The sequence below is a fragment of the Tenrec ecaudatus genome, chromosome 5, assembly GCF_050624435.1.
Source record: "Tenrec ecaudatus isolate mTenEca1 chromosome 5, mTenEca1.hap1, whole genome shotgun sequence".
Lineage (NCBI taxonomy): Eukaryota > Metazoa > Chordata > Mammalia > Afrosoricida > Tenrecidae > Tenrec > Tenrec ecaudatus.
Window position 1 is genome coordinate 158,105,595 of NC_134534.1, and position 288,358 is coordinate 158,393,952.

General features: G+C 43.1%; 1 protein-coding gene and 1 pseudogene across 1 annotated transcript; one reads left to right on the plus strand and one right to left on the minus strand.

The window, feature by feature from the left end:
* Window positions 1–6,764: 6,764 nt before the first annotated feature.
* VIPR2 (vasoactive intestinal peptide receptor 2) lies at window positions 6,765–170,258 on the plus strand. The gene is made up of 13 exons (XM_075550159.1): window positions 6,765–7,130; window positions 9,648–9,747; window positions 49,634–49,741; window positions 60,883–60,980; window positions 133,111–133,208; window positions 140,342–140,483; window positions 155,439–155,589; window positions 156,514–156,574; window positions 158,806–158,875; window positions 159,544–159,635; window positions 163,545–163,674; window positions 163,753–163,794; window positions 165,812–170,258. Exons 1-13 carry the CDS (start codon window positions 7,068–7,070, stop codon window positions 165,983–165,985), a joined length of 1,329 nt encoding a protein of 442 aa, XP_075406274.1. The 5' UTR covers window positions 6,765–7,067; the 3' UTR covers window positions 165,986–170,258.
* A 117,170-nt stretch (window positions 170,259–287,428) lies between these two features.
* On the minus strand, window positions 287,429–287,796 carry LOC142448991 (eukaryotic translation initiation factor 1 pseudogene; annotated as a pseudogene).
* Between the last annotated feature and the right edge of the window lie 562 nt (window positions 287,797–288,358).

Sequence of the window (288,358 nt, forward strand, 5' to 3'; positions counted from 1 at the left end):
ACACAGTGTCTGCACTTGTCCTGAAAATTCGAGACTAAAAGGAATGAATGGGGCCAAATCCAGATGCTCAGGGCATCGCTCATTTGAGGTCAACGCAGTCGTGGCCCGGGCCCGGGCCCTCCTCTCAATCGCTGTGTGTAAACCCAAGGTCGCAGTGCCTGGGTCAGTTTATCCCATGGAGGGTCTTCCTGGTTTCCACTGCTCCTTCACTTCACCAAGCCTGAGGTCCTTTTCCAGGGGCTGCTCCCTCTTGATAACATTTTCAAAGCCCATGAGATGAAGTCTTGCCATCCTCACCTCTAAGGAGAATTCTGACTTCACTTCAAGAAACATTTATTTATTCATCTGGCAGTCCACAGAACTGTCAACATCCTTCTCCAAAACCACAATTCAAACGCATTCATGCTTCCCCTAATTCCTTATCCATTGTCCAACTTTCACATGCCTTTGAGGTCACTATGCTCTTTAATAGGAGCCCTGGTGGTGCTGTGGGTTTGGCATTGGGCTGCTAATCACAAGGTTAGTGGTTCAAAGCTACTAGCTGCTCATCAGGGAAAGAATGAGGCTGCTGCTCCAGTACATCTTCTGTGAGTTTGACTGGACTCAATGTGTCGGAGTCGCCTGATAGCAATGGGCATGGTGCTCGGCACACTGTTAATGGTCAGCTTTCTAGTTTGGATGGATGGGCCTGCCATATAACATCAACAAATAGCAACATGATGGCTACTCAACACTTTCGTGGTTTTAAAACTCAAATCACAAACCCACTGGCATCTCTGCGGACCTCTAGCAGCCGTACAGGACAGGCTAGAACTGCCCTAGAGGATTTCCAAAGCGATAATCTCCGAAGACGCAGGCTGTCACATCTCTCTCCACCAATGGGCTAGTGGGTTCGATCTGCCAACCTTCAAGATTGGCAACCAAGTACTTCTCCAACATTGCGATCAAAACTCTCAGGGGTTCTGCAATGGCACAGGACATCTCCCCGTGGTCATATCAGCTCACCTGCTGGCCAATCAATCAGATGGTCAAATCTCTCTACATTTAATGAAATGTTAAGTAAAAGTTGGACTTGTCCTTCTACTCTGGAAAATACTGCAAAAAGCAATCCAGTGCAATTAACAAAATACCTGACTACATTCCACCCCTGCCCCCTGGCTTCTTCTTTCAAAAACAACCTTTCGGATGCTTCTGACGCATGGTCACTGTGGCTCCTCTCATCTGGAGAAGGCCTCAGGCAAAGGTCTTCCTCCCAGATGTTTCTAAAGGCCTTCTGGCCCAGCCAGCCGAGAGTTATGTAACAGAAGAAGGAAGGCCACTGGCAAGTGGTGTCAGAGTTTCAACAGCTGACCAGAAGGACAACACATTGATGGTCGAGGAGTCCTACATTTCAAAGAAAGACACCAGCCCATGGACAGATGGTTTTCTAAGAGAGTGACCCTCATAGGGTAGGAGTTAGCCCATAACCAACCTCCAGGTTATTTGAGAGAAGGAGAAGAGTTCTCTAGGATGAAAGAAAACCAGCAAGGACAAAGAGGAGCTACTGTGGAATGTGTTTTCCTTTCTCCCTAAGAGGATACCAGTCACCGGTAGTGGACTCTGACTTGTGGCCACCTCGTGTGTGTCAAAGAACTGGGCCTGATTGGGTCTCTCTTGGTGGCTGACTTTTCAGAAAGAGATGGACAGGCCTTTTTTCTGAGGTGAGATCCCTGTGTGGACTCAAACCTTCAATCTTACTGTTAGCAGCCTCGTGGGCTGTGTTCACCACCCAGTGACTCCATAGGAAGCACAAGGGGATGCTTCTCTCTCACTCAACCAAGAGACCGGCATCGAGATCCATCTGTGGAGCTTGCCGGGCATCCGCTCAGGGCTGCAGGAATAGCATCTGACTCACAGCTGAAAAGTCTGAAGGTGAGAGGGTGGGGTTGGCGGGCTGCCCCGCACTGCAGAGCCTGGAGATGCAGGCAGTTGTGTTGGCAACGGCCTGCTTCTCCTATTTGTCAAAGCAAAGGGCGGGTTTGCATCTTCGCTAGTCAGATGGGATGCCTACCGAATAGAGCCCTATGGCATCATCTTGAAAGTATTTCTCCCAAGAGGACCACCTGGAAAGACGTGGTTGTCCGTCCAGGAGGGAGGGCTTCTGGAATTCCAAGGGTCCATGAGTGGCAATATACAGAACCAAAGGAGCCAGAGTGGTGGAATCTGCAGCAATTCAGAGTGGTGCCTCTGATGGACTCATGAAAACACTATTTGCAAAGTAAGGGACTTCTGATCCACATCAATCCTTAGAGGGGCCAAGGCAGTGGTGGTGAGCTGACAGTGGAGATGGGGAAAGAGGACAGAAGAGACTGCCACCCACCTCTGTCCTCACCACAGAAGAGCTAGAGAGAAGAAATGTTTTAAATGAAAGACATTCCGAGTTTTGCCATCCTCCTAGAAAGTTAAGAGACAAAGCTCCTGGTGGTGTGAATGGGTAACCCCCTGCTGCTTACTCAGTGGTCACAGGGAAGCACCTCAGCAAAAGGTCCTGGGCTTCCCCTTCTGAAAAAAACAGCCACTGAAAACCCTGGGGAGGAGAACAGGTTGACTCTGACACACAGGGGGTCAACGTGACATAGAATCAACTCTACAACAACTATTTCGTTTTTGTTTAAAAGAGACAATTGTAGAGACGTGCTGTGGATGGCTCAGAGGCCTTTAGCCTTGGGAAGAGCCAGTTGTAAAGAATAGGTCTGCTGCCTGTGTTAGCCTAGGCAAACTAGGGAAACAAATCCACAGAAACTCATGTCTGAGAGAGTTTATATAAAGGATGAGTGTACATTAAGAAAGCACCCCCACCCAGTGCTGGCAGGGGTCTCCACACGGGTGCTCCAGCACCCAGGGCTGCATCGGGCTAGGTCCATGTGGCTTCTCCTCAGGGATGTCTTACAGGAAGTGAGCCTTGCCAGTTGAAGCAGGGGAGTGGCTAAGGCAGCTACACCATGGCCCGACCATCAGAAAGGAAGAGACCAGAGAACTAGAAAGGCAAGGCCCAGGGAGCCATTTATCTCTCCCACCCTTCAATTAATCAAACATGTTTATAGCTGAGGTTGGTGCAATAAACCTTAACTATCTCACTGCCCATTTGCTTTCTCTCTCTCAATATCTTGGTTGTGGTTGCAAACGGGAGGGTGGGCAACCGCACGGGGGAACCAGCCGCATAGATGCTCTCTCCTGAGGACCAGGGCTCCATAGCAGGGTGTCTGCGTCCATCTGGGCAACAGAGAGCCAAGTGCTGTGGCAGGCAGTTAGGTTGCCACACACTTGGATACTGTAAAGAAATGTTTCTGAAAAATTTCTATGGCTGGTATTTGATTTTATCTTCATCATGATCTTGAGAAGTAGGCCAAGTACATATTAGGAATTGGATTCTACAGCCTAGGGAATGCATGCCATTCTATTTGACAAGCGTACATTGGGTACCAGCTCTGTATCAGGAGCGGCTCCTGGTATTAGGGATGCCAAGATGAGCAGGTTGCTGCTACTGCCTTGAGGAGTCGGTGAACATGATCTTAAAAGAGCATGCCTTAGATTTGTTTCCAGGAACCCAACAAAGAAAAAACAAACAAACAAGGTCAAGGCTCAGAAATGGCTCAAAGGTAGCTTCTTTAACCAGCTACATCTTTCCTCTCAACTGCACAGCTATGAATGAGAAAACCAAACCCATCACCATCAAACAGATTCCAATCCATATTAACCTTACAAGACAGCAGAACTGCCCCATCGGGTTTCCAAGGATGAACATGAACTTATTGATGGAGGCAGACGACCACGCCTTTCTTCCTGTGGCTGGTGGATTCAAACTGCCAGCATTTTGGTTATCAGTCAAGCATTTCACTACTGATCACTTAGGCGGAGTCCAGGTGGCATAATGGTTAGGCTGTTAACCTCAAGGTCAGCAGTTCAGTCCTACCCACCAGCTACTGGAGAGGACACTCTGACAGTCTGCTTCAGTAAAGCTTTATAGCTTTGGAAACCCTATGGGACAGTTCTCTTCTGATCTATAGAGTCGCTATGAGTTGGAATAGACTCAGTGGCATACGTTTCATGAGTAGCAAATGTACTTAAAATTAATTAAATTCTCCCAACACTCTTGGGAACTTTTTTTTTCCTTTAAGGGACAAGGAGGAAGTAAGATGTTTAATGAATTATGGAACCTATTCTTTTAAATGTAAAACATCTACACTAGTGATATCTGTACTTTTAAAAGACACACACAGAGGGAAGCTGTGCCACCTTGTGAGTTCCTTCACAGACACAAATTAAAGATGCCCTCAAGAGGCTTGGTGTAAGGTGCTCTTTCCTTCCCTCCGCAGTGATCACTGGGATGCCAGTGAACTCATCTGGGTGGGGCACAGAGCTAGAGGGATCTCAGAAAGTCAGGGTTCTGTGAAGTTGGGTTTCTCGTCCGAAGAAGCATAGAATACCAGTATAGGATTTATTTTTCAAGCAATGAAAGTGATGTATGTTCCACTTTCTTCTAATTCTGAAAGCCCAAGGATTCTCCTCTCCAAATTGAGGGTTTCCTCCTTTCTGGGAAGCAAACAAGTAGTTATTCCGTTTCCGCTGGTCGATATTTGGTCTTCTTTTCTACGAGCACCGATGGCGTAATGATTACCCTGTTATTCAAATATTACACACTTAGATGTGTGCTCTACAGCTTACTCCCCAATCTGGGTAATACTGTGCCTTGGGGGCCCCCAAAGCAGCACATACCTATACTTTATCCTCAATTATGGGCTATAGTTTCTAATTGCTAAGCTTTTTCATGGCAAAGGGGGCAATGAGTAATTTTTTTTTCTGATAAAGGATCAATAGGCCAAATAAGTTTGGGAAATGGTGCCCTAGAGAAACTGCACACAGGAGTGCACCAGAACACGTGATAAATAAGAGCAGCAATAACATCAACCACAAAATCCTCACATAGGGCTTATGCCAAACTTACAGATGCAGAAACAGTTTCCAATTATTTTGCAAGTCATTTAATCTTCAAAGCAAGTTTATGGCATAGAGAATGCTATATTTCTGATTATTAATAAATACATAAACATGTGGCAAAATAAAGAAAAAGGGATTATAGCTAGAAAGGTCATATTAAGTAATTGACTACATCTCAGGGAGTTACGGCAGAAAGGGTGTCTATGTAGGAGGAACAGCAGAACACTTCCCCCCAGACAGCCTCAGAATGTGGGAGGTTGTAGTGAAGAGGGAGGGGGTGGTCAGAAGAGGTCCTCCTGGGAGTGGAATGGCTGATGTGTGACCCCTGTGACTAGAGTCCAAAGCAGGGACTTCATGAGAGCATGTCTGCACAGCACACAACACATCCGGAGGTTGATCACACATTAGTGAGGTCCAGAAACAACACCAGCCCAGCCCCACCACAATGATTCCAGTAGAGGTTGGCAAGGGTCTTGAAGTTGCACAAACTTCCATCTGTACCCAGATGCTGTCTTTGATATGGGGAAGAGGCATGAAAAAATAAAGCCTGAGAGACTGCACATTTATCCATAAGGGACTGAGTTACTTTTAACTGGCAAATGTAAGTACCATTATTCCCAGCAATAGTGAACATGGAGGTAAGAATGAGCTAAGAACGGTCATAGAATATAAAGACCCCATTCTGTTTTGTAGTGCATCACATTTTGATTCCTGTACAATAAATACTGTTGTTCCCCATTCACTAGCTAAACACACACACACACACACACACACACACACTAACTAAACACACACACACACACACACACACAGAATATGAAAGTATTAAACCAAGGAGATACAATGTTAGAGCTGACTCGGGGTAAAAGGGTGTTCACTATACTATTCTTAGCCATCTAACTTTTGTACAAACCTGAAATTATTTCCAAGTAAAAAAAGTTAAAACAACAAAAACATCACCTGCTTTATTTCTCATTGCACAGTGATTTGCCATTGGTTACTTGACAACTAGCAATTACGCTAAATTAATCCTTCCAGGTGTTACAGGGTGACAAACCGCACTTCCTAAGCTTCAGGAAACACCCCCTTTCTCAGAACTTCCCACAGCAGCACAGTTTGACTTAAGGGTCCCCCAGCCCAGGCTCAGCCCCCTGAAATCACATTCCTGAGTCCAGGCACCTCCCAGCGGCGGTGGAGTTTGCGAGCAAGAGCTCCACTTCCCATTTCACAAAACACGGCGCCAGCCATCCGCCGCACAGCTGGGGCTAGGATGCGAGTGCACCCCATATCCAGTTTTCTCTAAGGCTTCCCCCAGCAATAGGATTTTTACTTCTTTAATCCCCCTCACCGCCACCTTTCTGAGTCCTCCGCCCCTTCCCCAGCTCGGGACACAATAGTCTTAATGCCTTTTGGATGCTTTTCGGCCCTCCAGATCTGGGCTTCGCAAGCGGCCCACTCACCCAACTTCGGGTCTTTGCCCCTTTCCGATGGAGAGGATGCAACAGAGAGGGCACAGGTAGATGTGACGCGCTAGCCAGGGGTGCTGCGACGCGTCCGTCCCTGGAGACACCCCCTCTCCTCCCCCAACAGGTCTAGCTCCCCAGGGGAGCTTCTCACCACTTGCAGTTGGCCTGGAGGCGGGGCGCCTCAAGCCCACCTGTGCGCACCCCTTCCGGCTCCGCCCCCCCCGCCCCAAAGAGGGGCGGGCCCAGGGGGTGCGCCGGGGGAGGCGCCGAGCGGGCGCGGGGCAGAGCGCGGAGCGCGGCCCGCACGGGGAGGCGCGCGGCGATCGGGCGCTCCCAGGCGGGCCCGCGGCGGCAACAGGGCGGCGAGCGCCGGCGGCCCGGGCCGGGCCCACGTGGCGGCAGCGGCGGCGCCCCAGGCCATCGGAAGGAAGCGCCGGACCCGCGGGCCTGCGGGCTTGGAAGCCCGTCCGAGGGCGCCCGGCGGGCGAGAGGGGCGCCCCGGCACCTGCGCGGCGCGCCCCATGTGCCTGCCCGCGGAGGCGCGCGCGCTCCCGAAGAAGGCGGCGGGTTCGGGGTGGCCGGCCATCCGCTGAGCCCCCCGCGCCCCTGGCGCCCGCCCCCGGGATGAGGGCGTGGGCGCTGCGAGCCCCCGCGCTGCTGACTTGCTGCGGCTTGCTGCTGGCTTCCGTGAGTGCGCCCCGCGGGGCCGCCCCCCGCGCGTCCCCCGGTCTCCCTTCGCGCCCCGCCAGGTGCTCCTCCGTCCCCTGGGAGCTGCACCCCCTGGGTCCCGAAAAAAGTAGAGGCGGACAGTAGCGCCGGACTTGGGGGGCCTGGGACCTGGCTGGCTGGGCAGAAGCTGTGCGAAGCTTCCCGCTGCCCGCCAGGGGTGCCCCGGGGGCGGAATGGGTGCCCTATGGAGGTCAAGACCTTCCCACCAGGTCGTGGAGCAGGGAGCTCCTGGCCGCTTGCCTCATGTCCAGACCCTTCTGCCCCTTCGTGTCACCGTGGCTTGGTTAGAAACAACCTCGTTTGCTTTTCGACACGCTTTCAACCACCGCCACCCAATGGCACGCCGGTCCCTGTGTGTTGGCTCGCAGAGATGTGCGGTGGGTCGGGCCCAGTGGTCCCGGGGCTGTAAAATCCATTGCTGGGAACTTTCCTGCGGGAGGAGATGGTTGAGGTCACCCGGGCTGGCTTCTCCTGTCAGAGGGGTTTGCTTTGTCATTAAATAAGAAGCCCTGGAGGCTCCTTGGTGATGCGCTTGGGGTGCCTGACCCAGAGGTTCTTGCGCTGCAGGATAAAGATTTGCAGCCTTGGGGGCCCCAAGGGGCATTCTGCTCCATCCTGCAGTCAGGAAGGGTCGGAATTAACTCAGGGGCGTTGGGTTTTTGTCATTAAATATTTCTTCCCGCTTCCTGGTACTTACTACTGTTTTATTTTTCGTTTGGTAGTGCATGTCAGACTCCGATGTGAAGGGCTAAAGAAAGCCCTAGTTGATAATTTCCCTTTGGAAATATTCTGCCTTAGTTCCCCCACCTCCCTTTCCGTTTAAGAGGCCAGGAAGAGAAAAATTAAATTGAACAGAAGTTTGTGAAATGACCCCATTGATACATTTTTCACTGCTCAATAATTCATCTTTTTATTGGGAGACCTTTTTAAAAAAGTTGTTCGAACCTTATTGCTTGCTTTCCTCTCTCCTAGGCTGCCAATGGTGTGCATGTGTATGTGTGCAGGTGTTATGTGTGTATCCCCCTCCAGAACCCACAGGAGGTCCTTGGTCCTTATCTTCTCCAACAATTGTGCCATCAAGGATGGAGTTGGCTAGAGACATCATTTTCCAGTTGTTAGGAATACATGAGCCCACCCTTCACTATTGGTTGCCCAAATCCAGTTCTTTTTCCTTCATAGGGCATGCAGAAACGGCTTCCGAAGCTTACAGTGTGTCTAGTTGTTGAAGCTGGGCTTATATGAAAAAAAGAGAGCAAAAGGGAGTTAGTGGTCTATTGGCAGGGTAGAGGGAAGGTGGGGTAGAAAGGGGGAACCGACCACAAGGATCTACATATAATCCCCTCTCTGGAGGAGGGACACCAGAAAAAGTGGGTGAAGGGAGCCGTCGGACAGTGTAAGACATGACAAAATAATAATTTATAAATTATCAAGGGTTCATGAGGGGACAGGGAGGGAGGGGAAAAATGAGCTGATACCAAGGGCTGAAGTAGAAAGAAAGTATTTTGAGAATGATGATGGCAACAAATGTACAAATGTGCTTGACAGGATGGATGGATATATGGATTGTGATAAGAGTTGTACCAGCCCCAGTAAAATGATTTTAAAAAATAGTACCCTTCCAGACTAAAATGCATGATACACCCCGTGTTACAGAATAGAACTGACCCAGAGGGTTTTCTCAGCTGTCATTTAAGAGAAAATTTAAATCATTCTATTGTTGGCTGTCATTCTTAAGGAAGCAGTTGACGGCTCTTTCTTCTGCAGAGGTGCCAGCAACAAAAGTAGAACATTACGGAGTTTTGTCTCTTGTACAGTTAGTAGGCTTTAGGAATCATTATCTACGTAGCATCTTTAATTCCTGGGAGAGATCCTGAAATGAAACCACCCACCTCCTCTTTAAAACATGATGTGATGGACCACTTCTACCCCTCCCTACTTACCCATAATTGGGGGCGGGGGGGCAGGGATCTCCTTCACACCGGATGCTGAAGTCAAACTAACTGCAATGTTGTCTGCACTCAGATGTGTACTGTAGTCCTTAAAATGACCCAGTTACAGCTCTTTCCGTGGAATACAGAATTGTCCTTAGATAAGGCAAGCTGGAGTCCATGTATAGTGTCTCGTCATTAAGAATGATCTTCTGAGTAAACAGTGTATTTACTCTAATCAAATCAAGGGCCATGAAATGGAGGATTCCTGACTATTAAGAGATGATTGCATTAAAGAGCCCTATTGCCCCCAAATTAGTACTAATAATGTACAGTGTCTTCTGTTAGTACGTTTATTTACCAGCTCCAGTGGGGGTAGGGAGAAGGAAATACTGGGGTTTGTATTTGTTTATTATGCTTCTAAATAGGCGTTTGTTTGGAAGTAGTTTAGAACCAGGCGGTATTTGGCTGTTTTTGTAGAATTTCTGCTGGACTTTTCCTTATTGTGAAACATGTGGTTATTTCTATTTCTTTTCATTTTGAACAGGTGAACGGCATTCACCCTGAATGTCGGTTTTATTTGGAAATACAAGAGGAAGAAACAAAATGTGCAAAGTTTTTAAGTTCCCACACAGAAAAATACAAAGGTAGGTTTGAGGGCTGGATGACGAAGCTTGTGCTTATCGTCCATACAGGTATCACATACTTCTTTTTGATAAACTGGTTTTTTTAAAGTTGTCTGAATCTTCAAAAAAAAGTAGTCTAATTTTCACTTTTTAAATGAACTTTAGAAAACACCTATTTATCGTTAAGAGGGGCTTGAGATAATAGCAACAGATACTATTATAATCTCACTAAAATTATTGCAAAAGTAGCTCTGATTTTATGTGAAATGGGTTTGGGTGTGATTTCTCGTACTTTAAATTCTGAGTCACATCAAAGATAATCTTGATCCAGTCTGAAATGATGGACGTGCCTAAGAAGGCAAACATGAAAATGGATGGGATGTTTGTTTTCCTGAAGACATCTATTGTGAATACAGTGAGCGTGGTGATTTCACTTTACCCACAGAGCACAGAATGTTGGGAGAGCATGCGCTCAAAGTAAGCGTACTCACAAGATGTTTTCAAATGCTTCAAGATTCTATAATAAGCCCCAGGGTATAAAATGTAGCTAATATCCTATGTCCTGAACTGCCCTTTTCCCCTGCTGTATGTCATGATTGTATCCTCTTCAAGCAAGAAGCTGCCATGGTGTGATACAAACCATTGCCTGTAGAGGGCTTCAGACCAGCAGTCACTAGATGTGGGTTGAGTTCAGTAGAAATGCATTGAGTCACCTGTATGATTTAAAATGATCTAGTGTGCACACACACACGCACAGTCAAAAGGAACATGAGGTTAATTTTAATATTATAATTTATTGCATCTAATATATTCAAATTGCTATCATTTCAACCTGTAATCAGACTGAAATTACAAATGAGATATTTTACATGTGTGTTTTTTTAATACTTAATTTTAAAAATATGGCATGTCTTTGGATTGGCCACATTTCAAATGCTCAGCACCTGCAAGTAGCTAGAGGCTGCCTGCCAAATTGAACAGTGTATGGACTGCCCCCTCTTGAGCCTTCTTGCTCCCTCTTGAGCCTCCATGTTCTCTTCTGAAAAAAAGGAAATCTCTAGAATTGAAGGCTCCTTCCAGCTGTAGAAATCTGTAAACTTCTATAGTACCACATCTTCAAAATTATCTGGTTTAATTTTACCCAGAGAGAGGCACAGAAAGCCAGTCATTGAACCCCACAACATACATCTACTGAGTGTTTGCTTTGTGAAAAGCCATCTGTTGAACTTACCTTGCAAGGATGACTAGACCAGGATCCTGCACTCTGAGCTCTGACAAACTAAAGGAGAAAAGACAGACCAGAGGTAAGGCAGGTCCTGAGTCCACATCCTTGATGAGACATCAGTGAGAGCTTCCTGCCTGCAAATCGGGGTGGGTGAGCGTGCTGTTGACTGTATCCTCAGGCGATGGGCACTCAGCTGCTACTTAGGACCTGAGATGGGGCCTATATTCCTCCATCACACCATCATGACTGGACAGTTAAAGTGGTTTAAGGGTTCTGATGTCAACCCCTATCTGCCCACTTAAAGTTTTTATATCCTGCTGTTAATTTTGCCTTTCGGAATGTAGTGGGCACATACTGTAACTTCTTCTACCCGAGATTGTCTCAGACATGAAAGGGCTTTCTATACTCACATATACTTTTCTCCAGACTGAATGCTTTCAATTCCTTCGACCTTTATTCATGACTCATTTCCTAGGCCCTTTGCCACAAGTTTGGAACTCACAAAAGCACTCCTGAAATGTGGAAATATTGAGTCTAAAGCAAAGTAACACGTTCTCTTTACTAGGACAGTGGTGGTTTGACCTGGTTTGATTTTCAGCCAACGAGCTTCATGTGCATCCGTTAAAGGAGGCTTGAGTATCACCGTGATGCTGAACAGGTTTCAATGGAGCTACTGGATGAGACAGACTAGAACAAAAGGTCTGGAGATCTACTCCTGAAAGTCAGCGAATGAAAGCCCTGTGGGTCGGTTTGATCTACTACAGTCATGGGTATGAAAAAAGGCTGGGTAGAGAGTTGTTGGGTTGTGCACGTGGTCACCTAGGTCAGGCCAAGTTGATGACAGCTCACAGCAGGTCACAGCAGGCTGAGTCATATTTACTATCACCAGGACACCCTAGAATCATTGTAGTTTTAGATTAAGTCAGTTGTTCTTAACAGTCATCCTGGATTTAGGTTTTGATTTTTGGCCCATTGCATTTTTGTCCACTTAAATCTACCAAATGAAAAACTCCTGCCAACCACCCCCACCACCACCACCCTGGTTTTTATACAGCTGAGTTTTTTTGGCTTGATTGCTGAATTCAATTTAATCCCTGATAAGTTTGCTTCCAGCTCACTGTTCTAGGTTATAGAGACATATGTGAATTCTGATTCTGCCACCAACCATTGAAGCTTCCAACTGTTGTTACCTTTGCACTGTTTGGGTGTGTGCTTTCCTCTATGTTCTGAGGCAGAATCCTGGGAAATTCCACTGGAAAATACCCTTGAGGTGGCACACTACCATAATGCCCCTCCCCTGGGACCCTGGGGGCATAGAGATCACCAGTTAGAGCCCACGAGCAGCTCTTCGGCAGAATGATGAGACCTTCTTTTCCTGTAAAGATTTAACCACCTGGGAACCCCACGGGGCTGCTCCACTCTGTCCTATAGGATCTTTGTGAGTCATTGTCATTGTCTTGATGGCATTTAGGGTTTGAGTTTTCAAGTCTGAAGGCAGTTTAGAGTTCTTGTAAATGGTCAACATGCTAAACAGAAGGTTTTAGATCCGAGCGCACTTGGAGGCGTCTTGGAAGAAAGGCCTGGTGGTCCACTTCTGAAATAGCAGCTCTTGAATACCTCATGAGCTCAGTTCTGCCTGACACATCGGGAGTGGCCATGAGATGCATTGAACTCCGCAGCTGCTGGTAGTCACAGAATCTACTTTCCTGCTATTACCAAGCATCCATGTTATTATTTCAACCATCCACTACTTAGATTGTGGGATATATAACCTTACAGTGTAGTAAAAGCTGAAAATACATGAATATATTCTAAAGCTGTCTAGATCAAGTCATGCAAGGGTGGTTCTTTTCAATTTGTGATGTAAGCAGGAAAACATCAAGAATTATCCTCGAATCCCCTGATGTCGAATTTTCCAGAGTGTGTTCCTGGGTGCTTAGCTCCATTCAATGGTTTGAAAAGAGAAAGTGGTTTTGGTGACTTCTACTTGGAACATCACATCGGAGCATTTTAACCCTTCAAAGCTTTGGAGAAGAGCCGAGTGAAGAAACTTGGCTCACTTCATCCTTGAGTTTTCCCTATTTAAACCATGCCAACATTTTTCTTTTCTTTCCCTAACTTCTCACAGTGGCATGGGGGACACTGGCAGGGCATCTGCCCTGGGAGAGAGCAATAGTTCCTCACTGACTGTACTGGCACGGGCTCTTCATAAGACCAGAGCCCAGGTTCTCAGCAGACAACGCACCTCTTCATTGCGTGCACCTGGGGCAGGCTCTTCCCATTGCCTCACCCCTGACACTCACCTAAAGAGTGTTTTAGGGAAATGCTGCTAAAATACTGATGGTTTTTGCTCCGTGACACTCTTGATCGCCTAGATCTATCAAAAGCATTTCGTTCAAAGTAGAAACCTGGGCTTATGCCAGTGGTAACTGGGGGGCTACTTATAGAAAATGTAGTGCTGTCGGTTGCTGTGTGGTCAGTTTCAATTCCCGGGGACCTCATGCATCACATACAGTGTGGAACTGCTTCATGGAATTTTCTGGGCTGTGATTTTTATGGAAGCAGAACACCAGGCCTTTCTTTTGCAGTACTACCGGTGGGTTCAAACTACCAACCTTTATATTAAGCAGTTGATTACAGACCACTTAGGTCATGACTTTCTTTCAAGGGGACATCTGCTCCCCATTGTTCCCAAGTTGGCTGGATAGTAGGATAGGGCAGGAATGCTTGTCTCTGATTTCTCTTGAGTGGATCCTCTGTCAGGAGAAATAAAACAAAACCCCGGTGGCTAAGCCTCTGCCCTCATTGAAATATGGCCCTGTGATTCACAGTCCTGTAAGCTTGTTTTTTTGTTTTACAAGAGATGCCTCCTTACTGATCAGCTCATTCAGCTGGGATGTGGCTGGCATTCATTAGCCCAACAGGATGCCTTTCCTTCTTTATTTCAGCTCAGCTTTAACCTCTAATCCCTGGCCAGCCTCTCACAATCATGAGCTGTTGAGTCTCCAAGGGGCTTGATGACAATGTGTGGATCAGGGATGGAAAACTCCTGTGCCCCCTGCGGGCTAGGCTGGTGGTTGGAGGGGGCAGGCAGGCAAAGGATTGTGGAAGCCAGGAGGAAATGCAGGCTCAGAGTTGCCCTGCTTCCCATTTTTCAAAAGACACCAGGAATGCAAACTTTATGCAAGAGATGAGAATTTCAATTCCTTATAAGTTTACAAGTAAATCATTAAAAAAAAATAAAGAAGGACAAACAAGAACTCTGAGTTGGAAGCTGCCAGAGAGTTGCTGGGAAGGGTGATTTCCACTTTTGGAGAAATGCCCCATGGCCCCAACCACTCTCTGATAGAGAACCCAACACGCTTTGAAAACAGCACATTTTGAAATATTCCTCCGGGCTAGCCTTGCTCTTCCCTGGGTGGTAGATGCACTAAGTCAGCAATTCTCTAAGGAGTGCCCTGCAGCAAACGGTAATCGCAGCATCTGAGGGTGGGCTCCGGGAATCTTCAGCTTAAAGCCTCTCAGGTAACCTTTTGAATAATGAAGTAGGAGAACCACAGAGTTCACCTGGGTATCAACGTGAGCTGAAAGAATACAGTAGATTTAAATAAAGGCCATGCTATGGGCCCACACAGTGTCCCGTATTTAGATCAGTGGGAGAGTAGCCATTTTTTTCTTGCATTGACCAGGATCAGTTCTGGATGCTTTCTTATATGCAAAGCACCCCATCCCCTTTTTTTCAATAGCAACTCCATGGCAAAAACACCTGATTCCCCTTAGCTTGTTATCTTGTGAGAAATGTTGGGTAATAAGCCAGCTGCCTTTCAGGAGAAAAATCAGTAACATTACTACAGGTGAGCTCTGGCTCCCCGTCAGCCTTTTGAAGAGAGAGACAACTTCGGCCATATATCCATCAATTCCTCTTTGCTCCTTGAAATATGCATGGCTCCAGTCTCAGAGATATCGACAGGGACAAGTTACCAGAATACAGATACTGTAGATGATGTAGACCAGATCTCACAACTTGCCAAGCCCACCGAAGGTGTCCTCGGAGAATAGGAGAAAATGACTCCTCGCTGGAATTAATGCACATTTGCTTCAGGAAGTTGAAAGTGAGTTGCAGTATTAGCTGCCGGGGGATGGGGGGGTGGGGTGGCTGTAGTTTCTGGTGACTTCTTGTCTTTCAAATTTTGGGGTTTAAATCAATTGGTATGAATGAATATCTGAAGCAAACACTGTTTAATCTAGTGAGGTGATTTACATACTGTTGACCTGAACGTGTTACAAATTTATAAATGTGATCCCCCTCGCCCCCAAAAAATCTTAACTTAAAATCCTTTCCAAGGGTTCGTTTGGTGGGAGAGGGACATTAGCGGGGTATTTAGAGCCTTATGACTTAAGACTGATTTGTCTGCATAAAGGCATTGAGTCTTGCTAATATGTTTATGAGGCTAAACCCAAACCCTCCAAACTCACTGCCATTGAGTTGATTCCAACTCATAGCAAGCCTATGGGATAGGATATAATTGCCCCTGTGAGGTTTTGAGACTTTGTGGGAGTAAACAATTCACTTTTTCCAGTGGAGCAGCTGGTGGTTTCGAACCGGTGACCTTGTGATTAGCAGCCCAACTACAACACCAGGGGTCCTCTTTATGAGGGTAAGGCCACCACAAAATACCAAAGACTTTAAATTGATTCTGACTAAGAGCCAATGTATGACAGAATATAACTGCTTCATAGGATTTTCGAGGCTAAAATTTTTCTTTTTGGAAGCCTGGCCTCTGTGGTGCTGGTGGGTGGATTCAAACCACCAACCTTTATGCTAACAACTAAAAAATCAAGCACCATTCACTGCCATGTAGTCCATTCTGCTCGTGTCGTTCAGTGTCATTGCAGCCGTTTTAACCCATAGTGACCCTGCGCACAGCAGGAGAAACACCGCGCAGGCCTGCACTGTTCTGACTAGTGTTCTTTTCTTGAGTCACTGTTGCAGCCGCTGTGTCCGTCCTCCCTATTGAGGGCCTTCCTCCCGGTCACTGCCCTTCTACTCTACCAAACAGCCTGTCCGGTTCCAGGAACTGGTCTCTCCGGAAAACATGTTCAAAGTATGGGCGGTAAAGTTTTGCCATCCTTTCTTCTTAGGCGCATTCTGGTTATCTTCTTTCCAAGACAGATTTGTTGGTTCTTTTTGGCATTCTGTGGTTCTTTCCTTATTCTTTGATGGCAAAACAATTCAAGTGCCAGGATTATTCTTCAGTCTTCCTTATTCAAGGTCCAACTTTCACATGCAAATAAGACGGTTGAAAATACCATGGCTGAGGTCAGGCACACCTTAGTCCTCAAAGTCCCCTTTGTATTTCAACAGTTTTAAGAGGTTCCGTGCAGCATATTTACCCAAAGCGATGTGTTACATGATCTCTTGACTGCTTCTTCCATGAGCATCGATTGCATTGATTGTGAATCCAAGCACGAGGAAAGCCTTGACAATTCAGTCTTTTCCCCATTTCTCGTGACGGTAGCTATTGGCCCAGCTGTGAGGATTTAGAGAGAAGAGACGTTGCTTTAAATGCCCGTAAAGAGTTAGTCTCAGAAACCCATAAGGGCAGTTCTACCCTTTTCTAAAGTGCCTCGTGAGGGGATCCCGTGGATGGTAGTGAGTTACATTGAATCGTCATCAATACTGAAGGCTGCAATCCTTGATCGTCATCGATCGGTAAGTGCTTCAAGTCCTCCTCACTTTCAGCCTGCAAAGTTCAGTCATCTGCATGTCACAGGTGGCACATAAGCCTGGCTCCATGCCTGATGTTGTCTCCTTCCTCCAATCCAGCTTCTCTGGTTGTTTGCCCAGCATACAAATTGAGTGTGTAAGAGGATACAACCCTAAATCCTCACAACTGGACCTCAATTTTTGCATCACATGAATGAGAATTTACTCAATGGCAGTGAGGGCTTTGTTTGTTTTTGTTTCGGGTGGCTTTGGTGGTTGGTCCATGAATTTGAATAATGGTTATATTGATTGTGGGTAGATATAATCCTGTAACAGACAGCAGTGTGCTTCAGATTAGGTCTGGAAATGTCCTTTTTGATGATGGATGCAGCCCCGTTCCTCTTTATTGTGTCATTGCAGCCTAGTAAACCATGGGATTTTTTTATTCAAAATGGCCTATGCCAGTCTGCTTCAGGTCACTGAAATAGACTAATGCCTAGTACATCTGTCTCTCTGCGTTCCTTTTCCTTTGTGATTACTTCCAATTTTAGATTCATACTTCCTAATTTCCAAGTTCTGATGATTGGTAGATTTCTTGCAGCTTTCCCTTCTCCTTTCGAGACGTGCCCCGTCAGCAAAAGAAATTCTCGAAGGTTTTCCTCCCAAGGGCTTTCCTCCATTCACATCGTTCGAAGGCAGCTCTTCCTCAGTCATATTTTGAATGCCTTTCCACCTGAGGGGCTTAGCTTCACGTGCTGTCTCTGACAGTACTCTGCCACTGGTCATTTGGTTTTCAGTTTGTGACAGAGTTTCGTTGTTGGACTTGAGGTTTTCAGGGGCTAATCTCTCTGAAGTGGACAACCTGGCCCTTTGTCACAGTCTGCCCGCTCTCCTGAAACCTGTGCGCTTTGGGCGATCCTGCGCAGGGGCATTCGAAAGATCAGTGCCGCCATAGCTTCCGGCGTCACAGCAACGTACACACCACTACAGTATGACAGACTGACGGACAAGTGGTGGATTCCGGCTCCGTGTGATCCTCTGTATGATTTCCAAGGCTGTACATTTTTATGGGAGTAGACAACCTCCGCTTTCTCCCGGGGAGCACTGGTGAGTGTAAAGCACTGACCCTTTGGGTAGCAGCCCAGTGCTTCCTCAGCAGTGCTACCAGACCGGCTTAGTTGACCCTGTTTGTGTCGCCCGGATGACTAAAAAATAGAGCTGAAATCCACTCTCGGGCCCTAGCTTGTGACCACGCTGACCTTGGAGTTGGAAAGGAAGAGACACCTGCACTAGGCCTCTTTCCGGTCCTCTGCTCATGCTCACATTGAGCAAGTGTTTCTGCTGCATGGTTTTATCGTTTTCTGCCTAGCCTTGGGAGTGGGGATGGGGGCAGTATTTGTGAGTCGTGGAGGCAGCACCTGTGTTTTCTCGGTGGTTCCATACTCGGGGCCACAGGAGGAAGGTGTATGCTGGAAATGGGTCCGATGGGGAATGTTACTTTATGCAGCGGTGTGCAGTGTCCACCCCAAAGCCATTTAAGGCTCACAGACTCATCAGTACCAGCTAACGTCACACACCTCACCAAAGAGCGGCCGCTTCAGCCGTCGCCGTAGGAGTGAGTTAATGACGTGTTTGACCAATATGGCCCACGCATAGTGTTGTTATAAATATTCAAATGGACCTTGGTAGAAAAAAGTCTCCCTGTCCCTGCCTTAGGACCAGTTCAATGGGAGATGCTAGACTGAAAAATAAACATACCGTAATTTTTAACAGAACATTTAAGCTAATTTTGAACTTGGCTCAAGAACTGTACATTGTACACTTTATCAGACACTAAATGAAGCCTCCTAGGGTTTCATAGGTGCTGGCAGGAGACAGACTATTCCTGGGTCAGACACAAAAGACTTGTTATTTATGGCTTGAGGTATAGCAAGCTGCTTGAGCTTCTCATTTATTGTTTCCCAGCCCTGGTAGTATAGTGGTTATACATTGGGCTGCAGTCTACATGGTCTGCGGTTCAAAATCACCAGCAGTTCTCCGGGAGAAAGGCTGGGCTTTCTACTCCTGTAAGTCTTGGCTGGCTGTTCTGTTTCCAGCACCCGCCTCAGGCCGCACAGGGAGCTGGCAGTGGTATCACTGGTCACATGGGCTTCTCTGCTTTGGGCCTGTGTCTCTCCGTCGCCTCATTGGCAGTTCTTTGGGAGCTAGTGTCTACCTTTCTCTTGAAAAGCAAGCTACTACTTCAAAAGCAAGTAGTAACTCTCTACCCTTCCCTGGGCTGTAGCAGACTCGGTATGAATGAACTGAACAAACAATGGACCCCTGACTGCCGCACATTCACGTAAGAGTGCAGTGAGCAGTTGTGGAAGCCCCGAGAGAGGGTTGGAATAGCTTGCTGCCCTTCTGTGTCCCTGTGCTGATAAACCCAAACCAAACTCACTGCCATCCAGTCGATGCCGAGTCATAGCAACCCTACAGGACGGGGGAACTGCCCCTGTGATTTTCAGACACTGGGACTCTTTAAAGGAGGAGAAAGCCCCATCGTTCTCGCTCGGTGAGGCTAGTAGTTTCAAACTGCTGACTTCATGGTTAGCAGCTGAACTTGAAACCACTAACCCACGAGGGCGCCTCTCATGTACTAATGCAGAACCCTTAACACTGCTGGTTGTCTCTCCTTTTCATTTTCTCTGATGGAAGCAGATCTTTTTCTTTTCAAAATAGCAATCTGGGCTGATAAGATAATAACCCGGCCCAGTTCTTCACTTACTCGTATATTTGTTGGTTTCCCACCTTCCAGTGCTCTGTGACCTACTAAGATGGACTCCTGATGTTAGAAATTTAAATGATCAATAATGACTATTGCTCTGACGATTCTGAAATGAATGTCTTGAGATTTGCCTTTTCCCCTCTCTTTTTAAAAATCATTTTGTTGGGGGCTCGTACAACTCTTATCACAATCCATAAATACATTCATTGTGTCAAGCACATTTGTACATTTGTACATCATCATTCTCAAAACATTTGCTTTCTACTTGAGCCCTTGGTATTAGCTCTTCATTTCCCCCCTCCCTCCCTGCTCCCCTCAATGAACCCTTTATAATTTATTATTTTGTCACATTTTACACTGTCCAACGTCTCCCTTCTCCCACTTTCTTGTTGTCCTTCCCCCGCGGAGGAGGTTATATGTAGATCCTTGTAATTGGTTCCCGCTTTCCACCTTACCCTCCCTCCTCCCTCCCGGTATCACCACACTCACCACGGGTCCTGAGGGGTTCATCTGTCCTGAATTCCCTGTGTTTCCAGTTCCTTCTGTACCGGTGTACATCCTCTGGTCTAGTCAGATTTGGAAGGTAGAATTGGGATCATGATACAAACCAGAGGAAAGTTGTATGTTTCATTGTTCCTATAGTGCACCCTGACTGGCTCCTCTCCTCCCCGCAACCCTTCTGTAAGGGGATGTCCAGTTGCCTACAGATGGGTCTTGGGTCCCCAGTCTGCACTCCCCCTCATTCACAATGATATGATTTTTTGTTCTTTGATGCTTGATACCTGATCCCTTTGACACCTCATGATCATATAGGTTGGTGTGCTTCTTCCATGTCGGCTTTGTTGCTTCTGAGCTAGATGGCCGCTTGTTTACCTTCAAGTTTTTAAGACCCCAGATGCTATATCTTTTGATAGCCGGACTCCATCAGTTTTCTTCACCACATTTGCTTATGCACCTGCTTTTTCTTCAGCAACTGTGTAGGGAAGGTTAATAGAACAAAGTATTCTTGCATGAGGGAGTACTTGAGTAGAGGCCCAATGTCCATCTAATACCTTAATACTAAACCTATAAATATATGCACATAGATCTATTTCCCCATCATCATATATAAATATATTTACATATGCATATGCCTGTATTTAGACCTCTATAAATGCCCTTTGGGAGGAAAGTAAAAGGAAATAGAGGAAAGAACTAGGAGGCAAAGAGATTTGCTTTTTATAAGAAACAAGGCTCACTGAGAATAAAAATTCTTCACTGAATCACATTTTTATATTTAGAATCATAAAAGGAATTATGAACAAGACATTAATTTCTAACATGTCCAAATAGGAAGACACTTGGAAGCTGCAGTGACTGCTAATCTTGTTTGGCACAATGACGCTATTAATAAAGAAGGCTATTAAATATTATTAGATAATCTGACAGGAGACTCACTTGCTCTTTTAATTATGGTGCTGCTGATTAGCATCAGGGTTAAAGTTTTCTTTCGCCTGCCCTTTCTAAGGTAGGAGCTGAGGCAATGGGGCTGGGGACCCCAGGGTTTCGCGTTGGCTAAAGCAATAATGGTTGATGTGACTCCGATCCATCCCCGCTCTTCTCTCTTTACTCTTCCTTTCTTGGTCTGCCGTTCCCTCCTTCCATCTGATCCTCACACATGCCTCAATCTTCTTACATAGGCTTCCAGCCCCATAGAATGTTCACATTGCTTCGTCCTGTTGGTGGGAATTAGGTTGGAATCTCTGGGCTGCAAAACTTTGAACAACCCACGTGGCTGCTCAGTGAGAGTCTAGGGTCTGAGCCAACTCAGAGGTGCCTTGGAAGAAAGACCTGGTGAGCGGTGCCCCCCAAATCAATCGTTCAAAATCCTACGCAGCGCAGTTCTGCTCTGATGTGCATGGAGTCACCATGTGCTTATTTCAACTGAACAGCACCATGTTTCTTCCTTTTAGGAGTTAGGTTAAAGAGACGGCTGTAGATTTTCTAGAAGACTGGCTAACTGCTGTCAGAATTGTACTTGGCTTGAGTCTTGGTCATTTCATGCGTGTATAACTATTGCAGTACCTTTGTTTAGGAGCCATAATTCTTCCAGCTTTGTTTGTTGTTGGCGGGGGGGGGGGGGATTCCCCTTCTGACTCGGGAACAACTTGTTCTTCCTCTAGGACCGCGTTCATGGGGCAGGGAGTTGGTAAAGATAGTAGAATGTGCTTGGTTCATGGGTTCCTCCCCTTAGTGGTTGGTCTGGGTTTTGTGTGTGTCTGATTACATAGGCAGATTGCAGTCCTTGAAGAAGGCTGGGGGACTTGAACATCTTGCTTTGAGGGACTTTACAGTGTTTCCCAGGCCACATTGGTTCCAGTGATTGCCCCAAAGTCACCTTGCACACGTGAGACACAGCGTCGCCCTTTGAAAAATAACATTGTTTTTTTTTTCACTGAAGGGTTATACAGCAGTTGGGTTCCCACTTAACCATTTATTCACAAATTGTTTGGTGACATTGGTTACATTCTCCATTGTGGGCGTGTGCTCTCATTTTCGTTCTGATAGGTCTCTTTTTAGCCACCTATTTTCCCGGCCCCTTAAATCCTTATCTTTGTGTTTAAGCAGTTGTTGACCAAGGGCCTCCCTGTGTGAGCAGTTTCTTTGTATCATGTAGGGGCCTTGATGGCACAGCGGTGAAAGCACTTGACTGCTCACCAAAGCATGGATGGTTCAAACCCACCTCAGGAGCAAAGCCTGGTGATCTGCACCTGTAAAGGCCGATAGTCTTAGAACCCCAATGGGCAGTGCTAAGCTGTCCGGTGATGCCACCGAGTCAGAATAGACTGGACAGCTACAGGTGTGTATCCTGCAGTGTGGGGAAACGAGGCTATCCTGTCGTCGGCTGTGGCATTCACTGATGAGGTCACTCTTTCCTCTTCCCGCATGTTTGTGTCATTTTGAACACTCCTGAGGGGCTGGGGTGATAAAAATGGAACATATTTGGATCATGATGCTCAAAGGAATCTCACATATAGTGTTTTTATCGCCATACTCCCAGTGACCACATGCAGTCAGTGCATTTTGGTGAGCAGGGGGTTTAGTGGAAGTGGGCCCTTCGTTTGTCATAAAACAGGGTCTTGTGTCCAAAGACGGGATATGATAGGACTCTGAAAGGGAACCATTGTCTACAGCCATCAAGTTGACTTCATCTCCTGGTGACCCTATAGGACAGGGCAGCACCACCCTGGGGGTTTCCGAGACTGTACCTCTCTATGGAAGTAGAGACTCATCTTTCTCCCTTGGAGCGCTAGCCGGGTGGTTTCGAGCCTCCGATCTTGTGGATTGTAGCCCAACTCGCGACCACTACACCACCAGGGCTCCACAGGGAAACCAGAGGATACGAATAACATCACTCTACTTGGAACAAGAAGTGACAGTGACAGAAGCGTGAACGAGGACTTTCTCTTTACCAAGAAAGAAGAAGAAAGTGGGTGTGAAAACCACCAGAAAGCTCATTTCCCAATAAGTCCATCACTCGCTTACTGCAGACCTTTGTATGCTTACTGCTGATGCCATGATGACCTTGGCCGTAGGCTCAGGAACATGACCCCTTTCCTAAGGGTTTACTTCCTGGAGTCCGGTTTCTGCCTTGGCCTTGGTGTAGAACAAGCTTTCTGACTGAGTAAAACCATGATCTGTTCTGTCAGCCTCACCAACCCACCCACGGCCCTTGTGTGCCCACCCATGTAGACTGTGGTTCACCCTCACCCCCACCCAGAGCTGGAGTCTCCAGCTTTTCCTCTGAGCCTCTCCCAACCATGCTCCTTTAGCACCTCATTGTGTTGCTGGTACTAAGTTGGTGTATTGCAAGTAGATACTCCTGTATTGCGATACTCCTGTTTTGCAAGTAGATACTCCTGTATTGCGATACTCCTGTATTGCAAGTAGATACTTTTTTTGTGAAGTCCGGCTTTTGTCTTGCTATTCCTTAATGTCTGGTCTCCATAGGTAGTGCAATGGTTAACACACGAGAAAGGTTAAAGGTTCTCTTCTTCCCAGAGGAACTGCACAAGAGAGGTCTGATGATGTGCTTCTGATCAAAAACAGCCCTTGGCAACCCTAGGGAGCCTTGGTCTACTCTCGCACATCAAGGCTTCACCTTGAGGGGTCCTGCCTGTCTGCCCTCTGATGGTCAGAGGAGTTTCAATTGATGCACAGGCTACCTGGTGATCAGAGTACGCAGAAGGCAAAAGGAATGCCCACATCACTGCATGGCTGTGTTCATAAGTCAGCTAATGCGGGTGCCAAGAAAGAATCCCTTGTGTCATAGTGGGTGCGCATTGCGCTAACTGTAAAGTTAGCAGTTTGAAACCCCTGAAGGGATGAGTCTTTCTACTCCCATAGAGACTCTCCATCTTAGAAACCCTCAAGTGCAGTTCTGCTTTGTCCTGTGGGTCGCCGTGAGTCGGAATTTACTAACGGCAGTTTGGTTTCTTGGGGTTTTTTGTTTGTTTTTTTTCAGGGGGCAAAGTGTAATGAGACCTGTGACATAGTCCACCCATAATGGGCAGTTATCTCAAGGGATAAAATGCTAATATTTGAATCCCTTTTGCTCAATCTGGGGTTGAGATAACCCCCACTATGGGTGCAAGGGATGGGATAAGGGTGACCATCATTCACCCCCATTTAGGTGAGGAAATTGAAGGACAGAAACCAGAGAGGACTGTCAAGATTTTCACCCATAGTTTACGGCAGATCCTAGATCCCAAGACACCTAATCAACGCTATTTAAACCCTGGTTTTAGACTAGAATGTGCTTTTTCTTTAATGTCTGTCTGCTTCCAAGGTAAGGCACATCCCTCTGAGCAACCCAACATCAGATCAACAGATCTTATCTAAACCTGTTTTGCATGTTCAGCATAATTGTTTCCATGTTCTGTTTAGTCTGCCTTTGGGGATAAGTATTTTTCCCATTTTTACTAGACAATGAGATTAGTATCCCTGGTGGTATAGCAGGTTAGATGGCGGGCTGCTATTCACTAAAGCAGAGGTTCAAATCCACCAGCTGCCCTCTGGTAGAAAGAGGAGACTCTTGTAATGAGCTTCAGTGTTGGAAACCCTACAGAGCAGCTCTACTCTGACCTACCGGGCCAGTGTGAGTGGGATTCAACTCAACAGCAGTGAGTGGTTTGTTCCAGTGTAAAGTTAACATTTTCTTATTCTTAACCTAAATTAAATTCTTTCACATTTCTTGGCAGTATCTCCTTTTCCTTCATTCTAGAATTTTCTGGCTCTCTCCATGTCCCCCTACTCTGGGTCCTTACTCATTATCACTGGCTGAGCCCACCCCATTTTCTGCTCTTCTGTGCATAGTCAGGGATTCACTCAGGAGGCTGCCGCGGTGCATCTGAGAAGGAGAGCCTAAAGGATAGGGCACTGAAACATCATGACACGGAGAATTCTCGGATGTCTGAAGCCACTTTAAATATTGAGCTCACTGTAAACTGGCTGGTAGTACTTTTCTAGTCCAGAAATTAACTGTTAATTTCAAAGGCAGCCTTTCCTTCCTCGTAGGGAATTATTAATACATCTTTTCAAACAATTTGTAATTTACTCATAGTGCCTTCCTTTCATGAAGAGAGAGGAGGGCAGAGGACAGACTGACTGGAGGGTTTCATTGGCTTTGAACCTGGGTTGCCTGGCATGGCACTGCCCCGTTGGTCCCCAGTGATCTGGGTGGAGACAAGGAGAGTGAATTCTTGCTACATTCCCCCCATATGGATTTATCACACTCCTGCTCCATCAAGACCTGTGGTAAGTGCTCTGGGATGCTAAAAATAATGGTCTCCTAGTACACACATACGCATATATGTTCTAGGAGGGAAATTTAGAGGAGAGAGGGCAAGTCATTCCATGTTGGGGACTCGTTGCTGCTTTAGATCCAGAGCGTGAAGGTGGTCGAATTTGCATGTGCAGAGACATGAGAGGCAGGGCAGCCTAAGCAAAGTCATGGGGAAGGAGGAACATTGAGGGAAGGGCTGGGGCATCTGGAAATGGTTAGACGGTGAAAGCAGAGCTGACATAGACAGCCTGGAGAGCTGAGAGTGTGGGTAAGGGAAAGGGCCCCACTGAGGGTGGTCTTCGGGTAGGAGCTGTGTTTTGGGAAGATGCACGTATCCTTGGGATGGTATAGAGTGTGCCTGGAAATCAAGCTCCCTGCAAAGCGAGTAACATTCCAGGTGGAGATGTGAAGTCAGCTCGATGTCCACCGTGATGGCAGAGAGCCTCGTCAGGTAGGAGGGACCAGAATCTGTGTCGCACGGAGAGGAGGCGTGGAGGTCCCAGGGTTGTGGAGTATTCTTCTGAAAGCTGACAGGGAAAGAAAGCAGGGGCCAGAAAAGCGCCGTAGGATGGGGACCTCTGAGCATGTTTCTGAGCAGAGGGAAAGACCCGTGGAAGGGAGCCATCAAAATGTTCTGGGAAAATGGGATGTGCTTTGGTAGAAGGCCCGGGTGCATGAGGGGAGTGAGTGAGGGAAGACAGAGGATGGCATTTTCCTCACACTGAGAGGAGCGGTAGAGGATGCATGAACTTGAGGGAGACATTTAAATAGGTCATGAAGGAGATTCTTGGAGTCCGTGGGGGGTGCAAACAGTTAATGAACTTGGATGCCATGGAAGGTGACAACTTGAGACCACACAAAGGTGCCTCAGAAGAAAGATGTGGAAATTCAACTCTGAAAAATCAGCCATCAAAACCCTTCTGACCTATCTGGGGTCATCATGGGTCCAGGTTGACTGGATAGGTACTGTTGCCTGTTTGTAAGTTGTCTGACCTCAGGCTGCAAAGGAGTAGGAGGCAACAGCTTGGGTGCTGAAGGTTGTTTGGGGGCATGTGCGGACTGCAGGTTTGGTACAATTCCTGGGAGTGGATTAAGTCGCTCTTGGAGATGAACGTGCTGGAACTGTGCCTGAGATTGGCACAGTCATCCTAGGGGGCGAGGGTTGATGTGCCAGACCACAACTAACCTGTCTTAAGTCCTTGGGCGTCACTTACACTCCTCAGTCTAGCACTTTTTCCTTCCCCTGCAATGAGGCCTCCCTCAATGAGGATTCATGAAAATTGTCCAAGGGTGGGGGCGGGGGGGGGGGAGGGAGACCAAGGGTTAATTTAACCAGGAAGGCAAAAGATTGGAACACTGAAAACCACAGCACATTACTGAAAGAAAATTAAAGAAAACCTAAATTCATGGACGTACTCCCTGTGCTCATGGCTTAGAAGGCTGAATTATTAAGATGTCAGTAACCACCCAGATCTATTTATAGATTCAATGCAATCCAACAGCCTTATTTGCCAAAATGGAAAAGTCAGTCCTCTATATACAAAGAAGACAAGTGGACCGGACTAGCTAAAGATATCTGGGAAATAAAGAATAAAACACTTCCTGATTTCAAAACCTGTTAGCAAAAATTGCCGGGGACCTGGAAGAGCAATGATCTGCAATTAGGTTAATTAGGTTGGTGTGTATATAGGACGAGGCCAGGTGGAGAACCACTCGGAGAAAGTTCTCTGCCGTGCTGTTTGTGAGGGGGGTTTTGTCACTCTCATCGTAGCAGGAGTCGATCTATGCTTTGGAACGATCCTGGGAAGCCATCCAAGTCCTTATCATAAATCTATGGAAGATTATCCTTGGAATGACTTGGCATAACTCCTGAGACTTTGAGTACTAACTTACTCCCAGCTTTCTAAATGTTCATCATCTCCAAATTGAATTAACTTCCTAGGTAGGCCTTTTCATGCCAAATAGCCTACAAGCCTGCTCTAGTCTTGAAGTTCATGTGCCACCAAGAATGTCCCAAGTTGTGGTAAATGTTAGAGCAAAAAAAAAAAAAATTGGGGAGGGGGCTGGGGAAACTGTTAATGTGTAAGTAACAGTGACTATCTATATAAAATCGCCGTAGCAAAAATCTGAACTGATGAAATGTATAAATATTTTGCAGACAATTTAGCATACTCACTATTTTCCATAAATGGCTGCCATTTTATGAAACTTTCGTCATCGTAAAATACTCCTGAGTGACTACTGTGTGTGACAATGTTAGAAACGATTCCAAGGACTCTGAAAATAGAGGGAAAGGTGTGGAGATTCTGTTTCTGTCTTTGAGGTATTTGCCATCAATCTTTATTTTTTAGGATCAATGACTGGGAAGGCATATAAACCACATCTATTGGATTGACTCAGGTTCCATTTAGAGGATATTTTGACTTTATTGGCTTTCACAGATACAGCAATTTCAGCGAACTAATGGAACATGTGAACCTGAGCCTCAATGGTCCTGAGATCAGAAGTAGATGCCTGCCTGGTACCACTGCTGACTACTCTGAAAGGGATTACCATAGACGGCCACCTATGGGTATAGTGCAAAAAAAAAAAATGTGTACGGAAATGAAACGTCATAAAGATGACTGGGTCTGCTGATCTGATAGAGACTGGTGGAATCCCTGAGAGTGTGGTCCTTTGTCATCCTTCAAGTTTAGAACTATATTCCCCTGGCTCAGCTCTCAGCCAAACCCTGTGGGGCAGTTCTAATCTTTCAGTTGGTGTTTGAGCTGGAAGTTGATTCAACAGTGCATAAGAGGTGGGATGACTGTGGTACTCCAATTCCACAGAATTTTGTTATATTATAAGGTGGCCTGAGCAGGAGAAAGATGTGGCTCTTTGCTCCCGTAGAGATTTACATCCTTGGAAACCCAAAGTTCTACTCTGTCCTCCAAGGATCACTATGAGTCAAAGTTGACTTGACATCAGTGAGCTTGGTTTTTGGTTGAAAGTGGTCTGATAAATGTAGACGCATGTAAACTTGTCTTTGTGGTATTTTAAACACATGCAGAGTCTTCGTGTTGTAGGGCTGTGGTTTCTTCCTGTGCAATCTCCCAGGATGTCTCATGAAGTCATCGGACAGAGCATTAGAGACCAGGAGTCCTTGGTTCCTGTCTTGCTTGGCTTCTTCTCTAGGGGATTGAAGGTTTCACTTGCTGTGGGGTTTGATGTTTATAGACCAAAGACATGTTGAAGAGTAAATCACAAAGTTGATGCACAGTGAATCTTGTGTTTTCTCTTTTGGCAGAAAAGCCTTTTTGCCATGGCTACTCTTGGTATACGACAGTTAACTCTATCCTCAGTATGGGGGTTGGAGTTTAGTAGATGCTCAATAAGCATTTGTTGCAGAGGGGAGATGCTTGTTATTGTAAATTATGGAATTGTAAACTTTTAAAGTAGTAGTGCTACTAGGGTTTTAGTTCGTGCATGGCAAGGTTTATTACAAAGATACATTTAAACATGCCCCTGCAATTAGTGGGTGACTACAGGGAAGCTCTCTCAGTAATTGACTTGTCTTAGTTTATAGGGGTGCCTTCAAGACTAAAGATGCTTTATGTCCCATGGAGGGGAAAAATTATTTTGAGGTCAGGACTAATGTAAAAAGTTAACAAAACTCAAATAGAGATCTTCCACAGTGATTGAACTTTTGTGACAAATTTATAAGAATGCCATCCCAAACAAAACAGTAGTTTTTAGATGAATTAAATGTTTTATGAAAAGTCATGAAGACCTCCAGAAGAAGCCTCCAAGACTGTCCAGCTCAGTGTGGCCGAAGTCCAGAGACTGGTGGGAAAAGGCTGTGGAATGGCCATGGATGCAACAACTACTGTAGTTGGGATGACCTTTCACTTTTAGTGAACATCTTGGTGTAAGAACATCTTGGTGTAAGAAAGCTTTTGGCTGCATGGGTACCACAAGTGCCACGTGAAGACCAGCTAGTTCAAAGAGCTGATGTTTCCTTTTTTGTCTTGTAAGCAAGATAGAAGTGAATGAAGACACGTTCATGAGATGAGTCCTATTGGGATTATCAGTATAATCTGCAGAGCAATGGCCAGGGAAAACAGGCTTCGCAGGAATCTGCTGCTCAGTGAACTGCAAGGCAGAGAGGTCAGCTCAGAAGTTTAGGGGAACTTCTTTTTGGGAGTAATCTTGATGGATTTTCTTGAATTCAGGATGATCACAGGGAAGAACTAGTAAGAGCACTGAAAACTGCATTGACCAGGAAATCTGCACAGAAGAATATATATTTTTTGGCATCCATACATCGTATGTGCTCATTCTTTGTAGATAATAATGGTTGTCCTTTGAGGATTTTGTTAGGAATCTTCGCCCCATTCACACTTTTTTTTGTTCCCCAAACTCAAATTTAAAAGGAATACAATTTGAGTGCCTCAAGGATGCCCAAGCTGTTTTCTAACCTGGTGTAAATGGAAGCATGCAGAACTCTTTGGGGGAGCGGAAACCCCACTTTAAGTTTATAGACCCAGGTGGAGAGTATCTTGAGACACAGTAGCATTGCATTTTTATATTTTTGTTTAATAAATATTTCTCTGACTTTTTAGCAACTTTTTAAACTTGCCCTCTTATAAGAAAGGATGTCTCCAGCTTATCTATAAATTACATTAAATCATTAAGAAAGTGTAGTTTACGGATTGGGCAGTGTATTGTTTAATTTCTGTCTCCACGGGCAATTAGATTGTTAACACATCCCGAATTTGTTCTGTGAAATATCTTATGCTCCTGCTTGTCATTGCAGCTAATGAACACCCTTTCCGGTGTTTGGCTATCTCTCACCTAAATTGTCTCCTGATGAGAATGCATGCTCATTTTTGTGCTCTGTGCATCCGAAATTGTATCCCTCTTATTAATTTTGACAAGTTACTGCCTTCAGTATTTCTCTCAAAAGACTTCTTTCCACTCTGCTTCTGCCAATAGCAATCGGTGTCATCATTCCTAATTACAGCATTTCTAAAACGGCGTTTGGCACTCGACCCGGCTGCGTCGATGGAGCTTTCCTTGGCTCCCTGGCAAATGCTTTCAACAAACGATGGCAGTAGGCCTCCTTTGAAAGAAGAAACCCTTATTTAGTAGAATGCGTATCATCATTGATTTGTGTCAGTGTTCGGAAACATGGGGAGTCTGTAGGACTTGTGTAGGAGTAACAGAGTAATTGGCCACCTGAACAGGCTGCAGTGAACAGTGTCCAAAGAAGAAATCCAGATCTGAAGGAGGAAACTGGGGAGGAAATTTTAGGAGCTTGGGAGGATGGGCCAATATTCCGGCAAGCTCCAGATCTAGTTAAAGGTTTACCAGAGCAATCCTGCCCAACTTTCCCAGTGTTATGAAACCTGAACCCACGTGGTACCCTAACCTGCTCTGTGAGTGCTTCTGCCAGCTTCTCTGTTTACAGTACACACAGACAGGAAAGCCACAGAATGAACGCAGTAAGCAGGATAGCGACATCCTCTACAACAGGGCTCTCTGATGGAGTGGCCCCAGAGGAGTGTCAGCTGCTCAGAGTAACTGCCTCACCTTACCTGTGTGCCACCTGAACTGGGAAAAACCATTGAAACCCCCTAGGTCTAGAGTCCTTTGGAAAAGGGTAGCAATTGAATGTGCAGGTGTACATCACGTGTTCACAAAAACTGTTATTTTCCTGGAGGCAGGTGGGGAGAGGGGACCTTTCTGAGTATAGAGTTAGTCCAAACAAGGTAGTGATGGACTTATGGCTTAAAGGCTGGTAAACATAACTGTAACTGCCACTTGAAGACTCCAGTAAAGAGAACTAGCGTTACAAAGAACGAGGACAATCAGTCATATTTTCACCGTGGCATGTGCGTCCCGTGAAGTCATGACCCATCTGTCAGTGAAGGCTCGTATGTTGCGACTTGTGACAATGCCAAACAGGTTGTAGCAGTGCTTCCAGAGTAAGACAGACGAAGAAGAAAGGCCTGGTGGTCTACTTCCAGAAACCAGCCAACAAAAGCCCAGTGGGTGCTCCACTGATGGTGGTGATGGTAGTCTGCTGAGTGTGCAGGAGATCACTCGGAGTCTAGGTGACTTGGCAGCAGCTAACAACACTCTAAGGAAGCACTTTTCCTTGAATGGAGATAACAGCGATGGAATGTGCTTAGTACTTTAAGAGGAACTCGCTTCCCAGGCACTGGAGGTAACGGAGCAGGTGAGGATCAATTGTACTACCTCTGTGGTCCTCTGAAATCTTTAAGTCTATTCGTTTGATGTAGTTGCGACCACATAAAGGGAAAAACTACTGATCATACACGTCTTCCTAAGCACGGTGATCTTTGCCCGATGAATTATGTATTTGCTCAGGGGAGATGGGAGCAACGAAGACAAGGGGTCATCCACAGGAGAGCCGGCTTTAAATATAAACTATTGGCTAAGCCTCCGGTTTTTCCTCCAAGGTGGCCTTGTGACGCCAACAAGTAAGAGCCTAAGAGCCTTTTTGTTTCTGGATAGACTGGTCCGAATAAATGGTCGTAGTTCATAGAGAAAAGCAGAGCATTAAAAAAAAATCCCCCACCCCCAAGTCAGTTGGTGACTCATTCCCTTCACCTTTTAGTCCTTTAAATTGAAAGCTGATCTGATAGCTACAGAAGGAAGCTTGAGCACCGATCAATAGCTTTCATGGCCCAAGCACACAGAGTTCATTTTTTAAAAGCTGTTTAAATCAGAATTTTAGAGTGCCGCATTGGAAGATCTCCTTGGTCTGCCCAGGGGAAGGATTGGACGCTTCTGAGAGGTGTCTTTGTGAATGTAACTGAGTTACTGGAAGGGACTGAGAAACAAGGTTAACAGAATCCTGGGCAATCCAGCGGCCAAGTGGGTTTTGCTGTTGTCGGTTGTAATCTGGGACCGGTCATCGAACAATCAGAGAGACAACTGGAGCAGAGCAGAAAGCAGTGAGCAAAGCGCACGCACAGACGGCAAATGACGTGGGAGCTGTGCGCAAGAGCTCTCAAAATAGGTCCCAATCAGCGTCCGTTTTCTCCTCCTCGCACCCAGCTTTATGTGCAGCTACCTCTGCCGGGTGACATCCGGCACCCAGCCTGGAGGCGCTCAGACACTGGCTGTGCCAGCTCCCAAGCCCTGAGCCAGACATGGGCTTTCCTTCCGCCCCTTCAGGGGTCCCTGCAGGACTGGACCTGGAGCGGAGCGAGCCAGGACCTCACTTCTGAACGGCGATGCAGGCAGGATTCCACACTGTCCCACGGCCACGCTCATGCCGAACACGGCTGCGTCGGCACAGGCGTGTGTGGCTTCTTCTGGTCTTAATGAGTAGACTTCCGGCGTATTTTCATCATCGCTTCTCACTGTGTGAAAAGCCACATAAGCACAGCAGGGAAAGGGGGGTATGTACAGTGGGACTCTCCCCCCCCCCCCCCCCCCGACGCAGCAATTGTTCTCCTTTGGCCCTATCTGTTTTACCTACTTAGGAGGGAGCTGGAAAGAAAATCTCTTTGAATTCCATTTTTCCAAAAACTATAGGAAACCCCCTTATTTGCTTATAAGCATCTCTGAGCTAGTGATGGAAAGATTGGTGGTTCAAACCTGCTCAGCTGTGCCTCGGCGTTCAGGCCTGGCGTTCAATGAGACTCCTGAGGAGCTGTGGGCACACACATGGGGTCATCAGATATCAGGGTCGACTCTGTGGCAAGTGGCCAGGTTTTGTGGAACCACTTCCACGTAGTTGCAGGTACCATGACCCTCACCCATAAGCACTTCACTTTGTTAGATAGTCACAATGCATGATCACCCCCAGGAAATTAAACATCATCCCCTATTTTTCCTAGGCAACTAAAACTTCAGACATACTCTGATTTCTCTGGTTTAGTCCAAAATGCCTTAGTAGTAGTTATTTTTTGAAAAAAGGATCTGCCTAGGGTGCCCGTCTTGTATTGGAGCCCTGGTAGTGTAGTGATTTTGCATTGGGCTGTGATCCAAAAGGTCAGCAGTTTGAAACCAACCACCAGCGGCTCTGAGGAAGGCGAGGTTTTTGGGTTTGTTTTTTTTCTGTTGAGAGTTACAGTCTCAGAAACGCACCACGGCAGCTCCAGGCTGTTCTGTACAGTCGCTATCAACTCAATGGCAGTGAATTGGCTTTTTAGTATTGTGTTTAATGTTCTGTCTCTCAAACTTGCCAATTTAATACATTTTATTCACTCTTATCCTTCAATGACTACTCGGGGGGGAAAAAAAGGTGTTTTTTAAAAAGGATATTGTCTTGTAAAGTGTGCCTTGTTCTGGATTGATCTGAGAGTTACCTTCTGATGAGGTGAAACTGTTCCTCTTTCTCTTATAGTTCCTGTAAACTAGAATGTGGCTTAAGAGCTTGTTTAGATTCAGCTTTTGGAGGGTAGGGGCGTTTCATGGAGAGATGACAGTTTATTGACCCTTCCTTCCAGCATTTGGAGAGAAAAATGAGGGAGAAATGATTAGAGCTCCAGTGCTCATTGAAATCATGTGTCCCTGGTGGTGCTGGGTAATTACTGTTGCATCCTGTCCGACATGATGCTGCTGGTTCCATGTGATGCTGTGCCATCACGTGACAGCCAGAGTTATCTGAACACACACGCACACACACACACACCCTCTTTTTCAATTGGCAAAGCACTCTGGGATTGACTGGCCCTACATACATTCGAGTTCCTCAAAAACCTTTGACCCAATGGTTTTAGTATCTGTTGATGATTGTTGCCTGAACAAATGATATTCTTGGGGATAAACCATTGAATTTTCTAATTCTCATTATTCTTTAAAACCAAACGACCCTAAACCAGTTGCTATTAAGTCAGCTGCAATTTATAGCAACCCCACTTTTGCCCAACTGGGCTCCTTGGGGTTTTCATCAGCTGATTTTCAGTAGATTTCCAGACCTTTCTTCCTGAGCACGTTTGGGTTATGTGGAGCCTCCAGCCTTTAGGTTAGCAGCCCTGCTTGTTAATAACCACTTGCGCTGCCCAGCTTGTCCTCATCACCTGTGTAAGAGCTACAATGCCTCCTGAAGGTGAGCGTGAACTTCTTTTCTGACACCTACGCAATACTTAATAGTGATCGATGATTTCATGGCTGTTCCCACCTAGCACAAATCTAGTGACTGTTGCTGGGTTAGAAATGCCTTTAAGGAATGTGCATTGTGTGTGTGTGTGTGTGTGTGTGTGTAGGGGTTAATTGTATTATAGCCATAATGAGAAATATGCAGCCACTAAAAATGCAAACCTGAAATATATATATATATGGAGTTTCAAAGATATTTGATGAGGTGCCTCTTTATCATCTTAGACGAGTTCTCAACTGGCACTGTGAATGACCTGGGTTGAGTCATTTAACCTCATTAGGCACAGACCTCCTCTTTGAAACAGAAAAAGAGTGTTCAACTGGGCATGTCAGGAGTTCCTTTCCAACTCCCAAATTCTGCCCTGTTTTCAAAATGACGCTGTCTTCTGTTTGAAACCAGGGTTAGGGAACCTTTTTATCTGCCAACAGACATCAGTGAACTCGTCTCGATGTCATGCTGGAACTGCTTCTCTTTGGTGAGCCATGTGCTGTTAGCTGGTATTGATACTGCCACAGCCCTTCTGCCATCCCAGGGCCACACAGCCCCTAACTCGGTTCCAAACCCGAGCTTTCCAAACTTGGCTGATCATTGGAATCACCTGAGGACCTAGTGAAACTACAGATCCTTTGACTACTTGAAATCCAATTAATCAGACTCTTGAACAGTGGTTCTCAGCCTTCCTCAAGCTGCGACCCTTTCATACAGTCCCTCGTGGTGTAGGGACCCCCCCAACCATAAAATTATTGTCATTGCTACTTCATCACTGTCATTTTGCTACTGTTATGAATCAGGCAACCCCTGTGAAAGGGCCGTTCGACCCCTAAAGGGGTTGTGACCCACAGGTTCAGAACCGCTGCTCTGGAGGGAAGAACCCAGAGATTCTGACTCATGGTGTCCCAATAAGGCAGAGTTGAACTGTGGGTTTCTGAGACCGAAATGCTTTCTAGAAGTAGAAAGCCATCTTTCACCCTCAGAGCACCTGGTGGTTTCATATTGCTGACCTCAAGTTTAGTAGCCTATCATGTAAACCACATTCACCAGTCTAGTGGTGGTGTTTTTTATGAGTTGAACTGCTAGCCTCAAGGTCAGCAGTTCGAAACCACAACCTGCTACTAGGGAGAAAGATGAGACTTTCTACTCCCGTAAAGAGTTACAGTCTCAGAAACTCACAGGGGCAGTTCTACCCCGTCCTAGAGGTGTTCTGTGAGTTGATGGTGGTGAGTGAGTATGATGGTGCTTTTTCCTGCCTCGGCCCTTTGGCTCATCCACGCCGCTCCCATGCCCAGTGGTGTCAACGCCTAGTACTTTTAGCAGCTAACCGAAAAGGGTTCAAGACCAATCCGAACAAAAAGCTGGCAATGTACTTCTGAAAAGCAGCCATTGGAAACCCTGTGAAGTGCGGATCTCCTCGGACATGCATGAGGGCACCATGAGTCCAGGTGGACGTGGTGATACCTGGTAACTAGTGTGGCCCCGTGATGACGTGTAGAGGCCTGGCCACTTACTAGCGAGCTTGTGCAGTTTGATAAAACGCCCTTTGTCTCCGTTTCCTCATATATGAAGTGGGGGCATTAATACTACCTTTTGTATTTCCATCACTATTAAATGAGTTCATCTATAAAGTACTTAGAACTGTCTGCTTATTGTAGCTATTATATGTACTAGCTACAGCTGTTACTGTTATTAATGTGGTTACTGGGCACCCCGAACAGAATGAATGCAATCTATCTTCCTCTAAAGATACCTTGAAATCTGCCTGATGCTTTTTCACATCTGCACCCTGAGGGTCATAGCAGTCTTCCTCTTCTCTGAGTTGTCATGGTCTCTTCAGAATCGTAGTCATGGTACGATGAGGGCTTACTGTGAACCGGCCCGATGTCGAGGGTTTTTTGTAAGGTTCCACAATGTGCTGCCAAGGGGATTAACTCCATTTCACAGATGAGGAAACCGAGGCCTCCGACAGCCTGAGTGGTGTGCTCAGGGCAGAGCTAAGAAGCAGCAGAGTGGGGCTTCAAACCAAGCCAGTGCGTGTAACCTCCCTGCTCTTCTGGGGCTTCTTACCCGATGGCCACGAGTGATGGGAGGGAGGATTGCCATCAGTGATGATAAGCCAGAGTGTCCATCAGATTGCTGGGCCCCACCCCAGAGCTTCTAGTCGGTCTCTGGTCTTTTGAAAATCAACCCTGGAAAATCATTGGACGGACTGAAAATCTTATATGATACCGTATACACTAAAGTGTAAATTGTCCCGAATATCAGCCAAGGCACCTAATTTTATCACATAACTGCATTAAAAATGTGCGGAAGTGTGCTTCTTCCATGTGGGCTTTGTTACTTCGGAGCTAGTTGGCTGCTTGTTTACCTTCAAGCCTTTAAGACCCCAAGCGCTATGTCTTTTGATAGCCGGGCACCATCATCTTTCTTCACCATATTTGCTTATGCACAGATTTTTCTTAAGCAATCATGTCGGGAAGGTGAGCATCCTGGAATGCTAGTTTAATAGAACAAAGTGTTCTTGCATTGAGGAAGTACTTGGTGGAGACCCAATGTCCATCTGCTGCATTAATACTAAACTATAAAAATCTGCACACAGATCTATTTCCCCATCATCATTTATAAATATATTTTCATATGTACATGCCTGTATTTAGACCTCTATAAATGCCCCTTTTCTCATATTTCTTTGCTCTGTTTCCTTTTACTTTCCTCTTGTCCCACTGTCATACTCAATCACTTGGGTTTCAGTCATCCCTTTCGGTTACATTGCCCTTGATCAATCCCTACCAGGCCTCTCACACCCTCCTTGCCATTGATTTTGGATCACTTGTTGTTCCCTTGTCCCTGAGTTGGTTGACACCACCTCCTTTCCCCCACACTCCCCTCTCCCCTGTCCCCCCGGAACCGTCGGTCCTGTTGTTTTCTCCTCCAGAGTGTTCATCTGACCTATCTTATCTAGACAGACCTGCAGAGATAATAGGTACCAGACATCAAAGAACAAAAAATCATATTGTAAATGAGGGGGAGTGCAGATTGGGGACCCAAAGCCCATCTGTAGGCAACTGGACATCCCCTTCCAGATGGGTCGCAGGGAGGAGATGAGCCCGTCGGTGCAGTAGAGCAACGATGAAGCATGCAGCCTTCTTCTAGTTCTTCAATGCTTCCTCCACCCACTATCCCTTCCCCCCATTTCTACCTTACAGATCTGGCTAGACGAGAGGATGTGCACTGGGACAGATGGGAACTGGAAACACAGGGAATCCAGGACATATGATCCCTTCAGGACTAGTGGTTGAGAGTGGTGATACCAGAGGGTGGAGGTGGGGTAGACATATAACCTCCTCCTTCGGGGATGGACAACAGGGAAATGGGTGAAGCTAGACATAGGACAAATGTAAGATATGACAAAATAATAATTTATAAATTATGAAGGGTTCATGAGGGAGGAGTTAGTGGGGAGGGAGGAGGAAAATGACCTGATACCAAGGGCTTAAGTAGAAAGCAGATATTTTGAGATGATGAGGGCAACAAATGTACAAATGTGCTTGACATACAATGGATGTATGTATGGATTGTGATAAGAGTTGTATGAGCTCCCAATAAAATGATTTTTTTTAATGTGCTGAAAAACTCGGCTTTTACTCGAGTATATACGGTAACAACTGCTGTGCCTAGGACAATTAATTCAGAATCTCAGGAGTGTGAAGTCTAGCCTTGGCTACTTTCAAAACTTTTCATTTTTTTCTCTGTTTCCTATGACGGATTTGGCTGACTTCTCAGTTTCATATATGTCACTCCTTGAAACATGTGTATTGATAATGAGTATTCCATTACAGCCAAGCAGTTTAAATCCCCCACCTTGTTATTATTAAGGGATTTTACTCATATGGCTTCTTTGAGAAGGATGTTGGCTGTTATCATCTTGGGTGGCGATCTTGAGGATGACAGAGAACTCTGCCTTAGGCTGATACGAAGGTAGTTCTTGTAAGATATTTAAATATCCTCCTGGGGTCTTCGTTCATCACACTCCAGGAAAAGAGTAAGGTTCATCCATTTAGTGCATGTTTTTGGCTCTGCAAGGAGTCCTAATAACTAGTGGGTTAAACATTGGGCTCCTAATGTCAAGGTTGGTGGTTCAAACCCACCAACATCTCTGTGGGAGAAAGATGAGGCTTTCTCATAAAGACTTGCAGTCTTGGAAACCCTATATTGGGTTGATGTGAGTCAGAATCTACTTAGCAGCAGTGGGTTATTTGCTTGGCCAAGTCAGGCTCTGCTCTCAAGGAGCTCAGTGTAATCTTGAGGTCTTCTTGTAGGGTCTCACTTCTTTATAGCTCGTGACTTTTAAATTTGAAATAAACTTTCTTGCACAAAGTATTCTATTGGTAATTTTTTCTTTTAATGTAGAAGGAAGCATGCTGCAGGCCATTTCTGGAACTGACATGTTGGTGTCAAAACCAGTTTTCTTTCTTAGTTTTTTTCTTTTTCCATTCATGTGTTTTAATAACTCATTCCTTGTACAACTTCTACAGAGAGGTGAGTTAGTAAGTGACAATGCTTCCTAGTGGTAATCATTAGCATGACATTTGCTGTTGAGCCCATTTTGAATCATGGTGACCTGGTGTGCGTCAGAGTAGAACTGTGCTTCATACGGATGATTTTCCGAAGTTGATTGCCAGGCGTTTCTTTCCTGTTGCCTCTGGGTCGACTTTGGATAAGTACTCACCCAGCCTGACACACCCAGAGGGGTCTCCAGATCAACTGGTTTGAGGCTTTTCCTTTTTCAGGAGTGAACTCTAATCATTAACCTATTGGTTTAGCAGCCATCCACATTACCTGTTGGCACACTCTATCAGCCTTTCAGTGAACAATATCGTTGAGGTCACAAACAAGTAAAATTTTGCTGAAGATGATTCAACCACAGCTATAGCAGTGCATCCACAGGAAGCTGCCAGAAACTCTCAAGCTAGATTCAGAAGAGGACATGGAACAACAGATCAGGCATTTTTTTGTTTGTTTGCTTACTGGTCATTTATCTTTAATGGAATACGTTGTCAGGGGAAGCCAGCCCCTAACCCATCATTATGGGTCTGGTAGGCACAATTGTACAGTGATAATAAGTAAAGATCATAGTAAAGTTATAGAGAGCATGAGAGATAGAAGTATTGAAATAAATGGAGTCAGACACAATTCATGGTAGCATGCTCACCTCAGTCCCACTTGGTGGTCCACGTGGAGGGAGAGAGAGAGAGTTTAATGCTAGCCCAGGCTTTTATCTTCTCTGGGGACATGCAATCCCCCTAATTACAGGTGAGGATCCATGTCACAGGAAGGGGCTGTGCTATAGGTTATACAAAAATGAGAGGGGGTGGTCTAGGGAAATACACGCAACAGGAAGAGGAGGGGTTGGGGGTATATATGTGACAAGATGGGCGGATCCTAGATTTAGGATGGCAAGCCTAACCTTGGTCATCCTAGGGCGGGTTTGACCTCTCTGGGGTCTCCTACAAGGAAACAGTCAACTACTATCCTTATCAGAAGGGAGTGGGTCCTATTTGTTGTGGGATAAACAGTGGTGTCTGCTTGCTCAAGATGGCTGATAGCTCTTAGGGAGAATGACCCCTGATCTACTCCTGATGACCTCCAAGTGTCTAGTCATTCGCAAGCAGCTAAGTTTGGCATATATTGGGGGAGACAGCTTGGGAGAAATCCTTCTGTTTTCCACAATACGTGATTTTCAGTATGTTGGAGAAACATCTTTACTGTCTTTGTACAAACGGCAACGGTGACATTTTGTCTTAGTGAGCCAGGCTTGACGAGTTTTCGTAAACTATGTTACTTCTGCGTCTCATCTCTCTTCATGGAGCTGGGCTTACGGTCAGAGAATAGACTTTTCAAGATATGAACAGGAATATGAGAAGAAATACAGAAAAAGAAAGGCATATGATCTCTGCTGCACAGAACATCCCCTCCAAAGAAAACACGTGTATTACAAAGTTCAGTACAACACAAACATTTTTGAAGTAGCATGTCACCAACCGTGTGCCTCAAAGTATACTTAGAAGCAAGGTGTGTGTGAAAGGGACAGAGAACATACATGTGACCAGTCTTCTCTTTAAAACAGTAACCTTTGCATTTGCCTGGCACTTCCCTGTGTATGGGGCTTCCTAGTAGTGTAGTGGATTCTAAATCGGGCTTCTAATTGAAAGGTCAGCACTTCAAAGCCAAGGGCATTCCGTGGGAGAAAGATGAGGTTTTCTGCTCCTCTAAAGCTTTCTAGTCTCGGAATCCCACAGGGGCAGTTCGACTCTGTCTTACACCCTCACTAGTAGTAAGAATGGACTTGATGGTGGTTTGAGCTTTGTTTTGTTTTTCTGTTTTCCTCACTCTATTATATGAAGTACCAGTATCATGACCCTGATTGTTCAAATTTTTGAATAGGAAGGGATTTATTTGCATTTTAAAATTTATCCCATTTATTTCTGCCTGAGGTTTCAAGAGGGGACTGACCTTCAATGTTTGGGACCCAAGCTCAATCCTGGTTATTATAATACCATCTTAAATATGGACACATAAAATCATATAAGACAGTATACTCAAAGGTTCGAGTGTATGGTGCTAATAATAGGTCCTGTGGAATCAGAGAAGGTAGCTATTACAACGACCGCAGAGAAAAAAAAGATCTTGACTCTTGTCCTTTCTTTGCGCCTCATCCTGCGACTGCCAACACATTTCTGAACCTCCGCGAACCTTGTTTCTCCACAGCAGCCTGTAGGGATCAAGGTCTCCGCCTCCTCCAAGGGGCCACCTGAGAATTAAACAAGATGTTCTCAAAAGTTCCGTTTTAGAAGAAAGAGTGCTATTCAAGGGAAGCATGTAAACAGTGATGCCATGTGGTGATTTTAAAACTCAATTTTTATAATACTGAAATGATTAGAAAATAAATACAAACCCAGAAAATCAAAATAATACCATTACCTCTGAGAGTTATGAATTGCCTAGAGAGATGGTGGAGGGGCGGCTGACTGGGCTCCAGGGGATTGCAGTTTTCTTTGAATTAGGGTAGACTCCTCTCTCAATAAGACCCCCCCAACCCCCTTTGGGTAGGTGGCTTCCTGTAAGTCATTTACGGTGGTTTTCCTTCAGAATTTCCACTTATGCGAAGTCCTTCTTCGGAGCACTGCATTGTTCTAGGGTACCAGGAAAGATTGTGTTCTTCTAGCCTCTTTTCCTAATTACTGTGCACCCGTTGCTGTGGATCGTCAACCGAAGACGCCGTGACATTAAGAAAAGTCACTAGAGCTCGCGTGGCACGTAAGCTCAATTTCGTCTCAAACTTTATTTTCAGTAGACTAAACTGCTTCACAACAGATAAGTTAGAAAACCACGGGCATCAGTTTATAAAGTACTGTGTACTTAACTTTTATTTTTAAATTTTGCTAGTTATTTAGAAGCGCTCTTGACTAGCTTCCTCTTAAGAGGCTTTCCGGAATTCTTTTCATCCGCCATTTCCTCTGTAAATCATTCTGGCTGCCCCTCTCACTCTGTGCGCTGAGAGGCTTTGCTCTCCAGTGCTGGCATCTGTCTCCCTGACGCCGAGCTACATGTTTCTTAAGAATGAGTGAGGTTTATTTTTGTTTTGATTATTCGTACTTGCATAACAAGGCAACTCCAGGCAGTGGTTTTGAAGAACAACAGTTTCTGTCTCAGACTTGTTTGGTCCAGTTGGGCCAGGTGTTGCATCCCGTCCTATCTTAGCTGTATTCCTGGGCTACCTATGGAAGACTGGGAAGTACAAGACGCCTTCACTCAAGATAGCTTGGTACTTCTCCGTGGGGTCTCTCCACCTGGCTAGCCTGAGCTACCTAATGTGTTAGGGTAGTTGGACCTCTTCCCTGATAGCTGCCTTCTAGAGGGCAAGTAGATGCTCCGGGACCTAACAGACTAGGACTCCGACAAGTTGAAGTTGCTCCCATTCATTGTTTGTCTAAGCATCTTGCAGGTCCCTAAACTCAAAGGTTGAGGACATAGAGTCCATCCCTTGATGGGTGACTCTACATGTGTATAAAGGGGTTGATGACACAGCCATCTTTGGGAACTCTCCACCAAGTTTACAAATATTTGTGCCTGTGAAGTCTATTATTGTAACTACTTAATTAAATAGTAGGTCAACTGGTGTACTATGAAAAGAAACACTTGCCTCGGAGAAAAGCTAATTTGCATGCTTTGGAAAGACTGACACAAATGACTTGCTAAGCAGCTGTAGAATTCAATGTGTGAAAGACAACTGTAAAAGATTGGGAGTAATTTATAAAAAGCTAGCTTTGCAGGAGTTTATTCATTCAACTTTAATTAAATTGAAATTGAAAATCATAAATAGTGTATTAGGGTATGATTATACAAGAAAGGCAATGAGGGACCTATGTAACAAGGTTTGCATGTATTCTGAAATTAGCTACTAAATTTATACTGTAGTATCTAATTTAAAGTGAGTCATTTAAGGTGTACATATACATGTACATATCTTGTATATATAGATGTATCAAATATATTTGCATATATATTTACTTAGGAGCCTTGGTGGCTCTGTCAGTAAGCACCCAGTTACTAACCTCAAAGTCAGTGGTTCAAACCCAGCAAATGCCCCAGTAAAGATTTGCAGCCTGGGAAACACTATATAGGGATGCTATGAGTCACAATTGAGTTGTTGGCTGTGGGTTTGGTTTTATATATATTTTATATAATATATGTATAAATATATGTTTTATACTTATATATGTATAAAGCAAGGGTAAGCCCAAAGTATTGCTATAAAATCATAGACAAGTTTATTAAACAAAATATAAAAACATAAGTCTGAAGGGGCTACTAGATCATGTTTGAGGATGGATGAGGTAGTTTCCCACTGAAATTCCCATTGGACAGGGCTTGGTACTCTTCAGGAATGACAGGTGCGTGGGGCGATGGGAACAATTCCTCAGCACACATTTCCTGATCTTGTCTTCACCAGGGTAGCGTCCATGTTTCTCTAAAGGTCTTCCTAGGAAGCTTGTGTGCTTCGTGAAAATCTATCGAGACGAGCCCTTGGAATCCTCGGAAGACAGTCACTGTAGCCTTCTGAGCTGGCCTTTCGGCCTTGAACGGAACTGCCCTGGAAGCCACTGTCGAGAGAGGGCCTGTTTGTGGAAGGGACCCTGATGGGAAGGAGTCCGGGCGTGGGAGTGGCCTGAGCTAGGAAGCACAAGGCCATCGGTTTGAACCCCCCCCACTGCTCCGCAGGAGAAAGAGGTTTTCTCTCCCATAAAGACTTAGTCTCAGAAACCCATAGGGGGAGTTCTCCTCCGTCCTGTGGCATCATGAGCTGCAATCGATCGGATGCTAGTGTTTAAACTAAGGTAAGGGTATTAATGAGAGAACCTGTCTGCAGCCACGGAGTGATCCCAGCGCTGTGTTTATAGACATCCTGTTGAGAATAAACCTGTGCACTGTGGACTGCAAGCCTGGTCGCAATAATTCTGAACGTGCCCTCGCGTGTATGTGTGTTTCTGTCTTACGGGTTCGTATTCACATGTGACTGGGTCCTCGAGGCACTCACTGATTAAGTATGAACACTTCTCACGTCATGACGTTAGAAGCTGCTTTTTCCTCTAACTGTGGGTAGATTTTTAAAAGATAGAAAAGATCAGGATACATAAAGTAATCGCTTTAAAATAGTCTCTCGTTTGTATTTATTCACAAAGTCTTTTACAGAACGCATATGTGATGTATTTGAACTGAAAAGCTATGATGTGGAGAAATCACCCAACTGTTGGCACTGTTTTACCTACTGCGTGTTAAGATATGTACACAAATGATGGGTTTTCTGTATTACTTTCGCCCTTTGCTTTCTTGCTTTTTAGCTTCTTTTGATTTGGAAGGGGGGCTTGTTAATAGGCTTCTTTTCTTCTCCGGTTCCAGATCGGTGCTGCCCATTCACACTTTCTGTGATGATGGAAAGGTTCTGTGCCCACACTGTGCAAATGAGAGTCATTATCCACGTGTGGATGGCGAACCGTGGAAATGCTGCCAGTGCAAATGAGGGACAGACTTGTATTTGACTTCAATGTTATTTTATGAAGTTGTCTTAGGGTCCCAGAAAAGCTGAGCAGAAAGTATAGATTTTCCATACACTCTCCCTTGCCCTAACTCATAGTTTCCCCTTTGTTTGGTATATTGCATTACAGTGGCGTATTTGTTGCAACTTATCGACCACTATTGATAGCTTACAATGTAGTTTTTATCGGGGCCCATTCTTTGTCTTGTACAGTGCTCGGGATTGTGAAAAAGGTATAAAGTCATGGATCTGTGTGCTACATAAGGAGCCCTGGCTTCCTGAATGCTTTAGTAGACTGAGGAAAATATTTTAAAATGAGTATTCAACAATAATCATAATACACGTAAGATTTTCAGCAAAGCAATTAGTCCATTTATGAACCTCTAAAGATAAGTAAAACCTATAATTGCAGGCACAGTGGTATCTGTACATGGCAACAATGGGCAGTTTACAGGGGCTTTTCATGTAGCCAGTAATGAAGATAAAATTTTGGGATCTACTCGTCCTTATCTTCAGTTCCCACAACCTTATCTCAGCTACTTTTCCTTTTTAAGATAGCTCCTCTGGTATTAATTTTTCATATTTCTAAAAAGTATTTCTTTTTCCAATTTGAGTCATTGCTCATTAAATTTCTACTAGGATTAGAGATGTCTGTCTCTATACCATCCTTACCTGCCAGTCATTCTCCTGTCTTCCTAAGGTACTCGTGTCACAAGTGTTGATTTACATATTATTATAAGCACAGTTGTGTGGTCCAACAGTGAGCATTTCCTTTCTTAGTTAACTTTTACTTTTCCTGCAATAATCGCCTAATTTTTTGCTTTCTTAGTATCTAAAGGCATACCAATCATTATTGCCAGACCAAAAAATGCTCCCAATTAGATACACTGCAGTGGAGTATGGTTCAGGGCAGAGCAGCACAGCCCAAAGGAAATCTGACTTCTGTTTTTATCTCCTTTCATCCTCCTGTTCCATCTGGGGTTGGCTGGACCCTGGGTTTGCTGGAAGCCTAGCATTGGGATCTCCCTTCACACCCTTTCTGGAAGCTTCCTTCCCACCGCATGGTCATTGAATCCATTGTTCCTAGGAACTCATGAGCTCCTCCTTCCGTGTGTATTTGCTCTTTTTGGTGGAGCGCTTTCTCCAGCAGGTTTTTAAGATGGGTTCTTATATGTCTACAAATGACTTCCTTCTGTTCTCATGCTTGATCAATCACTTTCCTTGGCATAAAATTCTAGGAAGAAGGTAATTTTTCCTCATAAATGCGATATGCATTCCCATTTGAGTTCCAGTCCTTTGTGCACCATTGTTACTGTTATTGAGCCCTTACGCTCCTCCCTCTACTCTGGGGCGCAGCATCACTGGGTTCTATGCCTTAGTATATCTCACTTCTGTGAGCTGTACAAAATAATTCCTTGATTATATCCCATGCTTTCGCTTCCTAACCCTTGCTCCCCATTCTCTCTGACTTTTCAGCCAGCTGGATGTGAGGCGTTTTAGATTCATCTTCTAATGATCTTTTCTACTGTTTTCTCGATCTTGATCTTTTTGTTTCCCATGGTTTCTTGACCACTTTCTGAACGTTTGCTTCTGCTTTTTCATGAAAGATTTCCTCTCTGCTGTTATATTTTGAACTTCCATGAACTTTTTCTGCTCAGAACCTTTTTTAGTGTAAAACATGAGCCTTATGGTACATCATCTCCCTGGAGGCAGGAAGGGTGGTTAGGTAGCTTAAGCCTAACTTCCAGCGTTTTGAACCCCTGATGGACTGGAAAGCTAGACATTTTGCTGTTCAGAATTTGAATGTAGACTTCCATTCCAGAGAACCAAGCTCTGCCCTCTGCCTGGTCTCTCCGAGTCCACAGCCTCTTTGGTTTAACTCTTTAAAGGGCGTGAATCTGCTCCTGTGCCACCTCACCATCGAGCTGACAGGCCAGTGGTGAGGCTAAGTTCATGGGGTTTCTCACCTCCTTGTGCAGCCACTAACCACAGCTTCCTCTGTTCTGCACAGCCTTTTAACCCTCGCCTGTGTGCTTCCCAGAGTCAAAATGTTGTCGACACCTTTTACGGTGGCCTTTCTGCACTTATTGTCTGCTGGGTTAGCAGAAGAGAGAAACTCATATTCCCTCAGACATGTTTAGCTGGATGGGCCTTGTCCTCAGACTCCCAGCTTTCTCCCCTCATAATGACTTTACTTCTGGGTTCCCAAGGCCACCAGTATACCTATGTTGTACGTATCCATGTCCCCTTATTCTTACATCCAATTTCATGCCAAATTCCTTGAGTTTATATACTTATGTCCGCCAAAGCTTTTAATGTGTTTCCTTGCTTGTGGAGTTCAATAAGAGGAACAGATAAAGGGGAAGACTTGTCGGGAAACCATAGAGCAGGATAAATCCATCAAACCATGTTTATTTGAATGAAGCTGTACAGTAATGTGAAGATTTCTAGAAGTAAACATCTCTCCTGGTTTCATTTTTAAAGCAGAGATCTCTGTGTTTGTGTGTTTAAGAGTTAACTCTTCAAATTAGTCAGCAACGCAGCTGCTTCCAATCTGATCCCCAAACTCACAGCCATTGAGTCGATCCTAACTCACAGGGACCCTGTAGGACAGGGTAGACCTGCCCCTGTGGGGTTCTGAGACTTTAACTCTTCACAGGAGTAGAAAGCTCTCTCTCCCACGAATCTGCTGGCTGTTTCGAACTGCCGACCTTGGGGTTAGCTGCCCAAGAGTCTCCCCTGTGGCGTGTACTTCTACCCTGAGAGCCTGAGGTCACAGAAGCAGGAATGGACTCCACTGCCCTTGGCTTGGTGTGTTTATGGCTGATGGTCTAACTTCTTAAAGATTTTTTCCCACTAGAAACCTCGACACACTGGCTTTCCTCACCCCCCCTGTTTGCTCTCCTTCGGAAAAGCCTAGTAAGCTCATCTCATCTGGTTTTAGCAGCTTTCTCTCGTATACCAGAGTTAAGTTTATGAGCTTGGCATTCTGATTAGCACAGTTACTTCAGGTCTAATGCCAGCTTTGCTTGGGTCATGCTTGATGCCCTTTGTCACGTCAGTCTGAAAGGACTACCTGAAGTTTCCAGTCGTGCATTGACTCCTTGTGCCCTCTTTTTGAATATTTTCAAAGAAAACCTACATTTTCTTTCCATATGTGATTAAAAACACTTCTGTAGTATGAGTTTATATACTCCTTTATTCATTGCTATATAATTCTTTTCCATTTTTAGAAAGCATTTTTTATCTCCAAAATTGGGCTTATACCCAACTTTTCAGAGGCCTATCTATGTCCTTGAAAGTAAAACACTCCTGTTTTCAAATAATAATGTGAATGCTCCATTGGTGTGTACATGCCATTCATTATGTGAGAGGCTAGAGAGTATGTTCGAGAACAATAACTTTTCTTTTTAACGTCTCTTTACCTAGGTTAATCAATTTCTCCTCCTATATTGAATTGTGAAGAAAATTTGAGTTTTAGAACTCACAAATAAAGCGGAGAAAGGCTTGGATTTATTTTTTTCTAATTTCCTGGGCTCATCTTTGGATTCTCTCACTTATAATTTGTGTGCTGTTGACCAAGTTACGAAACGACTTGAGCATCGTAGTGCCTTCCCTCCTTACGGTGATGACTGCCACGTGTGTATGACTGCACTGTATGGCCATGGAGACCAAATAGGTGCTGTCAGTGGCTCCGTCTACAATAGATGGAAATGCTGCCCAGTCCTGCGCCTTCTGCACCGTTGTTAGTAGGCCTGGGCCCATTGTTGTTGCCATGGAATAGTCGGACTGTCTTCCAACCTAGGGCATCAACCCCAGAATGACATCAGACAATACTTTGTTGTGATCCATAGGTCTTTATTGCTAGTTTTCAGACCAGTCTTCCTGTCAGTCTTAGTTGAAAAGCTGTACTGAAACCTGTGACCTTGCTGGTATTTAACATGCCCGTGACGTAACTTCCAGAGTCACAGCCATGTACAAGCCACCACAGTAAACAAACTGATAGACGGGTGGTAGATGATCAAACCGAGCCATGAAGTCCATTCTGACTCAGATGAACCCCATGTAAGACAGTATAGAACTGCTCTTTAAGATTTCTGAGTCTGAAATCTTTATGGAAATAGACATCGTTTTCCTGAAGAGTGGCTGCCAGATTTGAACCGCCAACCTTGTGGTTAATAGCCACAAGTAACCCCACCGCACCTCTAGATCCCCTTAAAGATATGAAAAATCGAGGAGCTGATGCCAGGGGCTTAACTGGAGAGCAAATGTTTTGAGAATGATGAGGGCAATGAATGTACAAATGTGCTTTACACAATTGATGTATATATGGATTGTGATAAGAGTTGTATGAGCCCCCAATAAAATGATTTTTAAAAAAGAGGTGAAAAATCTTTTAGCAATAACGTTATACAAATTAAGTTATTCGGGAAGTTAATGAAAATAACCCATGGCTGTGGTAATAACTTAATGAATAAAATCAACCAAATCTTGTCAAATATTTAAATAGACAAATTAGCACTTAAGTCAGATTTCCCAAAGGCACAAGCACACTAAACTAGAAAGACCTGTATCTCCAAGGCATATGCTACGGGCGCCCAGTTTAACACACTGGGCCCGGGGTCCTCACACGTTGTACACAGGGGGCCAGTTCACTATCCCTCAGACCCATTGGAGGGCCAGACTATAGTTAAAAAAAAAACTATGAACAAATTCCTATGCACACTGCATCTATCTTATTTTGAAGTAAAAAAAATGGGGCAGAAACACCCGTGGGCAGGATAAATGTCCTCGGTGGGCCGCATATGGCCCGCGGGCCATAGTTTGAGGACGCCTGCGCTGGGCGAAAGCAGAGGCGCAAGTGCAAAATAAAAAGAATCCTTTTCAAATGAACAATTTTACACAGCATACATTGGACTGGTTAGCTCCTTCTCGCCGCAGACCAGGTTTATTTCAGCAAATTGAATGAACATGAACAAAGCTAGCTAACTGGATTCTCAACATCCGTGCTGGTGTGTTTGTCACAGAAAATTAATTTGCAAGATAATTATCTAATTAATGGGCTCTTTGTCTGTAACTTTCAGACAAACGTGATCATATCCCGTTCTCGTTCCCTCCGAGGAATGATGTATGTGGGTGCGTGATCCTTTCCTCATTTTCTGTGTCTCTCTTCTAGCCTGCAGTGGGGTCTGGGACAACATTACGTGCTGGCGCCCTGCCGACATAGGAGAGACCGTCACAGTTCCTTGCCCAGAAGTTTTCAGCAATTTTTACAACAATCCAGGTACTGTCGGTATGTATTGGATTCCTATGTGCCCCGAGAGTGTTCATTTCGGAAACTGTACAAATTCTCGGGGAAGAGATCAAGAAGCAAGAGCATCCGTTTCCTTGCGCAAATTCTAGCCATTTCCTTCCACTGAGTGGACTTGTGGGATAATCGTAAGCCTCGTGTGAAAGTTTGCTCTTTATAGAGCAGGAGAAGGGAAAGCTTCCTGCTGGGGCCATTCACCCCAAGCCCAATGCAGAGCCCAGCTTTTGTTAAGGGGGAGAAATGAGAATGAAATAGTTGTGCGGGGATTCTCCTTAGGCGGGAGACAAATAAGTAGACAAATTAAAACCAAACTCCACAAATGTGTAAGATATGTACTGATAGGGGCCAGCCCCTGACTTTGCCTCCAAACATGGAGTGGGCCAAGAGACGGAAGAGCAAGGCTAGCAGTGACAGCAGCACAGCGTAGGAAGGTGCTGACCAGACAAACCTTCAGCCATCGCAGGGCCCACTGGACTCTGCCCACATCCACGGTGGGGGGGCGGGGGCTTTGGTGGCCTTGGTGAACAGAGGTGGCTCCATGTCAGGACTTCATACCGCCCCACTAGGGGGTCACATTAGCAGTGAATTATCAAGGAGCTAAAGAAATCCAGAGTGTACGCCATATGTGGCCTTGTAAAACCTGTTTGTCTTCCAGGCTGGCTTTTATAATCTGGCATGCCTCCTCCTTCCTCGATGTCCCCAAGCAGCCTGGGGGGTGGGGGTAGTGCACAATAACTCGAGAGGTGTGGACAGTACACAGACCTCAGCTGAAAACTCCGCAAAACAGCCGTACAGTCAGGAAGAGACCCAGGTCACGCACAATCCTTCAGTAGCTCGAGGGGCAAGAGGAAAACCAGACTGTCACAGTACATTAGCCATCAGATGTGTTCAACGCGTGTATCTGGTTTTGTCCACGGGCCTAATAAATGGAGCCCTGGTGGAAAGCTGCTTAGGCATTGGGCAGCTAAGCACAAATCAGCATTTTGGAACCACTCCCAGCCACTCCGAGGGAGAAAGAGGATTTTTTGTGGTTTCTACTTCCATAAAGAGTTATCATCTCGGAAACCCACTGGGGCAGTTCTACCCTGTCCTAGAAGGTTGCTCACCAGCACTCAGTTTGGTTTTTAACAAATCAGTCATGTTCTAGTTTATAGTAGTCTAGTTTGTAGATACAACATTCAGTTTCATTCTGATACATGCCCCAACTGAAGTGACTGTTGGCATGGCCACAGCTGTCTGGTTCTGGAGGATGACCTTCCATAGCTGAGTGGTTTCAGCAATTAAAAGCGACGAGTCTCTCCAGCTATTATTCGAGGCCTGTTTAATAAAATTGACCAGAGCTCCAAATTGCCCCCTAACCTCCAAGGACCCAAGGGGGGGAACACAAGCAGTTACAAGGTAATCGTGCCAGTGGAAAATGCCATGCTTGGTCCACCTGACTGATAACTCATGGGTCGTTCAAAGGTTTGGGTATAAATTCCCTAATGGTCCCTCTGGCATAGTGTCCTATCAAATCTTACGGTAACCAGGGCTGTAAGTTGTCGCACATACCTGTTGGGCGCCATTAGGACTGAGATCTCCTCCTCCATTCATCTGGAGTATTACAACTGCAAATAGTCAGCCACGGGAGGCATTCGCCCAGTGAGACACAGAAGTCCAGCCTAATCTTTGGGGAGGATTTAAAGAAACACAGGGACACCCCTGGGATCCCTGTGAGCTCAAAACATACTAAGATGTTTCCCCAGCACATTGTGCCTGGATACTAACCAAACTTAACCATGCGAGAGAACTGCGAACACCCTGTGTTGGCCCTGGACAGAGGCGCTAGTATCCTCCCAGAATGTGGTTCTCATGACAGTCTGGACCCCAGAAAAGGCGGTGTGGTGTTGCCTTCTCCTGTCATTCCTCTACTTAGTCACAGAGGGTTAAGCACAAGAAGGTGCTTCAATAAGTTCCTGGAAAAATAGAATGAAGATGTATTGGGATTTTCCCACAAGCGTTCTTGAAGATCTTGTGTTTGTCCACTGTCGAATTGGTTCTTGTCAGAGGTCCCACCCTTGAAGGCAGGTCCTCAGCACTTGAGAAAGGGAATGATCCACAGACCCGGCAGTGGCTTTGATAACGGGTGGTAGAAGCTGTGAGGCCACACTGGGAGACAGTGGCCGCCTCCCAGGGAAGGAAGCAGAGTAGGGCAGACTGCACGGCTGGACAGACATGTTCAGTGGGTACCAAGAGTGATGGATTCCTGCTTCTATTAGGATCCCGCATGGATCTTGCCCTTGGATGGCGAGGACAACAGCCACCTGAGACACTTGCCCCCAAGGCTGAACGTACTGTATGCACTGCTCTAGGCTGCTCGGCTCTAGTTGTGCCTGCAGTCACCCATTTTGCCATCTGCCAGAAAGGGGACTCCACTTCTGTCCCTTGTCCTATAGCCATCGTCCCCGTCCACGTGGAGTGTGACTTACTCTCCAGGCAGTAGGACAATGAGCTCCATATTAACCCGTTCAGTTCCTCTGCCTCTGGAGAGACAAAAGTAACCCACCCCCACGGGGTCACCCGTGACAAGAGCCCCCAACCGGCTCTGCTTCCCAACACCACATCCTGAAATACTCAGAGCACGTGTGGCTTTGTTCTGGCAGCAACCTGCGCAGGCATGTTTCCAAAACATATGACAGCTCTGGGACGTGGGGTAGACAGTCACCCTATCCAGTCGTGCACCATTCTTGAAAGTAGTCTTGTGTTGAAGGCCATTGTTGCAGCCACTGTGACAGTCCATCACGGGAGATTGTCATCAACCCTCTACTTTGCCAAACACGAGGCCCTGATGTCCTTCTCCAAAGGTATCCAAAGTTTATGAGCACAAGTCTTATTATCCTTGCTTCCAAGGACCCTTCTGGCTGGAGTTCTAAAATAACACTGTTTGTTCTCCTGGTCGACCGTGGTATATTTAATATTATTTGCCAGCGCCATTAGTCAAAGGCATCCTTTCTCCAGAAGGCAGCAGGGGGCATAATTAAGAAGATAAGATAGATTACATTTGTTCTTACAGGACGTAGGTTTCCCCACCTGCTCAGAGCACTGTCCTCAGGAGGCTTTGAAAGACGTGGGGAAAGTTGACTCGTAGGAATCCTGATACTCAATTAGTGACTAGGAAAGGATATTCTCATTTTCAGATAGCAAATGGTTTATTAAACTGACTCTCTTTACTTCTCAACTCCCCACTTGCCAGCCCAGCTTGATTAGCTGAAGTCTTTTTCTGAGTTCCACAGAAACTCACGCCGTGTGGAGGGGCCTCGCTAGGTTGTCATCTGTTTCCAGGGCTGACTCTGTGTGGGTGCGGGCACATGCCTGACATATCTTGGCTCCTTCATGAGAAGGTGGCTGTTTGTTTTATGATATTGTCCCTGGGTTATGAACAAGATCTGTTCCTATTTCTTTTAAGAGCTTGTAGGTCAGATAGAACAGGTCCGTGGCATTCTTTAATCTTACTTTACTACAAGTAAAGGCTTGAAATCATTTCAAAGATTTAAAATCTGCACACCACCAAATAAAAGTGGTCGTGATGACGGTGTTGCGAATGGGGATGGTTCAACCCTTTCCAAGCGAGGGCTATTTACATAATAATCAAAGTAGGCTTCCAAGGTGATGATGCCTGGTTCAAAAAGTGGGGTTGGCTGCACCGCTCTGAATGTGTGGGGGTCTCCAGGGCGCTTCCACGAATCCCACCACATCGAGTTCCCGGAAGGGTTTACTTACCACACCTCTATCGAGTCACATTTCAGGACTTTGTCCCATAAGTTCCCCCTTTTGGGAGCTCTGATCCATCCAAATGATTAAAGTTTGGTCTGTTCTTGCTTCACTCTCTCTGCCATGACAACATGACAACAGGTTTAAAGCCCTGCATTAAAGGGCAAGCAGAAGTTATCTGTGAATCAGATACTCATAACCCGGGGCTGCTTGTGTAAGTGACTCGGGTTTTCATAACATCAAGAAATCTGTCCAGAAAAAAAAACTTTAAGTTGTAACTAGAAATCAGAAATACCTAATATTTTGGGTGCTATAAAGAACAAGGTGAAAGGAAATAGGAGGCAAACGCCATTTATAGAGTTATAGCTATAGGCATGTATATATGTAAATATATTAATTCATAAGGAAAGGGATAGAGGCCAATGTACATATATTTATATGTTAAATAGTAAGATAGCAGATGGACTTTGGGCCTCTACTCAAGGTCTCTCTTAACTCAAGAACACTTTGCTCTGATAACTTGTCCCTCTTTGGTGCTCACCTTCCCGACATGATGACTGAAGACAAAATAGGTGCATAAGCAAATATAGTGAAGGGAGCGGATGGGGCTCAGCTATCAAAAGATGAATAGTGTCTAGGGTCTTAAAGGCTTGCAAGGAAGCAAATAAGCCCACCTGGAAGAAGCACACCAGTGTGTGTGATCATGAGGTGTCAACAGGATCGAACATCAGGTATCAAAAGATCCAGAACAAACATCTATATCGATGTGAATGGGGGGGGGGGTTGGAGTGGAGATCCAAAACCCATCTGTAGACATTTGGATATCACCCCCACAGAAGGGTCCTCAGGAAGGGATGACTGAACCACGGTGCACTATGTTGAATCGCACATCCCTGCTCTAGGTCCTGAATGCTTCCTTCCCCCATGATCCAGTTCTACTGAGCAAATCTGGTAGGTCAGAAAACATATATTGGTATAAATAAGAGCTCTCGACACATGGAATACAGGAATAGTCGTGGGAATAGCGATATCATGAGGGGTGAGGGGTGGTTGGGGAGGAGGAAGGGACGGAAAGGGGGAGCTCATCGCCAGGTTGAATATATAGTCCCCCTCTGAAGGGGATGAATAGCAGAAATGTGGATGAAGAGAGAGAACGGACAGTATAAGATACAAAATAACAACAACATATAACTGATCAAGAATTCACGAGGGTGGAAGGGGCCGGGGGAGGGGAGCTTATACCGAGGGCTCAGTAGAAAATGTTTTAGAAATGATAATGGCAACATATGTACAAATATGCTTGATGCAGTTTATGTATGGAATGTTGTAAGAGCCCCCCAAAAAATGATTTTTTTGAAAAGAACTTTATTTTGGATAGGAGCAGAAACTCAAAAGAGACAAATGACTAAAAAAGAGAGAGAGAGAGAGAACTGCTAATGTTGAAATACTTTAGTCCAGAGTATTTGGAACACTGATGGAAATAGGGAAGAGAGATCTTCACAATAGAAATGTCCTGTTATCTTCGCTAGCCCTTCCAAAAGGAGACTCTGGCTCACTTGGAGTTCATCATCCAAGGGGTAGCAGAAGGCTTCATGGAACGTGCATTACTGTCCTGGATCTCCTCCAGGTTCGAGAACTTACATTCTTACAGGGAGTCTCAGCTTTAAAGAATCTCATCTAGTCAATAACATTTTACTCAATGATCTAGGCTATAAATATTCTCCTGGGCATGTGGAATGATTGATTTTTTCCTGCTCTGATAAAATGATTCTGAAGGCTATAAAAAGCATGCAATAGCCTGATAATGTGCATGTTGGCAAACCCTAGAACGTCAATTCTGGGCCCATCTATTGTACCCAGCTTCATCACATCCAGGAAGAAGAGTTGCTTTAAAATTTATAAACTAATAAAGTATGCTGCTTTATAATTTATTCACTGGGAACCCTAGAGCCCAGGTCAGCTTTGAATTTGGCTCTGCTTTGACTCATTCGGTCAACTCTCCATCTGGAGAACGAGAGCCTGCAATGCTTGATGGTCCGTCCTTCCAGTGCAGGAGACGTGGCACTGCGTGGCTATTGCGTTTTCTTTTGGAGAGTGTATCTAGTAAGGACATTTGCCATGGTTTCTCTGAGTCTGGATAATTGACAGCAAGATGATTTGTTGACAACTGTGTTTATGTCCGTGCATCCCTAGTAGTGGAGTAGATTAAGAATTGGGCCGCTCACCCTCAGGTCGGTCTTTCTACTTACTAGCCACTCTGCAGAAAATGGGAGGCTTTGTGCTTCCTTAAAGATGTTTAGCCTCTGAAACGCATAGGGGCAGTTCGCTTCTGTTCAATAGGGCCTCTGAGTCAGAATCGACACCGTGGCAGTGAATTCGGTTTGGGGTTCATGGGAATGTCTGTGTGGCAGGAGATGTTGCTAGAACTATTCACGGGGGCACTGTTGCAGTGGCCGAGATGAAGATGCCAGCACCGTGTGGAAGTGACGGGCTGAGTAGGGCTGAGCTGGGTGTGACTAGATTGAATGTCAGTGGGTTTACGGATCAAAGATGATATTCAGAGATAAATGGGAAGTCTAGAGAAAGTTAAGAAATTGTAGCATCTTGAATCTGTAAGTTGTTTTATAATTTACAGAATAGTCCTACACACCTCATAGTTTCTTCCTACAGTAGCCAGGAAGGAAAACTGAGTCATCAGAGTGCATGGTATGGGTGGAATTGTGTCTCCCCTACCTCCCCACCCGACCGCCAACATTTGTTTAGTAAATCCTAACTCCTATACCTGTCATCATTAAGGAGTCCTGGTAGTGTTGTGGGATTAGCACTGGGGTGTTAATCATGAAGTTGGTGGGTCAAACCCACCAGCCACTGGGTGGGTGAAAGATGAGTTAGGTTACAGTCTCAGGAACCATTCTACTGTGTCTCCTAGTGGGTTTTATACCTGTCGTTGGGGATATGCTGTGGTTAGGCACATGGTTGCTAGCCAAAGGATTGATCATTAGAACTCACTGCCTTCTCTAGGGGAGAAGGCTGTAACAGTCTGCTGCAGTAAATATTTACAGCCTCAGAAACCTTGTGAGGCAATTCTACTCCGTCGCTGTGGGTTAAAATCTGACTCAATGCCAGTAGGTATCGTGTGGTTATAATCCCATTAGGGAATGGGTTTTCTTTGTTACGATACTGAGTCAGTATCAGTGTGGGGTGTGATTTATAGCTGTGTGTGTGTGTGATTGTGATATAAGAGATTGAGGAAGGGAGTGAGCAGGTGGCAGAAGAGTGATGCGCACCCACGTGAAGATCGCCCAGGAGCAGAAGCTCAATAGAGACAAAGACCTTCCTCCTGAACTGCCACAGAGAGAAAGCCTTCCCCTTGAGCCCACACTCTGGTTTGGGACATCTAGCCTCGTCACCTCATCAAATATATTTCTGTTTGTGAAAGGCACCCACTGTGGGGTTGTCGCTAGAGCAGCACTGGGTAGCCAAGAAAGTGCACCAGCATGACTTTCCATCGGCACACATCAATACTCACCACGTGCATCTTACTCTGGGAGCACATTCCTATCTCTTTTGAACTCCAAGCCCTCATGGGAGACAGCGCACGTAGGGAACGCTCCTTTCTCCAGAAAGGTTTGGGGGAATAAAGAATTGTTAACTAAGGGCAGGGGTATCTGGTTGTCAGTTGTCACAGGTACCCATGGCACGTTAGCGGTGCCTCTCATAGATTGGCTCTGCTGTCTCCACACCAGGTGAGACCCTGAGCTCCTTGTACAGTGGCTCTGCTTTGATGTCCCTGGGCGCCTCCGCAACCTGCCCAGCTCCTCTCCTGTGTCATGTTGGGTTCTCTGGCAAATCAAAGCCAGTGATGCTGTTAGGTATATGTATCTAGAAGAGATTGATATCAAGAAAAGGCCTACACAGTTGTCAACGTTGGGAAGTCCAGTTCCGTTGGCATTGTCAGTTCAGATAGAAGCCTGACCTGCATGGCCACGGAAGCTATATGATAAGGAAGCAGGTGCGCCACAGGGTGGTGGATGCAGAGGTAAATGAATCCAAGGTCAGCCAACGGACTCTGAGGTCAGCGGTTTGCTGGTGGCTCCTGGGATTGGCAGGCAATAAACAGAACAGGAGATAAGGAACTGGACACAGGATTCAGACCCAGTGGAAGGGGAGGGAGCCAGGGTGCCCAGCTCTGCTTTGGATCTCGCGCCTCCAAAAGGCCACACTCCATGGAGATGTCATCAGGCTGCAACATAAATGATGGTTGGCCTCCACCTCTCCATCCTCCCAGGAGCGTCTAGATGACACAAACTAGCCATCATATTTGTGGGGCTGGGGTGTAGACTGCCATCCTTGCAGAGGCGTATTAAGCGAGGGAGAGGCTGTCTGGTTGTTCGTTGTCACTGGGAGCCACGACATGCCCTGGGTGTGAAAATGTAGCTGAAGGGGAAAGCTGTGAGATTTGGGAACATTTAACCTCTCCTGCTCGCCATCCCTCTCACAAAGCAGTGAGCCAACGCTCTGCTCAAAGGGGGATCGAGAAAAGGGATGACTCTGTAGGGATGCGAAGGAGGGGATTAATGATCCTTGCCGCAGCGCTCGCCTGCCCCCTCCACAGACTCACAGACACTTGGTTAGGGCTTTGCTGCATCACAGCGGAGAATCTCACCCAAGCAAAAGCCCTGCGTGCCCATTCTCTCCCGCCAGGCTTCCTCCCTCCTTCCATTCACTCTTTTATACTGATGCACTTCACATGGTTTGTTTTCATTTCATTGCCTACAAACTCGATGGTCCTCACCTACCAATGCGGACTTCGGCTGCGTTAAAGGTAGTGTTGTGCCCTAGTGCAGGGGGCTGCTAGTGCAGTGGTTGAAAAATTCATCGCTAGCCCCAACTTTCCCATCGATAAAATGATGACAGCAAAAGGCTGAAGGAGAACGATGCGTTAGATTTCTGGTGCTGGCAAAGAATGTAGAAGTACCACGGACTGTCCGAAGAACCCGCACGCCGTGGTGGAGAAAGTCCGGCCAGAGTGCTCCTTAGAACTGAGGACGGCTAGACGTCACCTCGTACTTCGGACCTGTTAGGAGCAGAGACCAGTCCCTTGATGAGGGCAGCAGGCTTGGCAAATTGAGGCCAGCAGCAAAGAGAAGACCTTCAAAGATGGGTCGACGCAGTGGCTGCAAAGACGGGCTTCCACAGAACAGCTCTTGGGTGGCTGGCACAGGCCCGGGTGGTCTTTCAGTCTGCTGTACCCAGGCTTGGAGCTGATGGTAGGACAGTGCCCACTCCACACACCAAGTCGTTGAGTCTTCAGGATTAAATGAGTTGGTATGAATAAGGAACTTTATTTAGCATGGGAAGTACTAAGTGATTGTTACCAAAACACACAAACAACCAAGAGTCACTAGTGTTGTTACTCCAGACTCTGCTGGGCAGGTCATTGTTGCTCGAGCCTCTTTTTCCTTGTCTGTCATATGGGGCAGTGAGATCAGATCCATAAGAGATCTCGCCTCTTTTAAGGTGGTATTTTGCTTCTGCTTATTTACTGCAGTCCATGTACCTGTGCTACCCCCAGAACCAGCAGGACACTTCATCTGGTTGGTGGAGCATGGAGGGGTGGGGGGGCGGCGGCGTGGCTGTGGAAATCAGGACACATTAAAGGATGGTGGGGTTAAGGAAAACATGGCAAGGAAGCCCAAGATAGCATTGCCTATCTCCCAACCCCCACCTCCTGTCCTTGTAGAACCAACCAGGCTCTGGCCCCCTGAGCACCTCCTGCCTCTCAAAGCATCTCACTAAACGTTCATGCCTAATTCCACCTAGATGACCATGGATATTGCTCTCCATTTCCTCTGAGTAACCAAAGCAGCTGAATGGGTAGACTCCTGTGCTTATACAAGCATGGATCATAGAGTCATGATTATAGAACCAGAAAACATGTCTCCAATTACACCGACAGAATCTTGAACATGCTACTGAACCTTATTTTCCTTATGTGTAAAATGGGCATACTGCTAGCTTACAAGGTTGTGTGGAAAATGCAAAGCAGCTGTGCAAGTGAAAACATTTGTTATGGTGTCCTGAGCCTTAGACAATAAAATGGAACCCTAGTGGCAAAGTGGTGAAGTGTTTGGCTACTACCCAAAAGATCAATGGTTCAAGCCCACCAACCACTCCTTGGGAGAAAAATGAGGCAGTCTGTTTCCCCCAAAGTTAACCAGCCAAACAACAACAGCAAATCCACCAAACCCACTGTCACAGAGTTGATTCTGACTCATCATGAACATGTAGGACAGAGGAGAAGTATCCTATTTTGAGATAGCAGACTGCCTTCATCCTTCTCCCAAGAGTGGCTGCTGGGTTTGACCTGCCAAACTTTTAGTTAGCAGCCTAGAGTTTAAACCCCTGGGCTGCCAGCTCTCCTTGTGTGAATCTGGTCACCTTGGAAACCCTATGGAGCCAGTGCCCCTTTTCTGCTGGGTCACTGTGAGTCAGAATCTATCTGAAGGCCTGGGTTTGGGTTTCTGCTTTCAGACAGTGTGAACAAGCCTGGGAAGCTTGAGGACCCAGTTCTGCAGATGCTGACTAACTGCAGAGAGTTCCTCAAACCTGTCTGAACCTCTGCTTGCTCTTCCGTGAGATGTGATTCCCATGCCTATCCAGCCCTCCTGTATAGATGCTTTAAAGAGGGTGACTGCCTGCCTGCCTGACTTCTTCACCGTTAGTTATCACACCCATTGAGACTTTGATCACTGTGGTACTCTCCTGTAAAGAGATACAGTCTCTAAAACCCACAGGGGCAGGTTCTCCCTGTGCTTTAGGGTCACCAGTTAGAAAAAACTTGGTGATAAAGATAGACTAAAGATACATTTTTTAATCTATGAAGCTTATTTAAGCAAATGACTTAGAATAATGTAGGAGGCAACAATGCAGATATAAGTTTAATTTTTTATTTCTTGCATATTAGATTCTATGATTTACAGTAGTTTTTCCTCTTTTTAATAACCAAAGTGGTAGCCTATCATATTGACTTTGGGCACGGTTTATAGAGCAGTAAATGGCTGAGGATACTGGCCCAGAGGAAAAGAGAATCAGCAGTAAGGAGCTGGGATGAAACTGTCTAATTGGCTCTAGAATGATCAGTACTTGGCTGTAGCTATTTCTATATCTGTTAAGAGATTACATGACGTTCCAAATAATTTCAATTGCAAGACTTTTGAATCTAAGATTCTTCTGTATCATAGCTGACTCCCAAGAGTTTGGAAGCATATTCAGACCACACAGGTGTAAGCATTGACTAAATTTTTACTCTAGAGTAATTCTCATGAGCTTGCTGATAAAATGTCTGACCTTTACATTTACAGGCAATATAAGCAAAAATTGTACAAGTGATGGCTGGTCTGAGATGTTTCCCGATTTCATAAACGCATGCGGCTATAATGACTTTGAGGATGAAAGCAAGGTAAGATTTCTCTAAGTGATGTCTCACTTTTTACAAATTGTGATTTGGGTGAAGGCTAACAGAGAAGTTGATCTCCTGTTCAGCAATTCCTACACATTGTGATTGTGACTTGGACCGCAATCCCCACGGTATAATTGCACCCTTTCCACTTTCTCCTTGAGTTACGATTTCCCTCCATTCTTATTTCCATCCATTCCCGTCTTCTGAGCTTTATTATGGGGCATATGCAACTCCTTTTGATCCAGTGTAGATGGTTGGTTGTTTTAAACAAGCTCATACTGCCCTGTGTTACTATTCACTCCGGAGCCTTGTCTAAGGTTTGAATGAAAGTTGAGCCACAGAGGTACGTTCACTACTGGACTTGAAAGATGGCTAAGGACCATAACCTTGGAAATTCCATCTGTCTCCAGCAGATCAATTAGCCTGTTGTGTCTTTTTCATGATTTTGATTTTTGTTCTACATTTTAAAATCACTCGTTGCAGGACCTCTTATTGTGATTACTTTCAAAGCCATCCGCAGTGGCGGCGGCCGGGCGCCATCTAGTTCTTTTTGTCTACGAGTCATGGAGACTGGAGTTCATGCTGTCTGTTAATGCTTTGGACTACTCGGTCCTTTGTGTCTTTGGTTTTCTTCTTCTTATTTGCTCTGATGGGAAGAAAACAATAGCTGCACCTCAAATGGCTGTTCACAAACTATTAACACCCCAGTCTTTACTCAGTAAAGGAAGATGTAGGATATTGCCTTTGTGAACTGTGTTATGGTAGTTGACCTTGGTGTCTACCCCCCACCAACACTATATTCATGTGCCCCCTGGTCCAGTGAATCATTTCCCTAATGTGTTTGGGTATAGCTAAGACATTTCTATAACTTTGCCCTGAGTACTATATTCATGAATATATTTGCAAAACATAAAAATAAATAGGCAGTGATATCCTCTATCAAATCTATGCTATATATTCATACACACACATATATCTATATGTATCTATATATATGCTTCATTCTTGGGTATAGTCATGCTCCTACCCCTGTTCAGCTTGAATGTTTATGCATACACTCAGTATTATTGGTTAGTGCAGGGTTGTGTATGTAATAGTGTTTGCCTGTAATGCCTGTGATGCCTGTGCTTCTCCGGTGTCTTCCTCTGCTTTGATCATGTTGTGTTGACTTCCACTTACTTCTTATTACCTTTCCCTTCACCCACGTTAATCCATGTCTACCCTCACTTAGTGGTTACCTCTCTTTCCCCTCCAACATTTGGTGACCTTCAAAGAATGCTTCTTTCTATGTGTGAAGCTTTTCCTGACTCTTTACAATAGTAGTGTCATGCAACATTTGCCCACTTGTGATTGGCTGATTGAACACAGACATACTGCCCTCCTCTCATGTAGTATTTGCCCATTTGTGATTGGCTGATTGAACATAGACATACTGCCCTCCTCTCATGTAGTATTTGCCCACTTGTGATTGGCTGTTGAACACAGACGTACTGCCCTCCAGGTTCATCCATGTGCTGACGTGTCTCTGAGGTCCATCCTTATTCTTCAGTATGGTTTAGTTTTCCACCGAATGCTTGTGCCATAGTTCATTCATCCACACACCTGTCAATCAGTGGGCACTTGAGTTGTTTCCATCTTTTTGCTTTTTTGAATAATCGTGAAGAACTTGGATTACATATGTTTGCTCATGCCGAGGCTCATATTTCTCTAGGATATGTAATTAATCATGAGATTGTTGGATCATATGATAGTTCTTTTTCCATCTTACAACCCACCAGCAGTGTATAACGGTTCCAGTCTCTCCACGCCCTCACCAGCATTTTTTTGTGGTTGGTGGTCTTGCTTTCTTTTGTTTGTTTGTTGGAGTTCTTTTATTTTTGTTTGATTTTGCAATTTGATATTAATGCTGGAGTGAGGTAACATCTCACTGTTGTTTTGGTATGGATCTCCCTGAAGCTAATAATTATGAGCATTTCTTCATGTCTTTGTCCCCTCAAGGTCTTTGGTAAGATGTCTGTTCCAGTCCTCTGCCCATATTTTAATTGAATTATTTGCCTATTGTTGTTGAGTTATTGACATTTTTATACCATTTAGAGATTAATCTTTTGTCTAACATATTGTTGACAGTTTCCATATTGGAGGCTTCTTTTTCTTTAAGTGAAATCCTCTGATACACATAAGTATCTGATTTTTTGGAGGTCCAACTCTACTCTGTTTCTACATTTTAAGTTATATTTTTTAGAATATTTATGTCATATATTAGGGCCTCAAAGTTTACCCCTCAGTTTTACATGGAGGACTTTGATCTATTTTGCGTTAGTTTTTGTGTATGGTGAGATACATGGATGCAGTTACATTCTGACGCAAGTGCATATCCACTTTTACCGGTACCATTTGACAAAGTGGCTTTCTCATCCCTATTTAATGTAATTGTTAAAGATTATATTACATAGGTGGATGGATTTACTTCTGGGGCCTCAATTCTGTTCCATCTGTCTACATATCTGTAGTGTTTCATTACCAGGCTGTTTTGACGGCCATGTTTGCATAGTAGGTTTAGAGATAGTGGAGTGTTCAAACTCTTGTGTTCTTCTTTTGTAATGATTTACTTACATAGAAGAAGGACGTCCTTTCTTCTTCCTAAATAAAATCGATGATCAGTTTTTTAATCTCCTTAAAAAATAATGCTGCTGGACTCTACATCAGGATTGTTATATCTGCAGATAATTTTGGGTGGTATTGACATTTTCACAATGTTAAGTCTCCCTATTCATGAACCTAGTATATTCTTCCATTTCATAGGTCCTGGTTTCTTATGGTAGTTTTTGTAATTTTCTTTATATAGGTCTTTTGTGTCTCTAAGGAGCCCTGCTCATGTTGTGGATGACATGTTAGGTTGGTAACTTCAAGGTCAGCAGTTCAAACTGGCCACCTGCCCTGTGGGAGAAAGATGAGGATTTCTGATCCCAAAGAGGCAGTTCTGCTCTGCCCTATGGGGTCACTATGCAATGCGTTGGAATGAACTTGATGGCAAGGTTTGATCTGTGACTCATTATATTTACTTTGGAGTACATCATCTTTTGAGTAGTTACTATAAATGGCATTATCTTCCTGCTTTTCAGAGTTCTCTTCATTAGTGTAGGAGAATCTGACTGATGTTTGTGCAGTGACTGGCATGACAGTGGGTATATCTGACCTCCATTTGTGACCTCCATCTGTGATCTCCATATCTGACCTCTATCTGACCTCCATGTCTGACCTCCGTATCTGACCTCTGTATCCATATCTGACTTCCATATCTGACCTCCATATGTGATCTCTGTATCTGACCTCCATGTCTGACCTCTGTATCTGACCTCCGTATCTGATCTCCATGTCTGACCTCCGTGTCTGACCTCCATGTCTGACCTCCGTATCCATATCTGACCTCCGTATCTGAACTCCACATCTGGCTGCCATTTTGCCATGAAGCTAGAGGCAGACAAGCCTCCAAAGCTCCATTTTTCCTTACAATTGTGACTTTCTTCCCACACCACTCTCCACCTGTGCTGGGCTTGTTAATTCAGTGCAATGGCCACACAGAACTCACAGGCACGACTCATCATTTGGGGACCAGTGGGGGTGGTGGTGGTGTTTTTAGGGAAGGTAGTAGATTACTTCAAGTCAGAATCAGCATACAGTGAGGACACAGTCGTTGCTCTCAGCCAGAAGCTAAGTCTCTTTCAGCCACATGGAAAACAAATCTCTCTTCAGCCCTAAGTGTCTCAGCCACATGGCCTCTTGGCCTTCATAGACCAGCAATCTAGACTGCCTGTTGCTCTGTCCCATGGTTGTGACATATCTCAAGCCAGAGGAGGAGAACATGCCCCATGGCCGCAGTGCAGAAGAGTCACCATGCCACATTCTCTGTCACATACAGTCCAAGTGGCCTCTGCTGCTTCAGACAGAGATCTTGGATGTGATCTTCCAAGGTCCTTGGGGTTTCTGTCTCTGTTGCCACTTCCAAGGTGGTTCATCGTTAAAGCCGAGAGGCGGCAATGTACACAAACTCTCCTCACTCAGTGTTATCCGTGTCCTATGTGCATCGTCCCCTCTATGAGTGTTACACATGCCCTGTTTTCAAAATCCCTCCTAATAGTTCTGTGGCAGTTACAGAGACTTAGGTGGAAGCTCCATATTAGGCTGTCTCACTCCACCTCAGGCCGTGCATTCGTCTTGTACTGTGCTGAGTTCTTCTCTTAGGACCGGAGGTTTTCTGATTTAGTCTTTGGGATCTTCTATCTGTAATTTCAAAGCACCCGCACCCAGATAATTTCAACCCCTCTTTGCAATTTGGGTGCCATGTGTTCCCTTTTTTTTACCTTATTTCCCAAACTAGGGCTTTGAATACAATGTTGAATAAGGGTGGTGATAAAGGACATCCTTGTCCAGTTTCTGTTCGCAAGGGAAATGTTATGTTCAGGACTTGCCCTTCTATTTCCTTTTCACTGAATATTTTTATCATAAGCGAGTGTTGGATTTTCTTAGATGCCTTTCCTGTGTTGTTTGAGAATTGTTTCCTAAAAACAAACAAATAAATGTATGTGGGGACCGGAGCAAACCGGACTGTGCTAGGAATACGCTGCCCCTGCTGGGGGCGCACACTGCCAGAGCCGGAGGGTCAGGCGCCGCATCTTGGATCTTCTTGCCTCGCAGAAGACTGCGAAATATGACTGTTGTTGGCTGACCTCCAAGAATTGTGTAGAGGTTCTTTCTTCTGTGTATGCCTGCTCCTTCTTCAGAACTCTATTAAGCATTTAGCATTGGGAGTGTGTTGCTAAAAGCCTAAGGGTTGGGGAGGGTTTTTTTTAACCCATAATCGGCATTCCACTGACGGTGGGCTTTACAGAAACACTTAGAGTGAGGTCTCTGACTTGAAATGGGCCTCGTTTTGATGTTTGCAATCTGAAGAGGTGTCCCCTCTCTGCCATCTGCTGCCGTGTCTCGTTTCCGATCTTACCACTAGATGAGCTGCTGAGAAGCTGTCCCCTAAGCCAGCAGCAGGAGACAGGACTTAAATGAAAGCAGTATTTTGCAAAGTACGAAACCGAGTTCCTCCTGTGGTTGGGAGCTGTCTGGGGCGCAGGCTAGCTGCTGGCACTTCATCTCAACCCCTTGCTGCTGATTCAGCTGGTGGCAGGCATCTCCTCTCATCAGGGCTGCGTTAATTTGCCAACAGCATTTCCAAGAAGGTTATGGAGGTCTCCTATCCTCAACAAACCCTTTCCCCAGTAATGTGGTCATGAAGTAATTGAAGACATTTTTCGCTAAGCACTGAATCTTTCAGATTTCCACGCGGGTCAGAATCTCCACTCAGGAATCCTGTCTGTATAAACTTTCTCCGCACACACAATTGAATACCTGTCTTTCCTACACTCTCACCTGAAATGTCGTTTTGTTTGTTATGTTGATCACCACAACATGGCCCACTCTCCCCCTTCTCAGGAGGTACAAGTGCAGGCTGTGTTGTTTTCATTTGCCTCCCAGTGCTGTGGTGGGTGGGCAAGTACCTTGGAAACCTGCTGCCAAAGCGCTATATTTAAATACATACATTTCCTGCATATATTTAATTCTGGGAAAGGTATTGAGATAGTTAAGGTTGATTGTGCCAACCTGGCCAATAAGCTTGTGAATTAATTGAAAGGCGGAGAGATAAATGGCTCGGTGAGATGTGCCTTTCTAGTTCTCCCTCTCTCTCTTGGGTCTCTTGCTTTGTGATGGTCGGACCAGGGTGCAGCTGCCTTAGCCAGTTCCCTGCTTCAGCAGGCAAGGCTCACTTCCTGCAAGACATTGCCAAGTAGAAACCGCATGACCCTACCCTGATGCAGCCCTGGGTGCTGGAGCAGCCACATGGAGACCCCTGCCAGCGCTGAGATGCTTACACATTCACTGACTCGGCTTTCCTCCTGTAGTCAGCATCATTGCGTGTGTTTTGTGAGATGGAGGAGGACTTTGTGGATTGGTGTCGGACATATGGGCTAATGTTGGACTAATGGGCTTGGGCAGAACTGAGTTGGGATGCTTTCCTCGTGTGCACTTAACCTTTATATAAAACTCTCCATTATACATATGAGTTTCTGTGGATTTCCTTTCCTAGTTTACCCAGACTAACACAGGTATCATTTGTGGGGTATGGTGGTTCCATGGTAGAATTCTTGTTTCCCATGGAGGAGTCCCAAGGGCAATTCCTGACCTCCAGGCACCTGTCAATCAGTGCAGGCTTGTGTGTTGCTGTGATCATGAATAGTTTTGAGCAGCACCTCCAGTCTAAGACAGATGAAGTAATCATGGTGATTCACTTCCCAAAGGCAGCCATTCAACATCCTATAGACCACAGTGGTCTGGTCTTTAAGCAATCATGGGGCTGTTACAGCAAGGACCAGGCAGCATTGTGTCCTGTCGTACGTGCAGTCAGCTTGAATCAGGGATCAACTCAAATGTAGCTGTCAATAAGCAACAAGCTGTGGGTTGCAGTCCCTGGAAGGTGCAAAGATGAACATGCTCAGTTGCAGACTGAAAGATTGCAGGTTCTGGTCCAGCCAGAGCTACCATGAAGAAAGGCCTGGGGATCGACATCTGAAAGCCTAGCATGGCAGACCCTGTGGAGCACTGTGCTACTCTGACACACGAGGGCCCTTCTCTCTGCACCGCGTTACCATGTAAAGTAAAGCCAATTCTGCTCCCACTGTGAGAACTCACGTTACAGCACGGAATCAAGCCCCTCTTCTTGGTTCTCTGCAACCAGACCAACACTAGGGCTCCTTAGTCTGGCCGCCCAAACAAAAAGGGACCACTCAGCGTGCCCATGCTGACTAAGCCTCAGGAGGCCCAGTGAAATCCATTGTGGGCATGTGCTGAGGCTGATCAAAGTCCCGAGCTGTGAGGTTGTGATGGGGACCCCCCCTCCCCAATTGTGATATGCATGAGAGAGGGCAGTGGTCCAGCTTTGAGACATGGAAGCCCTGTGCTGTGACCCCTCCCAGACCTAACCTTGGGTGTCTCTTTGGGATTAATATATATTGTGCTATATGTATGTGTGTGTGTGTATGTATGTATATATATATATATATATTTATATACACATACTATAAGTACGGTCTTTCTTTGAAATCCTGTGAACTTTTCAAGCAAATTAAAAAGTTCACAAGTCCATTGGGTCAGTGAGAGCCAGTAGGGTGGTGTCTGCCTCTTTGGCACACCAACAACAAAGGTGTCGGAATGTGTGAGCTCTGACCTAGGTAGGTACCTAAGGCTGGAAATCTGTGTCTCTAATTCAGTTGTTCTCAACCTGTGGGTCGCAACCCCTTTGGGGGTTAAAATCCCTTTCACAGGGGTTGCCTGATTCATAACAATGGCAAAACTACAGTGATGAAGTAAAAACAAAAATAACTTTATGGTTGGGGGGTCACCATAACATGAGGAACTGTATTAAAGGGTCGCAGCATTAGGAAGGTGGAGAACCACTGCTTCTAATTGGTGAACTAATTGGTGGCTTTATATGAATGACTGGAGGCAAGGCTGGAGATGTTGGGGTGTGGAGACTAAATCCATCCCCAGTTTTAGGGAATGGGCTCATGCTGATTCTCATCAGATACCTAGCAACAAAAGCAGCATTTTCCCACCTTGCCCCCAGCTTCATGCACTCACCAAATCAGGACACCTTAGAAAGGGAAGTCACTTAGATTTGGGCCAATACCCTCCTAATTAGAAGCGAAAACTGACCCATGACCAATAATTAGTAGTGGTGTTGGTGGTAGATGGCATTGATGAACGCTTCACATATGCCAGGTGACCATTGCCAAAGTAGAAGGGCACAAAAAGGAAGGCCCTCCAGGAGGATGGACTGACGCCCTGGCTGCCACCGGGCCCAAACATTGGAGCCATTGTGAGGCTGGCGCCGGGCCAGGCCGTGTTTGGTTCTATTGTGCATCAGGTCCCTATGGGTCAGAACTGACTCAATGATGCCTCACAGTCACTAACACCATTATCAACATTATCCCATTTTAATCCCAAAACAACTCCTTTTACAGAGGGAGCAATGGAACTTCAGTGAGATCAAGCCATTTGTTCAAAGTTCCCTAGCTCTTAAGTAGAGAACCACGACCCTTACCTTTCTGACTGCAAAGTGGCTGCTAAATGGTCAGGCCAGTTTACTCACTACTAGGCACGTTCTTTGGCCCTTATGTTGATTCCCACCCTACCCCCCTCTCTCGGGAGCTTGTGTGGAGGCAGCCCCCTGACTCCCCCCATTCCCCCATGTTTGGCTTAGATCAAAGCCTAGGCTGGTGGCCTCCCATTGGTAGCCTGCCAGTAAGCCAGCAGTCATGGTAGAATCTTTCCCACCCCTATGTGTCAAAGTAGAACTGTCCTTCATAAGGTTTTCTGCGACCATGACCTTTCATAAGTGCATCACCACTCCGTTCTTTCAAGTACCTCTAGGTAGACTCGAACTGCCAATCTTCAGTTAACCCATCTCTGAAAAGAACGAGGTTTAATTGTAATATCCCTCAGGTAGTTCTACCTTGGGGCAGTCTGGTAGAGAAGAAAAGCATCAGTGAATGTCAGGGATCCTGGGTTCCAGACACACTTCCTAGGGCACAGATGATCGGCACTAATTCTATGTATCTATTTTTTCAGTTCAGTGAAGATTGTCCATGGAAACACAATGCTCTGCCTCTAAGCCGTGGAGACATAAGGAAACAGTTAAAACATCCACTTTTAAATAAATTGTGTCCTACTGGTAAATCGGTTCTAGTGTGTGTGATAGAAAACACTGGAAAGCTGTCGGCTGCACAGACCTCCGTAGGAAAGGGAGTTTCTTTTTAAGTCACAGTGATGCGCATGAAGGAAAGGTCTTATTAAATATTGCTGGATCCAGCTTCCTCTTTGTTCTATTTCTGTTGCACGTAATCACCGGTATTAGCTTTCTGTGCCAAACATCCTTCCAGGCTCCTCAGCAGCTCAGCCACCCTGGTTCGACACGAAGGGCTTGGGGTGGCGTATTTGTTTGCCCAGGTCATCAGAAGAGTGACTTCATATTCTGTGTCGGGGGACACAGCGATTAGAAGAACTATACTTGAAATTTAGCACGTGGAATTTTGCGCTACTTGATTCCGGTCCGCCCGCCCAGCCAGCATGAAGGAGTTGCCTCGAATCAGCCGGGTTTAGACACTGGGGGAGCTTCGATCTCGGAGAAAAGAGCCCCTGATCTCCTTAAAAACTGAGCAGGATTTAGCAGTGGATCCACTGGACATGCCCCGTGAACACCCTTCTCCTTGGCGTTCAGCCCTCCACACCCTTCGAAGCTTAGCTGGAGGATTATATTGTCTCTAAAGCTCGCCTGTTCCCTTTCTTTTAGCATAAATTCTGATTACAGCTATTTTTATTCCCCTCATTCGGAAATTGATTAATAATCTGTTTTGCTGCATTAGAAGTTATTTCCAAGTAGATCCCAAATGCCAAATTGAGAGTTGGTCTCTGTGTGTGCTGGACTTTCTGCTATGTTGATGACCATTGAGTCAACCTAGACTTGTGACAACGCCAGGTGTATCAGAGTACAACTGTGCCCCGTCTGGTCACACATACTGATTTTTTAGAAATAGGTCATCAGGTCTTTTTCCTAGGTGCCTCTGAGTGGGCTTGAACTTCCAACTCTGCAGTTGGCAGGTGGGTGCATTAACCCTTCGCATCCCCATTGACTCTTTTTATGTTTTGGGTCCCTAAAAATAAAGAAGCATTAAATTTTAGTCTCTTTTGGGGCAATAAGCACACGATTGTAGACAAGTTCTAGACCTGAGTTGGAATGTGGGATACAGTAGATTGCTCTTACGTTGTTTCTCTGACCCTGGGTTTGCAAGTCTCCCTAGATGATTGGTCTTGCTACAGTCCACCAAAGGATTGGCCAGGGTACCTTCTGCATATGTGAATTACTACCCACCCAACAGGATTGGCAGTTTATGATCTGTCTGAGGGTTTGGTTGGTTTTCAGAAACTATATCTTGAAAACTGACAAGAAGTTTTCCTATAGAAGTAGCCAGACTCCCAGAGGTTTTAGCTGGTGACGTCCTGATCACTTACAGCCTAGGGATAAGTGCGTCCTTTGAGCTCAGGGTCCCTGCACTGAAAACGTCCTAGGTCCAAATAACAGAATTGCGATGGGTGTCAAGGGCTGGAAGATTGAATTGAAACACTGAAATCAAGAGAAATGGTGGCAGATACAGCTGGGCCAAGCAGCAGAGCAGTGAGACTGACAGCAGCCAGTAGTAGGTCATCAAGAGGTTATCAGTAGAGCTAGAGGGCCTGTAAACAGTGACAGCTTAAGGCTGTGCCAGCAGATGCCCATGCAGAGCAAATGGAAGCGTGGGAGTCCAACTGGCCTACCTTGGGCAGTGACAGATGGCCCAGACAGATGAGAGCTTTAACATTAAGGCTAAGAGGATACCTGCCTTTACTGGGGATGGCAGACTGCCCTCAGACTCCCGAGCATGCTCTGTATAACGGTTACCCATTAAACAGTTTGCCTCCAGAGCTATTGGAATGCCAGCCTCCCTCCAGGCATTGCCCCAGGAGTGTCATGAAGCCGCTGGTAGATTGCTGAAACAGTAAGCACATGGCCAGACACGACCAGGTAAAGCCACTGGGAGACACACACACAGGGAGGATGAACACAATGATGACACAGGTGACCTTTTGAGAGAGACGCACCCCTGCTGTCATGCATGCCCACCCAGGACACAGGAATGGACACGGGTGACTTGGGAGGGGTGATGGGTCTCCTTTAAGGCATTCGTGGCTTCTTCTCCCACAGTGCTAAGTGAGGCTGCTCCCTGAGAGTGAAGGGGACAGATTTAGCTCAAATCGGCCCCATTGTCTACTGTTGGTTTCTGTACATAATATGTGTCTTAATGTTTACTGTTTGCCATCTCTTAAGTTATATCACCAAAAATTCAAAACTCACTGCCAGCTAGTCGATTCTAACTCCTCGCAGTCCTGCGGAGCAGGGTATAACTAGCCTGTGGGTTTCTGACACTGTACTCCTTTACAAAAGCAGAAAGCCTCTTCTTTCTCTCTTGGAACGGCTGGTGGTTCCGAACTATTTACCTTGTGGTTAGCAGGCCCACACATAGCCACTATGCCGTCAGGGCTCAGAATATAAGTGATAAGAACAGTATTCAACCGCCAACATTTTGTAGATTGTTTGTTGTGTGTGACCCAGGTAGACCAGATAGTAAGCCTTATCTTAGCAGTCTCAGGAGTCTTTGGGATTTAGACTACAACCTGTGTGTAAATGTACACATATGCACAGAACCACACCAGGTAGCATACTAATTGGATCCTGTAGCTTTGGGCAACCATTTAGCTTCTTACGATTTCAATTTCCCCTTGTAGAAATGGGAATAAATGGTACTCACTTCCCATCGGTGTTAATAGCCGCCCCTAGTTACTGATCTTGTCCATGTCAAATATGAACTCAGCTCATATTTTCCCATGGTTATGATTCAGAGAGGTTTCTGGGCCCCAGACTTGTTCTTAACTGCTATTTACCTATTGATTCAACTTATCCCACCCAGGAGACCATTCTTAAATGACACTGGCTTTCTAAGACTCTAAATGATAGGACATTTTAACCATTAATTAAAGGATTCTTCTTGTAGCACAAAAAGTTTCTTGACCTAATTCTGGGATCCTGCACTCTCAGCTAGGAGCAAGGGCTCTTCCTCCTCCAGCATCATGAGCAGGGGCTGAGGAAGGCTTCTCTGGGGGGCTCATCTGCCCACTGCAAGCGCCAGGGCTAGCCTGGAGAAGCCATGATCCCTCTCAGGCACAATCTAGGGCCTATAGAGATGGGCACAACAACTGAGGAAAAGGGGCTGATGCTGAAATATGGGTACTTCTATAGGCAATGTGGTGGTTCTCATAGATACCTTCGTTCATGTATGTTGTGTGTTGCGTACATGTGTACAGGTGGGCCATTCATTCAATCTCTAGCACTTAGCCCTAAAGTGTGTACTTATAGTGTGTCACAGAAGTACCTGTTGAGAAGAGAAGCAGAATGCCTTGTTACCTCGTTACCTCGTGTTTGCAGGAACTTGTAGCAGGTGTGGACTTGCTAATTTCCCTTCCTTTTCTTCTTTCTTGAGTCCTCCCTGGGTGACTTCTTCCCTTGAGTGCCTGGGTGGTGCATATGGGGAACACACTCAGCTGCTTACTAAAAGGGTGGATGTTCAAGTCCATCCAAAAGCACCTTGGTAGAAAGACCAGGCAGCCTAGTTCTAAAATTTTTTAAAAAATGTCCATTGAAAACCCAATAGAACACAGTTCTATTCAGACACGCTTTAAGTTGCCATAAATCAGAGTAGACAGCAACTGGATTGTTTCGTTTCCCTTTATTTATTTATTTATTTATTGCTCTGTGCCCTGGGGAGATAAAGAAGACTGCCATTGAAGACGGGGTGATGTGAGCTAAGTGCCATTGACAGCAGTGTAAGCCCACTTCAGCTGTACTGCTGCTCCTCCCCTCGCCCTGCTCCCTGGGTCACAGAGCTGGAGACACTCCAGTGGCAGGTCTGGGGACTCTTCTGTGTCTGTTTGATCCTACTGAAAAGCCTATGACTACTTCCTGCTGGCCAGGAACCCAGAGCAGTCTGCGCTTCCCGCTGCTCTTTCACTGCGCTTGACTAGTGATTTGTCTCCTTAATTAAACACTGCAGAGATTCTGCAAATATCATAAGGGCATATTCGCTAATGGATTAGAAAGTCAACACATTTTAATGTGAGAAAGTAAAAAAAAAAAAAAGTTGGCAGAGAACCAAAGTGGATCATTTTTCTTCCTGAGCAAGGTTTCCTCTGTCTCTGAAAACTCGGGATACTTGCTTGTTCTAGGGAGTCGTGTCAAAGATGATGAAATGCCACATGAAGTATGTGTCCCCCACACACCTTGCACCCAGGTGGGCTGCACGAAAGGGGTGGCCCCAACTTGGGCTTAGTGCAGAGGATCAGCCTGGCCAGTGAACCCTGCCCAGTGAGCTCCTGCCTAACCCGTCACACTTCATCTCATCAGAGCCACCCGTCCTTCCAGTTTTACATTTATAATTGGATTCCCTGCCTCCATGCAGCTAAATTCTGCCCTGGGTTCTGTACGCACAATCTCTATTGGTTTCAAAATTAATTAAATTCAAGGGGGGGGGGAATACAGCCTCTACTAAAGCCAGAGGTTTGGCTGCATACGGAGAGAAAATGACAAGATAAAATGGAGTCCACGTGGGGATATCCGCCGAAAGAGAAAACGGATTTCCAGACCCCAGAGAATCTCTGAGGCGGCCATGGGAGCCCACGGGTGGGCGGCTGCTGCGCCTTCCAGGTCACCCCAAACCCACGTGGCAGGCAGGGGTTGTGATGGTGTCTCTGCCTTTGTTTCTCCTATGCTGGGTTTCTCAGACTCTCGGAAAAATTCCCAAGTAGGTTAGGCTTGGTTCAAAAGGCAAATTAAAATAATCAGTTGGTATTGAGTCAACACTGGGATCAAATTATATTGCACATTCTGATTGGGCTGAGCTGTAGCCCCAGAGTCGGTGTTTCTGGTAACTTCCTAGATGCTCCAAGGCTGCTGGTTCCGAGACTGCATTTTGGGAGCGAGGTTCCAGAGCCCTTGTATGGGAAGCCAGAAGCATTGGTCTAAGAAGCCCAGGTGTGGGTCTCAGTCCCCAACTCTGGACTTACATGCTAAGTAAACGTCTCCACTTCACGTCTCCATTCCCAGACCCCAAAGACCTAGACACACAAGATTGGCTTAAATTGATACTCAGCTTCACGACGGCTCTCTTCCAGGCCAATGTTTCTTGCAACTTTGGGTTGAAATAGTACTTTGTGCCAAAAGCCTGAGGTTCCATGCACCCTAGCTACCCCCTTCACACTGAAAATAGGGGGGACATGTACGTGTGCGCACACACACACACAAACATCTGCCTTCGCTTCGGAAAGTTCATCTTTAGGCATGGGTAAGAGGGTGTGGTATTTTGGGTTTCCCTCCTTGAGGACAGGGTGAGTTGCTGAGATAAACTACTTGAACTTCTACGACTTCTAATCCTTCGAAGCTTCTGCCTTCCCCAGCAACTGTCGTCAGAGATGGGAGTGCGGTGAGTGCGTGCGGAGAGATGCGTTAGAGTCCAGTACAAACCGCGATTGTAGGTCATTCTGCAAGTCTTTCCAAATTGGACGGCTGGCCATACAAGACTGAGTCAAAATGTATGGCTGCCGGGCTTCCAGTTCACACAGTCTGAACGGACGCCAACCAGAATGCGTTGACGCACGCAGAACGCACAACCTGCCCTGCTCGCCGAGAGTGAAATGCTCCGGAAGCCCTTTCTGATAAAGAGCAGAGATTGCAGTTTTAGTGTGGATTACAAGCTGGCTGTAAAGAAGACCCAGATCCTCACAACTCAACCAGCTGGGAACATCATGATACACGAAGCAGAGGTTGAGGTGTCAACAGTTTTGTCTTGCTTGAATCTGCAGTCGGTGCTCGAGGAAGTAGCAGTCAAGAGATCCAAAGATGTATTGCATTGGGCAGCTCTTCACAGGATCTCTTTAGAGTGTTGAAGACCAAGGGGAGGACTCTGAAGGCTAAAGTGCGCCTGACCCAGCCCTGGTATGTTCCATTGCCTCATGCATGTGACAGGCGAACACTGAATACGGAAGCCTGGAGAAACATCGATGAAGGATGATGAAAGTACCACGGGCTGCCAAACAACCACCAATCTGTCGTGGAGCTCGTGCGGCCAGAACGCTCCTGAGACGCAAGGCTGGCAAGGCTTTGTCTTACATACTTAGGACGTGTTATCAGGGGAGACCAGTCCCTGGAGAAAGACACCGTGCTTGGTAAAGTGGAGGGACAATGAAAAAGGGAAGGCTGTAACCAAGATGGGTGGACAGTGGCTGCAGCAGTGGGCAGTGTTTTGGTTGGTTGCTCATAGGGTGGCTCTGAGTCGGAACAGACTAGATGGCGCCTAACAAAAGCCGTCTTACCGAGCGCAAAGCCCTGCTCCAGGGGCGCATCTCTCCTAGTCACATGTCCAAAGAATGTGTAAAGCTACACTGGCTGCCTTCTCTTGAAACCGATTTGTTTGCCCTTCTGGCCGTCTCTGCTACTTACAATATTCTTGGTCAACACCATTATTTAAATGTACCTGATCTTCCTCAGTCTTCCTTATTCATTGTCTAACGTTCAAATATATCTGGGGTGATTGAAAATACCCTGACTTGGGACAGGAACCTCTTAGTCCTAAAAGTGGCCCCTCCATTTATGGAGGTCTAGACAAAGACATGTACATGCAAATATATATAGGAGGATGGGGAAATAGATCTATGTGTCTATATTTATAGGTCAAGTATTAAGGTGGCGGAAGGACCTTGGGCCTCTACTCAAACACTCCCTCAATGCATGAATACCTTCTTTTTTTAAATTGGAACTCTATGATGCTCACTCTCCCGACACAACTGCTGGAGCCAAAGTGAACAAGTAAATGTGGTGAAGAAAACTGATGGTGCCCGGCTATCAAAAGAGATAGTGACTGGGGTCTTAAAGGCTTGAAGATAAACAAGCGGCCATCTAGCTCAGAAGCAACAAAGTCCACATGGAAGAACACACCAGCCTATGTGATCGAGTGGTCCCGAAGGGATCAGTTGCCAGGCATCAAAGAACAAAAAATCATATCATTGACTGCACACCTCCATGATAGGATCGCTGAAGACAAATGGGTGCATAAGCAAATGTGGTGAAGAAAGCTGATGGTGGCCGGCTATCAAAAGAGATAGTGTCTGGGGTCTTAAAGGCTTGAAGGTGAACAAGCGGCCATCTAGCTCAGAAGCAAAAAAGCCCACATGGAAGAAGCACACTGGCCAGTGCGATCACGAGGTGCCAAGGGACCAGGTATAAGGCATCATGCAAAAAAAAAAAAGATATAAGTGTCTGTATGTATGTGTATATATATATATATACATACACCATATTAAATGAAGGGGGAAGTGCAGAGTGGAGACCCAAGGCCCAAGTGTCGGCCAATGGAGATCCCCTCATAGAGGGGTTTAGGAGAGGAGATGGGTTAATTAGGGTGTGAGGTAGTACCGATGAAGAACACAGTTTTCCCCCAGATCCTGGATGCGTCCTCCCCCCAACTACCATGATCCGAATTCTACCTTGCAGGGCTGGATAGGGCAGAGGCTGTACACTGGTACATATGAGGGCTGGAGGTACAGGGAATCCAGGGTGGATGATACCTTCAGGACCAAGGGTGTGAGGGGCGATGCTGGGAGAGTGGAGGGTGAGTGTGTTGGAAAGGAGGAACTGATTACAAGGATCCACATGTGACCTCTTCCCTGGGAGAGGGACAGCAGAGAAGGGGGGGAAGGGAGACTCCATATAGGGCAAGCTATGACAAAATAATGATGTATAAATTACCAAGGGCACATGAGGGAGGGGGGAAAGGAGAGGGAGGGGGAAAAAAAGAGGACCTGATGCAAGGGTAGAGAGCAAATGCTTTGAGAATGATTGGGGCAGGGAATGTATGGATGTGCTTTATACTATTGATGTATGTATATGTATGGATTGGGATAAGAGTTGTATGAGTCCCTAATAAAATGTAAAAAAAGAAAAGAGAAAAAAATGATTAGGGCAAAGACTGTACAGATGTGCTTTATACAATTGATGTATGTGTATGTATGAACTGTGATAAGAATTGTATGAGCCCCAATAAATTGTTTTAAAAAAAAGTGGCCCCTCTCCGTTGCTGGCACTGTATCAAGAGTTGTTTTCCATGAAGTCACTCCCACCCGCACCCCGTGCCGCGTGCCATTTGATTTTCTGACATTGAGTTCAGATCCAAGGAACGTGAAATCTTAGAAAAAAGTGAACTCTTTTCTTCACAATTCAAATTCTTCACGATACCCCAGATTTGAAAGCTCCACGTAGTTGAATGCCTTTGCATTGTCAATAAAACACAGGTAAAGATCTGCTTGGTATTCTCTGCTTTCAGTCACGGTCCATCTGACACCCGCTGTGGTGTCCCTCGCTTCAAATCCTCTTCTGAATCTGGCTCGAGTCCCTGGCAACTCCCTGTCAGGGCAACCTACTGCTGCAGCTCAAAGCAGGGGATATTTAGAGTTTATCCTTGAGGAAGTCAAGGAGAGGAAATTGTTCTTGGCATCAGGTTTTTAATCCTCAGAGCAGAAAAGTATCCAGCTTCGCATTCCAGCCTGGGAGGGCAAACTCACTTGGAATCGCTTCTGTCTGCTCTAACCTGCTCCAGCATCTGCACCTCCCACCCCTGGTTCCTCAGAACTGGTTCTGTTCCATCTCCCAGTGCTGCTCCAAGTCCTGACAGGATGTGCGGGGGAGTGCTGGGCCTAGACGGGTCCCTGTGACAGTGCTCTCAGCTGTTCTGCTCCGTCCTACTGGCTGTGCCAGAACCTTCCGGAGTCAAAGCCTGCCTGGAAGACCTGGCTTCTCGGCTTTAGTTTCCTACCTGGTACCCAATATCTCCTCGTCATCTGATTTCCGAGGGATCTTGGGAACAGGAAGCAGGACTACCTAAAAAGTTGGTAAACACGACAAGGGTCGGTGGGAGTTGAAGCGGTCTCTTTCCGCTCAAGGATCAGTGCACGTCCAAGGCCCGCTAGAATAACCCGAAGCCGCATCTAGCCCAGAATCCCATCCTCTTCGATAGCGTGCATTCAACCCCCATGGCTCTCAGCCTCCCATGGCTGCCTCTTCCCCTTCCTCCCCCTCCCTGCCCATCCCAGCTGATGTGCTGAGACCCACTGTGTCTCAGCACAGCAGCAGATCGATGGGTTTGGTCTCCAGGACGTGTGCCTCACTGTTAGCTTCTATATAATATATAGTGCATATTTGTTAACATATTTCTTAAATAAAGAGCACTTCAGCTAAATTTAGCCCACAGAGCTGTTTGACATTTCAGGCTCCAAAATGCATCATGTGGACACATTTCTTTTCATATTATGCCATCTTCCTAAAAATATTTAGATATTACTCTGGCTGCATTCCAACCACAGAGGGAACAGTTTCCCACTGACTGCTCATGCCATTGTCTCAGAGGCCCCCAACCCCCAGACCATAATCACTACTACTAGCATGATTGAGTGCTTGAGTGCCAGGCATATTTTAGATTTTCAGCTTATTAAAAAATCTATGTGTAAGGAAACGTTTGCCACTTCAACCGTTTTACACGTACAGTTCACTGACGGTGGTGATGGCCATGACGTTGTGTAACCATCACCACTACCTTCATATAAGTTGTTCCCTGTCCATTAACAGAACTCCGTGATCCCCAAGCAAGGACTCCCCCTTTCCTCTCACACGGACCCCCTGCCGCCCCGGTAACAGCTAATAAACGGGTTTCTAATCCTCTACCTGTTTCCTATAAAAGAAACCGTACCAGGTGTGTCCTTTTGCATCTGACCTACTTCATTTGGCAACTTCTCCTGGTTCAGCTGTTTCATATAATGTACCAGGACTTCACTTTTCTTTATGGCTGAGGAATATTTTATTCAGTGGTTTATTCCGTGTTTGGGCACTCACCAGCTAACTGAAAGGTCAGTGGTTCAAACCTACTAGCCACTCTGTGAGATGAAGACCTGGCAGTCTACCGTAGGATGACAGATGAGCCCGTCCTTGGAAGCTCCTGGGAGCAGTTCTGCTCAGCCTTACAGTGTTGTTATAAGGTGGAGTTAAGCCAATGGCAGCTGCCTGCTGGGGTTTTATGTACACTATTGCCCGTGCACTTGTTGATCTTATTTAATCCTCACACCCACCCTACAAAATATGCGCCCTTCCTGGTTTGCATGGAAGGCTCTTGGGCAGCAAAATGCGGAGTAACTTGCCTAAGAGTACCTGGTTAAGAAGAACTGGCATCAGATTTTGAGCCCAGGCAGGTGAGAGTCCAAACTCATTGCCCTTACTGGAGTGTTCTCCGACCCTGGCTCGATGTCTGAGTCACCTCACTGATGCCAGTTGGTCATCTGGATGCAAAAGTTGGAACCACAGTGGATTGGATTTTCAAAGCTGCTCGCTAGAGGAGATCTGCTGTAGAGTCCAGTAACTTGGCATCGCTTGGCCTATTGCTTTGTTTTGTCTTACCTGTGTGTGCGGTTTTGTGTACTGTGTTGGCTTAATTGTTTTCAGGGCAGCCAGGGGCTGGAGCCATCTGACCCTCCTAGGGGATTCGAGGGCCCGTGATTGTTTGAACATTGAGTTTCCCCAGGAACACAGCTCTCCTTCCGATCACAGGTGCAAGGCCACGGGGTGGTGACTTTTGCAAAGAGCATTCCTTCCTGTCTGCCAGTGTTACTTGTGCCAGTAAGAGACTAGACATCCTTCAGGCATCTGCGCTAATCCCGGAAGTGTGGTAAAGAATGCCCCGTGTGTGTTTATGGGAAGGCCCCTGGTTAGGATTGGATTCAGCTCCTGAGCAAGTTTGATCTGCACAGGGAAAGAAAGTGTACCCATTTATTCGGCAAGTATTAGTTACAAAAGGGCAGGAACTGCATCGTGGCGAGTGTGTGCATGCTGCTTGCCAGCGGCACTGCACAGGCCCATCAGTGTGAAGGATGCTTGGACCAAGAGCCATTTGGCAAGCAGAGGGCGGCAATCAATCATGGACCAGACAGGTTGAAGAAAGGCTGGGTCTGGCTAGGCTATTGGGACAGGACGGTCAGAAGTCAACCTCCGCCACTGGATTGAGGTGGCACGTTTTCTGCAGGGAAACGGAAGCCAGCCGAGGCTCCCTCAGGTGGGGGAGATGCAAAACAAAGCACACAGACCTTTAGAGTTCAGGCCTGCCAATTCTAGAGGTCGGGGTGTCTGCATTAGGTGGAATTGAGGCCCTCTGTCCTGTGCCCTAGCAGTCTGAGGCAGGCGTGAAGGCAGGTGCTCTCACCCCATCACTGGCCTCTGCCATTATGGAGCGCTCTCTCCCAGCTTCACTTTCCTCACCAGTGAAAAGATGGTGGAGCCAAGGTGTGCCCAACAGAGGGCTTGGGCAGGCAGCAGGCAAGCAGAATTTCTTGTGCAGGCAGGGAGTCTTGGACAGGTTCAGCTGGTGTGGGTCCCCAGTCTAAGCATCTTTAGAGAGGTGAGTTTGGTCTGAATGCACTCCTGTGCAACATGGGACTCTGTTCCAGCAGAGGATCCTAACCTCCCTGTGGCCTACACGTCCCCCCTTTCCCCTGTATCACTATCGTACATCAGGAGCCCTGGTGGCATTGTGGTTACACGTTGGGCTGCTAACTGCAAGGTCTGAAGTCCAAAACCATCAGCTACCCAGTGGGAGAAAGACTGGGCTTTCTACTCTTACAAAGAGTGACAGACTTGGAAACTCACAGGGGCTGTTCTTCCCTGCCTTCCAGGGTCACTAGGACTCAGCATTGACTCGATGCCAGTGAGTTTGGTTATATATTGTACTTCAGTGTGTAATTAATTGATTTTAACTTTTTTCGTGTGAGATGAGATAGGGGTTTTACTTGTTCGATCATCGTGTTTGTGTTCCAGAACAGAAGCTACTTATCAAACCCCTCTCCTGTAGCATGTCTTGTCCCCCTTTTCTCTCTTCAACCTCCCATGAAAGACTATCCTCCCCTTCACCCAAGCCAGCACTTTCCTGTTCTCTAGCCTAATACTTCCCCTTCCCTCCTTTGCCCTCACGCTGCAGCCAGCAAAGTCTCTTTCTTTTCTCTCTTTTTTTGACAGTCGTTCTCTTGTGTTTTCCCCTTTATAGCAGAGGTCTCACACGATGTTTGCCTTTTTGTGAGTGACCGATTTCATTCAGCTTAATGTTCCCCAGGTCCGTCCGGGCCATGAGGCACCCTCTGTATTGGGCTTGGGCATGAGCATCCTTGCACGGGAGAAACAAGCGCCCTGGGCTCAGGCAGGGAGCAAGCTCTCTGAGCTCTTGATGTGAGCTGATGAGGACAGCTCTGGAAGCACACGCTCTACCATACTTCCAGACTTTGAGGCAGGGACCAAAGAAGTTGATGGGGTGCAGCTCCTCCTGAAGCGCAGGGAACACAGTGGGGTCACCAGTTAACGTCTTACCACTGCTCGCTCCTTCCTACATCCTGCTGTCTTGTCACCAGGGACTCCAATCCAAACCAAGAAAGAAAATCCCATGTGGTATTTGGCTATCGATACCTAAGCAGCCTCATCAATTACAGTGTTTTGTTGTGGCTGGAGCTACATCTATTTGGCACCTTTCTACAGGTGTACAACTTGATGTCAGCACTTAGAATAACTGGCTTGCAGCGCTCCGCTTATTGTGATTTTTTTTCATCTTCATTTACTGATCTTCCCGCCTTTCCCCCTCTGGTTTCATTGATATTCACAAGACTTTGGCCATGTTTTAAAACATATCACGAGGTCCTTTGTCTTAGTCTAAAAGCACTAAAATGTATCCAACAGGAGTGAGCTTGCTGGTATCTGAAATACCAATGGCATAGCTTCCAGGATCAGACCCACATATCAGCCACCACAGTACAACAAATAACAGGTTCATGAGTGGCTCACCATTCAAAAACTTTGCAGCAGTAGGTTGACAAGGAAGTGCTAGAAATTCCAGCAGGATTCAGAAGAGGGTAAGGATCAAAGGATATAGTTGCTGTTGTGAGATGAATCTTAGCTAAAAGCAGAGAATGCCGCACAGATGTTTGCCAGGAATGGGGATTCCAGAACACTGTGCTGTGCTTACACCGAGAGACTGTGATTAGAACAAGGCGGTCTGTAGGGTCTAAAATCAGGGACAGTATACATCAGGGTTGTAGCTTTTTACCTTACTTATTTAATCTGTATGTTGAATAAGTAACCTGAGGAGTTAGACTGTATGAAGAAAAATATATCAGGATTTGAGCAAGACTTACTGCCAAATTGCTATATGCAGATACCACAACGTTGCTTGCCGAAAGCAAAGAGGGCTTGATGCACTTAGTGATGGAAATCAAAGCCTGAACGTTCAGTGTGGATTACACCTCCTCCTGAGGAAAAGAGAAGCAACATCGTGATAAATGGAGGAAAGATTCAGTTGACAAGGATTTGATTTCACTTGGATCCAAAGTCAGTGCCCATGTAAGCAGCATTTAAGAAATCAAATGACATATTGCCTTGGGCAAATTTGCTGCAAAAGCGATTTAAAATATTAAGAAGCAAAGGTGTCACTTTGAGGACAAAGGTACACCTGACCCAAGCCGTGGTATTTTTCAATAGCGTCATATGGACAGTGAATTAGGAGGACCAGGTGCCTGAAGACACACACACACACACACATCACTGCCATTGAGTCAATCTGACTCACAAAGACACTCTAGGTCAGGGAAGAGCTGCCTCTGCAGGTCTCCAAGTTTGTTACTCTTTGTGGGGCAGAAATCCTCATCTTTCTTCTGCAGAGCGGACTGACGGTTTTCAACTGCTCACCTGTGCATCACCCAATGCACAACCACTATCCCACCAGAGCTCCCTTATATACATGTATCCCGTGTGTGTGTGTGTGTGTGTGTGTGTGTGTGTGTGTGTGTGTGTGTACACATATATCTTCCTATCAGCTATGTGGCTTCCAAAGACATTATTCCCATCAGTAACTTAACCTTTCATTTTTTGTGTAAAGTCTTTTGATTAACAAAATTTTTAATTTTTATGAGGTCTCGTTTATTTTATTTTTTATGGTTTGGGTCTTTGTTATTATATGCGATAATCCATGGTTAAAAGAACCCGAAACATTGCTGCTGCATTTTCTGCTGAAAGTTGTATGCTTTCCTACCACGGTGCCATTGGTATTTCTCTGTACTCTTAGGTCCATAATCTATTTTGAGTTGGATTGTGTGTGTGGTGCTAGGGATGGGTCCTCTTTAACTTTTCTGCACATGGAAACCCAATTTCCCCAACACCACATGTTGAGGAGAATTGGCACTCTTGTCAAAAAATCTGTGATCCAGAAAATACAAAGTTTTGAAAATGTCTACCTATTGATTATCAAAGTAGGACCACTGGTCCTATCTATTTGGACACTAAGGTACCAGTTGGGTGATGTGTGTGGATACAGGCAGCAGGTGGGCAGTGAATGGGCACCAAGGGACGGAAGTGGGTGTCGGTCCAGAGTGAGCCAGGGGCAGCTGGTTAATTGAGGGAGAGATATTAGGCAACCTTATAGCTGAGCAGTTCCTTTTAATAGCTGAGTCTCTTCTAACTGCCTTTATATAATATTTATCTGCTGTCTCAAAATAAGCATATATTACTTTCATATTCCAAGAAAACAGGCATCTAAGTCCTGAAAAAGAACCCACTTAAATGTGTGCCAGGTCTGTCAAGTTTATTCTCAGTTACACTCATCTTTTAGCCTGGTGGCTCTTACTCTTGAAACTTTTCAAGACAGTAAGACAAATCACTTGTTGCATCCTCTTTCCTATTTGTTCTTAAACCTTATTTTGAAATAATTTTAAAACTGAAATGGACTCCCATACATTCTTGAAGTCGGTTCACCAGGTGTGCCTATTTTGCAGGCTTTCTATTCTCTCTCTTACTTACCGTGTGTGTGTGTGTGTGTGTGTGTGTGTGTGTGTGTGTGTGTGTGTGTGTGTGTGTGTGTGTTTATATGTATTCCCAGAATTATTAGTGTTTTATATCAACCACGCCTTTCGCCTCTTAAAATATAAGAGTATATTTCCCCAAAAAAAGACCTTCAAGGTTAGTTTCTTTTATAACTTCAACACATTTCTCAAATATAGAAAATGCAACGGTTTTATAGTACTATAATCCAAGAGTCCTGGTGCTGCTGTCGTGTAAGCGTTGGACTGCTAGCCATGAAGTCATCAGTCCAAACCCACCAGCCCCTTAGAGGAGAAAAGTGAGGCTATCTCTTCCCATAACTATTTACTGCCTCTATTTTGGTCTTGCTCGTAATTCTAGATTGTCTCTAATAACAATCAGTTCTTGTGGCATAACGCTGCTTGGTGCTCACCCTCATGAAGAGATCACTGAAGATGTGGGTGCTCTAGTAAAGTGTGGTGAAGAAACTAGATGGTTCCCGACTACCAGAACGAATAACATCTGAGGTCTTAAAGCTGGTCTTCAAACTAGCAGTCATCTAAGTGAGTTTTCAACTAAATCCATATAGAAGAAGCACACCAGCCTGTGTGATCCAAGGACTGTAAATAATACAATTCAAATCCAAAAGAGGGAATGGTATCAGAGCTTAAATTGAGAATACCTGGTTTGCAGGAGGCTCTGGATAAAAGTGGACGCCCAAATCCTCGTGTAAGGTACACACATGGATTAAGCCTCCAGTGAATATACTCTGACCATATCCCAGGGATGTGAGCAGCCTTGTTATCAGACAGAGCATTGTAAAACAAATAAGCAAACAAAGTCTCACCGCTTTGGAAACCCTATAGACTAGAAAGTTGCAATTGATTTGATGGCTGGGAGTTCGAATTTTGGCTTTATTATGTAATCAAAGGAGCCCTGGTAGAATAAACGTTCGGCTGCTAATCTCAAGGTTGTCAGTTCAAACCCAGCAGCTACTCCATGAGAGAAAGAAGAGACTGTCCACTCTCAAAGATCTACAGTCTTAGAAACCCTATAAAGAGTCGCTATGAGTTGAAATCCACTTGATGGCAGTGGGTTCGTTTTTTATTTTCTGTTCAAGGAGCCCTTGTGGCAGAAGGGCTAAGCAGATTTACTAACCAAGAGGTCAATGGTTGGAGCCCATCAGCAGCTACCTAAGAGAAGGCTGTGTCAATCAGTCTGCTTCTGTAACGATTACAGCTTGGAGACCCCACGGAGCAGTTTCACTCTGTCCTATAGGAGCTCCAGGAGCCCAAATGGATTTGTTACCCAAACTGGTATCTAGATTCAGTGTTGTCAGTTGTCCCAGGAATGTCCTTTTTGCACCTCTTTCCAGTGGAAGATCACAGATTGCATCTGATTGTCATGACGCTCAGTCTCATTTCATGTTGAGTAGTTCTTCATCCTTCTTCGTCTTTCCTGACATAGGAAGTATATGGAATCCTTCTTATAGAGATTAACTCTCAACTGGGGCTTGCCAAACATCTCCTCATTAGACTCTGGTTATCTGCCAATCGTGCCTTTTAAAGCAATGGTGAGTGTATGTGGTAGCAACAAAGACTCCCAACTCCTCGGTTAGTGACCCATTCTTCATCATAAAACTTATAAAGGTGTTTGAAATTGTTTTTACTGGAGGAGATATGGTGTTTCACAATATCTATAGCTGATTCATCCTCTCTGAAATTTCATATTTGAATTTTTAAAAAATCAATTCTTCTTCCAGCCCTTCCACACCAAAAAAGGAAGACTCAGTGCAGTTGCTTAAAATAAGATGAGCCGCTGCAAGCAAGTCACGAAGTCATAGTAATTATGTGCTTACATGGTATAATGACACCTTGCTACACACACATAGACTCTTCCAAGAGGCACATCTTCTTTAAAGTGTCATCACCGGAGAATGCACTAGAGAGAATCTGCAGATCACATTGCAATTATCACTGCGGGCTTCGCCCAAAGTATCCTTCCTTCAGGTAATAGCAATGTAAACTTTTCCATGGGCGATCAGCCTTCACTGGGCACGGGAACAGCTGAGCCCCGTGTCACAGGCACCAGCCACGTTTAACTTGATGATCCGGATACGTCACCTTTTGCTTAAATAGCTCCCTTGAAGCCCCAAGGGACTCATGAAGCCACTTTTCCTGAGCATCTCTGTTTATCCCTCGGGGCAAAAGCCCACGACCTCACATACCATCAGGAGGTGACTGATACCCAGGCCTTAATTTGGGACGTTCGATGTCAGGTGTCAGCGGCGTCACATCTAGCCTGGAGCACCACTCCTGACCCATGAGAACTTGAGGGAGGTGGCTTGCATGGTGCTTTGAGGCAGGAAGCGATGACACCAGTCGTTCAGATACCAGCAGTGTCACCTACTTTCCAATGGACGGTTTCAGTGAAGCATCTAGACTAAATCAGACTGGAAAGAAAGGGCGGATGACGATCTGCTTCTGAAGTGTAGCCAGCGAAAACCCTATGAATCCCAAAGACCGTTGTTGGCGTTAGTGGTGGAAGATGTGCCACATAGGTTGGAAGGCACTCAAAATCCCCTCTGGCGGCAGCCCTAGACTTGAGCTTACTGATGAGCGTGACCTGGCACAGGACCAGGAAGTGTCTCTTCTCATGTACCTGGCAGCACCATGAGGCACAACTGTCTTGAAAACCCCTGACAGACTCCCCGAAGTAATTGAGCTGTTTGGGGAATGAAGCATCATAAAGAGGCTCCTTGATAAAGAGCCATCTTGTAAATAAAGCTCGAGATAAACTATTCCTTGGCCCACATCTCTTTCTTGAATGATGTAAAAGTCATTTCCTTGTCTCTTTAGTCCATTCCTAAAGCTACAATTAGGAAATCCAATATCCCCCTCTTGTAACCATTCAGCACTTCCAAAGCCACCAAACACCTCAGGCACGTCCCACCCATCCGGACTAATAACCATATCTGAACACAAGGATGTTTAAAGGAATAAATAGCAGGATTCGGAAGTAGCTTGTTGTTGTTTTTTTTCTCTCCAAGGGAATCTAGCATGCCTTTGGAAATAGCTTATAGACTTGGTAAGATAAGCCCGCTTGAGGGGTATTTAGCCTGAGAATCCCTTCCTGGGACAGGGGTCAGGCATTTGAACAGGAAGGGGACATGACTTTGTCCTAGGGGAGGAGCAGTTCTTAATTGTGAACCATGAGGGTTTTAAACATAGTTATTTATACAATGTTTACAGTAAGATAAATAGGAAGAAATAGGAAGAAATGTGAAAATATTCCAAGTAGATCTTTTCTGCTTGGCATTCCAGTTGCTCGCACACCTGCTACTATAATTGCTTAAATGTTCTTTACAAGATGGTACACATTTTGTAGCTTCCCCATAGGAGAGTAGGGAATGACAGTGTAAAAGGAGGGTGAGGAATGGAGGCCAGGAGATTCTGGAGGACATACGGGAATCGGTCAGGCTACCATGCATTGGGTCTGGTGCCTCTCTCATCCTTAATCAGAAGAGGTTGATTTTATGGTGAGAAGGTAGACGTGTTTTGTTTTGTTTTGAATCCTAACTATGAAAATAGAGATGTTACTTCCTTTCAACAAGAGGAAATCAACTCAGGCACTGTTAGCTTGTTGTTGAATGCTATCAAGTCAACTGTTGATTCATGTCCACTACATGTGCAGTGGATTGGGTTGTGACTGGATGGTGATCCACTAGGTTTCATTGACTGATTTACAGAAGTCAGTGATCAGAACTTTCTTCCCAATCTGTCTTACTCTGGACACACCAATGAAACCTGTGCAGCATCACAGCAAACCGCGCCCACCCGCCCCCATCAGTGCACTCGTTTGGGAATCAAGCTTGGATCTCCTTCATGAAGTGAGAATTCTGTTACTGCTTTCCTTTGGGACTGTAATGATTGTTCTGTAATGTTGCATCAGTTCCAAATCAGAGCAATTCTATATATGAGGGGATACCCCCCAAAACAGATTTTTTTCAAAGCTATGTATTTAACCTTTTTTTTTTTTAAACAAAACAACCTATCACTTTCAAATTACTCTCCATTACACTTAATACATTTGTTAAATCTGTAATTCCATTCTTGGAAACATTTTTTCAAACTCCTCTGTTTGGAGGGCTGACAGCACCTCCCTCTTTTTTGTTTTTCCTTCACCTCTTGTACACCGTCAAACTCTTTGTGATCATCCCGGGCTTATGTATGGATCAAGAGGCAGTCCTGGGAACAGAAGAAGGGAGTGCTTGGTTGAAAACCAGGAAAGGTGTGTGCCAAGGTTGTAGCCATTCACCACACTTACCCAGTTTGTATGCTGAGCAAGTCATCAGAGAAGCTGGCCTATATGAAGAAGAATGTGGAATCAGGATTGGAGGAAGGCTTACTAATGACACGCAATATGCAGATGATGCACTTGCTGAAAGTAGCAAGGACTGGAAGCCCTTTCTGACAAAGATCAGGGAGTACAGCCTTCAGGATGGATTATAACTCAATGTAAAGAAGACCAAATTCCTCACAATTGGTCCAGTAGGTAACATCATGATAAATGGAGAAAAGATTGAAGTTGTCAAGAATTTTGTCCTACTGGATCTACATTCTTCTTTTTTTTTTTTAAATCACAGACTACATTTTTTATTGTTAGGAAATAATCTTATCTTTTTTGCTACAGATATATATATCATACAACTCTTTTAAAAAATCATTTTATTGGGGACTAGTGCAATTCTTATCACAATCCATACATCCATCCATCGTGTCAAGCACATATGTACATTTGTTGCCATCATCATTCTCTAAACATTTGCCTTCTACTTGAACCCTTAATATTGGCTACTCACTTTGCCCCCTCCCTCCCAGGTCCCCGTCCCTCATGAACCCTTCATAATTCATAAATTATTATTACTTTGTCATATGTTATACTGTCCAACATCTCCCCCCACCTTCTTCTCTGTTGTCCATCCCCCAGGGAGGAAGCTATACGTAGATTTTTGTAATCGGTTCCCCCTTTCCACCCTACATTCCCTCCACCCTCCAGGCATTGCCACTCTCACCACTGGTCCTGGAGGGGTCATCTGTCCTGGATTCCAGTTGCCATCTGTACCAATGCACATGCTCTGATCTACCCAGATTTGTAAGGTAGAATTGGAATCATGATAGTGGGGGAGAGGAAGCATTTAAGAACTAGAGGAAAGTTATATGTTTCATCATTGTTACCCTGCACTCTGACTGGCTCATCTCCTCCCAAAAACCCTTCAGTAAGGGGGTGTCCAGTTGCTTACCGATGGACTTTGAGTCTCCATTCTGCACTCACCCTCATTTACAATGATATGATTTTTTGTTCTTTGATGCTTGGTATCTGATCGCTTCAACAACTCATGGTCACACAGGCTGGTGTGCTTCTTCCATGTGGGCTTTGTTGCTTCTGAGCTAGATGGCCGTTTTGTTTCTCTTCAAGCCTTCAAGACCCCAGACACTTTATCTTTTGATAGCCGGGCATCATCAGCTTTCCTCGCCACATTTCCTTATGCACACGTTTGTGTTTAGTGATTATATAGGGAAGGTGGGCACCCACTGATATGATATTTTGTTCTTCGATGTCTGATAACTGGTCCCTTCTACACCTCATGGTCAGACAGGTTGGTGTGCTTCTTCCATGTGGGCTTTGATGCTTTTCAGCTAGATGGCCACTTGTTTATCTTCAAGCCTTTAAGACCCAGGTGCTATATCTTTTGATATCCAAGTACTATCAGCTTTCTTCACCACATTTGCTTATGCACCCATTTTTCTTCAGCAATCATGTCAGGAAGGTGTGCATCATGGAATGCCAATTTAATAGAACACTGTGTTCTTGCATGAAGTACTTGAGTGGAGGCCCAATGTCCATCTGCTGCCTTAATACTAAACCTATAAATATATATACGTAGCTCTATTTCCCCACCCTCCTATATAAATATAGTTGCATTTGTACATGCCAGTATTTAGACCTCTATAAATACCCTTTGTCACCTAGTTCTTTCCTCTATTTCCTTTTACTTTCCTCTTGTCCCACTATCATGCTCAGCCTTCATTTGGGTTTCAGTAATTTCTCTCGGTTACATTGCACTTGCTGAATCCCTACCAGGCCTCTCACATCCTCCTTGCCACTAATTTTGGATCACTTGTTGCTCCCCTGTCTCTAGGTTGGTCAGTACCACCACCACCTCCTTACCCCCGCCTCTCCCTCTCCCTCTCCCTCTCCCGTGTCCCACCAGAACCATTGGTCCCATTGTTTTCTCCTCCAGGCTATTCATCCATACTATCTTATCTATATAGATCTGTAGAGATAATAATATGCACCAAAAATCAAGCCATAGCAAGAAAGGTGATAAATGACAATACAGCGATGACAACAAAATAGAAAACCAATGACCCATAGAAGAATAAATTAATCAAAAGAAAAAAAGATTTTAAAGAAAGAAAACCTCGTAAATAGCTCAAGGCCTGATTTTTTTTATCTCTAGGCATGTCCTTTAGTCAGGTCTGATGGGGTTCCATGCTCTGGCCCCAGAGTCTGCCCTTTACTCCCTTGGGGGCTCCCTGCTCTTCTCCCACAGTTGCTCTGCTTTTAGTGGTTTGCCCCGGTGTCACAGGGTCAGTCCGGGCCAGTCCAGACACTGAGTCTCCAGTCTTGTCCCCTTAGGGCCCTGGGCCATCAAGGGACAGCGTGTTTCATAGTGGGATCAGCCATATGGTCCACTCTGTGCATTGGCTGTTCAGAGTGGGGATATCGTCCTCCAGGCCTGGTGGGTCAGGATGTGCTCCACTCTCTCTTCCTCCCCCTTCATTTGCTCCCATGTGCTCTGATCAGACACGCCCCTCTCCCCTAGCGGTTTCAGTGCCGTCCTCTAAAGCAAATTCTTCTGGGGAGAGGGGCAGTTGTCCACGTAGCTGGTATGGGGCCTCATACAATTCTTATCACAACCCATACAGACATCAGTTATGTAAAGCATGTTTGTACATTCATTGCCCTCATCATTCTCAAAACATTTGCTCTCCACTTAAGCCCTTGGCATCAGCTCCTCCTTTTTCCCCTCCCTCCCCGTTCCTCCCTCCCTCATGATGATCCCTTGATAATTTATAAATTATTTTTTGTCATATCTTACACTGTCCGATGTTTCCCTTCACCCACTTTTCTGATGTCCGTCCCTCAGGGAGAAGGTCACATGTAGATCCTTGTAATTGGTTCCCCCTTTCCAACCCACCCTTCCTCTACCCTCCCAGTATTTCCGTTCACACCAATAGTCCTGAATGACTCATCTGCCCTGAATTCCCTGTGTTTCCAGTTCCTATATGCACCAGTGTACATCCTCCAGTCTAGCCAGACTTGCAAGGTAAAATTGGGATCATGATAGTGGGGGAGGAGGAAGCCTTTAGGAACTAGAGGAAAATTGTATATTTCATCGTTGCTACATCACACCCAGATTGGCTTATCTCTTCCCCGAGACCCTTCTGTAAGGGGATGTCCAGTGGCCTACAAATCGGCTTTGGGTTTCCACTCCACAATCTACCCTCATTCACTATGATAGGATTTTTTGTTCTGATAATGCCTGATACCTGATCCCTTCGACACCTCATGATCACACAGGCTGGTGTGCTTTGTACTTAGATCCGCATTCAATGTTCATAGAAGTAGCAATCAAAAGATCAAAAGATACTGCATTGGATCAATCTGCTGCTCAAGACCTTTTAAAAGTAATGAAAAGCAAGGATGTTTACTTAGAAGATTAAGACCCCCCCCCCCCGATGCAGTCGTGATATTTTTACTTGCCTGTTATGCATGTGAAAGTTGGACATTGAATAAGGAAGGCTGAGGACAAATCAATGCTAGTCAAATACCATGGATTGCCGAAAGAACACACTAATCTGTCTTGGAATAAGTATGGGTAATGTGCTCCCTAGAAGCAAGGATGGTCAGACTTCATCTCACATACGCTGGACATGTTCTTAGCAAAGACCAGTTTTTGGAAAAGGACATTTTAGAAATGCCCTTAGAAACACATGGGGGTAGCAGAAAAAGGAAGACTCTCAGCAAGCTGGATTGACACGGTGACGTCTATGGTGGGCTTCCACATAAGACTAACTGTGAGGATGTGCAGGGCAGGCAGTGTTTTGTTCTGTTGACCGTAGGGTGTCTGTGAGTCGGAGCTGACTCGAAGGTATCTAACCACAGCAGCAGGAACTCTTCATGAGAGCAGAAAGCTTCATCTCTGTCCTGCAGCATGGCTAGTGGTTTCAAACCTCTGACCTTGCACTTAGCAGCCCAATGCTTAACCCACTATACCACTAGGGCCCTCTCTGCCTCTGAATGGAGCCAGAAAAGTAACCTGGAGTGTACAATAAGCTCGCAATTGGAGAATGACATGTCCAATGGAAACTTTAGAAATATTTCTAAAACCAAGTAAATAGAACTGCAGACACTGGATTGGGTAACCTTTAAAAGCCCTTTTATTATAAAACTTCTTTTCATCATAAAATCAAACCAAGTGCAGAAATCAGGTACCTTACTAAATTATTTATATGGATTATCTCATCTAATCCCGCAGTAATCCCATGAGCTTAAGTACTATTCTTGTCCTGATTTTACTGCAGGGGAAACTGACTCAGAAAGAGTAAATCACCAGCTCACGGCTGTATCTGTTAATAAGAGCAAAACTTAAACCCCCAAGCCTGAGCTGTCTTGAACATGGTGCCACAACCATTTTGTGTGTTTCAAAATACCGTATTATCCCAAGTTCTGTAACTCTGGATTTGTTGTAAGCTCTTGTGAAATATGGTTTTTTAAGAAGAACCGGTTTTTATTGGTTAGAATGAAGAAGGAAGTGGACTGGTTATAAATTTGGCCTAACCCATGGAAATGGTTTACCAGGAATACTATATTATATTGCTTCTTGCCACAGACACTCCATGACCTGTCACCAGTGGTGCCACCAGGTTGGTATCGCCTTGTGAGGGAATCAGTGGTGTCACTCCACCCACCGCAAACCCCCGCCTGTACCAAACCATACATGATCCTAGTGATATCTACGATCATTTTTAATCATAGAATGATGTCATAAATCTAATTGTAAATTACTTTAAATGTGGTATTTCTCAGATTGCATGATACTATCGACAAAATTGCTCTGTAAAATCTTCATACACTAAACCACATGATTAGTTAACATTGTTTCTGAGTGGAAGCCTTGTGATTTTTCTTTTTCTTTTGATTTTTTACTATGTCATTTTCAAGATGATCTTGACCTCGGTTCATAAATACTAATTACCACCACGTTGTAGAGAAAGCACCAGAAATTTTGGCAAAATCACCTACAGCAACAAACACAGCAGCAGTGCTTACAGCCCGTGCAGACAGAAAGATGTGTTTAAGTCGTTGCTATTAGGTAATAACAGCTCTAACCAGAGCATAAAATAAGTTAATGAGCACGGAATTTTTGTCATGTAGGGAATGTTTTTGTTAAAAGTGATATTTACTGAAACACTACACAAAAATTGTATAGACAACAGTTGGTATCACCTTCTCTGGCAGTGTCACCCGTGTGGTCTGCATCCCCTAACTGCCATATCCTTTGGCAGTCCTGCCTGTCACCAGACATTAGGGGGCCTGAGGAGCATTTTGTTTCTGAACAAAGACAAGCCCATGGTGTACTCCTCACCCATGGCTTCTGATTGTAAAGCACTTCCCATAGTGCTCAGGGAAAGGAATGTCTTCTTATGATCCCCTTATTGGGAGCTGAAATTGGGTAGCTAAATTTCACATAGACTGCATTAAAAACAAACTGCCTGAGTCCTCTCTTTTGTTGACTTAGAAATTAAATCAGGAAATGGCAAGCCTACCTAGAGGTATTTGTAAGACAGTTCTCATTTTCTGGTAATGAAACTACAGATGCCTCACTTGGTAGCTGGAAAGCCAAAAAGGTGCTTCTATAACGGGCTGTACCATAATATTCACAGTAAAGGCATCAGGACAGAAAAGAACTAAAGAGTTGGCCGGGTGGAAGTTGCACGAGTCGGAGTTCTCTAGAGAAACAAAGCCACTTATATGAGAGAGAGATTTGGTTAATTGATTTGCTTCAAGGAAGTGATTCATGTGATTCTTGGGTCTGCGAAGCCTAAAATGTGTAGGGAACATTGGCTGGAGATTTCTGCAGACTTGGGACCAATAGATCCAGTGACCCAAAAGGTGTAGAATGGAGAGAGAATAAATACCTATTTATAGACAAACATGGCCTAGGAGCTAGTGCCCAAACCACTGGGAACTAGCCTAACCAAGCTGGCACACAGATTAGCCACCACAGAAAGCAGAGATAAGGTCATTTCAGGCCACTCTTTCCTGCTCTCTTCATTTATGTAGTTGACCAAGGAAGCATTCCTCATTTTCCTGGAGTTCCAGGAAACCCTGGTTAGAGGAGAAGGAACTATATAGTTCAGCACCCCAATGAAATGAGGTGTTTGGACCTTCTCCAAGGACACACAGGGAGGACTAAAGACAAATAGGATTGTTCTGTGTGCTCTTTCCGCTGTGTGCATTGAGACGCCTCCTAAGCAGGAACAGGTGGGAGGTCACTGTGAACAATCCAGGTTTTGTTTTGTGTCAACAACTGCCGTTGTGCCTGGGACGCCTGCGTGCACTAGCCCCTTGCACAGACTCATCAGTGCCGCCGCCTCCTCGTCATCTGAAACGTGCCGGAGCTGTCTTAGACTATTTGTGCTACCAGTGAGCATGCTTCTGTCCTATTTGTTTAATGAACTCATCTAGGCGTGAACGGCCCTCTGTCCTTGGAAACAGTGAAAGCACACAAACCTAGGCATTGTTCCTTCCGTTTTGTTGACCTGGAACCGCAGTAAGGAACATATTTCAGTTCACAGCAGACGAGGCAGCAGACACAACCGTATACACGTGTGTGCAAGAATATTGGAGGATGAGTCAAAAAGGAGTGCTGGCACAGCTCTGGTTCCTGCACTGCTGGTTTCCTCCAGCCAAGCTGTATTTAAACATGTTGATGATGCGACCACGACTGCCGACGAGTTTCCTTAGCCATACACTTGTCTCCTTGGATTGCCTCCAAATAAAGGTCCGGTCACAGTAATGGCTTCCTGAGGAATTTGTCAGGCCAGTTCAATTCAAGGAACGCAGGTGTCGGGGAACCCCAGAGGGGCCATCTTGATAAATTGTTCTCAAAGAATTAATAACAATCAGCGATTTAAAGACGGGCTGAGAAAACTGAAAGCAGTATTGGTGGGAAGAAGGCCTGGAAAGTTGCAGTGAGGAATTTTGTCCATCAAGAAAATGCCTCTGCTCATTCTTTAAGGATGCCCAGGGTTGCCAGCCTCCAGCTTCGAACTGCCCCTTCCGATTTGATTCCAAAAAGTATGGCTACGAAAGCATAGAAATCTTTGTTAAAAGAAGACATCTAAATGTGAGCCTATTGCTTCTTGACCTCTCCTCTATCAAAGTCTGTCCTCCATCAAGGTCTGTACACTGAGGAAGATGGTGTTTCCAGCTCCCTAATTCTTCCCTGAGCAACTCTGCTCTCTTCAATGTTCATCACATGAAAAGGACAGCTTGGGCATCCCTGGGGGAACCAAACTCTTGTTCTTTTTATATATTCGTTTAGCTTGGGGTGCAGAAAAAGTATGAATGGGCAAGATCTGGCCTATTAGATGAATGGGGTGGTGTAAATTTCCCAGCACAGTTCTTTTCTGACAGCCCTTGTTACTCTTGAAGAACGAGCAGGTGCACTGTTGTGATGAAAAAAACATATTCTTTAACAGATATTTCCTGGCCTTTTCTTCACTAAGGCAGCTTCCAAGTTTCTTAAAACTTCTTCATAATAAGCCTCTATGATTGTCCTATGTCCTTGGAATCCCAAGACACAGTCTATAAGTCGTCAGAGCTGACCTCTGTGCCTTGAATCAAACAGGCTCAACAGATTCCATTCAAAGCTACTCTTTGGGTTGGATCTTTGTTTCACAGGCATTTCAGTGAGAGACTAAGACACGTGACTTATTGAGAGATTTTGCTTCTAGCCTCCTGCCGATTCCAAAGACACGAGCAAGCATATTTTGTTTGGAATAACCTGTGCATGTAAGATTGGAACTCAAATACTTTTGGAGTCATTTATATGTGTGTGTGTGTGTTTAATGTGTGTGTATAAAATGTGTGTGTCACACGCTGCTATCCATTCTATTTTAATTCTATTAACCTTATGTATGATTTCAGGGACTATAGATCTTTAGTGGGGCAAGCAGCCTCACTTTTCTCCCTTAGAATGGCTGGTGATTTTGAACTGCTGACTTTGTAGATAGCAGCCTAACACTTAACCCATAGCCCCACCAAGGATTCAAAGGTTCCTGGAAAAAATCCATTATACTTTCATTTTTCTACAAGTTTTTTGAAACCTTTAATGTATGTACAGGTGTACGTATGCACACACACCTATATAGACACCGTGAAATCTGTAAGAGCCAGAACTCAAGCGGACTGTCTTATTTTGGGGGTCTCACAAGTTTTCTGCCCTTAACAGTCCAAACCATTTTTCTCTACTAGTGGAAAATACTTGCATTTTCCTTTTGTGACAGGATTTCTGCATTACGCAGGCTCTGGGTTTCCCTGTGCAAATGGCTAAGTGGCCACTAACCAGAATGGTGGCAGTTCACATGTACTTAGAAGCCACCTCCGAAGAAAGTTCGGGAAACCTACTTCAGGAAAAATTAGCCCCTGACAAGTAAGGAACACGGTTCTAAGATTAGAATCAACCTGATTGCAGCTGGGTTGTGTTGAGTTGGTGTGGTGTGTGTGTGTGTGTGTGTGTGTGTGTGTGTGTGTTTATATAACTTGACAAGTTATTTTACAAATCAAAACATATCCTTTTAATTATAAAATTAGGCAGAAATCTATAATTTTCTCAAATGCTGGTTACAACGTAAATTGTTTTTATGGCTCATTAATGAGTCATGACCGGTGAATTGAGACACATTGGATTAGAGACCTTTAGAAACCCTAGAGCCGGAGCTATTGAAGTTATCAATGAACAAGCCAAACTCGTGGCTTGTTACAGGTCAGCAAGCCAAATCTAGCCACAAAGGAAAACCAGATAGAGTGAGAGTTTTTGTGGGATGAAGAAAGGCAGACTCTCAATCATGCTAGTGTTTACATAATATGTCGTTAGTGAGGCAGAGGCCAAGAGAACACTAACAACAGCACTCATAACAACTACGATGGGACCTCTGAGCTCTGAAACTGGCTGCCTCCTCAGCACTTCTGGAGCTAGGGTACCAGAGAAAGGCTCTTTTCCTGTGGCTTGTTTAACTGCTGAAGGAATTTTGAGACCCTTTTAACCCTGACCTTCAACTCAGGCCTGGCGTTAACAGTCCCTGTCTACTCAGTTGACAGGATCCAAGCGCTGCCTTTCAACTACTTCAGTTAGAGTGCATTATCCTTAAATTGCCCGAGAAGTCAGCTGGTTTCTGTGAGTGTTCCAGAGTTCTCTTTGATATAGATTTCCTTTGGCTTGTGGCTTCATTTTCATTTTCTATCCTCTGTTAGTCCTTGTTTTGCATTTCTTTCTCTCCTACTTCAAGCAGTTTCTCCCTTTCTCCCATAGTGGTCCTTCCTTATTAGTAATAATATGTTCTAGGCGTGAAATATTTTGAACTCATAAATATGCAGTCCCATGCCTTGTATTTTGTAAGTAAAAGGCAGTCAATGATTTGATTGTTTGGATTAGGATCCTGTGTACCTTCTGAGGCCGTGAGATAAACATGAATGTGTTCAGTTTTGGGAGGGGCAAGCATGATGGCAATCACTAGATATTGGCAATGCTGTTGTTAATCCACTCTCCGGACTTTCCCCGTCACCATTGAGTTTAAGCAGCACAGCAACACCGCGACACACACTGTGCCTGGCATAGAGGCCTGGCGAGGCTAAGTAACGTACCTCACGACCCCGTTGAGGGAGTTGTCCCACCAGGATTTGTCCCCAGCCCTGCTTCCCTGGAGTGATTGGGAGAGTTTGAGTGGACTCCCGCACACCTCCTTTGGTGTGCTTGTCATTCTCTGGTACCCTCCCTGCTCCGTGTGGCACGAATCCGCCCAGGCGAGAAATTAGTTCAATTTTGGAACTCCTGTTCTTTCCCTTCCTAATCCGTGACTGAGTGAATAGCACTTTCCTTGTGTAAGCGTGTCGTCTCAGGTGGTTCGGCCCACGAGCAGACTGAGGTTTCAGTTGGACGCCATCCTGAAATCCTGGAGTTGTGGCAGAGCCAGCTGCTCTTCTAAGAGCTGCTTGTGAGCATCTTCCACACACAGGTAGCCTTCTAAAATGGAGCGAGCAAGTAGCCATTCTGCCTGTATAAACTCCTCTTGTATATTTTTGGAAGAGTTTCTCAAGAATTAATAATCATTAAATCATCTCCTAGTGACTCTATCGGACAGAGCAGAGCGTCCCCTTTGGGTTTCCAGGGCTGTATATCTTTCCAGAAGCAGAAAGCTTCTCTCTCCGGAGGAGCAGCTGCTTGAATCAAACCACTGACCTGGTTCACCGCTGTCCATGCGTGTCATCCACGTGTCATCTACTGCATCGCCAGTTTTTTGTTTGGCGTTCACTAAGGAAAGACCCTGGATGAGACAGCTGTTAAAGTGTTCAACGGCTAAGCGAAAGGTTTGAGCCCAGCAGGCCGCTCTGCAGGAGCAAGCTGCGTTCGGGACCCCTGTGGGCGGTTGGGCCCTGTCTTCTCAGAGTAGCTGTGTGTGGGTTGGGGGTTTTGTTCTTGAAAGATCTTACTTACTTCCTGAGTGATTGCTCTAGGGCGTATCCCCTACACATCCTAACTTATCGAAACGTTGACTTCAGACTTAGAATTACTCAATTCCGTGAGCTACAGATGTGTGCTGCTGTGTCCAGAGGTTATAGACAACACCTACCTGGGCTTTCATGTTCGGTAAATCCGCCCTCGGGTGGACAAGATTGAACCAACCCCTCACAAAAATTTAAATAAAAATAAAAAGCAGAGCTCCCTGTCATCCACTCTATTCCGATTCACAGCGATGGTCGAGGACAGAGTAAAACTGCTCTTGTGGGTTTCTGAAACTGTGTGTGTTTATGGGGAAGCGGGTGTCGTCTTTCTCCTGCAGAGTGCTCCACAGTTTCTAACCAGGCTCCCAGGGTGCCGGGGCCGACCCCCCCCCACCCCCCCAAGCAACAGGTTTGTCATCGCCATCCGTTTCACTTACTTCGGTGCCGCTTTTAAACAATTGCTCTGGAGCTCTGTTCATGTTTCCTCCTTCAGATTGCATTCTCTCTCCTCAAGGTTCTTAATTTTCCTTCTGCCAGTTCGGATCTACCATGACGCCCGACCCATTTCAAGTATTATGTTCTTTAGCAACAGACTGTTCATTTGGTTCCTTTTCATAATTTCTATCTCTTTATTGCTCTTCTCGATTTTGTATGACATCGTCCTAATAGCCTCCTTCGTGACTTGCATCATGGACTCTTTCAGTTCTTTGAACAGATGGCTAATTTTAAAGTACTGCCTGATAAATCCCAAACCTGCTTATAGTCACAAGTAGTTTGTTGCCTGCTTTTTTCCAGTGTATGCTATACTTCCTATTTTCTTTACATGTCTCATACTTTTTTTTAGGAATCTGAACATTTTAGATCATATAAGAACTGGGGCTTGCTATTGCTATTAGTTTTGTGGCTGATGGGACTATTTTAGCAGGGTCTGATGCCCACCTTGTCCCTTCTGTAACGGTAAGCCTGTAATTTCCCTCCAGAGCCGGGGATGGTCACCTACCTGGTCTCCACCATCACTCGGCGACCACAGTAGGCCGGCTAGAGCTCTCTTCACCTAGCACATCAAGCTCAAACTCACTGCCATCGAGTCCATGCTGACAGCGACCCGATAGGACACGGTAGAACTGCCCCTGGAGGCTCCGGAGATTGTAACTGTTTCGGGAAGTCGAAAACCCATCTCTCCCACTGAGCAGCTGCTCTTGCCAACTGCGGGCCTTGAAGATCGCAGCCCAGAGCACCAGGGCCCCTCCCCGAGCTGGAAAACTCCCTTACTTGCAGGCCACTGGCTCTGTTGTTTTATGCCATGCCCTGAATCATAAGTTGCTCCACATGCAAAGCCGATGACATCTGGCTCCTTTGAGGGGGTGCTTGCTGCGGCCAGGGTGTGGGATGTCTGGGTTCCGGGAGGGCCCCTCTGCACTCTCTCCCTCCTCCGCTGTGATGGGGCCACTTTGCTCCTAAGTATCTCCTTAGGTTTGAATGTCTCCATCATCCCATACAAACGAAATCCCCTTCCTGGGAAGAGCTTAGCAGCACTCTGCTTTATGGCACTCATCCCTGAGCCCCCGATACAAAATCTCCCCACTAAGACTCTGGGGCTGAGGGTGGAGACGTCTCTGAATGAAGCTCCCACTGTAGAAACTGGGTAGCCTGGAATCTACTCAGCTTGCCTCAGGGGAACCGATGCCTTTTGATCTAAGGCACCCTTCATCTGTCCCCAGGATTCTCACTTAAAGGTGAGTTCTTTTCTTTTCTCAGCCACACTCACCCAGAACCTGGCCTTAGCAAGAGACAGCTGGGCAGGAGGGGAAATGCGGACGCTCCCTGCTCGGGATAGCCCTCCCGCTGTCTGGTGGAGTGGCGAGGCGAGGGGGGCTCAGTGCACTGGGAGTGGAGTTTCTGCCTCCTGAGATGTAAGCGTGTCTTGTTTCAAACGCCGCAGGTTCTCCCTGTTCTGACTCATATCTCTGATAGGTGTTTTTGAAGACATTCAAAAATATTAATTTTCTGTATGTCTTAAGGCCATTTCCAGATTTGTTTTAGGATATGTACCTGGCTCTCTGAGGAATGGCTCCATGTGTCTCCTCACATCTCCTGTCAGAAGTGACACTTGGCTACATGTTCCATTTTTAACTGTGAGTGTGTTCAAAAGCATTTACCATTATAACATTTTTAATATACAATTTAAGGACATTACTTATGTACGCCATGTTGAAGAACCATCTCCCTATTGGTTTCTAACTCGAGGCTAATGCGCTTGATTGCCCCAGCGCATTCTGAAGGAAAACAGAATGAATCAAAAGAATTATGATATGTGGCAGAAGGTCTCATTTCAACTCTACAACTTAATAGTAATAGCTGTGTGTGCTTGAACCTGTCACTAAACCTCTCTGATGCACACATTTCTCCTCTGTACAATGGGGATCTAGCGATGAGATTCAGTCTGCTTCCTTCACGAGGTTGCCAGGATATGTGTGTGTGAAGTTATGTATCATGTTTTATAGATTCTAAAACAGTCTGCCATTAGTATGATTATTGACACTGTCTCCCAATATGAATGGTTTATGGTACAATAATGTGACTTAATATGATTTTGCTAATAACTCACAAGAAGAAGCATCTGCTTACTAAAAAAATTGCAACCATATATGGCTTTCCTCCTGAACCTTGAAAAGATAGATCAATTGTCAGGGGTGCTTTGGTGATCGTCCGTCTTAAGAGCGTGCACGTAGGAAAGACATGGGCTCCTGGAAGGCGTTTTCTATGAAAACAGATTGTGGTTTCTGATGGTTCCTAAAACATTTGGGAAGCCAAAGAAAGTGGGCAGCCTTCTGTTTTTCAAGGCAAGACGAAGCATCCCCTTGCCTCTGAGACCATTGGGTGGCCTCCAAGGGAGCCTGCTAGTTCCAAAGGCTGCTGAACTCCTTCCTGTAACCCGTTTCTGAAGCCCGGCACCCAGCACAGGGCCAGCTGGAGCAGGCCTGTGCAACCCGGATTCCCATCCAAGGCTGTAAATATTTCCCGTAGCACGAAACCGTCCCAACAGGAACCTGCTCGAACCCTGACCCAGTCTCTGACCTCCTGCCTGAACTGCCAAAAGCTTAATGGAGCTCCCGTCCACTTAGCCTCAGCCGCCTTCCTGGCCTGCAGGAGTCCAAAGACTCGCTGAGGACATTCGAGAAGTGCTTGTATCGGCTTTGGGAAATCGAGGGAGAGGGAAAGCTGAAGAGCTGGAGGGGTGCTGTTAGGTGGTACGCGCGGTCTTTTAAAAGTTTGTGGAAGTATTCTTGTCAATTCCATTTTTCCATAAGTGTCTTAAAGCTCCCTTGTAGTCTATGGCTCTCTGGCTTGGAACCCATCTGTATTTCTCCCTGCCTGCCTTCTAGTTCCTGTATAGTTAAACAGACCATATGGACTGGATTGTGTTTTTCAAAGCGGGTGTGAGCATCCTATCCTTTATACAGATAATGCATCACTTACCATTTATTCAGGCAACATCGGCTCACATATACTAGGGGCCTTCATAAAGTTTGTGAAAAAATCAGTCTCTTATGCATCTGTGGTCTCCATATATATTCAAGGGAAAACCACTCTTTTTGTTTATTATTTTCCTCTAATGGTTTTTAAAATTTTTTAAACGTTTTATTAGGGGCTCATACAACTCCTACCACAATCCATACATACGTCAATTGTGAAAGATCCCAAACACAGGCACTAAGAAGGCTGGACCACAGGTGGGACAAAGGCAGGTGGAGCAGAGGATGCAGCTGTGGACACAGGCTCCTGGACTTTGTCTGGCAGGCAGGTTGCCCTCCGCTTCCTCACCACTGACTTTTTCTCTGCTCCATGGCAATGCTGCCACCGATTCTCTGCCTCCATGAACAGCTGCAGCAGCTGCAAGATGATCAGAGACAAGTCCTCATTCGCTGTGAATATGGTGCTCACCAGCGACCAAATCACAGAAGATCCCATTTCACAGCATGTCGTGGACATTCAACGGTGCATACCTGGAATTGTGTATATAATTCCAATTGGGAGCAGGACCTTCTTATGTTACGGAGCCCATGTTAGTATAGTGTGTATCTTAAACCTAATCACTTCTGAGTTATAAGGACCAACATAGACACAGAAAAAGGAAGCACAAATTAGGGGAAAGATTTGACACATGATGATCACCAATGAGCTGAGGGTGCTGGGGAGACACTGGGACAAGGTCTGACTTAGCAGAATCTTTCCCCAGAGTTGACAGAACTTTCCCTTATTGTCAGTGGCTTTCATTCTGACTTCTAGTCTCTTAAACTAGGGCGGGGTGGGGTGGGGGTCATACGTTTCTGATCTTTAAAGTCACCTACTTGTGCTATTTCTGTTAGAGAACTACTGTTGTTGTTAGGACCCATCAAGTAGGGGCGACACATAGCGGCCCTCTGCACAGCAGAAAGAAGCTACACAGTCTCGCACCGTCCGCACAGTTGTTCCTAGTGGTCCTGTGCCTGAGCCCGTGGATGTAGCCGCTGTGCCTATCCGGAACTGCTAGGAAACTAGTACAGTGACCGTGTTATTTTCCTTACTCGATAGCTGTCTTCGGATCTCTAAACAGGCTGGTTTCCTCACTGTGTCTCCTCTCAGCCATCTGTCACTCTTTTTCCCCCTCATCCACTTAAGTGCTCCTGTCTTCTCCTCCTTAATAGGGTTTCCTTTTGACCATTAGTCCTTGGCCATCTGACTAGTCTCTTGCCCTACCTCTGAATTGCTACAGAATTCAGAGATAGAAATACAAATTGGCACTAAGGGTTCATTGACTATTTCCCTGGGCTGTGGTGGCGTGATTTAAAGATTGTAAGCATCCGGTTATGGTTTGAAGGGAGTTCTCAAGACATGTAGCCAGTACATTGTGAGTTACTGGGTGGGCTGGTAACCTGGAGGTTGGTGGTTCAAACCCACCGGTCACCCTGTGGAAAAAAGATGAGGCTTTCTGTTCCCATAAAGATTTACAGCCTCCGAAACCTGCAAGAGCACGTTCCACCCTGTCCTTCAGGGTCACTGTGACTCAGAATCAACTTCGTGACAGTAAGTTTTTGGCAAGTTAAGGCTTTAAGTGTGTCTGGTCCCCCCCCCCCCAAAAAAAAAACAACCACAGTTCTCTTCACCATCATCTATTTCCAAGAGTTTTCATGAACCTGGACAGAAGCCCCGGGCCCATTAACTAGTATCTCCTCTCTCTTCCCAGCACCTGTGCGCGACTTTTATCTCTGTATACTAATCTATTCTAGATATTTCACATGAATCATACAAGATTTTTCCTTGGTGCTTACTTATTTCATAAAAACAAATGTGCAATTAGAATGAAAGCAGGGCATCCAGGTATTGGCAGCAGACACTCTTGACCCCTCATCTCAAATCCCCGTGGGTGATTTACCAGACATTTACGTAGAGCCATCTGATCGCAAGCCTCTTGACAGCTCTCCACCCTCACAGAAGCCAGATGAGCGAGGACCCTTAATCTTAATAACCGTCCTGGCCGATCTGTCTCTGACCTCACGACTGTCTGAACCCTGACGCCCAGAGAGCATGCAGTGGGTCATTACTGCCCATGCAGGACTCCTAGCTCCGGGTAGAGCGCCTTTCCCATACTGGTCAGGTAGCTATGGTGTTCCTGGTTACTTTGGGAGTCAGATCCATGGCTCCATGCCTTAGAATTCATATCACATCTTTTAAAAATAGAAAATATAGTGAATCATTTCATGAGAGAAAAAAATTAAAAGAGGCAGGGGTTAAATCATTTGAACCATTATACATAAAACAGTTGGTTGAATTTATTTATTTTTTTTAAGTTTTCACCCTTAATTGTGGTGAAATAACTTCGGGGACTTAATCATTGCAAGGCTGTCTACTTAGAGCAATGGCCTTTTGTACAAGCATTGAAACAGATGGCCACCCTCGAGGTTCCCAGGGGTGATAAGTGAACTTGTACATCTCGAGAGCCACTGCTGACAGGGGGTTGACCTGGCCGCCTCGATCAGTCTTAGAAAATGCTGAGAGATGGGTGTGATGCAGAATCCATGAGCTATAGAAGCCCTCAGACAGTGATCGACACTTCCGGTCAGTTCTGAAAGGCCTCCTTGTCCTCTGCGCGTGGAGAGCCAAGTCCCCGTGAAAAATCAATAAATAAAGAGGATCTTTGTTCCCATGCATTTTGAAGCCATCCGTGTTTTCAAAAGTCAGTTCGCATTTATCAGCATTGCTGTTTTTAACAAGTTTCTCTATTCGCCACCCACAGTAATCTCCCAGACATGCCTCTGTGAAATGCCAAGGAATGCCCCAAAGACCAGGACCCTTCTGTCAGTACTCTTAATCAGAGATTAAGAGGGAAGAGAAGTCATCAAGGAGGGAAAGGAGCTCAGGCGTGGGGACCACACCAGGCTTGTTCTCAAACTCACAATCACCAGTGAGGGGCAAGGCTGGCATTCATATCTAGATTTTTTCCCCAAACCCTTTCTATTAAGGTCATTTGCCTTTGAGGAGGCAGTGGTCTAGTTTGGTAGGATATAATTAGTGGTAAAAATCTCACATTCTACACAGAAACCCTAGTTTTATTACCTGTCAATGAATCTCATGAGCAGCCGGCCACCTCCTGTCTGCACATGGAGGTTGTGTGTTATGATGCTGCACAGATGTCATGGAACTTCCAAGCTAACATGGACCAGAAAGGAAGTCATTGAAAATCCAGTGGAGCACAGTGACCTATTCATGACAGATCATGGGTGGCTGCCAGGCCAGTCGGCATGTCCTTCTGTGTACATGAGGTTGCCATGTGTTAAGAGCCCACTCCAAAACTTGCTGCCATCACGTCAGTTCTGACTCATGGAGTCAGATAGAGTACAACGGCCCCTGTGGGTTTCCAAGATCATAAATCTTCATGGGAACTGAAAGCCTTATGTTCCTCCCATGGAGTGGTTGGTGGTTTCAAGTTGAAGACCTTGAGCCTAGCAGCCCAACACATAACCCACTGTGACTCTATGTACCCAGTCTTCTCCATTTTATCTTCCCTGGTGAAGGTCACATGGTATACAGTTGATTGGAGGGCTTTGAGAACAGGGAAGCGCCATGATAACTACATTCACAGAGTGGTGCACTGTTAGGTCTCGTATGGTGTTAGAGACTAGGGTGAGTTATAGAGGGAAAAACAAAACATTTTCTGCCTTCAAAGAGTTTCTAGTCTAAAGGAGAGTGAACGGGGGCAGTCTTTCAATATAAGGTAGCAAGTGTTTACACAGAAGTATAGTGTGTTCAGTAGAAAGGGCCTGGTCTAGTCCTGAGACAAAGGAACTTCCCCCTCGAGATTGAGACTGCTTACACCGAATGCCAAAGGAGATGTCCAGGGATAAGATTGGAAGAGCATTCTAGTTAGAAAACCAGCATGTTCAAAGACACCAAGGCTGAAAATAACCCTGATAAAGCAAGGGAATGCAAACAGTGTTACTAGAAGACTAACGAGTGAGATGGGAAAGACAGGTTGAAAGGCTGGACTGTTCAGTAGGGCTTGCATCCTGGATGACTGCATGTGCCTTGTGAGAAAGCATGGACTTTCCAAGTAGGGAAAGCTAGCGTAGGTTTTAAGGCAGGGAATGAAGATCTGTGCAAACCTCCCTGCTCTCCACACCGGTAGTTCTTGTACTGCAGCTACATCAGAATCACTTGGAAGCTGGACCTGTGCTGAGTGTCTGGCTGTAAGTGGCGGGGCTTATTGCTGTTCCGAGGAACTTAAGTTTGAGAATCACTGTAGAATCGAGTCGGCATCGACTCAGTGGCAGTGAGTTTGGTTGGTGTTTGGTAGAATCGCCATTCTTGAACCTGAATATACATCAGAATCATCTAGGGACTTTCACAGAACACCAATGCCTGAACTCCAGCTACAGCCAGATATTTCAGAGTCTCGGGGCTGGGGCCAGGGCACAAAGCCACTCTCGTTGCAGGCTGGCTTGAAAGGTCCACTGCAAAGCTCTAAGGGAAGCCTGGCTGGAGCCCAGACGGTTGATTCTGAGGACAGGTTATATGGTGCTTGGTGATTAGGATAAATTAAAAGCCAAATTCACTGTCCTTGTGAGGTTCCAAGACTGTAACTCTTCACAAGAGCAGAAAGCCCTGTCTCCCTCCCTCGGAGCGGGTGTTGGTTTCAAACTGCTGATCTTTTGGTTAGCAGCTCAACATGTGACCACTATGCCACCAGTGCTCCAACAGTTAGGATAAGGAAGGAAAGATGTTGGGAAAATACTCCTCCTCCTCCTTAGGGTGCCCTAGAGAAATATAATTAGTTATACATATAGCAGTGACAGAAAGAGTGATGTTAGTCTGTTCGTGGGACTGTCTCGTGCACTTGTGGGGACTGGCAAGGCTGGCGTCCCAAGATGTAGGTCAGGCAATAGGAAAATTACAGAGTGGAGAGAGAGAGAATTCTGCCCAAATAAATATTTATTGTCTGGAAGCAGAACATACTCAAAAGACCTGTTTTCAGTCGGCAGATGACACAGTATCAGATTGCATTATGAAAAGTCAGGCATCTCAGCACATGACGGCAGTGGGGGGTAGTGTTGGGCCAAACCACTGGGAGTCAAAGTGTTGACATGTGAGAACATACAGTGTGTTTCTAGTTTATGACATTTGGTGCACGAGGAGGCTGTGAAAGGAGAGTGGGGATATATGAATGAAGCTGATGTGGTTTTAGAGTGTCGGGTCACACAGAAAGGGGAATCTTGATGTGCTCGGTAGACCATGCTGATGTGGAGGTGTCTAGAAATCCGTAAGTAGAGATGTCTAGAAGGTCGAGTACATAATGCCTGGAGATAGAGGAGAAATGGCAACCGCATATTCAGATCTTAAAGTAATCAATGCTGTGTGACAGATAAAGCCCTATGTCTGGCTAAGGTACTGCAAGGAGAGTTCTAGAGGGAGAGCTGTGGATAAGACAAGACTCTAGAAACTAAACTAACATCTAGGCAGGAAGAGAGAGACAACTACAAAGGATAAGTTTATTTCAAAAACATGGACTTCTTGAGTGGTCACTCTATGCCAAGGAATTTGAAAAACACTTACCTGGACAACTAGCTGGAAAAGATTCATGCTTGTGCCCAAAGAAAGGTGATACAACAGAATTATTGGAAATTATTGACTAATGTCATTCATATCGTATGCAAGCAAATTTTTGCTGAAGATTCATCCAAATTGGGCGCAACCATACATGTATAGGGAACAGCCAGAAATTCAAGCAAGGTTCAGGGGAAGATTTATAACAAAGATGATTACTCATGATTTCAAATGATGTTGGCCCAAAGCAGAGACTAAGAGAAAGATGTGTGTCGGCGTTTTATCAGTCTTGCAATGACACTCCACTGTGCCGATTATAACAAGCAGTGGAGAACAGTGCAAAGACTGGGGCTTCTGGGACACTTAGTTGTACTCTCACTGAACCTCTACATAGACCAACAGACAGTCATTCGGGCAGAACAAGAGGATACTCTGTGGTTTAAAAGCAGGAAAGATGTGTGTCAGCATGTTATGTTATCCTTTTACTGTGCTCGCCCATGCTGTACGCAGAGCAAATATTCGGAGAAGCTGGACCGTGTGCAGAAGGACACGCCTCACGGTGGGAGAAAGGCTCCGTAACAACCGTAGTATGCAGATGACCCTTCGCTGGAAGCAAAGAGGAAGTAAAACAAAAATCTTCCCAACAAAACCAATAAGCAACAGCTTCTATAAATTTTGAAAAGATTGAGGAAAATATTTTATTTGGATCAAGTCAATGCTCATGGAAGCAGCAGTTAAAACATCAAATGACAAATTGCACTGGACAAATCTACTGCCAAAAACCTTTAAAATATCACAAAGCAAAGATATCTGATATCGCTTTGAGGACTAAGGTTTGCCTGACCTGAGCCATGATATTTTAAGTGACCTTCTATGCATGTGGAACCCCTGGTGATGTAGTGGTTATACACTGGGCTGCTTGCTGACTGCAAGGTCAGTTGTTCCAAACCACCAGTCACTCCACAGGGCAAAGATGATGAGGCTTTCTACTCCTGTAAAGAATTGCAGTCTCTGAACCCCATAGGGGCAGTTCGACCCTGCCCTGTGGGGTTGCCATGACTCCGTGGCAGTGAATTTGATTTGGTTATATGCATGTGAAAACTGGACAGCACATCAAAAATCCCCCAGAAAAAGATGATGCATATGAGTGATGGTGTTGGCTGAGAATATTGACTATCTGTCCTGGAAGATACCCAGCCAGAATTCTCCTGAGGAGGGAGGAGGGGAAGATGGTCTCATGAAATCTTGACATGTTATCGGGCAGAACAGCCCCTGGAGGAGATCATGCTTGGCAAAGTAGAGGGTCAGTCAAAAAGAAGACCCTTACCCAGATGGACTGACAGAGTAGCCACAATGGCACAAACACAGCGATTATGCAAATGAATCAGACAGTGCGTCCTTTTGTTGGGGTGCTGTGAGTTGGAACTGCCTGGACAGCACTTAACAACAACTCTGTGTGTGTGTGTGTGTGTGTGTTTTCATACAAGCCGACTTAAGAAAGTTCATGGAAAATGTCTGTTACCTTTCTATTCTGTTTCCATTAACCTTTGAAGCTGCCTGGTGTAGTATATATTTATTTTGTTGTTGTATACATACACCAAACTCAAAACTCACTGCTATCTCGTCAGTTCATCTAGTGAATTCATGTCAAGCATATAGGACAGAATACAGATGCCCTGTTGAGATCCTGAGACTTCAATTCTTCATGGGAGCAGACTGCCTCATCTTAATCCCACAGAGCAGCTGGTACATTCAAACCACTGACCTGTGGTTAGCAGTTTGGGGGTATATATACATTGTATATACACATATGTATGTATATACATACACATACAATAAAGAAAAAACCATACTAAAAAACAAATCCATAAACCTCATCAATTACAACTTGACCATATGTGCGTGTGTAGAGTGAAAGATTCACTTATTTCTAAAAGTTCACTCATGTGATTATGGGTTCTGATGAGTCCAAAATTCGTAAGTCCAGAAATAAACTTGAAATTCAAATAGCTTATCTAAGCTATAGTCTTGAGATAGGATCTTCCTTCCTTTGGCAAACCTCAACTACTGCTGTTCTTGGGGTCTAATCATATTGTAGAGGGTAATCTACATTATTTATAACCAGTTGATTATAAACATTAATTATATCATCAGATCTTTATGACAAAATCTAGACTAGTGTTGGACCAAGCAAGTAGATACCATAGCCTAGTCATCTGACACATAAAATTAATCACAAATTTGCCTAGACTGTCAAGGGAATAATTCTAAGAAGACTTGCTGAACAGAGAAGCTCTCTAATGTAGTGATTGAAGGACTGTCCTCCCAGAGGGAATGTGAGCATCACAGGTGTTGGAGCCTTTGCCTGGGTTAAAAGCAGACATCAGGTTGCACCAGACAGAAGAGTCGATGGAACGTAGAAGAGATAAAACAATGAATATTTAGTGTTCTTTAAAGAAGCATAACTGGCAAAATGACAAAAATGAAGGCAAAAATCAAAGTGAACCGGCATTCATGAGATTATTATAGATGGATATTTGAACACGATATCAGACTGATGAAAAAGGAGCCAGGGGAGAGTGAGCAAGAAGAGGGGGTGGTTCCTGGAATACACAGGAGATGGGATCAAGAACAGAGAGGCACAAGATTTCTCTTTAAGCAGGACCGCTATTGAATGCAATCAAGTTGGCTCTGACTCTTATGACCCCATGCTTAACAGAAGTAAACATTCCTAGTCCTTGGCCACTTCACAATTATTGGTGTGTTTGAGTCCGTTGTTGCAATCACTGTGTATTTTGAGTTCCTTCCAATCTTAAGGGCTCATCTCCCAGCACTGTTTCAAACAATATGCTGTTATGATCCATAAAGTTTTCATTGGCTCCTTTTGAGAAGTAGATGTCTCCAGGCCTTCCTTCGTAGTCTGCCTTAGTCTATAAACTCTGTTGAAACTTGTCCATTATGGGTGGCCTACTGGTTTTTGAACTATCCAGGCTGTACCTTCCATCATCGTGACATCAGTATGACAAACATACATGTTGTGATTAAACAGAGCAAACGCTTGATTCTGAGCATTGAAGGAAGAAGAGAGGGCTGGTCAGATGAAGACAGAGTTTTAGAGGCACCTTTGACTTGGTGGTACCAGTTTTCTAGATGAAGCAGAAGAGGTCTTTCGCTGAGAGTAAAGGTGGTAGAAGGCGAGCAGGCTCTTGAGAAGTGGTCAAGGTTGGGAATCATAAGTGAAGTGACAAAGTAAATTGATCCAGGATCCATACGGGAAGGGCGATGATGTGCAAACAAGTGCCTGTGGGCAGAGCGATGGGTCAGGTGTGATAACAGGCTCCCCTGGAAGACGTGGAAGGACGATGATCTGAGTTCGACGTGACACAAAAGCCTTTGCCTTTCTGCATCGGTCTTATAGCCTCCACAATTTACATAAATGGGAAATAAGATACAAGGCAACTTTAAAAAGTCGATGGAAAAATTGAATTAAAAGGTAATGTAAAAAGTGCACACTTTAAACCCCAATGTTGTGAGGGGAGAAAAATCAGTGTAAAATGAACTTAATTACATAGATAGATAGATAGATAGATAGATAGATAGATATAAAGCCTGACGGCTTCATTTGCATTTTTAATCATTTTATTAGGGGCTCATACAAGTCATCACAATCCATACATACATCAATTGTGTAAAGCACATTTGTACATTTATTGCTCTCATCATTCTCAAAACATTTGCTCTCCACTTAAGCCCCTGGCATCAGGTCCTCATTTTTCCCCTCCCTCCCCGCTCTCCTCATGAGCCCTTGATAATTTTTAAATTATTATTTTGTCATATCTTGCCCTGTCCAACGTCTCCCTTCACTCACTTTTCTGTTGTCCATTCCTCAGCGAGGAGGTCACATGTAGATCCCTGTAATCGGTTCCCCCTTTCCAACCTACCCTCCCATTATTGCCATTCATACCTGGTCCTGAAGGGATCACCCGCCCTGGATTCCCTGTTTCCAGTTCCTATCTGTACCAGTGTACATCTTCTGGTCTAGCCAGACTTGCAAGGTAGAATTGGGATCATGATGAGGGGAGGGGGGAAGCATTTAGGAACTAGAGGAAAGTTTATTTTTCGTTGTTGCTACATCGCACCCTGACTGGCTTGTCTCCTCCCTGAGACCCTTCTGTGAGGGGATATCCAGTGGCCTACAAATGGGCTTTGGGTCTCCACTTCACACTCTCCCCCTCATTCACTATGGTAGGATTTTTGTTCTGATGATGCCTGATACCTGATCCCTTTAACATCTCGTGATCGCATAGGCTGGTGTGCTTCTTCTATGTGGGCTTAGTTGCTTCTGAGCTAGATGGCCGGTTGTTTACCTTCAAGCCTTTAAGACCCCAGACGCCATATCTTTTGATAGCCGGACACCATCAGCTTTCTTTGCCGCATGTGCTTATGCACCTGTATTGGACAGGGTTCTCTAGAGAGACAAACCAGATTGCTAGTAATTATACATAAATATATTTATAAAGATAGATATATAATTCAAGAAATAAACCGTTAAATAATATACAGATAGATAATACAAGAAATTAACAGTTAAATTATAAAGCAGTGAGACACTAGCAGTCCTTCAAGTTTTGAGAGCTGCCAGGTGCGAGTCCCCTTCTGTAGAGAGAGCTGGGCTATATATACCCAGGCAGCAAACAGCAAGGCAGATGCCCAACTGTCATCAACTGTCGGTCCCCAGCTCCAGTGATGAACATTCCAATCGTGTGGGCTTAAAGGGACCTCAACTTACAGCGACACAGTCCACAGTATAGGCATCCCACAGGTAGTGTACCCCTTTAACTGAGGCACAGACCAACCAAGGTGAAGCTCACTGAGCCATTTATCCCTCTGCCCTTCAGTTAATCCTACTTGTGTTTATCGGCCAGGCTGGCACAATAAACTATAGCAGCACCCATTTGTCTTCAGCAGTCATATCAAGGAGGTGAGCACACAGTTATATGATTTTTTGGTTTTTGATACCTGATCCCTTTGACACCTCGTGATCGCACAGGCTGGTGTGCTTCTTTCATGTGGGCTTTGTTGCTTCTGAGCTAGATGACTGCTTGTTTACCTTCAAGCATTTAAGACCCCAGACACTATCTCTTTTGATAGCCGGGCACCATCACCTTTCTTCACATTTGCTTATTCGCCCGCTTTGTCTTCAGCAATTGGGTCAGGAAGGTGAGCATCATTGAATGCCAATTTAATAGAAGAAAGTATTCTTGCATTGAGGGAGTACTTGAGTAGAGACCCAATGTCCTTCCACCACCTTAATACTAAACCTATATTATACATAAATGCACAAAGATCTATTTTCCCATCATATATAAATATATTTGCATATGTATATGTCTTTATCTAGACCTCTATAAATGCCCTTTGCCTCCCAGCTCTTTCCTCTATTTCCCTTGATTTTCCTCCCGTCCCACTATCATGCTCAGTCCCCATCAGGAAAGACTACCTTCCATCATGCATGTAATCACCTTCAGTGATGCCCACAGTGGAATCGCCTCATTCTTCACTCCCCAATAGACAACTCATTTGGGAAAAAAAAAAGAAACAGCCGTTATATCCTTTGGGCATATACATTTTTATAAATTCTTGCCTTTTATAATGAGATGAAAGCCAGCTGCTTTTTTGGATACATGGACCCTTTAAATGAAGTATTTCTAGGGAAAAAAATCATTCTAAGGTGATCTTAATTACCTAAAAATATTATGACTCTTGCTTTTTCACACAGCAGATGAAATTTGAAACACAATTAGGGTATATACTCGTAAAAGTTGAGTTTTTCAGCACATGTTTTATGCAGTCTTTGTGGTAAAATTAGGTGCCTCAGCTGATATTCAGGTCGGCTTATGCTCGAGTATATATGGTATATAAACCTTGGGTTCAGTATAATTAAGGCTATAATTTAAATTTTTTGTGTTAAATGATGGTGAAAAACTCATTTGAACTGAGAAAAATCAAAGTGTGTATTCCATAACAGCCTCCTCCCATGATTCACCTGAGGATACTTTGCTTGAGTCCAGAGGTGTGCAGCAAACAGACTCGGGGTAACAGGAAGATGCTCAGTGTCTCACAAGAAAGCCTGCCAAGGGCAGAATTCTTCCAGTAGTGAGCTATTGTGCTAATTAAGACAGAAATTCAGATTACATTGGTGTGACTTTTTTTCCACGGGATAGTTAATAAGCTAGTAATTTGGACTACAGTAAAGGCTAGTTATTGTAATTATACATGTGGGGCTATTTAGGTAATTTTTATATACCTTACTATACTTGTGAGATGTCTTTTATTCCTGTTGTATACGTGCAGAAACTAGCGTTAACATTATTAAGTGGCTTGTCAGTAGCACAGCCTGGATTGAGCCATAAAACCATCTGGTTCCAAATGTCAAGTTAGTCGATTGTGGCAGATGCAGTTGGGTTAAATGGGCATTTCTTGGTTCCTTAGGGATCCTCCCATAGCTTCTGCCTTCTCCTTCATGCTGTGATGTCTGCTTCAACTCACATCCACCTTATGCAAAGCAGAATGGGCGTTTGCCTTGTGCGGTGCCAACTTCATGACCATGTTTAACCTAGTGTTTCACTTGGCTAGCAGCGGGGTGCTTTAGCATGGGCGCCTCCAGGGAGCCTGTTCTTTACAAAGTCCATAGTCTGCTCCGTGATCTGCACCAACACCACGGTTTGAGGGCTTCGATCCTGGCCGCCTTGGTTTCTTCTGCGTCTACTTTGACCTTGTAATTCAAAAGCGATTAGGTTTAGAATCTGCCCTGCCCTGGAATGGCCTTTCTGGGTTGAAGACCCTATGCTGTTATAACCTCGACTAATCACAGTAGTAGATTGCATTGTTGGAGACGATCCCAGTAAACTAGATGACGTTGCATCACAGGCAAAGGGGTTAGGAATCCAGCACACGTGTTCAGAAACATAGTTCCACCTGTCATGGTCAAGTATCTTATCCTGTTACCCTGGTTAGGTAAAAACTGATCATTAAATTCTGCCAGACATTCAGAGTAATTTTATGTGTGTGTAGAAACGTCATTAGAACAGAATTTGTAAATGGCCCCCTCATCCCTGCAGAGGAACAGCGTATTCTGATGGCAAGTAAGTGGGATAGCATCAGCTTTAGTTGCCACTTTCCCCACGAGATCTGCATCCCTAATTACGCCATGTTTCAGGAGAGCCCAGCACCGCTAGAAGTCTGCTAAGTGTCAGAGAGCACCCAGTGTAAACTACGGATGATATTCATGAATAACTAAGATGTGGTGTGTGTGTGTGTGTGTGTGTGTGTGTGTGTGTGTGTGTGTGTGTGTGTGTGTGAAACAAAGAAACTGGGGGGAAATTCATAAAAATATAAAAAGGAAAGAATATACTAGGACTTAACTCTGTAAACGTTCCTGTCTTTTTCACTCTTGCATGTCGATTTAAGAATATCATCATGCTTTTGTTCAGGAAAGCTTGTTTCTTTTTTAAACAATTTATTAGGGGCTCATACAGCTCTTATCACAGTCCATACATATACATACATCAATTGTATAAAGCACATCTGTACATTCTTTGCCCTAATCATTTTCTTATTTTTTTGTCCTCTTTTCTTTTTTTTATATTTTATTAGGGACTCATACAATTCTTATCACAATCCATACATATACATACATCAATTGTATAAATCATATCCATACATCCCCTGCCCCAATCATTCTCAAAGCATTTGCTTTCCACTTAAGCCCTTTGCATCAGGTCCTCTTTTTTTTCCCCCTCCCACTCCACTCCCATCTCCCTAATGTGCCCTTGGTAATTTATACATCGTTATTTTGTCATATCTTGCCCTATCCGGAGTCTCCCCCCCCCCCTTCTCTGCCGTCCCTCTCCCAGGGAGGAGGTCACATGTGGATCCTTTTAATCAGTTCCCCCTTTCCAACCCACTTGCCCTCCACTCTCCCAGCATCGCCCCTTACGAAAGCTTGTTTCATTGTGCTTTTAATTTTGGGTTTTGTTAATGAAATGTTATATATGAGGGTACATAAAAAGGTATCATTACTAGGGCTCTAATACTTATTTTGATGGTTTTATTCCAAACAAAAGACGTTTAAAGATGTCTCTGTGACCCCCTGGGTGCCTTCAAAATAAAGGTCTCATCAAAACAGTGGCTTCTGAATGGGATGTGTTGGACCAGTTCAAGGCAGAGAAGTCAGCTCAGAAATTCATAGCAACTGATTTGGGGATTTCCATAAAGAACACAGAATACGAACAGGGACATACTAAGAAGGAGTTTTAAGAAAATTGAAAACTACATTGAGGAGAAAATGTTGAGAAGTATTTTTCCCATCCAATCAGGGCACCCGCTCATTATTTGAGGGTAGCAGGGCTGAGACTAAGAGAATTTTATTGGGAAACCATGTTGGATTAACCCCTTGACCTTGCTCTTGTCCTTCCAGATGGCTTCTCCCCACCCCACCACACCACAAAAAAAAACCAAAAAACTCAAAAGATTTACACAGAACATAATACGAGCCCCTCGGGTATGCCAAAACAGTCATTTAGGCATGGTGTTAATTGAAGAGAACAAAATTCTCTTCCATCTCCAAGACATGGAAACACTTCCTTCAGAGTGTACAGACTGCGATTGAGGAAGTCTGGAGAAACAATAGCTTTACACTTTGATAATTTTGGCTAATGAATCTGTCTATGACTTGGTAGCAATACCTTTTGACTTATCCTCATAGAAGGAACATGTTCCCGAATCAGTCAGGATGGTCTTTGAAAATAGAATGTTTACTGGCAATGTGATGTTCTGCTTTATGACTACCCCGAAATTACTCAACACCACAGATCATGTCTAATATTTTGCTACTGATTAATCACAAAGCAAAATTGACCACTGTATGAGAGCCTACATTCTGAGGTACTTGGTTTGTGGAAGAATGCAGTTACGCTTGGAATTCTAACTTCCTCTATAGCCTGAACACTGGTTCAGAATCCACTTTAATTTCTTTAAGTTACTTTCCTAAGGCCGACCTTTCAGTTCCCGTAATGATGCAGGTACAGAGGTACAAGATGCCTCTTGAGGAGGTATCAGTGCACAACCCTTACCAGAAACTGCCTGCACGCGCAGATGCCTGGCATGTGTTGCCACGTGCAGTCTTCACACTTTGGACTTCACAAAGAGTCTACATGGCACTAAGAAGACCATTCTGTCCTCCCTTCTAAGGAGCATTCTGGCTTTACTTCCAAGACAAATCTCTTTGTTCAGCATACAGACTGAATAAGTATGGTGAAAGGATACAACCCTGACGTACACCTTTCTTGATTTTAAACCATGAAATACTAACTTGCTCTGTTCAAACAACTACCTCGTGATCCATGTGGAGGTTCCTCATAAGCCCCATGAAGTGTTCTGGAATTCACATTTTTCTCAATATTATCCATAATTGGTGATGATCTATACAATGGAATGCCTTTACATAATAAAACACAAATAAATATTTTAACAAAATGATTTAATCATTTAAGTAACCAGAGTAGGCTTTCTTAAGTGATTGAAAACCTGAGAGGTCTGAAGTTGAAACCAGCTTTCAGCAAACAAGTATAACTCACCATGTGGACTTTCTATTAGTAAACAAAGTAGCAAACAAACAAAAGTTTAATTTATACCTATCTCAATTGATCCACAATCAATGCTTATGGAAACAGCAAGAGTTCAAATGGCATTGGGTGAATCAACTGCACAAGACCTCTTAAAACAAGGTGGTTACTTTGAGGACTAAGGTGTGCCTGACCCAAGCCATCATATTTTCCATTGTTTTACATGCTTTTGAAAGTAATACATTGAGTAGAAAGAGTGAAGACAAATTGATGTGTTTGAATATGGTTCTGGCAAAGAATATTGAAAATACCATGGACTTCCAAAAGATCAAACCTATCTCTCTGGAAGGAGTACAACTACAACACTCCTTTCAGGCAAGGATGGAGAGACTTCATCTCACTTTGGACATGTTATCAAGAGCGACAAGTTTCTGGTGAGAAGCTGCGTGCTTGGTAAATTCGAGGACAGGCGAAAGGGAGGCCCCTGACAAGAGGAAGTGATGCGGTGGCTGCAACAATGGGCTCAAACGTAAGATGAGAGAAGGGCACAGGACGGAGAAGTGTTTCATTCTTTTGTACATAGGGTTGCTATGAGTCAGAGCCCAGTCGTACCTAACAACGACAACAATTCTATTTCCAGTTCAAACGTCGTTTTCAGGAACAGCCTCCCAAACAAATGCTCATGTGGGGAACATGTGACTGAGTTGCTCGTGGGTGAAACTATCTCTTAGTCATCTTTGTGTTTCCCAAGGCACTCCGGTGCCTAGAGCAAACTAAGTGTCAAATGAGCCCATTAAAGTAATCACTGATGCCAAGAAATAAAAAATCTTACATACAGAGGAAAGTAGGATTAAAAAGCCCCTGTTATAAATCTGCCAAAAGTGATTAATAAAATGCAGCGGTGGTCTTTCAAAATACATAGCCGAAATTCCCAGGAAGGCAAGTTATTTCAGAGGAAGAACGGAGAGCCAGAGTGATGGACAGGGCTGGCCTCCTGGTCCCTGGGACATTGGCTGGTTTTATTAGTGAAGAGAACCAGGTGTCACAGCCTCACATAACAGGACGAGATCCTAAGCTCATGGAAAGTAGGCTACTGAAATTTAGACCTCCTCATAAAGCCAGGGTTTGTAAGCACTTGGCCTTCACTGACCACCACCCTTGCGTTGATTGCAACCAACAAATGTTGCCCTTGTGTGCATCAGAGCAGAGTGATGCCCCATAGGCTTCTCAGAAATAGCTTTCTGGGGCTTTTTTCCGGCACACCTTTGGTTCAGCTTGAACTGCCCATCTTTGGGTTAGAGAGCCTATTAACCCCAGTGAAAGAGGTAAGAGAACCCAGAAATTTAATCATGGAGGTGGCCAGGAAGGTTTCTTTTTCAACAGTGGCTTTCTATGAGGGAAATTTTACAAGTCCTTCCTGATAATTTGTCACCTAGTCTTCAACAAATTGAATTATCTCTTCTATCCATGGCACACAAATAAGGTATGGAGGACTCTTACCTCAGGAATTGATCAGGATTACCTTTCTGCTGGTCATGAAAGCCAGCCATCTCGGAAGAAGGGACAGAGAGACTCTCATGACCGTCAAGGAAAAAGAGCCATCGATGGACCATGTGAGAAATCCCTGCTGAAATGGTAAAGGCAGCAAAGGCATCAGAGGCCACAGCACTGAGCCCATGAAACGGAGCAGTGGATTTCTCAACCCCTGGAAGGAGACTGGCTTGCTGAGTGAGGTACACTTTGGACATTCACCAGAGCTAAAGGAGCTTGTATCACTTGCTCAACAAGGGAAGAGGCCAAGAGACTACATGACAGAGAGACTCAAGGACCAAAAGGCTAAATCTGACCTCCTCCAACTTCAGGAGGAGAAGGAGAGTATAACTCCATATCTGTCCAAGGATGAGATTTGTGAAGCAGCAGCTAGACTTATCTCCACCTTCCATTTTCTTTACCCAATTCTGACGCCAGCCTTCCTTCCATGACCCTCCTCCTCTGCGGGGTTTGATGATCCATTGCAGTGGCCATTCTGAACTCAGAGACAATGCTCACGGTGATGGGGGTATTAGGGAAGTTCGGATTACCCTAAGTCACAATCAGATAGCATTATAAGGAACAAATAGCCAGGTCTTTATTCCAAGGTGCCTCTGAGTATGCTCAAATGACAACTTGTTGTTTAAAAACCTGGTTAAACAATTACTGCACAGCAAGTGACCCAGGTGATGAAGAGTAGTAAAAAAGATGTGAAATTGTGTACAACATCCTACTATTCAATGAAAATATAATAAAAATAGGACCACATGTTATTTGGCATTACTTACATATGCAGTTACAATGCAAAGGCAGACATGGACCAGACGAAAACCACATTCAGGGAAGTAGTTACCTGGGATAGAGAGGGAATGGAAAAAGAGATATGCCCCATACGTTGACAAGGGACTTCTGGTATAATTTCATTCTGTTGTGGTTTTCTCAGGGCTTTCTTGGCAGTAATACATTTTCATTATTCTGTTCTCTCTGTGTTTGGTAGACTTAAAAGATTTCACTTTCTAATGGTTTCCTGTGCATTCTTGTCACACGATGAACTAATGGAAAGCTGCTGGCTCTACCCTAGCCCTATTTATAATACCTCAGTCAGAAAAAAAGAAAACGAACAAAACCCTAAAATTAGCACTACTGTTGAGAATGTTTGTGGAGCCCGAGTCTGTCATATATTTTCTGCTTGGAAGTGGGGTGTAGGCACTGACATCTGAGAGCAGAAAAAACGACGAAAACCTCAGAAGGAGTTCACCCCTGCTGGCCGGATTTGCTATTGCCATCACACGGGCAGAATGTGTGTTGTTTTGTTTGGGAATAAGTACAGTCAGAATGCTCTTTAGAGACCAGGATAGCTGCCAGACTTCATCGCATGTACTTTGGACATGTTGTCAGGAGAAACCAGTCTCTGGAGAAGCACATCATGCGTGGTCAAGTAGAGGGGCAGTGAGAAAGAGGAAGACTTCAACAAAAGGGGTGGGCACAGTGGTTACATCAGTGGGCTCAAACACAGCAACAGTTGTGAGGATGGCCCAGGCCTGGGCAGTTTCCCTCTGTTGTACGTCGGGTCACTGAGTTGAAGCAGACTCAGCGGCACCTAACGACAACGTCTCATGGAAGCCTCCTCCAGCGCTTTCAGAACTTTGCTACACAAATCAGTTCCATCTCTGCTAATTAGAAACCTAGATCACGAATTACCCGGGTGAAGGAGTAGCCTCAGCTGTTAGTCCCACATGCACACACAATGGGGAGCACAGAGGTCTCGCCATACAGGAATATTTTCTGTCTCTATTCAAGCATCATGTTTAACCATACGTTGATCATTTCTGTTGGCATGGTAGGGGAGTGGAAGAGCATCGAGGTCAGATGCCTTTTCAATGACTGCTCAGCAATTTTCTGACAGATTTAATTTGGCTTTTGGCCTGTGTATAGAAGGAAAAAATACTAAAAGATGGTTGCTTTTTTTGTTCGGTTTGGGATAAAAGCATAGAAATTGAGTTCAACTGCTTCGGTCACTGCAAGCTATTGGAAGTTAATAGCAGTTGCTTAAGCTCTGAACATTAATTTTTACAGCTGTGGGGATGGAAGTATTTATGAATCACCAGTTCCATGTGCCATAAAGCTGTGGAGAGTTAGCTCAAAAGAAGACCCTCAGCCAAATGGATGGGCACAGTGGCTCCCACAACGAGCTCAAATATTAACAATAGTTGGGGTGCCAGCCAGGCAGTTTCCTTCTGTTGTACAGAGGGTTGTAGGATTGCTATGGATCTGACTCACAGGCACCAAACAATAATAATACCATTTGCCGTGGGGTTGATTCTGACTCACAGTAAACTCTTGGGTCAGGGTAAAACTGTATTTCCATAGGTTTTCAGTAGCTCAGTATTCTCAATAAATCCACATTTCTGACTCATGAACCAGTTGGTTTTTCCTTCTCAACACAAAGGTCAGCACTTCTGAGGTTAGCCCTGAAGATCCTGCCACCTGAGCCTATTTCAAGAGGAACTTCTGACTGGGGGTGTTGACACCTCGTGACTCTTCCCACCTTGCAATTTCCCTGCTGTTCAGTCAGCCATGGACCCAGACTCTGTAACACATTTACTTCTCTTTGGGCAAGTAGAACTGATCGTATTAAGCTTAGGAGACCATCTCTTGTCCTTAGCTTTGACAGACTCTTAGATCTATGGGGAAAACTTCAAGGTCTTGCAAATGTTTCTGTTGAAAATCGGTTCTGGAATTAACTTCTGCTGTCACTGAGACTTCCCTTGAAGTCACAGCTGTGTAGATCATGCCCCTCTCTTTACCAAATTTGTGCGCTTCCTGCTGGATTATTCTTTCTTTTTCTAGTAGGAAATTGTGGCCTTTTTTAGAATTCTGTAATGATCAAGGCTATTGTACAGTCTTGGGATCTAAAATACCCACACTGGGCAGAGCATTTTTCTTGTTGAAAGAAAAGATGACAGCATTGCAGATCATGAGATGGGTGTGACTTACTGGTATCTGGAGGACATCACTTCATCACTTACACTGAGTTCCAGGCCATCAATGAGAACGTTTGCATTGCTTGGAAAGGGTAATCCTTTGTGTGTGAGAAGGAAGACACTACCAAGCCATAACCCCGGACCAAGAACTTCCCGTTTGTGTTAGTCTGAGTAAACTAGAGAAACAAATTCAGAGAGACACTCATATGTGTATAAGAAAGAGCTTTATATATAAGAGCAATTGAATATTGAGAAAACAGCCCAGCCCAGATCACGTCCATAAGTCTGGTAATTGCCCATATGTCCAATACCAATCTATAAACTCCTCTTCAGACTCACGAAGCACATGCCATGATGCTGAAGACAGGATGATCAGAGGCCAGTGGTCAGCTAGATCCTGATAAGCATCGTGAGGATAAAGTTGATGCTGTTTTAAAACTCATCAGATCTTCATTTGGGAATATCAACCCAAGATCTATATGCTTATGAAGTGATGAGAAACGTTTAATTAGGATGTAAGGAGCAGCTCTTTCATGACCTACATAACCTTCATAACCCAGTACTCGAATGATGAGCTCCATCCAGCATCACTGCCTAACTAAAGACTGTAGTGACTGGGGTGTCCCTGGGTCATGTAAATGGTTGTTGAACACTACTGCTAAAAGCTGGATTGGTGGTTCGAGTTCACCAAGAAGTGCCTTGGAGGAAATGGCTGGTGATCCACTTCAGACATACCATTAGAGTGACAGGATAGAATTATAAGACCCAAAGAGAAATAGGCAACCACTCTCATCGAGCATCGGAGCTCAGCTCTGCTCAGACACACGAGTCTCCGTGAGTTGGGATTGACCCATGGCAGTTGGTTCCTATCCTGACTGGAAAAAGGCACAGAGCCCCTTGGCACCAACAGCAGGGAGGTGTGGGGCCTATAGGACAGAGTGGGCTTCGTGTGTGATGTGTTGATGTTCGATCCGTGATCCTCTGTGCCAGTGTAAAGGCAAGGCCAGCTTCCACCCCGCCAGGGAGGACCTTGAACCCTGTTTCTAAAAGGTTGAATCCCTGTGGTTACGCTTGCTTTGCACTGACCACTCCGAGAGAATGAGGAGGAAGCAGCCCTACTCCGGTCTCTGTGCTGTCGAACACATCTAAGAGATGACCCTAAAAGAAGGACTGGCCTGTCCAGGTCCTCCCAGCTACTAATCCACTTAAAGTCTGGCTCCACAACCAAGCACTTTGTTCTCAGGCTGTCCAGCTTGACTGTGTCTATTCTGGCTGCCTTTACAAAATACTTTAATTCTCTTAGAGTTCATTATTTTTTTAATCATTTTAGTAGGGGTTCATACAACTCTATTACAATCCATACATTCATCAATGGTATAAAGCACATTTGAACACTCATTGCCCTCATCATTCTCAAAACATTTGCTTTCCACTTAAGCCCCGGCATCAGCTCCTCCTTTTTCCCCTCCCTCCCCGTTCCTCCCTCCCTCATGAACCCTTGAAAATTTATTAATTATTATTTTGTCATATCTTTCCCTGTCTGATGTCTCCCTTCACCCACTTTTCTGTTGTCCGTCCCCCAGGGAGAAGGTCACATGTAGATCCTTGTAATCAGTTCCCCCTTTCCAACCCACCCTCCCCCTCTACACTCCCAGTATCGCCACTCACACCAGTGGTCCTGAAGGGATCATCCACCCTGGAGTCCCTGTGTTTCTGGTTCCTATCTGTACCAGTGTACATCTTCTGTTTTGGGATCATGATAGTTCAGGGGGAGGAAGTATTTAGGAACTAGAGGAAGTTGTATTTTTCATCGTAGCTACATCGCACCCTGACTGACTCGTCTTCTCCCCGAGACCCCTCTGTAAGGGGATCTCCAGCAGCCTACAAATGGGCTTTGAGTCTCCACTCTGCACCCCCCACCTCTTTCACTATGGTAAGATTTTTTTTTTGTTCTGATCATGCCTGATACCTGATCCCTTCAACACCTCGTGATCAGACAGGCTGGTGTGCTTCTTCCATGTGGGCTTTGTTGCTTCTGAGCTAGATGGCCACTTGTTTACCTTCAAGCCTTTAAGACCCCAGATGCTATATCTTTTGATAGCCGGGCACCATCAGCTTTCTTCACATTTACTTATTCGCCCACTTTGTCTTCAGCAGTTGTGTCAGGAAGGTGAGCATCATGGAATGCCAGTTTAATAGAACAAGATATTCTTGCATTGAGGGAGTACTTGAGTGGAGGCCCCATGTCCTTCTGCTACCTTACTACTAAACCTATAAATATATGCACAGAGATCTATTTCCCCATCCTCATATATAAATATATTTGCATTTGTACATGTCCTTATCTAGATCTCTATAAATGCCCTTTACCTCCCAGCTCTTTCCTCTATTTCCCTTGCCTTTCCTCCCGTCCCACTATCATGCTCAGTCCCCACCTGGGTTTCAGCTATACCTCTTTTATTACATTACCCTTGATTATGCCCTACCAGAACTCCCACACCCTACTCACCACCAATTTGGGTCACTTGTTGTTCCCATGTCCCTGGGTTTGTTAACACCACTACTAAGCGTGGGGACAAGGGGCATCCTTGCCTGGTCCCCTTTTTCAGTGGGATTTTGTTAGCCTTTTCTCCATTGACTACCATGTTGGCTGTTGGTTTTTCATATATAACTTGTCTAGAGGAATTTTCATTCCATTTCTATCTTCTCAAGTATCTTAAACAGGAATTGGTGTTGGATGTTGTCGAATGCTTTTTCTGCATCTATCAATATTATCATGTGGTTCTTATAGTTTTTCATGTCAATGTGATGAATAATACTAATGGTCTTTCATATGTTGAACCATCCCTGCATCTCTGGTATGAATTCCACTTGGTCATGGTAAATTGTTTGTTTTGTATACTTTTGTATTGTTTAGTATTTTGTTAAGGATTTTTGCATTGATGTTCATTGGGGATATTGGTCTGTGGTTCTCGATTCTTGTGGATCCTTGCCCAGTTTGGGTTTCAGAGTTATACTAGCTTCATAGAAGGAGTTCAGGAGTTTGCCATCTTTTTCTGTGTTCTGTAAGAGTTCGTGGAGGATTGGTGTTAGTTCTTCCCTAAATGCTTGGTAGAATTCTCCAGTGAAGCCATCTGGTCCAGGGGATTTTTTGTTAGTAATTCCTTGATAACCTTTTCTATTTCTTATATTGTTATGGGTCTGTTGAGATTCTTGATGTCCGTTGAGGATAGTCTAGGGAGGGATTGTTTTTCCAAGAATTTGTCCATGTCTTCCAAATTGTTGAATTCATTGGAGTACAATCCTTCAAAGTACTGTGTCATTATCCTTTTGACTTCGTTAGGGTCTATTGTAATGTCCCCTCTGTCATCCCTTATTCTTGCTATTGAGATTTGTTCCCTCCTTTCTTTGGTTAGGTTTGCCAGTGGTATGTTGATCCTGTTTATCCTTTCAAAGAACCAACTTTTAGCAGCATTAATTTTTTCCATAGTTTTCTTGTTTTCCCTCTCCTGAATCTCAGCCCTGATTTTTATAATTTCTTTTCTTTTTCTATTAGTAGAATTGTCCTGCTGACTCTGCTCTAGTTGTAAATTTTGTGCCAGCATATTAACCATGAGTCTCTCTTCCTTTCTCAGGTGTGCTTGTATTGCTATGAAACTTCCTCTGATAATTGCCTATGCTGTGTCCCATACGTTTTGGCACGTCATGTGCTCATTCTTGTTGGTTTCTAGTAATTTCCTAATTTCATCTCTGATCTGTGCCAGTACGTACTCCTTTTACAGTAGAGTTATTTATCCTCCAGTTGTTTTCTCTTGTTCATCTTCTTTTTGTTGATTTCCATCCTTATGACACAGTAGTCAGAGTTCTGTACTATACCAATGTGCTTAAATTTATGTAGATCCACCTTATGCCCCAGCATGTGGTCTATCTTCCAATATGTGCCATGTGGGCTTGAGAAGAATGTGAATTTTTTTTAATTTGGATGAAAAGCTCTGTATCAGGTCAAATTGTCTAATTGTTGTGTTTAGATCTCTAGCCTCCTTGTTGAGTTTCCCTGTGATCTACATTTTTCAGAGAGTGGTGTGTTGAAGTCACCCACTATAATTGTTGAGGCTGTGATTTCTTTTTCAATCTTTTGGAGTGTTTGGTTGACATATTCAGCGGGTCTCTAATTCGGGGAATGTGTTTACAATGCTTAGTGGGTCATTGTCTACCATTCCCTTGAGCATTATAGAGTGTCCCTCATTATCTCTTTTTATGGTTTGCACTTTGAGGTCAATTTTATCCAAGATTAGGATTGCAACCCCTGCTTTTTTTTTGAATTGTTGTTTGCTTGGTATGACTTTCTCCAGCCTTTACTTCTCAGCCTATTTTTGTCTGTATCCTTGAAATGTGTCTCCTGTAGGCAGCAGATTGATGGGTTGTGTTTTCTAAGTCAGTCTGCTAGTCTTCATCTTTTAATACCTGAGTTCAGGCCATTGATATTCAGGGTTATTATCTCTATCTGCGGACTCTGTGATGTCATCTTATACCTTTTGTGTTGGGTGTTTTCCTACTTTCCTTTCTCATTAGCCTGTTGTGCGTGTGTGTCTATCATTCTTGAATTCTTTCCATCCTTAAGCCAATGCTATCTTGGGGTCTGTTTTCTCTTTGTTGCCTTCTGGGTGAGATTGTTCTATGTGGCGGTTTCTTATTTATGCTCGATGAGTGTTGTTCTTCTGCCCATACTGGGTCAGCAAGGATCTTTTGTAGAGCTGGTTTTCTTTTAACGTATTCATTAAGTTTTTCCTTGTCTGGGAAGACACTTACTTCTCCATCTATCTTGATTGATAATTTGGCTGGGTATTCTTGGTTTGCATTGTTTTCCTTCAATTTTTGGAATATGTTACTGCACTCTCTCCTTTTCTTCATAGTTTCTGCTGATAGGCCTGAGCATATTCTTATTTGGGAACTTTTATATGTGATTGCTTTTTTTCCCCTAGCTGCTCTCATGATTTTCTCCTTTTCCTCAAAGTTGGATAAACTATGCCTTTGTGTCTTCTTCTTGGGATTCAGTATAGCTAATGTTCTTTCAGCATCCTGAATGGTTATCTGATTTTCATTTATTAATCTGGGAAAATATTCCTCCAAGAATTCTCTCACTGTTGTTGCAGATGACTTCTTTGTTGTGTCTTCCTCCAGTAAGCCAATAATTCTAATGTTGTTCCGCTTCATAGCATCAAACATAGCTCTTAGATTTTCTTCAGCTTCTCTGATATTCTTATTAGATTTTTGTTCGTGTTTGGTAAAGTCTGCTTGGCTGTCCTCCAGCTCACTGATGCAGTTCTCTGCTTCCTCCAGTCAATTCTTGAGGTCTGTGTTTCCGCTACTGGTTTTTGTTATCTCCTTCCTAAGCTCCTGTATTTCCCTTTGGTGTATGGTCTTTATCTCCTCTATCACTTCATCCTTTTTGTGTATTGTTTCCTTCATATCCTATATGACTCCAAGCAGCTTTCTAAAAATTGCTTTCTGTGGCAGCTTAATGTCTGCTTCTTCTATGCATGTTGTTATGTTCAGGACATCATCTGTCATTGCTTTTGTTTTTCCTGTTGTTTCGTTAAGGTCGTTGGAGCTGATAGCTGTTTACATTGACCTGTTTTAGAGGAGCCAGGTACCATTTTCCAGGGAGTTGAAGAGCACTGGCTCTCTCTGGGAGATTTGTAGGAATGTTTCTTCGAACTGCCAACTGCTAATTTCACTATGGAATTCACCTACCACTTTATCCTACTATGGCTTCCCTATCAGGGGAGTGCCCCAAAAGGCTGGTGGGTTGTCTGCTTTGGTGTTGCAGAGGTTGGGCAGATGTTCCTGCAACAGCTTGCTTGGAAAGTTGAGTGTTGGCTGAGCTGCCCTATGCCCCCAGGTATACAGGCAGGAATTCCCCTGTGAGAAGTTGGGCAGAGTATCCCCTGGAGGGAAAGCAGGACTTTCCCTAGCCTCAAGCTAGGTACACGGGGTGGAGTTCACCTAGCTGGGTGTGGTACAAGCATAAATTCCCTCGGTTAAATGGAGTGGTCTAGAAAAAAAAAATGGAGTGGTCTAGAGGTCAGCAGTGGAGTGTGAGAGAACAGGAAAGAGAGGAGAAAAAATTTTTTTTAAGTAAGACCTCTTTAGACTATGCAGGAATATAGAGAAGAGAGGGATAGAAAAGCAACAATGTCGCTGACCCTGATCCCAGCTGTGGAGCTGGGAGGGTTTAGTCCCTGCCCTGAAGCAGGCAGGTGCAAACTGTGGCTGTGTTGATACCAAGCCACCCTACAGGCTCCAAATAGTTCCGGCTCTGGCAGACAGTGGCGGGGCCAAGGTCAAGCCCCAGCGGGCTTCCACTGAGGTAAGCAAAAAGCCACCAGCCCCTCAAAACCCCGTGGGTCTTTGCCTCCTTATCTTTATGATGCTGCTTCTGTGTTCCAGCCGCGTTGGATTTCCCTCTAATCAATCTCCTGGGCTGAATTCTCCTTAGGGTTCATTCTTATCCTGCCAAAATCCTCACACAGAATGAATCTAAATCTGCTGCCTCAGAAGTCCCTTGTACCCATTCATTTTTGTTCCATGCTTCCTTCCATCCCTTCATTTATTCATCACCCTTCATTCCTACCCTGGAACCGACTACATAGTAGTTCCTTGTAAAGACATGCAGTAACGTAGTCTAGGGTAGACCCATGGTTCAAGGGCAGAGGGGCCCTGGGCGAGGAGGGACCCAACCAATTGGATGATAAAGTCTATATGGTTGCTAATTGCCATGGAGTCAGATCCAACCCTGATGACCCCGTCTGTGCAGAATCTGACATCTCTCTAGGACTGTCAAATCTGTAGCCTTTCAGAAAGAAGTCCCTAGGCTTGTCTCCTAAGGCACAGCAGGGTGGGATTAAAATTGCCAGCCTCTGCTAGCAATAGAGTGCTTAATGCTTTGCCTCCTCCAAGGAATTTGTAAAAATAATGCAAAGAATAACAACCACTCAGGATCCCAACAGCAGGAGGAATGGCTAGTGCAATGTTTTATGCGTTGCTTCTCCCCATGCATGTTTGCTTATTTGCCAGTTTGTTTACTGACTTGAGGTTACATAGATTATGTAATTTGGTTTTTCCAATATTCTCTGTCATGGACTTTTCAAGTAAATATCCAGTCTCGTGGTTTTACATACCATCCATTCGCTGACAGCTCCTCATTGAATAGCCCTGGTCCAGACCTTTCTCTTGAACTCCAGCCTGCTGTGGACAGCTGGTATCCTGCATGCCCCTTGGAATGTCCCGTGGGTACTTCAAACTTAACCTGTTCCTCCTGCAGCTTTCTGTTGTCAGTTGATGGTAACTTTATCCTTCCACTTATTTTGCTCCAGCCAAAACCTTGGGAATCATCCTTGGCTTCGTTTTCTCATCCTCTTCATTCTCTCATCTTGTGTCTGATCTATCAGGAAATCCTATTAGCCCTGTCTTCAAATCATGGTCTATTAGGACTTGACCACTTGCTCATCACCTTGGGTCAAAATGACCATGACATCTCATGAGGTATTCCAGTGGTCATGCCAGAGTCCCATGCAGTCATCCATTACCTTATGCACCTATCCTCAGCCCAGAACACAGAGGCGCTATCAGATGATGAACTCATTGTTCAAATCCCTCCACCAGTCACATCTCACACAGAGCCAAAGGCCACAGGGACACCACAGCCACTAGACCCTGCTGTATAATCTGTCCCTCCCCAATTCTCTCAGTGCTTCACTCACTGGTCTAGCCACATTGGTAGTTATTCCTGGAATTCTCTAGAATCATTCTTGCCTTGGGCCTTTGCAAGACCTCCCTGGTAATACTGATACTTGGTTAGGCTTAAAAATCAGAGAACCACATGAGTAATGAGGACGCGATAGGGAGTTGACAAGCACAAATCCTGAGTCCCTACTCTAGACCTCCCTCGTCACTGTTTCTCTGAGGGAGGCCTGAAAGCCACCCTTTGTCCCTTGAAGAGTTCTCAGGCAGGTGGCACACACACCACCCCCACCACCCCATTGCACAGACAGGACACAAAGACAGATGTAGGTCAGAGAATCTTTCTCAGCCAAGGTACTGAGAAGCTTGGTGTTCCAAGTATCTGCGGTGGGCACTTCAAGCATCTGGGGAATGCGAGCAGTCACTTGCATCAGCACTCTGAGTATGAAACGGGACATGTCTGGTAAGACATGTCTGAGTATGAAACGGGACATGTCTGGTACTCAGCACTCTGAGTATGAAACGGGACATCAGCACTCTGAGTATGAAACGGGACATGTCTGAGTATGAAACGGGACATGTCTGGTTTTAGTAATCTGTGTGTAGAGTACCAGGTCAGACCTTGTGGCAATATAGAAACCCAAAACACAGAGAGCACACCTCCTCTCTAAAGGACAGTGACCTGGAGACAAATGCACTGCACTCCTTCATTCATTCGGTGGTATTTACTGAGTGCCAGGTCTGTGCCTGGCACTGCACCTCATGATCAAGAGCCAATAGATATGCATTGGGCTAATTATTAACTAACAAAGCAAAATAAGATAAAGCACAAGCTGATAATGGTCCAGGATCATTGAGAAAGATGAGCAGAAGTTGGTTTGGATAAAGTCAGAGACAATACCTTAAAGCGAGGAGCTTTTGAGCTCCGCTGGAAGGTGAGAGTAGGTGAGAGGATGTGTGTATCCCTGAGGAGAAGCAGCACAGCCTGGATAGGTGGTCGTGCCAGGATTCAAGACTGAGTATGAGGGATCAGAGCTCCTCACTCCACTCCTGAGCTCCTGAGAAAGAAAAAGGAGAACCAGGGAGAGGAGAACTGGACATCGAATACCATGTGCTACACCACACTGAACACTTTTGTGAAGTCCCTACCCGAACAGTGCCCAGGTGCCTACTAGAATTCAAATCTAAATACAGCATATTTCCAAGTAATAGACAGTATGTTTATAATTAAGCACAGAAGTAATAAAAGCATAGCTCTCTTTGTCATGTATTAAATTTTTATTGTAAAATAACAATGAGGTTTAATACTATTTATGTTGATTTCTTAAGACCACTTGGCAAAAATGCAACCCACTGTGTAAAAATATGTTTATTGGGTTTTTTTTTTTTTTGCTTCTTCAGTCTATTTTATAGGAATGAGGCCTTTTCTTCAAGGAGGAAAAAAAAACATGAGCCAGGAGATAGCCTCTAGAAATCATGAATGTCCTTTTAGGTGCTGCTACCTTTATCATGATCAACAGAGATATTATTCTAGAAGAACCCGATTTTTTTTTCTGTTTGACTTCATATGTTAATCCAGGTAGACTAGATAAACAAATCCAGAGATATTCATATAGGTGTAAGAGAGAGGTTTATATCAAAGAGTAATTGTACATTAAGAAAACATCCCCAAAATAAAGAAAGAAAGAAAGAAAGAAAACATCCCAGCCCAGTCCAGATCAAGTCCATAAGTCTGATGTTAGCCCATATATCCGATATTAGTCCATAAATTCCTTTTTGACTCAGGCAGCACATGCAATGAAGCCAAATGCAGGAAGGCCACAGGCCATGTAGAAAGGCCTATGGATTCAGTGGCGGTGGCCGCATCTCCAGGGCTCTGGCTGCCATCGGAATGGCTCCGCGTGACTCTTCAACAGAAAGGTCGAACAGAAAGGGTATGACCTGCCTCCAGAGAGAAAGACAGGATGTGACTCCATCCCTTCCCTCTTTCTGGAGGAGACATGATATTGTCTACCTACCACACTTCATATTATGGTAACATTCTCAGGGTTTCTGTCACAGTGATTATTACTAACCTCCGTCTGTTCCTGCTGACAGATTCATGGGGATTAAAAGTATCACGTGAGAAAGTCTGCTATGCTAAGAAATGTTAAGAAAATAAAAATTATAAGAGACTGCAGTCTAACTCCGGGTCTCTACTGGTTAGCTTGCCTTTACCCCAGGAACTGTGCCATGTACCTACAAAGCACCATGGTTTTGCGATGCAGTACACTCAGGCTTGTGACACGCAGTGGCATTTTGCTGCTCCCTTGGAGCTCATGCTCCTTGAGAAGCCCTGCTATTGCAACCCAGAGTCCGGAGCTCTCCGGAAACCGAATGGGGCACTCACTGCCTTTCTTCGAATTTTCTTGAAGTGGCAGATCATATTGCTTCTAGTAGATTCACTTCAGAAAAAAACAATCCACGGTCATTCTTATCAAATTGTGGGGGGGGGGGGGGGTGGTGGGGAGGCAAATGCACGCTTTGATCCAGAATGAAGGTTAAAATCGTATAGACGGGTCGGTGTAAACCCAGGTGATGAAGAAGAGGAGGTTCCTCTATGAAGGGAGGGTATGTAATCAAGACTGGGTTATCGTGCCTGTTACTTGATGCTGGCCACCAAGAGCTTACTCATCTCTTTTGTTTTTTTGTAGATCACGTTTTATATTCTGGTGAAGGCCGTTTACACCTTGGGGTACAGTGTGTCTCTGATTTCCCTCACAACCGGAAGTATCATTCTTTGCCTTTTCAGGTAAGGAGAGGAAACGTGAAGTTCCACAGACTGTGGGATGGACAGGTTTTCAGTTTAACTGGGCATATCCAAGGAAGGCAGACAATCTCTGCTTCCATGTTTAGCACCCGTCTCCCAGGTGAGAGCATCGCCTCTGTGCTAAATCGGTCAACCTCTCCTGGAGAGCCCTAGTGTCAGGCATGGTGCAGTGTTTCTGTGATTATTGAAACACTCTGCATTTCACACATCGAGAGAAAGTACTGACTTGAATAAGGAGCTGGCTCCGCTTTTGTTTAGTAAATAGTCAACAGTCACACAAAAGTTTTGACAATATGGAATCAGTATGATCATGCCCTTACTGAGACGCTCCTGAGTTTGGGTGGCTGTTGGTCCACTGAAAGGCAGTCTAACGTAGTTAGGAGCATGCAAGCTGGAGTCTGTTGGGGTTCAAATCCTGGATCAGTTTCTTAGTAGTTGTGTGGAAAAATTGTGGTCTCAGAAAAATTACTCAACCTTTTGATGCATCTAATACCAAGGGAGGCTACTTTGAACATTTTTTGTGAAGATTCAAGGTGTTAGTAGACCTAAATGCTTAAGTACATCCATCGTATGCGGTACCACCAACACAACTGATGCTTGTCTTCTGGTAGTTGGTCAGAGTTGGAGGGTAGAGGCTTTGTTTCTTTCTGGAAAAAGTTAATAATCACATTTATGATTCAACCTATCTTTTATACATCATTAGCACTAAATAAAATAGATGATACCAAACAGTGTTTTGATCCACACATCTTTTTCTTTGCTAAAATGTACTTCATATGCCAGCTCATATATCACATAAAATCAATTATGCAACAAATGGAATTATTTTGGGAACCTCACAAACAGCTCATTAGGATGTCAATAATGCAATTAAAATAAATTACTAAGGACTAATAAAGAACAGTGGATATTAAGAAACCCAGGAAATATAATTAAGTTATACTTTTAATTCTGTAAGCCTTCAGCTTTATCAGGTAGTTCATAATTCTCAGAATGTCGGAACCCAAAACCAAACCCACTGCCATCAAGTTCGTTCTGATTCCTAGCAACCTAGAGGGAAGAGTGGTGCTGCCCATTTGGGTTTATGAGACTGACTGTCTGCTCCCCTAGAGATGGACAGTCTCATCTTTCTCCCCCGGGCAGCTAATGGGTTCAAATTGCTAACCAAAAAAGTATAGGGAAGAGCTATAATTGTCTATTTCTTTCCTTTTTTAAAAAAAAGATACCATATTAATGTTTGCTCTATTTATCCTTTGTATTTTACTATATATTTTTAATGTTCAAATTGCCAAAGAGAAAGAAAATGAAAATGTAGGGAGGTTACTCCCACAAGGCAGTATTTCTTGCTGTTGTACATTGGGTCACTGTGAGTCGGAACTGACTAGATGGCACCTAACAATAACAAGCTGGCACAGAGTTATTTAAACTAGACACATTACAACTTATTTTGAAAGAGCTTTTATATTGCATTATTCATATTCTTGGCATACTTTAGTTTCCTCAGCCTGTGCAGAGTGACATATTGAATGAGCTAAACTAATCGGCTGTGGAGTTCTTGCACTTATGGGCATTGGTCTCTAGGAACCTTTAAAATGGCTTTTGTAGGCATCGAGCCCAATCTTCTGTAATAGACCTCATCTGTCACCTGCCTCTGGCATCTTTTAGTTAGTTTTTTTAAAGATATCTCTTCAGGAGAAGTTGTTCTGCTGCCTGTTGAGAATGTGACACGTCCTAGAAAAAGCATCCCAAGTCACTGCCCTTCCGACAGCATCTGTTGGGTGTAGTTATGGGATACCACTTTACTAGAGTCAGGTGAGAGGGAATTGATTCTTGAAACCCAGATTCTAAAGATAAAAGGCTTCATTGTCTCAGTGATTATGTCCAGGAAACAGATTTCTTTTCAGAATTCTTTTCATGGAACATTTATCCTCTGTAACCATCTCAAAGCTCAGAAAGCATTAAGTAACAATGGGCTTTTACACACCGAATTAGTGGAATGACATATATTTTCAACCAAGTCCTAAAATGCTAAGAAACGTAACCAGCATGAGTTGCTTGGGTGGCTTGCTAACTGGAATGCGGGACAGATAGAAATCCCAACCACATTTGGTAGAAAGACATGATGAACATGATGGGGAACAAGGGGGAATGACCTAAGAAAAGTAGTTTGAATTGCTGAAAAACCAAGTTATCTTGACAGTAGACATACATTCCCAAAGAAGTGGTCCCATAAAGAGAAATAGAGGGGACGCAGGCACATGTACTAGAGAGAGAGCAAATGTTCTGTAGCCACTTCCCAGCACAATGTGGCACAATCACAGCAGCTCAGAACGCTCCCTGAAACACAAGGAAATGTTCATGTTATATTTAATAAGCCTTGTGATCCTTTAAAATGTTGGAAATAAACCTAGTGATCACGCATACGTTAAGAAAATGTTGTTAGGTGGCTGCATCTTTTAGATAGCTCCAGTGTTTACAAAATGAGCCCAGTAGAGCAGATCGAGAGCGCCTCCTCATAACCGTGCACTGTCAGTACCGTGCCTCTGCCCCTTGGCGCCAGAGGTTGATTTGCCTTTTTAAAAAATGCTCTTGTAATCCTACCAGAGGTACTCCTGTGTCGTTGGGTCCTTTGATTAGACATTTTGCCACTCATTTCATGTTCTTGATCAAGTTATAGTCTCATTCATGACTGTAGAGTATTTCAGTTGAAGAAGATACAATTTTTGTATCCATTCAACTGTTCATGGGTATATTGATGGTTTTCCATTTGATGTTCTTAGATACAGAAGGCTGCTGTGAACATTTTTAGGCATTATTTCTTGCACATATGTACACATTTCTGTAGATATATGCGTGTACATTTATATTTATTTTCTGGCTACCCGTAGATTTAGCCTTTCCGAAGACTGTCAACTATGTCCCAAAGTGAACACACCCTTTCCATCCCCATCAGCAGCATCCCTAGCTGTGACTCCTTTGTGTGGGACCTCTTATGGACACAGTTTTGTTCCAGTTGCCTCTTTGCCTGTCCCTCGACCTTTTTCAAAGTGCAGTTACTATACACTCACTGCCATCGGGTCAGTGCTGACTCATAGCGGCACCCTGTGGGTTTCGGAGACTGTTACTGGTGGTGGGAATAGAAAGCCCAGTCTTTCTCCGGCAGAGCTGCTGGTGGTGTTAAATGGCCAATCCAGTGCATAACCACACCACCAGGGTTCCTTCACAATTTCTAATAACCTTATAATAAACCTGGATTTCCACAAATGTGAGTCCTCATCTGTTTTATTTCCCATTAAGAAAAACTTATCCCTTTTCATTTATATATGAACGATGATAAGTCAGCATGCCAGATGCCATAAAAATTCTTCTGGGATTTCATTTTGGATTATATTCCATTTACAGATCAGCTTTAATAAGATGAACATATTTATTATATTAAATCACTCAACTCATAATTTTAGTATATTCTTCCATTTGTTTCAGTCTTCTTTAATATCTCAATGTTTTTGGTGTTCAAAGTAAAGGTCTCACATATCTGCTGATAGTCACATTTCTAATTGTTTCTAGAGAAATAACTGAGCTAAGCTTTGGTGCAACTTTTATGCTGGCCAATAAAGTTAGTAGGAAAATGTTTCCTCATTTCTATGCTTCGGAATACTTTGGGTTAAATACGTTAAAAGGTCATATGTTTTTAATTGTTCTGAAGAATTCTCTAGTGAAAATCTCTGAGCAGAGAACTGTCACTGTGGGCAGGTTTTATTTATGAGTTCAGGTTTATTTTAAAACCAGAAATGGGACTGGTGCCTATATTTCAGATTGTCTACGTCTTCCTGTGTCATTTATGGTAAATTATACTTTACAAGGAATCTTTTTTTTTTTTAATCTTAGCCTGGATTCTCTAGAGAAGCAAAACCAGTGATATGTATGTAGAGATAGAGGCATTTCTATCAAGAAGATGGTACACACCATTGTAAAAGCAGGCAAGCCGAAGTCCAGGCAGATTCCAAGTCTGTTAGCCAATGTTAAGGTGAAGGTTTCTTCTGACTTGCTAGCTGAGGAGGCTGATGAGATCGTAGGCTAGTGGCTACAGAAGCAGATGAATCTAAGGTCAGCAGGTCAGCCTTGTGACTGCAGAACTGAACAAACCCAAGGTCGGTAGGTCAGATGGCAGGCCTCTGATGGCTCCCATGATTGACAGGTAATGTGGCAGGCCATTGGCTCAAGTCTAAGGAACTGGAAGTCAATGAGCCAGATGTAAAATCCAGATCCAGCCAGAAAACAAAGCAGTCAGTCCTGGTTCGAGATGACTGACTGATCACACAGAAAATGAATTCCTCTCCAACAATCAGAAGGAAAACATCAGGAGAGAGAAAATGAGGTGCAATCAATCACAGAGAACCACTCAATAATCTGACACAGTGGAGCAGGCAGAAGAGAGTAGGAAAAGATAAACCGACACCCCACTGACCTCATGGCAGGCTGTTGGGTCCCCAGGCTTTATTCCATACACCCTGGCTTCCATACTGTCCACACACCTTCTCCTCCCTTAGCCAGCACGTGTGAGTCATACGTGGGCTCAACAGCCTACATAATTACCTTGTGTCCCTGCTAATGCAAATACTGTCCCTGCAGGACTCCAGCTGGCCTGAGCAGCCCCTGGCCCTTTACCACCTCATCTCCCAGCCAGCACCTCATTTAGACTACCCCAGACCATCCAGAGCAAAATCCTCTGAGATGGTTTGTACCTCCCCACTAGGCCTTCCTCAGGGATGGCCTCTCCCCGCTGGATGGTGTCCAGCTTAGGTCCCTCTTCCCTGGGTTCCTCTCAGAGACCTCTGCCTCCCAAATGCATGAGCTCTGCCCCTGCACATTCACTCAGCCCCACACTGCCCTGTGAAACCTCGTCACCTCCCAGGTGGCAAGAGCTCTGGTCCCTCCATTCCTCCACCCCACTTGGCCCCCTTGCCTCCAGGTTGGCCTAAGCCTATTCCATGTAGTCCAAGTGTCCGACCATGTGGAGCCACTTGGCCAGTAGACACGCATTGCAATTACTCTACTGGTCCTCACCCTGTATGCTTCTAGCACATGTCATCACCGTACCTGAGCCCCCACCCTTCTTACGGTAACACACCTCTCTCACCCACCGACCTTCCTCTCACTCATACCAGCTACACTACATCAACCCACCTGAGCCCCTCCCACTCTTCTTACAGTAACACACCTCTCTCTCACCCACCGACCTTCCTCTCATCCACACTAGCTACACTACATCAACCCACCTGAGCCTCACACCCTTCTTATGGTAACACACCTATCTCACCCACACACCTTCCTCTCACTCATACCAGCTACACTACATCAACCCACCTGAGCCCCTCCCACCCTTCTTACGGTAACACACCTCTCTCTCACCCACCGGCCTTCCTCTCATCCACACTAGCTACAACAATGCTTAGACCCCAAACAAACAGGAATAGATTTCCTTTTCTCTAGAAAAATATCTTGTAGTTTTTTAATTACTTTGAAACAATTCCTTTCTTTCATACTTTTTTTAAAAGAATCATTTTAAGCTTTTTAACATTTCGTAAATTACTACTGCCCGTTCCTTTTTTATTTTTCCTTTATTACTTTTCCTTCCATTATTTCTCTCTTTCCCCTCTCCCCTATTCTATCTCCTTTCTTTCACCGCTTGTTCTGAAGTTTCTATTATTCCCCTCTTACACCACCCGACAGAGTTAACTCCCCTGCCGCTCCTAACAACTACACCAAGATGTTGAAGAAACAGCAGAAAGTATCAGAACACACGCAAAGAGGGGAAAGGGTACAAATCAATGAACACCACCAAGACCTAAAAGAATTGGATGAAATGAAACAGGCTATAGAACTACCCAGATGATGGTGGGATATGTTCAACAGACAAAGATTCTCAATGAAAAGGGAACGAGTAGAAAACTAGAATCCTCACTAGAAACTTACATGAAAATCTCCAAATTAAAAAGCGAACCAAGCTTTTCCACGGCGTCCTTATACTGGAAGGAGGCCACACCCCTAAGGGAACTTGCTTTTAATGTCATCAGGGCTGTGACCTGACTCGGTGTTCCATTCCACCTGTAATCCCACTCCTTTGTGAGGCTCACAGTGTTTTAGGACAGTAGGTGCCAACTGCCAAACCACTGAGGCTCCTGGCCCAGCAAAGTTGGAACAAAACCTTACTATCACAATCTATATTTTCAATGTTCTCTTTTTAATGTGTTTTCCTGACATTGATCATTTGTGCCTTCCTTCCTTGTTGAGGTGTCTACTTTTTTATTTTATTAGTGATTTTTCAAAAACTAACTTTGGACCTAGTGGGTTTTCGCTATTGTGTGTTTGCTTATTAAGTTGTGGCTTATCCTTTTATCTCCAGTGTATCTTTCCTTCCATTTTGTCTATTTTTTAAGTTGGTTCTCTTTGTCTAGTTTCCAGAGGTAGATGCTTACAGCATGCTCTCAGCCTTTCTGTAGAACGCGTTTCCGCATCTATGCATTTCCTCTCAGTTCTGCTTCCGCTCTGTTCTTTTCCTGTTAAAGTGGGTGCTTTATGTTTTTTAGTATCATGGAGTTTGATTTTTTTCTAACCTTTTCCTGTGCTCTGTTTTCCTGTTATTAATTATATTCAAGGGTTGGTTGGTTTGTTTAGTAGAAGAATGCCTGAAGATAAAAATCACATGAGCGGGAGAGAGGGCACGATGACGAGGTGGAGCACAGAGCATTTTCAGGGTAGTGAAACTGTCCTACGTGTCCCAACAGTGCTGAAAACATCTGCCCAAACCCATGCGACTGCACACCACAGCGTGATCTCTAATGTAAATGATGGATGTTAGTTCAGAAGAATGCTTCCATACTGGTTCACAGTATAATAAATGGACCACTCCAATGCGAGATGTCTCTTGATGGACACTGTGAAGGCTATGGCAGTATATGAGAGCTACCTGTGCTTTCATACATGTGTTCCCTGTAGACATAAAACAATTGTAAAATCAGTAGAATATGTCTTAAAAACTACACGGGCAATTATTAACGTGTATGCAAACTGAGTGTTTTAACATCTGTTCTTCCCTCTCTCCATGATCATAGGAAACTACACTGCACCCGGAACTACATCCACCTGAACCTGTTCCTGTCCTTCATCCTGAGAACCATCTCGGTGTTGGTCAAGGATGACATCCTCTATTCGAGCTCGGGCACGCTGCACTGTCTTGACCAGCAGTCCTCATGGGTAAGGCATGCCTTGGCTAGGATTCCCTCCCAGGCCCTCTTCATTCTTACTCTCAGCACTGATGTAAGGGGATTCCCCCTGAAAGTCCTGGTCAGGCCTGCAAAACAGAATCAGTCTGGCCCAAAGGTGGGGCGGGCCCAAGGCAGTACCACCAAAATGGCATTGAAGCAGGAAGGTGATGCAAGGTTTAATAGAGTCCAAGGTCAAAGGCCTGGAAATTAGAAGAGTTGTGAGTTGACTAGCAGCCGACTAGTCATTGCAAGGAACATATTAGCAGTTTCAGGTTGGAAAACCTTGCCATAGATCAGGCGTCCTCAAACTGCGGCCCGCCAAGGATTTTGATCTGGCCCGCCGGGTGTTTTTGTCTTTTGGGTTTTTTTTACTTCAAAATAAGATGTGCCGTGTGCATAGGAATTTGTTCATAGTATTTTTTTTAACTATAGTCCGGCCCTCCAACGGGTCTGAGGGACAGTGAACTGGCCCCATTAAAAAAGTTTGAGGACCCCTGCGATAGATGAACACACATGCTGAATTCCATTGTATTCTGTCTAAATCACCTAGCAGAAAACGGCTCCATCCCAACTGCTGGGAGGAAATCCGTTTGTCCACTAAATAAACTCTGCAGTAGGCAGCCACGTGCATTGTTCTAATATAAACCCAGTTGAATGAGTGTTACAATGCTTGGATACAGTTCTTTGATACAGAGATAAATGATCTTAATTATTAGTTTCCACAAATACAACACAAGCTCTGTTTCACACTGCTCATGCTATTCCTCGTCCTTGGCTATATATGGGATGGTTATTTAGTGTGTAACCAACTCAGTTTAATACAGCAAATAATGACGGAGCACCTCCTGTGTGCAAATCAATGTACTCAATTTTCTCTACTGCTGTTTCATGCTACTTAGGATCTTGGCAAAGCATTTGAGATTCTGGTACATTTCGCTTGATTTGTGCCACCTTCCAAAAGACAGAGTTATCAGGTAACACAGTTGTGTTGGACTGGACAGATTTGAATGAGCTTTGTTTTAAAATTGTAACACCCCTTTAGAATTCTGCAGAGCATCAGGCTTTTCTTTGCAAACTGTCCTCTAGAAATGTCATCTCTGGATGAGTCTCATCATTTCACTCTAATGAGTCCTCTTTGTTAAAAGACCAGAGGGTTAGTCAAGAAGCAATGACTTTGCATTGTTGACTGCCTTCATAGAAGCCCCTGGCTCAAGGTGGCTACATGCACAATCCAGCACACTGACCAATCCTGTGCTTCTCCATGATCAGTTGCACATCAGGCCATGGGATTTCTGTGGCCAGACCTTTCTTCCCAGGCTGTCTTAGCGTGGAAGCTCTTAGCCTGTTCAGCATCATAGCAACATACAAGCCGCTGGAGCTAGATGAGTGGTGACTATTTTTAGGTCCATTGGCCAGGCATTGAACCTGGGTTGCCTGCATGGGAGGTAAGAATTCTTCCACTGAACTACCACTGCCTCCTCTACTGATCCTTGATAAACCCCATTAATATTAAATGTTTGCTCAAGAACAACACCTCTTAACATTCTCTTCCCTCTTAGGTCCACAAACTAGAACCCACTGTGCACGTAGACTGAGCAAAAAAGAGGACTCAGCATCTCCTAGGAGTGAGTGGGGGGGGAGGGGGTGGCCCCTTCGAAGGCTCTGCCCTGCCACCGCCGCCCAGCCCAGCCCCTAGCTGGGAACTCTAGGCCTTTCCACCTCCTTCCGGTGATAAGCTGCTCCTGTGTTCCAGGCAGCTTCCTTGGACACTATTGGTGAATTCTCAATAACATTCCAAAAAGCTATTAGTCCAATTTACAAATGAGGAAACCATAGCTACTGTAAAACAAAAAGTAAACCTCAAAGCCACAGAGCTACTTCCTGGTGTGTCGGGACTCAAAACGCACTGCTGCTGGTGCACATTCAAACTCTTGAGAAGTGGACACTGGGGCCCAGCAGCTCCTTACACTCCAGCTTCTCCCTGCCACTGGTGGACCAACTCCACGATGCTAGGAAAAGGCCGAGGGCAGGAAAAGAGATATGGGAAGCAGAACTGGGAGTTGAAGAAGGAGACAAAGAAAGGAGGGACGGAAGGAAGGAAGATAGGTGAGACTGAAGAGAACAGAGAAAACTGGCTCTCCCCCAAGAAGAATTACTGAGATCCAAGTGGAGGATGAGCATGATAGTGGGACAGGAGAAAGGTGAAAGGAAATAGAGGAAAGGAGGAGGAAGGAAAAGCTATTTATAGAAGTATAGCTGTAGGCATGTATATATGTAAATATATTCATTTATAATGAAAGGGAGAGAAGCCAATGTACATATACTTATATGTTAAGTGTTAAGATAGCAGACAGACTTTGGGCCTCTACTCAAGGCCTCCCTTAACACGGGAACACTTTGTTCTAATAACCTGGCACTCTTTGATACTCACCTTCCCGACACAATTGCTGAAGACAAATGGCTACATAAGCAAATGTGAAGAAAGTGAATGGTGCCTGGTTATCAAAAGATACAGCATCTGGGGTCTCAAGGACTTGAAGTTAAACAAGCAGACATCTAGCAGGGAAGCAAATAAAGCCACATGGAAGAAGCAAACCAGTCCGTGTGATCAAGAATTATTGACAGGATCAGGTATCACATATCAAAAGATCCAAAACAAAGTATTTTATTCATGTGAAAGGGGAGGGTTAGAGTGGAGACCCAAAGCCCACCTGTAGATGATTGGTATCCCCCCCACAGAGGGGTTACAAGCAAGGGACAATTCAACCAGATACACTATAGAACCAACGAAACACAAATCATTCCTCTAGTTCCTAAATGTTTCCTCCCCCTACTACCATGACCCAGTTCTACCTTACAGATCTGGCTAGACTGGAGTACACACATTGTTACCAATAAGCACTCTTGACAGGTGGAATTCGGGACAGAAAACCCTCAGGAACTGTAGTGGGAGTAGAGGGATGGGAGGGGGAGGGGAATGGAAAGGGGGAACCCATCACAAGGTTGGATATATAGCCCACCCCCCAGGGGAACAAATAATAACAATGTGGGTGAAGGGAGACAACAGATGGTGTAAGACATGAAATAACATCAATATATAATTGATCAAGGATGCACAGGAAGGTGGCGGAGGAAGAGGGGAAAGGAGGAGCTGATACCAAGGGCTCAAGTAGAAAGAAAATGTTTTGGAAACGTTGATGGCAACACATGTACGAGTGTGCTTAATACAATTGAATGATGGATTGTCATAGATTTGTAAGAGCCACCTAATAAAATTAGTAAAAAAATGTTTTTAAACTGGCATCAAATCTATTTCAACTCATCGTGACATGACAGGCCAGTGTAAGACCTTCCCCCTGAGCGTTTCCTAGTTTTTAGGGACGCAGACTGCCACATCTTTTCCTAAGGCGTGGCTGCTTGTCCCCTTGGGCCCCTCCTTCTCTAAAGGCTGTAAGAGCTGTGAGCAGTCCGCCAGACTTGTAGTTCAGCCTCGACAAGAGGAAGAAGAAGAAAACACCCTGTCATTCAGTGGCATACTTTGGAAATGTTTGTTCCCAGCTAGACTTAACCAAACCAACATTCTTTTCCAAAGTCGAGCATATGGGCAGCTCTCCCAAAATAGGTAGCCTGGCTCTCTTTCTCACAATATTAGCAGGAGCCAAGAACATAAAAAGGTCTATTCCCTTGCAAGATTGAAGGCTGCTGTACAGCTGCCCAGAGTGCCCGGCTGACAGGCAGAGGGAAGAACTCGTGTGCTTCCAGCCTCCTCCCCAGGGGCTGGGCCCTGAGGCTTCTGGATTGAGTGTGTGAGCTACAGCCATGGGGCTCTGCACTGGGCCACTGGGCTGCCAGAGGGTCTCTAGAGGACACTGGAGCATTGTCAGTAGTTCCCGAGAGGGGTAACTGAGTCTAGAATCAGGCCTGGCCTCTGAAAGGGCATCATGTACACAGCTGTGTCTCACTCACTCACTGCCATCGAGTTAATGCTGACTCATAGTGACCCTGAAGGACAGGGTAGAACTGCCCCTGTAAGTTTCCCAGACTGTGAATTTCTCTGTGAGCAGCCTGTATGAGCCATGTTTTGTTTTTCTTTGGAGGCTGGGTTTTCATTTTCGGATGCAGTGAGACAGTGTTCAAGATAACTATTTCCGCATGATGATGCGTGGCCTTGCCAGCTATTTCAGCCCCGGGCATCTGCCTCACAAGAAATAAGCAAGCACTTCCCTCTCACCATGGACCAGAACAGATTCCACAGAGCATCTGTGGGAATCTCCCAAAGCTCCCTGGAGAGACAACCCTTGCCTGTCAGAGGGGGATGTCCTTCAAAGCCTCCAGCAAGGTTGAAACATTCAAACAGAAGATCTGAAACAATTACCAACAAAGTTGACTCCCACCCACGGCAGCCCCTGCAGATGAGCACAGGGCCCCATAGGGTTTCTTTTATAAATGAGATTTGATTGTGTTCTTAGTTACAGTTTACTTATCAAATTAGGTTCCTGTTTCTACACAATTTGCTCATCCACACTAGTTACATTTTCCACATTATGCCAGCATACTCTTGTTGGGTTCTGCTTGTTCCATTTCCAGGACTGTCATTTCCCGGCCCCCTTTGTCTTTTTATCACCAAGTTAGAGTAACTGTTGCCTTTTTGGTCTCATAGCTGTTTCTTTTTTGATGGAGCATTGTACTTAAGAATAATATCCTGTTCTGTTCTTGCTCATCTGTTATTTCCCTAAAAGGTGACCTTGTGAGAGAATTTCCATTCAAGATTTAGAGAGTATGTTAGGGCAATAGACACAAACAGATGTATACTTGCCTATATTCTGGGCAACGTAATACACAAAAGCAAAAAAACAAAGTTAAAAGCCTAATTGTCCTTCAATGTACGAATGGATATAAGCAAAACGTGCAACAGATAAGGGTTGTCGTTCATGCCTGCAGGGAAGTGGGTTTAAATGTGCTGCTTTGATCAGTAAATGGCTGCAGAAATATACTTGTCTAACCCAGGTGCCTTAAAAAGAATGCATTTTGTGCCATGGAAAAAATGATTTTGAGATCAGGGAGAATACCACATTTTTAACAAATCTCATTGAAGCTTTGTAGCAAGTTTACAGGACTGTTATTCCACATAAAACAACAGATTTTAGATGGATCAGGCGCTATAAGGAAGGTCAGAGAGACTTCAGAAAAGAAGATGAGGGGGAAGGCCGTTAACCTTGACTGGGGGAAAATATGGCAGAAGTCCAGGGGCTGGGCTAAGAAGCCTACAGAATGAGCGTTGGTGTGATAGCTACTTCAGTTGGGATTTCACATGATTTGGCATTTTCAATTTTAGGGGAATATCTTGGCCTCAAAGAGCTTTCCATTTGCTGAATGTCAAAGGTGTGTGAATAGATCAGCTATCTCAGAGAGCATATTTCCCATGTCTTTTGTGCTAGAATGATCATGAAAATTTTAAGGAATAATCATGAACAAGAACTAGTCCTGGATATAATCTGCTGGGACAGTTAAATTCAAGGCAGACTATTTCGGGGGACTCATAGGGGCCATCTTAATAGATTTTCCCAAAATGCTTATAAGGTCTTCAAAAGGCTGTAGTCTTTTGATTGAGTTATTTTAGTATGAAAAAGTGTTTGTTTATTTTTAATTGAAAACTAGTGAGAAAAGTGGTAAGGAAACAAGTCAGGAAAGTTGCACTGAAGGATTTTCCCCCACCATGACAATAGACTCGTACATTTTTAAGGGTCAAAGGGCTATCCTACAAGAATGTTGATAGAAGCCATAACCCACCCACCCTTCAGCCGCAGTCGTGCCTCATCACACTTCTTTTATTCCCAAAATTCAAAGATCACTTAAAGCTAATATGATTTGATTACTTTGAAGATGCCAAACTGGCTCTGATGGGCTACAGATGGAAGAGGGCAGAGTTCTTAGTGGGCAGTGTACAGACCTGAAAGCACTACACTCAGATGTGTATAGAATAAATTGGAGGATATGTCGAGAAGCAGTAGCTTCTTTTGATATTTTGGCTTTCTATGATTTTGCAGCAATGCTTTTTTACTTACCTTCATACACTTAATGAAATGTTACACAACCATAAAAACAATGAGTCTACAAAACAATTTAACATGGATAGGTCTGGAAGATGTAATACTAAGTGAAATAAGGATACCATATATACTCAAGTATAAGCTGACCCGAATATCAGCCGAGGCACCTAATTTTACCACAAAAACTGCATTAAAAATGTGCTGAAAAACTCGGCTTGTACACCAGAATATATGGTAAGTGCTATACGAAGCCATACCTCCCCCCAAATGAAAAAGCTCCGCTGGGCAGAGCTTTTGTAGAACGCATTTTTCTCACTAGGTGAGCATCAAGTAACTCTCTGAGTTAGTGCACCCAGTGGCGTCTCCTGGGAATGTTCTCTCTGGTCACACTGAATTTTCATATTAGCAGTTTTACTCGAACCTTGTTTTCTATGAGGGCTGATTTAAGAGAATAGCATGCGGCCTGTGAAATTTTGTTTCCTGCTTGGGAAAAATGCCACAGAAATTGTTGGGAAGGTGGGCAGCACAGAATGCCAGGTTGTTAGAACAAAATGTTCTTGCATTGAGGAAGGGCTTGAGCAGAGGCCCAAAGTCTGTCCACTTCCTCAATGTCTTGCCATATAAATATATGTACATAGACCAAAACCTCTTTTTATGAATTAACATTTATATGTGTACATACATGTTTATACCTTTATCCATAGCTTTGCTTCCTACATCTTTCCTGTTTTCTTTTACCTTCCTCCTGCCCCACCATCACACTCTCCTTTCTTCTGCCTCTTAATAATTCCTCTGATCACAGACCCCACCAATGGCATGCCAAACCTTGAGTGCAACATAACCACCTAATCAGAGCCAAAGTGACCCCCCCTCCCTAGAAGTCTGTGCTCCAGAGGACAACACTAAACCTGCAGGCTGGGGAGAGGGGCCAGCCCACCATGACTGCATAGAAGCAAACTAAGAAGGACAGAGAGAGGGAGGGACTAGACGGCATCCTGGCACACCATGTGCTGAGGACAACATCCCTGCAAGGAGCTGCTAAGGCACAGAGAGAATTGTAGGGCCGACAACACCGTGAGACATGATATCCCCCTCGCTGGAGCACACCACAACAGAGGACAATACTGGGGATACACTGGGGAGTGGTGAGTCCAGTCTGACCCCAAACAGTGAGGTGAACCAAGAAGGGAGCATAACAGATCATCAAGGGAGCAAAGCCAAGCTGCGAAGCCCCTGAGGAACCCAAAAATTAGATGTCAGGCTAGGAGGGGCAGTTCCCGGAAGCACCCAGGACCAGTGAGGATAGAGTCATAAAGGTCAGCCAACCTGATTATGTATGCTTTTCCGGGTTTTGTTTTTTTTTTTGCTAAATTTTTTTCCTCTCTTTTTTTCAATCTTTTGTTTTCTTTTGTCTCCCTTATTGTTGTTTCACCTACCTATATAAGATAGGCATGGGAAGCAAGCCGGAGGATAAAACAATGGGACTGACAACTCGGGGGTACTTTGGGGAAGGAGGCGGGGGGAGGGAATGGTGAGCAAACACCACCCAAACAGGGTAACAACTAGGGAATTAAAATCAACTTCGAGGAGGACTCAGAGATCCTGGTGGTGTTAAAAGTGTGGCTTCTGATTAGATCTTCTGGACCTTTAAGGATTAGCTTTTTAAGGAATATTGGTCAGCTCAAAAGATCATGGTGATTATTTTTTGGAATTACTAAGAATATTCTTGATTTTCTTAAAGCATATGAGACTATCATAAGGGCTCATTATGAAGAAGTTTTAAGAAAACTAGAAACTACATTTGTGAGTCAAAGGCCAGGAAGGTTGTAACAAGGAATTTTTTCCTAACCTGGACCTTGAGCCTTCTCATTCTTCTAGGCTCACAAGGGCGGTCCTATGGAAATTTCTTTGGGAAACCTTACCCCATCCATGAAGAGCCCTGATACTGCTCCTTCATAGTTCTTCATGTTCCCAAACTTCAAAAGGCATTTAAAAGGAACATTTTTCGAGTTCCTTGAGGATTCTTAAAAGTGTCTTTTTGACATGGTATAAAATGAAGAGTGCAGGATGTTTCAGAAAGGATTAGAAAGATGGAAACACATTTTTCAGAATTGTATAGACCTAGGAGGAAGATATTCTGAGAAACAGTAACTTCACAATTTGAAATATTTGTTTAATAGAGATAAGTATGGTTCTGTAGAAATATTTTTCCTTACCCTCATATTAACTTTGTCCCAATTTTTTGCTTTGATGATCTGTATAGTTTAGTTTTACATTTATGTTTTTTATCTATATTGAGTTAGTTTTTTATATGGTGAGAGATGTATTTTCTTTATTATGCAAGTAGCTATCCAATTTTGCCAGCATCATTTATTAAAGAGACTATCTCTTCCCCATTTAATGAAGTTTGACCCTCTGTCAAAGATCAGCCGTCCACAGGTTGATCCGCTTACTTCTGGGTTCTCAGTTCTGTTTCATTGGTGTATGCGCCTGTCACTGTACCAATACCATGCTGTTCTGATTATTGCTGCTGTGTAGTAGGTTTGAGAACAGGAATCGTGAGGCCTCTTCTTTTTTTTTCTTCAACAGTGCTTTACTTATCTGGGGTCTCCTGGGTCTCCCTTTTTCATATAAAGTGGGTGATTAGTTTTTCCATCTCTTTAAAAAATGATAGTGGAAACTGGTTAGAGGGTGCATTCTCTGTAGATCAGGTTAAGTATTATTTGCATTTTCACAATGTTAAGTCTTCCTATTTATGAGCATCGTATATCCTCCTTTTCATAAGTCTCTCTTTCTCCCTCCCTCCCCCCTCCCCTTCTTTCTTGGAGTATGTGTTTTACAGGTTTCTTGGCGTGTTTTGTATCTATGGTTACATTTATTCCTACATAATTCACCTATTGTTAGGTGACTATTGTAAACAGTATTGTTTTCTCCATTTCTTTTTCAGAGTTTTCTTTGTTAGTATAGATAAGACCAAGTGCTATTTGTATATTAATTCTGTGCCCGCAAATTTTTCCAAATCCTTTATTAGTTCCAATGGTGTATTGTTGTTGTTGTTGTTGAATCTCTGGGATCTTCTATGGTGTGTTAGGCAGGGTTCTCTAGAGAAAAAATCCGGATACTTACAAATAGATCGATGATAGAACCCAGGTAGATAGGCTTGTACAGCAAGAAGGACTATAACTGCTAAATAGTGCACATAGTCATACAGAAGGCTCAGTTCAACTCACTTTCGTGAACAGTTAATATACTGGAAGTCCTTCAACTCACATGGACTGCCAGGTCCAAGCTCAAGAAAGCAGACAGCAGAATCGTCCCTCAGGCAAGGCAGGCAGAGTCTGCAGGCAAGCAGCAGACAGCAAAGTGAGTCAGCAACAGTCAGTACCTTAGAAACTTAGCAAAACAGACCCTGATGGGATCTCAAATTCACGTATGGAGACGGGATTCACCAGCCTCAAGCTCAAGCAGTGTACCCATCAGCAGCTTGGTGAAGCTTCAGGCTCTAGCACATGATCCATGGGTTAGCATGGCCCATAGGTAGTGTAGCACACAGGTTGAGGTAGAGAACTAGCTAAAGCAGCAACAGCAGGGAACAATAGGGTGCCGGCTGTCTTTATTTTTTTTGTCCGTCCTCCAATCTAGCTTCAACCTGATTAAATTCTACCCACATGTTCCTATTGATATAATTGGCACAGTAAACCTAACTATCACATATGGAATCAAATTATCTCCAAATAGAGATAATTTTACTTCTTTTTATTTATTTGGATTCCTCTTATTTCCATTTCTTGGTTTATGGCTTTGACTAAGACTTCTAATACATAATTGAATAGAAGTGGCATTAAAGGACATTCTTGTCTGGTTCCCATTCATAAGGAGAATGCTTTCGGTTTCTCTCCATTGAGACAAAGGTTGGTCTTGGTTTTGTATAAATGTCCTTAATTATGTTGGCAGATTTTCTTTCTATTCTGTTTTTCCTTTTTATCAAGAATGAATGTTAGATTTTGTTGAATCATGTGGTTCTTATTCTTTGTTTATTAATGTTAGTATCCTTTGTTATTCCTGAATACTTGGTATAAGTTCTACTGGGTTATGTTATTTCCTGAATATGTAGTTAGATTCTGTTAACTAGGATTTCCCTGACCATTTTTGTGCCTGTATTCATAAGGAGAGAGAAAGACGGGACTTTCTACACCTGTAAACATCTACAGTCTCAGAAACCCACGGAGGACTGGACCTGAGTCAGCATCAACTCAGAGGCAATGACTGCGTGATGCTTAAGGAATCTTTGTCTCTAATCTTCATTTCTGGGATGACTTTGCCTGCTGTTGGTATTAGAGCTGTGTTTTCATTCCATTCTTTTTTTTTAATGGTGCACCAGATAAACAGCACACCCGGAGCCCACGCCCTGACCCCAGGAAGGAGTCAGATCCAGTTCTAGAGATTATGGGTGCCTGGCACAAAGGGAAAGCCCTCTGGAGGGAAGGGAGGGCAGAAAGTCATTGGAGGGAAGAAGTTATTGCCATCAGTACATAATTTGAGCAGACGTAAAATTAACTCCTGTCAGGATTTGTCTCTTGGTTGGCTTTTTTTTTTTAGGTAAAAGTTACATGCCAAGAACACCATGAGTTTTAATAGTTGCATAACCCAGGGAAATCCCTTTCAAAATACGATCACTTTAGAAAGCTCTTCAGGCTCCTTCGCAGGTTATCCTTGCATCTGAGCATCCCTCTCCAGCAAAAGTGCCAGGTGCTCTCCCCTGAGGGTTAAGCATCTGACCAAACCAAACTCACTGCCATCTGGTCAGTGCTGACTCATAGCGATCCCCTGTGGGTTTGACTCATTCCATTCTTTTGGTTCCTGAATATTTGAGGAAATTTTATGTGAGCTCTTTGAATCTTTGGCATAATTTGCCAATGACATCTTCTGGACGAGAACTTTTATTTGTTGGGAGGGTTTTTGTTTTGCTTTGCTTTATGACATATTTGATTGCTTCTTTTGTAATGAATCTACTCAAACTTTCCACCTCAGATTGCGTTATGTCTTGTAAAAAGTATGGGTTTAGAATTTGTCCATTTCTTCTAGGTTTTAAAGTTTGCTGAAGTACATTGCTTTCTAGTAATGTTATTAGCCTTTTTATTTCAGTTGGTTCTATTGTATATTGCCTAGTTCATTTCTTGTGTTAGTTACCTCTATCATTTTGTTAAATTCTCCAGTGATTTTTCTAAATTTTAACTCTTTCAAAATCAGATTCTAGTCTTAATCCTTATGTTTACTAGAAAATGTATTTCTGCTTGAATTTTTATTTCTTCTGATGAATATAGACTTTTGATATGTTGTCCTTTTTCTAATCATTGGCGTTAAGATGTTGATTTGGGATCTTTCTGCTTTATTGATAGTTCCATTTATTGTATTTTGTGTTTTCATCTTTGATTGAATGAGTTTATTTCATTTTTTGTTTCTTCTGTTACCCAGTAGTTCATAGCAGGATTCATTTTCTATTTCATTTCCCCCACTCTCTTGATTTACCTGAGAAGATGCTTTGTAGTATTTTAATATTTGAAACCTTTTTATGTTTACTTTCTTGCCTGTTAATCTGTTCTGGAAAAGGCTCCATGGATGGAAGGTTCTGTATACATCCATACTTCTGGGTTCTAACCATTATTGAAAGTATACTAAAGTCTCCTACTGTTATTGTGGAGTGGTCTAGCTTTTCAATTCTATTCAAGTTATATTTTAGTGATTATCCTCTGGATTTACATTTTATGGTTTTTTTCCCATTTTTTGTTTTCATATTGTCTTCAGGAACTCTTCAACAGTTTCCTTTGATTTTGTCTATTGCTGCTGGTATCTTTGTGGTCCTTGAGCTCTTTCTGAATTTACTGAAGGGATCTAAATACAAATATTTTAAATTCCTTATCAAGTAGTTCCAATAGCACTTCTTCTTTTGGAAGGTTTTTCAGCCCTTTATCTTTGTCATTTGTTGGAACTGTCTTTCTGTGTGTGTGTGTGTGTGTGTGTGTGTGTGTGTGTGTGTGTGTGTGTGTGTTGCAGAGCCCTGGTGGCATAGTGGGTTATACGTTGGACTGTTATTCATAAGATCTAGCCACTTTATGGAAGAAAGATGAAAATATTTACAGAAACTCATTTCAGAACTTCAAAAATTCACACGGCAGTTCCACGCTTCCCTATAAGATTGCTATGAGTCAGAATCAGCTCATTGGGAATGATTTTGGAATTTTGGAGTTGTAGACTCTGTGAGGTTAGCACCTTAATTTGTTGGTTTAAAGTAGAGTTGCTTCATTCTGATTTTTGTTTCATTTAGATTGACTGTATCCAGGTAGGAGGGCTGGTGAGCTACGCTGTTGAATAGTGTCATTTACTCTGTTGGGTAGCATTGAGTCACTCACTGCCTGTCTCTGGGTGAATTTGGTAATGGTTGGCAGTGTGGGCACAAGTCTTTAGTTGCTGCTTATGGAGAGAAGGTTAAACAGGCTAGGCAAATGTTCACTGCTATCTGTCATCAACCTAGTGATGTTGAAGATGGCGGTGACTGTGGGTGGGGCAGCAGATGTTACAGATGTAAATGAGAAGGGTTTCTGGCTTCCATCTAATTGGCAGAACAGTTTTTAAAAGAAACACTATAAAGGGAGTAACAGGGGATAGAAGAATGATGAGAACGGTAATAAGGAAAAGCAAAAAGTGGCACAGGATTGGAGCCAGAGCTAGCCACCACACACAGCTGCAGTGGATATTTAGCATCCCTTCCATGGAAGCACCCACTACTGACCACAGAGGGACAGAGGCAGGATCACACAACAGCGCCTGTGGAAGCAGAGGAATCAGGTACTACTAACCCTGGAGGTGGCTAGAGTAGGCTGTCCACAGTATCAAAACTAAAACAGAAAAGCATAGGTAGAGGGAGAGAACGATTAAAAATTAAATAAAAGGGAAAAGCCAACACAGTGGGAAGAGAGAACTAGGTAAAAGGGGGTGGGGGGGTGAGGGGAGTCAGAGGGGACAGGGAAAGAAATTGAGCACCACGGTGGCCCTGGATATGAGGGAAGGGATTGACCAGATGCTGGGGGGGCGTGCAGTAAATGGGAAGGTGTCACATCTCTGGTCATCAGGGGGTTGTGCAGGGTGAGTGAACAGGCATCGAGTCAGTTATCAAATTCCTGCCCCAAGGGAAAGCTATTTGTAATCATTCAAAATGGCTACCCGGTGCCAGACCCATTGGCAGTTCCCTGTCCCATATGCCACCTTGCTTGCTCTTTTCACTCAGTCTCTTCATCTCAGCGGGAGGTGATCTACTTTAGCCTATCCTTTGAAGCGCTGGGTTTTAGTGTTGTCATCCACATTTTTTTCACTTGGTTTCTAGGGGGTTGTTGTAGAGGGTCTAGACAGTTTATCTGCTGAGCCCCCACCCCATTTTTACCACCTGCCTAAGATGTACTGTTTCTGCATCTCTTTTGCTTCACCACAGAAATCCATCAGTGCCAACTAGCCTACCTCCATTTCCTTCTTTCAACAGTCACATAATTGCAAAGGAACTAGGGTGAGCAGTTTCATTGGCTGCGAACTGAAAGGTTGGCCATTCAAGCCCACCTACTGGCTCCTCGGAAGAAAAAGTCTGGCAACTGTGAACCTTGTGACGATAAGGACTCCAGCCCCGGAAGCCCTGGGAAACAGTCCCACTTTGTAATGCGTTGACTTGATGGCGTGTTCTCTATCATTTATTTAACCATTCCCTAAATAATGTGCATACCTTAATTAAATGCCAAGGTGCCCTAAAGCATGGGCCTTGAATGCTGCATTTCATGACTATGTTCTATAAAGGGTTAGCATGTTAGATCCAGTTGTTTCTTTGGGATCTGCAGCAGCTCTGTTATATTTTGCAATAAATTGCAAAAATATCCTGTCAGGTGGAATGTAAGCGTGAGATGGTTGGATCAAAGGGTATATCTATTTTTCAACTGTAATAAATATGTTACTAGATTGCTTCCCAAAAGTGTCTGACAGTTGACACGTACATCAAGAATACTCTGCCTGCATCAGCGTTAGCAAAGCTTATTGGCCATGATCTGAGACACTGCTGTCTGGGGTGGACATGTGACCACCTTGAGACCTAACCTTGGGTTCAGTGACTGCTGGTGAGGCGAGCATCTCTCTGTCAGTCCCTGTAGCCCTTTTCCAATTTGTATCATTTTTTCCTTGCTTTTATCTCTAATAACTCTGTTACAGAAATTAACTGCCATATATATTGTTCGTGTGTTTCCATATCCTTTGTCAACCAACTTTTGTTTCCAATCCTTGCTTTAACCGTGGTTAAGATGTAACATTTGCCGCCTCACCAGTCATCACAGGTACGGTTCAGTGACGTCAACTACACTCATCATATTGTTCAGCCATGACTCTTATTCATCCCTAGAGTCTCCCCGCCTCCCTTAACAGAAGCTTGGTGCCCCTAATAGAGACAAGGTAGAGAGAAGGGAACAAAGAGGCCTGGCAAGTGTGCTAAAATCTCAATGTTTAGTAAAACCTTCCAGCAGTTCACTCCAAAAGTTATGCGTTCACTATTCTTAGGGATGGTTATTTACATTTGCCTCTCTCTCCCTCTGTTTATCTTATAGTAAGTTCAAAGCACTCTGTAAATAGTCTTCTGGGGTGTTGTGTATATACAAAGGACCGCCTCTAACATAACACACATTTTTTTTTTCAGTAAACGCCCTCACCACTGTATTAATCACTTCCCTTCCTCTGACAGCACCCTGATTTGTCCTTGATTTCTTATACAAACATGAGAGTGCATTATGTACCAGAGCAGCTCTGTCTGCCATAAACTATTTTTAGCTAAATGTGACCACATTCTCTTGTTGTTTGTAATATTCCAGGTGGGCTGCAAGCTGAGTTTGGTGTTCTTCCAGTACTGCATTATGGCAAACTTTTACTGGCTCTTAGTGGAAGGAATCTACCTCCACACCCTCCTTGCGGCCATCTTCTCCTCCAACATCTCCTTCCTGATCTACGTTCTGGTTGGATGGGGTAAGGATTCCCACAGGTATGCTTCGGCCCCCTGCCCCGGGACTGCTGGGACCTGTGGCTCCGGTGACACTGAGCATGGGGCATTCGGGTTTGTGCTCCAGACTCCTGGACCAGACGAGAGCTCTTCCCTCCACACCTCCCATCGCTCACAAACGACTCACATTCCTAATTCCTGTCCCACCTGACCCAGCCAATACACTCTTTGCTGTCCCATACATTGCATTCGGGAAGAGCTTTGCTGCCAGGACTGCTTAGGTTTTTCCTGCAGCCAACCCTTTAAATTTCTCTTAACTTGGAACCTGTTTTAAAATTGCTTTCAACTCTCATCCCAGGCCACTTCTGACTCTCAACTCAAACAGTGACCTGAGATTCTACCAAGTAGCAAAACTGTTTATTCCTCTTCCTTCATCCTAGCCCAGCATATGCGGATGGGGAGAAGATGGAGGCAGAGGAGGGGAAGGAATGGCATGCCATCTCCTAGGGGAACCTAGAGAGCAAACCAATCAATAGGATCCTCTTTTTTAACTGGAGAATACCGGTGAACACTGCACATTAGCAGTGAAGAGGTCAACACAATAAACAATTCCTCCCAGTTGCCACAATGTCAGTAACCACGATCTTGCTACTCTAAACATTTAAACTTTATGGTCTTCAATAAAAATACTTAATATATAGAATGATGCTTCTCAAGCCCTTGTAGAACTCTCAGTTCACACACATATTTAATTTTCTTTGCTACTTAATCAAACTTGGATGCAACTTATATGTATTGATGAAGCCTTTAAACTACAATTTCTACTTAATGTTTTCATCAAAAAGCCATTTTCCTCAGCAGTACTGAGTTAAGGAAAATGGATGTTGGTTTCAAGTCGGCCCATTGTGCTTTAGCGCAGGATTTGTGTGTAATGGGGCATCTCTTCACAGGCATCCCCACTGTCTGCATAGTGGTATGGACGGTGACGAGGATCATTTTAGAAGACACGGGGTAAGTATCGCTCCCTTTCAAGTGAGATCAAGCAATACTTATAAAGTGCTGCACAATAATCAATCCTTTGGAAAAACAAAGATAGATTACTCTCTGGATAGAAAGACAAGAGGCAATTCCAGTCAATAGAAGAGATACCTGAGCAGCACTTGAACAATCAGCAAATGAGGAGAGGCGCTGAAACGCAGATCCAGGGAGAATCATTTGGTGGTGAAGTATTTGGAGCAAGATTCACGTGAAAGGTCTGATGGTAATAGGCCAGGCAGAAAAGGGGGAGGAGAGACAGTGTTCACTAAAGAAAATGGACCATAAAATGGGTTGTTTACTTGGAGCAAAAGGTTCAAGAAGTCAGCCTGTTGAAGACCAAGTTAAAATGGCCAGCCAGAGCATGCTTACCTCAGAATTGTTATAGTGAATATCTTTGTTTGAAGAATAAAATACCCCCAAAAAAGTAATTTAGGGATTATCAAAGGTCCATTAGAGAGAGAGGGGGGGGGGGGGGAAGAGCTGATACCAAGGACTCAAGTAGAAAGAGAATGTTTTGAGAAGGATGATGGCAACATATGTACAACTGTGCTTGACACAATGGATGGGTGGATGGATTGTGATACGAGTTTTAAGAGCCTCCAATAAAATATTTTTTTTACATTTTATTAGGGGCTCATACAACTCTTATCACAATCCATATATATACATACATCAATTGTATAATGCACATCCGTACATTCTTTGCCCTAATTACTCTCAAAGCATTTGCTCTCCACTTAAACCCTCCGCATCAGGTCATCTTTTTTTTTCCCCTCCCTCCCCGCTGCCCCCTCCCTCATGAGCCCTTGATAATCCACAGATTGTTATTTTGTCATAACTACCATTGGAGCACAACCCAGTGTCTTTCTGCTTTGTGTGGACAGTAGCCCCAGGATGACTCATTCTCAGAAAGCAGTGTCAAGCTGTGCAGGTCTACTTCTAAGTAGCAGGTCCCCCAAAAGATGGTGACTTAACATAAGTCTACTTGATTTAGTGTATGGTTGTGCATCCTGGCTGTTGGGGCTCATGCAATCATACATGTCTCTAGTCTCAATCAGCCCCACTTCATGCATCCACAGTCAACTTCAGAGTCCACAAAATAGGGCTGGCTAGGACAGCAGAGCTGAAAAGGTTCATGTGTCCCCTTGGTCCCTTGCCTGCCAGGGGGCTTGTTCACCAGAAGCCTGGATGGGTTTCCAAATGGGCCTTCCATGGAAGATTCAAGGACTGAGAGACTCCACCCCTTTGTAGAGAGGTGCATCAATCACCTCGCAAAGGGATGGGAAAAAGAGGAGCATTTTATGAACCGTCTACCACAGCTTCCTGGAGACAACCATTACATGAAATAAAAATTGAACACCTATTTCTAGACCCAACCTTCCTAGCTTCCCCTGCCTGGATTATCCTAGGGACGTTGCTTAAACCCTCATTTAAGGTCCAGGTACAAATCACTTCATAGTTGAGAGGAAACATTCTATTTTCATGGAAAACAAAAAACATCCATGTGTGATGGCAACAGGAGCCAGCATGGACCTTAACCTAGACAGACATGCAAGTTAACAAAAATAAAACCAGGTGCCTTCAAGCTCACTTGGACAATGAGACACCCCCCACCCCACTGTCAGAGCAGAATTGGACTCCATGGGAGTTTCAATGACAGAATTTTGAGTAGATCATCAGGCTTGTCTTCCTTGGGGTGGATTTGAACTTCCAGTCATTTGGCTAGCGGCTGAGCAGATTAGCCATTTCAGTTACTAGGGGTTCCACCCACGTTAATGGATTATGAAATGTCACTTGTTCTTCCTCCCTTTGGTTTCATTTATTTCATTAGCGGACAATCGCGTTGGAAAGAATAAATCTAAACAAAAATCAGCTGCTGGGCTCAGCGTAAGGAGCCCTGGCATCGCTGTAGGGAAGTGTAGAAAGATGAAGCTATCTGGTCCCATGAAGATGTACAGCCTCACAGACACTGCAGGCGTCACACTCAAAATGCAATGTAATTGTGCTGTGTCGCAGAGTCAGGAAACAGGTCAGAAAGCACACCGTAGCAGAACCCAATGGCATGGCTCCTGATGGTAGATGTGAGAATGCTTTACTTTGCAGGCTGTGTCACTGATCAATCCACAGGTAGAACTCTTATCTCCATGTCCTCGGTTTGCTCGATGAAATCAGTGGTAACATGATTTTCTCTCTCTTTTCAATAGTTGCTGGGATACAAATGAAAGAAGCATTCCCTGGTGGGTTATACGAATACCCATTGTAATTTCTATTCTAGTAAGTAATTTCTGCATTGAAACATGAATTAGCCATTGAGCCGTACACTTGGGCAGAGAATGAGCCTCTTAGCGATTAGATAGATGATAGATAGATAGATAGATAGATAGATAGATAGATAGATAGATAGATAGATAGATATAAAGGTCCATTTGAGAGAAGAATCTTGCTGGAGTTTGCTGCCCCAACCATTTTAACTCAATCCTTATATAAACTCAATTCACCTCGATTTCCTGATGCCTCCTTTGGGAACCAATGAGCTCTTGACGGAGAAGGAGGCTGCAGAGGGCCAAGAAGAGTTCCTGTGTTCTCGGGGGGGAGTCACAGTTGGGTTGACCAAGTTTGCTTGACTGTAGGTCTAAATTGGATTTGTTTGTCCATTTCACATTAAAAATTAATTTACTCATGCCGCTGCCACCCAAGTTATATAGGTCCAGACCCAACTGACAGCAAACTAAGCCCTTCTCAATAGCAGGACTTTTAAAAAAAAGGTAGTTACCTGAGGCCAGTCTTGGGGCATAGGGAAGATGGAGTCTTAGCCACAGGACAAAGACAAGAGACTTGGGGTCAGCCGGCACAATCCCCTGCCATACAGCCTGGCCCTGGAGAGGTTCCTAATTCTCTACAAAGGAAAATCGGGTCCAAATAGGTTTTCTCTTTTTGTGCAGGTCAACTTTGTCTTTTTTATTCGTATTATGAGAATTTTACTACAGAAGCTAACGTCACCAGATGTCGGCGGCAATGACCAGGCACAATATAAGTGAGTATGCATTTAGCAGGACCCTGGATGGCCCAGTGGTTCAGTGTTTGACTGCTAACCGAAAGGTCGGGAGAGTTCAAACCCACCAGCTGCTCAATGGGAGAACAAGGTGGCAGTCTGCTTCCATAAAGATTAACCTAAAAACTGAACTCCTTGGCACAAGTTGTTTGTGACTCATTGGGTCTCCTTAGGACAGGATAGTACTGGCCCGATGGTTTTCTGAGCTTATCACTCTTTTAAGGAGTAGAAGGCCTGGGGGAAGTTCTAGTCTGCCCAGGCTGACCTGTCACATCACTATGAGTCAAAAATCAACTTGAGTGCAGGGGGATTGGCTTGTTTTTGTTGTTCTTTAATATGCTTTTTAAAATGATGTAACTTTGGTATCATGGAAGCTTTTTTTTTTTTTTTTCACTAAACTTGAGATGGCCTAAAAGTTGGAATCACATGATTTGATGGAAGACTTCAATGCATATATGAGGAGTGAAGAGCACGGCATCTTTATTGCCCCTTAAGGGTAGTCCTCGGGATTACAGTTAGTTCTGTAGAGATGGGGGATCGTAGTCCTGATAAATGGGCACCCAAGGAATGACCTCCTTTTTCCCTCATTTAATTCTAGGAGGACACTCATTAACAATTTCCATTCAATCTACATGTATGTGAAATCCAGATAGCTGAGTGTATAGCCGACAGCGACATAGCATTCCTGTGATGATTAAAGTTGAGCAACTTTTCTTTTATTCATTGACTATTAGAGTGTCCTCTTCAGTCAGCACATTTATTTCAGTGTTTTCCCCACTTTCCTATTAAGGAATCTGTCCTCGTCTCCTTGGCCACACGCTGTTTTTGTTTCAGGTTTAATTCTGTCTTCCTCATCACACCAGATCTGTGTGTCTGTCTGAAGCATGTCCCATGTTACTACCAGGACATATTGGCTGAGTGATTAAATGAAAGTGGTTGTCATCACATCCACTTAGTAGATGAAGAAAGGGAAGCACACTTATTAAGTACACTGCCCTGGGTCATGGTGGCATAGAGAGTTACTCATTGAGCTGCTAATTACAAGGTCAGCAGTTTGAACCCACCAGCTACTCCATGGGAGGAAAATGAGGTTCTCTGTTCTTGTAAGGATTTACAGGCTTGGAAACTCACACAGACTGTTCTGTTTTATCCTATATGGTCTTAAGTGTAGTTCATCACAAGTGGTCATGACTACTTCTAGTAATCGCCATCCCATGTGACATTTGTAAAGCTCAGGTGAGAATCCAGGCCACTTTCTGAAACTTGCCAGTGCCTTTGCAGCCAAAAGGAGCGAGGGGATTACAGTCATTCTTGGTTGATGGTTGCCCTTCAAAATGAATTTTCAGTTTCCTATAAATCTTGTTTAGCGTCTCTGCTGACCTTTTCGTTTGGTGCTTTGGATGTATTAGTTAAGCAGCTCTTAGAGATGGATGCTTTTATTTTGGAAACAAAATTAAATGGGGATAATAGAATCTGGTCTTTCCCCAAGTTAATGAAAAAGGCAAAGGTCTCTGTAAAGCTGCCTTCTGGGTCACATACTGTGTCTTCTAAGAGAAGTAGCCAAACCTCTGTGGTTGGGGGCCAAGAGTCAAAGAGCCTCGCTGAAACCTTTCTCAGAGATGACTGCAATCGCGAACTTAACTTAGGAATGGAGGTCGAAGCAGGTGCTCTTGCTAACATTTAACTAAAGGTCAGAGCGCCCCGCAGAGCCCAGCTTTGCTTCGGCGGGCTAACCTGGCACAGAGCTACTCACTGCAACAAGGCCCGTGGGGCTTATAACAGTCAGTGCGACACGTGCAAGGGACAGCAGTAGAGCTGTGGTGGCCACGCCTGCCTTGACGAGGCCGGCGGCTGCTGGCAGAACAGCCGTGCCTCCTGGGGCTTGGGCAGGTTGTCAATTGTGGGGGGAATCTTGCTTATTATGAATGCACAGATCATCCCCTGCTTGGTCGTGAGAGCATTTGGGAGAAATGAACACTTTCCCAGGCTACAAATGCTGGATGTGAAGCAGGTGCTTCAGCAATGCATTTTTAAAAATCAGTGATTCTGCTTTAATGTAGGGGAGACAACTAGCAAAAGATGGTGGGAGCAGTGAGGCATCCACGCCTGTTAGCCCTCGACCATTCTTGGAGACTGTGTGATTTTACCCTGCTTGTGTAGTGGTTACACATTAGGCTAGGAACCTTATGGTCAGTGGTTTGAAACTACCAGTCTCTCCTCAGAAGAAAGATGAGGCTTTCTACTCCAGTAAAGAGTTACAGTCTCAGAAACCCACAGGGCAGTTCTGCCCCATGCTGGGGAAGTCACCAGGAGTCAGAATGGACTCAAGGAGAGGGAGTGTGGTTTTGATTTTGGTTTTATGTGATTGCACAGTGTGAGACCATAACTGTATTTTTACTCACGTGGCTTGGCAGTGCCTCTCAATCCCGTATTCCCACCCTGCAGCTCTTGTTCAATGACAACTCAGACTGAGTCAGTATGGCTCTCCAGAGTCTGCATAGCCATAGGCTGTCTGCTCCTGTGAAGGCTTCCAGTCTCAGAAGCCTGTGGAGCAGGTGCATTCTGTCGTATGTGGTCAGCAGGGGTCAGACTAGACCCCATAGCAGCAGGTTAAACAACTCCCCAGTGGTGCTGTCACTGCTGTCAACTGGCTGTACTGGGGCACCCCAAGCCCAAACCTGCCACTGAGTAGATTCCCACTCATAGTTAGTCTGATGCTGTGCAGAGTTTATGGGAACGGATCGCCTCATCTTTCTCCTGCAGAGCAGCTAGTGGGCTCAAATCGCTGACCTGCACCTAGTAGCCCAATGCTTACCCCACAATGCTTACCCAGGAGTCCAATAAGTAGCTTTCACGTTGGCCTCACATCAGACTCAGCTGGGGAGGCTGTTTATTTGTTGTGTTTTTTACCTATTGAGACTTAAAACGTCTCACCTCCAAGGTCTGGTACAGTTGGAATGGGAGACAGGCACAGGCCGGTGGCCTCAAAGGGTGGCCCCCAGGGAAGTGATAGCAGTGTGCCGTACCAGCCCCGCCAACCCAAAATGATGAGGGGGCGCCCAGCCGCCTGGGGCCTAGCCCGGTGATTCTGAGAACTGCTTAAGGTGGGGCCTTTGAGCACCACGGTGGTTCAGGTGGGGCTATACAAATGGAAGGCTGTTTGGTGGTGGTGGTGATGGAAAAGAGGGTGAGTGAGTAAAGCTGCGGGGAGTGAGAGATCTCGATCGGCTCCTTTGTTTTTAAAGCCCAGTGAGCAGGAAATGTCCTCCTTTGCCAGGCAAGGCAATAATGCTTTGATGGGCAAAGAACTTACACCCCATGTCATTTACCTGAGTCTACAGAATTGATTTATCACCAGACCCACAAAGGAGTGGTTTCCTGGGCTATCTGCCAGGACCTATAAAGTAGGTGAGCCTTCAAGAGCATTTCTTCTAATGGGATTTCACCTGTGCTAGATGAGTCGGCTCCTGTGTTCTGGAACTAAAGCTGGCCTTTGATCTTTAAATGCTGGTGCTCAGATTCAACTGTTAAACACAATTGCAGGTGGGACAGTAGGATCCACTCATCACAGTCCACAGTGGGCTTTCCAAGATTTCTTGTAAGAGCTTTATGCCTTGGGAGGCAACGTCACTTTTATCATGCTATTTGAACATTCTGGCCCAAATGCAAGGGATTTGGAGTAGAATGTTGCTTAAAATTTTACAGAGGTAAATGAGAGAACCAGAACCCTGGTGGGCTGAGGCCACACGTTAGCATACAAAAGCAAGGGGGAATCCTAGCTCTCAGTGACCAAAACCCAACTTCTTAAAACGAAGTTGAAAGCACTGATTCATGCATAAATTCTGCCGTCCTTGACTAGTGAAACTCCGTGTCCTCTTCCTTCTGCAACAGAAGGCTGGCCAAGTCCACGCTGCTGCTCATCCCGTTGTTTGGAGTTCACTATATGGTGTTTGCCGTCTTTCCGATTGGCATCTCCTCCAAGTACCAGATCCTGTTTGAGCTGTGTCTGGGATCATTCCAGGTATGCATGCCAAGAGGTGGCCTGGGCCCTGCCCCGCTGTTGGCTCGGTGCGCTCTGATGGCCCTTTCTTGTTTGCAGGGCCTGGTTGTGGCGGTGCTCTACTGTTTTCTCAACAGCGAAGTAAGTCCTTTGTCATCCCTCAACAATGAAGTGCATCTGTTGCTGTCTGTGACACAGTTCCGGAAATGCTTCGCTCCATAAGCTATCCTCATTGGCATCAAAGAGCCCACCAGACCAGAGTCCAGGACACTGAGCAAAGCTCTCTCTCACTGCCCTCCCTGTCTGGGCAGCGGGTGGCCCTCTCCACCCAAAGCAGACTCATTTCCCCTGCAACCATGGAGGCCCAACTTTCTGCTCACCTTCCCCACCCATTTACAGAAACTGGATCTCTTGTTGCTTTGTTCTCTGTACTCTGCAGTGTCAATCTCCCATTTTTTCTGTAGATCCCTTTCAAGAGAGATCTCCAACTTGGCCATTACAAGGGACCCTGGCACTCTATACTCACGAGCTCCCTGCTTGACCCATGACTTCATTTGTTTCCACGTGGGGGAGGGGGGCCGTGTCAGAGGCGAAGGGAGATGAGGGAGTTAGAAAGTGCTGATGACAAACCCTTCTTCTTAGACTTGTAATTCCCCAGGAATCTCAAGAACTAAATAGCCAAGTCCCCAGGATCAAGGTTTTGGATCACTGCTTTGTTCTGTTTTATACTCAGCATGCTCCAAAATGTGCTCATTGCCCATTTTGTTAAAACTACCAGAGTTCATCCAGCTCATGGTGACCCCAAGAGTGTCAGAGGAGAACTGGGCTCTTCAGAGTTTCAGTGGCTGGATTTTTAGAAGACCACCAAGCCTTCCTTTCACTCCCTGGGTGGGTGTGAAAACCCAGCCTTGCAGATGGTAACTGAGCCCTTACTCATTTGCACCACCTGAACTGCTGATAGCCATCACTCTGTCTGAGGTCTGGTTACCTATTCCAAACCTCAGTAACACTAGCCATTGGTAAACCTCTAGCTAGTAATGATGTTCTACTGGTCTACCAGTATGAAATGCTTTTACTCAAGCTATCTTCTCTATTTTATTTTTAATTTTTAGTGGAGTCTCAAATGCCATTCCCAACCCAACATTAGTAACAGAAAATTTCAAACCCAGAAAAATCACCAGCTGAGTGCGGTGTAATCATCACTTCTCTCGGGTTCTCACTGTAAGGGCTGGAAGAGGAGAATGCAGCTGGACATCCGTAGCCCTGCGGCAGGGAATGTGGGACCTGTTCTGAACCAGGACTGTAGCCTGTGACTCTGGACTGGGGATGTCCACTCCACTCACACCCCAAGGCTCTCCTATTCCCAAATGCCTCTCCTACACCTCAGCTACTGTGACATCCTTGATTGAAGGAGCCTGCACATATATTTTGTCCCTAATGCTAGCTTTAAATCTTTAGCTCGCCCTTCTCAGCCTCCATTCTGCCAGTATTAGCTTTTCTGCCTCGGTGTGTAAGATTCACTAACATAGTTCGGGTAGAGCTGAGCCAGTCCACTGTCCTTTGCCCTGTTTTCTCATATTGGTAGGAGCTCCTACACTCACCTCTCCTCCATCATTCTAAACTTTATGGGGAATACCCCTGCTTTGGAGCCTGGTGGTGCTGTCAGGTAAGGGTTGGATTGCTAACCACAAGGTAGGTAGTTCAAACCCACTAGCCACTCTGAAAGAGTGCGATGATGCTGTCTGCCCCCATATAGATACCGGGGGTGGGACCCCCTGTTTTAACCTGCAGCAAGAGAGCAATTGGAGCCAAGTTCTTCTAAAGCACAATCCAATCACCTCCAGCTTCTATGGACACCTTTTTCTGAAAATATAAATTAGCTTCCGCAAATTCTTGGTATCTAAGCTTCTGTATTGTCATTATCCATTCATTGGTGATGTGTACCCATCTGGGGGTCTCTTCAGATTCCTGCTGCCCTCTTCTTCAACTCTGCCATCTTTCCTATGCATCTGATTGGGAGGTAGAGAGAAGTCGGCCCTAGCTTCTGTGTCCGCTAATGGACAGAAGGGGGAACGAATGACGTTTTCACTAGTGGTGGTCACCCACTGATGCCCCACTTCTGTCATTGTTTTTCCTCTGTCTCCCTTACCTCTCCCAGGTGCAGTGTGAGCTCAAAAGAAAATGGCGAAACTTATGTCCCAACCAGTCGATGAGCCGGGACTACAGACTCCATACCTCTTCCATCTCTCGAAATGGCTCGGAGAGTGCCCTGCAGTTCCACCGGAATTCCCGCGCCCAGTCGTTCCTACAGACGGAGACCTCCATCATCTAGCCAATGCCCACCTGGCTACGTCCAGCGGACAAACTCAGTGGAAGGCTATAGAAAGTCTGTGCGGCTAAATGTGGCGGGCGATCCCTAAAATGTGCAGTGCGTGCTTGCTGTCTCCTGTGCTCCATGTGCAGAATGAGTTTAGTTGGGTAAATCAGCGCTGTCTCAGTGTAGTGCAGCTGATCATTAACTCATGCCACAGGTGGAACCTGGCTTCCCTTGTCCTTTACTTGGATTTAAATGCTAATAATTGTTCAACTCCAGCACTTAGGCAACTTTGTTCACAAGGCACTTAAGATTGCCAGCCTGATTTCAAGAAGTGGGGAGAGCAAAGTGGGCCCTGAAACATCAAAACAAAATGAACAGCCACAATTTGTGACCCAACTACTGCCAAAGGAGAGGGAAAACAACTAAGGGCATTTTCTAGGCGCCCTGGTGATGTCATAGTGACACGTTGGGCTGCGAGCTACATGATCGGGAGTTCAAAGCACCAGGAGCTCCTTGGGATGAAGACTGAGCTTTCTACTCCTGTCAACAATGACAGTCTCGGAACCCCATGGGGGTCCTGAGGAGTCCGGAGCAACTGAGTGACAGTGAGGAAGGGCATTTTCTGGCCTCAGGGGCTCCTCTTGTAAAACGTTCTTTTCTGTTAGGAAAAAGCAAGCACCGAACCCTGAGGTTAAAACTGCCACTTGCCAGTGTCAGTTTTGACTCCTGGCAACCTTGTGTGTCAGGAGAGCTGTACTCCAGAGTTTCATTGGCTGATTTTCTGAAGTAGGTCAGCAGACCTTTCAGGTGAGGTCCCTCTGGGTGGACTTGAATCTCCGGCCTCTTCGTTAGGAATTGAGTATGGTAACCACTTGCACTAGCCAGGATCTCGGGACCCTAAGGTCTTAGAGCAGTGGTTCTCAAACCTGTGGGTGGCGACCCCTTAGGGGGCTAACGACCCTTTCACAGGGGTTGCCTGATTCATAACAGTAGCAAGATTCCAGTTATGAAGTAGCAACGAAAATAATGTTATGGTTGGGGGGGTCACCACATGAGGAACTCTATGAAAGGGTCACGGCATTAGGAAGGTTGAGAACCACTGTCTTAGAGGAAAAAAGGCAGACTTTCTTTATGTATACTCTCTTTTTCTGGGTCCTAAGGTACATAGAAGCTGAGTTAGGAACTTCATTCACATTCACGTTCAAGTAAATATGAGCCACGGTGAACCAGCTAAATTCCAGAGGAAAGCCGGCCTTTCAGTTAACAAGGGAGCATGTTGATCCCCTTTGCAAGACCCAGGGACTCCTTGGGTTGTCGTCACATCACGTCACTCACTACCATCCTGTCAATTCTGCCTCGTACCAACCCACGGGAAGGGTAGAACTGCCACTGTGGGTTTCCAAAGCTGTAAATCTTTGAGTGCAGAAATCCTCATCTTTCTTCCTCAGGACAGGTAGGGGATTTGAACCTCTGATCTTGTGGTTAGCAGTCCAATGGGAAACCCACGACAACACCAAGGCTCTTTGGGGTCCTTAGGGCAAGAAATACTAACATGCTAGCCACCTCGTGGGCTTTTGCATTTTAAGAGAGCCCCTCAGCCAGTTGAACAGATGTGTCCTGGGTGAGCTGCAGGCAGGAGCCCTGGTGATGTGAGGATGAGACTCTCAGCTGCCAGCCCAGAGGCTGATAGGTGGAGCCCACCCAGCTGTTCCCTGGAAGGAAGGCCTGCAGATCTGCCCCACAGAGACCATTTATAGCCTGGGAAACCCTGCTACTCTGTTCTACTCTACCACGTGGGGTCTCCAGGTCAAAATCAATTCAGCGGCACCTAACAACCACCAAGCTGGTGACAAGACTTATGTGCCAGGAGGTCTTTCAGCACCTCTCAGACTCTACCACAGCACATTTCTAAGATCAGTTCTGCTTGTGTATGAGCCACTGGACTTGTCTGAAAACACATTCTTTTTAATTAAAATAATCCTGAAGCATTTTCTATTTACATGGAGAATTATTTAAACAACATATAAATATTCCAGCTGTTGATATCCACTATTGGCAAACAGCAGTCCGAGCTTTTGGTTCCTGGGTTATCTGGGAAGAGTCACCAAGCAGGCAACAGACGAGAAACTGCGAGGACGCCAGGAGGTAGGAAGGAAAGACTGCAAGGGTGCCCAGATGGTGGATGAACCTGTGTCTCCGTTTCCTCTGCTCAAATCCCTTTCCCATTAACCCCTCCTTAGCAGCCCACAGGGATCGTTGGTTTAGTGTTGGGCTCCTAACCACATGGTCACCAGTTCAAGTCTACCAGCTGCTCAGAGAGAGATGAGGCTGTCTGTTCCCATAGACTTAGAGTCTCAGAAACCCCACATAGGGTTGTTAAGGAGACAAAATCAACTCGAGGGCAGTGGGTTTATAACCACCCCGGTGTTGTATTGTTGAATTCCATGGGGTTGGTCTTCTACTTGTGAGGACCCTATGCACCATGGAAGGAAATGATTCTCTGTCCACATCCATCCCCATGATCAGTTACAGAGTAGACTGTTGTGATCAGTAGAGCTTTCATTGGCTGGTGTGCAAAAGTTGATCATCAAGCCTTTCTTGTAGTCCATCTTAGTCTGGAAGTTCCACTGAAAGCTATCCAGCACTAAAGTGACTCCCCGGCCTCCACTGACAGACAGGTAGTAACTGTATATGAAGTGCATGGTCTGAGACTCAACCTTAGGTCACTCACATGGAAGATGAGAAATCTACTGAATCACCAGTGCCCCCCATGCAACAGCCCCAATAGCCTTCGGTGAAATTCTGCCTCACTCGTAGAGTGCCTCTCTTGCCGAACTCCATTTTTCTGAGCACATTTGCCTCTTCCTAAAATGAGGGCCATAAAGTACTTTGCCTGTGGTGTTTATGGCACAGCAGGGCCTGAGTAGGCTCCAGATGTAGGTTATCATTGTGACTGATGTTGAGTTTACAGGACCATATGGGCAGTGGGCAGGCAGAACTTGGAGTCGGGAAGTCTCCAACTGTAAAAAGCTGTCACTCACCGTATCAGTGTAACTTTGGGTAAAAAAACTCACATTCCCAATAAAATAAAACTGGACAAAAGGGATAATTATAGCAAAACATCAGTGTCTTCAGGGATTAACGTCAGCTACCGGTAGCCAAGGATTTCCCTTTAATAAAATTTATATCACCAGACCAGCGTATACAGGTACCCTGGCACAACCCTTGGACCATGGCCTGGTCTTGATTGGGTATCAAATGTGATTTGTTACCCTGCCATGGAACTCTCTATTAACTTGAACCAATTAGAGGATGGGTCCCTAAGTCTTTCTGAATTCACTGACAGGGGTGGGTAAATTGTCAATGGACTTAGAAAACTTACTAGTTCACCACACTCCTGTAGCTGCAGAAACTTATTTAGGAAACTGATGTGTCAGCAACCTAGCCAGAAAACTCAGGGGTAGCAGGCCCAGGCATGGGGCCTCTATGCCCCCCTCTTGCGAACTGAATGATCATGAAGCATGCCTGATGGGGGGCAGTGATATGAAATAAGAGGAGAGTAGACTTGTAGTCAGTCCCTGGGTGCTGAAAATGTTGAACATCTTCAGCTGTTAGCCAAAAGATTGGAGGTTCAGGGCCTCCCAGCACCTCAACAGAAAAGCCTGAGATCTACTTCCAGATCATCAGTCATTGAAAGCCATATGGAGCCCGGTTCTCCTTTGACACAGGGTTGCCATGAGCCAGAGTCAACTCAGTGGCAACTGGGATTGGAGCCAAAAAACCCAAAGTGTAGTTCTCAGCTGCCTTCTTTCCTTAGAAACCTTGGGCAAACCAATTCACTTCCTGAGCTTCAGCCTCCCTTTCTTATAAAGAGGGTAAAATGTGTCCTGCCAGCTCTGAAGGTTTGGGGAGGGAACAATACTATGTAATAATGGAAAGTGGTAGGTAAACCTTAGGTGCTACTATGATAATAAATAATGGCAGGGCGTGCAGAGGGGGTGGGAAGTGGGAAGGCCTGATCCAGGAGATAGCTGGAAAGAGAACCACGGAGGGGAAACTCAGTCAAATTCTGCTCATGTAAACAGAGCCACGAGCTGTTTCATCTTGCCTGGTAAAGGGGAAAAGGTCAGTTGTGAAATGAAAATGTATAGTCTTGTATAGAGGAGTGGGTGGTCAAATAGCATGTGTTGTTTTAAAATGTATGTAAATATATATGGAATGTCACCTATAGCATATTCCACCATGTGATGAGCAATGCCCTTTGTAAATACTTCCAATAAAATCTAATTTCTTATCTGTAAGCTGAGTTAGCATTCTCTGACCAACAAATCCAGAGATCTTAAACAGAAGTTGATACTCAAACTTGGTTAGTTTGTACGGTTTTCATGAAATATTCTTATGGTCAGGTGCCATCAAGTCAGTTCTGACTCATGGTGACCATACATAAAACAGAACAAAACACTGCCGGATCTGTGTTACCTTCAAGGTTCTTGATAGGTTTGAGGTTATTGAGGTAGCCCGTCTCATTGACGTTTCCCTCGCGTTTGCTCGTCTCTGCCAAGCATGATGTCCTTTTCTAGAGGTTGGTCTTTCCTAATGATGGGCGCAGAGTAAATGAGCCCACTATATCCGATTCTAGGGAGGCTCAGGTTGTAAGACAGTTACGTCAAAAAGTATTGCTTTTTGCTAGTAGGATTTCGGTTCCTACATGAAAGAGTTTACGCCACACAAAACATGTTTGATTAATTCTCTGTGATTAGTGGATGCCTACAGATAAGTTCTCTCAGTAACATATTGCCGAAGTCTTCTTGGGTCATCTTTCAATGAAAAGGTCCACTTACCTGAAAAGCTACCACTACCAACTGCTCTGAAAGGGGTAGCATTAGGTTCCAGATAGTGTTAGAAAAAATGTGGAAAATTCAAACTCATGAAAGAGACCAAGCATACTGAGCAGACAGACTTGTAGAACCATCAACATGATAAACCATGGTGCCCCTTCAAATATGAAACTGAGTAGATCTATAAGGAGAAGAATAACCCTATTGAAGTGTGTGAATCTTAGAATTATCCACCATTTGGATCAAGGGGGAAGCAATTACCCAAGGTTAAAGTTCACAAGACTTAGGAAAGAAGGAGAAAGGAAACAGAGGAGCTGGGTAATGTTACATTGAGGGGATTACAATGAATGGGATGAAACAATGTACATAACTCATTAAATATAGAACTGATGATCTGCTTTCTAAACTTTTTCCCAATTCACAATACAAACGGGTTTTTTATCTACAAAAAATTAAAGAAATCAAGGATTTTCTCCTGCATTAAAAACCCTTCAGCATCTTTATATCCTCCAGTTTTAAAATATAATTATAACAAAAACCTCAAGTTAAAAAAAAAAAAGTTCAGGATTTCTGACAAAATAGCAACTGAGTAACATACCAGAGGGACACCACAGAAATCAGCACAGAAGAGTCACTGAGAGGGAAATTCCTCACTGCTGGGTCCCAGGAGGCGCATCATAAAGATATGTAGGCACAGATCCACTAGGTGTTGAGGCGCTGAGGACTTTTGGCTTAACCTTAGCCCTGCCACAGTCACGACCAGAGCCAGGCTCCTTCAGCCAACCCAAGGATTTTACTTCATTACAGCCACAGCTTGCTGCTGCCTCTGGACAGGGTTTAGAGCCCTCCAGCCCCATGAGGAGTACATCAGGGTTCAGATATATATTTTTGTTTTTCTCACCTCCTAACCCATCTCAGCGGCCTTTTTTTTCTCTTCTCTTTCCTCTCACACACCACTGCCAGCCTCCAGGTCACTCCCCTTCTCCTAGGGCCATTACGGTTGCCCTCCACCCAGCTTGGGGAACTGCACCCTCTGCAGAGTAACACGCAGCTTGGGAAATTTCACCAACCTGAAGCCTACCCTCCACAGAGGAACTCATGCTTACCCTCCAAAGCACTTTAAGTGGCTGGGGGGAATCCCACCTACCTGCTCTCTGTGGCATAACACAGGGATGGGGAAATCCTGCCCTATTCCGTTTCAAGAGAACTCAACTGCCCTCCAAAGCCCTTTAAGCAGCTGGGGAAAATCCACCCGCCTTTTGGGGTGCTCCACTTGGCTGGGGGTATCTCTGTGCACCTTCCACAGTGCTCCACATGGCTGGGGGAGACCCTGCTCTCCCTCACGGTCCCATATGGCTGAGGGAACTTCCTCCCGCCTGATGTAGTGCTGCAAATGGCCTAAGCCAGCTCTGCCAACACTCTCCAGGCAACCCAAACTGCTGCAAGAACCTCTGCCCGACATATGCAGCAATTTAGCAGACTAGCCCAATTACGCCCACCATCTGTGGTGCTCTACACTAAAGCGGGCACACCCAACTGCCTTCCAAGGCCCTTTGGTTGCACCAGGTATCCCCAAATGCCCTCTGAGGAGCACTTCATGCCACCGTGGGCCACACCACCACGGCTTCCTGTGAGATCATCTAGTGCAGCTCCATCCTTGTGGGTCCACAACCACCCAAGCAGTTTCCCCTGAGGGGACCATCCAACTTGCCCTCCAAATAACAGAACATTGGTTGGCTATGGAAAGAGTGAAACTGCAGGAGGATAAAGTGGTAGCCCAACCCCACAGTGCAATTAGCTGCAGGCAGTTTCAAGAAGCATTCCTATGAGTTTCCAAAAGAAAGAGCCCATTACTCTACAACTCTCTGAGAATCACTCCTGGATCCTCTAAAACAACACAATGCAAACAGCAATCAGCACCAACAACCACAATGAAGAACTGGAAAAACAAAAGGCAATGTTGGAAGAAGTCCTGAACCTAACAACATGCATAAAAGAAGCAGACATTGATCTTCAGAATGCTGCTTGGAGCCATCCAGTACATGAGGTAAAAATACAGAAAAGGGAAAATTAAAAAGACCGTTAGAAATAAAAAATACAGAAAAGGGGTGAAATGAGAGAGGAGATAAAGGCCTTGCACCAAAGAGAAACACAAGACCTACAGGACTAGATAACAAAAGCTGGTAGCAAATTCACAAACTTCGCCGACAGACTTCCAGAGGTAATCGTTCCAGTGACCTTGGGGATAACCAGGCAGACATTCACAAATGGGAAAGGCAGTCAAATAAGATTATCAGAGAAGCTGAAGAAAACAGAAGATTCATGTTTGATGCTATGAAGAGGAACAATATTAGAATAATAGGACTACCTGAACAAAACACAACAAAGAAGTCAAAGGCAAAAAATTGTAAAGGAATTCTTAAAGGAAAACTTCCCCAGTTTAATGAATGTAAACCAGGCAACCATTCAGGAGAGTGTTGCCAGCTAGACTGAATCCCAATAAGCCTCCAAAGCATATAACAAACTATCCAACTTTGAGGAAAAGGATAAAATCCTGAGAGCAGCTAGGGAAAAGCAAGCAGTTGCCTATAAAGATACCCAAATAAGAATATGCTCAAACTATCAGTAGACACTATGAAGAAGAGGAGAGAGTGGAGTAACATTCAAAAGATTAAAGGCAAACAATGCAAACTCAAGAACATTCTATCTAGCCAAATTATCAAGATAGAGAAGTAGGAGTCTTCCCAGATAAGGAAAAACTCAAAGAATACATTGAAAGAAACCCACTCCTACAAAAGATCCTTGACAACCCACTACAGGCAGAAAAACAGCACTTACCAAGCACACATAAGAGACCACCACATAGAGCAACCCCACCCAGAGGGCAAAAAGAGAAAACAGCCCCCAAGATAGCATTGGCTCAAGGGTGGAAAGAAGTCAAGAATGAAGCACACACACGTGTGCACACAACACACTGATAAGAAAGGGAGGTAGGAAAACACCCAACACAAAAGGAACAAGATGGCATCACAGAGGTGTATAATAACCCTGAATATCAATGGACTGAACTCAGGCATTAAAAGACAGGTTAGCAGACTGGCTTAGAAAAAATCCTGTCAATCTGCCTACAGAAAACACAGCTCAATATTACAGACAAAAATAGATTCAGAATAAAAGGCTGAAGAAAAATATATCAAGCAAATGGCAATTCAAAAATATCAAGAGTTGCAATCCTGATCTCAGACAAAATTGATCTCAAGGTGCAAGTCATAACAAGATATAAGGAGGGGCACTATATAAATGGTCATGGGTGCAGTAGACCAAGACCCAGTGACCATAATAAATATATACACACCCCACAAGAGACCCGTGAAATTCATCAAATGCACAAGACGAAAAAAAGAAATTACAGGCTCAACATTTATAGTAGGTGACTTTAGTACATCTCTCTCAGGAAGACAGATCACAGGGAAAGAAGCTTAACAGGGAGGCTACAGGTGATTAGACAACTTGACCTAATAGACATTTTCAAAACTCTCCACCAAAATGCAAAATAAATCACATTCTTTCCAAGTCCACAAGGGACATGCTCAAAGATAGTCAACATGCTGGGATGCCCGTCAAATCTGTGTAAATTCAAGCACATAGAGAATATACAGACTTCTGTCTCTGATCACTATGCCATAAGGCTGGAAATCAACAAAAAGAAAATTAAGAAAACAAGGTCAAACAATCTCAGGATAAATAACTCTATTGAAAAAGGAGTGGATACTATCCCAGATCAGAGATGAAATTAGGAAGTTTCTAGAAAACAATGAGAATGAGAATATGACATACCAAACCTTTGGGACATGGCAAAGGCAGTTATCAGAGGAAGTTTGACAGTAATACATGCACACATGAAAAACAGAAACATGATTGATATGCTGCCACAAAAATTACACTGATTAGAGCAGTCAACGGGAAAATCCTACTAATAGAAAAAGAAAAAATACAAGATTCATGAGAGGGAAAACAAAAAAATTATAGAAAAATTAATGTAGCTAAAATTTGGTTCTTTGAAAGGATTAACTGAATTGACATACCTCTAGGAAGTCTAATCAAAGAAAGGAATTTCAATTGCAAGGATGAGGGATGAAACAGGGACCATTACAACAGACCCTAATGAAATCAAAAGAATAATTACAAAGTACTATGAAGGTGAAGGCCTGTATTCCAATGAATTCAACAACTTGGAAGACATGAATAATACTTAGAAAAAACAATCCCTCCCTAGACTATCCCCGATGGTTGTCAAGAATCTCAACAGACCCATAAGGAATTGAAGAAATAGACATTGACTATAACTCAATTGATAGACTAGAGTCCACCTCTTCACTTGGAATCCTCTCAAGTCCCCAATTGACAGATTATGTAACTACCACAAATAGGTCTTTGGGGCCAGCCCCAATCCCAACTACATGGACACCCTCCACCCCACCCGCAGAAGAATGCACTACAGAGGACAGCACTGAAGCTACAGCTCAGGGAGGGGGCGTGTTTGATCAGGAGCAAACTAGGAGGGAAAGAGAGTGGAACACATCCTGGCCCACCAAGCCCCGATATTCCTTCTCAGAGCAACCAATGCAGAGAGAGGACCATAGGGCCAGGCAATGCACAGAGAGGACCACCAGGGAGTCAAGATGTCCCTCACTGACTCATAGAGCTATGAGGCTCAACACTGGAGGCACAGTGTGGGAACTGTGTCTTGTCTGACCCCACCACACCAGGGCAAAACACTAAGGACATGCAACAGAGCAGCAAGGAGAGGAAAGCAATGAAGTCCCTGGGGAATACCAAAAATACACTTCAGGGCCAGGGTGTGGCACCCCATCAGACTCGACCAGAAAACATTCCTGAAAGTCAACAAACAGACCTGGAACTCTTGATAGGATTTTCTTTTTTTGCTGGCTTGTTGTGCTCTGTGTTTTTGTGTGTGTGCGTGTGCTTATTATTGTCTCTGCATGTCTGTCTAAATGAGAGAGGCAGGAAAAACAATCCAGAGAAGAAAACAACACGACCTGTGGTTTCAGGGAACATGGGAGAGGGGAGAAAGGGAAAGAAAGTGTTAACAAACCCAGAGACAAGGGGACAACATGTGATCTAAAATTAATAGTAAGGAGAGTATAGGATGCCTGATAGGACTTGATCAAGGGCAATATAAACGAGAGGAATTACTGAAACCTGAATGAAAGCCAAATATGATAGTGGAACAAGAGGAAAGTAAAAGGAAATAGAGGAAAGAACTAGAAGGCAGAGGGCATTTCTAGAGGTCTAAATAAAGGCATGTACATGTGCAAATATATTTATAAATAATGAAAAGGAAATAGATCTATGTTCATATATTTATATGTTAAGTATTAAGGTAGCAGATGGACAGTGGGTGTCTATTTAAGTACTCCCTTAACACAAGAACACTTTGTTCTAATAACCTGGCATTCCGTGAAGGTCACCTTCCCGACATGATTGCTGAAGACAAAATGGATGCATAGTAAATATAGTGAAAAAAGCTGATGGTGCCCAGCTATCGAAAGATATAGTGTCTGGGTCTTACAAGCTTAAAGATAAACAAGTGGCCATTTTGCTGAGAAGCAACAAAGTCCACATGGAAGAAGCATACCAGTCTTATTTCATCATGAGGTGCCCATGGGATCAAATATCAGGCATCGAAGGCCCAGAACAAAATATCCTATCAATGTGAATGAGGGGAAGTGCAGAGTGGAGACCCAACCCAAAGCCCATCTGTAGACAATTAGACAGCCCCTTACAGAAGGGTCATAAGGAAAAGATGAGTCAGTCAGGGTGCAGTACAGCACCGATGAAGCACACAAATTTCCTCTAGGTTTTTAATGCTTCCTACTCCCCGTCCCCACTACCATGATCCCAATTCTACCTTACAAATCTGGTTATACCAGAGGAGGTACACTGGTACAGATCAGAGATGGAAACACAGGGAATCCAGGAAAGATAAACCCTCAGGACCAATAATGAGAGTAGCCATACTAGGAGGGGAAGGGGAAGGTGGGGTAGAAAGGGGGAACCGATTATAAGGATCTAAAATTACACAAGCGGAATTAATTAAAGGGCGGAGAGATAAATGGCTCAGTTAGCCTCTCCTTTCTTGTCTCTCGCACTGTGATCATCAGTCCAGTGTGCGGCTGCCTGCTTGTTCTGCGCTTCAATTTGCAAGCTGCACTATCTGTGGGACACCTAACTGTGGACTGTGTCTCTGTAATTTGAGGTCCCTTTAAGACCTGCTTCGTCATGCAATTAGAATTTACATCTCTTGAGCTGGGGGGCTGACTGTTGGTGACCTGCCTTGCTGTTGGTGACCTGCCTTGCTGTTTTGCTGCCTGTTCTGGGATAGCCTAGCTCTCTCTACAGAGGACTACCTGACGGCCCTCAAGACTTGAAGGACTGCCAGTGTCTCACAACTCTCTCATGGGAGTGAGTAGCACTGAGCCATTTGTACTGCGTTATAATTTAACTGTTCATTTCTTGTATTATATATCTATCTGTATAAATATATATAATATATTAAATTATTAGCAATATGGTTTTGTCTCTGTCTAACCCTGTCTAACACAACCAATAATAAGAGTAGCAATACCAGGTGGGGAAAGGGAAGGTTGGGGAAGAGAAAGGAGAAACAGATCACAATGATCTAAATATAACCTCCTCCCTAGGGGGATGGACAACAGAAAAGTGGGTGAAGGGAGCCATCAGTCAGTGTAATACATGAAAAAAGTAATTTATAAATTATTAAGGGTTCAAGAGGGAGGGAGAGTGAAGGAGGGAGGGAAAAAATTGAGGAGCTGATACCAAGGGCTCCAGCAGAAAGAAAGATGTTTAGAAAATTATGATGGCAACAAATGTACAAATGCGCTTTACACAATGAACGTGTGTATGGATTATAAGAGCTGTATGAGCCCCCAATAAAATGATTTTTTAAAAGTTCAAGGACGCACTGACTTCCGTGTAGATCTGCTAAGACCAGTTCAATTCAAGTCAAGACAGGTCAGCTCAGAAGGTTGTGGTGACTGGTGAGGGGATTCTGAAGGATTTATCTTGGAGATTTTCTTGAAGGACATAGATAATTGCAAGGGCTTATTAGAATTTTTAAGAAAATTGAAAACTTTATTGATGAGAAAAAGGCCAGAATGAGAAACTGCTCATTCTTCAAGAGTAGCATGGTCTAGCTTACAAGGATTTGTAGTTCACATCCCACCATTTCAGGAGGTTGCATAGGAGCAAAACCCAATGATATTGAAAGAAAAAGTCTCACCTTCCTCAAACATTAGGCAAAAATAAGACTCCAATAAGTGATGGAATACCAATTGAATTGTTACCATAAGTTGACTAAGCACTGGAAGCACTCACTCATCTATGCAAGGAAATTTGGAAGACAGTTAATTGACGAACTGATTGGAAGAGATCCATACTTGTATCCATTCCAAAGATAATATTATAGAACATTATCATAGATAATCACATACTAGTAAAATTTCACTCAAATTGATCCACCAATGGTTGCAGCAGTACATTGAGAAAGGGGCAGCCAGAGGTTCAGGCCAGAGTCAGAAGAGAATATGGAAAAAGGGATAACATTTTAGCTGTTGGATTTTGGCTGAAAATAGAAATTATCAGAAAGATGTCTACTTTTGTTTATATGACTATTCCAAGGCATTTGACTGTGTGGACCATAAAAAAATACAAAAAAACTATTGATAGCTTTGAGAAGAATGAGAATTCCAGAAAACTTCATGGTGGTCATGTGTAACATGTACATGGATCAAGAAGCAATTGTGCAGACAGAACAAGGAATACTGCATGGTTTAAAATTTGGGCTTGATTAAGGTAATGTAACCAGAGGAATTACTGAAGCCCAAATGAAGGCTGAGCATGCTAATGGGACAAAAGGAAAGTAAAATGAAATAGAGGAAAGAACTAGGAGGCAAAGGGCATTTATAGAGGTCTAAATAAAGACATGTACATATGTAAATTTATTTACATGAGGATGTGGAAATAGATCTATGTGAATATATGTATAGGTTTAGTATTAAGGTAGCAGATGGAATTGGGCCACCACTCAAGTAATCCCACAATGTAAGAATACTTTGTTCTATCAAATTGGCATTCCATAATGCTCACCTTCCCAATACGATGGCTGAAGACAAATGGGTGCATAAACAAATGTGGTGAAGAAAGCTGATGGTGCCCGGCTATCAAAATATATAGCATCTGAAGTCTTAAAGGCTTGAAGGTAAACAAGCAGCCATCTAGCTCAGAAGAAACAAAGCACACATGGAAGAAGCACACTAGCCTGTGTGATCATGAGGTGCTAAAGGGATCAGGTATCAAGCATCAAAGAACAGAAAATCATAATATTGTGAATGAAGGGGAGTGCAGAGTGGGGATCCAAGTCCCATCTGTAGGCAACTGGACATACCCTTACAGAAGGGTTGTGGGGAGGAGACGAGCCAGTCAGGGGGCACTGTAGCAACGATGAAACATACAACTTTCCTCTAGGTCCTAAATATTTCCCCTTCCTACACTCCCCACCCACTATCATGATCCCAATTCTACCTTACAAATCTGGCTAGACCAGAGGATGTACACTGGTACAGACAGGAACTGGAAACACAGGGAATCCAGCATAGGTGATCCCTTCAGGACCAGTGCTGAGAGGGGCAATACCAGGAGGGTGGAGGGAGGGTGGGGTGGAAAGGGGGAATCAATTACAAGGTTCTACATATAACCTCCTCCCTGGGGTATAGACAACAGAAAAGTAGGTGGAGATGTTGGACAGTGTAAGATATGACAAAATAACAATAATTTATAAATTATCAAGGGTTTATGAGGGAGGGGGAAGAAGGGAGGGGGGAAATGAGGAGCTGATACCAACAGCTCAAGTAGAAAGTAAATATTTTGAGAATGATGATGGCAACAAATGTACAAATGTGCTTGACACAATGGATGTTTGTATGGATTGTGATAAGGGTAGTAGGAGCCCCCAGTAGCAATTTAAACAAAACAAAACAAACAAACAAAAAAACTGAATTAGAAAGGGGGAAGTCCTTTGGTTATTGCTGTTGCTATTATAACTGGAAATTTGATTCCTCTTATTTAAATACAAATTCTACCATTAAGAAATGGAAAAAAAATAAAATTTAGGAAGGTGTAAGTCATGATTGTTTTCTCTCACCATACCTATTCAATCTGTAAGCAGAGCAAATCGTCAGAGAAGCTGGACCTTATGTAGAAGAATGTGGCATCAGAATTGGTGGGAGGCTTATTAACAACCTGTGGCATGCAGATAGCATAACCGTGCTTGCTGAAAGTGAGGAGGACTGGAAGACCAAGCATTGCAGGCTTCAGTATGAATCACAACTCCATGTAAAGAAGCCCCAATGCTCACAACTGGACTGATAGGTACCTCATGATAAATGGAGAAAAGGTTGAAGTTGTCAAGAATTTTGTCTTGCTTGAACCAATAAGCAATTCTCCTGAAAGCAGCGGTCAGATCAAAAGATGTGTTGTATTAGACCTTTTTCAGAGGGTTAAAAAAAAAAAAAAAGGAAGCAAGGGTGCGACTTTGAAGACTAAGGTGAGCCGGACTCAAACCATGGTATTGTTCAGTAAGGTCATATGCAGGAGCAAGTTGGATGCTGAATAAAGAGGCTGACGAAGAATTGATGTGTTTGAACTGTGATGCTCACAAAGAATATTGAAAGTACCATGGACTGCCAAAAAGACAAGTGTCTCGGAAAAAGTATGTCCAGAGTACTCCTTATACACGTTTATCTTACACACGTTTATCTTACATACGTTGTGCATGTTGTCAGGAGAGACTAGTCCCGGGGAAGGACATCATGCTTGGTAAAGCAGTGGGCAGCAAAAAGGAGGAGGACCCTCAATGCGATGGATGGACACAGTGGCTGCAACAATGGGCTCAAGCATGGGACCCACTAGGAGGCTGGGGCAGCATTGGGCAGTCTTTCTTTCTGTTGGGCTTGGGGTCTCTGTGGGTCAGAACTGACTCAATGGCAACTAACAACAAACAGAAGAGTGCAGACGTCCTTGACGAAGGTTTAGAGAGATGAAAACACCACCTTTAGAGGTGTATCAACCCACATGGAGAAATAATAGTTTCATATTTTGAATTTTTTGTTTAATAAAGGTTTCTATGATTTTGTACCAATCCTTTTTCACTTACCCTCATATTTTCCTGTCTCCTTTTCTTCTTCTACATGAAAATGAGAGCATATTTCATACAAGTTTTCCCAACTTGTTTTCTTCAATTAAGACAGATTATGGCCATCATTTACATATAAATGAGCATAATATTCCATCACATGGGCATAATTTAGTTTATTGCATTAATTTCTTATGGGCAGATATTTGAGTTGGTTTTCATTCACTTTATACATTTGTGCAAATACTTCCGTGTGTGTGTGTGTGTGTGTGTGTGTGTGTGTGTTTTAACTTTTAGTCTATGGAACAATCTGGTTCCATTAAACAATTCACACGCATTCTTTCACACCATTGACTACAATAATCCCCATGCTGTAAAAGCACTCTTAGTGCATTCTCATTTCCCAGTTTCATTCCCCTTCCTTTCCTATCCTGTCTTGCCTCCTGAGCTTTTTACCTGAGGAAAGGCTGCTCTGTTGACCTTGTGTGGCTGACGTGTGTTGAGAGAGTCACCCATAAAAGGTGAGAACTGTCTACATGCACACCAATGCTACCAACAGTGCGCAGTCTCTCGAAACACAAATATTAGCAATGTTTTTAATTTCTCATTGAATAGACTGAAAACCACTCTTTTTCATACACCTCTCTTTAATTAGGAAGGAGGGCAATCGTCTTGTCATGACTTTTTTCCACTTGCATGCTTTTTTTTGTGATCTTATCTCTAATTTGGAACCGAAGCTGAGCCTCAGCCTGACCTACAAGCATCATTTGACAGCTCAGCCAAAGAGCTGCTCTTCCACATGGCCCCTCATCTAAATGGCATATGCCGCTTGCCATTTGACAAATTAACTTCTTTATTCTCAGGAAACTGGAATGAGGGGGGAAAAAAACCAACTGCACAGCAGAGCATTATTATTTTCATTGTTGTTGATACTGCCTTTGTCAGACACTGTGCTCTCTAAGAGGGTACTGCTTAGCAGGTAGACATTATAAAGGATTTAGGGCATCTTTTTATACAGAAAAATTGGCTTTAGAAGATGGAAATAAAAGAAACTACCATTCCCTTTGTAGTCTCTGAAGGATTAATAGGTAAAGTGCAGATCATAGGTAGGGGGTCCCCTTGCCTATGAAAAACTGCCCCACCTTACCTTTGTGGTAACATCATTATAGACAAGCCCTCCCAGGTAGCTGGTTTTTACTATGATTACTAACTCCCCAGAGCGACTGTTGTTAAAACTCATTTATTCAATATATGGAACTAGAGAAAGAATAGAGGGGGGTTACCTACAAAAGAGTAATCACTCAATCATAAGACCCACTTAAAACCAATCCTTTCCCTGAGAGTTAGGGTTCTACATGTCCTCCTGTGGTAACATGTATGTCATAAGGACAAATGCTAGTTCAAGGAGAAAAGGGCCAATCTAGCTATGGGAATGGAAGCCTTCAAAGGAACCAAATCTTAAAAGATGAGGATTTTGTAAAAAGGAGCAGCTTCGAAATAAATTTAGGAAAGTATGAAGGGGTCTTTAAAAAGTTCGTGGGTGATATATAGCATGGGAAAACTATGGAATTACAGAATGTTTTGCACTAAATTAAACTCCTACTAACTTGTTATAACATGCCTGGAGAGGAACTAGTTTGAGGGACTAGGAAGGATAAGACATAAGAGTAATTTTAAAAAGAGCTCCTATCAAAGCAACATGAATTCTGCTCAAATTGAAGCAAGACAAACACCAAATTTAGAGTGAAGCTTGGGTAGAGAATGATAAAATATTGATGCTTTATGAAAAATTTATGTGAACAATGTCTCAAAGAAACCATCAGTTTACAAATAGACAACTAATTTTAAAAGGGATGCTGTTGAAGATGAAGCCCACAGCAGCAGACCAGTCGCATCAATTTGTGTCAAAACAATTAATATTGCCCATGCCCTAATTGAAAAAGACTGACAACAGCAGAAACTAAGTTTTAAAAAATGACAATTCTGTTAATAATCACACACAACTGAATCAGACATTCCTATCAGCATTTTACCCTGCCTCCTCTTCCCCAGACCCATCAGGGAAAGAGGAAAGGCATCTGTATGGTTCCACCCAGTCACTTGGTGGGAGTTGCAAAGAACTTTGGAGACTAGAGCCATAGTAAGTAAATCACTGCACCACAACTAGGTGCCCAGATTTCTACTCCCAGTAAGAGTTAAAGCCTCGGAAATCCACATGGAGCAGTTCTACCCAGTCCTGTAAGGTCTCTCTGAGTAAGAATTGACTCAGTAACAGAGGGGCGAGGGAGGGGGAATGCGAATGCGGGGAGAAAAGAGGAAAAAAGAGAGAATACGCATGTAAAAGGATTGCATTGATATGGTTAGATTTCCAGAACCCTCAGTTCCTTAGGGTTGGACTAAATGGATGGGTCAATCATTTACAAAACTCTCTTGACCTTAAAGGAGCTTACATTGAAAAATAGAGTTTATATGTTTATCTTATCTTTTGGCTTCGTTTTTCCACAGACTTTTTGATAGCCTGCCTGCCCCATGGCCACACAAGAAGCAATGGAGAGGAAGCCAATGACAAAGACAGAGACATCATGAGGACAGCATCTCCACACTTGGAAGGACAGTTTCTAAAAGAAGTGATACAGGATAGTAAACAATTCCCGAGGACTCTTGGGGTGGCTAGTGCCTAAACAGAGTGATGTTATACTGTTGACACAAGACTGCTGTATCAAGATCGCCTAGACGCCTGATAAAGGACAAAGTAGACTTTAAGAATGGACTTTGTCATTTGCTTTGACACTTTTAAAATAAAAAATACTTTGTATCATAAGTCTAGAATATGGAATATTTTTTCTAACAAAAAGACTCACTGCCATCCAGTCAATTCTGACTCATAGTGACCATATAGGGCAGAACTGCCCCTGTTGAATTCCAAGACTAACTCTACAGAAGTAGAAAGCCTTTCTCCCCAAGAGTGCTTGTGGTTTTGAACTGCTGACCTTATGGTTAGCAGACCAACACATAACCACTACCCTACCAGGTTTTTCTTGTCATAGGACTGATAAGCACAATGTTGGTAGTTCAAACTCACCAGTCACTCTGCTGGAGAAAGCTGAAGCTGTCTGCTCCCAGAAAGATATGAAGTCTTAAAAACTCTTAATAAGCAGTTACTCTGTCCTACAGGGTCAATATGAATCAGAAGGGACTCAGTGGCAATAAATTTACAGAAGTTTTACACTAAAGGGGATGTCCAAAGGCATCTCCCAATCTATTTTCCTATCTTTACATGATTGCATTTGAAGCCCATAATTATACCTATAAGAACTCAGAGAGAAAGTGTAACAAGATTGCGACCCAAATATAAGTCACGGGCAGTTGTAGAAACTCAAATTAAACTGATTGCTCCTCCCACAAACACCCAGTGCACCCATGGAAATGGAACTGATTTCAAATACTTTATTCACTGATATATGAAGTCAATTCGTCTCTTCATAATCAATCAATTAAAACCAAAATGCATAGTACCAAGGGGGGGGAGAGCTATGTACAAAAAAAAATTCATGAATGCCACAAAGTTTGTGCTTGATGACTAACCTATACGTTGGTGTTTAAACTGTCTTAGGACACAAAAGAGACCTCATAGCTCAACTATGGTTAAAGGAGAACATTTATTCCATTGTAAACAGACAAAAAGCGCATTATTGGATGAGGGAGACCATTGGCATGAGGACAGAATGGCGTCTGAGGGTTTGCTGAGATCCCAGGGCAACAAAAGGATGTTGGAAAGCAAAGGCACTCATAAAATCATGACTGATGTAGATCGTTATCTCACAGCTACGGGCGGGAACTACAGCGGCGAAAGAGCACAACTGGGACACGTGTATTGCATTAGACAGAACTTACAAGACTGGTCTGAGGCCTGCTGACCAAGGCAGTAAAGGCGGGACTAGGTCACTCATCTATTTTCTTGCCCCAGTATGGTGAGTTCCACCTAGGATGCATCCAGGCAAGCAGCCCCTAAAGAGATTGTCCAAGGCACTCTGACTGAAGGTAAAACTGTTCACATCCCTTGTTAATGATCAGAATGTATCCATTGGAGGTTTAATCCACATGCGGACGCTGAAAATGAATTTGGGCTTTCACAGCTATGCAAAGAGTCTTTTGTAAACCTAGTGCTCAGAATTTAAGCTCCCATACAAAACCCATCAGCAGTGCCATGCACACACACACAGGGTGGAGTGGACTTGGCATGCTGAGTCATAAAGATCACAGTCAAAAACATCCTGTGGGGGCATTCCACTCTAGCACATAGGGTCAACCTGAATCAGAGTCCTATGTATAAAAAGGATTCATCTAGGTCTAGCACAGAACATTGAAATGGTATTCAAAACCATTCTGACTTAAGCCTACATGTGAGTTCTTGGTCTCTTTGAAAGTTGGTCTAAGTAAGCAATCACTATTGAACCTCCATCATATGAGACCATGTAAAGTGCCCAGCAAAATGCCAGACACTCTGTATAATTTCTCTCCTTAAATCAGACCACTTTGAATTAAAAATAGATTTCACTTTTTAATTAAAGTTCCAGAGTGCAATGACTAAAATAAATTTTAAACGTGTCAAATTACATATTGTTTAGAATTCTATTAGGGTCATAAAAAATACCAGGACTATGAGAAATCTTAAAAACAAGGTAAATGGAGTTGACTCAACTTCATAGTGACCCTATAGGACTAGAATTAATAAGACTGTAAAATTTTATGGGCACCACATCATCTTTATCCTGAGGAACAACTTGTAGGTGGGTTTGAATTCCTGACCTTGTGTTAGCAGCCCAATGCTTACCCCATTGTACCACTCAGGTATCCTAAGTTTTTATTGGTGGATCTTGTTCAGAATCTCTCATCAGGATGGATCTTGGAACATAATTGTGTGAGAAGCTTGAGAAGGCAAGGTGAACCAGTGAATGGAAGATGAAAGGCAATAGATAGATGTCAATGATGTGATATTATTATTGATTGCTATAAATTTACTTGAGCCTTCAAAAAATGTATTAAGGTCCTGGCTCCAAACCAAAACCCCACTGGTGCTGAGTGGATTCTGACTCAGAGAGGCCCTATAGGACCGGGTTTCCGAGGCTGTAGATCTTTTCCGGAGCAGACCACCGCATCTTTCTCCTCAGGAGCCGCTGGTGGGTTCCAACTGCTGACCTTAAGGTTAGCGGCCTGAACACCTGTAAATACGATCCTGTTTAGAAATGGGCTTTCCTTCATTGTTAGTGACAACACATCAGAGTCCAGTGAGTTTTCCTTTGACTCTCTTCTTTTCTTTTCATAAAAAAAGATCAGAACAAACACACAGCCAATGAAGGGGAAAGGAAAAGGCTACGGAGACAGATGCAGCTGCAAGAACTGCCAACACCTGTGAGAAGTTGCAGCAGACAAAGGACTGTCCCCGCTAGAGCCACACCCTGAGTTCCACATTTCGGCTCCTACATTGTGAGGAAGCAAATGTCTGGTCATTATAGGAACCCTTGTAGTGTAGCACTTAAAGTGCTCAGCGTCTAACCAAAAGGTCAGCAGTTCGAACCCACCAGAAACTCGAGGAAAAAAGATTTAACAGTCTGCTTCCTTAAGGATGGTTGTTGTTAGGTGCTGTTGAGTTGGTTGTGACTCACAGTGGGTTGACGTGCACAAATGGAGTGGCGCCAGTACTCAGTGCCATCCTCAAATCCGTCTTCTGTTTGTAGCCCATTTTTGCAACCCCTGCGTAGGTTCATCTCATTGAAGTGCTTCCTCTTTTTCATTCTTTACTTTCCCAAACATTATATCCTTCCCAGGGAACGGTTCCTCTTGATGACGTCGCCGACGTGCTGAGACGCAGTTGCGCCGTCCCCACTCTAAGGAGCATCTGGCTGTACTTCTTCCAACACGGATTTCTATGTTCTGCCGGCGGTCTGCTGGCTTCATTCTCCTCTGACCTCTCTTGTTCCTGGTCCAGCCTTCACATACAGATGGGGTGTTTCCAAAAGGTGATTCAAAAGGCTTTTCTCTTCTAACTCAAGTTTTCTGTGACTCTTCGGAAGCTTCCTCCTGTGAGATCCACAGTTTCCTGGCCTGGGAAGCTATGGGCAGCTCTGCTCTGCTTGCGAGGGCTGGAGTAAGTTGGAACCAACTTGCCAGCAGTGGATTTGGTTGGGGGAAGATGCCTTCTTATGGTATGTCTGTTAGAGGAGCCCTAGATAACTAGGACAATCGGCTCATTAAAAAAAATTAAGTGATTATTTTTTTAAAAAGAGAATTATCCACATCTGCAAGCTGTCTAAAAATCAAAACAAAACCTCCCAGCCACCGAGTCGATTTAGACTCGAAGTTACCCTAGAACATGAAAAAAGAAGCAAGTGAGCTCCTGGGCCTGCCCTGCCTATGACGATTTTATAAAAGATACACTTACTTCCGTTAGATGTGGTCTTCATATTCTGAATGCAAAAAGCTTAGTGTAGCCATGTTAAACCCGCGCAGACTAACTCCCTGCCTTACACTCATTCCCAGCTCATCGTGGCCCTATAGCACAAGGTCGAGCTGTCCCTGGGGATTTCTGATGGTTTCTCGCTGCGGCTCTTTCAGATCGCAGCCCAGCTCATGCCCACTGAGCCCCAGGCCCTACATGTGCTGTAAGAAGGTTTCTCCCTTTAAAGTCCCGTTCTCCTTTAAACTGTTGTCACCATTTGGGTGCAAGAAAGACTCACTGATTTGTTTTCCTGCCTGGCCTTGCATTCTTCATTATTAATGGAAACGAATAGATTTCAAAAAGGTTAGAAATTACTTTATGATTATTATTTTTAAAAACAATCCTGTTCAGATAAGCATCTAACTACTCAGAAACTGAATATACCAATATTTATATCATTTTCTTTGGAGTGTCAAACGAAGTCCAGTAGAACATTTTGGAAAGCATCTGAGAGGCTCATCTCACTGACTGGGCCTCCTTAACAGACCTCCCTGGACCAAAAAATTGGCACAAAAGGTGATCAACCTCATACTTTTCTTTAAATGGAGGACAAAGTAGAGTTTCTTGGTCTGATTTCTTTTTCCTATGCCCTATCCTCAGGAGCTCTGGGGGAATAGTGGTTATAAGTTGGGCTACAGTCTGCAAGGTCAGCAATTCGAAACCACTAGCAGCTCTACTCCATGGGAGAAGGCAGGGCTTTCAGCTCCTGTGAAGAGTTTCAGTCTCCTACACTCAGAGGGGAAGTTCTTGCCCAGCCCTATGGACTCACTGTGAGCCAGCATCAACTCACTCAGTGGCAGCGAATTTGTGTTTTGGGTTTTATTCTCTCTCTCTCTCTCTCTCTCTCTCTCTCTCTCGTGTGTGTGTGTGTGTGTGTGTGTGTGGTGCTGCAGGTGGGTTTGTATTAGAGCTTAAATTCTGAGTACTTGGTTTGCAGAAGGCTATATAGATAGCTGTGAAAGGTGAGTAAAGAGAAGAAATGCTTAGTCTTTGGAACAAGACCTCTTCCTAGTTTAATTCTCTGCTCTCTCTCCTATTAGCTAAATAACTTTAAGCAGCTTACTTAGCTTCCTTGTGTGAGAGCTTCATTTATAAAATGACATAATAATATCCTGTTCCTTATAGAAGTTATTGCAAGACCACTCAGTAAGCACAACATGAGGAGTCAGGCCATGCAGAAGAAGGACCGCCGCTTCGATCTGTCAGAGGGCACGAGGGGCTAGGAATTGTCTGAAGGAGCAAGGGAAGTCCATCAGGTGCTTGGTATCGATCAAATGTTAACACAGCATACCTTACACTTTCATACAATTATTTAAATCCAGTAATTTCTTAAAATGTGTTGTGTTAGTCTGGGTAGACTAGAGAAATTAATCCATAAACACTCATGTGTATAAGAGAGAGTTCTGTATAAAGGGTAATTGTACATTAAGAAAGCATCCCAAGCCAGTCCAGTCCAAGCCCGTAAGTCCAATATTAGTCCATATGTCCGATACTGATCTATAAAGTCCTCTTCAAACTCACAAAACACATGCAATGACACCAAATGCAGGATGATCACAGGCCGTCACTAGTAAGTCTTTGGATCCAGTGGCTTTATAAACATCTCAGCACTGACAGGGGTCTCCACGTAGCTTCTCCAGCACCCAAGGGTACATCAGGGTAGGTCCATGTGGCTTCTGCTCTGGGATGTCTTGCAGGAAGTCAGCAGAGAGAGTGGTGTCTCCTACCTCCAAGGAGGAAAAGACCGGATTTCCCAGAATTCTCAGAAGAAGCCCATGCCCACACAGAGGCTTCATTGGGTATGACCCAATTGACAGACTAGACTTCACCCCTTCACTCTTAATCCTCTCAAGTCCCAAATTGACACCAGATTATGTAATTATCATGTGTCTTTTAGCCACTTTTCTTAGTGTTGATATTTTCTTATTATAAACTCCCTATCAAGCCAAAACCATACTCACTGCTTTCTAGTTGTTTCCAATTAATGGCAACCTTATAGGGCAGGTTAAAACTGCCCCTCTGGGTTTCCCAGACTAACTCTTTACGTTAATACAAAGACTCACCACCCTCCCTCAGACAAGTTGGTAGTTTTCAACTGCTAAACTTGAAATTTGCTGCCTAATGCATATTTTTCTCTATTAAAAAGAAATCATTAATATCATAGAATTTATATTTTATACTACAGTTTGTCATAATAGAACACATTTATTATATCATATAGCATATGTATTTAAACTATAAATTTTATACATATCAAAAATTGTAATGCTCAATTCATCTAACCTAGTCATTTTACTACTATTGATATTATCTAAATATGTAAAGTGATATACAATGATTTATGTGGGAAAATGGTCGCTGCAATGGTATTTAGATGACATAGTCAAAAAGTATTGCTAGTCGCTTTCCTTTTTGTACACACACAGGTTTATTAGAAAAATAATTCTTAAAGCTGTCTGTACCATCAGTGAATGGCTGCAGACAAGTTCTCTCTGTCATACATTCGTCTTAATCTTGTCAAATTACTGTCAAAGGAAAAGACCAATTGAAGCAGTGACTCAAAGGGGAATCTGCAGGGCTAGTTAAATTTCAGGCAGAGGTCAACTTAGAAAGTTATGGGGATTTTTAGAGGGATCCCCATGGGGTAATCATGATTTAATTTTTCAAAAGACATTAAAGAATCATGAAGACTTATTAGGAAACTGGTTTTAGAAAATAGAAAAGGCCAGGTAAATTGTATGGGGGTTTTTTGGTTTGGGTTTTGTGTTTTCATTACTAGATACTTGCTCATTCTTCAAGGATACCAAGGGCTGTTCTATGGGAATTCCATTGGGAAACCTTACCTTATCCACTCTCTACCGTTAATCTTTCCCCTTCAGATTTCTTTTTGTCCATGAACCTCAAAGAACATTTAAAAGGAACACTATTTGAGTCCCTTGAAAATGTCCAAACTTCCATTTTGATGTGTGTAAATTAAAGCGCACAGATTTGAGTAAAGATGAGAGATGGAAACACCACCCTCAGAAGTGTACAGAGCTATCTGTCAAGAAACAATAGCTTCACATTTTGATATTTGTGTTTAATAAAGGCTTCTATCATTTTGTAGCAATATTTTGGTCTTGTTTTTATATTATCAATATCAAAAAGTTGGGAATAATATAAATGTTCAGTCATAAATGAATGAATGAAATAAATTCATGCTTGAAATATAAAATGAAACATGTGCAGTCATTTAAACAATGTCATAAAGACTGTGACATGGAAAAGCCATTTGGAGGGACAGGGTATTTGCATGAGTGCACATTTCCATGTGTCAGGTTGTTTTCATGAAGTACATTAGGTCCACTCAGAGCTGAGTATTCCTGAATGAAGTAAAAATTATGGGGAAGGTCAACTATAAACAGAAGAAATAGTTAACTGCCATATTTACTCTGAGAGGCATTAACTAGCTACCATGCCTTTCTTGGATTACTCAACCTGACAGGTCCATCCACCGTTATATAGTTCTTGAAGTAATTAACCCTGCCAAGCAAGCCATGAGTGATGCAGTAGAAATTGTGGGATCCAATTACTTAGTCAGGCCTTTCAGTAATGACATTTAGGACAGTCAATATTTGATGAAACAAACTTAGAAATGAGTAAAGTCCATACATAATAACATACATAGCTTCCATTATAATGCAAATAGGTCCAGGTCTTGACTTACAACTTGAAATATCTTCCTAAGGTCCAAACTAAAATTTCTACTTATTTAATAGACATCTTCACCTAAATACCCAAGCCCATTATCCACATATTCTCATTTTAAAATGACCTGGTGTCAAATGACAGTATGAAATGCACATGCACCCACAGAGCTTTAAAATATTTGAAGTAAAATTCACAAAACCTGAAAGAAGTGTGTCCACATTCCATGTTGGACATTTTAGCATATCTCATTGTGTAATTAATTAGAAAAGCAGATTAAAATATCAATATGGATATAGAACATTTTAACAATATTAATCAACTTGCCCTAATCAACATATATAGAACATGTCACCTAGTAACTGAAAATGATATATTGTTTTCAAGGTCTTATGAAACATTCATAAAAATAGACTATAATAAGCCCTGAAGCAGGCCTTGATAAATTCTAAAGGAACAAAATCATGCAGATTGTTCTCTGACCACAATGGAATAAATTATAAATGAATAATGAAAAGATAACTAGAAAATACTAAATATTTGGAAATTAAGCAGCACATATCTAAACAACCAACAGATTAAAGAAAAATACCAAATGAGGGAAACTATAGATTAACTTTAATGAATAACAAAAATATATCAAAATTTGTAGAGTACAATTGTGGTAGTTACATAATCTGGTGTCAATTTGAGGATTAAGAGTGTAGGGGTGGAGTCTAGTCTGTCAATCAGGATATAGCCAATGAGGCCTCTGTGTGGGCATGGCCTTCTCCTAGGATTCTGGAAACTCCAGTATGCCCTCCTTGGATATGAGAGACTCTCTCTTCTCCCTCTCCCTCTTGGCTCACTCCCTACAAGACATCCCTGTAGAGAAGACACATGGAAAAAGGCTGATGGAGCCAGACCTCTGGAGCCAGAGAAGCCACGTGGAAAACCCTGCCAGCCCAGAGATGCTTACAACACCATTGGATCCACAAGACTTCCCACCCACTGGCCTGTGATCTTCCTGCATTCAGCATTATTGTAAGTGTTTCATGAGTCTGAGGAGGACTTTATAGATTGGTATCGGACATATGGGCATAATCGGATTTATGGACTTGATCTGGATCTTTTCTCAAGATTCAATTGCTCTTGTCTATAAAGCTCTTTCACATATACATATGAGTGTGTATGAATTTCTTTCTCTAGTCTACCCAGACTAACACAATACCCAAGGCAAATCTTAGAGGAAATGTGTCATTTAAGATATATATTAGAAAGAAAATTAGAAAAATCAATGTTTTAAGCTTCCATCTCATGAAAAAGAGAAAAATATTCCCAAATCTGTTTTTACTCATATTTTCAAGTCCGAAACCTTGAAGCCATCCTCATTTCCTTCTTCTTCCTCATCCAATCCCTCAAAATCAATTTATCAACATGCCCTATCAATTCTACCTCATTGTTTTCTATCTCTTGGCTTCTTTCTATTTCCCTATCACAGTCTTTGTTCATGTCCTCACTAATTTGTAGGTAGCTTACACCAATGGCTTCTTAACTGTTCCCGGGGCTAGTCATGTTGATGCTGCCGTTGTCAGTTGCCATCACTTGACCCTGACTTATGGTAACTCCATGTACAATGGAACAAAATATTGCTTAGTCCTCTGTCGTTTTCATGGACATTGGTATTGCGATGGTTTAATCTCGCTAGAGAACCCTGTCCAACACAGGTATGCTCAAGTTCACTGCTGTAGCCATTGGTACGTCGAGTGCCATCCAATGTACAAGACTCATCTTCCAGCACTGTACTGGACAATATTCTATTGTGATCCATAGGGTTTTCATTGGCCTTTTTTTTATTCCATCTCCCAGCCTTTCTTCACTTGTCTCAGTTTTGAAGCTCCTCTAAATTCTGTTGTCCAGCATAGGGGACCCACTGGTATTTTACATATCACTGACATAGTTTCCAGAATTATAGCAGCACATGAGTACCACAAACTGACAGACTGATGTGGGTAGCTAACCTTACTTCCAGTTCTTTTGCTAATAAGCCACTCAAATAAGCTTTTGAAAATGCAGTTTTGATTATTACCTACCTAAAAATATATATTTATAATATAGTTAAAATCTTTCTTTCAGCAAAAAGTTAAATAAACTCTATACCCCCTTAAATTAAACTCTTTAGGGGTTTGCCTATGCTTATCCCTCAACATTCATTTTCTTTTTTTTTCCTGGTTTACAATTTTTATTCTTTCAAATATATATTTTTTACATTTTATTAGGGGTTCATACAACTCTTATCACAATCCATACATATACATACATCAATTGTATAAAGCACACCCGTACATTCTTTGCCTAATCATTTTCAAAGCATTTGCTCTCCACTTAAGCCCTTTGCATCAGGTCCTCTTTTTTTTTCCTCTCCCTCCCCGCTCCTCCCTCCCTCATGAGCCCTTGATAATTTATAGATTGTTATTTTGTCATATCTTGCCCTATCCAGAGTCTCCCTCCACCCCCCCCTTCTCTGCCATCCATCTCCCAGGGAGGTCACATGTGGATCCTTGTAATCAGTTCCCCCTTTCCAACCCACTCACCCTCTACTCTCCCAGTATCGCCCCTCATCAACATTCATTTTCTATTAATCCTCATGCACGTCCTCTGATCTAAAGATACCAACAGACTTATAGGTCTGCCAATGTGGTTGTACTCTCCATCTTCCATCAAACCCGATCTTTCCTTTGCTGGAAATATCATTCTCTGCCTGTTCCACATGGACAGCTCTTATTTACTCTATAGCCCAATAGTGATGCTGGCTAGAACGTCTTCCTTCACCTTTCCTACATGGTGCTGCTGCGTCTCACAAAGGGGTTCAGGGTTGAACCATTGTGATCCATGGTGTATTCACTGCCTAATTTTCTGAAGTACATCACCAGGCCTTTCTTCCTAATCCTTTTTAGTCCCAAAGCTCCACCGAAACCTGTTCAGCAGCAAAGCCACACACAAGCCTCCATTGCTAGACAGTGAAGGTTGCACGCGAGGTGCATTAACTGGGAACAGAACCCAGGTCTCCCACAAGAATGGTGAGGATTTTACCAATGATCAATCATGGCTACTATCTACTCAAATGTAGACATTTCTAATTTAGTGACAACCTTCCTAGATACTTGTAGCATTAGATATTTTCAGGGAATAAAGATCCAGATGAAACTTTAAACCAGTTATTTCCAACTTTTTGAGAGCTGGCATATATAGAGACTATTTTTTTCCAGGCACTGTGGTGCGTAGATGCAGGGCATGTACCTGAAAACAAGCAGCCCAGGTACCATGAGGCCTTTGGAGTCTCTTTTCTCAACACTCCCGTGGGTTAGCCCAGGGCACATTGTGCAATTATGCCTCCAAGATAAGAACAAATCTCACCTGCAAAGATGAAGGCGAGCCCAGCAAAGTCTCTGCATAAACCTTCCAAGGTGAGGGATCTGCACAAATTATTCATTATTTAACACACAAACCGGCAAAGTTATTGCAGAAAAGGGACATGGTGACCTGTGGCATGAATTACTTAAGAATTACAGGCACAAATGTATTCACAAATGTATTAATATTCATTTATAGACTTACAAAACAAATGCAGGACTCAGAGATTTACAGCTTTCATTAACTTTTCCTCAATGAGAGAGAAGCATCAGGGTGGGATTGAGGGGTGACTGTAAAGTTCTGGGGAACACTTGAAGGAAGCAAATGGCCACCAGCAAACAATGTCATAAGTTGGTCTAAGCCTTACTTCAGGGCATAGGCAGTCCAAGTTTGAAAAGGCCAAGAATCTCTAGCCTTTGGTTTTGTTTTCTTGGAAATACATTTGAAATGTTTAGTTCTGTGAGAGAAAATCAAAACCTAATTTAAAATAAAGCACCATGACTCTTTCAAGCAGGCCACTTTAGTTTCTTCTCACAGCCTTAGCACAGCAAGATATTTATTGCTATAACAACCAGTAAGGAATGAAAAATAATCAGTTTAGAAGTTGCAGAATTCTTCCTCTGAGAGGGGAAAAAATTCTGGTTCTGTTTTATGGGATTTTTTTTCTCATTAAGATCATTCTGTTCTCTAATGGCAGACTGATCTGGTTTGAAGCCAATGTCAAATGACAACAATATTTCACATGTCATTTGATCCACAACAGTTCCATACAAGCAACCCACTTGCTTAGTTGGTAGGAATGTTGCCCTTGATGTCCATCAGCCTGTGTGGCTATCTCTAAGATCAGAGTTGTGACCTAAGGAGACAATATTGGGCTGACACCACCAAGGAGATAATATTTTTCCCCTTATATGGGGCTTTCAGCCTTGCTCCTGGTCATGGTCATAAATTTTTATTGTAACTTCAGCCAACCATCTTGGGAAATATGAGGCTGCACCACTCATGTGAGAGACAGAGTCAATATTGTTCCCTTTCATTTGCTACGGCTATTGTAACAGAGATAGCACAAGTGAGTGGCTTTATAAAACAGAAATGTATTTTCTCACAGCTCAGAAGACCAGAAGTCTAAATCCAGGGCATGGGCTCTAGAAGGTTCTTTGTGGAATGTGGAGGTTAGGGGGTCTTTGGTGTCCTGGAGATCTTTGCCTGATATATACACACACACAATAATTTGTGCTTCTAGTCTCTAAGTCTATACAGAAGGGATTAAATAGTTGGGGACTCATCTTGCACTAAGATGGTCTCATTAACATAATAAAGGATACCCCATTCCAAAAGAGAATTACATCTCCAAGTTTATTACTAGTGCGTTGTTAGTTGTTTTGGAGTCAGCTCTGACTCATGTCAACCCCACGTGGATCAGAGTAGAATGGTGATTCATGAGGTTTTCAAGACTGTGATCTTTGATGTGGCTGCAAAGTAAAAAAGAGGCATCTGACCTAGAGTGAAATGATTTTTCCAATGCTATACAATCTAGTCGTACCTTTCCCACAGATTCAATCCTGTGACTTCGGAATCAGCCCTATCATTAAGGAAATGCTTTTCTTTATGCTCAGCCTGTGACTGTAATTCTGTACCCAAACTATCAAAATTCTTGCACTCAGTCTCTCTAGAAATTATATGTTATGGGAAAAGTAATCTTTAACAGCCGATTCCCAACAATGTCCTTTGCCATTCTTCTGTGGTTGGTCATGCAACCCTTTCCACTGTCATGTACTTGGTAAGTATGGGGGTAACCCCCACCAAACTCGGGATTTTTTTCCCCAAAGCTATGCATTTAATCTTTTTAATGAAACAACCTTATCACCTTAAAAGTACTCTCCATTACACTTAATATATTTGTCAAATCTGCAATTCCATTCTTGGAAACATTTTTCAAACTCATGTTTGGATAGTTGACAGCACCTCCATGGTATTTTTATTTATCTCTTCTACCTCATCAAATCTGTCCTTTCATGTCCGTCTTCATTCACAGGAACAAAAAAAAAAAGTTGCAAGGAGCGAGACCAAGTGAGTCAGGTGCATGGTACAAGAGAGGCATGCTGCTTTTTGCCAAAAACTGGGGCACTGTGATGGCCGCATGAGCAGGTGCATTGTTGTGGTGGCAAAACCAGTCCCCAATCTGCCACAAATCAGGCCTTTTTTGGTCACACAGTTAGCTATCTTTTCAAGAACCTCTAAATAGAAAGCTTGATAAACAGTCTGACCTGGTGGAATAAACCCCAAATGTACTACAAGTTGACACTTTTGTCTGTTTGGGAAGCTGGCAGATGTCCAGAATTAGGTTTGTCATCAATCAACATTTCACCTTTTTTTGAAACAAGAAAAACTACTTGTACACTTGGGTTTTTCCCACAGCGCTGTCCTTGAAAGCTGTGTTCAACCTCACAACAGTTGCTGTGTCATTTTCCCCCAAGCATGAAACAAATTTCACAGCTGCACACTGTTCTCTTAAATTGACCATCACAAAAAAAGAGCAAAACTGCTTGTATGAAAAAATCCACTGTGACCAGAGAGACCCTTCCTAGGTGACAACAATGGGTGCACTAACTCAGAGAGAGTTGCTAGATGCTTGTCTTGCAGGGGAAAATGCATACTAAAAAACCCTTTTCCACTGTCCTTTTTATTGGGGGGGGGGGGGAGGACTCTCTTGTATGTCTTGTATAGAACCAGTGTATTCCATATGTATCACTATAACCAATAATGTCACAGTCATTCTTTTGTTCCACCTTGACTTATTTCAATCACTGTAAATCAGGCAAGACATTGTGTTTGTAGTTACTCCCGTGGCACGCTAATGATGCTATGTGTGATTTACACTCTTTCCCTGGGATTTGTGCACTTCAGACCCTGAAGCTTTTCACACATCACAACTGAATATCTCCCTGCAATTACTCTCTTTGATTCTGCTGTAATAGAAAGTCTCATCTTTACAACATGTTTTGGAAGCAGATTACCAGGTCTGTCTTCCCAGGCTCTCCAGGGTAAGTGAAAACTGTCAACCTTCATAGTCAAGTGGCTAACTCTTTCCACAAGTATAGGGATGAATATTCTAACACATATGTTGGGGTTTCACAATTCAAACCCTAGCATTCTTCATAGCCACAGAAAGGTCAAAGTCATCAATATAAATATCACAACCAAGCTTCATATGCAGAAATTTGTTTTATGAGATAATGTTCTAAGAATTTCTTTAACTTCATTTTTTAAACCAAAACTAAAGTTATACTAGTACTTCACACTATCAAGTTAACAGTTAATCTATAAAACTGAGAAACAAAAAAAATCAGAAGTAGACTTCATTTGTTTTTAGTTTGAAAATTCTCTTCCCGTGAACAAAGAAAGGTGCTTTTGTTGTATAGGCATACACATTAAATGTTTCTCAAATATCACAAGCCTAAGTAAATGGAAAATAAGAAAATGGAAAATATTTACAAGAAATAGGAGTTTGTATTCCTAAGGTATAGCCAATTTAAAAAATACTAGGACTTAAATAAGTAGACAAATGACATTTAAAAAATCAAACCATGAAAGTATAAATAGAAAGGCCCAGTAGCCTTACAATTAATTAAAACAATGCATATTTATAAAAATGTATAATGAAAAGTACCAAACACAGATAAATGCACACAAAATAGTAATACTTGACTTTTGGCGTAAGTGGCAGGGCACAGAATGTTATTGAACAAGGTTGAACTGGTTTAAATTTTTAAGAAAGGAATTTGGTAAAATATAGCAAGATTTTTATTAATGCTCACATCCTTTGAACTAGTAATTTCACCACTAAGCAATCTAGTATTTCAAGCACATAAACCCAGTGTTATGCAAACATTTATGACCAAGGATGTACATCATAAAAAAAACCCAAGAGAATGATGAATAACATCCAGTTACTAAAATATATTCATAAGTCAAAATTTTGTTTATTAATTTTAAATTATAAAAGATTAAAGAGAGTGGTAACAAATCAGCATTGTATTCAACATATTTTAATATAAAAATTCCATTCAAAAGTTAAAACCATGACACATCAAAGTGGTAATTTGTGAATGGCAAGATTTATTCCTTCTTTCAGTGAACATGCTAAAGTGCTCCTATGTACCAAGCAACATCGTTAGGGCACTATGATCACAAAAACAAACGGAACAGTCTTTTTTTTTTCTCACAGAGTTTGCATTTTAGTTGGGAAGATGGGCAATAAAAATATATCAGTACATAATAAAATTCAAGCAATGGGAACGTTAGTGGCATAGAAATATTTCCAGCCATTAAGTCAATTCTGACTCGTAGCAACCCTATAGGACAGTGCATCACTCCCCCTGGGGGTTTCCAAGGCTGTAAGTCTGACAGGAGTAGAAAGCCTCATCCTTCTTACTGTGAGCAACCAGTGGGTTTCAACCATCAACTTTCTGGTTAACACTGTAATGTGTAATCCACTATGCTACGCAAACAAACAAGACAAAACTCACTGCCATGGAGTTGATTCCAACTCATAACAACCCTGTCCCATCAGAGTAAATGGCTCCTATGACCGTCCAGACTTAAAGTTACAGAAGTAAAAAAGCCTCATCTTTTCCCCGCAGAGTTGCTGGTGGACTTGAGCTACTCACCTTGCAGTTATCAACCCAGTGCCTAATTCACTATGCCACCAGAACTTTGTATATGATAAGAAAACAAAAAATCAAACCCATGGCTATGAAGCCTATTCCTACTCACAGGACCCTCTAGGGCAGAACAGGACTGCTCTGTCGGGTTTCCAGGATAGCGGCTGACAGCCTCCTCTTTCTTCCACAGAGCAAGTGGCATTTAACCTACTATGCCATCAGGCCTCCTGAAATTATGCATAAACAACTAGAAATCAGCGTGGCCTCAAGGTTCCCTGTAAAACTACAAGTTGAATAATATAAAGTATTATCAGACACATAAGACAACAAATTCATTTTATGCGTGCAGTGTAAAGGTGTGTGTGTACACACAGCATATCCATATTTTCTGAATATATATTCTAAAAGGTATATGTATAATATTCAGAAAATATATAGAATATAAGCCACGATATGTCTAAGAGACTCTTAGCCATAAAAGGAAATGAAGATAGAGACCAATGATTTCACAAATAAAATTGAAAATTTCAAGAATGCAAAGTAGTGATATTTAAAAACCAGCAAATATTGTCAGCACTAAACCAATTGAATTAAGTGTTATTTTTCTTAGTGTCTACTGAATAGATTCCAACTCATGCACACCCTTGTGTGCAAAGCAGAAGGGCTCTGTAGAAGCCCTGGTGTCAAGTGGGTTAAGCATTGAGCTGCTAACTGAAAGATCAGTGGTTTAAACCCACCAGCCATTCCATGGAAGAAAGATGAGGCAATCCACCAAGTGTGACCCTGCCAGTATTAGAAATAGCAGTTGCAAAACTTCCAGCCCCACACAAACCACCACAGTACAACAGACAGATGAGCAGTAGGGATTGAAGAAATTCTTTGGGATAAATCAATAAGCCTTGGTAAGGGACTTCCCGTTATTCTACATTGACTAACAGGATATATGAAACTGCCATTTATTGAGGTGAGAATACAAGCGGACAAAACGTTGAATAAAATAGCTGTCAATTCACTTTTGAGTATGTTATATTTGTGAAGTACACTGGAATATCTGTTTTGAGCTAGATGTGTCAGTGATGAAGGCGGGGCTGGAGATGCAGATTTGGAACTCATCTGCATGGTTCAAATCTTCTCAAGAAGAATAGAAGTATGACAAAAGCAAAGGGCAGACCAAGCAAGAAGATCCTGAGGAATTCAAGTGACTGAGAAAGGACATTCAAAAAGTAAAAAGGGAACCTGGAAAGAGGTTTCTTGTTTATCTAGGGCTGCGACAACAAGATACTGTAAGTGGATAGTGTCAGCAAGCAGAAATCTATCTGAATTCTGGGCACCAGCTCTAGACTAGGGCCTTTGTCTCCCTTCAGACCTGTGTGTGTGTGGCGTTTCCACGGGATTGCTGTGTGTTTTGATATCCTTCTTCTCCTGGGACGAGGAGGTTCTCAGTACAGGGACCCCAGGCCCAAAGGCTGCATTCTACTTCTTGTTATTCTTCCTTGGTAGTAGTGACATACCCCCCTTCTCTGCTAAATTCTCTCTCCTTTAGCTCTTTTAAAATGTAAGGTGTTACTCAAAAGACTAAAATTAAGTTAGGGTGCATATTAAGTAAGTGTGGCACTGGAGAAATCTTGCCTCCTTAACACATGAGAAGGTTTCAAAACATTCTTGGAGAAATGGAATGGAACAATAATGAAATCTTTCCACGAACTTTTGGGAGCCCCCTAATTCGGAGGTTCAGATTTACACCATAAAATGAAAGATGATTACACACTTGGACGACAACCACACAATATTAGGCCTCGTCAAGCTGACATTTATTTTGGGGGGGAAACAATTTCATCCATGATAGAATCTATCTTACAGAACTGTAAGAAAAGGAAATCTCACATATGAAGACACATATGAAGACATCAATGCAGTGCTAAAGGAATATAGATGCTTGGAGAGATGAGCAGGTTAAAGCGCCCATAAGTGAAATAGCCAGTGAACCCTCACAGAGCAGATTTATTAGAGCAGAAAGAGAGTAAGTCAGGAAGGCCTATGAATTGGCTTACCCTTAGTGTGGAAGAAGAATCAAAGCAGAAAATGCTTAGGCAAAACACATAGTCAAGAGGCTTCTTTTTAAAAAAAATTATATATTTATAATTTCAAGAGAAATATGAATATGAGTCCATACAACATCAAGAAAGCGGCCTCGGAGAGAAAGAATGTGGAGATTGGGAGAAAATCAAAACCCAGAAGAAAGAGACATACTAGCGTAAGGTTTGGCTTTGAGCAAAAACGGGCAAGGCAGCTATGTGATGTTTAGAATTCATTCTAGAATACTTCTTTATAGACAGAATGATCTTTTGTGGAAGTGTCAGTTCCCCTATCCCCCGAGGTGCACTACTGATCCAGGATTGCATGGACTCCCCTCTCAGAGCGGCTGGAATGCTTCTGTTCAGCTTCAGTGACCTGCTTTGTGCTTGGCACAAGTGGGTTTTCACTGATCTAATGAATGTAGTTTTATGTAATGCGTGTGGGAAATGAGCTCTCTTTGGTGAGAAACATGATGTGAAGTGGCTACAATAATGATTGAGCTATTCCTGATGAGAGAAGACTCACATGACACTTTTGCCTTTTATTTTGCCAGTGCCACTCCAAGATTAATCCCTATGTGATCCTGGGCCCAGCTGTGAATTCAGGCAATTCTGATTGCTTGATTATGAGACTAACTGGATCTCACCATCAGAAGATGGTCGCATTTATTTTGACTAAATCTTTTTGAAAGGTGCAGCCGAGATACTTCATAGGATCGAGAGCTAAGAGTTTCTCTAGTCTAGATAAGGAGGGGTGTGATTGTTTGTGTGCCTGACTGCCAATAAATTCTTCCTATAAGTAAGTATCTATACATGTGGCATGAGGTATGTTTCCATAGTGCTCTTGTGGAGAGGGTATCCAAAACTCACCTCACACTTTTTCATCGCTCCTGTGTCTAGCACACAGAATCGATGGCTGTGGAGGTCTTGGCTCTTCCCCGAGCCGCTCTCCCCATCCTCTCCCACGGGGCCTCAGCACTTGTCTAGCTGCCTGCCAGAGCAGGCTATAATGACTCCAGTCATTCTCAGGTTTATGGAGTCCAGCTGCGGCCTCTGCCACCATCTTTCCCAGCAGCAAAGACCTACGAGTCCCAGGAGGCTTCACTTGCCCTGCTAACAAGGAAACCAGTGCACATTTGCTGGTCAAACAGGTCCAGCCTTCTTGGCAGCTATATATAAGGCCAAGTGATGCAGTCTGGAAGTGCAGGGAACTAGTTCCTTCTTGAGCAGTTTTAAAGAATCCTCGTGGTATAGTGGGTTACATATTGGGCTGATGTCTGAAGGTCAGTAACTCAAACCTACCAGCCACTCTGATGGGGAATAATGAGGCATTCTATTCCTGTATAGATTTATAGGCTCAAGAATGAAAGGGGAAGTTTAACTGTTCTAGAAACTTTCTTTCTTTTTTTATTAAACACTTTTGGGGGTTCTTACATCTCTTAACACAATCCATACATTCATCCATTGTGTCAAGCACATTTGCACATATATTGCCAACATCATTTTCAAAGCATTTTCTTTCTACTTGATCCCCTGATATAAACTCCTCATTTCCCTCACCCTCCCTCCCTCTCTCATGAACCCTTGAAGTTATAGATTATTATTTTCATATCTTACATCGTCCTCTGTCACCCTTCATTCATGTTTCTGTTGTTTGTCCCCCCGGGAGCAGGTTATATGTTGATCCTTGTGATCAATTCCCTCAGTCTCCTCCCCCCACCCCACCTAACCCTTATCCTCCAGGTATCGCTATTCTCAATGTTGGTCCTGAGGGGTTTATCTATCCTGGACTTCCTGTGTTGTTCCATAAGTTTTCTGATAAAAGTCAAAAGCAAATCAATGACAGTGAGTTTTGTTTGTTTGTTTTTTGAGGTGGTACAGTTTTTCCCAGTGGGAAAAGATAAGTAAGAAGTTACTTCCCCATCCTTGTTTTCAGTGGATAAATCATTTGCAAATGTAGTATTTTCATAATGCCTTTCTGGACCTAAGAAAACTTGATTGGTGGTCTGCTTCTATACAGATTCACATTCTCAGAAATCTGTAAAAAGCAATCCTACTCTGCCCTATTATAGTTCCTATGAGTCAGAATCAACTTGATAGCAGTAGCTTTGTTGGTTTCTCTGAAACTATCCCACAAGACTGGACAAACAGCATAGTTTATTGCAAAGCCAGATCAGTAATAGAGTCTTTTGTATTTGCTTCCTTCTTCCTTTATTTCCACCCTTTCCCTCAGTCTTTGTTTTTGGGTGTTTTTTTTTATGACAACTCCAATAAAATATCAGCATGTTATATGTTGTAGATTGAATTGTTCCCACCCCCTGCTCCAACTATGTTTTGGAATCCTGAAACTTACACCTGCAGATGTAATGTTAATATAATGTAACATACCATGATTGAATGTGATCACGATCTACAACATGATCGAATGTTAGGTTGATAAGGCCATCCCACTGTAGGGAGCATCCTAGACTTAATCATGTATAAGATGAAAAAACCACATGAGATTTAGAGATGCCAGCACATACTTGGTAAGATTCATGTGAGGATTCTGAGACCAAGAAACTCTCAGGCTTCTGACGAGAAAGAAATTATTATGATCAAGACCCTGACTTGCTAATGGGGCACAACTCAAAATGAGTAAAAACAGCTGCAAACATAAATTAATAATTGGAACCTGCAATGTATTAAGCACGAATCCAAGAAAATAGCTTATAAAAAATGAAATGGAATGCATAAAGATTAACATCCTAGGCTAAAATTTGCCATTTTGAGCCAGAAAATCATATGGTTTATTATCCTGGATTTGACAGGTTCAAGAGAAATGGTGTTGCATTCACCTTTTAAAAAGACATTTCAAGATCTATCTTGAAGTACAAAATTGTCTCTGATAGGATAATATCTATCTGCATACAAGGAAGTCCAGTTAGCAACACTGTTATTCAAATTTATGCACCCACCATTAAAGCTAGTGATGCATATATTGAAGAATTCTACCAACATCTTCAGTCGGATATTGATGGAACATAAAATCAAGATGCTTTGATAATTATTGGCAATTGGAATGCAAAAGTCAGAGACAAAGGAACGAACAGGGCTTCTAAAACATGGACTTGATGATAGAAACAATGCTGGAGATTTCATGGTAGAGTTTTGCTAGACCAATGACTTCTTCATCACAAATATCTTTTTTCAACAACACAAAAGGAGACTATACATGTGTACTTCTCCAGATGGAATACACAGAAATCAAAGTGTCTACATCTGTGGGAAGAAATCATGGAGAAGCTCAATAGCATCAGATGAAATGAGGCCAGGGACTGACTGCAGACCAGACCATCAATTGCTCATATATAAGTTCAAGTTGAAACTGAAGAAAATTAGAGTAAAAGTCTATGAGAGCCAAAATACAACCTTGAATCTATCCCACCTGAATGTCAAGACCAGATCTGATACACTGAAAACTACTGAGAGAAGACCCAGTGAGCTGTGGGAGGACATCAAGGGCATCAAACATGATGAAAGTAAAAAAGTAATAATTAAAAATAAAGAAACGGAAAAAAAGATCAAAATGTAAGAAGAGAATGGATGTAAGAAAATAATGTAAAACTTGTGTTTCATAGTATCAAATAGAAAAAATGAAGTCAAAGAACTGAACAGAAACTTTCAAAGGGAAGCTGAAGAAGACAAATTAAAATATTATAATGAAAAGTACAAGGACTAGAAGTAGAAAAGCAAAAAGACTGAACATGCTCTGCATATTTTAAACTAAAAGAACTAAAGAAAAATTTCAAGCCTTGAGTTACAATACTGAAATCTTCTATGGGAAAATATTGAATGATACAGGAAATATCAAAAGATAATGGAAAGAATTACGAGCCACTGTACTAAAAAGAACTAGTTGACATTCACTCATTTCAAGAGGTAAAATGTGATCAACAACCAGTAGTGCTGAAGGAAGAAATCCAAGATGAACTGAAAGCATTTGGCAAATCATGGCTCCACAAGTTGAAGAAATGCCAACTGAAATGTTTCAACTCGCTAGTGAAGCACTGGAAGCACTAGTCTGTGGCCAGATAGTTGAAAGGCACACCTGCCAAATGACAGGGAGAGACTCATATTTGTACCCATCCCAAAGAAAGGTTTTCTTACAGAATGTACAAATTATAGAACAATAGAATTGATGTCGCATGCAATTTTGCTGAAGACCATTCAACAGCTGCTGCAGCAGTACATGGACAAGGAGCTGACAGAGGTTCAGGCTGGATTCAGAAGAGGGTGTGGAACAAGGGGTCTCATTGCTACCATCAGATGGATCTTAGCTGCAAGAGAATAGCAGAGCGATGTTTACTTGTGTTTTAGTCACTATGAGGACCATAACAGACGATGGATAGCCTTGAGAAGAATGGGAGTTTCAGAACTTCATTGTGCTCATGTGGACTCTAGATAAGCTTCAAGCGGCAGCTGCGTGACTAGAACAGAGGGATCCTGCATTATTTAAAATCAGCCCAAGTGCATGTCATTATTGTTCTTCAAAAAATGGAAACAGAAACCACAGGCTCAACAATCATAGTAGGTGACGTTAATACACTGCTATCAGAGAAAGCCAGAGCTCCAGGGGGGAAAATGCAACAAGAAAGCTACAGAGCTAAATACCACAATGAGGCAACTCCACCTGATAGACATTTATAGACCTCTACACCCAAATAAAAAAAAATCACCTTGTTTTCAAGTGCATATGACTCTTATTCAAAAATAGGCCACATACTGGGGCACAAGTCAAGCCTGAGTAAATTAAAACACATGAAAATCACTTAAACGTCCCTCTTGACCACCACACATAAAGCTGGAGATAAAAGGATGATAAAAAAACAAGTACAAATAACTGAAAGATGAATAGTGATCTTCTGTGGAATGAGTGGGTACTGGCCTAAATTAGCTAGGACATTAGGAAGCTTTGAGAAACTAAAGAGTATGAGAACACAATGTACCAATGGGACACAGCAAAAGCAGTTATCAGAAATGTTTTGATAGCGATTAATGCACATATAACTGATACGCTATCACAAAATCTTCAACAACTAGAGCAGAGTCAACACAACAATCACTCCAATAGAAAAAGAAAAGAAATAATAAAAATCAGGGCAGAGATAAAGGAGTGGGAAGACAAGAGAGTAATGTAAAAAAAAAATCAATGGAGAAAACACCTGGTTCTTTGCAAGAATTAACAGAACTGATCGACTGCTGGCAAACCTAACCAAGGATAGGAAGGAGAAAACATCAATAGGATTAGGGATGAATCACAAGGGACCCTAATGAGATTAAATGGATACTTACAAACTATAGTTCCAACGAATTCAATAACATGGACATGGACATGGACAAATACTTAGAAAAACAATCCTTCCCTAGAATATCCCAGATAGAAGTCAAGAACCTCAATAGACCCGTAGCAATAGAGGAAACAGATATGGTTATCAAGGAACTACCAATGAAAAAAACTCCCAGGCCAGATGGCTTCACAGGAAAATTCTACCAAGCATTCAGGGATGAGTGGACACCAATCCTATACAAACTATTCCAGAACATAGAAAAGATGGTAAACTTCCAAACTCATTCTATGAATCTGGTATAACACTCATACCCAAACCAGGCAACGATCCCACAAAAATAGAGAACTACAGACTGATATTTCTAATGAACACTGATGCAAAATTCATTAACAAAATATTGGCCAATAGAATACAAATGTATATTAAACAAATCATCCATCATGACCAGGTAGGATTCATTCCAGGAAGGCAGTGATAGTTCAACATCATCCATCAAATTGCAAAGAAAATGGATAGGAACCACATGATAATATCAATAGACACAGAAAAAGCATTTGAAAACATCCAACACACATTCCTAATTAAGGCACTCAAGAAGATAGGAAATGAAGGGTAATTCCTCAAGTTAATACAAGCTATCTATGAAAAAGCAACAGTCAACGTCATGGTCAATGTAGAAAAGACTAAAATAATCCCACTAAAAAAGAGGACCACTTCTATTCAACATATTGAAGGTCCTAGCTAACAACATAAGGCAACAAAAGGACATTAGAGGTATTCATCTGGGGCAGGAAGAGGTGAAACTATTATTATTTGCAGATGACATTATTCTATTCATCGAAAACCCCCAAAGTCCTATACATTGAAAACAAGAGCTCTGGCAGCAATAGAGGAATATAGAAGAGTGGATGGATACAAGAGCAACAAACAGCAGTCTACTGAATTGCTATATAAATTGGACAAGACCACAGAAGAGATTAAGGAGGCAGTGCCCTTCACAATAACCGAGCACAAACTGAAATACCTGTGGATATACCTAATGAAAAAAAAAGTTTTGTATGAGGAAAATTACACAACCCTACTACAAGAAACCAAAAGTGACCTCCACAAATGGAAGAATATCCCATGCTCATGGATTGGAAGACTCAATAGAGTAAAGGTGTCAATCCTACCCAAGAGAATATATAAATTTAATTCTATACTGATATAAATACCAATAACTCTCTTCAAAAAAATGGAAAAACTGACTACCTGCTTCATATACAGAGAGAAGACCAGAGTTAGCAGAGAATTCCTCAAAAGGAAATACAAAGTTGGAGGACTTGCTTTACCTGACTTTAAAACATACTACACAGCCATAGTGATCAAAACAGCGTGGTACCATCAGACAAAGGCCTTATTACTAAAATCTACAGTACTCTGCTAGCTTCCAAAAAAAAAAAAAAAACCAATAGCCCACTTGAAAGGTGGGCAAAGGACTTGAACAGAAATTTTACAGGGACAGAAATCCGAATGGCCAACAAACATATGAGAAAATGTTCCCGATCTTTAGCCATAAGAGAAATGCAAATTAAAACAACAATGAGGTACCACCTGACACCCTCAAAGGTAGCCCAATTCAAAAAATCAGAAAGCAACAAGTGTTGGAGGGGCTGTGGGGAGACAGGAACTCTCATCCACTGCTGGTGGGCCTGCAAGTATGTACAGCCACTATGGAAATCAATCTGGCGATACCTAAAACAGATGGAAATAGAGATACCATATGACCCAGCAATCCCCCTACTGGGCATATACCCAGAAGAGGCAAGAAACAAACCAAGACCAGACATCTGTGCTCCCATGTTCATTGCGGCACAGTTCACAATTGCAAGGAGTTGGAAGCAACCCAAACTTCCATCAACTGACGATTGGATTAAAAAACTGTGGTATATACATACAATGGAGTACTACGCATCACTAAAAAGCAGTGATGAACATATGAGGCACATAGCGGCATGGGAAGAACTGGAGGAAATCATGCTAAGCGAAGTAAGTCAGGCACAAAAGGACAAGTACAACATGAGCCCGCTGAGGTAAGTATTAAAAAAATTTTTTAATGCAAAAGTGGCATAGGGGAAAAGCTACTGTATACAAACATTTCTGGGGTGAAGACTGTGTAATATGGCAGAGACCAGACCAAATATGCACATGGTAGACAACGGTGGAGGAGGTGGGGAAAGGAAAATAAAAGGATGAATATAAGGAAGAAAAGGGAAGTGGGGGCATGGGGCACTAATCCACCCAAGGGGAGGGTATTGTTTATATCTCCACAGGGAAAGTGGGACCAGACTTCACCAGTGCCGCAAGGTGTGAATGCAATATCTCGGCATGGAGTAGGGAACCAGTGGAGAGGTCTGGGAGGCTGGCCCCAGAACCAAAAATTAAGGGGATTCCTGCCCCTCCCCCGAAAAGAATTTGTTTCAAAGGATGACTGCAGCTCCGGGAGATGGACATATCTGATCAGAGCACACGGGAGCAGATGAAGGGGCAGGTGGAGACAGTGGAACACAGCCTGGCCCACCAGGCCGTGAGGATGATGTTCCTGAGTAGAGCAGCCAGTCCACAGACAGAACAACATGGCTGGCCCTACTATGAGACATGATGCCCCTCAGTGACTAAGGGCGATACAGGGGGCAGCACCAGAGACACAGTGTGGGAATTGCACCTGACCTGATCCCACCACACCGAGGTAAAGCACTGGGGGAGTGCAGTGGAACAGCAAGGGAATGGAGTGGCAAGGTCCCCAGGGAATGCTGAAAGTGGACTTTGGGGCCAGGGTGTGGTGCCCCAACAGACTGGACTGGAAAACACCTCTAAGGGCCAGCAAACGATCCTTGAACGAACTACAAGCCTTTCTTTTGTGAAGTGCTTTGTTTTGTTCTTTGTCAGTGGTTTGTTTTTGTTGTTTTGTTGTCTGGTTGTATACTGTTGCTTTGTTCTCCTCTGTCTTGTTTTTGTGCATGTTAGTGTCTCCACAGGTATGTCTGAATAGGACAGGCTGGATGAACTATCTGGAGGAAAAACAATGGGACAGACAGTTCCGGGGGGACAGACAATTCTGGGTGGGGGAGGGTGAGGAGGGTAAGGAAGTGGTGTTAATAAACACAGGGACAAGGGAACAACATGGGACCCCAAATGGTAGTAAGGGGGGAGTGGCAGGCCTGGTGGAGAATGATCAAGGGTAAGGTTGCGTAGAGAAGAGGTATAGCTGCAGCCCAGGTGGGGACGGAGCATGGTAGTGGGGCAGGAGGAAAGTCAAGGGAAATAGAGGAAAGAGCTGGGAGTCAAGGGACATTTATGGAGGTCTAGACAAAGACATGTACATGTAAACATATATATGAGGATGGGGAAATAGATCTAAGTGTCTACATTTATAGGTTTAGTATTAAGGTGGCGGAAGGACCTTGGGCCTCTACTCAAGCACTCCCTCAATACATGAATACTTTCGTTTATTAAATTGGCACTCTATGATGCTCACTCTCCCGACACAATTGCTGAAGCCAAAGTGGGTGAACAAGTAGATGTGGTGAAGAAAGCTGATGGTGCCCGGCTATCAAAAGAGATAGTGTCTGGGGTCTTAAAGGCTTGAAGATAAACAAGCAGCCATCTAGCTCAGAAGCAACAAAGCCCACATGGAAGAACACACCAGCCTGGGTGATCGAGTGGTCCCAAAGGGATCAGTTATCAGGCATCAAAGAACAAAAAATCATCATATCATTGGCTGCACACCTCCATGATAGGATCGCTGAAGACAAATGGGTGCATAAGCAAATGTGGCGAAGAAAGCTGATGGTGCCCGGCTATCAAAAGAGATAATTATCTGGGGTCCTAAAGGCTTGAAGGTGAACAAGCGGCCATCTAGCTCAGAAGCAAAAAAGCCCACACGGACGAAGCACACCAGCCAGTGCAATCACGAGGTGCCCAAGGGACCAGGTATAAGGCATCATGCAAAAAATATATATGTATGTATATATATATATATATATATATATATATATATATATATATATATATATACACCATATTGAATGAAGGGGGAAGTGCAGAGTGGAGACCCAAGGCCCAAGTGTCGGCCACTGGAGATCCCCTCATAGAGGGGTTTAGGAGAGGAGATGGGTCAGTCAGGGTGCGAGGTAGTACCGATGAAGAACACAGCTTTCCCCCAGATCCTGGATGCTTCCTCCCCCCAACTGCCATGATCTGAATTCTACCTTGCAGGGCTGGATAGGGCAGAGGTTGTACACTGGTGCATATGAGGGCTAGAGGCACAGGGAATACAGGGTGGATGATACCTTCAGGACCAAGGGTGTGAGGGGCGATGCTGGGAGAGTTTAGGGTGAGTGGGTTGGAAAGGGGAAACTGACTACAAGGATCCACATGTGACCTCCTCCCTGGGAGAGGGACGGCAGAGAAGGGGGGAAGGGAGACTCCGGATAGGGCAAGATATGACAAAATAACGATGTATAAATTACCAAGGGCACATGAGGGAGGGGGGAGCGGGGAGGGAGGGGGAAAAAAAAAAGAGGACCTGATGCAAAGGGCTTAAGTGGAGAGCAAATGCTTTGAGAATGATTGGGGCAGGGAATGTATGGATGTGCTTTATACAATTGATGTATGTATATGTAGGGATTGTGATAAGAGTTATATGAGCCCCTAAGAAAACGTTTAAAAAAATAGCGTGGTACTGGTATAATGACAGATACTCAGACCAATGGAAAAGAACAGAAAACCCAGTAATAAAATCAGCAGTATAAAGACAACTGATCTTCAATAAGGGCCCAATAAACATCAAATGGGAAGCAGATGCCCCCTTCAATAAGTGTTACTGGGGGGTGGGAGTGGGGGGGTGGATATCTTCATGCAGAAAAATGAATGTAGATCCTTACCTCACCCCATGCACAAGAACAAACTCAAGATGGATCACAGACCTTGAAGTAAAGCTCCAGATTACTAGGGCCAACAATGAAGGAATTAGGACAAACCTAAGAACCTTGGCATAGGGAGTACATAGGCTAACCGAAATAGGGAAAGACTCACATACCATAGAAGCTGAAATTGACAAAGGGGATATAATAAGGAACAAATCACCTGTGTGCGTTGAAAGACTTCACCAAGAGAGTAATAAGAGGACTCACAGACTGGGAGATCTTTATCAATGACCTATCAGACAAAGGTGTTATTACTAAAATATACAATACCATAATATCCTTCAACAATAATCAAGCAGAGAGCCCTCAGAGGTGGTGGACAAAGGACCTGAACAGAAGTTTCACCAGGGAGGAAACACAAAAGATCAATAAACATAACAAAATGTTCATGATCATTAGCCATCAGAGAAATGAAATTTAAAACAACTATAAGATATCACCTAACACCCCTGAGGATAATCCAGTACAAAAAAAAAAATCAGAGCAACAAATGTTGGAGGGGCTGTGGCAAGATAGGAACTCTCTTCCACTGCTAGTGGTCCTGTAGATACAAACAGCCACTGTGGAAAGCATCTTGGTGATAGCTAAAGCAAACAGAAATTGAGCTACCTTATGATCCAGCAACCCCCTATTGGGCATACACCCATAAGAAGCAAGAAATAGACCATGACCAGTCATCTAGGCTCCAATATTTATTGCAGCACAATTCAAAATTTCAAAGATCTGGAAACAACCTAAATTTCTATCAAAAGATGAGTGACCTGAACAGAAAACTCTGGCATAGACACACAATAGAGTACTACACATCCCCCCAAAACAAGGATGAACATATGAAGTACATTGTTTCATGGGACAAGTTGGAAGAAATTATGCTAAGCAAAGTTATCCACGCAAAAAAAGGATAAGAACAAGATGAGTCCATTGAGGTAGGTCCAGACAACCCAGTGGTAACAGAAGAAAAACTACTTAATGCATTAATTTATGGGTTGGTACACAGGCAGGGGATAGACCAAGTCCACTGATGCATACAGCATACCAACATAAAGAAAGGAAAAAGAGCAGGGGTGGGGGGAGAAGGTGGGGAAAGACGAAGGCATTGGGGGGAACAGGGCACTAATCCGCCACAAGGAGGGTACTGTTTATGTCTTCACAGGAATGGGAGAGAGAGAGCAGACCTCAATCTGGTATGCCAAGCCTTAAGGGCAACATATTAGCTTGGAGCAGTGAACTAACAGAGAGGTCTGAGGGGCCAGCCCTATGCCAGCTATATAGATCCACCCCCATTACCTGCCTCCCCCCCCATATCCAGAAGAATGCACTACAGAGGACAACACAAAATATACAACCCGGGGAGAGTGGTGGGTCTGCCCAGATCACACAGGAGCTGTGTTAGTCTAGGTACATTAGAGAAACAAATCCATAGAAACCCATATGGATAAGACAGAGTTTTATATAAAGGGTAAGTACACATCAAGAAAACATCCCAACCCAGTGCCCAAACCCATAAGTCCAACATTATCCCATATGTTCAATACCAATCCACAAAGTCCTCCTCCATCACACAAAACACGCGCAATAATGCCAACTACAGGAGAAAAGCCAAATCAGTGAACATGTAAGCATCTCAGCTCTGGCAGGGGTCTCCACACGGCTGCTTCAGCACCCAGGGTTGCATCAGGGTAGGTCCATGAGGCTTCTCCTTAGGAATGTCTTGTAGGAAGTGAGCCTCGCCAGCTGAAGCAGGTAACTAGCTAAGGCAGCTGCACCCTGGTCCGACCATCACAAAGCAAGAGACTGGGGAACTAGAAAGGCGAGACTCACCAAGCCATTTATCTCTCTGCCCTTCAACTAATCCCACATGTGTTTATAAGCCAGGTTGGAACAATAAACTTCAACTAACTCAGGAGCATAGTAAGAGGGAAAGAGAGTGGACAGCATTCTGGCCTACCTAGTTTTGAGGATGATATTCCCACGTGGAGCAGCAATGAACAGAGAGGACCATAGGGCCAGTCTCACCACGAAACACGACATCCCCTTACTGACCCACAGCACTTAAGGGGGAAACACCGGAGACACAGTGTGGGAATTGTGCCCAGTCTGACACCCTCCCCCACACACACAAGGGCATAACACTAAGAGAGCGCAACAGAGCATCAAGGGAAGCAAAGCAACAAAGTCCCTGGGGAATTCTAAAACTAGATTTTGGATTCGGGAGGCAAGTGTTAGAATTGCATCAGACCCTATCAGAAGACATTCATAAGGGTCAGCATACAGACCTGGAACTACTCATAGACCATTTTTTGTTTTAATTTACCCCCTCCCCATGTCTATCTGTATAAAATAGGCAGGATAAATAATCTCAAGGAGAAAACAATAGAACTGATGGTTCCAGGGGGATAGGGGAGAGGAAGAGGTGGGGAAAGGAAGGGAGAGCCAACAAACCTAGGACAGGGGATATCTAACATCGATGGCGAGGAGGGCATAGAATGCCTGTTGGGGTTTTGATCATATGCAATGTAGCCGAGAGGAAGTCCAGAGAGCCAAATGACAGTCGAATATGATAGCGGGGCAGGAAGAAAGTAAAAGGAAATAGAGGAAAGAACTAGGAGGCAAAAGACATTTATAGAGGCATAAACATAAGCATGAACATGTAAATATATAAATATATAACAATAGGAATATAGGTCTATGCACATATATTTGTATGTTATGTATTAAAGTAGAAGGACCTTGTGCCTCCTTCTCAAGTCCTCCCTCAACACAAGAACATTTTGTTCTAATAACCTGACATTCTGTGATGCTCACCTTCCTGACATATTCGCTGAAGAAAAAACAGGTGGATAAGCAAATGTGGTGAAGAAGGCTGATGGGACCCGGCTATTACAAGATACAGCGTCTGGGGTCTTAAATGCTTGAAGTTAAACAAGCAGTTATCTAGGAGGGAAGCAACAAAGTCAACATGGAAGAAGCACACCAACCAGTGTGATTATGAGGTGTCTACAGGATCAAGTATCAGGCATCAGAGGACCCCAAACAAACAACCATTTCAATGTGAATGAGGGGGGTCAGAATAGAGACCCAAAGCCCATCTGTAGATAATTGGACATCCCCTCACAGAAGGGTCACAAGGAAGGATGAGCCAGCCAGGGTGCAGAACAACACTGACGAAACACAACATTCCCCTAGTTCTTTAATGCTCCTCCACCCTCCACCCCCCATTAACATGATCCCAGTTCTATCTTACAGATATGGCTAGACCAGAGCATGTACACTAGTACAGATAAGAGCTCTCCACACACAGAAGCAAGGACAGATAAACCCCTCACGACCAATAGTGAAAGTAGTGATACCCTGAGGGCAGGGGGAGAGGGGAGAGAATGGGGGAACTGATCTCAATGATCCATGTACCAGTCCCACCCCCCACCCTCCCACAAGGGAACCAACAATAGAAACGTGGGTGAATGGAGACAATGGACGGTGTAAAAGGAAATCAAAATACAGTAGAACCCCAGACCTTGACGCTAATCCGTTCTAGCGTCAAGACGTGATGTAGTCGAGTTCCGAATCAATCTTTCCTATAAGAAAGAATCCGTTCTCGACCACCAAGTTTTATCCTAACCTTGCCTTTTTATACCCAACATTATACAGAAAATTCTAAGTAAATTCGGTTAAATAATCGAATTTAAATGAGAAACACAACATTTAAAAAGTTTTTTAACAACAGTCTGGTTCATACCTTGAGATGGATGAGGAGCTGGATCTGTGGGCACGGAGGTGGAGAGAAGATTTGGAGGGAGAGTCATGTTTGGAATCAACTCGGAGCTGCTTTTCAGGCGCTTTCCCCTTCTTTGCCTTTTTTCACAAGGATCTGGCTGGCTTTCTCTTAAAAAAAACAAACGGTCTAATGTGGTCAGCTGTTGGCGTTTCCTTAACTGTTTTCTCAAAAGGTTTACTAAATTATCATCAACAATATCGAAAACAGGTTCACCGGTTCCTTATCGGGATGATTTTCCCCCCATAAACTCTTAGGACCCATCTTTTAAATCTAAAAACAGTACAAAAAGCCACAGAAACTAAGAAAACAATAGCAAAACACTTGGAACACAGCTGCAAAAGGTTTCAACAATGCCCACTGACGCTGAGCCCAGTGACGACACAAACACTGACTGCCTTATTTACAAAGATCACGTGTGTCGGGTCGGATTTCCATGTTTTGTTGGAGCTCTGATGCAAAATTTTCTTGACATTTCACGTTGAAATCTAATTTTGTCGCGTACTGATGAGGTCGAGAACTGGAGTTCTTTCTACTGTCATTTATAAATTATCAAGGGTTCACAAGAGTGGGACTGTGCGGGAGGGAGGGGGAAAGAAGAGCTGATGCCAAGGGCTCAAGTAGAAAGAAAATGTTTTGGAAATGATGGCAGCATACGTACAAATGTGCTTGACACAACTGATGTATGGATTATCAAGCCCCCAATAAAATGATTTTTTTAAAGACTTTTTAAGTATTGAAAAACAAGGGTGTTATTTTGAGGCCTACGGTATGCCTGACTCAAGCCCAGGTGTTTCCAATCACCTCCTCTACCTGTGTAAATTGGACACGGAATAAGAAAGACACAAGAATGGGTGCATTTGAATTATGTGGCAAAAAATATTGAAAGTACCTTGGACTGGCAAAATAATAGACAACTGTCGGGAAAAGTACAGTCAAAATGCTCCTTAGTTCAGTCAAAATGTAGTATCTTGCCATTTAATCTCCTTTTTTTACCTATTTTTAAATTATTTCAGTTTAAAAATTTTTAAGTGAAGGGGAAATATACATGGATTATGCCTCTGGTGAAGGAAATCTCCTCTGACCATAAACCAGGGATGTGAGCATCCTTGATACCACGCAGAGTGCACTGCAAAGTGGATTATTTCAGATATATTCACATTTAAATTTCGCATTTTATCAGGTGATCTCCCTTTTAACCCATTTTAACTTTGTTCTAGTTTGTAATGTTGTATGCTTTCTTTTTGATTGCGGCTTTCTCTTATTTTTTTATTGTTGTTAGTTTGAGGGTTTTTTTTGTTTTTATTTTAAATCATTTTATTGGAGGGTCATACACTCTGATCACAATCCAAACATCCATCCATTGTGTCAAGCACATTTGTACATTTGTTGCCATCATCATTCTCAAAACATTTTCTTTCTACTTGAGCCCTTGGTATCAGCTCCTCATTTTCACCCTCCCTCTGTTCCTCCCTCATGAACCCTTGATAAATTATAAATTATCTTTTTTTTTTTTCATTTCTTTCACTGACCGATGTCTCCCTTCACCCACTTTTCTGTTGTTCATCCCCCAGGAGGGGGTTATATGTAGATCATTGTGATTGGTTCCTCTTTTCTCCCCCACCTTCCACTTCCCCTCCTGATATTACTACTCTCATTATTGGTCCTGAGGGGTTTATTTATCTATCCTGGGTTCTCTGTGTTTCCAGCTCTTATCTGTACCCGTGTACATTAGAGGATTGGTTGTTTGTTTAGGGGGTTTTTTTGGTATATTTTTTCTGTACATGAAATCCATGAAAGTTACATCTGTAGAGACAATAACTGGATTAATCACTTCTTTAGGGTATGGCAGGTGAGGTTGGGAGAATTGGGAGCTAATGAATATAAGAAAGCAGAAGATGCCCTAAAATTGATTGTGACGATAGTAAAACTCTTTTGAATCTGATTGAACTATAAAATTGTATGGTATATGAATTATATACCAATAAAACCATTTTTGAAAAAAATTCTCCTTAAAGGCAAGCATGAGGAGACTTCGTCTTACAATTTTTAAACACATTGTCTGTCAGGAGAGACCAGTCCCTGGAGAAGGAATTCATGCGTGGTAAACTAGAAAGGCGGAGAAAAAGAGGAAGATGGGTTTATACGGTGGCTGCAACCGTCGTGGACTCAAGCATAAGAACACGTTTGTGGAAGAAGCAGGCCAGGCCAGTGTTGTACACAGAGTTGCTACGAGTTGGAACTCGCTCGACGGCACCTGACAACGGTTGGTATTTCTGTGAAAGCAGCGTCAGCGAAATAAGACGATTCCTAGGCCTTTGTCCTAGGCTTTGCTTCCTAGGATCATTGTTAGATTCTGTTGAGTAGAAAAGGATTATTTGGGGTGGGGAATCAGAAGGTAGGAATGCAAATTGTGAGAGATTTTTAGTCATAAAAACGGAAAAGATGTGTGATATTGTTAGGGGATTACAATGTAAGAGTCTTTAAGAAATGAGATTTGTGGTTTTGTATGCTTCACTGTGAATGGAATACCTCGCAGAGGTGGAACCAGCGTCTTGATACAACAAGCCTCCATCGCAGGCCTTCTCCTTTACTGCACAGCTGCATTGATCATGAAAGATGATACTGTTATTAGGGACTGGCCAACATATCTGTAAAGGGTCAGACACGGACTATTTTAGGCTTTGGGAGCCAGAAGGTTTGTGTCTCAGTTCCTCAAGTCTGGTCAGAGCGCGAAAAGCAGTTAAAGACCATGCATACACAGATTCAAGGCAGCAGCGCATGAAAATGTTTTCTGAAAACAGTAGCTGCACTGGTTTTGTCCGCCAGACTATAGTTTTCTGACCTCTGAACTAGAGAGCACTATTTCTCATTGTACATTATATACTGGCATTATGGTTTATACATTTAGCCTGGTGAGTTTGGTTAATAGGAAACTCTCTTTGGGATATAGATTAATACTTAATGGGTGCAATCTGTGAGAAATACTAGCTCAACTGTAGTAAATGCACCTAAATAATTGTCACTTTACGAAAAATCTTGGGTGACAACATGCTAATCCTTCTCTCTCTTCCCACAATCATTTCCAATATCCTCTTTTCTGCACACTGAACTATTCAGACAACCAGGAAATTATGAGATGAAATCTTATCTACTAGAAGGATAGGACACGGAGTTGGAGCTGTTATCCTGGTGCATTAGTCTCCTAGGGTCGCCATAACAAAATACTATGAAATTAAGTGGCTTCAGAACCAAACTCAATATCATTGAGTCAATTCCAACTCAGAGCAGCTTATAAGAACAGAAATCTGTGGTTTCACGGTCTGGACATTTAAGAATCTGAAATCAGGTTGGTGACTTTGTTGATTCCTTCTGAGGAATTTGAGGATAGCAGTTCCTGTTTCCTCCAACCTTCTGGTGATGATTGACAATCCTTGGAATTCATTGATTAGTGGATGCGCCATTCCATACTCTGCCTCCTCCATCATATGGCCATCTTCCTTATGTGTGACTCCCTGGGTCTCTTCCTTTCTTTTATAAGGATGCCACTCATATTGGATTGGACCCACCCTATTCCAGTATGACTTCTTATTAATGACAACCTCTTCAAAAGACCCAATTTCCAAACAAATTGATGCTCACAGGTAAGGGAAGCTAAGGCTTCAACATATCCTTTTGAAAGATACAATTCAGTTCATAGCACCTGGGAAAACAGTTGATTGTTGTTATTACAGTTGAAGGAACATTGCGCACTGAGTTAAGAGACTGGATTTGTCTCCTGCCTCTGTCACTAAGCCTCTGGGTGACACTTCCCAAGTGATATACACCCCTCAGAACCTCATTTCCCACGTGTGCAAGTGAAGGACTTCAGTGAGCCCATTTCTGAAGTCTTTCTAGCCCTGACATCACAAGGCTTCATCCCCAAAGAATTCTCCATCCACCCATAATCCAGCCCGGGATTTTCATCTTTCACTGCTTAGGCTCCCTGTAATACCATTTGTTCCTTATTCCTCGTCGAACCCATCCCTGCTTGGAACACTAGTAAAACACACAAAGTCAGGCCCAAGGTCACCATCTAATGACTGGAGAAATATGACACCAGCAGCGGCAAAGCTTGGGGTTGATTATATATCGTGCTTGACCTACTTAATCACCTGACAGTATTAGATTGTAGCCAATTTCTCACAGAGGTGGAAAGGTTGGGAAAATGTTTCTAAATGAGGACATAATTAATGGGTATTTTGTTTTTCTACTTAAGCATTTAATGATTATTACTGTCTGTTCACAAAAAAACATAATCTCCAACTTCTTGGGTGTCTGTTTTGAGACAGCCAAGTGCGTGAGTGTGTGAGATATACCAGTGTCAGCTCTGGGCACCTCCTTACCAAAGTACCTTATTAAAATATCAGTTTAAGGGAAGAGTATGAAGTGTCAGCCACCACTTGTCTGTCAGTTCGTTGTACTGTGATGACTGGTATGTTGCTGTGATCCTGGAAGCGATGTCACTGTTATTTCAAATGCCAACAAAATCACCCAGAGTGAATACTTTTCAGCACAGCTTCCAAATTAAGAACAATGAAGAAGGACAGACACCCCACTTCAGAGGAAGAAACCACTGAAAACCTTATACATACAGTATTTGACATATTTTCAAATACTGAAAGTCTAAACAAAAGAAACAGGACATTGTCAGAGATACTGCTAGCAGATGGACCCCTCAGGTCCAAGGGCACTCAAACTGTGACTGAAAAGCATATGACTTCTTGGAAGGGAGCCAACCTTGGTGACTTGAGCCTGGTAAAGTCTGAGGGAGGGGAGCCTTCAGGATCTTAAATTGCTGATGGTGAAAGACTCAAGGTAAACTGAAACTGCTGCAAAAATCTTCTAATGACTGAAACTTGGAATGTGCAAAAATGCATTTAGGAAAATTGGCATGATCAAAAATGAAATTGGACACATGAAGCTCAATACCCTGGGCATTAGTGAGCACAAATGGAACGACATTCCAGGTTTAATGTCCTGGAAGTGACAGAGTCAAGAGGAATGCTGCTGCATTCATCTTCATAAAAGACATTTTAAGATCTATCTTGAAGTGCAAAACCGTCTCTGATAGGATAAGATCTATCTGCATACAAGGAAGTCCAGTCAATACTACTGTTATTCAAAGTTATGCACCCACCACTAAAGCTAGTGATGCATGTACTGAAGAATTCTACCAGTGTCTGCAGTTGGAAATTGGTCAAACATGAAATCAAGATTATTGGCAATTGGAATGCAAAAGTTGGAAACAAAGAGGAAGAAACAATAGTTGGAAAGTATGGACTTGGTGATAGAAATGATGCTGGAGATCACGTGATGAAATTTTGCAAAAAACAATTTGTTCATAGAAAATACATCTTTTCAGCAGAACTAAAGGCAACTATACACATGGACTTTCCCAGATGGAATGTACAGAAATCAAACTGAGCACATCTGTAGGCAGATGTACAATGGAGAAGCTCAGTGTCAGCAGCTAAAACCAGACCAGGCACCGACTGTGGAACAGACCATCGACTGATCACATGTAAGTTCAGTATAAAGCTGAAGAAAATTAAATCAAGTCCACAGGAGTCAAAATACCAACCTGAATTTTGAGAACATCTCAAGAACAAATTTGACTCATTGAGCACACTAATAACAGAAGACCTGATGAGCTGTGAGAGCACATTTAGACCATCATTCAGCAGAAAACAAAAGCTCATTAAAAAGACAGGAAAGAAAGAACCAGAAACGTTGAAAGTGGGTGGCAGAAGAGATGCTAAAACTTGCTCTTAATCATAGAGTAGCTACAGCAACTTAAAGAAATCAAAGAGCTGAAAAGAAACTATCAAAGGGCAGCTGGAAAAAACAAAGTGAAATATTCTAACAAAATACGCAAGGACCTAGAATTAGAAAACCAAAGGAAAGAACACCCTCAGCCTATCTGAAAGGGAAAGAACTCAAGAAGGAAAAAAAAGCAAGCCTCAAATTGCAATGTTGAAAGGCAGAGTAATGAAGCATCAAGAGAAGCCAGAAGGAGGACAGAGTCACTGTACCAGGCAGAACTGGTTGACATTCCACCATCTCAGGAGGTAGCACATGAGCAAGAATCAATGCTCCTGAAGGAAGACGTTCAAGCTGCACTGAAAGCATTAGGCAAAAACCAGGCTCCAGGGACTCACAGAATACTCACTGTAATGTTTCAGAAAGCTGAAGAAGCACTTAGTTACCTGGCCAATTAACTGGAAGAAATCCATATTTGTGCCCATCCCAAGAAAGGTGACCCAATAGAATGCTCAAACTATAGAACAATATCATTAATGTAATACACAAGTAAAATTTTACTTACAGTTAAAGCAACATATTGACAGGGAGATGCCAGAAGTACAGGCTAGATTCAGCAGAGGACTTGGAACAAGGGATGCCATTGCTGGTGTCATATGCATCTTGGCTCAAAGAAGAGAATAGCAGAAAAATGGTTGTTTGTGTTTCATTACCTATGAAAAAGCATTCGACTGTACAGGTAATAATAAACTGTGGATAACCATGAGAAGAATCGGAATTTTAGAACACTTAATTTTGCTCACACAGAACCTATAGAAGGATCAAAAGGCAGATGTGCAGAAAGAACAATATTACATAGCTTAAAATCAGGAAATGTGTGCACAGGGTTGTATCCTGTCACCATACTTGTTCAATCTCTATGCTGAATAAATCGTCAGAAAGCTGGATTATGTGAAGAGGAGTGTGGCATCAGAATCAGAGAAAGGCTTATTAACAATGCATTATGCAGATGACACGACCTTACTTGCTGAAAGTGAGGAGGAATTGAAGGACTTGCTGATGAAGATCAAGGATTGAAGATTTCAGTATGGAGTACAACTCAATGTAAGGAAGACCAAAATCTTCACAACTGGACCAATAAGTAATATCATGATGAATGGAGACAAGGTTGAAGTTGTCAAGGACTTTTTTCTTACTTGGACCCACAATTAATGCTCATGGGAGTAGTAGCCAAAAAGTCCAAGGATTTATTAGGTAAATCTGCTGCACAAAATCTCTTCAGGGTATTGAAGAGCAAAGATGTGTCTTTGAGGGCCTAGGTGCACCTGACCCAAGCCATGGTATACTCCATTGCATCACATGCATGTGAAAGTTGGACACTGAATAAGGAAGACCATAGAAGAATAAATGCATGTGAAGTGTGATGCTGGAGAAGAATATGGAAAGAACCAGGGACTCCTGAAAGGACAAACCGATCTGTACTGGAAGAAGTAAGGCCAGAGTGCTCCTTAGAGGAAAGGATGGCAAGACTTCATCTTACATACTTTGGACATATTGTCAGGAGAAACCATTCCCGGGAGAAGGACTTTGTTTGGTGGTGAAAAAGAGGAAGGCCCTCATCAGGATGGAGTGACCCAGTGGCTGCATCAGTGGACTCGGGCCTAGGAACAATTGTGAGGATGGAACAGGACCATGCGGGGCTCCATTCTGTTCCACCGGGTCACTACGAGGTGGAGTCAACTTGATGGCACCTAACAACAACACTAAGTGTCAGAGTTTGATATCTTTGACAAGAAAGATAACTCATCTGATACCGATTGCTATGTACAAGAGTTTCTCTGAGGTCCTGGGGAGAAGAACAAACAAACATGGCCCACTGGTATTAAAGAGTGAGAGGAAGGAAGGAGAGAACAATTCCGTTAAAATCCAGAGAGTTTGTACCAATAGCACATAGTTGAAAGCCTGCTATTGAATAAATAAATCAAGGCATAGGGGGATGTTTACATTATATCATCCAGGGAAAAATTCACAAGGGGTTTTTACATGTTGGTAAAATAAAAGAAACAAAGCACAAGCGAAACCCAATCTTTGGGAACTATAGCCCTCCTGCTGGTGGCAATATCCTGTAGTTCTTGTCTTCCCCGGGCTGTACTTAGCACCTTCTATTGAGTATTTGTCTTAACAGCATCGCAATGAAACAAGAAGCCCTTCACGAAGTGGTTCCCCACAAGCATCGTTCCAGAAGTGAGTATTACCTGTAAATGGGACAGTGGACACAACCAGGTACAAGCTTCTCCACAGAGCTTCAAGCTAGGGAGTCTGTGCCCCTCGCCTCTGGCTACTTTATCTCCCTCCAGATGACACCAGATGCCTTGCTTACACTCCAGGATGTAGATGCTACGTCTTCCAATCATTAGTGGTAGCATGGAAAATTATGCATTCCTTAAAAAGGAAATATGTAAGAATTGTATTGAATGCCTGTTCAGAATTATTAGTTTCTTTCATCTCACATTTTTTATGCTTTCTCTTTAAATGCTTTCTTTTCAGTCTTGGAAATTTTCTTTCCATGTGGTAGAATCACATCTAAAAGTTCCTAACAAAGACCATTTACTTCTACTCCATTCTTTAAATCCAGTGTTTCTTAGCTACATGTAAAGTGGCTGAGTCACAGACCTTGTTGAGAGCGACATATACTTGTGGGTGCGTTCCCCTTAAAATTGAATGTTATACTACTTGGAATAATCTGTCCATGCGCACCCTCTCTAAAGACTGTGGTTGAATCTCACTTAAAGAAGTTGCCTACTCTAGAGGCTTATGTCAAGAACTTTTTACGTCAACATTACTTGGCTAAAGACTTCTTTAAGTTTTCAAAATTAGGCAGACAGTGGGCCTCTACTCAAGGACTCCCTCAATGCAAGAACACTATGTTCTAATAACCCAACATTCTGTGATGCTCACCTTCCTGACATGATCGCTGAAAACAAAGTGGGTGCATAAGCAAATATGGTAAAAAAAAAAAATTTTAAGCTGATGGTGCCTAGCTATCAAAAGCTATAGCATCTGGGGTCTTAAAGGCTTGAAGACAAACAAGCGACCTTCTAGCTGAGAAGCAACAAAACCCACCTGGAAGTAGCATACCAACCCGTGTGATCATGAGGTGTCTACAGGATCAGGTATCAGGCATCAAAGAACAAAAAAATCAAATCAATGTGAATGAGGGGGTTGTGCAGAGTGAAGACCAAAGCCCATCTGTAGGTAATTGGAAATGCCCTTATAGAAGGGTCGCAGGGAGGAGACAAGGCGGTCAGGGTGCAGTATAGCAGTGATGAAACATACAGCTTTCCTCTAGTTCTTTAATGTTTAATGGGGGGGAACCCCACTATCATGATCCCAATTCTGCCTTACAAATCTGGCTAGACCAGACAATGTACACTGATACAGATAGGAACTGGAAACACAGGGAATCTAGGACAGATAAATTCCTCAGGATCAATAATGAGATTAGCGATACCAGGAAGGGAAGGGGAAGGTGGGGAGACAAAGAAGGAACTGATCAAAATGATGTACATATAAGCGGCTTCTTCGGGGACAGACAATAGAAAAGTGGGTAAAGGGAGACATCGGACAGTGTAAAACATGAAAAAATAATAATAATTTATAAATTATCAAGGGTTCATGAAGGAGGCTGGGTGGGGGAGAGAATGGAAAAATTAGGAGCTGATACCAAGGGATCAGGTAGAAGGAAAATGTTTTGAAAATGATGATGGCAGCAAATGTACAAATGGGCTTGACACAATGGATGGATGAATGGATTGTGATAAGAGTTGTATGAGCCCCCAATAAAATGATTTTATAAATAAATAAATGTGAATGTTATCCTGGATCCACAGTATCGCTCATATCCAAATGAAGTATTTGGAATAACTCAAGATGATTTAAATACAATAGAGAAAGATATTGGAGTATTCTGAGTACACCATTACTGTACATACTTGAGTATAAGCTGACCCTAATATTAGCCGAGGCACCTAATTTTACCACAAAAAACTGCATAAAAATGTGCAGGAAAACTCGGCTTATACAAAAGTAGATATGGTACTTTTACATTCCATAAGTAATCTATGCACACTTTGAATAATTCCAAGTTACCTGAGCTTCACCACAGTTGTTCGCTTTTGTACTTATTCTTAATAAGCATTACAGTATAAGGAGCCCTGGCGGCAGAATGACTGTGAGCTAGGCTGCTAACTGCACGAATTACATTAAATGATATAAAATTAAAACTTTAACCTCTTTTCCAGTGTATTTGCTTATGCATTAAGCTAACTTTTGGGGGCTCTTACAGCTCTTATAACCATCCATACATTAATTATATCACACATATTTGTACATATGTTGCCATCAACTTGTTTTTTTAATGCATGTGTCTGTAGATGTCTCTATCTGTGTGTGTGCACGTGTGTCTGTGTGGGTTTTTTTAATGTATTTATTTTCTTCCCCCATCTCTCCTTTTCCCTTCCATCTGATCTCCCTATAACCATCAAATTCTGATTTTTTTTTAGTGTGAAATCCATTTTATCTTGCTTTTCTTTCCTTTTAAAATAGTGGTCCCATGCAATAGTTGTCTTGTGGAACTGACTGACTTTGCTGAGCATACTGTCTTCCAAATTCATCCGTGTTCGGGGTTCACAGTTTCATCACTGTTCTTTAGGGATGCATAGTATCCCACTGTACGTAGTCTACTTATGCAGTCCTCCGTCTTTCTGCTATTGTGGATAGCACTAAGCTACACACGAGTGCGCACACGTATGATCATGCTTTGTTCTTGATTTCTTTAAGGTACCAAGTAGAGAGACAGTTGGTCATACGGGCGGTGGTCATGCACTGGGTGGTCATCTGCAGTATCAGCAGGGTGAGACCACCGACCGCTCTTACAGCAGAAAGATGGCATGTTCTACTCTGCTCAAGAGTTCATCTTGGAAACCCACAGTGGCCACTCCACCCTGCTCGGTAGGGTCACACAGTGTCAGCAGCAGCTGGTTGGCGGTGAGTTCTTCGATGGTATTTCTACTCTCATTTGTTTAAGTGAGGGCCACCTCACTTTCCACTGAGGTTGTACAGTTTTGTAAACTCATCAACAGTGTATGAAGGTTCCAACTTTTCCACATCCTCTCCAGCACTTGTTTTTTTCTGACTTGGTTTTTCTGTTGTTTCAACTTTGCTATTGGTGTCAGTGTGAGGTGGTATCTCATTGTCGTTTTAATTAGCATTTCCTTTATAGCTAGTGATCACAAGCATGACTTCATATTATTGGCCACTTGGATATTATCTTTGGTGACTTGTTTATTCATGTCTTCTGCCCATCTTTAATTGATTATTTGTTTTATTTGTTAAGGGTTTCAGTTTTCTATGGATTTTTTTATATTAGCTCTTTATTTGACATTTCATTGCCATTTTCCCCAATATGTGGGTTCACATTTTACTCTTTTAAATTGTCTTCTGTAGTGTGGGTGGTTTTCATTATGTTTAGTAATGCGTTTATATCTTGTTTGTCCCTATTTTTACACTGATGACCATTATGGTTCTAAAGTTTCTATTTAAGCCTTAACTCATTTTGAGTTTGTTTGGACTGTCGTTTCCCTATCAAATGTGTTCCAGTCTTTTATCAAAAATCAGGTGTCAATAGGTGCTTGATTTTATTTCTGGGGTCTCAGCTCTAATCCATCGATCTACAAATATACCATATGCATACCCTGCTATCTTGGATTAATGTGACTCTATAATAAATTTTTAAATCGGGGAGTGAGTGACCTCTTGCTATGTTTTTGTTTTGTAGTATATTGTCTATCCTGGGTTTTTCTCCTTTCTATTTAAAATTAAAGGTTAGTTTTCCATTTATTTGAATGATAATGGAATTTTAATTGAAGTTTCATTATATATTTATACATTGCTTTAGGTAATATTGTTTTTTCCACAATATTGTCTTCTTATCCATAAATATGGAAAATTCTTCCCTTTCTGTGGATCTCTTTTAATTACCTGTAGTAGTGTTTTGTAGTTTCTTTGTATAAGTCTTCTGTTTCTTTGGTTAGATTTACTCCTAAGTATTTCATCTTTCTGAGTGGTTACTATAAATGGTATTTTGTTTAATTTGCTTTTCAGAGTTCCTTTCCTTAATATACAAGGAATCCCATAGATTTTTTAATGTGTTTATTTTATACACTGCCATGCTGCCAAATTTTTCAATTAATTCCATCAATTTTCTAATCAAGCTTTAGGAGTTTTCTATATATAAAGTCATATTGTCTACTAATAGAGTGTTAATTCTTTGCTGGTTGAATGACTGATTTCTTTTTGATGTCTAATAACTCTGGCTAAAACTTCCAAGACTCTATTAAATAAGAGTGATGATAAAGGCATCCCTGTCTGGTTCCTGTTTGGAAGGAAAAACAGATAATAGAACACAGGGCATAACCTATGTCTCACGATCCCAGGAAAATAAACATGCACATGGAGTTGCTGACATGGAGCTTAAAGAAGACTGAGTTCCTGAGCAGCCCAGTCAAAGGCCAAAATCCATATTCAAGTGAGTCCTTGAATGTGTGGGAACTACAAGTTTCAAGCTTGTGACTTCCTACTTAGTATCACTGGATCACTCCAGACCTTTGCATTACGTCCTATGTAATTTCTCTACTAAATCTCAACTGCCTCTTCACTGGGCTGTCTTGTCCCCAGCTTCTGATTCATTGGTGTTTCACACACCAGCAAGGGTATTCAGTTAGCATAAGAGCTAAAACAGTTTTTATGGCAAATACAGGAAAAGGCACCAAACCATTTTTAGAGGAAGAGACTCCAGTAATCCCAAGCTTCAGGCAGGAGGGGATACAAGTAAACTTATAGGTTGATTTGCCCCCACCCCAACCTATATCATTAATTACTTGTTTAAATTCCATTTACTACCACACAACATGACTTTCTAAGTAGTATTTGAATAAAATATTTCAAAGGACAAGTTTAGGAATATTATTATTTTTTTCTTTATTGTTCTTTATTTTTCCCTCCCTTCCTTCTTTCTTATTTATTTTAAACATTTTATTAGGGGCTCATTATTTATTTATTTAGAACATTTTATTAGGGGCTCATACAACTCTTATCACAATCCATACATATACATACATCAATTGTATAAAGCACATCTGTACATTCTTTGCCCTAATCATTTTCAAAACATTTGCTCTCCACTTAAGCCCTTTGCATCAGGTCTTCTTTTTTTTCCCCCTCCCTCCCCGCTCCCCCCTCCCTCATGAGCACTTGATAATTTATTATTTTGTCATATCTTGCCCTATCCGGCGTCTCCCTTTACCCCTTCTCTGTTGTCTGTCCCCCATTGTGATTTTATCACCTAAAACAAATATATTTTTTCCTTATATAGTTTCTCATTGTTAACTATTATGTTCATAGTTTTATTAATTTACCACTATAAGTTTCTATATACCCAGAAATGCAGAATGATGTCACTGTTAGTAGAATAGCAAGAAACTTAATTTTTCAAGAGGCTGAAAGGAGAAACCTAATGGATTTTGAATTGATTATATTGATGGAGATCATCTAAGGCAACCACTCATTACAAAAGAGGCAGTTTAGATACAGAGAGAATTATTGGTGAGCCTCTGGATTAACTACTCTAAAGGCAGAATCCCTAGAACACAATTCACTTCTGTTATATGAAATCATTTTACTATACCGTTCTTGACAGCAAGGCACTCCCTGAGTCTGAGCTGATCTATAGCTATCAATAACTTTTAAAGTCTATCTATAACCATACTGCTCTCTCCAGGAGCTCTAGTTGTGTAGTGGATTATGCATTGGACTATTAACCACAAAGCCAGCAGTTCAAAACCACCAGTTGCTCTGCTAGAGAAATATAAGGTTTTTTCCTCCCATAAAGAGTTACAGTCTTGCAAACTTACAGGGGAAGTTCCACCCTGTCCTGTGAGTCAGAACTGACTTAATTACAGTGAGTGTCTTTTTGTTTTCTAAAATTACCCTCTCTAAGGAAAGACAAAGTAAGAGTTTATATGCAAAATGCATATTGAAGGACCAAGTGATCTATAACACCTCATTGATTCACAGCCACTGCTCACTCACACACCAGAGTACAAGTGGTAGAAAGAGAACACAGTAACCCACAGTGAAAATTCCCGTTTGGAAAAGAGGAAGATGGGAAATAAAATGAAGTCCATAACACTTATTAGACTCTGCAGAGCAAAAATTATAAGGAGTGTTTTTAGCCTGTGATGCTGGCCTCCAGACCCTCAAAGATACTTACTAGTGAACATTTAACTCAAACTTGGCCCATAGCAGTAATGCATGGTGATGGGTAGCCCCTCTAGAGTAGTGGTCCTCAACTCCAATTGCACATTGGAGTCACCTACTGAATTTTAAATATGATGCTCGGCTCCTCCTTCCAGTTCTTCTACACTTAGTTGAGCTGGGATCCAGGTAATTCTGGATGCATATTAGGATCACCAGGGAGAGGAAGGTGTTAGTCGATTCTGCCTGACCCACACCTATATGGCTGGAACATCGTTCAAAATCCTTTCTTCCCCTTAATCTTAGAAAACTCCGGGCCCTAGAAATAATTTCTATTTCTGTTCAACTATTATTTAAATATTTGTCTAGAATGGTGCAGTGTTGAATTTTGGATTAGTGTGCTCAATTCCGAGGATTATAAATCCTTTTTTAGTCATACAAAAATAATTATCTAATAATTTGCTAAAGTAGAGTTTGGCCTCCATTTATGGATATGAGGTCACTCAACACAGACGTTATGGAATATTTTCTGAAGCAATTCATTTTATAAAATATATTTCAGAAGCTTAACTCAGACTAAACGCAGTTCCTTCTCATACAGAGCTGATGTGTCTGGGTCTCCAGAGGATACATTTAAAAGGAATAATGATAATGCCTTACATCTGCATAGCAGTTGCTGTTTGTAAATCACTTTCTCATACATAACTTCATTTAGTATCTAGATTAATTGCCACTTTAATCAATAAGGCTAGGGTTGAAAGGATGGAAGGCTAGCTCCAGGACATATGATGAGTAAGAAGTACTCTGCCAAATAAGTCGTGGTTCCTCTATTCCACAGCTGCCTCTTTGTAGATAGATCACAGTGAGAGTCTACAAATGCATCACTGATCCTTCCATTATTCCCACAGAATACAAATTAACAGATAAATTTATGCATAATTCTTCTTGTTTATTCTCCTCCTCCTTACATATCATTTTCACATGTTACTTCATTCTCGCCATTACACTGTGTGATGGGCAAGTCAAGACTGCATCTCATTTTGTATTGAAACCCTCATGTGCCCTCCGTCTAGGAGAAGGAATGAAACCTCACAGACTTCGCATTTCCCAGCTCAGAACATAAGATCCAAAGACTCACAACACTTGCAGAAAGTAATCCTGTTGCTTATTGTGAGTGCCAACTACTTCTCGTTTCTGGCATGAGACCCATTCCACGCTACCATGCCAGCTCCCTGCCCATGGATATTTCCCAATGATGTGTTTTCACTGCAAAATGTAGAGCCCCAGGAACAAAGTTTGAGAACAAGACATAAACACAATATGTTTGTGACAAAGAACTACTCCTTCTTTGTTTGTGACTCATTCTTTCGTGATAGAAAACAAGCCAGCTGCGTGCAATTCACAGTGACCCCGTGCGTGTCAGAGTGGTGTTGCGCTCCATAGGGTTTTCATGGCTGATCTTTGGAAGGAGGTTGCCAGGCCTCTCTTCCAAGGCCTTCTAAGCAGCTTCAAACTGCCAACACTATGCTTCGCAGTTGAGTGCAGAAAACACAGGCAGCCAAGGGATGACTGGATACCAGAGAAGGCAGTTTTTTTTTTTGTTTGTTTTTTTAATTCCAGCCCTTCAAGGTCAATCACGATCCGTGTAGTAAGCCAATTCAGTACCTTTACCTTTGGCCGCTGTGTACTGGTAAGTGTTCAACAGTCAACTTTGGGGGAGTGGGAGAGATTATATACATTATAAATTTTAGTGACGCCAAAATATACATATTTAACTCACTGCCATGGAATTGATTGTGACTCATAGCAATCCTATAGGACAGAGTTGGACTGCCCTTGTGGGATTCTGAGACTGTAACTCCTTATGAGAGTAGAAACCTCATCTTTGTCCTGCAGTGGTTCTGAACTGTGGGTACCCACTACACCAGCAGAATTCTTACATGTTTTATATAACAATAAAGCATATGCTTATTGCAAATACCATGTAGCCAAACGATTCATTAGCATAGGTGACTTCCACTGACTTTTACCAAACTTATGTGCCACAATTGATAGTGGTAGTTGAACAGTAGTATTGTTGATATTCATATTTTCATTTATGTTAACACACTAAAATTAGGAAAATGACTGATGGAACTTTACAAATTCTTCAGTGATGTGAGCAACCTCTTTGCTGAATTAGACGACAGTATCCAAATATTAGAATATTTCTTCTTTTTTTGTGCTATTCACAATATGATGGGGCTTAAAAAGTTCATGGGGGAAAATTAAATTAAAAAATAATGGAATCTTCCCATGAAATTTTTTGAAGATGCCTCATAAACAACCAGAGACACATCTTTGGGGTTTTATCTGAACAGTTAGCATATTTCCATCACTTACTCAAATCTATAAAATTAATTTTAAAAATCAAGTCCTGATTTGTAGTATTTGCCAAATCTCCCACATTACAAATTTCCACTATATAGATACAATAGATGTAAACAACCTCAAGAATAATATAGTGTAATAAAATAAATATAGTGATGTGCTTTGAGTATTTGCTTCTAATTTTAATACAGTGTATTTATTTATATGATTATAATATGTCATTTAGGTAATAGGATGGCATTATATAATTATAGTATGATATTAAATGCTTATGAGAATATATATAATTATTTTTATATAGTCATTTTAGGTTATATTATTTAATGTTGAATAATGGCTTTTTTTAATTGGCTTTAAAAATTCCTGAAAATTTAGCATCAGCTTTCATGAACAAGTATTAGGTAACTCCAGCATGCCACTATAACTTAGTCATTATACTTTAGAGTAGACTCCCCCCACCAAAAAAAAAAAACCCAAAACTCAAAATCACTGCCACTGAGTCAGTGCTAGCTCATAGCGCCCTGGTGGCATAGTGGCTATGTGTTGGGCTGTGATCATCAAAGTTAGTAGTTCAAAACCACCAGTCTCCATGGGAGAAAGATGGAGCTTTCTAGTGCCTTAAGGAGTGACAGTCTTGGAAATACATAGGGGCAGTTGTACCCCGGAGTATAATGATGATAGAGTAGCCACGTGGCCTAATTCTACCCAATCAAGATCAACAGAAATTTGCTAAGTGGAATGTCCATGAGAGTTTTTATTTTGTTTTGCAAAAATAAAGGATGTGTCTACCCATTTGTTCATTTCTTTTCTAAAATATGACTATGAAAATTGGAAGACATCATCTTTGCGGGTGTAAAAAAGACAAGAAGGAAGAAAAAACTTAAGAGAACGCCTTTGGACTTGAGCTCTCTGTGTGGTTCTAATGATTAAAGTGATTGCTAACTGAAAAGTTGCAGGTTCAAGTGCATGGGAGAGCCCTTTCAAAAAAGGTCCAGCAATTTTACAAGTGAATCATTGACTATCCTACGAAACAGTTCTACTCTGACTTGAGAAGGTGTCTCCATAGTCAGATTCAATTATTATGATTAATTTATTTTGTCATCAAGCCACTGAATCAATGTTAGCAGGCACCTTCCTGTGGACTCCTTTTGTATGTACGATAAATAAATATTACTGATTTAAACTATTAAATGTTGAACATTTTTGCTACTTATGACTAAAAGCATTCCTAACTGATGTATTGATCCTTATGGAGAAGAGTCCATTTCAAAGGTAGGCATTATATTTTAAGAAGATGAGGAAATTAAGAACAACAATTAGCCTGAATAGTAAACAGCCAGAATCTTATGGAGAATTCACATGTAGATACTCATGCAGGAGAAAATAGCTCCACCGTATAACACTCACACACTTAAAAATAAAATCCGTCCTCTCTGGTTCTCTTTCTGCCAGTTTGTTTTTCCTACCTACTGTTTGCTCTGCTCCCCCATCCCTTCTCGTCTACACTCTTCTGGCTTCTGTGACTCTGCTGTTGCAGTTGCTCTCTGCATAATGGCTACTCAAGCACCTGAAAAATTAAGCACTATGTGGGTTTGCCAGTCACCATCTGGTAGAGTTGTATTCCTCAAAGATCAAACTCACCTGGAGTACTTATAAAACAAAGTGACTTCTGAGACTTATTGATGTAGTCAATTAATATGGCCTTTCTAGTAATAATCCCTTATGTAATGTTCTATCATGCTGCACGCCATGCCTGTGGCTATGAGCCCATTTTGCAGGGAGATCTGTGTTACAGGATTCAAACAAACAAACAAAAACTCGCTGCCATCAAGTCAATTCTGATTCATATTGACCTTACAGGACAGGGTACAACTGCTCTTGTGGGTTTTTGAGACAGTAACTATTTGTGGGAATAGAAAGTTTCATCTTTCTCCTGAAGAATGACTGGTGGTTTTGAACTGTCGACATTGCAGTTAGCAGCCCAACTCGTAAACACTATGTCATCAACAGGGCAGCTCCCTGTTATAGGATTAAGCTGGCGGTAAATCCTAACCTTAGTAGAGAGTGTGGACCAAGTCACACCCTTGGTTTCCTCGGGAGCATCTTTAAGACTACTAAAAAGTCCAATTTAAGACACTCTTTTTCATTTTCATAGAGGATGTGGTTGGTTAAAGACAAAATATACCTCCATCAAATTCTTCAGTATATAAGAGACTACTGAGACACAAAGATACCATTGGAACCATTTAGAAGAGCAGGCTCAAGATCTCTGTCTGAAGGAGGGGAGGCTTGCAAGATGAGATACCCCAGAGACTGTGCCTCCCGCAGACTAGGGCTTGGCTGAGGACCAAAAGAGGAGAAAGTGAACACCAAGCAGTACCAAAGCTTACCTCTAGGAACAAAAATATACGGTGCTTAGGAAAATATTTAAGTAAGGGAAGAGAAAAATTTAGGAACAGAGACACATTTCTCCTCCTCTGGGATGGAGAAATGCCTCGGCAGAAGCAAAGGTTCTTTAGGAGAGTTCAAACATGTTATCGGGGCTCAGGTGATCATGGAGGTAGTGGGAATGGTAAATAATCCAGAAGATTGACTTTTACAATAATTGTGTTTGTTTATTTTTGGATGAATCCTGGAATTTTCTACCTGAGGGGTGGGGTAGGAAAGACTGCAAGCAGAAGTCAAGTGAGTTGCTAAACAGTTTTGTTGTTTTTCTTTTGTTTTTTTTCTCCCTAACCATCCACGAGATGCAAATCAAGACACCAATAAGAGACCACCTTACACCAGCATTGGCCATAAAGTTCAAAAACCAGTAAATAATCAATGCTGGAGGTGGTTTGGAGAGCTGAACCCTCACACACTGCTGGTGAGTCCGTGAAAATAAGCGGCCCCTGGGGAACGTGGTCTGAGACTGCCTCGACAACGGGAACTGGACATGCCCCTGGGCCCAGGAATCCCTTTGCTGAGGCTGGCGCTGAAGAAGCATGGGCCGGAGCATGAATAGATCAACAAAAGCACGCGGCACACTTTGTCACCGCACTGTCCACAACAGCAAGAAGATGGAAACAATAGCAATGTCCATCAGAGGCAGAGTGGATAAAGACACTTTGGTACATACACACAACCTAATACTTTGCATCGCTGAAGAATAAGATTGAAGCTGCAAATCACCTCATGGCATGGACAGACTTGGTTAACACTTAAGCTGAGTGAAATTGTCAGGTCACTAGATTAGGGACAAAGGGGGGTTGTCCCCACCGAAGGCCTACGCTGAATGAGGACTGGCTGGCCATGCCACAATGAGGGGGTTGGAAAAGAATCAGGCACGCTAATTAGACACCTATGGGAAAATCAAGAACTGAGCATGCTCAGACCTACGTCACCGAGGCCTCGGGTGGGAGGTAGGCCTGGGCCCACACATAATATGAGGCACCAGTGATATGACATCACATGGGTGCGCCAGAACTTAGCCACTAAAACTGAGCATGCCCAGACCAAGGGCACCTAGGCGCAGGTGAAGCTAAACCTGGGCCCATATACAATGCTAGGCACATGATATCCCACAGGTGCACTTAAATTCAGCCAATACCCTCAACCATGCCTCCCCAGCCAGTGTGTGTGTGGGGGGGAGATAAAAACAGCCCCCCCCGAAATTCTCTTGTCCAGGGGCATGCCGCAAGCCAAAGGTGAGATTCCTACCACATGTGGGTGAGCCGCATGCCTGCAGGTCCACTCGTGGCCCCCTCATGCTCCTGGTATTTCCTATTGTTGGCTCTGCACGCCGGTCCGCGCTCCTGTTCCAGTATTCCTTCTGCGTAGCCTGCCATGCAACGGCCAACTTCAATAGTGAGCTCCCATGCGGCCCCGCAGGCGGCTTTATATGCTTTGCAGAAATCGCGTGCACTTTCTGAGACTGCAATACCTGAAACTTCCCGTTTCCTCATCAAAGTCACTTGAGTCTCAAACGTGCCTTTGCTGTGTTACTTTTTTCAGTGTTGAGAAACAAGAACCGAGGAGTACCACCCCAGAAACGGATGAACTCAGTCCATCCAGCACCAAATGATAAGCATTGTATGAGACCATAATTATAAAAAAATCAAGTCAAAGGTTTTTCACAGGTTTTCATGCCAAAAGGAAAAAGATTTTGAAGCTTGCTGATGGGAGGAGGGCAGTGAAACAATAAGCCAGAGGTAGACAGGTGTCCAACTGAGTGAGGGGGAGGCTAGTGTTCCACGGAGGGAGGGAGGGAGAAGAGAAAGACCTAGCAATTTACTTATAAAACTCTGCCAGTGAGAATTGCAATGATCCAGTCTCCTACTGATCATGGGATGGCACAGGAATGCTGCCTCTGAAGGCTCTCAGATGGTATGTTTCTGTGACTTTTGGTAGCCTCGGGGGTGCCTTGCATTGTAGACGCATCATCAAGGACCATCGTTCCTCTGACTAACCTGCTGCCAGTCCCTCCCGTTGTTGAATACTCAGGTTGACCTCATGCCCAATGGCTGTGATGCAAAGGTTCAGCTTAGAAGGCAAACTGCTAAGGTCTGCTCAGCAGCACAGCAATCTACAATCGAAGGAAAGATGGGTGACGGCTGGGAGTAATGAGGAGGAATGGCTGGGAATCAAGCCCAGGTCTCCCCCAGGAAAAGCAATAATTCTACCACTGAATTGATGCTGGCAATATCGGGGGACAAGTGTTCCATTCACCTGAAGGGGCTCAGAATTGGCAAAAACCCCAAATGAGAACACGATGAAAAATAGGGAGTCTAGTGGACAAATGCACAGTATCAGGGACAGTTATCAATGAGCAAGGAACAGAGGAAACACACATCTGAGAAATAAATGTAGAGTTTGCCCCTCCTACCAACCTGGGATGATGCTCAGGGAAGAAGCTCTGGTGAGGCAGAGGCTTCTCATTGGGCTGCTAACTGCAAGGTCAGGAGTTTGAACCCTATACCAGTTAGTCTCAGAAGCCACGAGGGCAGTTCTCCGCTGTCCAATCGGGGTGCCATGAGAAGATACGCTCTGGAAGAATGAGAATGCTTTAAATCTAACTTATTATCTACTTAAAGGAGAAGAATGGGAAAATAAACGGGAAGTAACTAACTTCATTTTGAATTGGCTAAGAATATTTTTCTTGTCTCCAGATGGAAATGGAGCTTTTGAAAGCTAACTCAAATAAAATTATTTTAAAAATACAATTTTTTTCACAAAAAAAATCACTGAGCACAAAAGCTCAGACCTGCCTGAAGGCAGCTTTTCTAACCGTAAATCCAATGCACTTCCAATAGTTGAACAAGTGACCACATTCCCTCTAATTTGCCGAATATTTTAAATTCTTGGTGACTTTTTTTGCTCCTTCTTGCTTTAGTTTTCTTTTATTAAATCGTTTTATTGGCGCCTCATACAACTCTTATCACAATCCATACATACATCAATTGTGTAAAGCACGTTTGTACATTCATTGCCCTCATTATTCTCAACATTTGCTCCCCACTTATACCCTGGCATCATGTTTTTTTTCTCTCCCTTCCTTCTGCCCCCTCCCTCATGAACCCTTGATAATTTATGAATTATTATTGTTTTGTCATATCTTACACTGACAGACACCTCCCTTCACCCACTTTGTTGTCCATCCCCCAGGGAGAAGGTTCTATGTAGATCCATTAGCCTTATGTTTCTTCTCTTTGTGTTCCCTCTACTTCTTTACTTCCTGTTTGTTTGCTTAATGCTGGGCCTCTTGACAATGGCATTGGATGTAGCTGAAAACATTATCATCTGTGTTAAAAATCTCATCGACTGTAATGATGAATACATTCTGAGACGATTTTAGTTCCTAAGGCTGCGGTAACAGAGTACTTTAAATTGGTGACCCACAGGAACACACCGTTCTGAAGGCTACAAACCCAAATAAGTTTGTCAGCAGGCCCCAGGCTGCCTCTGAAGTCTCTTGGATGGTATCTTTCTTTGGCCCTCCTGGCTTTTGGTAGCCTCAGGGGTGCCCTTCATTGTAGGTATATCATCAAGGACCATCCTTCCTCTGACTCATTGTCATTTCTCCTCATTTATAGAATGCTGTTCTGATTGAATTAGGACTCATCTTCCTCCAATATGACCTATAAATATCTTTCCAAACAAGGTCATGCTCACAGGAACTAGCACTCTGGACTTCATAAATTTTGGAGGGACACAATTCAATCCATGAAAGACACCAAATACCTTGTGCCACTTATAACCACTGGTCTGTTTGCTAGATACATCTATGGTCGGACCACATTTTTTCACTGTTATTACTGATGCTTGAGGATGACATGTTGAGTATACTTTCCTGTTGGCACATCCCTGAGGGCTGACTCAGGGAGGCAGTGGAGGAAAGAGCTGTCTACATGAGCGCTCCAGCCTCTACATGCAGGCTGAGTTTTCAAACCCTCTGCTCACAGGTTTTGGTAGAATCTAGATATTCAGAATTGTTGTTTATATAAATGTAAAGCCAGCGGGCTTAACTGAAAGGGAGAGCTTATTTTAATGTGTCAGAGTCTCAGAGTATAGGTGCCCCAAATGCAAACATCATAGGACCCATTCAAAAATTCATACTGAGATCATGACAGAAATGCCTGAAATATTCTCTGATGAGAGACCATGGTTTGTCCAAAGAAACTGAGCATTGACATCCAAGAATGCATTTGTTTTTTTTATTAGTTCTGGGATTTAGATAAGCTGCACTGGTGCCAGTGGTCTGTGGTCTAATAAGGATGATTCTTGTTTGTACACACAATCAACCATGTGAGACTGCATTAATTCCTCTCCATCTCAGATGATATATTCCTGCCTACACTGCCTTCTCAAGGCAAAGCCTGTACAAAACCTCCAGCTGCCTCGCTCACTCTTTTCTCTGGGTTTCTCTGTCTAGTAGAATGCCTTGCAAAGAGGAGATCCTCAGTCAAGGTTTGTTGATGAATGAATGAAGGGATGAATGAATGCCTTACCACTTAGCATCTCTAATCATTCTCTTCTTAGTCAGTGCGCATACCAAGCCCTCAGGCGGACCGTGATTCCCTAGGTACTTGGAGCATGCACTCCGGTTCTCCACGTTATCCATAAAAGTGCATTGTGTTGTCTGTGATGGGCATTTGATAGCATCTTAAAAATAATAATATGAATAATAATAGCTAATGTTCTTTGAAGGCTTTTATACACCAGGAATGATCTTAATGCATGCTTTGAATCATATTAACAACCTATGCAAGGTAGCTGCAAAAAGTTGGTGCGAAAATTCCATTATCTTTTAAGTCCATTTTCCATAAACTTTTGAAATCTTCTTAGATAAGATTATTGGTGGTGTTGGGTGCCATCAAGTTGGCTCCACCCCTCAGTGACCCTGTGCATAACAGAGTGCACCACTATACAGTCCTGCACCGTCCTCACAACTGTCCCTGTGCTTGAGCCCATTGGGGAAGCCACTTCGACGATCCATCTCCTTGAGGACGTTGTTTTGTCACTGCCTCTCCACTTTCCAAGCATGTCTTAGCTTGTGCCATCAATGCCCTCATTTAGCAGATGGAAGAAACAGGACCAGAGAGGTTAGTCAACTTTTCCCAGGCCAGCCAGTAAGTGGCACACCAGGAAGCTGAATGCAAGTAATCCAAATTCAGAGATTGTTCTCTTAACTGTCTCCCTACGGCTAAGAGAAAAACAAATTTAGTAATGAAGAATTATGCTAATTGAATCAGCTCATGGCTTGAAATGTAGTTTCAATAAAGCATTATCAGTTGGTGTTGAATTGATTTCTGCTCATGAATTCTCACCTGTGTCAGGGTACAATTGTGCTCGGTAGGATTTTCAATGACTAAACTTTTTTGAAGTGATCTCCAGGCCTTTTTTCCAAAATGCCTATGGGTGGATTATAATATCTACCCTTTGTATTAGCATGACAATGTGTTAACCATTTGAGCCGCTGAATCCTGTTGGAGCTATCAGGTAAGCACTGGCCTGTAGCCACAAAGTCAGAGGTTCAAGGTTATCAACTGCTTCCCAGGAAGAAGATGAAGCTATCTTGATTTACAGCCTTGAATACCCTGCGTAGGGTTGCTAAGAGTTGGAACTGACTCCATGGCAGTGGAGTTTTATTTTTTTGTTTTTTCCATAAGGGATTTTAAAGGAGACTTGGTGTTGCTCTTGAGTACATGCTGGGCTGTTAACTGCATAATCAGTGGTTGAAACCCCTGAGCCACTCACTCCATAGGAGAGAGATGAGGCAGTCTACTCCCCTGAATCTTTGCTGTCTTTGATACCCCATTTAGGGTCACTATGAATCAGAACTGACTTGATGGCAATGAGTTAAGGGATCCCTAATTCACAATTCTTGTTGTTCAGTGCCTTTTAATCAATTATTATATTATAGACCTGTCTCATAGGGGTCTTGAGTTTAAACAAATCCACATATGATAGACACTGAAAGAACATCACCAATACATATCATAATCAAACTTTATAAAACTAATGACAGAGAAAAAAATTTGAAAACAACTTGGGAAAATTGAAAAGTTACATTAAAAAAGGTCCATTGAGACAAAGCTCTGATTTCTTGACAGAAACAATTCAGCTCAGAAGGTAATGTCATGACACATATAAGGCCCTGGAAGGAAAATAAAATACTATAAAAATTACGAGGTGTATAAAAACAACAACAACGAAATTGGTCTAGGTGGGGTGAAGCTTTCATAGTATGCATTTTTCCTGCTAGGTGAGCATCAAGCAACTCACTCTGAGTTAGTGCACCCAGTGATGTTACCTGAGAAGGTTTTCTCTGATCATGGTGAATGTTTTTTGTAAAAGCAGTATAATAGTCTGGGTACTTTAGAGAAACAAATCCACAGAAACTAATGTACAAGGGAGAGTTTTATATAAAAGGTAAGTGTACATCAAGAAAACATCCCAACACAGTGCTGCCCAAGCCCACAAGTCCAACATTAACCCATATGTCCGACACCAATCCACAAAGTTCTCCATCTAACAAAACACATATAATGATGCCGACTGCAGGAGGAAAGCCGAATCAGTGAGTGTGTAAGCATCTCAGCACTGGCAGTGGTCTCCACACAGCTGCTCCAGCACTCAAGCCTGCATCGGGGTAGGTCCATGTGGCTTCTCCTGAGGATGTCTTGCAGGAAGTCAGCCTTGCAAGCTGAAGCCGAAATTGGCCAAGGCAAGCTACACCCTGGTGCAACTATCACACAGCAAGAGACTCAATTAACCCTCAACCCTTCAATTAACCCCACATGTGTTTATCAGCCAGGTTGGCACAATAAACTAACTAACTCAAGCAGTTTCGCTCAAACCTGGTTTTTTGAGATGGCCGATTTAAGAGAACAGCAGGCGGCTGTGAAATTTTGTTTCTTGTTCAGAAAAATGCTGCAGAAACTATTGTGATGTTGAACACTGCTTACAAGGACAGCACTACTGGTAAAACTCAAGTGTATGAGTAGTTTTCTCATTTCCAAACAGGTGAAATGTCAACTGATGACAAACCTCATTCTGGATGTCCATCAGCTTCCCGAATTGATGAAAATGTCCACTTGTGCATGTGGAATTCATTCCACCAGGTCAGACTGGTAATCAAGCTTTCTGTTTAGAGTTTCTGGAAAGTTGTGTGACAGTGTACAACAAAAAAGGCCTGATTTGTGGCAGGTAGGGGACTGGTTTTGCCACCATGATAATGCATGTGCTCATACAGCCATCTCAGTGTGCCAAATTTCAGCCAAAACAACATTACTTCTCTCGCCCCACACACCTGACTCACCTGACCTCGTTCTGTGTGGCTTTTTTTTTTGTTGTTCCATGAATGAAGAGGGACATGAAAGGACAGTGATTTGATGACTAGAAGAGGTGAAGAAAAACATGAGGAGGTGCTGTCAGCCATCCAAACAGATGAGTTTGAAATATGTTTCCAAGAATGGTATTGCAGATTTGTATTAAGTATAATGGAGACTACTATGAGGGTGATAATGTTGTTTGGTTAAAAAAAATTGAAAATATAGCTTTTAAAAAAATCCAGTTTGGGACAGTGGGGGTGTGTGTGTCCCCAGCTTAGGTCATATTTAATGTGTCATTCACTGGAACCTCCCAATGACAGGGGAACCCTAGTCAGAGCATCCGGTTTTGCAATTGCGGGTGGTGGTGAAGGATGAAATGTGTTATGCTCCTTGCTGACTTATCCCTTTGGTTCCCAAGGAATGACCGTGACCCCCGGAAGCACAGATTTCAAGAAGCATCTCCCTACCCCTATCCCCCATGCCCAGGATGAGGACAAAGAAGACTTCATCTGGCTTTAACATGTGACGTTTGAAAGTGAATTCCAGGAGTTGCAGAGGAAAACCCGAGAGTTGATTGAGTAGGAGGTGCCACAGTAAACACACAAACCAGGATTATCTGAGACATGCAGAAGCCCTTTGGTGAGGAACTTGGGGGCTGTGATGATGAGAATCTGGCACCAGAAAGATCTAGGTCATATTTACCTGTGCTGCTTCCACCCAGTTACACTTAGCTATTGGAATGCCCGCATACACACACCCCTTCCCAGGAGTCCTGAGGAAAGCTTTAATTGACTTTCAGAGACATTGCCTGGAGGGACTAGGGGTCTGGTAGAAACAGCCTTCAGTCTTAGAGCAGCAGAGAAACCAGTCATGGGAAACAAACAGCTTCCCTGGCATGGAGAGGCTGCTCTCTGATGGGGGTAGGGGCAGTGGGGGTGGGGTGTGTGTGTGTGTGTGTGTGTGTGTTTATTCTAGGTCCTTCCCCCTACCATGTGCTGCTCTCTCTGACAGCTGGCAAACTCCAGCAAACCCAGATTAATCCAACCCAATTCCTTCCTGCCGCGCCTTAGTTGTTGAGTCATCCCTGAGAGGCTGTTTACCCAGAGCAGCAGCACTCATCCTGCCTTGGACAGTTTCCTTTGTGCTCCACTCTCCTGCCTTTGCAAGGAGGTGACCAAAAGGGCAGGTAGTTTGCTAGCCCTGCTTCCTGATTCAGAAAAGAAGGACATACCAAATTCACAGTCCTCAAGTCAACTCTGACTCATTGCAACCCTACAGGGCAGGGTAAAACTGCGCCTGTGGGCTTCTAAGACAGAAACTTCCTAACTAGTCCTGGGACAAGCTGTGATACCTTGAAGCACATAATCCGTGGCATAGGAGGTTTAGTAAGATGACAAATGGCCTAGTGGCATTTCTATTAATTATTCCTTTATGACTCACATGGATCTCTGTATGATCTCATCTTAACAGAACAGACTTCTTGGCTAAATTTATGACAATAATCCATTGTTATAATAAAAACCTGGCAAGATGTGCCAAAGAATTATAGAATGCGGCCAAATCCAATCCCATTCTCTTGTCTATGTTGTCAAGCTGCTTTAGCTAGATATAACTACAGAGGAAAGGATTTTTAAAAATTCTTCCTATTAAATAGAGGAAAGAACTAGGAGGCAAAGGTCATTTATAGAGGTCTAAATACAGGCATGTACATATGTAAATATATACACAGTATTAGGGAAATAGATCTATGTACATATATTTATATCTTAATTATGTATTACATATTTATATATTAAGTATTAAGGTAGCAGACAAACATTGGGCCTCGACTCAAGTACTCCCTCAACACAAGAATACTTTGTTCTAATAACTGGGCATTCTGTGATGCTCACTTTCCCCACAAGATCACTGAAGACAAAAATGGGTGCATAAGCAAATGTGATAAAAAAAAAAAGCTGAAGGTGCCCGGCTATCAAAAGATATAGCATCTAGGTTCTTAAAGCCTTGAAGATAAACAAGTGGCCATCTAGCTGAGAAGCAACAAAGCCCACATGGAAGAAGCACATCCGCCTGTGTGATCATGAGGTGTCTATGAGATCAGGTATCAACATCAAATATCTGGAACAAAAAATCATATTGATGTAAATGAGGGGGTGAAGTACAGACCCAAAGCCCATCTGTAGACAACTGGACATCCCCTCACAGAAGAATCACAAGGAAGAAATGAGCCAGTCAGGGTGCAGTATAGCACTGACAAAACATACAACTTTCCTCTCGTTCTTTAATGCTTCCTCTCCCCCGACTATCATGACTCCAATTCTACCTTACAAGTCTGGCTAGTCCAGCGCATGTATACTGGTACAGATAAGAGCTTTCAACACAGAGGAATCTAGAACTGATAAACCCCTCACAATTAATAATGAGAGTATCAATACAAGGAGGGTAGAGGGAAGGTGGGGGGAGAAAGGGAGTACTGATCACAATGATCAACACATAACCCCCCTACCAGAGGGACAAACAACAGAAAAGTGGGTGAAGGGTAACAGCAGTCAGTGTAAGACATGAAAAAATAATTTATAAATTATCAGTAGTTCTTGAGGGAGGGGGGTATGAAGAGGGGAAATGAGCTGATACCAAGGACTTAGGTAGAAAGAAAATATTTTGAAAATTATGATGGCAACATATGTACAAATGTGTTTGACACAATGGATGGATGGATGGATTGTGTTAAGAGCTGTAAGAGTCTCTAATAAAATGACTTTTTTTAATCCTTTCTATTGAGTTGGTTCTGACTCCTGGCAACCAGCTCGTGTGTTTCAATGTCGAACAGTGATCCAGAGAGTTTCCAATGGCTGTGACCTTTCTGTAGTAAATCACTAGGATTTTCTCCCAGCATGCCTCTGGATATATTTGAACCACCTACTTTCCAGTTAGTAGCTTAGTACCTCATTGCTTCCATCACTCAGGAATTCTACATCGGAATTCAGAAAATGTAGCTGCTAGTAAATACTATGTGACTCTGGAGATGTTTCGAATGACAAAAGAAGTTAGATATAACATGTCAGCATGCTTCAGTTCTGGTTCTTTCCTACCATAGCAGCTCAGTGACTGCTGACTTTCAGCTCATAGGCACCATGTGAAGACACCCAAAAGCGCTCCGCAGGTCAGGAGCATCTGGGGCATTTCCACTCTAGGGCTCTAACTGCTTTGCTGGACATGTCACCAATTTATACCTCGCCAATTTCTTCCATTGGTGAAAGCCTGTATGGATCAGTGTTTGAGCAAATGCCTCTTTATCAACTCAGGTTATCCTGAAAAGTAAACTGAGAACTATAGGCTTGTGGTGTTTATGAACTGGCTGCCACAAGCTGGACCAATATTCAGAATTAACCTGAGGCTCCAGCTAAAGTGACCTCCTAGCAGTCCTTGGAATGGCATGCCCATCTGTGTTAGACCTGGTAGTCTAGAGAAACAAATTTCATGGAGACTCGTATGTGTAGAAGAAGAGGCTTTAGATACAAGAGCAATTGAACATTGAGAAAACATCCCAGCCCAGTCCAGATCAAGTCCCTAAGTCCAATATTAGCCCATATGCCCAATACTAACCTATAAAGTCCTCATCTGACTTACGAAACACATGCAATGATGCTGAATGCAGGAAGATCACAGGCCAGTTGGGTGGGATGTCTTGTGGATCCAGTGGTGTTGTTAGCATGTGAGCACTGGCAGGAGTCTCCATGTGGCTTATCCGGCTCAAGAGATCACAGATTATATCTGTATCATCATGTTTCTTGTCAGTCGAGCATCTCTCAGGGAGTGAGCAGAGACAGAGTGTGTGTCCCACCTCCAAGAAGAAATACAGGAGTTCCCAGAATCCTCAGGGGAAGGCCATGTCCACACAGGCCTCACTGGCTATGACCCAATTAACAGACTAGACCCCATCCCTTCACTCTTAATCCTCTCAAGTCCCAAATTCACAGCAGATTATATAACTACCACCCTATCTGCTGCATTTGCTCACGTCCTATATGCTTTCAAGGTTCTCCCTTCCTAGCCAAAAAGCTCAGACCTCATGTACAACTATTGATCTCTCCCCATCTGGTCCCTAGAAGAGGGCAGAAAGTCAACAATGGGTAAAAGCAATTACTCTACAGAATCAATGGAACAAAAGTAGATGGTACCCAGCTACAAAAACCCAACCTCTGAAAAGAATCACTTTAGACTGTCCTAGATACGTAGATTTTGGGGAGGACATGTAGAACAAAATTCAAAATAATTTAAAAGACCAGCCTTACTGGTCATACTTGGAGAATGGTGGATTGCCCAACACTGTGACCACTAGTCGCCCCATAAGCCTGGAAATGAACCCACCTTTGTGGCTCAATGTTCAGCCTGACAATAGACTTACTATACAGAGTGCACTATAAGGTGATCAGTAACATGAAAGGAGGTACCCAATCCTTAGAGCAATCAGGTCAAAAGGACAGCACCAGTCCCAGGACAAGTTTCAGAAGGCAGGAAGGACTAGGGAAGGAGGATGAATGGGAACAGGAAAGACAGCGACAAAGTGGAAAGAGTATCATTACATTGTGGGGATTGCAATCAATGACACAAACACAATGTGTCTAGATTGAGTAGCCCTGCCATCATGCAGAGTGCACTGGGAAGTGAATTATTACAGATGTAGTCAAGTTAAAATGTTATACTTTATCATTTGATCTCCCTTTTGACCCATTTCTAATTTGTTCTGGTTTGTAATAGTTTCTATTTTCTTGTTGATTGAAGCTTTTCCTCTGCTTTACTTTGATATTTTATTTTATATTTGGAGTATGCTTTCCTGTATATGAAATCCAGGATTGGTAAATTTATAGGGACAGTAACCGGGTTAATGGTTTCATGAGGAGATGGCAGGGGAGGTTGGGAGAAATGGGGAACTAAAGACAATGAGTACAAGAAAGACGAAAACGCTCTAAAATGTACTGTGGTGATGACTGTCAATTCTTGATATAAATGAACTACATTGAATCCTATGGTATGTGAATTATGTGCCAATGAAACTGCTTTATAAAAAACTTGTATGAACTATTGAATGAAAAGCCAATGTACTTCGTAAACCTTCACTGAATTTACAATAAAGAGTTACATTTATTAAAATTTCAAACCTCAAATACTAACTTTAATTCTACTCTTTTGTCGTGCCCCCCCCCTGCCCGCCCCACCTTTCCCTCTTCAGAATTCCTTGTGCATCCCTGTGTTTGTGATTCTCACAGGATGTGGCAGTTGATGCATTTATATTCAGCCTGCCTGCACAGCTCATTTTCAGCTTCCTGGAGGCCAAGGACTCATAGCCACCCTATAGGACACGGTAGAACTGTGGTTTTCTGAGACTGTAACTCTTTCCAGGAACAAAATGCCTCTTTTTTCTCCCGTGTGGCTGGTGATTTCTAAATGCAGACCATTCTGTAAAGAGTCCTAAGCTTTAACTCCTACGTTACCAGGGTACCTGTGAGTTGAAATTGACCTGATTGCAGTGAGTTTGTATGGGTTTGTTTGTTTGTTTGTTTGTCCCCCCCCACCCCCGAAGCTGAGGACCAGTTCTATGGACCCTATCTGATATTTGATGCAAAGCAGAAATTGCTGTTGTTAATATTGAGGTTAATGCTCTCAGCTACTAACTGAGAGGTTGGAAGTTTAAGTTTATCCAAATCATTTTGGAAGGAAGGCCTAGAGATTGGCTTCTGAAAAATCAGTCATTAAAAAACCCAGTTCTATTTTACCAATCTGGCTAGACCAGAACATGTATACTAGTACAGCTAAGAGCTCGCAACACAGGGAATCCAGAACAGATAAGCCTCTCAGGACTAATAAGGGGAACAGTGATACTAGGAGGGTAAGGGTTGGGCTGTTGGGCGGGGCAGCGGACTAAGGGGGAAACCCATCACAACGATCAACCTATGGTCCCAATCCCAGGAGGGCAGACAGTAGAAAAGTGAGTGAAAAATGAGACAGAAATCGTATAAGACATAAAGCAAACGTGGTGAAGAAAGCTGATGGTGCCTGGCTATCAAAAAGATATAGTGTCTGGGGTCTTAAAGGCTTGAAGGCAAATAAGCGGCCATCTAGCTCAGAAGCAACAAAGCCCACAGAGAAGAAGCACACAGCCTAAGCGAATACAAGGTGTTGAATGGAGCATGTAGCAGACACCAAGGAACAAAAACAATCATTGTGTGATCACCTTCCTCACATAATCGCTGAAGACAAAAGTGTGCATAAGCAAGTGTGGTGAAGGCTGATGGTGCCCGGCTACTGAGAGATACTTAAAGGCTTGAAAGCAAACAAGTGGCCATCTAGCCCAGAAGCAACCAAGCCCACACGGAAGCAGCACACCAACATAGGTGATCGTGAAGGGCAGAAGAGACCAGGTCTCCAACAACAAAGGTGGGGTGGTGATGAGAATCACATCACCGTGAAAGAGGGGGAGTACATGACAGGGACCCAATGCCCATCTGTAGACAGCTGGACATCCCTTCCAGAGGGGTAGTGGGGAGGAGATGAGTCACTCAGGGTTCAGTGTAGCAACAATGAAACTCAAAACCTTCCTTTAGTTCCTGAACGCTTCCTCCCCTCCCAATCATCATGACCCCAATTCTACCTTGCGGACCTGGTTAGACCAGAGGATGTACAGCGGTGCAGTAGGGATCTGGAAACACAGGGAATCTAGGACAGACGAACCCCACAACACCAGCGGTGGGAGTGGCGACACCAGGAGGGAAGGGGGTGTAGAAAGGGAGAACCGATCTCAGAGATCTATGTGTAACCTCCTCTCTGGGAGATGGGCAATGGGGAGGTGGGTGAGGGGAGACACCGGGGAGTGTAAGATAAGATATAATAATTATTTATAAACTATCAAGGGACCATGGTGGGATCGGGGAGTGAGGGGGACGAGGGGGAAAAAAGGGAAACCGAGCTGATTCCAGGAACCCAAGTGGAAGGTGAATTATGAGAATGATGAGTGCAACGAATGTATACGGGTGCTTTGCTCAATTGATGTATGTACAGACTGTGATAAGAGCCTTATGAGCCCCAATAAAAAGATTTTTTTAAGACATAAAAAAAGAATAATTTATAAATTATCAAGAGGGCATGGAGGAGGGAGAGAAGATAGGGAAGGAAGGGGGAATAATGAGGAGCTGATGCCAGGGGCTCAAGTAGAAAGAAAATGTTTTGAAAAGATGACAACATATGTAAAGATGTGCTTGACAAAAGGGATATATGTATGGATTGTGATAAGACCTGTAAGAGCCCCCAATAAAATTTTTTAAATCTATAGAACATAGATCTCCTCTGACCCACAGGGACAGGAGTTGATTTGCTTCTTTGTGTCATTCAGCAGGGGCTCTTAATTTCCCTCAGGCTGTGAAAAGCACTTTGAACCAGATAGAGACACTTGGCTTCTGAGAATTTTGCCTCTGCCCTTCCCTGACTCTAGCCTTGGCTCTGTAGGAGATGGGTCTATGGCACTCTGCCCAATCTCACTTGGTGAGACACAGCCTGGCAGGGTCACCGGAGGTACTTTGCTGGCCTTCTTATCTGTTATTGCAAGGCAGGAATTTGGAATAAATGGTCCCCTTAATTTTCAAAGATGGAAGCCATCTATAATTAAATTTTAAAAAAGCAGTTCTTCATTCGGCAGAAGGATATGGGAACTTAGGGGGCAGTAATTTGTGAGTGTAATTTTTGTGTTTCAAATAAAGCCAAAACACTATCCCCAAGATATTTCAGCACCTGGGAGGGGGTGAAGGAAGAAAAGGGAAGGAGTGTAAAATGAGATTCCACTTTGTGAAGACAGCTTGGCAGATTTTCAGTCATGGCTAGTTGGTTGGTTTTTTTTTATCCTTTTCATTTTAGGAAATGCTACGGCATTTTCTGTGTGAAAAGTAACCTGTCTCAGAAGGGAGGCAGGATTATTTAAACTGAATGACACTTCTCCCACCTCCATTGCTAAAGGCCTCTCAGCAAACTGAGCAATCAGATTGTACTCGCCTTCTGAGGAGCGCCTTTCATGTATCGGGGTGTTCTAAGGCTCAGTAGAAAGAGCAACATTAAAAATGGCCTGGAGATGCCAGAGTTTATCCTTGCAGTAAAACAGAAAGGAGATGCAGAACAAATCTGGAGAGCTATATTTAATCAGCTATGTCTCGGGAAAATCAGCTATGCAAAAGGAAAAGAACCAAAACAAAGCACAGTCATTCTGTGCAGTGATTCTGTTGTTGTTTGGCCCTGCCCAGTCTTTCCAGCTCATAGCAACCCTCTGCACCACAAAGGAACACTGCCAGTCCTGCACCACTGTCACAGTCGGGTTGTATATGAGCCCCTTGTCACCACCACATCAAACAATCTCACAGAGAACTTTTCTCTGTTTTGCTGCCTCTCTTCTTGATTTTTGGTTTAACTCTAAAGTTATTTTATTAGGGGCTCTTACACCTCTTATCGTAATCCATACTTACATTCATTATGTCTTGCACGTTTGTACATATGTTGCCATCATCAATTTCAAACCATTTTCTTTCTTCTCGAGCCCTTAGTATCAGCTCATTTCCCCTCCCCCACCTCCCTCCCTCATGAACCCTTGATAATATATAATTTTTTTTCATGGCTTACACCAACCCACTTTTCTGTTGTACATCCCCTGGAAGGGGGCTATATGTAGATGATTGTGATCGTTTCCCTTTTTCTCTCTCCACCTTCCCCTTCCCCTCCTGGTGTCTCTACTCCCATTATTGGTCCTGTGAGTTTTATCTGTCGTGGACTTCCTGTGTCAAGAGCTCTTATCTGTACCAGGATACATGCTCTGGACTAGCTGGATCTGTAAGGTAGAGTTAGGGTCATGATAGTTGGGGGGAGGAAGCATTAAAGAACTAGAGGAAAGTTGTATGTTTCATCGGTGCTATACTGCACCTTGACTGGCTCATTTCTTCCTTGTAACCCTTCTGTAAGAGGATATCCAATAGTCTACAGATGGGCTTTGGGTCTCCATTACACCCATCCCCTCATTCACATCGATATGATTTTTTTTCCGGGTCTTTGATGCTGATATCTGATCGCATCAAACTTCGTGATCACACAGGCTGATGTGCTTCTTCCATGTGGGCTTTGTTGCTTCTCAGCTAAATGGCCACTTGCTTATCTTCAAGCCTTTGAGACCTCAGACACTATATTTTTTTATAGCCAAGCACCATCAGCTTTCTTCACCACATTTGCTTATACACCCATTTTTGTCTTCAGTGATCTTGTCAGGAAGGTGAGCATCACAGAATGCCAGGTTATTAGAACAATGTCTATCTGCTACCTTAATACTTAACATATAAACATAGGTACATAGATCTATTTTCCTATATATATATATTTATATATGTACATGCCTGTATTTAGACCTCTATAAATGCCCTTTGCCTCCTAGTTCTTTCCTCTGTTTCCTTTTAATTTCCCCTTATCCTGTAAATGTTCAGCCTTCATTCAAGTTTCAAAAATTCCTGTCAGCTACATTGCCCTTGATCAAGGCCCACCAGGCATCCTAATCCCTCCTTGCCATTGATTTTAGATCACTTGTTGTTCTCTTGTCTCTGGGTTTTATGACATCCCCCCAATTTCCCCCACTTCCCCCCTCCCATGTCTCCGGAACCATCAGTCTCATTTGTTTTCTCCTCTGGATAGTTTATCCTGCCTATCTTATCTAGATAGATAGGCAACGACAATAAGAAGCACACAAAAAAAGACACAGCAGAATAAAACAACAACAAAAAAACCCCAAAACCAACAACAAAGAACAGCCAATAAATAGTTCTAAGTCTGTTTGTTGACCTTTAGAAGTGTTTGCAGTCGAGTCTGATTGGGTGTCATGCTTTGGCCCCAAAGTCTATTTTTGGTAACCCTGGGAACTTCATTGCTCTGCTCCCCATGCTGCTCTTTTTCATGCCCTTAGTGTCTCACCCCTGTGTGGTGGAATGCCCCTCTTCTTCACTAAGCACAATGTCCTTCTTCAGGGCCTGGTTCTTCTTATAAAATGTCCAAACAGTATGAGACGTCTCTTTAACCTCCCTCCTGAAAAGCATTCTGTCTATTCTGTGTCCAAGACAGATTTGGTTATTCTTCTGACAATACGTAGTATCTATTGAATATTTTCACCAACATCATAATTCAAAGGTCGCAATTTTTCTTTGGGCTTATTCATTGTCTAGCTTTAACATGGATACAAGGTGATTTAAATACCATAACTTAGGTCAGGTACACTGTAGTCCTTGAAGTTACAGATTTACTCTTTAACACGTTGAAGAGATCTTTTGCAGCAAATTTTCCCAACACAATGCATTGCTTTCTCTACTTCTGCTCTGATGGACATGGATTGTAGATCCAAGTTAAATAAAATCTTTGGAAAGTCCAATCTTTTCTCCATTTATCATAATGTTGTTTATTTGACTGGTTGTGGGGATTTTGTTTTATGTTGAGCTATAATCCATTTGAAGGCTGTATTCTTTAATCTTCATCAGTTAGTGCTTTAATTCACTTTCAGCAAGCCAGGTGGTATTATTTACATAGGACAGGTTGTTAAAAAATCTGTCTTCCATCCTAAGGGAATGCTCTTTTTCATATAGTGAGCATCTCAGATTCTTTGTTCAGCACACAAATTGAATAAGTATGGTGACATGATATCGCCCTGATGTACCCATTTCCTGATTTCAAACCACATATTATCCCCCTTTGTCTGTTCAAAAGGTTGCCTTATTCTATGTGTTAAGTTAAGCTGAGGCACGTTAAATGTTCTGGAACTCCCATTCTTTGCAATTTTATCCACAATTTGTTATAATCCACATAGTTGAATGCCTTTCTACAAGCAATAAAACACAGAATAACACCTTTCTGGTATTCTCTATTTTAAGCCAAGATTCATCTGATATTAGCAATGATACGTGTTGTTCCACATCCTCTTCTGAATCCAGCTTGAAAATCTGCAAGTTCCCTGTCAATATACTCCTGCAATTATCTTTGAACTATCTTTAGCAAAAATTTACTTGCATGTGATATTAATGATATTATCTGATAATTTTCATAATCTATTGGGTCACCATTCTTTGGAATGTGTACAAATATAGATCTCTTCCAGTTGGTTGTCCAGGTATCTTCCAAATTTCTCGGTAACGGCAAGTGAGCACCTCCAGCACTGTATCTATGTTAAAAAAAACACTTCCATTGACATTCCATACTTTCTAGAAGCCTTTTCAATGCTGAATTCAATACAGCTTGGTCTTCTATCAACACCATCAGTTCATGATCATATACTATACAGTGACTGTATATTCTATCTTCTTTTTATGAGTCACTCAATATTTTCTCCTGTGGACTTTCAATATTTAAACTTGAGACTTGAAATTTTGTCTTCAGTTCTTTCCACATCAGAAAATGATAGTATAGGGTTAGGGTTAGGGTCAGGGTCAGGGTTAGGGTTAGAAAAAAAGAAAAGAAAATGATAGTATGCTTTTCTCTTTTGGTTTTCTAACTGGTGTTTTCACATTTCAGTAATCTTAGCCAGTGGAGCCCTGGTGACATAGTGGGTATGCATTGGGCTGTGATCCACATGGTCAGCAGCATGTCTACTCCCATTAACAGTTACAGTCTCAGAAGCCCAATAGTGACTTCACAGAGACCTTAGACAATCATTTTAACTTGTCTAGGTCTAACAGTACATTTTATGTAAAAACTATCTAACTCCTTTTATACTTAGCCAAATCTGAAAATACAAGAAACATGTTGAAATGTACAAGTCATTCTTAAAATCTGAGTTTCACTTAGTGTGTGTGCCTGGGTACATTATAGAAATAAATCCACAGAAACTCACATGTATAAGAGAGAGTTTTATATAAAGGGTAAGTGTACATTAAGAAAGCATCCCAACCAAGTGTTGCCCAAGCCCATAAGTCCAAAATTAGCTCATATGTCCGGCACCAATGTACAAAGTCCTCGTCAATCTCACAAAACACATGCAATGATGCCGACTGCAGGAGGAAAGCCGAGTCAGTGAACGTGTAATCATCTGAGTGCTGGCAGTGGTCTCCACACGGCTACTCCAGCACTCAGGGCTGCATTGGGGTAGGTCCATGTGGCTTCTCCTTGAGGACGTCTTACAGGAAGTGAGCCTTGCCAGCTGAAGCAGGGAAATGACTAAGGCAGCTGTACCATGGTCTGACCATCAGAAAGCAAGAGACCCGAGAACTAGAAAGGTGAGGCTCAGTGAGTCATTTCTCTCTTCGCCCTTCAATTAACCCCACATGTGTTTATCGGCCAGGGTGGCACAATAAACCTTAACTATCTCACTTAGCACAGTAGCTGCCAGGATAAACATGATCATAAAAAGAGGCATGGCCAATCAGATAAGCTGCCACATTGAGGCACAGGCTGAGACTGCCTCACTCAGAACAGTGAGAGTGAGGTATCATCAAAACTTCTACGACGACCATGGGAGGTAATCCAAGTTCATCGCTCTATAACATTGTCATAGCACTATCAACAGCCTGCATAGAATCTAGAAAAAGTTGGGTATGTTGGGTCAGTTTATGTAGGACTGCTCCAATGAAAGAGAGAGGGACCGTATCTTCCTGGGTTAGCACAACAGAGACATTCACGCCAGTGACATATAACATGTAAAAGAAAGGAGGGTGCATTATGGTCAACTAGGTACTAGAAAGACTACCTCACTGTAAATACCTTTACATTTTTGTTTACAAGCCATTCTCTTATGAGTGAAGTCTGAATAAATGAGTAAAAATTAAGTTGCTGAACCAGATGTGTTGGTGTTCCTCGTGGTGCACGCGGAAAGATTCAGTTTGTTGCCTATTCTTTATAAGTACAACCCAGCTCACCTTATTTTTCTCTGATGACACAAATTATAAGTATCCCAGGTATGTGTTGATTGTGTACACTAAAAATATAGGTCTTGCTTTTCTGACATTTTCAAAAGTGAATGCCTTCTCTAAACAAAGTGGGTTAGTCTGGGTAGACTACAGAAACAAATTCATAGAAACTCATATGTGAATAAGAAAGAGGCTTATATATAAGAGCAGTTAAATATTGAGGAAACATCCCAGCCAAGTCCAGATCAAGTCCATAAGTCCCATATTAACCCACATGTCTAACACCAATTCATAAAGTCCTCCTCAGACTCACGAAACACATGCAAGGATGCTGAATGCAAGAGTATCACAGGCCAGTGGGTGGGAAGTCTTTGGATCCAGTGGTGTTGTAAGCATCTCAGCACTGGCAGAGGTCTCCATGTGGCTTTTCCAGGTCCAGGGTTCTGGTTGCATCAGGATTGGTCCATGTGGCTTCTTCTCTGGGATGTCTCACAGGGGGTCAGCCTTGCCAGTAGAGCATTTCCAACGAAGTGAGCAGAAACTCTCTCCCGCCTCCAAGATTTCCTAGAATCCTCAGGAGAAGGCCATGCCCACACAGAGACCTCATTACCTATGATCTCATTGACAGGCTAGACTCCACCCCTTCGCTCTTAATCCTCAAATTGACAAACGATTATATAAGGATCCCCGGTGGTTCAGTGGTTCCATGTTAGCCTGGGATCAGCAGTTACAGTCTCAGAACTTAGAGGGGTTCTGTCCTTTCCTATAGGGACACTGTGAGTTGGCATTGATTCTATGGCAGTGAGTTTGGTTTGGGGTTTTCTTTGAGCAAAATAACATATTTAAAGGAACAGGACAGTAATAGGAAAATATTGAGGGCAAGTTCCACAATGTTCAAAAGAGGTACAGGCTCACTTGCCAAGAATTGGTTCCACAGGTTAACAGACAAGTGCGGATTGGCCTCCCAGACAGTCCTCATCTTACTCTATCATAACAACTCAGGACAGGGACATCTGACCATCTGGTTCCCAGTCCACAGTTCTGTCCTTCTTTCTATCACCCCTTTCAATTAATTTTGTTGTTGCTGCTGTAGTTAAGAAGGTATTTAATTGAATTAGTGAAACACAGAAATAATCAGTCCTAACCCTCAAACTTTCATACAACAGAAAACTCAAGGAGATGGGAACCCTGGATCCCAGTAGGTGTGACTGAAGCACCCGAGTACACGGTGGAAGAGGTAGAGGAACATGTGAACACCCAGTGCCCTTGGAGTAGTCCAGAAGCCGCCATATTAACTTCCAACTGTTAACTTTTAGCATTTAATTAGAAGGGATGTCAGTTTTATTTGCTCAAATCCAACATCAAAATGGGTGGCCTGAAAGAACAAAGTGTCCTCAGATTTGTATTATTATGTTGGCCTTGCTATAAAGGAAAGATTTTAAAAGCCACGCATCTCTTTCATCTCCTGCGAGAAGGTTACCACAGCTCACAAATATATAAACTCTTGGAAATCCAGAAGATTACTAGTGCCTGAGACAAGCATTAAACAAACGTGGGGTGTGGAGGAAATCACATGGCTGCTCCCTGCATGGGTGACATATGCATGAGGACAATTTATTCCATCAGAAACAACCTCCTTCCTAACCTAAATGATACTGGCAGAAGTAATATGATGTCTCAAGAAATCATAAAACAAGTAGATCTGGGTCGACCTTACCTCCACTAATAGTTCACCTCCCAGTGGCAGATGGACACTGTACAAGAGACCAGGTTGGGGCAGTCTTGCAGGAATTCCATTCATGGGGCTGCTTTTTGAATGAACCTCCAAAACAAGAATTGGACCATAAGCTATCGTGCATAGGATGACAAGTGGGGAATAAGAGAAGCGTAAGGAAACCCACAAGATAATTAGTGCAGCCTCTGGAAGAAACCACATCTGCGCCAGCAAGAGGCCAACACGAGAAGCCAGCCTCACAAGACAGATACGAGAGAACGGTAAGCCCCAGCTTCCCCTTTCCTCCATCCCCCAACTCACTCCACTCCCACACAGAGTAACCAGGGCCCCTTCCTCTTCAGATTCTTTATGTTTTCAATTTTGAATGTTAACTTTGCTATTAAGGAAAAACTTTAGAAGTTATGCCTCGACTAGGGGGATGGGAGGAGAGGGGCAAAGATCAAAGAGTTAAAAATTATTTTTCTTAAAATGATTAGGGCAAAGACTGTACAGATGTGCTTTATACAATTGATGTATGTATATGTATGAACTGTGATAAGAATTGTATGAGCCCCAATAAATTGTTTAAAAAAATGCACAAAAAAAATTATTTTTCTTTTACAAGAAAATCTTATCTTTTATTCAAGCAAGCTGGGCAGGACGTTTAGAGGGCTTTTTGGGTGGTGCTGTGAGGTACTAACACAAGGTTGGCAGCTCAAACACCTGCCACTTCTCTGGTCCTGTAAAGCTCTACAATCTGGAAACCCTACATAGGGTTGCTATGAGTCTGAATTGACTTGATGGCAGTGGGCTTTTTAAAAAAAAAAAATTTTATTAGGGGCTCATACATCACAATCCATACATATACATACATCAATTGTATAAAGCACATCTGTACATTCTTTGTCCTAATCATTTTCAAAGCATTTGCTCTCCACTTAAGTCCTTTGCATTGGGTCCTCTTTTTTCCCTTCCCTCCCCGCTCCCCCCTCCCTCATGAGCCCTTGATAATTTATAAATTATTATTTTGTCATATCTTGCCCCATCCAGCATCTCCCTTCACCTCCTTCTCTGTTGTCCGTCCCTCAGAGAGGAGGTCACATGTAGATCCTTGTAATCGGTTCCCCCTTTCCAACCCACTCACCCTCAACTCTCCCAGTATTGCCCCTTACACCCCTGGTCCTGAAGCTATCATCTGTGCCTCCAGCTCCAATCTGCACCAGTGTACAACCTCTGCTCTGTCCAGACTTGCAAAGTAGAATTCAGATCATGGTAGTTGGGGGAGAGGAAGCATTTAGGAACTGGGGGAAAGCTGTGTTCTTCATTGGTACTACATCGCACCCTGACTGACTCATCTCCTCCCCTAGACCCCTCTGTGAGAGGATCTCCAGTGGCCGACAAATGGGCTTTGGGTCTCCACTCTGCACTTCCCCCCTTCATTCACTATGGTAAGATTTTCTTTTTGATGATGCCTTATACCTGATCCCTTTGACACCTCGTGATCACACAGGCTGGTGTGCTTCTTCCATGTGGGCATTGTTGCTTCTGAGCTAGATGGCTGCTTGTTCACCTTCAAGCCTTTAAGACCCCAGACACTATCTCTTTTGATAGCCAGGCACCATCAGCTTTCTTCACCACATTTGCTTATGCACCCGTTTGTTCTCAGCGATTGTATCATGGAGGTGTGCGCCCAATGATATGATTTTTTTGTTCTTTGATGCCTGATAACTGATCCCTTTGGGACCACGTGATAACACAGGCTGGTGTATTCTTCCATGTGGGCTTTGTTGCTTCTGAGCTAGATGGCTGCTTGTTTATCTTCAAGCCTTTAAAACCCCAGACATTATCTCTTTTGATAGTCGGGCACCATCAGCTTTCTTCACCACATTTACTTGTTCACCCGCTTTGGCTTCAGCGGTTGTGTCGGGAGGGTGAGCATCATAGAATGCCAATTTAATAGAAGAAAGTATTCATGCATTGAGGGAGTGCTTGAGTAGAAGCCCAAGGTCCTTCTGCCACCTTAATACTAAACCTATAAATATAGACACATATTTCCCCATCCATATATATATATATATATATTTGCATGTACATGTCTTTGTCTAGACCTCTATAAATGCCCTTTGCCCCTAGCTCTTTCTTCTATTTCCCTTGACTTTCCTCCTGCTCCACTATCATGCTCCGTCCCCACCTGGGTTACAGCTATACCTCTTCTTTACATTACCTTTCCCTTGATCATTCCTTACCAGGCCTGCCACTCCCTCCTCACCACCAATTTGGATCCCATGTTGTTCCCTTGTCCCTGGGTTAGTTAACACCACTTCCTTACCCCCACCTCCCCCTATCCCAAGTCCCCCTGGAACTATGGGTCCCGTTGTTTTTCCTCCAGATAGTTCATCCAGCCTGTCTTATTTAGACAGACCTGTGGAAATAATAACAGGCACAAAAACAAGACAGAGGAAAACAAAGCAACAGTATGCAACAACAACAACAACAAACCACTGACAAAGAACAAAACAAAACACATCAAGAAAGAAAAGCTTTTAGTTATGCTCTCTTCTCCAAAGCTTGGCTGAAGTTGGGAAAGTCAAGTTTGAACAGGTTGTGAGATCAGTGCTTGATTAAGACTGGATAGGGAGGGTGTTTTCATACCTGAAAGTGTATAGAAAACAATGGAGTCAGCCAGGGGTACTATCAGGGCATAGAGAAGGAGACTCTAGCACAGTGGTTCTCAACCTTCCTAATGCCACAACCCTTTAATACAGTTCCTCATGTTGTGGTGACTCACCAACCATAAAATTATTTTCATGTCTTGCTTCTGTTATGAATCGGGCGACCCCTGTGAAATGGTTGTTCGAGCCACAAAGGGGTCATGACTAAATGCTGTGACTAACAGAATATGATTAAAGAAAGTGGTTTAAGAATAATACATGAAGATTGTTCAATTAACAAAAGTTAATTTCTCAAGTAACTGATTTCCTGTCTGCTAATGGTTCCAATGTGGCTGGCATTGCTCACTGTCAGAGTGGATTATAGTTTCCAAAGAGGACAGTAGCAAAACCTCCTAAATACCCTCTGAAAACCTCATCACTTCCTCAATCAAGGAGTAGAGTTGAATTCACCTCGAATCCAAGAATCTGGTGACTTGTTTGTAGCCAATACAACACGGTGGAAGTAAAGCTATTTCCCTTCCAAAGATAAATCCTAGAAGGCTAAGTCTCTTTCACCTCCTCTAATAAAAGAACTGCTATGGGCAGAATACTATGTCCCCGGTGCCACCATATTGTGAGAAAGCCCAAACTAGCCCACAAAGAAGACTACCCAGAGAGATCTTAAGGCTACAGGGAGCCAAGAAGCAAGAGATGCTGCATCACCACCCACTCAGTGCTTCAGCACCTGCCTTCCAGCTTCAGTCCCAGCAGTCTACAATCTCATGAAAGGGTCCCTTGTGAGTCCTTCCTAAATTCCTTTCCCACAGGATCTATAGAACTTTCCACTAAGGTGAAACTGGGTGAGTTCACGGAGTAAAGCCACCAATCTTATGGTTCCATAAATAAAAGCAAACGCAAAGGTGCAGGAGTACACAAGCATCCCTTAACTCTGAAAAAAAGACAAGGAAATTTTAGGCTAAATCTGGTGCCTTTCAATAGCAGAATCCCTGGAATACCCTTATGGATTAAATGGATGCTGTCCAAATGGGACTTGTAGGGGCAGAGTGCTGTTGCCAATGAAATGATGAATGAGGTAAGATGCCATTGTGTGGGATTTGCTCTAAAAGGTTTACTCAATGCATTTTTGAAGAAATGTGCTAACTTGTCCATGACACAAGCTGTAGAAAAAAGCCCATTAGTGTCCTTAAGCCACCAGCTCCCTGTGACTTTGTGCAGTTACAAGTAGAGTGCATCAAGTGCTCCGTCTTCTAAACAAGCTCCCAGTTGTTGTCGACTGTGCACTACTTATGCACGCTGACACACATGTCCCACCACAGAAAACATAGGCAATGTGCTTCGAATCCTGATTTGGCTTAGTTCATTTCAAGAAAGTTTGTTGTAGATTAATTTCACCTTTCTTTATTTATAAATTCGTTGTGTAGCAAATAAATGTGTGATTTGGAATTTTCAACTAATTTAAAGCTGACAGACGTTTATCTTCAAATGGGGGGATGCTTGTAATAATGAGCAGCATCAATAAAATCACAATAGTAAACGTCTTTGTGTTATCATTGTTGGAGGATAAGATTACTATCCACTTCAAGATATGATCACATTAGTGAATAGTAACTATGCCTCAAAAGAGTGAATTTGATCTATAGCGTGTTTCAGTTTGTTCCATTAGTATTACTGGAGATCTGGCAATGGTCAAAGCATACCTTAGACGACATGCTAATTGCTAGCCTTCTATATATTATATGCCCCTAGGAACCTCACTGATAGCTTAATGTGAATTTCTATATGAAACTGAGCTTAGCAAAGCGCATTGTTTAACAAATGTGTGAAGGAAGATTTTTCTTTATTTCATACAAGCCTCATCTAAGTAGTAGTAACAGTAATGCTTTGCTATATAACACATGCTGTCCATGCTGGAGACTTGGTTTGATTCTTCTTGTTTTTTGTTTTTACAAGAAAATGTTCATAGAAGCTCTATTTCTAATCATGAAAACAAGGAGCAGCCCAAATGAATATCACAAGTTAACTGTACAAATGAGCTGTGGTACACTCACACAATGGAACACTATTCAGTAGTTAAAAAGTCAACTACTGACACATGAAGCAACATGGATAACACTTAATATAATGATGAGTTAAGGTAGCTAGACAAGAAAAGGGTACACACTGGATGATTCCACTGATAAAAAAATCTCTAGAAAATGCAAATGTATCTATAATGACAAAAAGATGGATGGTTTCTTAGGTGATAGAGGGATCAGAGGAGAGGAAGGAAGGGGCTGTACAAGGGTATATGGAAGCTTTGGGGTCCGTGTGCTTGATTGTGGTGATGGTGCAAAGGGCACATATCTCACTGCCAGTGAGTCGATTCGGACTCATCAGGACACTCTAAAACGAGACTGAACTGCTTCTGTGGGGTTCCAAGACTTTACAGGAGTAGAAAGTCTCATCTTTCTCTTGAGAAGCAGTTGGTAATTTCAAACAACAGACCTTGAGGTTAGCTGGCCTCAGTGCCCCCACAGTTCCTAAGGCCACATGCACACAGCAACATTTCACACAGTATACTTTAAGTATGTGTAGGTTATTTTCGGTCAATTATGAGGGCTAGAATAAAAGTTCCTCGTGTTTCAGAAAGGTAAAGAGAAAGGTAAAATAATGTTGATGAAGAGTCAACGCTGATTCATAGTCACCGCATGAGTCTCAGAATAGAATTGTCATCCAGAGTTTCCTTCTTCTTTTAAAAAAACATTTTATTAGGGGCTCACACAACTCTTATCACAACCCATACATATCCATACATCAATTGTATAAAGCACATCCGTACATTCTTTGCCCTAATCATTCTCAAAGCATTTGCTCTCCTCTTAAGCCCTTTGCATCAGGTCCTCTTTTTTTCCCCCTCCCTCCCCGCTCCCCCCTCCCTCACGAGCCCTTGAAAGTTTTATAGATGATTATTTTGTCATATCTTGCCCTATCTGGCGTCTCCCTTCACCTACTTTTCTGTTGTCCATCCCCCAGGGAGGAGGTCACATGTAGATCCTTGTAATCAGTTCCCCCTTTCCAACCCACTCACCCTCAACTCTCCCAGTATCGCCCCTCACACCCCTGGTCCTGAAGGTATCATCCACCTTGGATTCCCTGTGCCTCCAGCTCCTATATGCACCAGTGTAAAACCTCTGCTCTATCCAGTCTTGCAAGGATCATGGTAGTTGGTGGGGGTGGGGGAGGAAGCATTCAGGATCTGGGGGAAAGCTGTATTATTTTCATTGTAATTTATGTGAGGGGTTATATTTCAGATTATTAACTTTGTATTCCACAGTCTAAACTGCTAATCAGTTCATCCTTTTCCAACTCCTTGATTTCCCTTCTCCCTCCTGTGAATCATCATCTTCTACTTTATCCACGTCAGCATCCATTAACTGTCTTATTTGCCCTCCCCCCACACTTTGGTAAACTCCTAATCTATTCCCTTAGGTATAAAAGTTTTTATCTGTTTTTCCCATTTTAATGGTACTCTCAAATAATATTTGTCCTTTTATGATTGGCTAAATTCACTCAGCATAATGAGTGTAAAATAGCAAAACGACTTTAAGTTTAAGGTTCTAATATTAAACTACAGACTACAACAGAGATCAATTTAGGAGACAAATAATGTGGCTGAATTGAAGTTTTCATGGTAAAAAATAAAAGTTTCTTAGGTCTTGGAGAATGAATTAGGTGTCCTTAGACAAAGAGGAAGTATAAATGATGGTCCATTGAAATTTGTTGCTACACCAGCCTAAACAGGTCAGTTTCACAATATTGTCATTTCCTGCATTGATAAAACTATAAGCATTTAGGGGATAATAATGTGGTGACATGGTAGGAACTCAAGACTTGGGAATAGAACAGATGGGAATAGGGAAGTTTAGCCATCAAAGAAAAGACTAGAAAGAGAGATAATTGTGAACAGGTCATAATAATTATAGACAAATATATTGAAAAATTGTTAGTAAAAAAAGATTATTTTCACATAAAAATAAAATTTTATTAAAAATAGAAGAAAGCCAATTTGGCGCAGTTCTACTCTGACACATGAAACCAACCTGAATTGGAGTCAGCTGGAAAATATCAGTTAGTGGCTCTGTTAGATTCACTGTCAACATTCTCACTGTGGCTTTTCTGGACTCTGACTATGCAGGTTGATTAAATATCAGTCACAGAGTTACTGCACAAATCCTGTGTGTCACATCCAAGGAATTGACGCGTGCTTTCAGAAGTGAAGAGATCTTAGACAAAGATGTAAACCCTTTAAAAATAAAACCCTGTAAATATGAAAAGCCAGTTGAAAGACACATGAACTCATTTTGTGGTTGCTTTCCAACATCCTTTTTAGCATGGGTTTAACATTTGTTCAAGTTTAGTCATTTTAAATATTTAAAATGTTCTATTACTAAAACAAGTCATAGTGCTCTTAAATAAAACAAATGACAGACCAAGGAAATCCTTCCTCTTGGTCCTTGTTGGCTATTCTCTGAATGTTTATTTATCTGGCTTTTGCATTCTAAAAGAGTGCAGAAATAGTAAAGTCCTAGGAAACAGCAAAAGAAGAAAATATATTTACATCTAGAACAACTTATCTAGCTACATCTCTGTCTAAACCTGTATAAATATTTTAAGGGACTTGGTATAAAGAACGAACCAAGTAAGTAAAATTTTCAACTAGAAGAAACTAAAACAACTTAATAAATAACTTGAAAACCATGAGAAAGTCAGTTCTAAGGACCCAAGGAGCCCTGGTGGCCCAGTGGGTTACTGGTGGTGCTGCTCACTACAAAGTCAGCAGCTCCAACTCATCAGTTTCTCATAGGAAAAAGATGAGCCTTTCTGCTCCTGGAAGCCTGACGACAGTTCTACTCGTGTTGGAATCAACGTGATGATCATAAGTTTGTTAATTTGTTTTAATGTTAAAAATAAGGAGGGCTATATCTTTCCAAAAAAGCATGAGTGGGTACCAAAAAAACTGGAATATTTTCGAAGCTACTTAATTTTTCTTTCTTTTTTTTTTTTTACAAAACAACCTTCAAAGTACTCTCCATTACACTTAATTCATTTGTCAAATCTGCGATTCCATTCTTTGAAACTATTCCAAACTCATCAGTTTGGATGGCTGACAGCCCCTCCCTCATTTTTTTCTTCACCTTTTCACAAATCGCTGTCTTTTCATGTCCCTCTGCATTCTCAGAAACTAAACGAAGTTGCATGGAGTGAGGTCAGGTGAATAAGGTGTGTGGGGCAAGAGAGGCATGTGGTTTTTGCCAAAAACTGGCACACTGAGATGGCTGCTGAGACAGGTGCATTGTCATGGTGGCAAAGTCAGTCCTCTGTCTGCCACAAATCAGGCCTTTATTGTTCCACGTTGTCAAGCAATCTTTAAGAACCTCTAAATAGCAAGCATGATTAACTGTGACCTGGTGGACTGAACTGCAAATGCACTGAGTCAACATTTTTGTCTGCTGGGAAGGTGACAGACATCCAGAATGAAGTTTGTCATCAATTGACACTTCACCTTTTCTGAAATGAGAAAACCACTTGAGTTTTTCTCACAGGGCTGTCCTTATAAGCTATGTTCAACATCACAATAGTTTCTGTGGCATTTTTCCTGAACAGGAAACAAAATTTCACAGCCGTACACTGTTCTCTTAAATTGGTCATCACAAAAAACGAGGTTCAAGTGAAAGTACTTTTACAAAAAAAATAACTGTAACCAGAGAGAACCTTCCCTGGCAATGTTGCTGGTTGCACTAATTCAGAGGGAGATGCTCAATGCTTGCCTAGCGGGAAAAATGCATACTTCGAAAACTCTACTCCGCCCAGCCCAATTCCGTTTTTTTTTTTTTTAGTAACCCCCTCATATGATTGTTTCTATGCTTCAGTTTTCTTATTGACAGTAATTACCTTTTAGGGTTCTTAGAAGAATCAAGCTCTTAAAATAGTAGCTGCAAACAATTAAGTACTATTTAAGTATTTGTTAAAGCAAATGAAAAAACAAATATGTTTATTTGTATAATAACAAAAAAGGGATAATTAATGCTCATGTACTACAATTAGAATTAATAAGTTAGACTTATAAATAGATTCTGGCACACAAAATAGACAATATTTTTTACGATTAAATCTAAACAGACATATATAGACCATCCCCTATAAAATATGAATTATCCATCATGGAAGGTATTCAAGTTAGAGCTGAAAACATAAGCAAACATATTTTATAGGTACATGTAGTCATATTAGAACTAAATTCTTCACTTATCAGACACAAGAATCAGGTAACTCTCAAGAATTTATCCTGGCTATGCTGTAATGAAACAGGATCAGTTCAATCCCTATTCCAGTAATAATCATACCTTCTCACTGCCATTGAGTCAGTGCTGACTCAGTGACCACTGGAACTCTTTACAAGAGTAGAAATCCCAGTCTTTTTCCCTCAGAGCTGCTGGTGGTTTCTAACTGATGACAGGCAGATCCTAGCCAACCCATAACCCCTAAACCACAAGAGCTCCTAGCAACTGTTAGCCATTCAATTTTGAGTAGTAGGACTACAGACACTTGACAAGGTACTGACTAGATTCCTGTTCTTCTGAACTCAGTAGCTTATGGAAATAAATAAAAATACAGTACATAATTTTTTCTCATATATGTGATGGGATCAAAAAGGGAGCAAATTCCTTTTTCCACAAAGCCAGATTGTCTTTTCAAAACTGCATCTCTATCCTTATGATGTGAAATAAAGACCATGATACCTCGATTGTCTAACTCAGTTCACTCCAAATCCATGTTTGAACACTGAAAAGTTCAAGAACTGAACATATTTTTTCCCATAGGAAATAATAGAAAACCAAATAATTGATCTTGGCGCACCAAATTTACACTTATAAATTCATTTTTTCAGGACTTGAAAACACTATGGTGATTTTTAGCCTTCTGGCATATCACTGTCTCAGATACAACAGCACCATTGTCTCAGATACAATAGCGCCATTGAGTTGTTTGTGATTTATCCAAATTAACAGTAACTTTTCAATTTCTTCCATGGTCTAGGACCTTTGTTTCATAACTAACGATGTCATACCTACAATAACTGATTTAATCACTTCTTTTTCCCCTGCAAAAATGTTGATACTATCCAGCTGTTAAATCAGACTAGCTGTGACCTGATTCAAATCTCACAATGACTTCTATAACTTCACTGTGTTTCTCACAGATTTGCTCTGCTTTTACTGCTGGGGCCACTAACTTTCTTTAGAGTTATGGTTACAATATTTTATGCAAACAGAGTGCAAAAAATATATAAAGCACAATTGATGAAAGGTTTTTAAAAATAATTTTATTGGGGACTTATACAATTCTTATCACAACCCATACATATATCCATTGTGTCAAGCACATATGTACATTTGTTGCCTTCATCATTCTCAAAACATTTGCCTTCTAGTTGAACCCTTAATGTCGCTGCTCATTTCCCCCTTCCCTCCCCACCTCCCCCTCCCTCATGAACCCTTCATGATTCATAAATTATTATTTTGTCATATGTTACACTGTAACATCTCCCCCCGCCCTCTTCTCTGCTGTCCATCCTCTAGGGAGGAGACTATATGTAATTTCTTGTAGTCAATTCCCCCTTTTTACCCCACATTCTCTCTACACCCCAGGCATCACCACTCTCACCATTGGTCCCAAAGGGGTCATCTGTCTTGGATTCCCTATGTTTCCAACTGCTATCTGTACCAATGTAAATCCTCTGGTCCAGGCAGATTTGCAAGGTAGAATTGGAATAATGATAGTGGGGGGAAGAAGCATTCAAGAACTAGAAGAAAGTTATATGTTTCATCATTGCTACCCTGCACTCCGACTGGCTCATGTCATCCCCACAACCCTTCAGTAAGAGGGTGTTCAGTTGCCTACCGATGGGTTTTGAGTCTCCACTCTGCACTCACCCACATTTACAATGATATGATTTTTTGTTCTTTGATGCTTGATACCTGATCGCTTCAATAGCTCGTGGTCCTACAGGCTGGTGTGCTTCTTGCATGTGGGCTTTGTTGCTTCTGAGCTAGATGGCCGGATGTTTATCTTCAAGCCTTTAAGACCCCAGATGCCATATTTTTTTATAGCCGGGCACCATCAGCTTTCTTCACCACAATTGCTTATGCACCCATTTGTCTTCAGCAATTGTATTAGGAAGGTGGGTAACCACTGATATGATTTTTAGTTCTCTGATATCTGATAATTGGTCCCTTCCACACCTCGTGGTCAGACAGGCTGGTGTGCTTCTTCCATGTGGGCTTTGATGCTTCTCAGCTAGATGGCAGCTTGTTTATCTTCCAGCCTTTAAGACCGCAGATCCTATCTCTTTTGATAGCCAGGCACCATCAGCTTTCTTTGCCACATTTGCTTATGCGCACATTTTTCTTCAGCAATCATGTTGGGTAGGTGTGTGTCCTGGAATGCCAATTTAATAGAACAGCATGTTCTTGCATTGAGTAAGTGCTTGAGTGGAGGCCCAATGTCCATCTGCTGCCTTAATACTAAACCTATAGATATATGCACTTAGATCTGTTTCCCACCCTCCTATATAAATATATTTACATATGTACATTCCAGTCTTTAGACCTTTATAAATACCCTTTGTTGCCTATTTCTTTCCTCTATTTCCTTTTGCTTTCCTCTTGTCCCACAATCATGCACAGCCTTCATTTGGGTTTCAATAATTTCTCTCAGTTACATTTCCCTTGCTAAATTCCTACCAGGCCTCTCACACCCTCCTTTCCCCTGGTTTTGGATCACTTGTTGCTCCCGTGCCCTTGGGTTGGTCAGCACCACCTCCTTACCCCCTCCTCTCCTTCTCCCGTGTCCCCCTGGAACCATCGGTCCTGTTCTTTTCTCCTCCAGACTATTCATCCAGTCTCTCTTATCTAGATAGCTCTGTAGAGATAATAATATGCACCAAAAATCAAGCCATAGCAAGATAAGCAATGAATGAGAACACAGCGATGACAACAAAAAAGACAACCATTTACCCACAGAAGAATAAATTAATTAAAAGAAAAAAATTTAAAGAAAGAAAAACCTATAAATAGATCAAGGTCTGTTTTTTTATCTCTAGCTGTGTCCTTTAGTCAGGTCCGATGGGGTATCATGCTATGGCCCCAGAGGCTGTCCTTTTTACTCCCTCAGTGGTTCCCTGCTCTGCTCCCACGGTTGCACTGCCGCACGCTTTTAGTGGTTTGCCTCGGTGTCACAGGGTCAGTCTGGGCCAGTCCCGACACTGAGTCTCCAGTGTTGTCCCCCTTAGGGCCCTGGGCCCTCAAAGGATGGCATGTCTTGTAATGGGATCAGTCATATTGTCCACTCTGTGCATTGGCTGTTCAGAGCATGTATATAGTCCTCCAGGCCTGGTGGGCCAGGATGTGCTCCAGTCAATTGATGAAAGTTTTAACGTGCAAACACAAGCACTGTAGGCTGTCTGTGTGAGAATGATGCTTAGGCTAAAGCATCACCCCATTGTGTCTACAGTGAGACTGGACAAGCAACTCACTCTCACCTCTACAGGTGCTTTCTAGTCAGACTTTCAGTTCTACTATCAAGTAAAGTTATAAGCCCAGAGCAGTTTGTTTTGTTTTGCCTTCAAATTCTGTAGTGAAGTAGTGGTAAATTTGACCTTGGAACCATTTGACAACTAAGGTATCACTGTATATCATTTTCCATGATGTTTCTAAATTGGGATAATTTAAGAAATGAAGACATTTTTCAGTATGTGTGTTTTGGGTTCTTTTGCTTTGTTTTCATCAAAATGCCTTGATTTGGCTCATTTTGACTCCTGTATGTCTGTTCGCATCCACCACTCAAATCAGTTACTGTCAATTCCAATTCCTAACAACCCCCATGCATGTCGGAGACAAACTGTGCTCCCTATCATTTCCTGTGGCTACTCTTTACTGGTCTTTCTTCCAAACCTATTGATAATGACCCACCCTTGACTATTACCTAGAAAACTTCATATTGACCAAACTTGATTTTTTTCTCCTCCTATTCCAACCTCATTATTTGCATTATAATTCACCTGCTCTGTGTCCTAACCTCCAGGTCTCTACTGCTTGTCATGTTACTCTGATATTTATTTGCTTTGAATAATTGCTTTAAGAGTATATGCTATGTCCACCCTCCTCTCAAGGACACATATATGTATCCATGACACAAACAAGATAATACTAATGTAAATATCAAAAAACATATCAGACACACTGTTGTAAATGAGGTTTGAGAAACAGTATGGGGAGACAGGGATACCCAATCGCCCCCTGCTATAGTTTATTGTGCCAGCCTGGCCGATAAACACAAGTAGGATTAACTGAAGGGCAGAGGGATAAATGGCTCGGTGAGCCTCACCTTGCTTGTTCTGTGCCTCAGTTTAAAGGGGTACAATACCTGTGGGATGCCTAGCCTGTGGACTGTGTCGCTGTAAGTTGAAGTCCCTTTAGGCCCACACGATTGGAATGTTCATCTCTGGAACTGGGGACTGACAGTTGATGACAGTTGGGGACCTGACTTGCTGTTTGCTGCCTGGATATATATAGCCCAGCTCTCTCTACAGAGGGGGACTGGCAACTGGCGGCTCTCAAGCCTTAAAGGACTGCTAGTGTCTCACTGCTTTATAATTTAACTGTTAATTTCTTGTATTATCTATCTGTATAGAATTTAATGGTTCATTTCTTGTATTATATATCTATCTTTATAAATATATTTATATATAATTACTAGCAATCTGGTCTGTCTCTCTAGAGAACCCCGTCTAACACACCCCCCTACCATCTTTTTTCTTTCTTTCGTTCTTTAAAAATTTTAAGTTTTTGTGGAAAATAAAAATTATATAAAATTTGCCAGTTTAGTTATTGTTAAGTGTGAGGATTAGTGGTCTGAATCTGTGCACTCGTTACTACGCTCTACTTCCTAACCCTTCTCGTCACTCCAAACAGAAACTCTGCACAGCAGGGACCCTGTGGTGTACTTCTCACACTGGAGCACACACTGGACGACCGGCTCTGCTATGTTCCTCTCATTAGACTTAGAAGGGGCCCCTAGATCAGAGAAAAGGACCTACATGGGCGCCCCCATTATTCCTGGTCATGGGTGGCTCGGCACAAAAATAGGAAAACTCTACCAGGATTCAAAATTTTGATCATTGTCAAGAACTGTAACTTTCCTTTCAACTCCAACTTCTTTCCCTGGTTCCCAGCAAGAGGCTCAGTGAATGGGTGTGATTTCATTCCTGCCGCTAGCCTTATAGATCCTTGTCAGAGATCCAGATCTATGCAATGTCCAGAAATGAAGCGACCGAAGCCAGGAAGAGAAGACTCCAACAATGAGACAAACTGGCCAACCTAAGAGGACAGTGAGCTTTTGAAGCACAAGCTCAGAGCTGGGCTTAGGTTTTAATGACCTTCATTGTGATTTTCAAGCTGGCAGAACATTCTGCTCAAATAAATTCAAATGCAAAATCCCAATTCATAACATAACTCATTGGTTCTGGTTGATGGAGGCCTAAGAAACCCAGAGACCCACAGCCACACACAATCTTGGGGTCTCCCCTGGACCTCCCTGCAAATCCCAAGAAAACAATTTGAATAAACTATATCTATTTTACCCTTTTTTACATCCAGAAAAATTGACGCCAATGGCTGAGTGACCTGCCAAATGCCATGCAGTGGGTTTGAATAGAACCTGGATCTGAGCACAGGACCTTGGACTTCTCTGATTTTCTTTCTCTCATAAGAAATGAAGGTCAATCATTATTCTCAGGAAGAGTCTATTAAAGGGGCTTCAGATGATAACTAATCAAGGCTCTAGCCCTGAATCTGCTGGAGGCAAGCAGACTGGTAACTCTGAGAAGTAAGGTCTACCACAGCTCTTTTGGTCTCGTTGTCCCCATTGGAGTCTGCAGCAAGTTCAAAGTTGTTAATGCTTTGGAATACAAAGTACAATGCAATGCCTGATGGGGTTATCTTAAAGCAAAACCAAATTTTGGAAATAAATTCAAAATCACTTTTAGTGAGTGAATAGTGTGTTTGAGAGAAATTAAAAATTAAAAACAACTCTTGATAGTATTAAGTTTCTGAAAGAAAAGTGGTGAGTTGCAGGCAACAAATCAGTTAGAAATTTGTAGATCATAGAACCATTTTCAACTGCCAGAGAAAATGCAATCTTGGTTCTTCAGCCATATGTCTTTCCTCAGCATTATCTCCTTAGCAGATGAGGACCAGGAATTTGGACAGACACCTAATTTGATTTTTATTCTTTCAGAATGTATTCCTGTGAATCGAATGCGCTCCTAGAAGAACTGTGTGCATCACTATGTTGAGCAGGAGGCTTGGCGACACAGTGCTAAGTGGTCAGTCCTCATGGAAAGAGGGGCTGCTCTACCGGAGAAAAGACCCGGCATTCCCCTCTGAGAAGGATTCTGGCTTCCAACCTTATGGGGCAGTTCTGCTCTTTCATCGACTAGCTGCCACAAACCCATGACAGCTACAACCTTTGTTTACCAGACTTCTTAACAGGCGGATGGAATCCATGTGCCCAGTCCGTCCAATGGACCATGAACAGAAGTAGCATGCTCCGCTTCTTGGCTGAGAGAAAAAGACATTTTATTTTGGTTTTCTTTTTCCTGCCTTCATTTATGCTGATCTTGGAAGCCCTAAACTGAAATGTAGCATTGCGAATTGAAGGCAGACGAAGTTCCCGTGTCACTGTACAGAGGAGAGCCCTACCTGCCCACATTACACTAGATGAGAGTGGAAACAACCTTTCATGGGGTTAGGGTGCTGAGATTTTTTGTTTTATTTTTACCACCTTAGAGTCTAGTCTTTTCCCAATTAATACTAGCGTTTCCTCAAAGCTGCAATTTAAAAATAGTTAGATAATCTCTCCTCTAAATCTGTATTATTGGATGCAAACATACACACAGGAATAAAGTATCTCTTGGTATTGGGTCAATTTATCTCAATATTTTAGTCATCTCTCAGCCATTTTACAGAAAACACAATTTCTAGATCCCCAATAGACATTTCCATCCCATATATGTATATACATTCATATGTTCACACGCACACTCGCACAAATGGGCACACACAAAGCTCTCAGTTAAATTAAACGTTTAAAAGTCATTTGGGGACCATTACTCAGAGCACTCTCAATCATGTTTGTGGAATTCTAATTCACAGGACTATACATCCTTCGATTTTTATATGAGCTTGATCATTTAAATCCTTTTTAAATTCAAAAGGGAATTCAAATCTAAGGTGCAGCTTAGTAGGCTTACTTCCCATAAATTATTAATGGTTCATTTTCTTCTAGTAAACATTTGGCCAAAAGGTCCCATGTTCTATTCAGGCTTGAAATTATTATAGATATTTCTGTATCATTAAGGGAAACCTTGGCTCATGGGCCAAATATCAATACAAAAAAAAAGAACCAAAATTTGAAATCTTGTCACTGGTATATCTACAACTAATAGTAAGACAGACCAGTGTCTGTGAGTGTTGCTATTTAAAGATGATGCTTCATGAGAGTTACTGAGTGAACATTTGGATTTAGTTAAGATAACCATTAGAGTGTTAGGACTGAAAGGAGATGATACATCTATCTCCTAGGGTCTTGTTGTTCTTGTTGGGTGACATTGAGTCAGCTCCAACTCAGCAAAGGTGAGTGAAACACTGCCCAGTCCTCCACCATCCTCACAACTGTGACGCTTGAGCTCCTTGTTGCAACCACTGTGCTAATTCATCTCCTTAAAGGCCATCCTCTTTTTCATTGACCCTCTCCTATCCAAGCAGGATTCACTTTTCCAGGGACTGCTCCCTCTTCATAATATAGCCAAAGTATATGAGATTAAGTCTTGTTACCCACCCTCACTTCTAAGGAGTATTGTGGTTGAACTTCCTCCAGTACAGTTTCACTTATTCTCCTGGCAGTCCATGGTACTTTCAATATTCTTTGCTAACAATATAATACAAATGCCTCAATTCTTATCCCATCTTCCCTCTTCAATATCCAGCCTGATGGGGATTTAAATGAGTCAATACACATGTATTGGATTTTGTCTAGAGAAACAAAACCAGTGACACTCATATATGGATAAGAAAGAACTTTATATCAAGAGAGTATCCCAGTCAATTCCAACTCACATCCACAGGTCTGACTGAGTAGAAACAGAGCCCTCTTGAGACTCACATAGCTGCAGGTCAATGTTACAGAAAGGAGAAACAGGGTGCAGGAAGATCATAGGCCAATAAGTGAAGAGTTGAGTGGATCCAAGGGTGGAAGAAACATGGCAACATGTCAACAGCTCCCAGATTGGCTCCCAGAGTCAATGGAACACATGTAGCAGCTCTTGGAAGCAGACAGAGTCCTGTCAAGCAGGGGTGATGAAGAAGCAGAGAGGGAAGAGAAGTTCTCATGGTCACTCTTACAGAAAAAGCCACACCTCCAAGGAGGCATCTCAGGCTGTGACCTGGTCGACAGGTTGGCCTCTACCTCGACACTCTCACACAGGTGCACGGTGACAAAGAATGTACTGCCACAGTATGTAAGGGACCATGTTCATTGGGAGTACATGGCAGTCCTCAGAACTGCTGCTGTCACCATCCTGACAGTAGCTGCTCTCTCTTTGTTTCACGGTTTGACACATCATCTCCAGCTTACTTTTCCTCCTTTGTATCTTTCTTTTAACTTTCTTATATTGCAATTTCCATCTTCCTGTCTTTACCATGAAAATGATCTTATTGTTTATTCTAGTAGGTAGATTTTACAGTTATAATTTTGAACACAAATAACATGCTTCCCCCTTTAAAATGCTTGCCTTTTGTTGTATTTAATTTATGTGAACTACAATTTATTTCTCGCTGTGGCCAATGTCATTCAACAGCCAAAAGAGGTCCCTCCCTCTGCACATAGACAAAGCCTGTACCCAGAATCCCAATGTGCTCTCTCTGAATAGCTGGTAACACTGTTTACTCTGAACAGACCATTCAATGAAGTCTGACTCATAAGAAGAACCCATACATGCACAATGTGAAATCTGTCTTCTTTTGCTCTCTCACTGACCCAAGGCTACATTGCCTATATTTACAAGAGTCCAGCTCTTTTCCCCACCTTTATATTCCTCAATGTTTCCATTCCTTCTTGTGTAAACTAGGACAAACACAATCGCCTCCAATTTACCTTCATGGCGAGAAGGAAAACTTACAAGGGCTAATGTGATAACATCCAAAGCAGTACCTTAAGTACTTTGAATAAAAGCTGGCAGTACATGGAAAATCCATTTTCATATCTCCAAATTTGGCTGCCAACATAATGATGTCAGATTGTAGCTGTCTTTTAAAAGTTGTCTTAGATAATTGATCAGCATTCAAGGATCAAAATATGATTTTAATTGCTTGGGTTCATTTGCAAAACAGAACCTATTCAAGAAAACTAAGAATTTCCCTCTATCACTTGCAGGCTGTAAATAGCTCTGTGGTGCAGTTAGATTACTTGGTATGGCTCTCATACCAATAGTCTTTATATCTTCCACCAAGTGATAAAGTGGAAACATGCAAATTAGGTGAATGAGAGGGGAGAAGTCAGTTTTAACATTCCACTGTGTATAAAACGAACCATCTCAGAAGCAGGTACAAAAACTCTCCCAACAACCAAGAAGAGGAACAAGTGAAGCACTTCCAAGAACCTTGCACGGAGAAACTACAGTGGTAATATGAGGCAGAACGCTGGGATTTCTGCTCAACTCAAGTCGATGGGTCTGATGTTATCTGGAGCCCTCTTCAGATTCATGTAGCTGCAAACTGAAGCAGAAGTAGGATGCAGGGAGATTACAGGACAGTGAGTACAGAGTTATATGGATCCAACGTCAGTAGGAATAAGGCAGGGTGCCAACGGCTCCTAAGATCAGCGGCCCAGATGAGGCTGCACTAAGAGGCAGACATAGAATCTAACCAAGGAGGAAGGTGAAGGGTGAGAGAAGTTCTTACTGTCTTTCTTATAAAAAGGCCATGCTCTCAAAGATGCAGCATTAGGCTACCACCTGATTAACAAGTTGACTCCACACCTACCTCCACACAGACACCATCAAAACAGCATAAAATATAACCACCACAGGCACTGTGGACAAAAGAACTGCATCCTTAACATTTCTGATCATGATCATGATTATTGTCCATGAGTTCTATGTGGCCAATGTAAGGAGCGATCAAACCCAGCAGAGTAGAGTGCCATGGGAGAGATGGCAAATGCCAGAATAGGATAAAAGTGGAGACCGTCTGGGCCAGGATCATAGAAATTGGTCTTGGACTGGTGATCCTCCTCCTCCCCTCTTGTGACATCACAGGAGATCAATGTGTCCACTAGGCCATTTTCTCAAGCCCTCAACAAGAATGCTTATGGTTTCCAAGGAGGAGACAACTGAAAAATTTAGATAACTGCTTTTTTGTGCAAAGGATTAATAAACTTCACTGTTCACTGAGATGTTGGAAGCTTGAGTCCTTTAATAGGCACCTCAAAAGAAAGGCCTGATGATCTACTTCTGAAAAATCAAGCTTAGAAACCCTTCAGGAGCATATTTGTACTCTGACACACATGAGGTTACCATGAGTCGGAAATGACTCCAGACTCACCAGGTGTTTAGCTTCAGTCTTGCCCTGTGAGGGACCACAAAAATTACTGGATATAGTCAGTTGACTAAATATTCAGTCTTTGGTTATCTTTAATTTTTGGAAGATAGGCTAGTTATTTGGGCAAGGCAACAAACTTCAATCAGCCATATGAACCTGTATGCTTACAAGCTCTGATAAGAACACTTAGCAAAACACTGGCCCCCTAGGTTCAAATCTACCTCATGCGGTGACCACAGATAGGAAGTAGTAGGTGAACAAAGTCCACACCCAAATGCAGTCTTAACTGTAGTCAAATACCACACTGCACCATCGGTAACACAAATGAAAGATTGCGGAAGGATTTGTGCAAATAATAGAAATAAAATTACTCGAAGCCCAAATCCTCCCCCCACCTTTTTTTTAACCAAATCCTTCTAATAGAGAAGTGATATCATATCCCAAAACAAAATTATATAAGACAGTCACTCCCAGTTAGTTTTAGCTTGTTATTCTTGGTTTAATTGCAGTGCATATTTAATTGAAACGAACCCTTTGTAATGCCATCCTTCTGAAACAACCAAAATAAATAACAATGTAGATATGAAGTGGTACCCTCCAAAAAACTGGAATTGCGCTGGGCAGAGTGAGACTTTCAGAGTCTGCATTTTTCCTGCTAGGCGAGCATCAGGCAACTTGCTTCGAGTTAGTGCACCCAGTGGAGTCACCTGGGAAAGTTCTCTCTGGTCACATTGAATTTTTTCATAAAAGCAGTTTCCCCTGAATCTCATTTTTGGTGATGGCCGATTTAAAAGAACACCATAGGGGTGTGAAATTTCATTTCCTTCTTGGGAAACATGCTACAGAAACCATTGTGATGTTGAACACAGCTTACAAGGACAGCGCTACGGGAAAAACTCGAGCGTATAAGAGGTTTTCTCATTTCAAAAAAGCTGGAATATCAATTGATGACAAACCTCGCTCTGGATTTCCATCACCTTCCTGAATGGAAGAAAATGTCCACTCATAGAGCATTTGGAGTTTGCTCCATCAGGCCAGACTGTTAATCAAGCTTTCTAATTAGAAGTTCTGAAAAGACAGCCTAACAGCGTGTAACCACAAAGGCCTGATTTGTAGCAGACTGGGGACTGGTTTTGCCACCACGACAGTGCACCTGCTCATGCAGCCATCTCAGTGCGCCAGTTTTTGGCAAAAAAACAACATGCCTCTCTTGCCCCACACACTTTACTCACCTGATCTCACTTTGTGCAACTTCTTTTTGTTTCTGAGAATCAAGAAGGGAATGAAAGAACAGCAATTTGACATCTCAGAAAGATTGTAGAAAAAAAAAGGAGATTCTGTCAGCCATCCAAACATGAGTTTGAAAAATGTTTCCAAGAATGGAATTGCAGATTTGAGAAACGTATTAAGTGTAATGGAGAGTACTATGAAGGTGGCAAGGTTGTTTTGTAAAATAATTTAAATACATAGCTTTGGAAAAAATTCCATTGGGGGTACCCCTTCATACATACACAATACGGAAATATGTGAAAGTTTTAACCTAAAGAAAATATGTTATTGCAAATTGTTCTTTTTAAACATTCTTTTTTAAAAATCATATTATTGGGGGCTCATATAGCTCTTATCACAATACATACATGCATCCATTGTGTCATGCACATTTGTACATTTGTGGCCCTCATCATTTTAAAAACATTTTCTTTCTACTTGAACCCTTGGTATAAGTTCCTCATTTTCCCCCTCAAGAACCCTTGATAATTTCTAAATAGCATCTGGGATCTTAAAGGCTTGAAGACAAACAAGTGGCCATCTAGCTGAGAAACAACAAAGTCCACATGGAAGAAGCACACCAGCCTGTGTGATCATGAAGTGTTGATGGGATCATTTATCAGACATCAAAGACCCAGAACAAAAAATCATATCAATGTGAATGAGGGGCAGTGTGGAGTAGAGACCCAAAGTCCATCTGTAGACAATTGAACATTCCCTTATAGAAGGGTCACAAGGAAGAGACGAGCCAGTCAGGTGCAGTGTAGCACCAATGAAACATACAACCTTCCTCTAATTCTTTAATGCTTCCTCCCCCAACCCACCCACCCCCCACTAACATGATCCCAATTCTACAGTACAAATCTGGCTAGACCAGGGCATGTACATGAGTACAGATAAGAGCTGGAAGCACAGGGAATCCAGGACAGATAAACCCCTCAGGCCCAATAATGGGAGTAGCAATTATCAGGAGGGGAAGGGGAATTGATTAAATGGTAGTGCATATGATTATTGGTTTACCTTAACACAAATACGTAAGACAATGCCTTTAACCTCCATAATACCAGCAAATGTGTTTTATATATACCCTGTTTCATGATTACTTTCAGCTAATAGAATGAATTCTACTCTCTTTATGAAGTCTTAGCAGGTCTTCCACAATTTGACACCTACCTTAATCTCCACTACTTTTTTGTGAACTCTATATTGCAGCCACCTACATAATTCTGTTCCTCAAACAAGTTTATATTTCTCAATGTTTCCATGCTCATGCTTATAATCTAGAATGTCCTGCCCACCACTTTCTATCACACGATATCCTTCACAGTCTAGTCCCAAAATCTCCTTTCATCTTTAAATTAATTGACTCAACATCATTAAATTATTAACTTATATTGAGTCCAGGTTCTGTGTCTTTATAAATATGTTGTTGCTGTTGTTTTCAAGCTATTGAGTTGGTTCTATGTACAACAGAGCAAAACACTGCCTGGTCCTGCAACATCCTCACAATTGTTATTTTGTTTGAGCCCATCATTGCACCCACTCTGTTCATCCATCTTGTTGAGTATCTCCCTCCACTTTAGCTGTCCATCCACTTTAGCAAGCATGATACCCTTTTCCAGGGACTAGTCTCTAATGATAACATGGCCAAAGTACATGTGAGAAAGAATCACCATTCTTTCCTATAAAGAGCATTTTGGCTGTACTTCCTAGATAGATTTGTGTAACAAAGAAAACAACCAAAATAGTGAGGAAAATCCTGAAAGAAAACTTCCACAATTTAATGAAGGAGAATCAGATAATCCAGGAAGCAGAGGAGACACAAATGAGACTGAACCCCAAGAAGAACACACCAAGGCATATAGTACTCAAATTGTCCAACTGTGAGGAAAAGGAGAAAATCATAAGAGCAACTAGATAAAAAAGTGCAGTTACGTATATGGGTAATCAGGCAAGAATATGCTCAGACTTATCACCAGAAACCATGAGTAAGAGGAGAGAACAGAATAGCACCTTCTAAACTTGAAGGAGAATAACAGATCCAAAAATCCTCTAACCCACAAAACTTTCCATCAAAATAGAAGGAGAGGTAAGAGTTTTCCCAGATCAGGAAAAATTTAGAGAATACATTAAATAAAAACCAGAACTACAAAAATTACTTTCCAACTCACTTTGGACAGAAGACCAATATCCACAGAGAACAAACATGAGATAACCACATAATGTAACACTATCCAGAAGTCAGTGCACTGACATGCCCAAGATATCTTTTAATGTTGAAAAGGTGGCAAGAATTAATCCACAATGTACTGTAAAGGAGAGAGATAGGAAAATATCTATCAGAAAAGTTATGAGATGACAACAAAGAATCCACCAGTGGAAGTAATAACGTTAGACATCAATGGTATGACTTCACCCATCAATAGACAAAGGCTAGGAGATTGGATTATGAAACAAAACCCATCAATCTGTTGTCTGGAAGAGATACATCACAAGCTCACAGACAAAAACAGGTTGAGGATCAAAGAATGGTGAAAAGTATATCAAGCTAATGACAATCTAAAAAATGCAGGAGTTGCAATTCTAATCTCTAACAAAATTTATCTCAAGGTGAAAGACATATAAAGTAATAAGTATGGCCATTATATAATGTTTAAGGGATCAGTAGACCACAAGCCAGTGAGCATAATAAGCATATATGTGCTCAATGAAAGACCTGCAAAATAACTCAATCAAATCCTTCAAAATCCAGGGAGATTTAAAGCTCTCTCTCTCTCTCTCTCTCTCTCTCTCGCTTTATATCAAAGGTTAATTGTATATCAAGAAAATATCCCAGCCAGTCAAGATCAAGTCCCTAAGTCTGATATTAGCCCAAATGTCTGATACTAGTCCATAAACTCCTCGTCAGACTCATGTAAACACAGTGATGCTGTATGCAGGCAGATCACACTCTAGTAAGTGAAAACTCTCGTGGATCCAATGGCACTGGAAGCATCACAGGGTTGTCTCCATAGGCCTCCGCCACATGGCTCACTCGGGTCTCCTCTACAGGAATATGAAGCAAAGTGAGAGAGCAGTCTACCTCAGAGGTGAAAGAGAGGAAGTTCCAAGATTCCTCGCAAGATGGTCACGCCCACCAGGATGTATCCTCAGGACGTGACCTGATTGACAAACTAAACCCCACCCTTTAACTCTATTTTTCAAGTTGACATGAAATTATGCAATATCACAGTATGAGATAGGAGACTTCAATATACCACTCTGTGAGAAAGACCGATCAATGGGAAAGAAGCTCAAAAAGGCTACACAGGGAAGCAAATAAGTCCACATAGAAGAAGCACACCAGCCTGTGTAATTATAAGATGTTGACAGGATCAGGTATCAGGTATCAAAAGATTCAAAACAAGTAATTCTATCAATGCGAACAAGGTAGGGTGGAGTGGAGACCCAAAGCCAATATGTAGACAATTGGATATACCTCACAGAGGGTTGGATAGGTAGTGTATGATTTGGCCAGGGTCCAGTATAGCACTGACAAAACACACATCATTCCTCTAGTTCCTGAATGCTTCCTCCTCCCCCACTACCATGACCCAGTTCTACCTTACAAATCTGGCTCCACTGGAGAACACACAAAATAGATAAACACACACTGATACAGATAAGAGCTCTTGACATATGGAATTCAGGACAGATAAACTCCTCAGAAAAGTAGTGGGAGTAGCAATATCATGAGGATAAGGGGATGTTTGGGGAGGGAGACAGGGGGAACCCATGACAAGTTTGGATATATAGCCACCCTACCCCCTAAGGGGACAGAAATGTGGGTGAAGGGAGGAAATGGACACTGTAAGAGACAAAATAATAACAATATATAATTGATCAAGGATTCACAAGTGTGGGAGGGGATAGGAGGGATGAGAAAAAAGAGGAGCTTATACCAAGGGTTCAAGTAGAAAGAAAATGTTTTGGAAATGATGATGGCAACATTTATATAAACATTCTGGATACAATTGATGAATGGAATGTTATAAGAACTGTAAGAGACCCCAATAAAATGATTTTTAAGGAGGCTACAGAACTAAACTCTACAATTAACAAACTCAACCTGATAGACATATTCAGAGCTCTCTACCCAATTGCAAAAAAAATAAACATTCTAAAAATAATAAACATTCTTTTCAAGTGAACATGGCACGAATTTGAAAATAGACCATATGCTGGGAAACAAATCAAGCTTTAGCAAATTCAAACATAAAGATATCACCGAGACTTCCTCTTCTGACCACTACCCCATAACGCTGAAAAGCAACAAATGAAAAGGGGGGTGATACTTGGAGGATGAACAACTTACTTCCTCAAAAGGAGTGGGTATTGGCCCAAATTAGAGACAAAATTAGGAAGTTTCTAGAAAACAAAGAGAATGCAACATAACAAAACCTACAGGACACAGCAAAGGCAGTTAAGGCAGGATGCTTGATAGCATTAAATGCACATATGAAGAAGGAAGAGAGACTTATGGTCAATCCACTATCATGAAACCTTCAGCTGTTGGAATATAGTCCACAGAATAATCCTTCTAAGAGCAAAAGAAATTATAAAAATCAGGGTGTAGGTAAACGAGTGGAAAACCAAAAAAATCAATGGAAAACCCCAACATAGTATAAAGCTGGTCCTTCAAAAGGATTAACAGAATAGACAAACCATTGCCAAGCCTAACAAAAGATAGGGAGAAGCAGATGTCAATATATAGGATGAGAGATGAAACAGGGGAAATCATAATGGAACCCTAATGAAATTAAAAGACTAAGTACACAGTACTATGAAGGACTGTATTCCATGGAGAAATACCTGGAAAAACAAACCCTCCCCAGATTAGGTCATTCAGACATCAAGAAATTGAACAAACCCATAGCAAAAGTAAAAAAGAAGATTATCAATGAACTACCAACTAGGAGAAGTACCGACCCAGGATAATTTGACCAAACATTCATGGAAGAGCTGACACCAATTCTACACAAACTCTTCCAGTAGATAGAAAAGGACGGTAAACTCGAAAACACATTCTATGAAGCAAATGTAACACTGATACTAAAACTGGGCCAAGATCCCAATAGACTAGAGAATTACAGGCTGATATCTCTAATGAACATTGATGCAAAAACCCTTAATGAAATTCTGGCCAATAGAATACAAAAGTTTATAAAAATAATAATCCATCATGACACATGGAATTCAGGAGTGTCATATCAGGGATGCAGGGATGGCTTAACATCTGAAAGGCCATCAACATTGTCCACCATATAACAAGAGAAAGGACAAGAACCCCATGATAATATCAATAGACGCAGAAAAAGCATTTGGTGGGGCGTTGCCCTATACTAGACCACTCCATCCCATCCCTAAGTGCAGGAACAGCAATGGGAATTTTAGGATGCGCACCTTTCAGACATGAATGCTGAAGACTAAAAGGGTGTATGGGTTGTTAGGTAAGCAGGTCCCAGGATATGGAACCCTGAAAGAAAAGGAGACTGGACTGATGGATCTTATCTTACTCATTATTTAGCAGAGACATTCAACTGCTCTACGTCAGGATCCCTGTTAGACTTGGGATTATTTGTATGATCTTTCTGTTTGTTGTTGTTGGTGGTGTTTATCTATACAAGATAGGCAGGATAAGCAATCCTGCAGACATAGTGACAGGACCCATGGTTACTGGGGGACATGGGGAGGAGGAGGTGGGATTTGTAAGCGGTGAACCAAATGAGGTTGGGGACAGGGGAATAACAAAGGTTCCAAAATTGATGGTGAGGAGACACAGATTTTCTGGTTATGTTTGATCACTTGTAATGTATTCGAGAAGAATTGCTGAGAGGCAAATGATGGGTAAATATGATAGTGGGGCAGGAGGAAAGAAAAAAGAAATAGAAGAAAAAACAAGTTAAATATATATATATGTATAGATATAGATGTGTTTTTATGTAAATATATAAATATAGGTGTACTTATATGTGTGTGTGCGTAAATACAATAAGGAAGCAGATGGACTTTGGGCCTCTACTTAAATCTTACCTTAGTGCAAGAAGAGTTTGTTCTAATAATGTGGTATGATACTCACCTTCCTGACATGATTGCTGAAGACAAAATGGGTGCTAATATAGTTAAGAAAGCTGCTGGTGCCCAGATATTAAAATATATATAGTGTCTGGGGTCTTAAAGGCTTGGAGTTAAACAAGAGGACACCTAGCAGGGAAGCAACAAAATCCACATGGAAGCAGCACACCAGCCTGTGTGATCATGAAGTGTCAATGGGAAGACATATCAGAAGATCAAAAGCAAGCAGCCAAATTGATGTGAGAGAGCACGGATGTAGCAGAGACCCAAAGCCCACTTGTAAGATAAATGGACAGTCCCTCTCAGAAGGGTCACATGAGAGATGATTAATCCAGGGTACAGTATAGCACTGATGAAACACATAATGATCCTCTATTTCTCTAAGATTTCCTCCCCTTACTATTATGGTTTTTGTTTTATATCATCAATCATGTTAAGTTTGCATATGTTCATTTATATAATTAAGGTAGTTCGATACATGAAAGCCAAGATAGATAACTCTTCAGAAACATAACAGGAAAATGGCTCCTTGAGGGCACAGGAAGAGACGGAAGTCAGGGGGTAAGGAGGAGCTGATAGCATTGTTGACTGGATAACCCCACTCAAAGGGATGGAAAAACAGAATTGTATGTGAATGGGAATATTGGATGGTGTAAAATACGGCTAAATAAATAAATAAACATAAGTGTTCTGTGGTATAGGGTGAGGGAGGGAGGGGATAAAGGGGAGCTGATATCAAGGAGATCAAGAAGAAAGAAAATGTTTTGAAATGTTTACAGTACTGCTTGATGTGACTGAACATGGAATGTTATGGTATCTGTGAGAGCTCCCCATAAAATGTTTAAAGCAAAAAAGAAAAACTGTGGCTTGGGTAAGACACATCTTAGTTCTCAAAGTAACACCTACTCTTCAACACTTCAAAAAGTCTTGCGCAGCAGATTTACCCAATGCAATTCGTCATTTGATCTCTTGATTACAAATGCAGGCTTGCTTAATCCTCTCAGTCTCCTTTGGAGATAAATCCTGCTGTTACCAGTATGTTTAAGGTAAGGAATCTGATGCCCAGGGAGGGTCGGAGTCACATGGCACAGTCAGGATTGAAACCCACCTTGACTCCACAATCATATTTCGAGAGCCTTTTGACGCGAGGGCTCGGCTCCTGGCACTATACCTGACCACGGTCTGCTGCCTTTCCCTAAGTTAGGTCTCTCACAGTATCCTGCTGCTTTTCATAAGGGCTTCGGTGGCCAATTCCTCTACACAGACAGCCTAGTCTTTCTCTGCCGTGCTTTAAGTCCGGAAGCTCTGCTGAAAGCTTCTCGCTTTTGGTGGCCCTTTTGGTATGTTAAAATGCCAGTGATAGAGCTTCCAGCACCGCAGCAACACACAAGCCACCACGGTACGACAGACAGACAAGTGATAACCTCAAAGTTGATTCAGCCTGAATTACAGAGGTAGACAGAAGCTGTTAGAAATTTTTTTTGATGATGTGACATGAATCAAAATAAAAATAAATAGCTGAAAATATCAATTAATAATCAGCATGTGGAATGTATGAAGAACAAATATGGAAAATTGGAAATCATGAAAAATAAAATGGAACACATGTAGAGTGATATCCTAGGCATTCATGAGCTACAATCAACTGGTACTGGCCATTATGAATTATGCAATAAATAGTCTACTGTGCCAGGAATGACAATTAAATAGGAATGGCATTGCATTCAATAAAAAAAAAAATTCAACGTCGATACTGAAGCAAAGTGCTATCAGTGATAATATTCCTATCTACAAGGAAAATAAGTTGATACAATCATTATTCAAATTTATACACCAACTACTAATGGCAAAGATGAAGAAATTGAAGATTTATACTAATTTATGCAGTAAGAAATGTATTGACCATGGAATCTAGATGTTTTAAAAATTACTTGTGAATGGACTGCAGAAGCTGGAAATGAGGAAGGATCGGTGACTAGAAAATAGAGCCTCGATAAAAGAAACAACACAGAAGGTTGTAAGATTGAGTAATTAAGACCAACAACCTTTTGTTGTAAATACCTTTTTCAACAATCACAACAGATACCATCCATATGGACCTTGCCAGATGGAAGACATAGGAATCAAATCAACCACATCTGTGTACAGGGACAATGGAGAGAGAAGCTTAAAATCATCAGTAAGAACATGCCAGGGACCCATTGTGTAACACATCATTAATTGCTTAAATGTAAGTTCAAATTGAATGTGAATAAGATAAAAACAAGTCCACAAGAGCCAAAATACAATCTTGAGTCTATCCCCCTGAATTTAGAAATCGTCTAAAAAGTCGTTTCTACACATTGGATATTAATGACATCAAGAACATTATCTAAGAAGAAAGCAAAAAGTCATTAAAAAGACAGAAAAGAAAGACCAAATTGTCAGAAGACACTCTGAGATCTATTTTGAATTTAGAGTAGTTAAAGTGAATGCAAGAAATAATGAACTTAATACATGCTGAACAGATTTCAGAGGGCAACTTGAAAAGACAAAGTAAACCTTGTCACGGAATGTGAAAAGCCCTAGTAAGAGAAAACCAGAAGAGAGAGACATTCTTGACATTTCTCATCATGAAAGAACTGAGGGGGATGTAAGCTGTGAATTGCTATGTTCAAAATTTCTAAGGGAAAATGGAAAATGAAAGGAATATACAGTCACTGTATCAAAAATTGATTGATGTTCTACTATTTCAAGAGGTTGCACAAGATCAAGAACTCAAGGTATGCAAATAAGAAATGCAAGCTACTCTGAAGGGTTTAGTGAAAAACAAGGCTCCAGGAACTGACAGAATACCAATTTAAAACATCTCAACAAGCTGATGCAGCAATGGAATTTTCAACTGATTCGTGTGTATGCAAAAGCTACACAGTAAATAAAGAACTGATGCATTTGAATTAAGCTGTTGGCAAATAATGTTGACTATGCCACAGCCTTCCAGAAGAAAAACAAATCTTTATTGAAAGAAGTACAGAAGAATTTTTCTTAGAAGGGAAAATAGGGAGACTTTTGCTCACGTACTTAGAATATGTTTTAAAGAGGAACAGGACATCATACTTGGTAAAAGAGAGTCTCAGCAGAAAGAATGCCTCCACTGAGCTGAATCGATGTAGTGGCTGCACCAACAGGCTCAAACATATCAAGATAGGTAAGGATGGGGTAGGCCCAGCCAGTGGTAAATTCTGTTGATGAAGGTTGCTATGAGTCAGATTTAACTTGATGGCACCTAACAACACCTCCAAAATTTTGTCATTTATAAAGCATAATAAACAAAAGCATGAATTTGCATTTTTCAATCAAAAGAATTTGGCCAGCTCTTTATTTTTTAAGTCATTTTATTACAGCTCTTATCACAACCCATACATACATCCATTGAGTCAAGCACATTTGTACATTCATTGCCCTCATCATTCTCAAAACATTTGCTCTCCACTTATGCCCTTGCAATCAGCTCCTCATTTCCCCGTTTCCCCACTCCCCCCACCCTCATGAACCCTTGATAATTTATAAATTATTGTGTCATATCTTACACTGTCCGACATCTCCTTTTGCCCACATTTCTGTTGTCAATCCCCCAGGGAGGAAGTTATATGTAGATCCTTGTAATCGGTTTCCCCTTTTCACCCCACCCTTGCTCTACCCTCCCGGTAGCACCACTCTCACCACTAGTCCTGAAGGGATCATCTGTCCTGGATTCCCTGTTTCCAGTTCCTATCTGCATCAGTGTACATCCTCTGGTCTAGCCAGAGTTGTAAGGTAGAATTGTGATATGATGGTTGTGGGTGGGGCAGGGAGGAAGCATTTAGGACTAGAGGGAAATTGTATGTTTCATCGTTGCTTCACTGCACCCTGACTGGCTCGTCTCCTCCTCACGACCCTTCTGTAAGGGGGTGTCCAGTTGCCTACAGATGGGATTTGGGTCCCCACGCTGCACTCCCCCTCATTCACAATGATATGATTTTATGTTCTTTGATGCCTATTAACTGATCCCTTCTATACCTCATGATACACAGGCTGATGTGCTTCTTCCATGTGGGTTTTGTTCCTTCTGAGCTAGATGGCCACTTGTTTACCTTGAAGCCTTTAAGACCCCACGTGCTATGTCTTTTTTTTTTTTTATGGCTCTTTTCAGTTTATTGCATGAAGGAGTTACACTAGTCCAAGTTAAAAGTGGACCCCAAATGGTTACATCATACAAGCTGTGAGGTTTTAAACTTGTGACAAGGGACAGAGGGAATTTTTCTACCCATTGCAAGGAAATCCTCACTTAAGCTTCTGTGAACCACAAGCACTTAAAACCCATGAACCTTCAGCTGGTCATCCTTAGCCAGTCCAGTCTCTACAAGGAACTGGCATATGTTCTTGCGCTGGTCACCTGGAGCTGAATCACTTCTCCATATTCTGGATGCTCAATCACAGTACCATTGCAGGCAAATTTCTTCTTAAAGGCCTTCACTAGCTTATTTTTGTCATAGTCATCAGCGATCCCTTGGACAGTGGTCAGGGTCTTCCTGCCATTGCGCTGTTGAATTCTTATATGGATATAATCCTCTGTCCCCACAGGCAGCAGGTCATCACCCTTACTTGCATCAGCAAAGGGGTCGAAAGAATGGAGGTTCTGGATAGCGGACATACGATACGATTCCTTTTCCTCGGTGGAAACGGCCTGTGGAAGGCGGCGGCTGGAGAAGGCGGGCAGGGGGGACGGAGCGTTGGGAAGCGAGGGGGCTTGAGGGGGAGGCTGCTGAGTCCTCAGCGGCGGCTCAGTGACTGGGGCCGCTATGTCTTTTGATAGCCGAACACCATCAGCTTTCTTCACCACATTTACTTATTCACCCATTTGTCTTCAGAGATCATGTACGAAGGTGAGCATCATGGACTGACAGTTTAATAATAGAACAAAGTATTCTTGCATTAAAGGAGTACTTGAGTGGTACCTGAGTACCTTAATACTAAACCTATAAATAAATGCACATATATCTATTTCCCCATCCTCATATATTTACATATGTACATGCCTTTATATAGACCTCAAAAATGCCCTTTGCTTCCTAGCTATTTCCTTTTACTTTCCTCTTGTCCCACTGTCATGCTCAGCCTTCATTTGGGTTTCAGTAATTCCTCTCGATTACATTACCCTTGATCACGCCCTACCATTGGCCAGATCTTTATATTGCCAATTGTTTCCCTTTGATGGAGTCCTTGCTCCTGGCTCCCCAAGT

What these genes read in the sequence shown, in the direction of transcription:
- VIPR2 (XM_075550159.1), top strand. Translation starts at nt 7,068, where the DNA reads ATGAGGGCGTGGGCGCTGCGAGCCCCCGCGCTGCTGACTTGCTGCGGC. An exon ending in CAATTTTTACAACAATCCAG is followed by an intron (nt 49,742 to 60,882) that starts GTACTGTCGGTA and finishes TTACATTTACAG; the next exon opens with GCAATATAAGCAAAAATTGT. An exon ending in AATGACCAGGCACAATATAA is followed by an intron (nt 159,636 to 163,544) that starts GTGAGTATGCAT and finishes CTTCTGCAACAG; the next exon opens with AAGGCTGGCCAAGTCCACGC.